The sequence below is a fragment of the Microcaecilia unicolor genome, chromosome 3 (genome assembly GCF_901765095.1).
Source record: "Microcaecilia unicolor chromosome 3, aMicUni1.1, whole genome shotgun sequence".
Classification (NCBI taxonomy): Eukaryota; Metazoa; Chordata; class Amphibia; order Gymnophiona; family Siphonopidae; genus Microcaecilia; species Microcaecilia unicolor.
The window spans coordinates 153,145,086-153,398,228 of NC_044033.1; the positions used below are offsets into that span (position 1 = coordinate 153,145,086).

General features: G+C 43.6%; 1 protein-coding gene across 4 annotated transcripts; it reads right to left on the minus strand.

The window, feature by feature from the left end:
• Nucleotides 1-11,885: 11,885 nt before the first annotated feature.
• On the minus strand, nucleotides 11,886-182,703 carry EGLN1 (egl-9 family hypoxia inducible factor 1). Of its 4 annotated transcripts, none has more exons than XM_030196495.1 (5): nucleotides 180,920-182,702; nucleotides 109,849-109,968; nucleotides 81,522-81,658; nucleotides 63,537-63,607; nucleotides 11,886-12,467 (listed from the first exon to the last, which is right to left on the minus strand). In XM_030196495.1, exons 1-5 carry the CDS (start codon nucleotides 181,775-181,777, stop codon nucleotides 12,403-12,405), a joined length of 1,251 nt encoding a protein of 416 aa, XP_030052355.1. In that variant the 5' UTR covers nucleotides 181,778-182,702; the 3' UTR covers nucleotides 11,886-12,402. The 4 variants fall into 4 exon arrangements, with proteins under 4 accessions (XP_030052355.1, XP_030052354.1, XP_030052358.1 ...); XM_030196494.1 differs by having other exon boundaries at nucleotides 63,525-63,607; XM_030196498.1 differs by lacking the exon at nucleotides 81,522-81,658.
• Nucleotides 182,704-253,143: the final 70,440 nt, after the last annotated feature.

Genomic DNA, 253,143 nt, shown 5'->3' on the forward strand with positions numbered 1-253,143 from the left:
GTGGAGAGGGACCACATCTGAAGGCTCACCTAGGGCACCTAATACCTTTTGGCTTGCTCTGTGTATGTATTATACAACTACAATCCCTCATTCAACACAGAACAAAAACATGTGACAGAGGAAGCTAAACTTAGGTCTACAGAATTAGGAACTTTCTGTTTGGGTCCCAGATTATGGAATTTAATCTCATGTGAATTATGTCAGTTATGATTCATTTAAGACAGTGTTCTGAAGTCGGTCCTGGAGTACCCCTTGCTAGAGTTTCAAGATATCCACAATGAATATTCATGAGATAGACTTGTATGCAGTGGAGGCAGTGCATGCAAATCACTCTCATGATTGCTGGACACCATGATGGAGGCCTGGATTTCTGTTATCCCTAAAGAACATAAAGATACAGCGTTATGCCTATCTTATTGTCCTATTTCTGTTTTGAATTCTAATGTAAAGATTGTGGCTGAAATACTAGCAATGTGCTTGAGTTCTGTTTTGCTGCAACTTTTACATGTGGATCAGGTTATCTATAGGCATAGACATAGGCAAGTGGTGGCTAATATTAGCAAATGATAAATCGTTATTTCATAGTAAGCATGAGAGGGATCCCAGCTTGTCTTTTAAGCACTGCTGCAGAGAAAGCCTTGATAGGCTTCACTGTGATTTTAGATAATACTTTGCAAGTCTCGAATGTCTTCAAACTTTTGGGCTTGGGTGCATGCTTTATATTTGGATCCCAAGGCTTGTCTACAGATTAACACAGGAAATTCCTCTCTGTTTTCACTGGGGAGTGGTACTCGCCAAGGTTGACCCCTTTTGCCCTTGCTGTTTGCTTTTTCTATGGAGCCTTTTGCTGTGGTGATTTGGGCCAACTCAGATATTGTGGGGATTCGAGTGGGGGATACAGTTACAGTTAATTTATAGCCTGCTAAAGCCAACTATGTAGTTCATAGCGGATTACAGTTCAAGATGCTAGATGAAGAAAATCTAGGACATTACATAATAATCTAAAATTTAAAATGAAATAAAAATAGCTATACTTAAGGAAATTATCTTTAATCCCTCAATTATTAGTTATACACATAACATCCCAAAGAAGAAAAAAACAGATATACAACATATTACTTCCTTAAAAGAAGTTTATGGAAATAGACTAAAAGTTGATCATTGCTGATGATATCCTGTTGTCCCTTATCCACCCAGTGGTCTCATTTCTCAATGGCCATGTTTCTGGTTTCAAAGTTAATATGACTAAAACTTTAGAAAACACTGTGATTCTTAATTGAAGGAATCAATTCCCTTTAAATGAGCAGGGGAATATCTTACATACTTGGGGGTATGCAAAACAATATCTTAGAGAGATGTTTTTCATGCTATTCTCATTTTCTATGAAAGTTTTATGGGGATTTGGCTCATTGGGCCTTGCCCTTTTCATGGTTTACTAGGATATCTATTGTGAAAATGAATATACTGTCAAGGATGGTGTATGTGTACTAAGTGTTGCCCATAACACCTCATAGGTTTTTGCTGGATTTGGCAGAATAAGCGACCCTGGATATTTAGGTAGGCATACTGTTTATATAGGATGTAAAGAGGAAGGGCTGGGAGTCCCTAATTTTATTCTTTATCATAGAGCTTGGCCAGCTCAGACAGCAATGGAATGGTTTCAAAATTGGGACACTAAACTATGGATTCCCTTAGAGCAATGGTTAATGGGTACAGTAACTTTATCCAATGCTCTCCAGCTTTTTGGTAACATTATAGTAGTGGGACCGCATGTGCTCTGATCCTTAGTTTTTTTGTCTCATAGCATACTCCAATTACCTTTAACACTTTGTTTCCACCTGGGTTAGCACTGGGGCATAAGAGACTTGGAGATTACAGGGTTAGAACATCTAAGGCAACTTCTTGAGGATTTGATTTGTTATATTTTATTCCATACTAACTTGTTGTCACTCTGACATCGCTATACCCATCTGCAGTTGGTACACTTTCTTACTAGTGAGCGTATTTCAAGATCCAGTCTACTTGCAAGATTGGTGTGTGGACCATATATTTACTAAGGGTCTGGTCTATACCTTGTACTGTTATCTGTGTTGGTAGAGACCAGCCCCCTGTGGCACATCATAAATGGGAATTGAAGTTGAGGGTGGCGTACTCTATTGAAGATTGAGAAGGATGGAGTCAGCAGTGTATTCTACTACTAAAGTATTACATTTGAAGGAGACCTTGGTATACTGTACTGTTGTACCTTACCCAGTGCTACTGAACCATTGCTTTCCCAGTTCTTTGCCCTGCTGTTGGTGGATGTGGAGAACTGGGTGGGAAAAATGGCTCACATTTGGTGGTACTGTTAGAAGGCTAGGGCTTTCAATTCAAGCTCATATCCAGCTTTTGTTGGGTTATTACATCCTGTGGGACCCTGATGTTTTCTTGCTTAGCAGGCTTGTCATGGGATTTACCATTGCTAAAAATTTCTGGGTACATCAATGCTTTATTGCTTCTCAGCTAACCTTGGCTTGGTTTTAGAAACAACCAGAGCCTCCTTCTGTACAGGCCTGGAAATTTCATTTGTAATATATTGGTGCCATGGGTAGACTTCAAGCTATATAAGCCTGTAAGCCATGGGAAGGTGATAAAAGTTGTGGGACCCTCTTACTTTGTGTAAAGTACAGTCTTAGCTGTATCTTTTTGTGTACTTCCGCTTCTATTTGGTATGTCTCTGAAGTTGACTCATTGGTTATGACTGGGAAAGGGATGGAAAGGTGTGGGAATTTTGGGTTGAGGTAGGGGGGGGGGTTATATTTTGAGGGGGGAACAATCTTTGAAAAGGTGAGCCTGCACTGTGTTTTTGTATCATTTAGCTTTATGAAATGTGTTGTTGCATAACAATTGGTTGTATGAGCACGGCCTATTTGTTTTCTAATATTCATCATATCATGCTCATCCTTACATTGAACTGTGCTTTTTCTTCAATAAAAGACCTTATTAAAAAAAAAAGTATGCCCTCTGACAACATACAAGCCACAGGTTTCCTTTTTGCAAGAGAAAAGAAGGGGTGTGTGTGTGTATTAAAAAATAGATGCCCTAAAGACTCTAAATAGTTTTAGAATTAGATCAACACAGTCCAGTCCAATGACATGAAACAAGTGTTCAGCATTTTTCCAACTATGTGAATGGTACTTGCAGAAGTCATCACCTTTAATGAGTTCAAATCATTGTGTACAGAACTCATGCTTATTCTTCTAAAGTACTTTGATAAATACATCAGCTATCATTTCTGTTGGATTTTTACTTTAGCAATTAACTCAGTGAGGAGTCCTCTTACAACAGTGCGACATGCCCACCGTGGGCTTGCCACGCACCAATTTGGCACTATCACCGGGCTACTGCAGGAGCCCAGCGGTAGTGCCTGCTCCCACCATGTGCCATTTCCAGTGTGTCAGAATTTTTTTGTTTTTTTAGTGCCAAGGGCTTACCCAGTGATAATCAGGCAGCGCAGTGTGCTGCCCAGTTACCGTTAGGCTACTGCAGGAGCCATTACCGCCTCCTAAATAAGAGGCAGTAAGAGCTCTCCCAGGAAATGGCCATGCGACAAAAAAGTAAACAGTCAATACCTAAACACCAACTTTCAGTAAATTCATAAACATTACATAATCAAATAAGATAGGAGGAAAAGACCGCGGTATAAAGCCACTGAAATATTATGAATTTGCATTTCTTAAGACCGTAACACATTAGGGGTCATAAAAACCTTTCAGTCCATTTTGCAAAAATATTTTTTTAAAGTACTAACTTATCTTAGATATGCCTCTGGGCAGTGTCCTTATAGGGCAGATTACACTTCAGTTGCTGAAGAAGGATGCAATATGCTCATATTCTGGCTGTGGGACTACAGGAAAGAAAAAGCCCAGAGGCTTAGAGGGTGCATGAGGCTATTGATGAAATGATCCTTTCTCCATTGTTGAAGATGTTGGCTTTAGAAAGCTAACATCCATTCTAGAGCCTAGATACAAAGAGGGGCATTTTTGATATAACATTTTGCCTAAAATGTCCAAAAATCCAGTAGCATACATAGCCATTTTTAAACCTGAAAAATGTATTTTTTTTCCCAAAAATGTCCATTTGCTAGATGTTATGCTCAGTGCGTCTATCCTTTTGGACCATATTTGGGAAAAATAAAAGTCCAAGTGAAAAACACACAAAATCAAGCCTTTGGGATGTAGGAGGAGCCAGCATTCTTAACAGACTGGCCACACAGACATCCCAGCAGAGCTGTGGGGCATCCTAGGGGGCACTGCAGTGGACTTCACAGAAAAAGGTCCCAGGTACACATCTCACCTTTTACCACCTTATATTGTATGGGGAACCCTCCAAAAACCCAACTATACACCTCTACAATAGTCCTTATGCCTGCAAGTGTCACCTATATGTAGGTACAACAGGTTTTTGGTGGGTTTTGGAGGGCTCACACATTCCACCACAACTTTAATAAAGTGGGATATGGGCCTGGTTCCCCTTCTCTACAGTCCACTGCACTGACCACTAGGCTACTCCAGGGATCTGCTTGCTGCTCTAATAGGATTATTTGGGACACCTTTTTTGACTTAATCATTATTAAAACAGGTCTAACCCAAAATGTCTAGGTTTTAGCCCTGGACATTTTTGCTTTGTTCCACTATGGCAGAAAAATGCCAAATCCTGCCCACCCAACATGATTTGGATACACTTCAAATGAACTGCAATAGAAAAATGTCTTAAAATGGGCTTCAAAAATAGCGATTTGGACGTTTGGGGGGGGGGGGGGGATTTCCAAATGCAGCGTTGAGCCACATTTTGGACATTTTTCTGTTTCAAAAATGAGCCCCAAAATTAATCAAGGAAATGCTTTTCAGAAAAAGATATCCCATCAATGTATAAATGTGCTAAATGTCATTATTAAAGGTACAAGAATTTCTTTCACCACTGAGTCAAGGACTTCTGAAAATACAACTGAATCCTGGATCAACAATGACTTCCAGCAAGTTTGTGCTTTGAGGATTTTTATTCTCTTTGAATGACAAACAGCAATCCTTTACAAAATATCCACATTTTTTTGCAGTGCATTTTATTTTTTTTTGTTATTTTTGCTGATGTTTCTCCAGACTTTGTATACATTATACACTAACTTAACATCTAAAGAGTCTTTTTGTTCGAGTACACATATGAACAATTTCTGCAGGCAATTTAGGCACGTTACGCACAACAAAACTTCCAGTTCAAGGAAGTCCCTAAACTGCTAATGAAGCAACTTCTGTCTCTTCAGTTGGAGTTTCTAGAGTTTGGAGTTGCTCAGTTCATCCATTTGATAATACATTTAAGGCCTCTTTTATTAAACCATGCTAGCAATTCCCATGCAGCAAATGAAAGGCAGCCCATTCAGAATGAACGGGCTGTGTCGAAGTTGCTGTGCCAGGAAGAACTAGCGCGGTTTAAATAAAAAAGGCCCTTAATGTTTAATGTTCAGTTTTTGTTTCAAGGATACATCCTCTATATATGTGTCCTAAATGCTGCCAGATGTCTTTAGCCATAATCTGGTTATTAACCTAATTTGCCTATGAAGTACTTAATATCTGGGCAATTATGTTCATGGCACATTGATCATTCCTGCGTAACTGTTACAACAAATGAGCCAGATTCTCTGACTCTTCAAAAAGTCTTAGTTTTAGATGAACCATCATCTTAAATCTCAAGGGCAGATAATTGCTAGAATTTCCTACTCAAAATCATTTTAAGTATTCTAAGATATTTTTGAGTTACTTTTACTTTTTCATAAAAACTTGTTGAACAGCACCTGTAGAAAAAAATTTATCTCTGTAGCTTACAAAAATCTTTTGTCTAGGTTTCTCTCTACAACTTTCTAACTTGGCTGTTTTACTGTGCATTTTTTTCCTTGCTGGCAACTTCCCTCACTCTGCTTGCGCTATGGTATCTTTATCTGTTCTGGTGTTCTGTTAAATTGCCTGGCCCATACTCCATTTATTACAGATTTTAAACATGACAGAGTTTAACTAATGGGCCCTATTACTAAAGTGTTAGGCACTAATGCACATCTAATACAGCAAAAAATGGAGTACTGTGGGACAAATCAGGTGTCCTGTAACTTTTAAATCTGCATAGTAAAATGTTTTTCTAATTATTTTTTTAGGGAGCATGTCATGAGCAGAGAGTGGGCATTTCTGCGTGAAGCAGTTAGTGCATCTACATTACAGTGAGTGCATGGATAACGCAGGAGCCCTTACTACCTAGAAAACGGTTGGTGGTAAGTGCTCACACAATTTTTAAAAATTCCACATGCTAATGGCAAATTAGCTCATGGCCATTAAGGCAAAAAAATAAAAACATCTCAAAAAGCAAAAAATGGCATTTTTACAACTGCAGTAAAAATGGCCTTGGTGCATGAGAAAAATTCATGAAAGGGCACGCTAAGGCCATTCTTTACCACAGTTTAGTAAAAACACCCCTAAGAGAACACCTTCTGAAGACAAACAAGCAAACCAGAGATTTCCTTTTTGCAAGAGCAGTAAAACAGCACTGCTTTTTATTAACAAGGTAAACCGAGCTGCAAGCAGCTTAACACAGAGAAATAAGGAGGTGAGGTAAGGTAAGGAAAACATTAACTAGTACAGAAGCCCTAATAGTTTAAAACAATTCAGTACTAATTCTACACAGTCCACTACAATGACATAAAATGTTTAACTTTTAAAAATATCTTAAGCTTTTTTCCTAAGGAGATCAATTAGACTAGAACTAAAGGGGTCAGCAAATAATTTAAACAGTTCATCGATGTTGCTCACTGGATAACAAACACATCCTTCAGGTTATAAATAAATAATGTTAAACAGATGTAAAAACTAAGTTAAAATAAATTTCAGGAAACCTTTAAAAGTTGTAATTAATTTTATAATTAAACTGAAAGCATGCCCAAAACTTAGTATTTTTTTCTTCAAATTATAGTACTTCACAGGTAATATGAATCGAACTTGCTATGGATTAAAAAAAAAGTCTTATTACTGACTTAAATAAAATTACACAATAGAAGTTTATTGTTCAACAAGAATAAACATAGCAGTTAAAGTGTATGTTTCAAACTGAAGAATCCTGATGGGAAAACAAGTTCCAATTAACCCAAACAGATCAATAAAGAAATGGCTATGATTTGTCTATTTTGTCATGATTTATATAAACCTGTTATGCTGAAAACTGACAGCAAGAGATCTGTTACACTACACAGGTTTTCATAATTTCTACATTAATATGTATTTCTGAAACAAAAAACAACCTGTGCACAAATTAAAATAAAAATGGTGTTCAAAGATCAGACTGGACCAAGGTCTAATGCACTGTACTGCATACCAGAAGTTCAATCAACATTTCCCCTTCTTGGTTATAGCAGCAGAGAACTTCAAAAGATACTGTACCCGCATTTTTGGGATGTATTGAGAAATAAAGAAAGGCAATTCAAAAGTACAAGAAATGAAAAGTACAACTAGCATTTATGTTGTAAGTCTGTTTTCTTATTTTCTGCTAAACAGACCTTGTACTTTAAGGGGCCCTTTTACAAGCCCAATACAGGCTTACTGCATGCTAATCTGGAGCTACAGCCGTCTCAATAAGGGTGTCGGCTGTAGTTCCAGCTCCACTCTAGGGAAAATCGGTCCATAATTTTTAGTGCGGCAGTAATCAGGCAGAGGTACGCACTACCCGGTTACCGCAGGAGCTCTGCCACTTCAATAGGTGGTGGTAAGAGCAATCTTACTGCAAGGCCATGGCTATTTTCAGTCTTTTTTACCTGCTGCAGTAAAAAGGGCCTTAGTACGCAGCAAAAACGGCCCATGGCACTAGCGCAGGGCCCTTTTTTTAAACTGCAGATTTGTAAAAAGATCCCCAAGTTAAAACTTGCTTTGGAAGAAATGACATATAAGAATAAAATTATGATGTAAAAGAAGTCATGTTGAAGACATTTAGTACAGTTTACACAGTTTTAGCTATTTAAGGATATCAATGAAAATTCTATGAGCTTTTACACCTGACTCATGTCAAAATAAGCATTAATACTGTCAGTCACTTCTAAGGTCCAGAAATATATAAATCTGATAAAGTTCCCAAAACAAAAAATATAAAGGACCAAATTCTATAAATGGCACAAAAAAAAAACAAGCTAAGTGCTATTCTATAAATGGCACTAAAAGTTAGGCAATATTTATAGAATACCACTTATGCTGGGACCCATGCCTAATTTTAGGAACAAGGACTTATACCAACTAAACCCTGGTGTAAATCCTCATGGCTAAATTAGGCAAGGATCCCTCTTATTCTATAAAACAGTGTGCATAAATTGCAGGAATGCCCCTAGTCTGCCCATGACTCTCCCATGGCCATGCCCTTTTTCGGAGCCAGATTCCGACATGTAAATATGTGGGCATGAATTTAATTCTGCTTAGCAGCGCTTAATTAGGGCACAATTATCAGCACTAATTAGCTCATTATTCAATTAAATTGCACACAAAAATTGGGCAAGCACCCAAATTTGTGTGTGCAATTCTGAGCACCAAGTATAGAATTTGGGAGAAAAGCTCATAGGGATTTACAATCATTTTATAACGTAACCATTCATATAAGAGTTTGAAGTGACTTTAGTTTTGCTATGTTATTTATAGTATTTGATTCAGGTATCAGACCACTGGAATTGTGTTGAGAAACATAACTGGGAAGAACCCCAAGGAAATTATATGATTTATTACTTTGAAATACCGCTAAATACAGTGAGGTGTCAAAGCGGTTTACATATAGAATTTGAGGCACAAGTCATAAAAGGATTCAACAGCAAACATTTCATAACATACCACCAGTGAAGGACAGGTAGGAACTGGTAGCACTAACAATCAGAGGCTCAGTTTATGTCTGTTATTTAATTTTTAAAAATATATGTATTATATTAAGAAAAGATCTCATACTGAACTGGGTCTTTAATTTAAAACAACCCTTTAAAAATAAATTGAAAAAACTCAATACAATATAAAAATAAACTAATTCTTTATTTGACTTCCTGCTTGATATATCTGTCTATCTATATATATGTTTATACATAGACATGTATTCTTTTTGAATTTATAATACAAGATTACTATGTAGTAAACTGTATGAGGGAGGACAGTGTGTTTTCAAGTTGGTAATGATTTATTTCAGCTTCCATCTTGTACTCCTAAGGTGGTGGCATTTGTCACAAAACAAATTTGCAATAGCTCAAACTCTTGACAGTTCCAGACAGGTTTTTTTTTTGATAGCTTATTACAGTGAATCTTGAAAAAACAAGTTCAAAATGACACCACAAAGGGTTTCATTATAGCAACATGTCACTATAGATACAATAATCCTTCTGAGAACACTGTAATAAAACCAAAGAGCTTTTTGCCAAGATTTTATTTCCAGAGGAACATGGTATTTTAACCTATGCAGCAAAAAATGCAGAGATTGATTTGATATAATGCTAAAATATAGCATTATACACACAAGATAACTTTTTTTTTTTTAATTATTGAGTGTTGATGTACACTAGAATATCTAAGTCCCTGTAGGGTCTTTCAAGGCAGGGGCCACAGGGGCCTGGGGCCCCCATAGATTTCGCCCTGGACCCCCCTACCACCGTCAACCCTCCCCCACTGCCTACCCTTGCTGGCGGGGGACCCCAACCCCCGCCAGCCGAGGTCCGCTTCCACCTGCCAGTGCCGCTGCCTTTAAAAATGTCTTCAGCTGGCAGGGGACCCCAACCCCCGCCAGCCGACCCGAGGTCTGTAAAGTTCTTCGTCCTCCGTGGCCGGCCCGTGCTGTATAGCTGTTGAATCCAGTTCGGAGTCTGACGTCGCAGCACGTTGTACGCGCGTATAACGTGCTGCGACGTCAGACTCCGAACTGGATTCAATCAACAGCTATACAGCACGGGCCGGCCACGGAGGACGAAGAACTTTACAGACCTCGGGTCGGCTGGCGGAGGTTGGGGTCCCCCACCAGCTAGACATATTTTTAAAGGCAGCAGCACTGGCAGGTGGAAGCGGACCTCGGCTGGCGGAGGTTGGGGTCCCCCGCCAAAGGTAAGCAACGGCAGCAGGGTAGGGTTGGCAGCCGGGGGGGGTGTGTGTGTGGAGAGAGTCGTTGGTGGCGGGAGGGGGGTCTGGCAATGGCGGGGGGGGGGGGGGGTGCAGTGCTGGCAGGGGGGGGGTCTGGCAATGGCGGGGGGGGGGGGCTAAAATGTGCCCCCTCCCTCTGGCTCCCCCTACCGCCGGAGTCCAGATACGCCCCTGTTTCAAGGAAACATGCACTACTGGCAATGTAGCATCCAGAAGCAAACTCCCAACCAGAAAGAGTACTAAAGGGTATATTTTTTCCTTTATATTTGTATAAAACCGAAACAAGCTAGGCTAGAATCTTGATAGCAGATGTATAGGATTAATGAATATTCTCAGGAGAAAGCACCTGTCTGAGAAGTTCCTCTCCCCTTTTATCAATCTGTATGTCTTAAATTGCTGCAGCTTATAAACTGCATCCTGCAAGGATTTTTGTTAACCAAAAAGGGAGAACTTTTACAATGAAGTTATTCTCCCTCTCTCACATATTTAGATTTAATTTCATTCTTACAGTGCAAGCAGTATATCCTCAACAAACATGTAAGCCTAACCAGTACTTGGTCTGCGTTATTTCAAATTATAATATATGGGCATCCAATAGCAATTACTGAAATGTATTTCAAATTTCTTTGGAAAAAATATTTTTGCTTTCAAGCTTTTCACCTGTTTCCTTGTTTATATCAGCTTTTTTAATTTCCTTCATAGCCATATAGTGCTACAATGGCAGTGAAAAATCTGACCCATATTAGAGAAGTCAAGAAAGTTTCATTCAAAGGTTGCTGGCTAATATTCACTTAATAAGGGAGTTCTCATTCTAGATGCCCTCCTGGAAAAAACGGATTCCACCTATCAATCTGTGTACAATTCAAAAAATCTATACACAGTCACACTTGAGAACAGCCTTTCCATAAAAGAGGGCCTCAAATCCTGCAAACAGAAGTATGCATATTGTACTTTATCATACACTGTAATAAAATCAAGTGATATAATCAGTTGGGGTACTTAAAGAAGAAGAAATATCAGTAAACAAAGACCCCCCCCCCGTTAAGCAAAAATAAGAGGAAATCACAAGAGCATATTAGTTGGCCTCTTTCCTCCCACAAATTCTATTTTTACCAATACCAGTCTTGCCTTGTGTTCAGCCAGCACAGCAGCTGATATTCCCTCAGTGAGAATGTTTGGGAAAGGGTCACTCCAAAACAATGGGTCTCTTTCCCACGATAATCTTTGCTCGGACAGGCATTAAATTCACTGATAGAATATAAACAGGTCTTGCCAGCTGAAATATGAATGTTTCAATATTAATATAAACTAGAAAGTTGTTCTTTTCATAGTTATTATTAAACTGAAGCCAACAATATCATTGACTTTTTTTTCCTTAATATATCAAAAATATCAATTGAGCTAGATCCACCCTTGTGCTGAGGTCAAACCATCTACAGATAATATAGGCCAGACATCTATTTAAATAAAATGGAATGAAAACATGCAAACTCATGAATCAAAAATGTGAAAGCAAGGCTGATTCCTTTACCCTCCTCCCATCCCCTCCTACAATGTCCCTAGCAGAAATACACTTTGGTTAGGGCAGAGTAAACACAGCATCAATTAAAAAAAAAAAAAAATTCAAATGAGTTTTAAGATGCAACTACATCAATAAGATATTTAGTTAGCAATTAAAGTGCTCCATTTCTGACTTTAGATATATAGATTAAAAAAAAAAAAAAAAAAAGCCTGTCTGCAGCTACTGACAATTATATTGTCAGGATAAGTTATGCATGGCAGGAGAAAAACAAAATTGAACAGTTTTAGAAAAATAGATTAATAGTTTTGGAAAACATTACTGTAGTTTTTACTTTTATACTCGATTTTGATGAACTGTACCTTCTTAAAAAAATTTACCCAGAATTAGGATACAGAGATATATAAGATGACCTGCGTTACACTGGAGAAATCAGATAAAACCTAAGGTTGGAAATTTCTGCACAGAGCACTTGGTTCATGTTTATATGGGTGCATTTTTTGTTGATTGCTTATATACTTCACATAAGCAAAACCATCACTAAGAAAGAGAGCTGCACAAATTCTTCAGTCTGGTGCAACACGAGAACACTGTTTCAGATTCCTTATAACACTGGCTGGTCGTCAGTTCTCTTTTATCCCATTTATTCACATTCATAAGTTAACCAGAAAACTTCAAGGGTTAACCAAGAAGGGTGGTAAAAATATTGCTGGATTAAATACTTTAAAAAACTTCTTTCCCAATTGATTCAGAAGGTTTATTAAGTTCAACTCTAACACCTTTTTCACCTGTAAAGAGAGAAAAGAAAATGATTCAGGACACAGTGAGAAATAACTATAAAGAAAATATCTACTACAGCCTTTCCAGTGCCACAGTCTTAAGAAAGCAGTATTAATCAGCTCTAGGAAGCCAGTCTTCAAAAACATAAACAGAATTAGAACAGAGAACATTTCTGCTATAAAATAAAAGTTAATTTGAATTGCGTTTAAAGCAGTAATACTGACTACTGTTTTAAATTTAGGGGCCCCTTTTACTAAGCTGTGCTAACAAGTGGCACGTGGGTTTCTCGAACACTGAGGTCACTTTTAGTGCGTCTGTAAAATGGCCACATTTTCCATTTTTGCAATAATGGCCATGCACAAATTTCTCCATTAGCATGTGGCCATTACCACGTGAGTCCTTACTGACACCTATTTTCTAAGCGGTAAGGGTGCTAACCACAAACTAATCTGTTAGCACAGTGATTTTCAACCTTTTTCATCTTGCAGCACACAAACAAGGCACACCATCAGTTTTATAAGGATATATACTTTATCATTTAACAAACAAGTATTAAGATTTTGACCGATACTCAGCTAGTGGTGGGCAGAACTTTGACTGCCTGCTGGCGTTCAACCTGATATTCAATGCCGGGCTACTTCCAGTGACTGGCATTGAATATTCGGGTTTTTCAACATTGGCTAGTGTATGACTGTTTAAGTTGATATTCAGACTTAACCTACCATGGCTTAGCGGGCAAAGATAGGCCTGCTTTTTATGCGGCCTTATTTAGTCACTAATATTGGCCGGTTAAGTTCAGAATATTGGGACTTAACCAGTCACATCCTCGGCTTTATTTTTGGTGATGAGCATTTTCCGTGGTGATACCTGGTTAAATGCTGCTGAAAACAACCGATTATCCATTGAGACAAGAGTTAATTAGTCAGTGGCCATTCCTGGCCAGTTAATTTGTGCTGAATATTGGCTGGATTGCTTTTAAAGTTCAATAATTTAATTTTTAATCATTGCTATCTTTATAGTTGAATACTGTTATTGAAGACACAAAATTAGCCACAAATAACATGCATTCAAAAACAACAATTTTAAATCAAATACTCCCCCTCCACAACACACCACAGTGCTGGTGATCACATCCCTTCACTGCATCCGAGTTGTAGGTCTGTAGACCTAAATTCCTTTATAATAGACTCCCACCAGGCACACATTTATAGAACTACCCCCATATTGACAAAGTAATGATATCATACCAAATGAACATAATCTGAATATTGCACAATTTTCGCTATGTGACAATCTGGTTAAAATTTGTGATGAGAACTAGCAAACTGCCACAGGAACACACACATCAAACCCAGACTCACTATAATTGAGCCAGTTAACAATGAATGGCCAAGTTAAAGGAGATTTAGTATGAAGGTTCCATTAACTTCCTCATGGTATCCGAGTACACAAACTGGGGAATTTAGCCTGTTTTTCACTCACCTTTTCGCTGTAGTGGTCAGTGGTGGCGGCAGCAGGCATATTTTCAGACAGTTTGCTCACACCAATCTGAGCCCTCTAACGCTGCCTGCGTAAAGGCTGCCGGGGGGGGGGGGGGGGGGGGGGGGAAGCAAAATTCCCTCAGGCCCGGTGATTGCACCAGGGTCCTGTTAGGAGCAGGAGACAGACCCCTGCGCCGGGCCCCCCTTGGAGGCCAGGGACGAGCACACAGTTTGATTCGGGGCCCCTAGCTTGGCTGGTGGGGGTCCCCAAGATCCACCAGCAGAAGCCTTTTCCTCTAGCGCTGTTTGCCGCACTGCCTGCCTTGCTTCTGCTCACATCGCACATGCTTGGTTTTGATGAAACTAAGAATGCGTGAAGTGAGAAGCAGCCGCACTGGGCAGGCAATGCGGCAGAGAACAGTGCTGGAGGGAAAGCTTCTGCTGGCGGGGTTTGGGGACCCCTCCCCCAGCCAAGGTAAATGGAGTTGTGACAGGGGCAGGGAAGATGTGTCCCCCTCCACTTTGGGCTCTGCCCCCCCCCCCTTAATCTGGCCTGGATACGCGGCATCCGGGGAAGCCGCACAAGGGCAGTGGCGTCCTGGGGGGCAGCGGCAGCAGCAGAGGTCCTGCCCGCATATACAGAAGTGGGAAGTTATGTCAGAGAGGTGGCTTGGGACTGGCGCTAGCAGGCTGTCTGAACTGCTGCTGGCTGGCGCCAACTGCTACAGAGGAAATCTTATAATGCTGGGTTGCTGGTGGTCACGCCAACTCTTTGCCCCCAAACACACCCCTAACACTAAAAAATATCTATTTTTTTAGTATATAGGAAGCGTGCAAGCAGATGCCAAAATTAACATGGCAGTGGTTTTTAACCTGCAGTAAGCACACATTAATGCTTCCTGCAGCTTAGTAAAGGGCCCCTGAATCAGTAGTTAAAAAGCCATTAAAATCCCTAACAGCATTCAGATTTTATTTCTGAATTAGAGTTTGCCCTAAAGATGGCCCTTCCTTCAGCAGTCCTCCTTTAAATACCAACACAAATAGTGCTTTACAACTGGGCTCAATGGTAATCACTCTGCACGAGACTAAATATCCTCAGAAAAAATAAAGACCAATTTTGATAACAGAAATCCTGTAATGTTTCAATTTTTCAATCAATGCACGTATTGTTTGATCAAAATACTTAGTGCTATTAGTGCAAAATTAATACTTTTTTTTACACATTTTATTATGGAAGAAGGCAAGGAGGTGGATTTATAAGTGGAATACAGTGACATCTTTAAGCCTCAATCGTGGAGAGGTGGGTAATTTCTACATTGATATTGGTAGTACCGACGCTCCCTCCATTGTATATGGTTGTGGAGTTTTCAAATGATCCAATCAACTATTTACAAATGATGTCATCTTGTAAGTCCAACAAATAATTAGCATCTTCTGGCAGTCGGCACTTTATGCAACAGGTTTAAAGAAATTAAGAGTGCGGTACCTCTGAATGTCTGCCAATAGAGATTGGTAAATATCAAGTGAAGCTGAATCACAGCTACATTACAAAATTTTTTGTAAGATATTAACTCATGGTTTAAAAAATTTTTTTTTTAAGAGACCGCATTAGAAAAATACTGTTATGAAGCCTCCTATTGAGTTCCCTGAAGCAGCAGCAGCAAGCGAAACATGGTCCATGTTGGGACTTGAAACTAGCTATCAAATGAGTGTTTTTTCAAACTCAAATTATTATAAAGTCAAAAGTGTTTTTGGACCTTATTTGATCATTAAAAAAAAAGTATTAATATTGTACTAATAGAACTAAGGGCCTCTTTTATCAATCCGCGCTAGCGGCTCCTGGGCAGCAATGCTGATGAAGACCATTCAAAGTGAATGGGCTTTGTTGGTATTGCCGTACCGGGGACTGCTAAAGAGACCCTTTTTGAACAAACAGCATGTGCAATATTGAAAATGTATGAGACATTCATAAGATTTCTCTTATCCAAGTTGACTTCTATTTTTGATGAGCACATTATAAAATTCATTTTGGTATATTTTTAAATGGACATTCTATTTAGTGTTTAGTTTGTTGCAGGTTTTTGTTGCTTTGTTATACAATCTTTCCTCCAATACTATTTAAAAAATCTTTTTGCCCCCACCTTTTTGTTGGATTTCCAGCCTAAAAATCAGCATCAAATGAAGAGAGCTGCTTAGGGGCCAAATGGCCAGTATAGGATTCAGAGGTGAAATACAAGGGAACTCATGAGAATGTGGAACACAAAGAAAAAGAAAAGCAATGGCATGTACAGTGGGGGAAATAAGTATTTGATCCCTTGCTGATTTTGTAAGTTTGCCCACTGACAAAGACATGAGCAGCCCATAATTGAAGGGTAGGTTATTGGTAACAGTGAGAGATAGCACATCACAAATTAAATCCGGAAAATCACATTGTGGAAAGTATATGAATTTATTTGCATTCTGCAGAGGGAAATAAGTATTTGATCCCCCACCAACCAGTAAGAGATCTGGCCCCTACAGACCAGGTAGATGCTCCAAATCAACTCGTTACCTGCATGACAGACAGCTGTCGGCAATGGTCACCTGTATGAAAGACACCTGTCCACAGACTCAGTGAATCAGTCAGACTCTAACCTCTACAAAATGGCCAAGAGCAAGGAGCTGTCTAAGGATGTCAGGGACAAGATCATACACCTGCACAAGGCTGGAATGGGCTACAAAACCATCAGTAAGACGCTGGGCGAGAAGGAGACAACTGTTGGTGCCATAGTAAGAAAATGGAAGAAGTACAAAATGACTGTCAATCGACAAAGATCTGGGGCTCCACGCAAAATCTCACCTCGTGGGGTATCCTTGATCATGAGGAAGGTTAGAAATCAGCCTACAACTACAAGGGGGGAACTTGTCAATGATCTCAAGGCAGCTGGGACCACTGTCACCACGAAAACCATTGGTAACACATTACGACATAACGGATTGCAATCCTGCAGTGCCCGCAAGGTCCCCCTGCTCCGGAAGGCACATGTGACGGCCCGTCTGAAGTTTGCCAGTGAACACCTGGATGATGCCGAGAGTGATTGGGAGAAGGTGCTGTGGTCAGATGAGACAAAAATTGAGCTCTTTGGCATGAACTCAACTCGCCGTGTTTGGAGGAAGAGAAATGCTGCCTATGACCCAAAGAACACCGTCCCCACTGTCAAGCATGGAGGTGGAAATGTTATGTTTTGGGGGTGTTTCTCTGCTAAGGGCACAGGACTACTTCACCGCATCAATGGGAGAATGGATGGGGCCATGTACCGTACAATTCTGAGTGACAACCTCCTTCCCTCCGCCAGGGCCTTAAAAATGGGTCGTGGCTGGGTCTTCCAGCACGACAATGACCCAAAACATACAGCCAAGGCAACAAAGGAGTGGCTCAGGAAGAAGCACATTAGGGTCATGGAGTGGCCTAGCCAGTCACCAGACCTTAATCCCATTGAAAACTTATGGAGGGAGCTGAAGCTGCGAGTTGCCAAGCGACAGCCCAGAACTCTTAATGATTTAGAGATGATCTGCAAAGAGGAGTGGACCAAAATTCCTCCTGACATGTGTGCAAACCTCATCATCAACTACAGAAGACGTCTGACCGCTGTGCTTGCCAACAAGGGTTTTGCCACCAAGTATTAGGTCTTGTTTGCCAGAGGGATCAAATACTTATTTCCCTCTGCAGAATGCAAATAAATTCATATACTTTCCACAATGTGATTTTCCGGATTTAATTTGTGATGTGCTATCTCTCACTGTTACCAATAACCTACCCTTCAATTATGGGCTGCTCATGTCTTTGTCAGTGGGCAAACTTACAAAATCAGCAAGGGATCAAATACTTATTTCCCCCACTGTATGATAAGACTCACAGCGGGGTGGAAAGAGGAGATAATGTGGGAAAGTGAAGGAAAAGAGGCAGAGACGTAGGAGGAGCTGAGGCAGAGACGTAGGAGGAGCTGAGGCTAGAGTAGCAGGAGATGGGGGAGACAGACAGGTACAAAGAGGAGGCCAACAGCGACGTTGTAGAGAACTCCCACCGCCAGTCTGGCAGCCCCTGTTCATCCTTGGAGGAGGGACGTCTCCTAAAAGGAGAGCATCACCTTGGAGAAGTTGGAAGCAATCCTGTAGCCAGGACCAGCCCACCAACAGATGCAATACCCTCTCGCACCGAGGATGTGTCTCCAGAAGGAAGGGTTAGGATGGCTGTTGTAGTTGGTGATCGATTATTAGGCATGTAGATAGCTGGGTAGCTGGTGGATGTGAAGATCGCTTGGTTACTTGCTTTCCTGGTGTGAAGGTGGCGAACCTCACGCATCACCTAGATAGGATTGTAGACAGTGCTGGGAGGAGCCAGCTGTCTTGGTACATGTGGGAACCAATAGCATAGGAAAATGTGGTAGGGTGGTTCTGGAACCCAAATTTAGGCTCCTAGGTAGAAAGTTAAAATCCAGATCATCCAGGATAGCATTTTCAGAAATGCTCCTCATTCCACATGCAGGACCCAAGAAGCTGGCAGAGTTCCAAAGTCTCAATGAATGGATGAGATGATGGATTTAGATTTGTTAGGAACTGGGCAACATTCTGGGGGTAGGGGAAGCCTGCTCCGAAAGGATGGTCTCCACCAAGGAGGATGGATAAAAACAGGAGATATGGTGAGCTATCTAGTCCATTATATGGGCTGAAGCCAGTAGGTGGAGCTTCCATCATTTTAGTACACGCAAAACAATAGCAAACACTATTGAAAATAATAGCAAAAAATTATTAGAAATAAGGGACTGCCTATGCATTGGTCCATTTGTAAAAAGTCTAAACCTGTTCCAGTTGCATAGACAGTGCCTTAAAAGGTGGAGGGCAAAAGATTTTTTTTTTACTTATTTGACAGCTTTTTAATTTATTTGAAAACTTTCCATATGTAGATATAAATATCATGAAATAAAAATTGAATATCAATAAAAGAGCTTAAAAATTATTGTAGCTGGTAGAAACAGCAGTTATAAACTCTCATTTTTCTACACTGTTCTATAAAATAAAGATGGCCAAATCTCAGTGAGGAGGATCCTGTTTCCTGATGGGTTCATCTTAACTTCTGTTGTAATCTACCTTGGGAAGCCTGGGACCCTGTTTACTAAGGTGCACTAGCGTTTTTTGCATGTGTTAAAAATTAGCACGTGCTAATGCTAGAGACATCCATAAGAATATATTTCTCTGCAACTCATGTGTAGACATATGCTGGGAAGAGGTTTGGCTAAGTTGCAATTTTTCTGTATAGTGTTGCTAAAGATTTATGCCAGAATCCAAGCAGATTCTATAATTCTATGCATAATTTAATTGGATTAACAAGCTAATCAGCACTGATATTTTTATACTAGATTTTAAACTAGAAACGGGGGGGGGGGGGGGGGGGGGGGAGGCCGACAGTCGCTCAAAAGCGCATGGTTTGGGATAAGTTATCTTTCAAAGATATCACCAAAACAGGGAAGATAGGGTATTCTGATAGTGAGGTTGCAAAAGAGACCATAGTGGATCAGGTGTTCTTAAATAAAAATCAGACAAAATATTGCAAATTAATACTGTCAAGTACTAAGAATCATGTAAATAGGAACAACAAACATACTTTGAAATGTCTATATGTGAATGCCAGGAGCCTAAGAAATAAGATGGGAAAGTTAGAATATTATTATTTGTAGCATTTATACCCCGCTCTTTCCCGCTGTTAGCAGGTTCAGTACGGCTTACAAAGTATAGTACAGAGTTACAATGTCTGATATAAAGTATCACAGAAATAACATAATTGTATAGAGTAGGACAAGAGGAAGAGATGTGGGGAGTTTATTGTTCAGAAGTCAATCTAATTATCACAGCACATTAAGCTGACCAAGTTGATTGAGAACGTTTCACCAGTGTTTTCCCACATTGAACCATCAACACATGATTTATGAGACCCCTGACACAGGCGTTGCTTTTGCCAAAACACAGCCGTGTCAGGTATTGCACTAAATGAAAAATTAGATATAATAAGCATCTCTGAGACCTGGTAGAAGGAGGATAACAAGTGGGACACTGTCATACCAGGGTACAAATTATATTGTAGTGATAGGGTGGATAGAATTGGTGGAGGGGTAGCACTGTATATTAACTAGAGCCTTGAATCAAATAGATTGAAAATTCTGCAGGAAACAAAACACTTCTTGGAATCACTGTGGATTGAAATTCCATGTGTAAAGGGGAGAAGGATAGTGATAGGAGTGTACTACCGTCCGCCTGGCCAGGATGAACAGACGGATACAGAAATGTTATCGGAAATTAGGGAGGCTAACAAGCTGGGCAACACGATAATAATGGGTGATTTCAATTACCCCGATATTGACTGGGTAAATGTAACATCAGGGCACGCTAGGGAGGTAAAATTCCTTGATGAAATCAAGGACAGCTTTATAGAGCAGCTGGTACAGAAGCCGACGAGAGAAGGAAAAATTCTAGACCTAGTTCTTAGTGGAGCGCATGATCTGGTGCGGGAGGTAATGGTGCTGGGGCCGCTTGATAACATGATCATAATATGATCGGATTTGATATTAGCTTTGAAGTAAGTATACACAGGAATTAACTTTTAAAAAGGAGACTATGATAAAATGAGAACGGTGAAAAAAAAACTTAAAGGACTGGCTGCGAGGGTCAAAAATTTACATCAGGCATGGATGCTGTTCAAAAACATCATCCTGGCAGCCCAGGCCAAATATATTCCGTGTATCAATAAAGGAGGGAGGAAAACTAACCGACAGCCGGCATGGTTAAAAAGCAAGGTGAAGGAAGCTATCTGAGTTAAAAGAAAATCCTTCAGAAAATGGAAGAAGGAACCGACTGAAAATAATAAGAAACAGCATAAGGAATGTCAAGTCAAATGCAAAGCGCTGATAAAGAAGGCTAAGAGGGACTTCGAAAAAAAGATTGCGTTGGAGGCAAAAACACATAGTATAAATTTTTTTAGGTATATTAAAAGCAGGAAGCTGTCAAAATAATCGGTTGGACCGCTAGATGACCGAGGAGTAAAAGGGGCAATCAGGGAAGACAAAGCAATAGTGGAGAGATTAAATAAATTCTTTGCTCTGTTCTTCACTGAGGAAGATTTGGGTGGGATACCGGTGCCGGAAATGGTATTCGAAGCTGATGAGTTGGAGAAACTTAATGAATTCTCTGTAAACCTGGAGGATGTAATGGGGCAGTTCTACACTGAAGAGTAGCAAATCTCCTGGACCGGATGGTATTCATCCCAGAGTACTGACAGAACTGAAAAATGAGCTTGCGGAGCTATTGTTAGTAATATGCAATTTATCCTTAAAATCAAGCATGGTACTGGAAGATTGGAGGGTGGCCAATGTAACGCCAATTTTTAAAATAGGTTCCAGAGGAGGGGGAGCGAATCAAGATGGCGCCGGTAACGGTTGTCGGATCCCGGAGCTCCTAAGACTTGACAGCGTTCGCGCGAGAGAAATTCTTACCCCGACTTTAAGATGGGGAATAAAAAAAAGGGAAAAACGTCGGCACCTACCTCCTCTGTACCGGCACTAACCCCAACTTCTCATCAAACGACGCTCGAAAGCTTCGGAATTGGGACCCTGGGCGCGCAGGCTTCTACTTCTACTTCGCTCCAATTCGGTGCAGAGCGCAGCGTAGAGGGTGCGACGCTGAGCCCTCGTTCTCTCACCGCTCCCCCACAACCCGGAAGTGCAGTAGAATCGACGGGTCCACAACAGTTGGAACTGCTGTTTGTGGAAGGAGGTCCCTCGAGTACCTCTACTCCGGGGAAGGAGATAACAACTCAGGGACAAACGCTGGTCGGGCTCCCTGCTTCCCACGGAGTCACTTCAGAGAGTCGTGGAGGAATGAAAAGACCAACTCAGGTGACAATGCCTATGCTTTGGGACGCAATCCAGGAGGTAAAGAACACTTTACTTCATATGAATACTTCCATAAATGGCGAAATTGTGGAACTGAAGCAAACTAGTCAGTGCTTATCTATAAAAGTTCAAGAACAGAATGAAAAAATGTCGAAAATGGAGACTGAGTTTAAACAATTACAGGATTTAACAGTGACTTTGGTAAAAGAAAAGGAAACTCAGGAAAGAAAGATTGAGTATTTGGAAAACAACGGGAGGAAAAATAACCTGAGGATATTGAACTTTCCTAAATCTCCCTTAGTATCATCAATGGATATGCTTAGAAAATATTTTGTAGATATATTGGGAATCCCTGTAGAGGGAGTTCCCCCCATTACAAGGGCCCAATTTATCTCTGGAATAGTGAGATCCTCAGAACAACAACCTCAGGCTGTTTCAAATCTTAATTTGACAGAATTTCTTGAGAACTCCCTGGAAGTGATCACTGAAAGAACAACTTTAATAGTGACATTCGCTCTTGAACTAGATAGAAATAATATTTTCAGGCTATACTTTCGCCATTTAAACGATTGGTTCTTGGGTCAGAAAATTCAATTTTCCCCGACATGGCAAGGAGCACACAGAAAAGGAGAAAGGAATTTCTATTGTATAAATCTAGAGTTATTAATTTAGGTGCAACTTTTCTGTTAAAGTTTCCCTGTAAATGCCATGTAACTTTTGAATCAGTTAATTATATATTTTTCCCTCCCTCGAAATTGCTAGAATTTATTGTAATGATGGAAGCTGTTAAGCCCGAGGATTTGCCTCCCTAACTGAGAACACTGTTATGTTGGCTGTAAAATCTCTGCATTAACCCAACCGTCAATAACTTAGTTTATAGCTATGTTATTTTTCTTTTTTTCCTTTTATTTTATTGCCTAGTATCTTGATTCAAATAGATTGTGGACAAAATTAAAAAGCTTATCTTCTATTTTAAGCCAGAAATGGATATAAGTAGTTTTCTTTTTTTTTTTCAGCTGTTTGTATTTTCTGATATTTCCCCATTTATGTCATTGGATGTAAATGAAAAATTTATAAATAAAGAATAAAAAAAAAAAAAAAGGTTCCAGAGGAGATCCGGGAAATTATAGACCGGTGAGTTTGACGTCTGTGCCGGGCAAAATGGTAGAGACTATTATTAAGAACAAAATTACAGAGCATATTTAAAAGCATGGATTAATGAGACAAAGTCAACATGGATTTAGTGAAGGGAAATCTTGCCTCACCAATCTACTACATTTCTTTGAAGGGGTGAACAAACATGTGGATAAAGGTGAGCCGGTTGATATTGTGTATCTGGATTTTCAGAAGACGTTTGACAAAGTACCTCATGAAAGGCTCCAGAGGAAATTGGAGAGTCATGGGAAAGGAGGTAGTGTTCTATTGTGGATTAAAAACTAGTTAAAAGATATAAAACAGAGAGTAGGGTTAAATAATCAGTATTCTCAATGGAGAAGGGTAGTTAGTGGGGTTCCCCAGGGGTCTGTGCTGGGACCGCTGCTTTTTAACATATTTATAAATGACCTAAAGATGAGAGTAACTAGTGAGGTAATTAAATTTGCTGACGACACAAAGTTATTCAAAGTCGTTAAATCGCGGGAGGATTGTGAAAAATTACAAGAGGACCTTACAAGACTGAGAGACTGGGTGTCTAAATGGCAGATGACGTTTAATGTGAGCAACTGTAAAGTGATGCATGTGGGAAAGAGGAACCCAAATTATAGCTACGTCATGCAAGGTTCCACGTTAGGAGTCATGGACCAAGAAAGGGATCTAGGCGTCGTCATTGATGATACGTTGAAACCTTCTGCTCAGTGTGCGATTGCGGCGGCTAAGAAAGCAAATAGACTGTTAAGTATTATTAGGAAAGAAATGGAAAACAACGAGGATGTTATAATGCCTTTGTATCACTCCATGGTGCGACCGCACTTCGAATACTGTGTTCAATTCTGGTCGCTGCATCTCAAAAAAGATATAGTGGAATTAGAAAAGGTGCAGAGAAGGGTGACAAAATGATAAAGGGGATGGTACGACTTCCCTATGAGGAAAGGCTAAAGCGGCTAGGGCTCTTCATCTTGAAGAATAGGCGGCTGAGGGGAGATACGATAGAGGTCTATAAAATGAGTGGAGTTGGACGGGTAGATGTGAAGCGTCTGTTTACGCTTTCCAAAAATACTAGGACTAGGGGGCATGCGATGAAGCTACAATGTAGTAAATTTAAAATGAATTGGAGAAAATGTTTCTTCACTCAACGTGTAATTAAACTCTGGAATTCATTGCCAGAGAATGTGGTAAAGGCGGTTAGCTTAGCGGAGTTTAAAAAAAAGGTTTGGACAGCTTCCTAAAGGAAAAGTCCATAGACCATTATTAAATGGACTAGGGGAAAGTTCACTATTTCTGGGATAAGCAGTATAAAATGTTTTGTACTTTTTTGGGATCTTGCCAGGTATTTGTGACCTGCATTGGCCACTGTTGGAAACAGGATGCTGGGCTTGATGGACCTTTGGTCTTTCCCAGTAATGGCAATACTTATGTATGTACTTATATCAGCACTTAACAAGCAATAATGAGCATTAATTAGAATTTACGTGCACAACTCGCTAAGCATATTCAATGCATTGTGCCTAATTTCTAATGCGCAGGTAAAAAGGGGAGTGGTTATAGGTGGGAAAATGGGCATTTTGTGGGCGTTCCCAAATTTATGCACATATTTATAGAAAAAGACCCAGTGCACATTAATCCACACGCCTGGATTTACGCCAAGTTTTGTTGGTGTAAATTGATGCGCTTAGATTTAGGTGCAGAAATATCAACAAAGCATATTCTATAAACCGTGCCTAAATCTAGGTGCCATTTATAGAATATGCTTAGTCGGCACTGTTTTCAGCGCCAATTTGTTTAGGCGCCATATATAGAATCTTCCCCTTAGCTTATAAAATACATGTGTACAATGTTTTTACATGATTACAGTTCTGCCTGCTCCTAAGTGGGTCTAAATATCCTTGTCTTCAAGTCAACCCCAAATATTTAATAAAGGCATACAGGTGCCTATATGCTTTATAAAATAGGCTGGAAATAAATGTCTTCTTGCCCTCTCAGCCTAGGTGATCTATAAAATTACCCTCTATGAGGCTCATTTTTGAAAGAGAAAAAATCCAAAAAGCGTCACAAAGCACCTGTTTTGCAGATATCTACCTATGCATTTAATCTACAGTGCATCTAATTCACAAGGGGGCATTATCAAGGGCATTTTGAAGGTGGGATTTGGGCAGGCTTAGGGTGTGCCTAACACTTGGCTGTTTTACAACCATAATGGAACAAAATGAAAACTACTTGGGCAAAAACTTCAATGATTTGGTCTAGACCTGTTTTTCTAACGAATAAGACACAACAAGGTGCCCAAAAAGACCATATGACCACTGGAGGGATTCAGGGATGACCCACCCTTATACTCCCCCAGTGGTCACCAACTCCCTCCAACCCACAAAAAAATGTGAATAAAAAAACAGCCTCTATGACACAGCCTCAGATGTTATAGCCAGGTCCGACCCAGGCCCATACTTTCCCCTATCTGTTACACTTGTGGTGGAAACTGTGAGCCCTCCAAAACTCACCAGAAGCCCACTGTACCCACATAAAGGTGCCCCCTTCATCCATAAGGGCTATTGTAGTGGTGTACAGTTGGGGTTAGTGGGTTTTACATGGGTTTTGGAGGGCTCAGCAGAGAAGATAAGGGAGCAACGGTGTGATGTGCACCTGGAAGCATTTATATGAAGTCCACAGCAGTGATCCCTAGGGTGCCCCATTGCTCTCCTAGGATATGGGACCAGTGTGCTAAAAATGCTGGCACCTCCTACATCCCAATGGCTTGATTTTCTACGTTTTTCACTTGGACATGGCCTGAAAACAAGCACACAGAGCACAAAACCTTGTTACAAATGGTATTTTTAGGAAAAAAAAAAAGACAGACATTTTGCGGATTTGAAAATGGTCATGGTTTCTATTGGATTGGGGATGTTTAGCACAAAACGTCCAAAGTCCAACTTAGATGTCATATCAAAAATGCCCCCCACGTGTTTTTTTTTCTTCAGCAGTGGCTGCTTTCCATAGAAGTCATATTTGTGGAGTACCTTGAAATGATTGAACAGTTAAGCATTTTCTCCAGTCTCAGAGACCTCTATAGCTTTTTTAAAGATACCTTAGGCTTTACAGTAACCTTTCTCAGAGGTTTCCTTCAACCATAGCTACTGACTTTGAAGGAATGGTCTGATCGAGGCAGTGTCTTTTGACTTGACATTGCCCCAAGGAATATTCAAATATATTAAAATTTTCTTAGAACCTTTTCCCAATCAGTACCTTGAATAACTTTATCCCAGAGTTCTTTAAGAATCTATGAATTTGATGGGTATAGACCAATGCTTCAACTACTGTAACTGGACAAACATTGTGCTCTATTTACTATTGGCCTGGTTAAAGCAATTTTTGGAAACTGCGCCAATTAGAGTGTGAAGACCTGTGCAAGAAAAGACTTCTTAGTTTCCTAGTCTTTACTTTCTGGATATCTCTGTAATTGGTAAACAACATTTTTAATGCCTTTAGTTGTATTTTTTAAAACAGTAAAACATGAAAATGTATAAGGGTGTGAAAATTTACACTTCACATTTAAGCCAAAATTACTTACCTGCAGCAGGCGTTTATTTGTTATCTGATATACTGCCCAGCACAAAAAAGCATTACATCAAATATGGGTGACATCAACTCATGGATCCTGACCAATGAAGCACATTCCTAAACGCTCAGATATTCAAGCGTTTTTCAGAGAAGTGTTCCTGTATTTTGCAGGACCACCTCTGTTTTGCATATTTTATTTATTTAACAAAATTTATGGCCCAACCATCTGAGTGGCAGAGGCGTAGCTAGGTGGGTCTCCAGGGGAGTGGCTGCTTCCCCAAATGAACTTCTGACGGCATAGGCACCAATTTTTCACGTGATCTGTCATGTTTAAAATACGAGCCAGTGGAAGTCCGCTGTCTACTCCCCCTGCACCCTCAACCCAGGTACGGTTCCCTTCTGAGTGGATTACAATAAAACATACACAAATCAGCAACATACATAACAAAAATAAAATAACCCCCCCCCCCCCCAAGCTACAACACATCCCCAACTCATCAAGAAAAAGTTTTATGGAACAGCAAGGTCTTCAACTGTTTCCTAAACAGAGATAAAGACATTTGATGCCTAGCAGGTGGCCGATCATTCCATAGCCCCCCCCCCCCCCCAAAAAAAAAAAAAACCCATGGGAATGAACTGTTAGGTATAAAACAATTTTATTATCTTCTCTTCCTTATCAAGTTCCATTTTTTTTTTTGAATTTGTTGCCTTTGATGCTAAGGCAAGGTCCTGACTTGCTTAAGTTCAGAAGGATGCTTAAGACCTTTTTGTTCAAGAAATTTGTGGGATTCTTCAAGTCTTTTTATTTTATTATGGTATATTGTATTGTAGTCTGAACATTGTGTTCATTTCTTATTTTGTAATTCACAGTGAACTGTAATGGTATTAGCGGGCTATAAGTTCTGTATAAAATAAAATAAATTAAATTAAAAAAACATCTCAAAATGAACATGATGAAAAGAAGGAACATCTAACAAACCCTAATCTTGAGACCTATGAATCTGCGAAGGACAATATGCCTGCAAGCTTCAAACCAAAGCCAACAGAGCATCATCATGCAATGTCTTGAAGACCATCAGCAAAATCTTAAACTCAATGCGCCACATAATGGACAATCAATGTAATCTCTTCAACTGAGGGGTAACATGATCACTTCTACTTGCCCCCATGAGCGACCAGACTGCAGAGTTCTGTGCTACCTGCAATGCCCACAATGTCATACATTGAAGACCACATAAAAGGGCATTGCAATAATCAAGATGTGGCAGCACATAACTCTGCAGCACAGTATGAAAGTTCTGTTCAGAAAGATAATTCTTAAGCCGAGCTACCAAACGCAGCTTTAAAAACACAACCTTTATCACCGCTGCAGCCTGCTGCTTAACAAAAGAATGTGTCCACAATCATCCCCAAACTACGAATTGAAGCCAATGCAGGAATAAAAACAGAATCCAACTGAAAACCAGGAAATGGTCTATTCTCACCTGACCAAGCTAGCCATAAAATAGGACTCTTAGCTCTCATTCACATCTGCACTATCCAAAAATGAGACTCAACCAATTTAGCGCCTTCATCCACCGCAGTAGGCACAGCAAAATAAAACTGCAAATCATCGGCATAAAGACGATATCCGACTCCCATATATGCCAACACCTTATACACTAGAAGCATATGTACAAATTAAATAATAACAACAAAGACAAACAGGAGCCCTGCAGGACATCAGCAGCCACAGCCATCCAACAAGAGTTAGAAGAATGCTAACTACCTGAAAGGAACCATTCTGTCAAGAAACAGTGAAACCAGGTACAAACTTTACCAGCAATCCCACTCCATCAGAGCAGCTTCAACAACAGCTCACGGTCAACAGTATCAATAGCTACTGCCACATCCAACGAAATCAAGCAAAACCAGATCGAATATCATCCAACATTGTAAGCAACAATGTTTCCATATTATGCCGTGTATGGAACATAAATTGAAAAGGATCTAATAAAGAATGCTACTCCACAAAATTATTCAACTGGACCACCACCACCTTCTCTAACACTTTAGAGAAAAATTCTAGATTGGAAATTGGGCAAAAATGCTCAATTCAGTCCACACTCAATGAAGATTTCATCACCAGAGGGCAAACAGCTGCCCTTTTCAGAATTGTAGGTATCGTGGCTTCATCAAACATTTGATTAACAAGAGAAGCCATGGAATCAGAAATATCAGCCTTTAGGGCCTTCTCACTGCTGTGGAACATGAATTCAAAGGACTATTAGAATTTCTCAATGTTTGAACCACATGCTCTACCTGCTTGGAATCCACTGGACTAAAATCGTACCATAATACTTCTCCAATCACTTCACTATCACCAACATATGAGCACAAATTCACAACCTCACATACTTTAGCCTGAAAATAATCTGCCATCTTCTTACTTGATGGCAAAGAACCCTCAGAAATACGAGAGACAACCAAGGACTCCACCACAGCAAACAATTCCTTGGATTGAGAAGGCACCTTAAAAATTCTATCACCAAAATAAGGAAATTTAACAGTCACACCAGATTTTTTTTTTTACTATTCAAGAGCCACATAATACTCCCTCTGTATAAAAACATCAGAATGCCATCTCCAGTTCCTTTCTTTTTTCTGTAATACATGCTTTTGCACCTGCAACTCCAAAGTATACCAGGAATGATGAATCCTATGCCTAAACTCACACAATTGGACTGGGGCCAGTTTATTCAAAGAAGCATCAAGTGAACTATCAATCCACAGCTTAATCCAAAGATATATTCTCCAACATACACAATTCTGAACTCCACTCTTGCCACAACTCCTGCAAACTAAATTCTGAACACCTCCTTACCTTCACTACAGAAGGACCAGACACATCCAAATCCCACCCCACTAAGACACAAGAAATCAACTTATGATCCGATGAAGGCATGGCAGCAACCATGAGATCTGAAGCCAATTGGAACTTTCATTCAAAAACACCAAATCTAAAATATGCCTCCCAAATGAGTGGGGACAGAAACCAACTGACACCACCCCAAACAAGAGATTAAAATAAATAAAATCCTGAACTACAAAATCAGAGGCTATCATATCTACATGCAAATTAAAATCTCCTAAAATCAGGGTATGTTTAGGCGATAAAACTATAAATACTAATAGCTTCAATAAATGAAGAAAAATCATGATACAAAGAACCAGGGGGGCTATAAATAAATAATATATTCACAAAAGCTGAACCCAAGAGACTCAATGGGAGAGCCTACCACAAAATTAGTAAGCACTGGCCATTTTAAAAATTCCTTACAAACAACCAAAACCCTTCCCCCCTATTCTCCCATGGACAAGAAAAAGCATTATAAGCAGGAGTCAACTGAGTCGCCAAATCAGTCCAGCAACCAACTCTCAGTAATACACAAAATATCAAAAGAAGAATCCACCAATAAATCATATACAATTTGAACCTTATTGCATACAGAAAGTGCATTTATCAAACCCACATGCAAGTTACAACCTTACCCAACTCCTTTCTCAGCCAGCCCCACCAGCTGTACAGATACCAATTCCCTACTCCTCTGCACTCTCTTCTTCCCAACATCCAGCTCACCATAATGCCCATGCCCCTCTCTCTCCTCAGTTCCATCCAACACCTGCATCCTTTCTCCCTATTCCACCTGGCATCTATCCCCCCTCTCCCTCATCCAGTGTCTGTCCTTCCTCTCCCTCTTTCCATCTGACATCTGTCCCCCCCCTCCCCCTCTATCCATCTGTCCTATGTCTACTCCCTTCCATCCAGCATCTGTTCCCCCTCTCCCCTCCATGCTCCGTTCAGTGTCTGTCCCCCTCCTCCTTCCATCCATTTTGTTTCAGCCCCCCCCCCCCAACACCCTCACTGTCACTGGAGCACCAGGCTCTCCCCACTCCCACCCAATAGCATCCTGAAGCAGCCACCACTGCTGCTGCTGTTTTTCAGAAGTGGCGGCAAAAACAATGAAAATGATAGCAGGGCCGCAGTGTTCCTGCTTGCGGCTGACCGGCTCTGCACCGGAACAGGAAATTATGTCAGGGAAAGGCGGGACCAGCAGCCATGAGCATTAACAGTGCAGCTCCACGATCTGAAACAGCAGCAGTGGTGGTCGTGGCAGGGGGGTATTGGGTGGGAGTGCGGAGAGCGGTGGGCATCCGGCCAGAGCCTCTGGACCCTTGGGTATTGCCCGGTTGCCTGAATGGTCAGTCCGCCCCTGCTTACTTGCCTGGTGTGAACATGACAGATCTTAAAGTCACCTAGATTATATTTTGGATAGTGTAGAGAAGAAGCTGGCTGTCTTGGAACACGCAGGTAGAAGCAACATACAAAAGTGTAGGAGGAAGATTCTATAAGCTAAATTTAGGCTTTTAGGTAGAAAGCCAAAATCCAGAAGTTCCAGGGGAACATTATCAGAAACATTCAATGTTGCACATGCAAAACCCAAGAGGTAGGCAGAGCACTGGAGTCTTAATGTGTGAATAAAACATGGTGCAGGGAGAAGGGATTTAGATTTGTTAGGAACTGGGCAATATTCTGGGGAAAAGGGAGCCTACGCCTAAAGGATGAGCTTCACTTTAACAGTGTATGAAAAGGCTGCTGGCACTATTTCTTTTTTTTTTTTTATTTTATTTATAGTAAATTTAACAAAATAATACAAGGAATATACTAGCTCAGAAATCAGGAAAGGAATGAACACAGAAACTAATACAAAGTTACATCATTCACAGAAAAAAAGGAGGGAGACTCCACTCCCCCACACACAACAAATCAATTAGACCTCCTTTCCCGTTAGTCCCCAATACCTAGGACCCCAGAAAACTTGGAAGGAATAAGAAAATAAACTAAATAATTTAATCCCTAAGGAAAAGAAGAAGACCCCAAAGTAACCTCAATGTTACATGTATGGTCTATGTCCCACATATGGCAATCCAGTTTAGGATGAGCTGGAGAGCTTCAACAGCAACTTCAAACCCCTTTTACTAAGGCGCACTCACTTTTTTGGCACGTGCTAGGATTGGGTGTGTGCTAAACGTTAGAGACGCCAATACACTCCTATGGGCATCTCTAATGTTTAGCACTTGCCCAGGTTTAGCGTGCATTAAAAACGTGCACACCTTAGTAACAGACCCCCTCAGTAATTAGAATGTGAGAATAGTGCCGGGCAGCCTTTTACGATTTGTGTCCTGCAAATGACAAGATGGATTTAGATAGGCTGGATTAGGCTTCAATGGCAATTCCAGTAGTTGGAACATAAGGACCGGGTGGACTTCTATGGTCTATGTCCCAGAAATGCCAAAGAAAGGAAGTAAAGCATCTTCAAGAAATACTGGCCAAACCCAGATGTTACAATATACTGATAGAGAGATTATGATAAAAAGCTGACATAACCCAAATCTATTTAAAGGACAGAAATAAATGATTCCAAGTTACCTCTATCAACTGCTATACAGATAGCATTCTTTAAGTTGTCTGAATGCAAATACTAGAAATCTAACAAGTAAAATGGGAGAATTAAAATGTATGGCAATGTAGGCAGCAAGTGACTCAACTGCCTGGGAAGCTGAAGTACAGGAGTGAAGTGTGGTGAGCTCCAGAAAAATTTACTTCTACTATGTGACTGCAGAAAAATTATTACATGCTAATTATTTAAATGAGTGATAGTGAGCTATGCTGATATCTTACTATGCACTAAAGGGCATTAACTTCCTCAAAACTATGTAGTTGTGAGAAAACTGTGAGGTGTTTGAGGATAAAGCTTGAGTTCCACTACGATCCCCTTGTCGATGGCCATTAATAAGTTGGAAGTCGGGAAGACCCTACTTTAGGCCTACCAGGAATTTGCAGATGTTTTTTCTAAACAGGCAGAATGCCTTCCACCTACCAGGCCTATGACTGTCCCATTGAGCTGCTGCCTGGGAAGACGTCCCCTTGGGCATTTAACCGCTTTCATGCCCCGAGACCGAAACCATGTATGCCTGTATCAACGACAATCTGCAAAGAGGGTTCAGCTTTCTTCTACGTCCCTTGCCAGGGCAGGATTCTTTTTCATAGACAAGGTTTGGGGGGGGGGGGGGGGGGGGGCTACAGCTGTGCATAGACTATAAGGACTTGAACGCGGTTACTGTGAAGAACAGATATCGCCTACCACTCATCTCTGAACTCTTTCACTGACTTCAAGGCACCTGTGTCTGTACCAAACTACACCTACAAGGAGCCTATAACCTCACCTGGATACGGGTTACTGATATTCAGCACTTAACCATCCAGGGTAATTGCATAAATGGAACCGCATAAAACACAATCTTATCTTTAACCCATAACTGGACATTCAATGCTGAAGCCAAGACATGATCTGGCAGTGAATATTCAGGAATAACACTGGTGGCAGTCAGCAAAACTGAATGCCACCGGCTGAATACTGACCCTTTAAGATCAAAGGGTGAACTCGCCTTGGAAGAGAAAGCTTATGGTTAAAGAGCTCAAGAAATTAAGCATGACAATAGGATTTATACATGAAGCACACCTGCTAGCTGGGTATGAGCAATTACTGAAGTACATGGCTTGGGGAAATTTCACTACTACTACTACTATTTAGCATTTCTATAGCGCTACAAGGCATACACAGCGCTGCACAAACATAGAAGAAAGACAGTCCCTGCTCAAAGAGCTTACAATCTAATAGACAAAAAATAAATAAAGTAAGCAAATCAAATCAATTAATGTGATCCAACAGAACAGGCAAGAAAACTAATGGGGTTGTGATAGTTTTATTAAAGGACATGACCTACCAAGTGCAGAACTTATTGAAGGACAAGAAGGGAATATACTTATTCATGAAAGTTCTTCTTTAGGGTCATCAATATAGTTTAGGGAATATTTATGAACTGCCTCCTCCCTTTGGAATGCCCTGCTGGCCTCCATTTGGCTCGAATTGTCTTACCCTAAATTCTGTTCAGAACGGATGACCCATTTTTCCTGAAAACATTTGGAAGTCTGCCTGTTGACAGAGATATACCAAGTCTGTTCTGAGGTTTTTTTTGGCTAGTTCTCCTTTTCTCCTTCCTATGAGTAAACGGCAGTCCTTTCTTTTCTTGATTTTTAAATATAGTACACCACCTAGCAATGCAATGCAAGAAAGGTGGTTTATCAACATTTTTAACAAACTATAAACCATATAGGTCATATTCACTTTTTTTTTGTAGTACAGGGGACACTGAGTTTCTTAGCAGCGACTATCGTTTTAGGAGGGGATTTTAATATAGTGCTGGAACCCCACTTGGATAGCTTGCTGGGGGAGAGGGAAAGATAGGTAATGGGAAAAGAAGGGATCAGATGGCTTAATGAAACTAATGGAGTATTACATTTCTAAAATGCATGTTTTCTTCCAGGGAGCATTCTGTTTTTCTGAACACCTTAGACTGCTAATCTAGTACTACTGGACTCCCTGATATAGCTGGTTTGTTGCATTGCTTGTTGTTGATATGAAGAGATGGTATTGAGCAGGGGGGTATGTGGAAGGGGGATGCTGGTGGGAAGTGGGTTCAAGGATGCTGTATTCTCGGCATTCTGTGTTAATTTTACATCTTGTTAAATACCAAAAAACACATTTCAATAATAAAATGCATGTTTCTTTTCAGGGCTGGTGCAAGGGTTTCTGACGCCCCCCCTCTGCAAATCTATAAATTGGTGCCCTCAGATCACAGAAAATGACACGGGGACAAAGTTTGTCCCCTTCTCTGTGAGCTCTGACTCCATCTGCACAAGTCTCAAACAGTTATGTAGTACAACACTAGAGATCTAGAAAGAGATACATTTATTCCTGTATTGTGAAAAATATAAAGATGGCACATGCCAGGGACGGTGTTAGGAGTGTGTGACTAGGGCAACTGCCCTAGGCCCCTGAACAGGGAGAGCCCCAAGCCTGCTGGAAAATGAAGAATGTGCAGCCTGGTAGTGGGCAAGGAAGGCACAGGATTGGAGCAGAACTGCCCATATGACCCTCCCATGATTCTCCCAGTCCTCTTCCTGCACTCAATCCATAGAAGAGCGAGAACCGATGTGTTCTCAGTGTGGTGATCCCATTACAGCTCAAAAATCACTGGTGATATACGTTCTGTGGTGCTTTCTAAAATGGAGGAAAAGCAACAAGGCAATGCAATACCAGCGATTATAGATGGAAAATTCTTTTCATTATTTAAGCAAGATGGTAAAAGATTACTGTACAATGCATGCTGTGTCCGAAAAAGACTAAATGCAAAGATATAATTTACTACAACATATGAAGGTAAGAGATCTAATTCATTTAATGGACATTAAAGTCTAATAAAGTTACATGCAAAAGAACAGCAGCATCTACCTCAAGAGAGACTAAGAAAATCTTAATTTGTGAAAACCAATCATGGGGGGAAAAATCACTTGTGGAATTTGTTTGAATTTTGACTTTTTGAAAAGTTATGGGAGTCTTTGGCTCCAGATTGATGTTATATTGATTGATGTTCAATAAAAATTTATAAATGAAAAAAAAAAAAAAGAAAAGAAATGCATTTTCTCCTGTACTTTGCAAAATAAAAATAGAAAAAAATGTACCTTTTACAAAGCAGGTACATCTCAGTCCTTACAAAGTATTAAATAAAATTTTTTTTTTTTTTAGAAGAAAATGAAAGAAAACCGATCATGGACATAATTTCAAACCATTTCCCTTATATTGGCTTTTCACCACCACACACTGTTCTATGTTGAAAAACATTGACAAAATGACTGGAAGACAAATTTAGCTTCCTCATGTGTGACATACATCAGCAGACTGCAGAACAACCTGCAGTTTGCACAACAGCAGATATATGAAGCTGTCTTAAAAAAAAAAAGTTATGTTGGAATAACAGCTCACTAGATTACAGATGACCTGAAGAGAAAGTTGTTTGCACTAGCACGTTCCCGCATCAAGGGTAGCCATACCTAAGATAGAATTGTTGAACATATCATCAGTGTTCACTTGGACTTTGGGCTGGACCACAGCAAGATTACTTTTATATTCACAGATAATGGATCAAATACAATTAAAGCGTTCGCAGATATCAGGAAAAAGAAAGTAAAGCCGAAGAGACTGATTTAGGTGAAGTTTAGGAGGGCTTGACTTTTCATGGATGAGTGTTCTGATCTTGATGACATAGCAGGCAAAGTAAAAAGAGTAGACATGGACATTTTGTCTGGAGATTCAGAAAAAAAATGATGTTTTCCTACTTAAGCATATGCGCTGCAAAAGTCATATGCTTAATCTGATTGCAACCACTGATTTCCAGAAGATAATAACCACTGATGGAAGCAGTTACAAGCGCCAAGAAGTATGTGTGTTCCAAACTTTGGAAAAGCGTAAGTAGAAGTACAAAGGCTTCAGATGCTGTCGAGTCTATAACAGATATGTCCCTTCATGCTCCCAGTGAGACTAGATGGAATGTGCCATACTATGCCATCCAGCACCTTATGGAACCATGTGTTCATGACAAGCTTTCAGCTGAAACGGATACCCTAGGTATGTCTCGCTTCAAGATCAAATTAGTCAACAGGTATTCCTGAAGAACATGTCAATTATTGCCATGGCCTTAGATAAGCTTCAAGGCGAGAATGACTTACCTTGGATTACTAATGCGGACTATTCAGCAGGTCAGAAAGAAGTTGCTGAGTACTGCATCTACTGTGGAACACAGTAGTTATTATATGGCAGAAGATTTGAGGCGCTGTGTTGAAAGACGCTTACCTCATCTTTTTGAGTATTCTAGTAACTCTAAAGTTTATGCAGTAGCAGAAGTCCGTCATCCTAATTTCAAGTTGTGCTGGGTGTCACCTGACAAGAAAGATTGGGTGAAATCAGCCTTTCTAGATAAAGCAAGAAAAATCAGTTCAGTTGTCAGTGAAACAAATGAAGATGTCTCCATGACTACAGCAGATGATTTCTTCGATTTTGATGACAGTGAAAAAACTTGGCAATGAATCAGAAAACTTAGCTTTAAAGGTATATCAGTATAAATGTCCTTATCATCACTATATTATGATGATTAAATATTTGCATATTGTTGAGCTTGTTTTAACTCTAGACATTTGTTAACCTTTTAGCAATAAATGTCTAAGCTTTAACAATGTTGCATTGTCTTTTAAGGTGACAAGTGAATGCCTACGCTACCTGGGGGGGGTCATGCTCAAATTCCCTTGACTCTTGAATCAGTATCCAGGGATCAAGCTATTATTCTGCAAGATAAATGCACACTGCCATTTTCTGCACCTGTCTGAAGATTATTCTTAAAGGGTTCTTTAATTTCACTGCCGAGACGGAATTGCTTAAATGACAAGCATTTTGCAGAACTGTTGCTGATGTAAGCAAATTCATAATAAGTGACACTCTTGGAATATGGCTTCCAAAATGTTAATAAAGAAAAACGGACATTATAAAGTACTAAAACTTGTTGAAACTTGGATTTCTGTTTAGTGTTGATTGTCAAAATGGTACTTTGTATTCAGTACTGTAAATACTTTTTCTAACTTAGGGGTACCACGGCAATGGTGTATGGCAAATTGTTCCTACCACCTGGCTATCGCTGGAGCCCAGTGGTAGTGCCAGTGTGTGCTGCGTGACATTTCTGGTGCTCAAAAGATAATTTACTTTTTTTATTGCTAAGATCCTACCCCGCGGTAATCAGCAGTAGCATGTGCTACCAGTTACCATGGGAGTCCTAGGAAATGGTTATATGACAAGTGCTTAACATACTGCACAGCCATTTCCGTAAAAAAAAAAATCTCTTACCTCCCTACAGTAAAATGGGGCCTTGACGCAGGGCAAACCGGCATGCCACCATTGCACAGGTCCTTTTACTGCAGCTCAGTAAAAGGACCCCATAGTATTTAATACTTGTATTTTAAGAATGCCACAAAAAATATCTATACTTGTCTTCTAAATACTTTGAAGAGGCAGTATTTGTACTTGTAATTTAAATATACTTAAAAAAAATATTTTACACAACACTGCTGGGTTTTTACTGTTCCGTTATCCTTCATTTTTGATTGTACACTACCATGATGGACTCCAAATGGCAGTATATTAAATCCTCATAAAATTATAATCTCAAATATGTATGAAGGTAGCAAATCCATATCTGCAGGGACCATACCTGCAACACTTCTGTGCTTAAATCCTTTTCTAGCTTGGATTTGTGGATAGTGGAGATTCAGGCCATGGACAGAATTGAAGCAGTTAAATTAGAAATCGATTACATGGTCCAACCCTGTATTTATGGATTGGGGGATGGGCTAGGGGAGGGGGGCTGGAGCACTGGCTCCTTAATGAAAGCCAACTGACTGACCAGGCTGTCTGAGAACATATTAAGCAGAGGCTGAAACGCTACCTGGAGGATGATACCGGTGAGCATTCCTCTGCTGTGATTTGTGAATGCTTGAAAATAGTGACATGGGAATATTTGATAGAAGTGGGGACATGGAAGAGGAAAAACAGTAAGGGCAGAGCATCAGTTAAAGGCTCAAATTAAGCAGCCGGAGAGCCAGCATAAGCAAGGGAAAGGGCCAAAGGGGACAGTGTAATGGTTGAAATAACTGTGGGAAAAGTTAAGAATTTTGGAAGTCAAAACACAGGCATTTTAAATTGAGAATGTTAAGATGATTAAAAGATTTCCTCAGAACTTTTGTATGGTGATCCAAAGTATTATTTCTCCCTGTTTTGTAATAGTCTTTCTAGGAATATGCAAGAATCAGTTGAAAGCTCTACCGGTGGCACAGAATTCAGTAGCAAGTGTTTTAGCTGGTTCAGTCACATTTCACTTATGTTAAAACTTCACTGGATCCCTATAGCAGTATAAGATTAGATTTAAGATTTTATGCATTGTTTTGAAAGCCTTTTTGAAACAAGTTTCTGTGATTATCACTACTAAATTGCCTATTTACTAGGGCGTCACACAGATTAAAATTTTTAATCGCACAATTTCAACCAAAACTTTCAATTGCATAATTAATCGCATTAAACGCCCTCTCACATTTCCTTCTGTACAGTGCAACATATAGACAGCAGATTGAAATATGGCAGTTTTGAGAATTTACACTACTAAACTAAAAATTAAAATGATTTATTTTACCTTTGTTGTCTGGTGATTTTATCTTTCTAATCATCTCGGTTCCTGTCTCTGGTTCTGCTTCCCTGTGTTCCCAGCACAGTTCTGAGCTCTGAACTCTGTTTCCAGTGACTCCAGTCTTCACTATTTCTTTTTTTTTCCTCCTCCTTCACTTCCTGTCCTATTATCCATCTTTCATATTCAGCTTTCTTCCATTTTTCTTCCTCCTTCTCAAATCTAACTAGTTTCCATTTCTTTCCTTCTCCTCCATTCATGGGCATCATCTCCTCTTTTCTCTTCCCTTCCCCCCTCTACCTCAATCTATCCACTAGGGACACAAAAGAAACCATGACTCTGTGACATCACCTACCCAGCAGTACATTTGCGCCAGCTCCTGAGGCCCTGTCATTGCCATTACCCACCTGTTTATCATCTGTTTTGGCTTTATCACCTTTCCACTACCACTTCTCTTCAGTAAGCACCATAAGAAGTGGGAGGAGCTTGCGATACTCCTGGATGCATCTCTGTGATGTCACCTACCTGGCAGTATAACATTTGTACCGGCTCCTGAGGGGGCTGTGCCTAAGGGGCAGGATGCACCCCTTTGTGCATCCCTTTATAGGAACCTGAGAGGGATGGGAGTTTTATGTTTTCCTGTGTGTTTTTTCTTAAATATTTAAAGATGAGGTAGATAATATTTTGCATTTTGTTTATTTTTCTTGGCGTTAGCCTGGGAGGTTCACTTGACGTTTGTCAAGTAGGTAAACCAATCCCTGTGATTAGACCACTTTATGGATGACAGAAAATTACCTGCTGTTTAAGAGAATGTCAACTTTCAGAATCAACAGTGACCCTGGTAACTCATATACCAACTCAATTATCTAGGACAGAGATGAGAATTATTTGGCCTCAAACTCATCCATCCCCATCCCTTCTTTAAGTATAAATGCTACTAGTAGGTTTTCACACAAAAAAGGGAGAAGAATTTAAGTGGGGAGAGAATAGATTGGCCTACTGTTTATGAAGGCCACTTAGAAGAGGCGTTGGAAAACTATATATTGGAGAATGGCTATTAAAAGGTCTCTAGAAGGACTTATACTCTGGAGAGATTATTGGTGGTATCTGAGGTAGGAAATGAAATGTTTTGGATAGAGTATGGAGGACAGGTTTATTTAAACATATCTTGCGGATATGTCCCCAATTTGAGGGGCATTGGTCAAACGTTTGGGTATGGGTGGGGGGAGCATTGAGTGTTGTACAGATCCCACATATGACGGTGTGGCTGTTAAATTGCCCCTACCCTGGAATGAGTATAGTGAAAGTGCAATTTGTGAGATGTGTAGCGATAAGGGCCAGGTTAGTGCTAGTGAGCTTCTGGAAGCAGAAAGACTCGGCCATTCTATACAATAATGCACTTTCTGCATGACTATTCCATGTCAAAGTCTACGGCAATGAAAAGCATGCAAGATTTTCAGAAAGTGTGTGGAGCCTATGAATGATGGAGATGTGAGTTTATGAGCAGCAGTATGATTTCCTGTTCAAGCTAAACAAATGTTGCCACTATGGGGGCCATGCATGGAAATTCAAGGATGTGTTGGGTTAGGAGCCTCGGCAGGAATTGATGAAATTTGTTGATATGCATTTTGGGGGAATATCTGTTGTTTGGAATTTGTTGAATAGAAAATACCAATTTAAAATATATATAGTAGAGTCTCGCTTATCAGACTTTCACTGATCCCATCCATCTGGCCTATCCAACAGTCCCCCAGTGACGTCAAACGGCTTCTCTTTCTATTTTCCGAACCAGGAACCCTACTTTTACCACCATTGTGAGCCAGGACACTGCTTCTGCTGCCTTTGTTTCTGCTTTGTTTGAGGGGTTCCCATTGTTTTTTGTATTATCCGACTTTTCATTTATCCAATGGGTTGGTCCCATTTAGGTCAGATAATCAGTCTTTACTGCACATATCTATATATATCTGAATCTATGTCTCTGTATATACTATTAAAAAAATGAGGAACACCTAGTTGTTCTAATGAAGATTTGTAGAGAAAATAGTGACTACTCTTGCACCTTGGTAACACACTTGGCTATTATATAAAAACGAGTATCCAGGAGGGCAGCATTGATAATAGTAAACTAGTTCAGTATCACATACACAAATTTCAGTGATACAAAATAAACTAAGACTAAATGATTCATATCATAAATTAAGTTAGATTATGGCACAAGGAACAAATGTTCATATAACCCTACTTTAACTGAGAAGGTACTGACAGAGTCCCAAAGTGAGTAAGAAGTTTGGCATAATAGGAAGCAGTGAGTTTGTGGCTGTTATGAGATAATCGCAGTACAAGGTACAGAAAGTTTCCTGCTCCTACAATGTCAGGATAGAAGGCCGAGAGGCAGACATTACGGCGAGGACAAAGTAGAAGTAGAAGCAGAAACAGTAAAAAGGGAAAAAAAAAAGTGCTGCCACAAGGGGATAGGACACACCCTTGTTCATGAAAGGGCAGCTCCACTACAAAGCAGCTAGTTTCAATATACTGAGCATTTCCTACTTCATCATCTCCAGTTCGGAGAGGGCTGGTAAAGATAATTTAAAGGATCACAGGGGCAGGTAGAGGTAGGAGCTAAGTACAGTGCAAGAGCTGGAGTGGGAGACAGCACAATTACCAATACCACAGTATGAAGATCAGTAAAGAAATATACAGCATAGCTCAGTGTTTCCCAACTTCTTCAAGCCAAGTACCCCCTAAGTCTAACAAGTATCAACCAATAGTCCGATCAGCAGAGATTTTGAAATTGACATTTTATTATTAAACAATTAATTAACTTGGTAACATATACTGGAGGAGTAGCCTAGTGGTTAGTGAAGCAGACTTTGATCCTAAGAACTGGGTTTGACTCCCACTGCAGCTCCCTGTGACTCTGGGCAAGTCACTTAATCCTCCATTGCCCCAGGTACAAATAAGTACCTGCATATACTACGTAAACAATTCTGAGGGGTCCTTTTACCAAGGTGCACCGAAAAATGGCCTGCGCTGGTATAGATGCGTGTACTGGACGTACGCAAGTCCATTTTTCAGCGCACCTGCAAAAAAGCCCTTTTTTTGGGACAAAAATGGACATGCGGCAAAATTAAAATTGGTGCGTGTCCATTTTGGGCCTAAGACCTTACCACCACCCACTGACTTAGCGGTGAGGTCTCACGCGTTAACTGGGCGCGTACAATGCCGATTAATGCCCGGTTAGCACCATGCACCGGAAAATTTTAAAGCGTGCGTAGTGGATGCGTGTAAAAAAAGAAATTACTACCTGGGTCTCACAGTAGCTGAGCGATAGTTCAAATCTGACATGTGTAGAATGCAAGTACATGCCTATGCAGCTTAGTAAAAGGGCCCCTCCCTAAGTGTAGTTGCAAAAACCACAGAAAGGCAGTATATCATCCCATTCCCTTTCTCCTTTATAACACGTACAGAAGATCATTGGAAATGGTATTCAGAACAAGACACAGTTATGTTTCACTCCCATATAAACTGTCTGGCTCCTTGACAGCTGTTATTTTGTTCTTACAATCTGAGTAAAAATGAACAATGAGTCTTACAGCTGGGTCTATTTATAAAAACAGGAGAAAAGAAAGTTTTCCACAAAGTGAAGAACTTCCCCATAGTGACCAGACTCCTTGTCTCATTTTTCCAGAGAATAAAAGATGAATCTTGATTGATCAGTATGGGCAACTTCTCCACTTTTGTGAAGAAATTTCAATTTTGTCTTAATAAATGGTTCCCAATGAACCAAAGAGAATCCACTTGCGTGGAAAACTCAAAAGATCCCACGTGGAAACACAAGTCATGGAGGGGAGTGGGAATAAAAACCAGGGTTTCCAGAAACAGGACCACAAAAGATCTTGGGTGAAACAATATTTATTGCAAATCAAAGTGACTCAACACAATGCTGTGTTTCAGCCAAAAGGCCTTCATCAAGAATCTAAAAAAATATATAAAAACAAAATAAAATAATAATACAAATAACTTGTGAACATACAGAAATATAAAATCATATATAGACAAAATGTATGCATTGTGTGATAGGTGGAAACACAATATGCAACACAAATCTGTTAACATGTCATGAAATCCTCTGCCTTACAAATATATTAAAAGCTTATTGAAGATATCAAAACGTGAAGCAATATGTTAAAAACAATCTAATGTTGCACTGAAATAATATTTTTAGAAATGATCATAAAATGTGATGGAAAAATAAAATCAATGTTAAATAGATATCTAAAATATCCAGAGTGCTTATACTAACCTGTGTGCTCGTATCAGAGAATAAAAGTTTGGCAATCACAGCGATAGGCTGTGATGGTCTAGAAAATAATGAAACAATTGCTATTAGGTGTGCTAAAAAATGTATTAAATTGATTTCCGCCCTTTTCTATAAAATCATTTATCAATATTTCAATTCTACAATGAAAACATGTCAAGCACTTTTAAAATTACACATATACTGAAATGATTTTTTATGTATACAGTTTATAATTTCATTATTATCCATCTATGCATGTATTCGTTGCTACTGTGTGATGTATTATGTATTTATTTAAAGCATTTATATCCCACATTTTCCCACCCATGGGCAGGCCCAATGTGGCTAACAGTAATCTACAGAAATCATACAACAGTTCTACAACAAACAATCAACAACATGGAAGTGAAAGAGACAAGGGAGTAATAGCAAAGGTGGGGAAATGTGGAAAGAGTAAGTTAATTCAATAGGTAGAGATGCGGGGCGGGTCTGGAGCGTAAGCTTTTCCAAATAAGAAGGTCTTAAGATATTTTTTGAAGGTCGGATGATCAGGGGTAATTTTTACAAATTTAGGTAGACCATTCCACATTTGTGCGCTAATATAGGAAAAGATGGAGGCATAGGTGATTTTATACTTGAGGCCACTATAGACTGGGTAATGCAGATTTAAGTACAAGCGAGCAGATCTGTGTGAGTTTCGAGGTGGTAAGCTGACAAGAGTGTCCATATATGCAGGGGCTTCACTATAGAGGATCTTATGCACCAGAGTGCAAATTTTAAATGTGATTCGGTCCTTGACCGGGAGCCAGTGCAGTTTCTCATGTAGTGGTCTCGAACTTTCAAACCTCAATTTGCCATAGATAAGCCTGGCTGCTGTGTTCTGGGCAGTTTGTAGTTTCTTCAGAAGCATGTCTTTGTACCCTGCATATATCCCATTACAGTAATCAAGGCGGCTAAGGACTAGTGACTGAATGAGACTACGAAATACATCCCTAGGGAAATAAGGTTTGATGCGTTTTAGGTTCCAAAGTGAGAAGAACATTTGTCTGGTGGTAGAGTTCGTTTGTTGCTCCAGAGTTAAATGTCTATCAACAACGACACCTAATATTTTTAGAGTCTCAGAGATCGGTAAGACAAGCTCAGGTGTGATTAATGTAGAGGTCGTGAACTTGTTGTAGGGAGAGGAGAGGATAAGGCAATGTGTTTTCTCTCAGCATTGAATTTGAATTTAAGTGTTGGCCCAATCCAGCATGGTGAGCAATCCAAGGTGTATTTCAGTGGCTATTTCACTTAAGTCTTTTTTAAAAGGAACAGAAATCGTGATGTCATCTGCATAGATAAATGGGTGGAGACCAAGTTTGGAAAGGGCTGTGGCCAGAGGAATCAGCATTATGTTAAAGAGAGTCAGGGAAAGCGGTGAGCCCTGAGGCACTCCACAGGCTGCTTTCTAGTGAGGCAATAGGCTTGAGTTAGAGCAAACTTGGTAGGTTCTTGTGGTTAAAAAACCTTTCAACCATGCTAATACATTTCCACTGGCACCGAAGTAGGATGAAGTAGGATGTTATGGTTCACCATGTCAAAAGCACTTGACATGTCGAATTGTAAAAGCTGAATTTCCAACAGCAATTTTCTTTTTAAAGTTGGACAGGAGGGTGACAAGCACGGTTTCTGTACTATGGAGTGGACGGAATCCTGACTGTGACTCATGCAATATATTGAACTTGTCCAAGAACACATTAAGCTGTTTGTACACCATGCTCTCCATTAGTTTCACGAGAAGCGGAATAGACGCAATCGGCCGATAGTTGGCAAGATCATGGCTGTTTTTCATGACAACTTTGGGAATCGGGGTAAGTAAGATGTTTCCATAAGCTTCAGGGAACATGCCAATACCAAGCATGTTGTTAAAATGCAGCGTCAAATCAGCTATGAAGCAATGAGGAGCACATTTGAGTAAATAGTTTGGACTAGTATCTAATTTGCAAAATTTACTAGAAAGTGTGGAGCTCCTGCAGGACAGAATCAACAGTAAGAGGTGCGAAAAGTGAGAACGATCGGTCAGCTGGGTGCTCGCCCGAGCCCGGATCCAGGCCACTGAGATAATCACTAACACACAAACTGCTCTGCGGTAGGGAACTCTGCAATTTTATGAGCTTTTCTTTGAAATACTTGGCCAAAATTGCAGCTGGCGGACTACCTTTACTGACGGATGTAAGTGAGGTAGTATCTGTTAGCTTGTTAACAAAAAAGTAGAGTTGTTTCAAATCTTTGTAATCCGGGCCTATTTTAGATTTATAATAGAGTTTTTTTTGATTGTCTAATTGCATATTTACAGTGGGGGAAATAAGTATTTGATCCCTTGCTGATTTTGTAAGTTTGCCCACTGACAAAGACATGAGCAGCCCATAATTGAAGGGTAGGTTATTGGTAACAGTGAGAGATAGCACATCACAAATTAAATCCGGAAAATCACATTGTGGAAAGTATATGAATTTATTTGCATTCTGCAGATGGAAATAAGTATTTGATCCCCCACCAACCAGTAAGAGATCTGGCCCCTACAGACCAGGTAGATGCTCCAAATCAACTCGTTACCTGCATGACAGACAGCTGTCGGCAATGGTCACCTGTATGAAAGACACCTGTCCACAGACTCAGTGAATCAGTCAGACTCTAACCTCTACAAAATGGCCAAGAGCAAGGAGCTGTCTAAGGATGTCAGGGACAAGATCATACACCTGCACAAGGCTGGAATGGGCTACAAAACCATCAGTAAGACGCTGGGCGAGAAGGAGACAACTGTTGGTGCCATAGTAAGAAAATGGAAGAAGTACAAAATGACTGTCAATCGACAAAGATCTGGGGCTCCACGCAAAATCTCACCTCGTGGGGTATCCTTGATCATGAGGAAGGTTAGAAATCAGCCTACAACTACAAGGGGGGAACTTGTCAATGATCTCAAGGCAGCTGGGACCACTGTCACCACGAAAACCATTGGTAACACATTACGACATAACGGATTGCAATCCTGCAGTGCCCGCAAGGTCCCCCTGCTCCGGAAGGCACATGTGACGGCCCGTCTGAAGTTTGCCAGTGAACACCTGGATGATGCCGAGAGTGATTGGGAGAAGGTGCTGTGGTCAGATGAGACAAAAATTGAGCTCTTTGGCATGAACTCAACTCGCCGTGTTTGGAGGAAGAGAAATGCTGCCTATGACCCAAAGAACACCGTCCCCACTGTCAAGCATGGAGGTGGAAATGTTATGTTTTGGGGGTGTTTCTCTGCTAAGGGCACAGGACTACTTCACCGCATCAATGGGAGAATGGATGGGGCCATGTACCGTACAATTCTGAGTGACAACCTCCTTCCCTCCGCCAGGGCCTTAAAAATGGGTCGTGGCTGGGTCTTCCAGCACGACAATGACCCAAAACATACAGCCAAGGCAACAAAGGAGTGGCTCAGGAAGAAGCACATTAGGGTCATGGAGTGGCCTAGCCAGTCACCAGACCTTAATCCCATTGAAAACTTATGGAGGGAGCTGAAGCTGCGAGTTGCCAAGCGACAGCCCAGAACTCTTAATGATTTAGAGATGATCTGCAAAGAGGAGTGGACCAAAATTCCTCCTGACATGTGTGCAAACCTCATCATCAACTACAGAAGACGTCTGACCGCTGTGCTTGCCAACAAGGGTTTTGCCACCAAGTATTAGGTCTTGTTTGCCAGAGGGATTAAATACTTATTTCCCTCTGCAGAATGCAAATAAATTCATATACTTTCCACAATGTGATTTTCCGGATTTAATTTGTGATGTGCTATCTCTCACTGTTACCAATAACCTACCCTTCAATTATGGGCTGCTCATGTCTTTGTCAGTGGGCAAACTTACAAAATCAGCAAGGGATCAAATACTTATTTCCCCCACTGTATACTTTCTCTGAGATATCTTCCAAGCATTTAGAGTTTGTGTGTCCTGGTGCTTTCTCCAGGCCCTTTCGAGCCTTCTGCAAGTGGTTTTGTGTTGTCGAAGATCATCATTAAACCATGGTGCAGTGACTAACCTCTTGGTAGACCTTGCTCTGAAAGGAGCAATGGCATCCAAAATTCTTCTACAACGTGCATCCCAATTTGCAAAGAAGTTAACAGAATCCACCGGCTCAGGCCAATCCATCTCGTAAATTAACTGCCAAAATAATTTGGGGTCAATGTAACCTCTAGTGCAGTAAGTCGTTTGGTTTCGAGAGTACTGTGGGCCTTTCACCAGCCACGAAATGGAGCAGTTCAGCTTGAAGTGATCCGACCAACGACTTTGCAGACCAATTAGCATAGGTTATATGAAAATTGAGGTTATTGGCTGACTTTAGGGAGAGGAGGTTAAGCGAGTGTCCTATAGAATGGGTTGCTTGATGATTCCAGCAAGAGAAATCCCAGGATTGGAGAACGTCCAAGCAGTCACGCGTGTTGGAAGATGAATTGTCTTCAAGATGCAGATTAATATCACCCAGAATAAGTATATTGGGGCTGGTCAAACATGCGCTAGAAACAAAATCCACAAAAATAGGCTGTACCTCGCTCCAGTCGCTAGGCAGTCTATACAACAGGATGCAGGTCAGGTGACCAGATAAGGTTTTATTGAGGATTCTGAAAGAAGCAATTTCAAGATGCGGTGAAATGGAGTCTGCAATGGGTTCTACTACGAAGGTGGAGCGATAAATTAGGGCAATACCTCCACCTCTCCGCCCAGACCGCGGCCAGTGGATGAGTTTAAAGTCTGAGGGGCATAAGTCAAGTAAAATCGGATCAATTTGTTTAGGGATCCAGGTTTCTGAGATGAAGACCAGGTCAAGGTTATCTGACACAATCCAGCCTGTGATGATTGCAGTTTTATTGACCACTGATCTGGCATTAACATAGCCAACAAGGATGGTAGAATAGGAGGTCTGTGAAGGATAGATTTTGACAAGTTGACGGCCCTTGGCAGGTGTGCTATTAAAATGGTAGTTGTTGCCATGGAATAGGTGTTTGACGCTATGTGAGGAAGATCTACTAGGTAACCTGTATAGATTATGAATTATGGGAATAAGATTGTTGTCATGTGTAGAGACAGAAAGGGAGAAGTAAGATAAGGAAAAAAAATAACAAGTGGAGAAAGGTTTAAACACGTTCATTGCGGAGTCAATTAGAATTAGCTGACATTCAAACTGGCACCGGCCGCTTCAGATAGTGAAAAGGCGAATGCAACTTGCAGGCAGAAACTAAATGGAAAGACCTCCGCAGCCAGTCAGCAGCTCAAGGGATGTCAGCAGGGTCGAGCCCCAAAAGTCCAGACGGTGATCCAGCTCCAGGAACAAAGCAGCAGCCGTAATGGTATCCAATTCCAGGCGACGGTAGAGGGCCTGCATAGACTGTGCAGTGCCTGCTGTCAAAGTCTACACTGGAGTCGGGTCTATCCGCCGGTAACTACAACAGAGAGGCAATCTCCACAGTCTATTGGGAGACAGCGGATTAAGCGAAAGGTTGCATAGCACTGAAGAAGGGGCGCCACAGAGATGATCCACTGTGCGAAGAAGTGTACTGAACCCAGCAACACAAAGTAAACCTGCACACCGGCAGCATGCGGCCCGGGGAAGCGCTGGTAGCGAGATGGCTCCGACAGCTGCAAAAAAGCCGGTCATCAATTCAACATGTTCCCTGTAGTGATCCGGTGAGACTAGTACAAGCAAAATTGTGCCAAAACTACAACGGGCAGCGGTTCAACTCGATGCAAGGCTCAGGAGCTAACGGTTCTTTTGTCTTGCGGTCGGCAGCCATTTTCACTATTATACTCATTTTTATGTATATGAGGATTTTAAAAAAAATGTATTTTCAGTTCCTTGTCACCTTTTACAGTACAGGTTATACATATTTCTATGTTATGTTAATGAGTTGATATTTGTATTATTTTATTTTTTTATGAATGAGATTCATTTTCCAATAGATTCTCATACACCTTGTATATAGCTATTATCTACAGCATTAGGTTTGCACTTTTATTGTATGTTATTATTCAGTGCTTGGTAACATTTAGTATTAATTTGTTTTTATAAATTTTTTTTCCTATTTTTATGTACTTTTCTATGAATACCAGTTTTTAATACATTTCCACATATCTTTTAAATAGGTTTCAAGTTACTGCTCATGTTCAAGGTTCATACTTTTATTGTATGTCATCATCATTTTTTGTATAACTAACAACTTAGATTTTGTCCAAACTTTATGCAGCTTCATTGTAGAAATTATGATACAACTGCCACGACACAAGCATTTGGCTGACTGCATATTTTATGGTTTTTAAGGTTATTTTATATCGTATACACTGATACCTGCCATTATTCAGCCTAATTTTACTAACACTGTAGCCAGTATCATTTAGATTTAACATGATCAGGTATAACCTGCATCATAGGACATTCATTCTACACATTTTTTATAGCACATTTTTCACAGCACCACCATTGGTTATATACACCACTCCTTTTGTTTGGAGTTAATTCTCATTTCGTTTTTCATTTATTTTTTATCATAGCATTTATCTTTTTTTATTTTTAAAATGATATGACTATTTTTGGTTTTGGTCACTAACTTTAGAACAGCATTTTCATTTATATACTTTGCTCCAAGTTTTATTTTTCCCAATATATTTTTTTTCACCTTGTACGTCATCCATAGGTCATATCCCTCAGTTTTCACGCACTTTTTTGTTTTAAAGGTGTTCCTCCCACCATCAGCTATTTTTCGCTGTTTCAGAAGGCTTCTTGCTTGAGCATCCAGTTGCTATTACGTCATGGTCTTTTTAAAGGTAAGCCTTTTTTCATATGCACTCACGACCACAGTATTAAGTATGACTTATTGCATCTTCAGTCACTTTCTCTGGAATTTCATCAGTTTCCTGTTACTTTATTTTGCACATGGTTTATTATTTCTTTGCTCAGGATTGGAGCATATTTCATCATATAAAGGTCAACACTTTCTTCCATATTTTTGCCTTCCTTTAGACTTATATTGGTGCAATTGTTTCTCTGCATACAGAACTATCTGAGGTGGTCTCTCTCTCTGTTGGTGTCCGATTCATCTTTCTCCCTTCTTTTGTACAGTGTCCTTCAACTAGCGTTTCATTCAGTATTTTCTACACCTTTCACATCCAGTTTCATTTTTTAGCACACCTAATAGCAATTATGTTTCATTATTTTCTAGACCATCAGAGCCTATCGCTGTGATTGCCAAACTTTTATTCTCTGATACGAGCACACAGGTTAGTATAAGCACTCTGGATATTTTAGATATATTTAACATTGATTTTATTTTTCCATCACATTTTATGATCATTTCTAAAAATATTATTTCAGTGCAACATTAAACATATTGCTTCACATTTTGATATCTTCAATAAGCTTTTAATATATTTGTAAGGCAGAGGATTTCATGACATGTTATTAACAGATTTGTGTTGCATATTGTGTTTCCACCTATCACACAATGCATACATTTTGTCTATATATCATTTTATATTTCTGTATGTTCACAAGCTATTTGTATTATTATTTTATTTTTATATTTTTTTAGACTCTTGATGAAGGCCTTTTGGCCGAAACACAGCATTGTGTTGAGTCACTTTGATTTGCAATAAATATTGTTTCACCCAAGATCTTTTGTGGTCCTGTTTCTGGAAACCTTGGTTTTAATTCCCAGTCCCAATGACCCAAGGCACTTTTCTATGCACATAACAAATGAAAACTAAAAATAAATAGCACATAGTAATGACACAGAAGTGGAAACTGTCTTCAGAATATGTAAGGAATTCAAACACAGCCACTTAAATGCAAAATGTGGCCTGTTATTTCTGTGCTTAGAAAATCAGCACAGCTAGCATTATTTGTTATATTTCATGCTCATGTACATTACAAAAAAACTGACATATTCTAACCACATCATCATAGAAAATAAAATCACTTTTTCTACCTTTGTTGACTGTTCATTTTTATAATTGAGTTGGTTTTATGCTGTCTTCTTTTCTCTTTTGCCAGGGTCTCCTGTCCATTTGACATTTCTTCTCTCTCCATGTCCATTATCTGTTTATCCTCTCTTTGCCCCTGTCTTTATCCCCATGTTCAGTATCCCCAGAACAAGACAGTGGCTCGAATCACCTTCCACCCCCAGAGAAATAGAAAGAGAGGCTCAGTGGCTCCATCAAACTACCTCGCAGTGGAAGATTACAGATAGAAAAATTTCTTGCTGTTTTTCTGAGGCTGGGAGACTTCCAACCCGAGAGAAAACAGGATGAAGGACTCAGCAGACCCAATATATCACAACTGTTGCAGTAGTAGGGTTTTGCCATATCTAAGTTCCACTTACTCAGACATGGCAAGCCCTGAATAACTGCAACAACCATGATGCCAACAGCGGAAGTGTAAAAGAACCGACATAATCTCCTTCCAAACCCAGAGAAAGATCAAGAGGGGCTTGGCAGCCAGGGCGGTGAAGTCACCCACAGTAGTACAAATTTGTAACATTATCAACAAATTCTTGGACTAACTGGTGTTCTTAACGTTTACACATATCCATCCTCCCCCCAGCAACAGGTAGGACATTTCTCCTTGGAAGTCACCATACAAAAATGTTCTGATTCTCATGTCATCTAAGCAACAGCAACATAAATCTCTCTGGTACCCGGCACACTATAAAATACTAAACCTGACAACAACATATATGTAGCAAACCTGACATATACAACACTAGCACTAATTCCTAAAATTCAAATAGCAAGAACCCTACCTATGAATAGGCAACACTACAAACATTACACTGGGCCATAAAACACCAATACACCTACTACTGGTCAAACAGAGCAAGTGGGATTTCTACAGATCTCTATACAAATTACATGCAAACAACAAACTGCACCTCGGTCACAGGCAAAACACAGTCACATAGGCGCTAGACATGTGGATTTAGTGGGTACTGAGCACCCTCGATATTGAGCAAGCTCCTTTATTATGTCCAGGGAGGGATTATACTGTCTGGCACCACCAATCATTTTGAAATGTTGGCACCTATGCACAAAATTATGTATAAATATAGGATGTGGAAATATAAAATCTTTAGATACTGTCACTTGTCTTATTTTCCACTACTCAAAAAAATTAAAGATATTCAAACATAACATCGTTCTATATGTAAGAAGGAAAAAAGGCCTCACAGAGCTCCTGGATATAACTATCTATCAGAGCTGAAACGGATCTACAATGACCCTCTGTTCATCATTGGCCAAAACCTTCAAAAATGTGTGGTAATCTAATCTCCTTCACACGATGTATCTCAATATGTAGACTAATAAAGATTTCTCTCTCACTGTGATAATCAAAAGAGTTACTCAACACGGTGTTACTTTGAATATATAGTTCAAAAGAACACTTATCTTTTGAAACTGCTTGCACATGGGTATTCAATGATTCCAACTCGTTCCTTCTCTCCCTCGCCAACGATGGCCAGCGTTTCGTCTCGCTGCGTCAGGGTCTTGGTGGCGGGACTGCTTTGGAATGGATATTCACACTATACCCGTTCCAAAGCAGTCCCGCCACCAAGACCCTGACAGCTCCCAGGGAAAACTCTGTTTTTATTTTGCTACATATTATACTCTATTGGGATTTTATTTGTTGATTATTTCAATAATTACTGATTGGTTTCTTTGACATTCTTTGATTATTTCAATAATTACTGATTGGTTTCTTTGACAATTTGAATAAACATTTATTATGTCTAACACTTATTTTGTAGCCTTGCCTGGGGTTCTGCCTGGGGGGGGGGGGGGGGGGGGGGGGGCGAGGGTCCACCCTCCAGGAGACCTCCAGAAGGTTATTCCTATCTCAGAAACAAAGACACAAGTACACAGGTTGAGAACCCTTGATTTAGGATGAATTACAGTACAGTCTCAATTATCCAACATAAATAGGACCAAGCTGTTGTCAGATAAGTAAAAAGTTGGATAATATGGAAAACAATGGTAACCCCTTAAAAAATGCACAGAAAACATATTTTATGCATAAAGAAGGGTAAATTAGACCTTACCTGCTAATTTTCTTTCCTTTAGTCCCTCCGGACCGGCCCAGAATGTGACTGATGGGTTGTGTACGCCTTCCAGCAGGTGGAGACTGAGAAAAAAACTGTGACTGTAGCCAGCCAATAAGAGCCCTTGCCAGCTAGAGAAAGATCCAGTAACAAAGTACCAAAGCAGAAGGAAAGTCATAGAAGACATAACAGACCTGTGCATCCAAAAACCTGAGCAGCCACCAGCACTTTGCCAACAACGGGTGAGTGCCTTTAAAGATATCACGGTCCTTTAAAACCGGACAGTTCAGTAAAATCTTTACTGTGTTTTTTTTTTTTTAAACCTACATAAACCAACCAACTAACAACACAGCTCCGAACAAACACAGATATCTAGAGGGAGGGATCTGGGCCGGTCCGGAGGGACTAAAGGAAAGAAAATTAGCAGGTAAGGTCTAATTTACCCTTCCTTAGCATCCCTCCGGACCGGCCCAGAATGTGACTGATGGGAAGTAACAAAGCAGTGAAAATATGGGAGGGACCCTAGTAGCCCCACCGACAAAAGTGCGCGCTCCACAGAGCTTAGAAAAAAGAATGCAGACACGACAAAATCGATACCGTATCACTGTCTTGTGGAGGCACCAGACTATACTCTGTCCACAAGACAACCTGACCTGTTGCAGAATGCACTTCAACATGCTCTAAAACAGGTTTCCTCGAAAAAAGAATAACTACAGAAATCAGTAGTTAAAATCATCAAGGAAAAATAGGGGTTAGAGGCCATGAAACCCCGTACGCCTATCATTAAACAGAACAAATGATAAGAGTGACGTATGTAATCAGAAGAATAAAAAATAGTGGTGGAACGCCCATTTGACAGCGAAAGATCTCAAATGTCGCCGTTCCTCTGAGCCACAAAAAGAACGTAAGCCAGGCAATACCACCAACCAAGAAGCATAAAGGGAATATACCACTCCGGGAAGAAAGAAAGGAACTGGACGGATCACTACGCGATCGAAACAGAAGTCCAAGAAAAGCTATGTACATAACAACGCCTGCCACTCCAAAACATGCCTAGTGAAAGCAACGGCCAGGAGAAATATATATTGTATATTAAGACAAGTCTTTCAGAGGACAGGACGATAAAGGCTTGAAGAGAAGCTTAGTAAAAACTGTAAGCCCCAAATTCAGACCCCAACGAGGGAAAGAACAAAGCTAAGGAAAAAGAAGAAGCTAAGATGCGCTCAAAAAAATGCACCACCGCTAGAAAACTAGCTAAAGACCTCCGCTGAATAACATCCCAAAAGGACGAGAAAAAACGCAACCTGCACTTTAAAAGAAGCCAAAAGAAGACCTGAAATCAAGCCCATCTACAAAATTGGAACAATACGTGACGGAAGCACGAAAAGGAGGTTGGCGCAAGAACCGTAGCCTGCCCTCAAATATCCTCCAAGTGTGCTCATCAATCAAAGAAGTGCATTCATCAAACAAAGAAGCAATGAGCTAAGAAAAATAACCTTTCTTAAACAACTTGGCCCATTCAAGAGCCAGGCCGCAATACAGTATACATCCGGAATCGGATGAATGACAGGACCCTGTGAAAGGAAAAAACCCCGCTGGACCAGAAGCCTGAAAGAAAGGTCCCCCAGAAGACGTTGAAAACCAGCATACTAAGATCTTCGAGATCATACCAGTGACCCCAAAAGTAGACGTCGTCTGTGCGCCATGTCCTTCTAAAAGAAGATACCATATCAGAAGACAAGGAGGACACGCATACCTCAAACCGGCTGACTAGCAGAGTGGAAGAATGTCCACGCCCTGCGCTATGTAATCCTCACAATGATGGAAAAAAAAAAAACAGAGGAAAATTGCATTGCTAACAGAGGCAAACCGATCCAACTTGGGAGAGCCCCAACAATCTAGAAACAGCCGCAAGCCCACTTAGGATGGCGAACACCGTCTGAAAACGAGCCTGAGATGACAGAGAAAATGTACCTGAACATTGAGGACCCCTGCCACATAAGCCGCTGAGTTACCAGATGAGCATGCGGCCCTTGAAACAATAGCAACGGCCTTCGCTGCAATGGCACAGTCGTCATTGCGCTTTGTGGGATGATAAATATACGACCGCTGAGAAAGCCCGAGATTACCCGAACTACGCGGCCTGCCAGAATAATAAGAACCCTCTGCAGCTCCAGATGAAGCGCTCTCGTCCCCAACTGGTCTAATTGATAAGAATGTCTTCTGAAGAGACAGAGACTCTGAACAAACTGCTTCTGAAAATGAGCTCCCCGGCCAAGGAGACTAACAGAGCTGATCCAAATGCATACCTCTGGTCAAACTAAAGCGTCAAAGTCAGCCATGTACACTGGACTTGACCTGGAACAAAAGAAGCAAATACTGATGAAGGGAAACCTTCTGAGATAAACATCTGGGCAGTTGCGCCCTCTGAAGAGACTCCAGGAGAATCCTAGCGCAAGGCACCGACTCGATCTGTACCGCCCTGGTTCCCCAGAAACCTGAAGAAACAATCTCTTTCCGATGGAGTCAAAGTCTGCTCGGAGAGACGGAGTTTAGACTGGAGCCGGAGGACTGAAGTCGACAGAAAACACTCGACTCCGGCTTATAGAGAACCTAACGCTCAGATAATCTACTAAGAGAGTAGAAGACAGATTCTACGCGGAACGACTACTCCAAGTCGGTGCTGCAAGAATTCTGCCCCCCCAAGCTGTCACCAGAAGACTCTTGCGGCAAGACTTCGCCCAGAACAACCAATCGTTCAATTGAAAATGCAATAAAATGCTCTTCACTGAGAGAGCCGCCTCTACAACTACCATGAGTTTGGTAAACGAAGGAAACAAATATGTTCAGGACGAATAGGAATGGAATAGCCAACTTCTGAAAGAAATGAGAGAAGTCAGAAAAAATCCCATGACCGCCCTGGGACAATGACAAGCCACCAAGTTCCCCTTCGAAACAGGGCAGCTAGAGGTCTTGACCGACCTGCATGAGATCTAAAATTGGAGAGAAAATGGAGGCACGACCTTGGTACTGGAGTGCCCAAGGGAAAGAAATTGCTCAAAGGTCCAGATGCTGGCAGAGAGCTTCTCTGACAGCCACGAGTCTGATGCGAACACCGGAACGAAATTCCTGAGCCATGTGATATGCGTACCCTAACGCATAACTGCAATACCCAGCCATCCAAAGGGTAGACTCACCTCTCTTGAAATGAAACCAAGCGAGCGCCTACAAGAAGCAGCGTCTGTGCTTGCACCCTTGCATTGCCCAGAACAGGAGAAGCAATGGAGAAGTATCTGACAGCAGGAAGACACAAAAGCCGACCACTACTAGAACGCTGTAAGAGGTATAACTCCTGAAATTGCCTCAAACCAGCACCTAAACTTTAGGTGACCTGTTGCAAATAACTACCAGAGAAATCAGAATCCCAAGAGATGTAATTGGAAAAATGCTGCAGTATAATATTGCTCACCTGCTAAAACTAAAGTAGAAATTTAGTGGATAGACTGGGAGCAGATGTGAGAATTGCTGAGGACCGGATGGCACACCAGGTGGTCCTACAGATTGGCCTAGAGTAGCAACACATATGCTCTCAGACTCCCCATCAGCTTTGATTGTAAGAATGTGATCAGCCAAGAAAAAGGACTCGAAGCCCTACCTTTTTGGAATAACTTGGCTAATTCGGGAGAAGAACTGACTCCGAACCAGATAAAAAGTAGTAGTAGGTGAGTGCCAGCTGTGCACTTATCTCCAAATGCTACTTAACAACTGTTAATAATTGGAAACTGAGCAAGAGCAGGGTTACCTGAATTGCCCTTGCATTCAAAGAGCACCAAGGGGGAATTGAGCCCAGCTTGCGAAGGACAGAGGGGGGTGTTCCCACCACTGTGCTATGCCTGCAGACTGTCTGGACATGGCTCAGCATTGGACGCAAGTCATATGAAAAAATTATATACTGAAGCTGGAAAACTGCATTAAGAACTTCTTATGCCAGAAAATGTCACCCCACCAGGAAGTGGATAAAAAGGCGGGAGAGGTGGGGAGGAGGAAAGAGGCGGAGAGGGACAGGAAAAAATAAAGTTGCAAATGTCTGACCATACATAAACCGCTGTGCGGAAGGGAAGCACTATTCGACTACAACAAAAGTGGCCACCTGCACAGCTGCATAACACTAGCAGAAATAACAATATAGATAGAAACTATATATATATCTAGATATATATATATGCATATATTATTAATATTTATTTATTTCAATGAGGATGCCCCGCCAAACATGCCTTAAAGCAATCCGTGACAGATATAGCCCAGATTGAAAAGATATCCCAAATATTTTGGTTGGGAAATTAGAGACATGAGCTCTGCCTTCTTTATTGGAAAGAAGTTCCCCTTGCTGTTTTGCCAAGGTTGCAATCGCACTGCACAGGGCCTGCCATTTACAGCGCTGTGTATGCCTTGGAGCGCTAAAGAAATGATAAACAGTAGTGCCTCTACCGAAAAAACTATGAAAAACGCTGCATGACCAGCTAGGAACTGACCACACTTACTCAACTGGCCTCCCCGTTATGGGTGGCCCATAAAAGAAACCTAAGGCGGCTAAAAATCCACTCAGCCGCAAGCTCCAGCCCCGTAAACAAAACACCAGGCTCTCTGCTTCAGAATGCTGACATCTGATCTCCAAAATGGCGGCGGTTCCCGCCGAAAATCGGAACCGAAGAGGAAAGCGCAACGAGCGACAAAACAACGGCAACAGACTCAGACACCCCTGCTCGACAGGGCCGACAGGAAAAGAAAAACAGAAAAAACAGAAACCTGGTCCTCCTTATTAAACCTCGTGCCATAACAGCACACACATACAGCCGCTCCTAAACTGCACCGCTGACAGAAACAGCGGCGGATTCTGTCTACACTGTAAAACAAAAGGCAAGAAACAGCTGATCAAGAAACATCTGATCGCTATGGAGCAGCCCTGCTTGTTCTTACTGCCCATAAACGGCTCTGCCAAGCCAGCAGACCGGGAGGCTCGCTGCTTTCATTCACATAGATATTTATTTATCTTTTAGATTCAGTAGCTGCCTCTCCCATCCTCTAAAGTCGCCCCCCTTGAGGCGCTTGAGGAAATTCTTATTTTGCTTTGAACAGGCAAAAACAAGCTAGCAAAGTCCAATTAGCCAGCACCAGGGAGGATAGGGGGGGAGTGACTCGGCCTTAGTTCCGAGTGCAGCAGCCCCAAGGCTCTGAGGGACCCACAGGGGTTTCAGGCGTCAAATAGCAGGTTTTTTGTTTTTTATTTTTAAACAAATGCACAGGGACACAGAACAAAAGGCATACCAATACTTAAAAGTTAACCAAAAGAGAAAGAAGTATAGAAAAGACTGAGACTGAAGGGCTCACCACCTTCCACCTGCTGGAGACTGAGATTACTGGATCTTTCTCTAGCTGGCAAGGGCTCTTATTGGCTGGCTACAGTCACAGTTTTTTTCTCAGTCTCCACCTGCTGGAAGGCGTACACAACCCATCAGTCACATTCTGGGCCGGTCCGGAGGGATGCTAAGGAACAGGCACTTCCTAACAGCAACGTGATGACATCTGTTGGATACTCCGGATGGTTGGATTAGCGAAAGTTGGATAATCGAGTCTGTACTGTATTCCAAAGGAAAAATAATTCTCTCTATGCCTGCAGAGAAACCACTGCTTTTAAAAGCTGGATTACCACTTCACTAGTTTGAATCTAAATGTTAGTGGCTTCCACCAACTCACTGGTTACCTTTTTGTAAATCTCATCAGAAAATGTATATTTCTTGAAGGGTTACTCCAGTGTTTCCCAAGTCGGTCCTTGAGTAGTCCCTTACCAGTTAAAGTTTTCATGAATATGCATGAAAGAGATTTGCATATAATGGAAGACTTTATGCAAATCAATTTCATGCATATTCATTAAGGCTGATATTCAGCTGATGGCGGGCAGTGTGGTTTAGAAGTCTGCTGCCAGCGCTGAACCCAGAAATTCAATGCCACATCGTATCCAGCGATTGGAATTGAATTTCTGATTTTATTTTTGGCCGCTACAGCTTAAGTGGTTAAGTCAATATTCAATGCTAACTGGTTAAGTTCCTAGTGGTTAAAGATAGCGGTCCTATATAACCGCTAAACCCAGTGCCGAATATCCGCGCTAACCGGCTATAACACGCTGAGAATATTCAGCAGAGATAACTGGTTATCTCCCGCAGAATATTCGTGGTTAGCCAGTTAAACGCTATTTAAACGGTCAGCAGCAGTTGCTGACCGATTTAAATGCGCTGAATATCAGAGGGATGGCGGATATCCTGAAAACCTGTACAAACCCCTTGTCTGCAAACCTAGGCGTCTGCCTGACATAAGCCAAGGCGGCTGTGTGGAAGGGGCACACATCAGATTTGTTGGTTTGGGACTAGAGGTGGGATCAGGATTTATCCTGGGAGGCCACAGCAAGCTGTATCAGACTTTGACACATAAATCAACATCACACAGTCTTCTGTCTGCACCAAAACTTTACTATCCTTCAAATGATTCCACTTTAGTTGAACAGATATCAACTATCTACATTTATCTCTTCCTCTCTCAAATGAATATGTGTAGATACCTTTAAAGATTACTTTAGTTCCCTTAAATTCTTCAAACCATTCATCAGGTTGATGAGGGTCTCATTAGCACACAAGTAAATATATCTGTTATTCTCAGTGACAGATGCTTCAAGTAATCAGAACTGAACAGTGTATCATCTCATCTTAAATTCTGCTGTTCAGTGAATAAAACCTATAAGAACAGTGGTGTTTCCTGTGTTTTTTGAACTGATTAGTGGCCTCCAGCCAAACAGAACAGTGATGAGTTGGGCCACTTTAAAGTGGAGATGAAGCTGAAGCTGGTAGCAATTCTTGATAAACAGACATGTGTCTCTACCACAACAGACTGCATGTCATCCCATGAAAACTTTACATTGGGGTGACTGTCCACTGGATTGATGCAGGGCCGCCGAGAGACGGGGCCACGCCTGTGCCCCCCCCCCCCCCCCGAGGTCACCGCTTCCCCCCCTCCACCCGCCCCCTCCGTCCGCCACCGGGCCAGGCCCCCTGCATTGAAATCACAGCACCTCTCACCTCCGTGTGAAAGCGCTGCAGGCAGCAACAGATCGCCTCCCTTTGGGCCTCCTTCCCTCCCTGTGTCCCGCCCTTGCGGAAGTGATGTCAGACGAGGATGGGACACAGGGAGGGAAGGAAGCCCGAAGGGAGGCGATCTGCTGCTGCCTGCAGCGCTTTCACACGGAGGTGAGAGGCGCTGTGATTTCAATGAAGGGGGCCCGGCCCAGTGGCAGACGGTTGACAACGGAGGGCGGGTGGAACTGTGGTGGGGAATTTTGTCCCCCCTGCCCCCCCTCTCGGCAGCCCTGGATTGATGGAGTCTTTAAAGGGGAAGTTTGCTTGTCTGAGCTTAAGACTGAATGGTTCCCACACATTTGACATTCTTGTATCAATTCTCAAAAATATTCAAACAGTTTTGCATAATTTGAAAAACTGTTAGAACAACAAACAATGATTACAACAGTGTGAAAGCCTTCTTTGTTATTGGACAGCATGATGATGATAATGAAGATAAAGATGAAAGTGATGAATTAGACAGCACTACATCTAATGCTGAATATGACAATAATGACGTCAAAGTACTCTTTCCTAATATGGAAGTCAAGTGTTTCAGAGATTCCCTTGATCATAACCTGCAGACCCAGTCAGAAGACATCAGTAATATTGCAATCTGGCCAGATTTGAAGGAACTTTTTATCACAATGAACAATCCACTTTCTGCTAGTGTAGTTATTAAACTTTTTTAGCTGTGCTGGATTAATGACTCACAAACACACTCACATAAGCAACAGTCATTTTCAAAAATTTAGTTTTACTAAAAGCAAAGTGGATTTAATTGTAGAGCAATAAAGTTGTTGGGTAAAAATGTTAATAGTTGTATTCATTGTAGATGATGGTACTTTTACTTTTTACTCAAAAAATATATTAGGCAATAAATTCTTTTACTTTTTTTTAATGTGTTCTTAACTGTACTTTTTACTTTAGTATTAAAATATACATTTATTTTTTACTTTTACTTAAGTACTTTGGCCTACTACTTTGAACACTGGAAACAATACTGTACAATAACATTGTAGAAAGTTTAATTGGAGGTTGTCAGGCCAAAAGCACATTTCCTTTCCATAATGCTCATACAGATTTGCGTCTGGGGCATTCTGTGCAATCCCTTTGACAGTGCATGAGCATCACAATCCCATTTGAGGCTTCAGGTGGTATGCCATTTGTTTAATTTTGTGAGGTTGAGCCAATCCTCATGATAGCTCAGTGACATGTTCCTGTCTAAACCCCCCAAAATAGAACTTTTATTGGTGGGAGTTTTTGGAACATGGGAATAAATCTGGGAATTTAGTGACTTAGCAGTTGAAAAAACAAAGGGATTCTAAGTGGGTAAGACAGATACGGGATTCTAATATGAACTTACCTGGCATGAATTGAAGAGTTACTCTCAGCTGCTATAGTCATTCACTATTCAGGAGACAGTTACCTCTGCCCTTCTTTTTCAAGTCCTCCAGCTCCAAAAGATAAAAGAACCAATTTCTGAAGCACCAGAGGTCATGTCAAGATGCAAACATCTAAATGAGATTCCTTTGCCTTCTGGTATCAGATGAAAACAGCTGGCCATCCTCTGGCAAGAAGTGTGCCAGTAGCAATGGGCAACCCCTGGAGATGTGGGAGTTTTCTGGATTTTGGGGGTATCACGCTTGCCATATGGTCAGTATGCACAAGAACAGAATATGCATAAAGCATGTGCATTAAAATTGTGACCACACAAAGTATGCAAACTGAATTTTCAACATGTGTACATTAATGGACAGAGATAGGCTGAATTTCAAAGCAGTGTGGCTTTTGCTGCAGCCATATGAAAATTCTAGAAATTTTAACATGACCACAGACACCGCCTATGAGTTCACTTAGATCCACTACTGAAAATTGTCCTCATTAAATACTGCAGTACATCAACATTAGATGGTTGAGGAAGTCTATATCCGATATTAATTTCTCTGGGTTTCAGTTCCCCCTAAATCTTGGAAAATATGCCCAACTATTATTTTTTACTCATACTCAATGTAATTCAATCCCAAAAATGCCAACATAAATTTTGAGTGACACAATATCTATATAATTTTACAGATCTATAAGATATGAATAAAATATCTATATAAAATTACATAGTCAGGAATGATCACTGTCATCCCTGAACATACACATAGGTATAACTTTATACAGGTAAAACTATTTGTACAGTAGCACTTATATGGATGGCAGCTGAATATTGCTGCTATTCATAGGTTTTTGATTCACCTTCAGCCTGCCCCAAATCCTGCCTATTTTAAACATTTTAGTTGAATAAAGACTTGTATGGATAAAAGTTGTATTACCATATACACTTGACTATAAGTTGATTTATGGGACCAAAAAAAGCTCAGAAATTGGGGTCTTGCTTTATAGTCGTTCTAATGTCTCTACCCCCCACCCCCCCTTCCCCGGGCATTTCTCTTACCAGTAAGCCTGGACATGACCACTGACATCGATACAGAAGTAACTGCAAGCAGGGCTGGTCAGGAGCTCCAGCATCTGTGCATGCTCAAGGCCTGTTGGCTTAGAGCAGCCTGCAGGCCTCAAGAATGCACAAATGCTGAACCGGCCCTGTTTGCAGTTATTTCTGTGTCAGGGGTCAGTGTCAGCCTCAGCGGTCAACCGCAGGCTTACCACCGGTAAGAGAAATGATGGTCACTTGGGGGGGGGGGGGGGGGAGGTAGAGGAAGACAGAAGTCAGAAGTATCAGTCACTGCATGAGGGAAGGAGGTAGGTTGGAAAGCAAGAGAAATGCCAGTGACTTCTAGAGGGAAGAGGGACAGGGAAGAGGGAGAGAAATGACAGTCACTATGGGAGAGATAATTGAATATAAACCCTCATCTTATATTCAAGTTAACATTTTTCCCTTAAAAAAGGGTGGAAAATGTTCTCAGTCTATATTCAGATGGGCTTATGTTCGAGTACATATGAAAGAAAGCAGTTATGTGGTTGTCATTCCCTGCCACCAGAAGAACTGCCTTTGAATATTGGCCCTCAACAGTTGTGGAAACCTGTTAGCAGGGAGACCCTGGCTCACATATGGAATGTAACTCGGAAGTTGCTATTTAACAATGATACAATATATTTTAGGAACTCTAATTTAAATAGAAGTTTTACTCCCATCAAACGTGGCTAATTAAAAGATTGAAAACGATGGTCCTTTCTTGAAATTTAAAGCCTTAGATAAAAGACGCTTACATAATGAATTACCTGCTGTCAGATATTTCTCTTTAGCTCGTGCTCTTTCATCTGCATCAAAGTACCACACTGTTATTGCGTACCTAGGAAAGGATTTGAAATGATTAAAATTTCTCAATTTTCTAAAAATTATTTATAGCATACAATGCAAGATTTTCAATTTATAAGTGCCAAGCTATTATAATAAGACTCAGATACCTTGGGATAAATGCACAGAGCTATGGTTACAATCCTCAATAGCAATGGTACAGCTGAATTGGGCTTCCAAAAAGGTCAGTGTAACCTGTGCAAAATGTCCATGGTTATACACCCAAATAAAAATGGAGGTGGGGGGGGGGGGGGGGCAGATGTTTTGGGAAAGAGTTCCACCAGCATTAATGGCTATGTGGATTATTACAAAGGTTGGTAAGAAACCATGTAAGAGGACCTGTGTGTTGAATCAAATATTGATTTTATAAGGAATAAAACTGGAAGACAAGGCTAGAAATGGCCAGCTGTGGAGAGGGTGGTTGCTTTTCGAAGATGTAAAAAGTAGTGTGGTAGTATGGGATTCAGAGGTCAGGTTGAAAACAGAGGGGCAGAGGCAGAAAGTTACTGTGAGCAGAGCTGTCTAAAGAGACGGGGACCCTGTAGAGAGGCTGAACTAAAAACAGCAGCAATGAGAGCAGCTCACAGATGATCACATAATAGCAGAGGTGTAAGAATCTTTAATGAACACAAAGCATGGCCACATTTTGCCAACAAGGTTGAAAACCAAGTAAAAAAGCACAAATGAGCTTTCAGAAACAGCACAGAGGAAGACTTTATTAAAAAGACCAGACACGGTTCGTGTTTCGGAGTCCAAGCGCCTGCGTCAGGAGGTCTTTTCAGATATCGCTTTTGCAGTATAGGAACGAGGTCTGTGCATTAGAAAGATGAGGCGCTTTTAATCTTGGCTTTTTGGCGGATTTTACGAGACTGTAATTGTTTAGAGGAGTATCTAGGAAACAATTTGAAGTACCAACAGTGGTGCTGCTACACAAATCAGCATCATAGAAATTTCTTTTTTTTGTGACCCCTGACCCCTACCTCTGTCCTGTTTCTGGAGGTCCGCTTGGGCTTTTTGACTTGGTTTGATTTCTTGGTTTACTTAGAAACCTTTCTTTTTTTACTCATCTATAAGGTTGTGTCAGGGGCAACTGTTATAAATAGACCAAATAAATAAATAAAATCATATCATTGTACATAAAATAATTCTTAAATATAAAATCATAAGAGAATGAGAGAAAGAAAAAGTTCAGGAAAATGCAGATTTTATTTTAAGACACGATTTACAACAGCATACAAAATGCATTACATTATACTGAGGGAAGACAGAGAGACAGGCCACCAGAAAAAGCTAAGTGACATCAGAATTTGATATAACAGTTTATAAAAAAGGAAAATGATCTAATAGCTTCTACAATTAGAGAAGGCAGGCATGGACTAAGGTGCTGTGATGGTGGTCTGGGAGCATTATACATCACGACTCCGGTCTATGTAATGCAACAAAAAAAACTGAGCACCCATTATTAATAACGCAAGAGTGTGACTTTTAAGAAAATTTATTTATGAAATTGGAAAATTTATCATTAGAATTGATAGTAGAAACAGAACAATAAGAACCCAATAGTAATTATTAAACTTTAACTGCCAGACCCTTGACCATTCTTCTAACGTTTGGAGATCCTCTCTCATTGTTTCTACTCCCTCCAGGGTATCCATTCTATTGGCTATTTTCGTGTCATCCACAAAAAGGCAAACCTTTCCTTAAAACCTTCAGCAATATCTCCCACAAATATATTAAACAGAATAGGCCCCAGCATCGACCCCTGAGGAACTTCACTGCTCACCTTCCTTTCCTCCGAGCGGATTCCATTTACCACCACTCTCTGCCACCTGTTGGTCAACCAGTTTCCTATCCAGTTGACCACTTTCGATCCTAAGTTCAACCATTTCAGCTTATTCACTAGTCTTCTGTGGGGGACCATATGAAAGGCTTTGCTGAAATCCAAGTAGATTACATCTAGCGCACATCATTCATCCAGTTCTTTGGTCACCCAGTCAAAGAACTCAATAAGCTTCGTTTGGAAGAATTTTCCTTTGGTAAAGCCATGTTGCCTTGGGTCCTGTAACCCTTTGGCTTCTAGAAAGTTAACTATCCTTTCTTTCAGCAGCGACTCCATTATTTTTCCTACCACTGACATGAGACTTACCAGTCTGTAAGTTCCCACTTCTTTCCTGTCTCCACTTTTGTGAAGAGGGACCACATCAGCTCGTCTCCAATCCCATGGAACCTCTCCTGTCTCTAAAGATCTATAAAATAAATCTTTTAAGAGGTCCCGCAAGGACCTCTCTCAGCTCCTTCAGTATCCTGGGATGTATCCCATCCAGTCCCTTAGCTTTGTCCACCTTCAGATTCTCAAGCTGTTTATAAATTCTTTCTTCCGTAAATGGTGCAGTATCCACTCCATTCCCAGATGTTCCCTCAGCAGCCGACTGCGGTCCTTCTCCAGGATTTTCCTCCATGAACACAGAAGAGAAATAATTGTTTAGCACGTTCGCTTTATCTTCATCACTCTCCAAATAGCCATTCTCATTATCTTTCAGTCTCACAATTCTATTCCTATCTTTTCTTTTTCCAATATTTTTCTCTCAGTCTCGCTATTCCATTCCTATCTTTTCTCCTTTCTCCAATATTTTTCTTTCAGTCTCGCTATTCTATTCCTATCTTTTCTCCTTTCTCCAATACATCTGAAAAAGGTCTCGTCACCTCTCTTTACATCTTTAGCCATTTTTTCTTCCGCTCATGCTTTCACTAGCCGTATTTCCCTCTTCGCTTATTTGAGTTTAATCCCATAATCTTTTCCATGATCCTCTCATTGCATTCTTTTGTATTTCTTGAACTAAAGCCTCTTTTGCTCTTATTTTTTCAGCTACTTGTTTGGAGATTCATACAGGCTTCCTGCTTCTCTTGTTTACTTTCCTTGCATAAAGATCAGTTGCCATATTTATAGCAGCCTTTAGCTTTGACCATTGATTTTCCACATCTCTATGCCTTCCAACGCCAACAGCTCCTTCTTCAGGTATTCCCCCATTTTATCAAAATCAGTACATCTGAAATCCAGTAATTTGAGTTTTGTGCGTCCAATTCCGCCTTTGCCCTTATATGAAACCATATCGGGTGATGATCACTATTACATAGGCGGGCACCCACCCGGATATTGGAAACATTTCCTCCATTTGTGAGCACTAGATCCAGCATCGAACCTTCCCTTGTGGGTTCCATCACCATTTGTCTGAGCAAGGCACTTTGACAGGCATCCACAATCTTCCTACTTCTTTCCGATTCTGCAGACGGAACGTTCCAATCCAGTTCAGACAAACTGAAATCTCCCAACAGTAGCACCTCCCCTTTCATACCAATCTTTTGAATATCTTCTATCAGATTCTTGCCTAACTTCTCCGGAGGTCTGTCGATAACCTCCATGTGGATACAGGTTCCATCTTCTCTTTCCAGGACGATCTATAAAGCTTCTCCCTTTCCCCAGGTTCCCCGCATTTCAGCCACTCAACATCAGAGTTTTGCTTCCCATACAGCGCCACTCCTCCACCTCTTCGGCCCTCTCTATCCTTCCTAAAAAGATTATATAGCCCGGTATAATCACATCCCATTCATGGGAATCGTTGAACCACGTCTCTGTAATATCAACAATATCCAAGTTTTCCTCAAACAGGGCTTGCAAATCTTAAACCTTTTTATTTAGACTACGAGCATTTGTGCTCATTGCTTTCCATGTGCTTAGGTGGTTTTCTATATTTACATGACCGTTCCCTCTGCCATCAAGTTTATTCTGGGGGTGACTTTCCGAATTCTCTTGTTTCCTTTTGTCACCCCCACCCTCTAGTTTAAATGTCTAGAAACATACTGTCTGAATTTCTCCCTAAGTATCCTTTTTCCCATCACAGAAAGATGTAGCCCATTATTACAGTACAGCCTGTTATGTTTCCACGTATTACCCCATGTTCCTATGTATCTAAAACCTTCTTCTTTATACCAAGACTCAAGCCACTTACTGAATTTCACTGTTTTGCGTAATCATTCTTCTCCCTTCCCCCATGTAGGAATTACTTCAGAAAAAGCCACAGTCCGAACCAAAGATTTCAGTCCCTCCCCAAGCATCTGGAACGCTGTGTCTGCACATCTTATAGCTGAAGATCCTGGAAGACATTTCACTAGTTTGGAACTGTGTTCCTATGTTAATGCCTCTGATAACGGAGTCTCCGAGCAGTAAGAATTTTCTGCTTTTCACCAATCTGTCATTATTTGGGGTATGTTTCTTGGATTGTGCTATGCTACTTTCATTGCCTCTGGTTTCACCACAGTAGTACTTTTTTCAGTATCATAATAATGCAAAGCAGCAAAAGAATTTGACAAGGGCAAAGGTTGGGAGTGGGAGTGTTTCTGTGTCATGGATCTTAGTCTACCAGAACCTACTGTGACTCATCTATTCCTCAGTTGTTTCATTCTCTGCGGCAGTGGTGGTGGTAAATTGGCTGGGAAATGAGTAATCCTGGATGCTTCTTTAATTATACCCAATTCATTCTTCAGTTTGTTGACCTCATCTTTCAAAGCTGATATTTGAAGACAGATAGGACAAGCTCTAAGGTTCCAGATAGTTTGCCTTAGGATTAAAGCAGAACATGTATTGCACTGAATGATGGTCATATTGATGTGATTCACAAGTGTGAAAAGGTGAATTATGATAGGGATTGACCAATTAAGTGTAATGAAGATGCTTGTCCCTTGAATGCCCTATATAAAGGCAATTCACCTAGGGGTGGGTGGGACTAGGACACAGGTAATTTCAGTTTACAAACCAACCAAGTCTGAAAATGCCCAATTTAGCTCATACAACTCTCAAGGTTCTGTTTCTTTTCTTTTACCACACAGCTGTATACAATTGCTCTTCCTCCAGAGGGACACAAGTCTATGAGTCGCCAGATGCTATGTAACCAAATTGATTTAATTAAGTCTCTGGCAGTGAAGATTCAAAATTCAAAACACAATTCTAATGAATGCACCTTTAAGAAAAGGTGAAGAGAGGGCGACGAAAATGATAAAGGGGATGGGACGACTTCCCTATGAGGAAAGGCTAAAGCGGCTAGGGCTCTTCAGCTTGGAGAAAAGGCGGCTGAGGGGAGATATGATAGAGGTCTATAAAATAATGATTGGAGTGGAACGGGTAGATGTGTAGCATCTGTTTACGCTTTCCAAAAATACTAGGACTAGGGGGCATACGATGAAGCTACAATGTAGTAAATTTAAAATGAATCAGAGACAATGTTTCTTCACTCAACAAACGGGCTCTGGAATTTGTTGCCAGAGAATGTGGTGGGGCAGTTAGCTTAGCGGAGCTTAAAAAAGGTTTGGACTGCTTCCTAAAGGAAAAGTCCATAGACCATTATTAAATGGACTTGGGAAAATCTACTATTTCTGGGATAACCAGTATAAAATGTTTTGTACATTTTTGGGATCTTGCCAGGTATTTGTGATCTGGATTGGCCACTGTTGGAAACAGGATGCTGGGCTTGATGGACCTTTGGTCTTTCCCAGTATGGCAATACTTATGTAAGACTGACACCAGATTCACCAGATTCTATGTAATCAGATTGAATAAATTAAGTCACAGGTTTAAAACAGTTGGCACAGGTTAAAACACAGTTCCAATAAACACACCTTTAAGATAATTCCAGCATAAAAAGATGAAATCACTAGCATAGAAGTTCAAAACATCCTATATAATAAAACGCACCTCCAACGTTCTGAAGCTGACTGCGTGGACATAAACCTTGAGTCATTCGTGCTTCTGTATCCATCTCCTGAAATGATGACATATCCCACTTCCGGGTGCGTCACCAGCGAAAGTGCCCAATCACAACATAGCAGCGCCAGCCAACACCAACGGACTAAAAAAAAAAAAAAAAACAACCTGCCCGAACTTCTTCAATCGACGAAAGGCAAACAGAGACAACACTGCCGGTAACACCGGGTTAACCACCACACCCAAACATGCGACAACCCCCCCCCCCCCCCCGGGGTTAAATCCATCACCCATCCAGAGTCGCCAGATGACCACGTCACCCGGCCACAGCCCCCCTCACCCACCCTCCTCCCCAGCACACACCTGCCTACCTCCCTCTCTTCTCCGTCTTCGGAACACTGCCCTCAACCTCCTCCCCGAACGACTACCTCCAGAGTCGCCAATAAAAACCCAAATACTCTACCCCCTCCCGTCAAGAATCAAATGCAAGTAGAGGACCGAACCCTTTCCATGAGTTCAAGGGTTGTCGTCCATCTGTTCATCGATCCATCACTTCAAGAACCAGGCACCCTTCCACCGAAGCAGTCAGCAGCTGAACAAAACGTGCAGGCTCTGCCCTTCTCTATCTCAGCTCTGATCACGCCCTTGCTGAGACAGAAAAGGGCCGAGTATGCACGCTTCGGTCCGCTGATGCCGGCCACCGTAACTCCCCTCCACCACACACGCTGACCCCCACTCCAAAGCCCACTGCCACACCCTCTCAGTTCAACACCACCCTCAAAGCCACCCACCACTTCCTCCAACTTTGCCAGCAAGGGACATCCCCAACCGCCCCCTCCAATCTTAAAAAAAAAACCCCAACCCAATTAAATAAAAAAAACCCCAAACAATCCAGCACTATCCCCGTCTCCCACCACCAGCTCTGGCATAGACCATATAAGTCTGGCCAGCACTATCCCCGCCTCCAAACCACCAGCCCCGCCTCCCACCACCAGCTCTGCCACCCAATCTTGGCTAAGCTACTGAGGATCCATTTCTTCTGAACAGGATTCCTTTATGTTTATCCCATGCATGTTTTCCTCTCCACCACATCCCGCGGGAGGGCATTCCAAGCATCCACCACTCTCTCCATGAAAAAATACACACATGATCTTTCAGTCTCTCACACAGACACACAACCTCCACCCAAAACCACGCACAAAACACTCACACACATACACACTCACTCTCTCTCTCTTTATATATATATATCACCCCTGCAACAATAAACACCCTAACCCCCCCCAGCACTTCCTCCAACTTTGCCAGCAAAAAACATCCCCCAAACCCTCTCCTCCCCCTCTTACACCAAAACCCTCTCAGTTCACCAACCCACCCACCCTTTCCATTGTGAGACACACACACAATATCACAAAAACAAAGATACCCGCCCCCCACACAACCAGTCCACGCCACCCTCTCTCACTTACACACACACACTAACACACACACAAAATAACTCTGTCACACACATGAACTTTCCACACCCAACCACTGCAACCCTCTACCAAAAAACAACGGAAAAAACACACACACACACATACACTGATGTGGAACAGGGACACATGTACACTCCCTCTCAATAACCACCCTCAAAACCACCCCACACATCCTCCAACTTTACCAGCACAGGACGTCCCCCAAACCTCCGCCCTAAAACCACAACCCTCTCAAATAACCACCCCGTCCCCCCTTTCATTGTGAGACACACAGAAAATAACACCAAAAAAAACACTCGCCCCCAAACTCACAGTACACCCCACCCTCTCTCACTTACACACACACACACACTCAAACATACAATATAGCTTTGTGACACACATGAACTTTCACAAACACACACAGACACACAACCACCGCCCCCCCCCCACCCCACAAACACAACAGCAGCAAAAGAAACAAACACACATACACTGATGCAGAACATGGATAGATGCAGTCCAAACCACAACCCTATCAGCTCACCACCCCCTACAACCCCCCTTTCATTGTGAGACACACACACAATAACACAAAAACACAGACACTCACCCACAACCTACCAGTACACCCCACCATCTCTCACTTACACACACACACACACACACACAAACTCTTCCTGTTACACACACACTCTCTCACATGCTCAATATAGCTCTGTGATACACATGATCTTTAACACACACATACACACAACCACTGCCCCCCTTCAAAAAAAACAAACAAACCTACAACAAACAGATACACTGATGCGGCACATGGATAGATGCACACTCCAAACCACAACCCTCACAGTACACCACCCCTCTGCCACACACACAGAAAAAAAACACAAACACATACACTAATGCGGAACATGGATAAATGCACACTCCATCTCTCTCTCTCTCTCTATATCATCCCAGCAACAATAAGCACCCTCAAAGCCACACAACATTTCATCCCACTTTGCCAGCACGGGACATCCCCAAGTGGAAGGGAGACCCTGAACAATGGGGATTCTGGGAGGGAGGGAGGGGGACCCTGACACTCGGAGGGGGGGAGCGGTGGAGACCTCGGGGGTGGTGGAGGGGTGAGTGGCAGCGGCGGCGACATGGGGGGGGGGGGGGCGAGGGCGGCAGGACAGGGGGCTGGCACTGGATGGGAGGAAGGGGAGGGAGGACCCTGCCACACACTCACATTCTCACACACACTCTCATTCTCACAAACACACTCACACCCAGTCTCAATCTCTCTCTGTCACACACACAGACTCCCACATTCAATCTCTCTCTCTCACACAGTCACTCTCACACACACTCTCTCAAACATACACACTCCGAGGAAAACCTTACTAGTGCCCGTTTCATTGTGTTCAGAAACGGGCCTTTTTTCTAATAGTTTAATAAAAGCCCTTTAAGACAATACCAGCATAAAAATATGAAATTACTGTGCAAGAACAATTTTAAGTTATAGGCAATAAAATGAGGACCGATTAAAAACTTTTAGAGGTCAGACCCTCTGCAAGTGAAAGGGTGGGGTTTTTATTTTATTTTTTTAATAGGCTAGAATAAAAGGGGATGAAATAGAATAAAGGAGTCAACAGTTTATCAGCTGTGAAACTACATCCATCTTCAACATTATTTATTTTATTTATTGGGATTTATCAACCACCTTTATGAAGAGATTCACCCAAGGCGGTAGTACAGTAGGTACAGTTTAACAAAATATATAAGTACTAGCCGTTGAGCCCGTTAAAACGGGCTAGTATGGGGTTTTGGCAAGGCCCCCCCCCCCCCCGAGGTCGCCGCTACCGGTCCCCCAGAGTCGCCGCCACCACCCCTGCACACCGCCCGGGCCCTCTCTTCGGTATTGAACTTACATCGGCAAAACGCAGGCAGCACGCAGATCAGCTGAGCTCCCGTCGGCCTTCCTTCTGTGCCTGTGTCCCGCCCTTGTGTGACGTAACGTCAGCGAGGGCGGGACACAGGCAGGGAAGAAAGGGCGGTGGGAGCTCAGCTGATCTGCGTGTTGCCTTTCGCCGATGTAAATTCAATACCGAAGAGAGTGCTCGGGCTGGGTGGAGGGGGGGGGGCGGCGGTGGCGACCTCAGGGGAGGGGGCGGTGGCAGCGACCTGGGGGGGGGGGGGCGGTGGCGGCGACCTCGGGGGGGGGGGGGGGGGGAGTGGTAGTGATGGCGGCGGCTTCACGCAGTTTCCCTCTCTGTCCCGCCCCACCATCACGTATTGACGCGGGTGCAGGACAGAGAGGGAAGTCTCTACTGCGCATTTGCGAGTGAGTACGGTCACTCGCCATTTATATGTCTGATAAACATAAATACAATGAAAAAGGAAAACTTGAAAACAGCAAGTTGAAACCTAATAAGACAACCATGAAACAAAATAAAAAATATGCACATTTAACAGCACTGAAATTCAAATAACAGAAAAATAATATGATGCACGTATAATAGTGATGAAGTATCTTATAAGAACACAATTAGAACATTAAGATAACATTGCTATAATATTAATGCTTTCCTACAATACAGCTTACCATATAGCTGACAGGCCAAATGCAGATAAATTGATGGGGACAAAGTGTGTGGTACAGTCAGTTGGGATAAATAAATGGGTGGCTAAACTAAAGACAGGTTCTTTGTACAGTTCATCAAGACATAAGAAACTCATCCAAGTTACAGTGTGTGTAGAAGGCTAGACCAGGTAGAGAATGGGTGTATAGTCAGTCACCTTTTGTATTAAAGGATTGGGAGAAGAGCCAGGCTTTTACCTACTTCCTGAAGTAGAGGTAGTCTCAAGCTGTGAGAACTCGAGTCGCAAAGAGCACTTCCTGACGACATTGTACATCCAACCTGTAGTGCCAAGAATAAGAATGGAGAGAGGACCACGTTGCCGCCTTACAAATGTCTGCGGGTGGCACCAAGAACCATTCTGCCAACGAAGCTGCCTGTCCCCTTGTAGAGTGAGCTTTAACTCTCTCCGGGACTGCTCAACTGGCCAGAATGTAAGCAGAAGCTATGACCTCCTTAAGCCACCGAGAAAAAGCAGGCTTAGAAGGGGCCAAACCCCTATGCAAGCCGGAAAGGAGAACAAAAAGATGGTCCGAGCGTTGAAAATCCTTAGTGACCCTGAGATAGCGCTTAAGAACTCTCTTGATATCCAATGTATGGAACTTCCTCTGAGCCTCCGTACCCGAGGAAGACCCCAGGATAGGAAGGAAGACGGACTGGGAAAGATGAAACCAAGAGACTACTTTAGGCAGAAAAGAAGGAACCGGACGCAGAACCACTCGCTCCTTGGAAAACTGCAAAAACGGAGACCTGCAAGAAAAAGCTTGCAGCTCTGAGACCCTCCTAGCTGAAGAAATTGGCCACCAAAAACACAGTCTTAAGAGTCAAATCCTTAACGGAACAAGAAGAAAGTGGTTCAAAAGGAGGACCCGTCAGCGCGGAAAGGACAAGATTTAGATCCCAAGATGGAAAGATCGGCCTGGCTGGAGGGCAGAGACCGTCTTTTAAGAAACGAGAGACATCAGGAAGACTAGCCAACAACTTACCCCGAATTCTACTGCAGAAACAGGAAAGCCCCGCAACCTGCACTTTAAGAGAAGAGAGAGACAATCCCTTATCAAACCCCCGTTGCAAGAAATCTAACATCTGCGTCACTGAGGCTCTGAAGGGAGAAATGTCACCCTCTGAACACCATGCCTCAAAAATCCTCCCGGTGCAAATATAATTCAGAGTCGTAGACCGACGGCGCGACCAAAGCATGGTAGAAATCACTGAAGCGGAATAAACTCTCCTAGCTAAGCGAGCTCGTTCAAGAGCCAGGCCGTAAGACAAAATCGAACTGGGTCTGGATGAGGGATCGGTCCTTGTAATAGAAGGTCCCTGTGAACAGGTAGCCGAAGCGGAGACGTGGTCCGAAGCTGCTGAAGATCCGCGTACCACGGGCGACAAGGCCAATCTGGAGCCACTAGAACTACTGGACCTGCGTGAGCTTCGATCCTTTGTAAGACACAACCCAAAAGCGGCCACACAGGAAACGCGTACAGGAGTCTATCCCTTCTGCTCTTGAGTCTCTCCGACAGAATTCTGAGTGCCTTGCCTGCCACCAGGGACCGAAACTGCTCTAGAACCAGACGGATTGCCCTGGTCTCCAAGAAATTGATGGACTGAGACGCTTCCAGAGGGACCAGAGACCCTGTGCAAATCTGCCTAAGTAATGGGCTCCCCAATTCCTGAGACTGGCGTTGGTCATCAACGCTATCCACTGGGGAGACTCCAGTGGAATTCCTCTGGTAAGGTTCTCTGTGAGCAGCCACCAGTAGAGGCTGCTGCGCTCCAGAGACGGCAAAGGCAACCTCAATAGAAGGGAATCCGTCTGAGAGGACCATTTGGACAGAAGAGAAAATTGGAGAGGTCTCATATGTGCCCTGGCCCAGGGGACTACCTCTATAGTAGCTGCTATTGATCCCAGGACTTGCAGATAATCTCGAGCACAGAGAAGACGACTGTGAAGCATGTCTAGGATCTGAGAACGTAATTTGATAACTCTGCCATGGGAAAGGAAAACATGACCCCGCGCCATGTCGAAGGTAACCCCCAAATACTCTAGGGACTGCAAAGGTATCAGACGACTTTTGGCTGAGTTCACCACCCAACCTAGAGACAGCAAGAAATTTACTACCCAGTCTGTGACTTGCAAACTCTCCTGATAAGATTTTGCTCTGATAAGCCAGTCGTCCAAGTATGGGTGGACTAGGATCCCCTCTTTTCTGAGGGCCGCTGCCACCACTACCATGGCTTTGGTGAATGTGCGCAGAGCTGTGGCTAGCCCAAACGGCAGAGCCCGAAACTGAAAGTGGTGGCCCAGAATCGCAAACCTCAAGAATTTTTGATGACCAGGTCGGATGGGAATATGCAGATACGCTTCTGTTAGATCTAAAGCCATCAGAAACTCTCCAGTACGAATGGCTACTATCACTGACCGAAGGGTCTCCATCCAAAAAGTTGTTACTCTGAGAGCTCGATTGACCACCTTGAGATCCAAAATAGGATGAAAGGAGCCTTTCTTCTTGGGAACCACAAAGTAAATGGAATAACGACCCTGTCAGAGCTCTGAACGAGGAACCGGGCAAACGGCATGAAGATCCAGGAGCCTCTGTAGATTTTCCCGCACCGTGACCTCTTTGAGCCGAGAGCGACAGGGAGACTCTAGAAAGGCATCTGAAATAGGCCTGGCGAATTCTAAGGCATAGCCTTCTCGAATGACTTCCAGGACCCATTGGTCGGAGGTAATCTGGGCCCACCTCTGAAAGAACTGTGACAGTCGAGCTCCTACAGGAATCAGAGGAGAGGCCCCTTCATTGGGATGGACAGGCGGGGCACCAGAAAAGGGAGTCTGAATCCCGACCTACTCTACAGAAACCTAGAAAGGACTGAGTTCCGTTAAACAATCTGGATCTCTGAGTCTGAGCTCCCCGAGGAGCGTGAAATCTACGGAAATCCCTCGCCCGACCAAACAAAGCACCCCGACCAGACGGATGAGGTCTATCCTCTGGGAGACGAGGAATCTTTGTATCCCCGAAAGAACGCACCAATTTATCCAACTTCTCCCTAAACAACAGAGAACCTGTAAAGGGAAACTTACTCAACTTAGATTTGGAGGCCGCATCCGCCGACCAGCCTTGCAACCAAAGGGAGAGTCGAGCCACTACCCCAAGCGCCAAGGAAGATGCTCTCAAGAGATCATACAAGGCATCCGCCAAAAAAGCAGATCCCGTCTCAATCTTGGTTACCTCCAAATCTATGACAGACAAATCATCCGAGGACCTATCCAGAACTTTCTCCGCCCAGCGGAAGCAAGCTCTGGCCACGAGAGATCCGCAAATAGCTGCCTGTACTGCCAAAGATGAAACTTCAAAACTATTTTTGAGAAGAGAATCCAACCTCCTATCTTGGACATCCCGGAGGGCTGTTCCACCATCTACCGGAACTGTATTACGTTTGGTCACCGCATCAACTACTGGAACCTTAAGAATGTTCTTGTCCTCCTCTGGCACTGGGTACAAGCGGGAAATCGACCTGGATGGATGAAAAGAGGAGTTGGAAATTTCCCACTGTGTCTTAATGATATCCCAAATGACTTGATGCATGGGAAAAGTTTTTGCTGAAGACCTGGTGCCTTTGACCAATAGATCCACTTTGCGAACCTCAGAAGTTGGGTGTGGTTCTTCCTCAAAATGAAGAGTAGAGGAGACCAATGATAAAAGTTCCTGTAAATCTTCCTTATGGAAAACCCGAGCTACAGAAGAATCCTCTCAAATAGGAAAGGTAACTGCAGCAGGGTCCGCAGCACCTTGTTCCTCCCACGTCATCAGTTAAACCTTCCCCCTCTTCCAGGAAAGGAATATCCTGCTCCTGATCGGACAGTAAGTCCCCTTGTGGATCCCAGCACCTAGGTCTTTTAGAAGGAGGAAAAGAATTAGAGGAGGACTCAGCTGCCCCTGCTGCACCAAAACCTGACTTTTTTTTTAATAAGAAAGCCTGGTACATCTGGAGGACAAACTCTGGGGGAAAACCCCCCCTCCTGAGTCCCTCCAGACTGCATCAGGGAAACTGTGTCCGTTGTTCCCTGCACAGCAGACGACTGAGCATCAGAATAAATATCAAGCCCTGCAGGAACTGAAGCTGGAAGCAAAATGGCAGCCTTCCCTGCCAAAACAGAAGAAACTGGCTGTTCCCCTGACAAGCGCGAAACCGTAGAGGCAGAGGGAAGCAAACAAGACGACGCAACCGGAGGCGCGGCCGAAGGAACAGCTGCAACCTCTAAAGCCGTACAGAACTTACAAGCACCGAGAACACCTACTCCCCGGCACTGGCAAACGGTGCAGCGCTTCAATTTCTCCGCCATCGCATTGCTACTCTCCACAAACAAGTTGGTGCCTTTTTTTTTTTTTTTTTTTAAATAGTACACTGAACGGCGAGAAAAACGCAAGGAGAGATGAAAAAATAAAGGTAAACTGCTCGTTTAAACTTTGGGCCTCTTTATTTATTTTGCTTCAGAAACAGCTAAGAGGCAGAGAAAAAAAGAAAAGGAGCACAACAAAGTAGCCTGCTTGATAGGGCTGAGGAGAGAGAAAGGCTTCACTTTTTCTTTCTTTTTTAAATAAAGTGGCTGCCTCTCCCAAGGACCCCTTTCAGATAAGGGGTAGCCCTTCCCGGAACAGTACAAGAAGATGGGGGGGGGGGGGGGGAGAGAGGAGGGAGGGACCCGGGACACCCGAGTTTACACCCCTGAGGCTGGAAAGGGAAAAATATCCTTTAACCTAGCCCCAACCAGATTCCCCAGGCACAGAAGAATTAAACTAAATTTTTTTTTTTTTTTTTAAATAGAGACAGAAAGAGAGAGACTAATGGGCTCACGTCCTACCTGCTGGAGACTGAGAAAATACTGAGGCCAGGGTCACATGGCCAGGGCACCTACTGGCTCCTCTAGAGTCAGAATTTTCTCAGTCTCCACCTGCTGGTAGGCGTACACAAACCATCAGTCCAATCCTGGGCCGGTCCGGAGGGACGCTAAGGAATGGTCATTTCTCTCAATGGAGGAGGGTGAATAGAGGAGTGCCCTAGGGATCTGTACTGGGACTGGTGATACTTAACATATTTATAAATGATCTGAAAATCGGAACAAGTGAGGTGATTAAATTGTCAAAACACATGCGGACTGTGAAAAATTCCAGTTGATGTAGTGTATGTAGATTTTCAAAAAGCTTTTGACAAAGTTCTTCATGAGACTCCTGAGAAAATTAGAGTCATGGGATAGGAGGCAATGTTCCGGTGTGAATTAGGAATAGGTTATTAGACAGAAAACAGAGGGTGGAGTTAAATATCTATTTTTCTTAATTGAGGAGGGTGAATAGTGGAGTGCCACAGGGATCTGTACTGGGACTGGTGCTATGTTTCATATTTATAAATGATCTGGAAATCAGAACAAGTGAGGTGATTAAACCTGCAGATGATATAAAACTATTCAAAGTTGTTAAAGCACATGCAGATTGTGAAAAATTGCAGGAAGACCTCAGGAAATTGGAAGACTGGGCATCCAGATGGCAGATGAAATTTAATGTAAACAAATGCAAAGCGATGCACATTAGGAAGAATAATGCAAATCATATCCTAATGCTAGGGTGCACCTTATGAGTCAGCACCCAAGAAAAAGATCTAGACGTCATTGCATACAATAAGGAAGTAGAAATCTACTGCCCAATGTGTGGCGGCAGCAGCCAGAAACGCAAACAGGAAGCTAGAAATTATTAGGAAAGGGATGGTAAATAAGACCAAGGATACTATAATACCTCTATATCACTCCATAGTGCGTCATCACCTTGTGTATACAGTTCTGATCGCTGTACCTCAAAAAAGATAAAGCGGAATTAGAAACGGCTCAAAGAAGAGTGACCAAAATGATAAAGGGGATGAAACTCCTCTTATATGAGAAAAGGCTAAAGAGGTTATGGCTCTTCAATTTGGAAAAGAGATGGCTGAGGGGAGATATGATTGACGTCTACAAAATCCTGAATAGTATAGAAAGAGTAAAAGCGAATCTATTTTGTACTCTTTCAAAAAGTACAAAGACTAGGGGATACTCAGTGAAATTACACGGAAATACCTTTAGAACAATTAGTAGGAAATATTGTTTTCACTCAAAGAATTGTTAGGCTCTTGAACGCTTTTGCCAGAGGATGTGGTAACAGAGGTTAGCGTATTTGGGCTTAAAAAAAGGTTTGGACAAGTACATAGTCTGCTACTGAGCTAGACATGGGGGAAGCCAATGCTTGTCCTGGTGTCAGTAGCATGAAATGCTGCTACTATTTGGGTTTCTGTCAGGTACTTTTGACCTGGATTGTTGGAAGTAGGATACTGGGCTAGATGGATAATTGGTCTGAACCAGTATGGCTATTCTCATGCTCTTTTGATTTTCTAAGCCCAGCTTAATAATGATTTATGGATATTTCTTTTATGAACTTGTCCATACCTTTTTTTTAAACTCAGCTACACTAACTGCTTTTAGCACATTCTCTGGTGATGAATTTTAAAGCTTAAGTACAGGATAAGTGAAGAAATATTTTCTCCAGTTTTCCAGGATTATATTGAAACCAGAGAGAGTTCCAAAATTTTGAAATGATTTCAACAATTATCAGCAATTCTTTTTTGAAGTTTCTTACAAATATGCTATTTTTAGCACGAAAGACCACCTTTAGCTCACCATTATTCTATTTTATTCTTGGCATTTTTTATCCTGCTTATATCAACAGGGAGTCAAAGCAGGTTACAAAAACATTTATTAAGATCATCAAACTTACTGATCCAACCCAAAGTATTTACTACAAAAATAAATTCTCAGGCTTGGCAAAACATTATTTAAAATAATCTTCTAATCCAACCCAACATATCTGCTAAAAAAATAAGTCTTCAGCGCTTTACGAAACACCAAATAATTAGTTAATCTTGTAAGTGGTATTGAATTCCAAATTTTACTTGATTGGTATTTAAAAGATCTATCATGAAAGTTTTTGTAACAAACATGCTTAACAGCAGGAAAAACCAGTCTAAGTAATGATCCAAAATGTGATGAAGTCCAGGCAACAGGAACAGTTAAAAGTTGAATATGAGGAAGTGGACAACAACCATATATATTTTAAACATTAAATAGGCCACCTTAAACTCAATGTGGGCACAGAACGATAGCCAGTGTAAGCTTCCTAACAGAAGAGCTCTATGTCCAAATTTCTTTGACCAAATATCAACTTTGCTGCAGTATTCTGCAATAATTGCAATCTATTATACAGTCTCTGATGTATACTGACATAGAAAGAATTGCAATATATTATTATTGCCTGAACAATATTTGAAAATGTTCTGGAAAAAATAAAGTTCTAATTGCTCTTAAAATTGACTCAATCTTCAAAATTCTTGGTCTCAAAAGTTCTAAAAATAAAATCATTAATAAAAGGGATCATGGGCATATATATCTTGTTACCATAAATAAGGAGGCCTTCAGATCACTGTTCCCTTTAAGCTGATCGAGAATCCTTCAGCTGCATTGCTTCAATATTGTATTTTCAGTCACTAGGGACAGGCAGGTTCCCCAGAGTCCTGCACAGCTTGCCTGTCCCTCACTACTTAAAGTATGATACTAGTAGGTTTGTAGGTGGAGGACTCCCAACTCAGCATAAATGGAACAGTGCTTCAGATTTGATACATTTAGAATAACCTTGGGGGAACTCAATAGCAGTTTGATAAATTTCAAAGTTGCTTTCAGAACTATACCTTCTAACCTCAACAGAAATATTGCCAGAAAATCATAACAGATACCTTTTCTGATTCTATATTAACATCAGTGGAAAAGCAGGGGAAAATATGCAAGTTTAATTATGATAAAAGACAGAAATATTGCCAGTTTTAATCTAAACATACTAAAATTCATACCAAGCAAAACATCATAACATCATAATCTGATGTCCTGTGACCCCATGAACAGGTTGTCTAAGAGTACCATTATTTTCAAGCGATCGCTGAAGTCTTTACTGTTTCCCATTCTGTGGCTTCCATTAAATAAGAAGTAAATCTTACCTTGTAGCAAAAGCAGGCTGAACTTCATGAGGGTTTCGACGGTCGGACCAGAAAAATAGTAGTCTATCAAATTTTGGTTCAATATCAGCAAATTGCGCTTTGCCTTCTGGAAATATTCTAAGAATACCTCCATTTACCTAAGAAAGAAGAGATCAGCTTTTACCAATACCACCTGAAATTACCAGGCCTCAGCCAAAAATGAAACGCTAAAAAAACATTTTGAGCTAGTTTTCAGGAATATTCTCAGGCTGCCAGTTCTCCCAAATCTGATTGTTTTGAGAAGCAGTGAGTAGAAAACACTTTGCTATTAATGTCCTCAAGCTACATGTTGCAGTTGGAAATAGGCTCAAGTGAAAGGCACAGAACTGGGACAGAAATAATGCACAAAGGTAGAAGAGAGAAAGAGAAATAACCAGAAAGATGAGAAGAGAGAAAACCAAAAATGAGGAAGAGATCACTGGATGTAAAAAAGATGAAGGATTGGCAAAATAGATATGGGGAATGAAGAAAGGTACAAGGAAGGTGAAACTTGCTCTTACCTGATAATTTCCTCTCTTTGACTACTACTAGACTAGTGCAGACTACTGGGTTATGTTCCCTTATCAGCAGATGAAGGCAAAGAAAAATAATATTCTAATAGCATCACTGGTATAATAGGTGATGCATGCCAAAGCTATAAGTAATAGTAAGAACACAAAAACCCTTCTTGGACACTTCTGCAAAATATGAAACTAATTATAAACCAATGATATCACAAAAACCTTAATCTTCCAAGGTGGGTCCTGGACTGGTCTAGCAGGATTCACAGAAAAAAAAAGGGAAAATTAGGTTCTTACCTTGGTAATTTTCTTTCCTTTAGTCATAGCAGATGAATCCATTACGAGTGGGTTGTGTCCATCAACCAGCAGGGGGAGATAGAGAGCACTGAAAATCCATAGTGCCTCATGGCCAGCTAGCTCCCTGCCTCTTCAGTATTTGAAGCTTCCAAAGCAGTGTTACACCGCAAAGCATAACAACATGAACTTTCCTCACAGCGGATGAACGCCCGAAAACTGGAGCTATAAGTCAAAGGAGGGAATGGACTCATCCTTCTGGAGGGAATGAACTCATCCTCCTGTAACTGAACAGAAATCCTGAAGACTGTTTTCCAACTTCTCCCAATGAGGGAACATATCTACAGGAAAAACTGAACATAAAAGTAACATGAATCACATAATGAACCAGAGAGGGAGGGCTCGTGGATTCATCTGCTATGACTAAAGGAAAGAAAATCATCAAGGTTAGAACCTAATTTTCCCTTCCTTGTCATCAATCCCTAGATAGGGTGGGAATAAGCCACACCACGCGCCAGCACTAGTGCTCCAAAATGCGCGTCTCTCCTGGCAGCCACATCCAGCCTGTAATGTCGGGCAAACGAGAGCTTAGAAGCCCAAGTAGCTGCAAAACATATCTCTTGAAGAGAGAGTGCTCCAGGTTCAGCCCAAGAAGAGGAAATCGCTCTTGTGGAATGTGCCTTAAAGGCTTCAGGCGGAGGTCGGCCAGATAGCAGATATGCTGAAAAGATAGCTTCTTTGAGCCAACGGGCTATAGTGACCTTAGACGCTGGAGACCCTCTGCACGGACCTGACAAAAGAACAAAAAGATTGTCAGAGGTCCTGAAGGCATTTGACATGCGCAGATATTGCAACAGAGCCCTTCGCACATCCAGAAGGTGCAATTGCCCATAGGCTTCTGGAAACTCCTCTTTAGAAAAGGAGGGCAGGAAAATAGGCTGGTTTAGGTGAAACGCTGAAACCACCTTAGGCATGAAGGAAGGCACCGTACGTACCATTACTCCGGACTCTGAGAATTGCAGAAATGGGTCTCGACAGGACAGCACCTGGAGCTCAGATACCCGTCTCGCCGATGTCATGGCCATCAAAAAGACCGTCTTTAAGGTCACATCCTTCTCCGAAGCTCGCCTAAGTGGCTCGAAGGGCGAACACTGAAGGGCCTTTAAAACTAACCCCAGGTTCCAGGCCGGACACAGAGCCCGCACTGGAGGATGGAGCCGAAGCACCCCTCTAAGAAACCGTGTCACATCCAGGAAAGCAGCCAGAGAGAGACCAGAGACCTTCCCTCAAAAACATGCTAAGACTGCCTCTTGAACATGCAGGGAATTATAGGCCAAGCCTTTTTGTAAACCATCCTGCAAAAAGTCAAGTATCGGCGAGACAGAAGCCCGCATGGGTGTGATCGCTTTAGAAGCACACCAAGCCTCAAATTGGTGCCAAATCCTGGCATAAGCCACAGAAGTGGAACGCTTGCGGGCCTGTAGAAGAGTGGAAATGACTTTACTGGAATATCCCTTGTCTCTCAATTGCGCCCTCTCAATAGCCATGCCGTAAGACCAAAGCGGCAGGTGTCCTCTATGGTCACCGAGCCCTGTGACAACAGGTTCGGTACCAGAGGTAACGGCAGGGGATCCTCTACCAGCATCCGCTGGAGGTCCGCATACAACGGCCTCCTGGGCCAATCCGAGGCAATGAGAACCACCTCTCCTTGGTGGAGCCGAATCCGCAGGAGTACTCGCCCTATCAAGGGCCACGGAGGGAACACATACAGGAGGCCATGAGGCCAGGGTTGAGCCAAGGCATCCAACCCTGCCGAACGAGGATCTCTCCGTCTGCTGTAGAAGCACGGGACTTTGGTATTTGTGCTTGATGCCATAAGATCCATTATGGGCTTTCCTCATTTGGCACATATCTGCAGGAATACTTCCGCCTGCAAGTTCCCATTCCACTGGGTTGATTTGATTCCTGCTCAGATAATTGGCTTGCATGTTGCTCTGACCTGCAATATGAGCTGCTGACAGAAACTGTAGATGAAGCTCGGCCCAGTGGCAAATCTGCACGGCCTGCGCAGCTAGTGCTATGCACTGAGTGCCTCCTTGGCGATTTATGTAGGCCACTGCTGTCGTGTTGTCCGACAGAACTCTTGGCAGCCAATCCTTCCAGGGTCAATTGAAAGGCCAGAAGCGCCTGGAAAATCGCTTTCAACTCCAAGCAATTGATGGACTACTTTGACTCCTCGGGTGTCCAAAGACCCTGGGCATGCCTTCCCCGGCAATGTGCACCCCAGCCCTTCAGGCTGGCATCTGTTACCACCAGGCAGCAATCGGGGAGCGCTAGCGGCATTCCTCGCCGCAGCATGCTGTCTGAGAGCCACCACTCCAAACTGAGCCGGGCTGCAGGGAGCCACGTGAGTCTGCATTGATAATCCTGAGATATTGGAGACCACCACTGAAGCAGGGGGCACTGCAGAGGTCTCAGGTGCGCTCTCGCCCAAGGCACCACTTCCAAAGTGACCGTCATCGACCCCAACAACTGGGACAATGTCCCAAGCTCGCGGGCGAGGCATCCTCAGGAGCAGACGGACCTGGTTCTGAAGCTTACACCACCTTTGCTCGGGTAGGAAGACCATCCCCGAGGCTGTGTCGAACCGGACCCCCAAATATTCTAGAGATTGAGAGGGGGTCAGGTGACCTTTGGCTATATTGACGACCCAGCCCAGAGATTGCAGTACTGAGACCACTCTGGCTGTAACCTGATGACTCTCTTCTGCAGAGTCTGCTCTGATGAGCCAGTCGTCTAGGTACGGGTGAACCCTGAAACCCTCTTGCCTGAGAAAAGCAGCTACTACCACCATTACCTTGGAAAAGGTTCGGGGGAGCTGTGGCGAGGTCAAAAGGCAAGGCCCGAAACTGGACATGTTTTCCCATCACCGCAAAACACAGAAACCTCTGGTGCGGGGGCCAAATTGGTATGTACAAGTAAGCTTCTTTCAGGTCCAGACACGTGAGAAACTCTCCTGGCTGTACTGCCGCTATGACGGAGCGCAGGGTTTCCATGTGAAAATGCTGCACGTTCAGAGACTTGTTGACTTGTTTTAAGTGTAGGATAGGCTGAAAAGACCCTCCTTTTCGCAGCACCACGAAGTAAATGGAGTAACGGCCAGAGCCACATTCGGCGGGAGGCACGGGGGAAACCGCCCCAATGTGAATCAAGCCTTGCAAGGTCTCCTCTACCGCTGCCCGTTTGGCAGCAGAACCGCATCGGGACTCCACAAACATGTCTCTTATCTCTTATCGGGGCATTGAATTCTATTCTGTAGCCTTCTCTGATCAGGTCCAAGACCCACTGATCTGAGGTAATCTTGGCCCACTCCTCGAGAAAGAGGGAAAGTCGACCTCCTATCACAGGAATCAAGGAGGGGGCCGGCACACCATCATTGAGAGGGTCGCCCATGAACTCCAGGTCTTGAGCCTGCTGCTGCGGAACATTTGTCCGAGCGAAAGGAGTTCCTCTGCTGAAAACGGGCACGCGAAGTGAACCCAGCAGAACGCCCTGGGCGGTACCTTCTAGCTTCACGGAAGCGAGGTCTGTAAGAGGAGGGAACCGCCTGACCCTTGGAAGAAGGACGCGGCCTATCCTCGGGTAAGCGCTGGGGTTTGGCATCCCCCAGGCCTTTCACAATTTTCTCCAACTCCTCACCAAACAGGAGAAGGCCCTGAAAGGGCAACTTCACCAACCTTTGCTTAGAGGCCATGTCAGCTGCCCAATGCTGTAGCCACAGAAGACGGCGAGCCGCCACCGCTACAGCCATCTGTTTAGCCGAAGCTCTGACCAGATCATAAAGGGTGTCAGCCAAAAAATGACAAGGCCGACTCCATCTGCGGTGCCACCTCCATCTCTGGGCTGTTCCACTGCCTGTTGTAACCAAGCGAGGTAGGCTCGGGCAGCGTAGCAGCTGCATGCAGACACCCGTAAGGATAAGCCTGAAATTTCAAAGGACTGTTTCATAGCTGCCTCCAGGCGACGGTCCTGCATGTCCTTCAGGGCAACTCCTCCTTCCACTGGGAGGGTAGTTTTCTTTGTCACAGCCGTGACCAGGGCATCCACTTTATGCACTGCTAGGTGCGCCAAATGCTCCTCACTTAGAGGGTATAATTGCCCCATAGCCCTGGCGACTTTCAAAGGCCCCTCAGGGTCAGCCCATTGAGCCGTGATAAGCTCTTGGATGGAGTTATGCAAAGGAAAGGCTTGAGCAGGCTTCTTAGTACTTGCTATCCTTGGATTACCGGAGGAGGTCTCAGTACTCCCAGGGTCTTCTATAGCGAGGACCTGCAAGGCATCAGTAATAAGCGCTGGCAGCTCATCGCGGTGGAAAATCCTCACCACGGAAGGATCATCTGGATCTGGTGGCGATCCTGCATCTTCTTCTGGCTCTCCAGACCACGAAGGCCTGCCAGACCCCTCAGAGACCTCACATCCCGACCACGGGGGGGGGGGGGGGGGGGGGGGGGGTGTGCCACTCTCTGAAGGGGAATCCACCCTTCTGCACTTGTCTTGCACTTGTCAGGGGGAAACGCGCCTGATGGTAATCCAAGGTCAGACTCCACTGGAGGGGATACAGAAAGCAGGGCCACAGAGGACCCCTGCGGAAGAGCTCTTTTTAACATGTATGCATTATGCAGCAATAAAACAAATTCAGGGGGAAATGGCTCACCCTGGCCTTCCGGTTCCAGTACGGGGGAAACAGCTCTTTTATTAGCCTCTACACGAGGCGCCCCTCCAGGCTCAAACCCCTCCGCCTCAGCGGGGGTCGCGCCATGCTGTTCCAAAATGGCGCCCGCTGCCAGCTCCACAGAGCGGGAAGGAACATCGCACGCCATGCTCGGGCCGGCTCTATCGTCTGAAAAGCACGCCTTACAGAGCCCCGCTGCAGATTTGCGCTTGCCACAAACGGAACAGTGCTTTACTTTTTCAGCAGCCATCGCCGAAAGCGGCAGAAATTCAAAATGGCGGATTCGCGCCAAAATCGTCCCGAATGTAGGCCCTCGCCGGAGGAGCTACAAATGCTCTTACCTCACCAGACCGAGTCTCCGAGCTTCGGTCACGCTGCACAATCAGAAGAAAACCTCTTTTCTGGGATCGCAGCACCAAAGTGCGATGCAACTTTTTTTTTTTTTTTTTTTTAACGCTGTGAGGAAAGTTTGAGGCAACAGCGAAAGAGGCAAATTTCCAACTCCGGAGGATCAGTAGCGTGGAAAAGGGCGAACCTATGTGCCTGCATCCACAGCGTGGGCAAAGACAGGGACAGGGCTTGCCTATTTGTCTACTTCCACATCGGGGGCTGGGTAAGGCAGGGAAAGGGCTAACCTATTTGCCTTTAAAGTGGGCACCATCAGCCACAACACCCCTACTACAACTGGCAAAAGCACAGGAGCCACCCCAGGCAGATTTTCTGAAGGAGCTTGAACCAGCTGCAACCACCCTGCTGGGGAGATAGAGAATACTGAAGAGGCAGATGGAGCTAGCTGGCCATGAGGCACTATGGTTTTTCAGTGCTCTCTATCTTCCCCTGCTGGTTGATGGACACAACCCACTCGTAATGGATTCATCTGCTTGATGACAAGGAATTATCTGTTGAGAGTAAATTTCACCCCCTTATCTTGCTATACCAGTCCAGTCTAGTGGGATGTAGCAAAGCTTATCCCTCATGTTAAGAGAAAGACCAAGTTCCTCTAAAATGGTTCTGCCAAAGTTACTATCCCCACTGGATGGACATCAGCCATATAATGGCTGATGAACAAATTCAGCAATGACCAAGTTTCAGCCCTACAAATATCTTCTACAGACACTACTCTGGTTTCCATCCATGAAGCTCCTTTTATTATTCTCAGGAACAAATCTCAACACTGTGACAAATATATATACAGATTTCTATTTTTGTGTAATTCTTAGTGATATATATCTTTGGTTCATTGGGCATTTCCAGTTAAAACACAAATGTGTTTGTTCTCTGTAGTGAACCACCCCTAGACCACAGCCCAGTTAATTGCTATATTAGGTAAATACTGTCTGATGGCAAATATTTACCAAGTTTGGTGAATAGCTACCCAGCAATTCCTCTCTATACAGCCTAGCATCCTTCGGACCGTGGTCACCGCCTTGTCATCTTGAAAGGAAGAAGTGAATCTATATCTCAAAGTATTAAGATTCCCTTCTAGGCCCCCCCCCCCCCCCCCCTTGAAAACATCTGAGGATGCAGAAGGAGGCTGCTATGAGAGAGATCTGATGGTGTCAGTATGTTTATTGATTAGGTCAGGGATCTCCTCTTATGTCCTCAAAAAGATTATTCCATCATGGAACATCCGCCAACCTCTCCTGAACCGCAGATACTAGGTTGGAGAATTGTAGCCTTGAGAGTCTACGCATCCCCACATCCAAAGTAGTTTAAATGCAACATCAAAGGTGCCCCTAGCCAAATATTTCCTGCACTATTCCTGCTTTTAGACTTGCTGGCGAAGCTCTGCAACCTGCTCCAGTGGGAGAGTCCACAAAGTTTAGCACACTATGCAGCAGGGACTTCAAGTAGAGGTTCATATAGAGCTTGTAGGTCCAAATGAAGGAAATAAGCATTGATGTCTTGAGGTCTGATAAACCTCTCTCACAAAAGAATCCAGTGTCCAAGCAGATTGTTCTAGAAGAGCAGTTAGATTTTGTAATCCCTGTACTTCCTTCAATTTCTCCCCACGTTTTAAATCAGGTAAATAATATATTTTGTTAACTGGGGGAATAAGATCTGGGGAGTATTGAAGGTTTTCAACCAAATATTTTTTAAACATAGCCATCGCATTCATTTCTGAAGAACTTGGGAAATTCAACAACTGTAGATTCAGACGCCTGTTATAGTTTTCAAACTGCTCTATCTTTCGATGAATCATCAGTTTATCTTTTACAAGTAAATCTGTTTTTACTTTTAGAGTAGAGAGATCTTATTGAACAGCACTGTTAGTTTTTTTCCCGATTCTTTTTTAAAAGTCTCTAATGTGAATGTTAAAGAATCCAATTTACTCACGATTGAAGCAACTGTAGTTGTCAACGTCTGTATCGCTATCCTGATAGAATCTAAAGTTACCGCCTTGGGAACTTTTAGCTCAACTTTGTTTGGTTCTCCCAGCGTATCAGCTTGGGCTCCGGTAACAAGATTTCCTATTGCACCATCTTTGGACGTCTCCAGGAAGTCTAGCCCACTTCTGAGACCTGCTGGGCAAGGTGGGGGATTAACCTCCGGTGAGGATAATGTTGTTTCTATTCCCTGTGAGAAAGACGATCCACCCACGTCTCCCACTATGGGAATTTGACTCAAACCGGTCTGTCGTGGAGTACTGGTGGTATATCTGTCAAGCGTCGTCTGAAGTAGAGCAGTTTCCGAGTTTGTCACCGGTAAGCCCTTGACTACTCCTTTCTGCTTGGTGTGCGGCATATTTAGACAGGAAAAAAAACTTCTGTACTCCGTAAAGAAAATCTGATCCACCAGGGAAAGATTCAGAGACGTTGCAGAGCGTCCACCAGTCAGTCCGCCATCTTGACACGTTCCCCCCCCCCCCCCCTGGATTCTATAATAGAATCCACCTTCTTTGGAATGAGTGCACAGATAGAGGTGAAACGGGCCACATTGGGTTGTAAAAAAGTGCACATTTTTGTTGAAGAATGAGTAATGTTTGTATGAAAATTTTGAGCGACAAAAATATATATTTTGTCAGGTTGACTGGTCTATGCAGATCTCATTTTGGATTGATTATTTTTACAATGCACTAGAAACCCAGGAACTAGAGGCAGGCGGAATGGCTGGACTAGTGTGACGAGAACCACTTTGCCCCAATGCAGCTGAATGCAAAGAGGAACCCTGCCAATCACTGACTAGGGTGAAAATATGTAAAGAAGGTCCGAGGCTGGACAGGGCTGTAACAGTGCATCTAGGCCTTCTGACCTCACTTCCCTTCTTTTGCTGAAAAAATGGGGTACCTTTGTATTGTGCTTGGACACCATGAAGTCTACAACTGAAGTATCCCCATCTCTTCTCGATCAACGCAACGCAACGACCTCACTGAAGAGCTCCCACTACCCTGGGTCCAACAAATTCCTGCTCAGAAAATCCATTGGACATTCAGTGTTCCCGCAATGTGGGAAGACGAAGGGTGGCACACATGTCTACCCAATAGGCCAAAAAAGTGGGCTTCCAAGGCCAGCTGTGTACATACCATGGTGATTGATGTAAGTCACACTGTCCGATAATATCCAGACAGGATGGCCCTCAGAAGGGACTGAAATGCCAGGAGGGCAAGGCAAACCACCCCAAACTCCAGCCAACTGATCAACCAGATGGCCTCTGTGGCCAACCACACCACCTGACCACTGTGATGAAGGAACTGGGCACTCCAACTGGTCATGCTTGTATCTGTTACTACCAAAAAGGGCAGTAGCCAGGGGAATCCCCTGCAGAGACTGCCCGTCTACAGCCACCATGACATGCTGCGCTTCACCAGGGGAGATTACTGGAGCCAACAATCGTAATCGTAAGACACCGGAGACCACCATGAAAAGACAGTATGTTGCATGGGTCAAATGTGAGGTCTGGACTGGGGACCGCTTCCAGAGAGGCCACCACTGAACCCAGGACCTGCACATAATCCCAAGCCCTCAGGCAGGGATTTGAAGTGCTTGCCAAATCTGTGCCTGGAGTTTTACCCTCCTGAGATCCAGAATGAACATTCTCCCCTGAAGAGTATCGAAACACTCCCCTCAAAATTTCCCAGAGATTGGGAAGGAACCACTGGACTCTTGGGGAGGTTGACAACCCACCCTAATTGCTTGAGAAGCTTGATAACCAAAGCCAGCACCCAGTACTCTACTGGGAAGAGGCAGCCCATGTTACCAGTCATCCAGGTAAGGGTGCACTCTGACGTCCTGTCGCTGGAATAATGCCTCTACCACCACCTTGGAAAAGGTTCTGGCAGCAGTGGCAAGACCAAAGGGCATCACCCAGAACTGGAAGTGCCACCCCAGCACCGCAAAAATTGCTGATGAAGTCAGATGGGAATGTACACTTATGCCTCCTTGAGATCCAGGGAACTCCCCAGGCTGAACCACAGCAAAGACAGTGTGTAAGCTCTCCATGCAAAAATGCCTCACTTTCAGAGACTCATTGACTCACTGGATATCTAGGACCGGGCAGAATGAACCACGCTTCTTCGGCACCACAAAATATATGGAGTAGCAGTCCATATCTCTCTCCTCCTCAGGCACTGGAACAACCCCCAGTTCCACCAGTTTCCGCAATGTGTCTAGCACCGCTTAACACTTGCGTGGAGCTTGGCAAGAGGACTTCAAGAAAGAATCTACAATTGGAGCAGAGAATCCTAATTTGTACCCATCTCTGATAACATCTAAGTCACACTGGACCAATGTAATTTTGGTCCACTCCTCTAGATGAATCGGCACAACACCCAATCATCCCCTGCGAAGACTGGACCAGCACCCCGTCAACTGCCAAGGATGGGGGGGGGGGGGGGGGGGAGTGAGGCAAGAGAGGATCTGGAAGACGGTGGAATTTCTATTATCAGAGTGAAAGCGCTGCCTTTGCTGGCACCTGGGCCTCTGAAAGGCTGGAACCTGCCCAGGCCTGTATCACTGTACACTGTGTGGGGAAATCTTGCCTGACCAATTTACTTCAATTCTTTGAAGGAGTAAACAAACATGTGGACAAAGGGGAACCGGTTGATATTGTGTATCTGGATTTCCAAAAGGCGTTTGACAAGGTACCTCATGAAAGGCTACAGAGGAAATTGGAGGGTCATGGGATAGGAGGAAATGTCCTATTGTGGATTAAAAACTGGTTGAAGGATAGAAACAGAGAGTGGGGTTAAATGGGCAGTATTCACAATAGAGAAGGGTAGTTAGTGGGGTTCCTCAGGGGTCTGTGCATTAATATTTATAAATGATTTAGAGATGGGAGTAACTAGCGAGGTAATTAAATTTGCTGATGACACAAAGTTATTCAAAGTTGTTAAATCGCGACAGGATTGTGAAAAATTACAAGAGGAACTTACGAGGCTGGGAGACTGGGCGGCTAAATGGCAGATGACATTTAATGTGAGCAAGTGCAAGGTGATGCTTGTGGGAAAAAAGAACCCGAATTATAGCTACGTCATGCAAGGTTCCACGTTAGGAGTTACGGACCAAGAAAGGGATCTGGGTGTCGTCGTCGATAATACACTGAAACCTTCTGCTCAGTGTGCTGCTGCGGCTAGGAAAGCGAATAGAATGTTGGGTATTATTAGGAAAGGTATGGAAAACAGGTGTGAAGATGTTATAATGCCGTTGTATCGCTCCATGGTGCGACCGCACCTTGAGTATTGTGTTCAATTCTGGTCGCCACATCTCAAGAAAGATATAGTAGAATTGGAAAAGGTGCAGAGAAGGGCGACTAAAATGATAGCGGGGATGGGATGACTTCCCTATGAAGAAAGATTAAGGAGGCTAGGGCTATTCAGCTTGGAGAAGAGATGGCTGAGGGGAGACATGATAGAGGTATATAAAATAATGAGTGGAGTGGAACAGGTGGATGTGAAGCGTCTGTTCACGCTTTCCAAAAATACTAGGACTAGGGGGCATGCGATTAAACTACAGTGTAGTAAATTTAAAACAAATCAGAGAAAATTTTTCTTCACCCAACGTGTAATTAAACTCTGGAATTCGTTGCCGGAGAAAGTGGTGAAGGCGGTTAGCTTAGCAGAGTTTAAAACGGGGTTGGACGGTTTCCTAAAAGGACAAGTCCATAAACCGCTACTAAATAGACTTGGGAAAAATCCACAATTCCAGGAATAACATGTATAGAATGTTTGTACGTTTGGGAAGCTTGCCAGGTGCCCTTGGCCTGGATTGGCCGCTGTCGTGGACAGGATGCTGGGCTCGATGGACCCTTGGCCTTTTCCCAGTATGGCATTACTTATGTACTTTAAAACGTGATTGGGATGGACTCAATCTAGCTGAACAGGCCTAATTCTCTGGCAACCACTGGGACTTGGAGTCGCCCAAATCAATAACCAACTTCTCCAGATCCTCACCAAACAGAAGCTTGCCCTGAAAGGGGAGCTTGGTAAGGCACTGATTGGAAGCTGAATCCACTGCCCAATGGCATAAGAACATCCACACTGAGTCAGACCAATGGTCCATCTAAACCAGGATCTGTTTCCAACTGTGGCCAATCCAGGTCACAAGTACCTGGCAGAAACCCAAAAAGTAGCAACATTTCATGCTACCAATCCCAGGGAAAGCAGTAGCTTTCCCAGTACAAAACATATTATGCATCCAACTACTCAGCCTTGGGCAGCCAACTCTGGAATGCCTTACCAACATCCATCCGTTTAGTCACTGACCATCTACCTTTTCGGAAGCTGCTAAAAACTTACCTCTTCAAGCAAGCCTACAATAAAGACTTGACTTAATCTGCGAGTCCATTTGTACTACCTAGATCAGACAACGAAGACTATATCTGAATAATGTCCCCGTATTATTCTTCTAGTACACTCCTCTTCCTACACCTCCCTATACATTCTAGTGCATCCCTCTTCTTCCCTCCCTTTCACTCTCCCATTATAAACAACTAGTAAAAAAGGCCCGTTTCTGTTTGTAAGGAAACGGGCGCTAGCAATGGTTTTTTTTTTTTTGGTATCTGTAGAGTTGTTAGTAAAGTGTGTGTGTTTGAGTGTGTGTCACAGTGAGACACAGAGAGTGGAAAAGAGTGTGTGTGTGTGTGTGTGTGTGTGTGTGTGACACAGAGCTACAGTGTGCCAGAGTATGTGTCTGCGTGTGTGCATGACCCCCTCATTCTGTCAGATGTGCAGTTACCCCCACCTTTTGTGTTTGAAGTTCTGGGACCACAGGGGCGAGCAGTGAGTCTGAGTGTGAGTGTGTGTGAGAGTGTCTCTGTCTCTGTGTGTGTGTATTTGTGTGTGTGCATGACCCCTTCCTTCTGTCCGTGTTGCAGGGTCGTCCCCTCCCCCCCATGTGTTTGTAGTTTCAGTAACTTTTCCTTGTTTTAATCCTGCGATTGTGCTCTTTTGTCCATGCCCTCCATCCATCCATGTGTAACATTTGTCCTCTCCCCTTTCCCTCTCATTCTGTTCTCTCCCCCCTCTCCATGTGTTTTTGTCTGTCTCCCCTTGAAGTTCCAGGCCCCTCTCTTTTCCTTCCCCCCTCCCTGCATGTGAGAGAGAACATGTGTGTGTGTCAGACAGAGAGTGTGTGTGTTTGAGAGTGTGTGTCACACAAAGAGTGAAAGACTGTGTGTTGTGTGTGTGTGTGTATGACCCCTTCCTTCTGTCTGAGGTGCAGGGTAGTTCCCCCCCCCCCCCCTGGTTTTTCAGTTCCTTTTCTTTTTTTTTTCTTTTTTTAATCTCTTGATTGTGCTCTTTTTTTTTTTCCTGCCCTTTCTCTCCCATAAGTGTACCTGCTGTTAGGAAAGTTGGTCCGTCTGCTAGGCTTCAAGCAGCTTGCGTTATAGTCGACCCCTGCTGATACGCTGGAGGCTGTGTCTTCACCTTTGTTTTTGTTTTGTTAGTGCGGGTCCAGAGGGCTGTTCAGCTTCCTGCTGCTTGCTGAGGTGCCCGGAGCCTGTGTGTTCACTTTTTTTTTTTTTTTGGTTAGTGCAGGACTGGAGGGCGATTCAGCTTCCTGCAGCTTGCAGTGTGGTCGAGGGCCCCTGCTGAGTTGCCCTGAGGCTCTCTCTTCACCCTTTTGGGTTGTTTTTTTTTTTTTTTTGTTACTGTGGGTCTGGTGCCTTTTTTTTTTCTTTTTTTTTTTGCACGTGCCAGCAGCCAGTTCCTGCGTTCAGCTGTGTTTGTTGACGTCATTGAGTTCGATGCTGCCTAGTAGACCACCTGCTGAGGGAGCCACGGTCCCAAGCATTAGAACGTTGGAGGTGAGTTTTATTATATAGGATAAGCTAACCCCATTATACACCCATCTTCCATTCCCTACCTCTACCATCCTCCTTCCTTGCCCATCTCACCTATCCACATCTTACGATCACTTTTCAATTTACTATATTACATCTACATGCATTTTATATTATTTTGTTTAATCTGCATTACTATTTATACGCCCTCCTCTTTACTTACTGTATTACAGCTGCATCCATTTTATGCTACTTTGTTTAACCTGTAGGATTTGTAAGTCGCATTGAACCTGCTAATGAGTGGGAAAGCGCGGGGTATAAATGTTACAAATAAATAAATAGCAGACAATGGACTTTTCCTCCAGCTTCTCCAAACCTTTTTTTAAAACCCAGATACACTAACCACTGTTCCCACATCCTCTGGCAGTGAGTTCCAGAGTTTGACTATTCGTTGAGCGAAAAGATATTTCCTCCTATGAATTTTAAAAGTATTTCCATGTAACTTCATTGAGTGTCCCCTAGTCTTTGTACTTTGTGAGAGAGTAAAAAAAAATTGATTCACTTTTACCCATTCAACACCACTTAGGATTTTGCAGACCTCAATCATCTCTCTCTTCAGCCATCTCTTTTCAAAGCTGAAGAACCATCTTGGGATCTTGTCAGGCATTTGTGACCTGGATTGGCAACTGTTGGAAACAGGATGCAGACCTCAATCATCTTTCTCTTCAGCCATCTCTTTTCCAAGCTGAAGAACCATCTTGGGATCTTGTCAGGTATTTGTGACCTGGATTGGCCACTGTTGGAAACAGGTTGCTGGGCTTGATGGACCTTTGGTCTTTCCCAGTATGGCAATACTTATGTATCCTTTCCTCATACAAGAGGAGTTCCATTGCCTTTATTGTTCTGGTTTTTCTTTGACCTTTTCTAATTCAGCTATATCTTTTTTGAAATATGGCGACCAGAATTGGATGTAATAATTCAAGGTGAGGTTGTACCATGGAAAGATACAGAGGTATTATAGTATTCTTGGTCATACTTACCATCCGTTTCGTAAAAATTCCTATAATTCTGTTTGCTTTTTCGGCCACTGGGCAGTAGATTTCAGAATATTGTCTATATGGACACCTAGATATTTTTCTTGGGTGCTAACTTCTAAGTTGGACCCTAGCATCAGGTAATAGTATTTGGATTGTCCTTCCCAATGTGCATCACTTTACATTTGTCCACATCAAATTTCATCTGCCATCAGAATGTCCAGTCTTCCAGTTTCCTAAGGTCTTCCTGCAATTTTTCACAATCTGCATGTGCTTTGACAACTTTGAATAGTTTTATATCATCTGCAAATTTAATCACCTCACTTGTTCTGATTTCCAGATCATTCATAAATATGAAACAGCACCAGCCCAGTACAGATCCCTGTGGCACTCCACTGCCGCTATAACAGAGCGGACAGTCTCCATGCGAAAGTGCCGAACTTTCAAGGCCCGATTTACCCCTTTGAGGTCGAGGATAGGCCGTACAGAACCTCCTTTCTTTGATACCACAAAGTAAATGGAGTAAAATCCCTTGCCAAGCTGATTTTCTGGCACCGGAACGACCGCACCCAGGCGGATCAGATTGTCCAAGGTCTGCTGCACTGCCACAGCTTTGACCAGAGACTTGCAGGGAGAGAGTACAAACCCGTCTCTTAAGGGTCGGCAGAACTCTAGCTTGTAGCCGTCTCTGATGACTTTCAGCACCCAAGCGTCTGAAGTTACCCTGGTCCACTCGCCCAGAAACGAGGACAGGCGTCCTCCAATTTGCACTGGGCCATGGACCAGGACCCCGTCATTGGGTACGAGACCCTGGGGGAGGACCGGAGGGCGCACCTCCGGGATGGCGGTCTCTGCGAAAGGAATGCTGCTTGGGGGAGAAGTTCCTCTTGAAGGAAGAGGGGGCAGAGGAGCCCGACTTGCCCGGGCGGTACCAACGGGCTTCCTGAAACCGTCCTCTGGAGATACCGGGGCGAGCACTGGCCCGAGCCCTGACCTCTGGTAACCTCTTGCCCTTAGACGTGCCGAGATCGGTCACAATTTTGTCCAGCTCGACCCCAAAGAGCAGCTTGCCTTGAAAAGGCAACTTAGCCAGGCGGGACTTAGAGGCGTGGTCCGCAGACCAATGTTTCAGCCAAAGCCACCGCCGCGCAGAGACTGTCTGAGCCATACCTTTAGCCGAGGCTCTCAAGACATCATACAGCGTCTGCCAAATAAGCCAAGCCCGATTCCAGGGCCGGCCAATCAGCCCTCAAGGAAGGATCCGAGGGGGAAGCCCGCTGCACAATCGTCAGGCACGCCCTGGCCACGTAGGAGCCACAAACTGAGGCCTGCAAACTTAAGGCAGCCGCCTCGAAGGACGACCTGAAGGCCGCTTCCAATCTTCTATCTTGGGCGTCCTTTAGGGCCGTGCCACCTTCCACCGGCAATGCCGTTTTCTTAGTCACCGCAGTGATTAAAGAATCCACGGTAGGCCAAAGAAAGGCCTCCCGTTCACTTTTAGGCAAAGGATAGAGGCGGGACATAGCCCTAGCCACTTTGAGGCTCGCTTCCGGGACATCCCATTGAGCCGAAATTAAGGTGTGCATGGCATTATGCACGTGGAAGGTTCTAGGCGGGCGCTTCGTCCCCAGCATAATGGCGGAGCCAACAGGGGCTGAGGGAGAGACGTCCTCCGGAGAGGAAATCTTCAAAATGCTCATGGCCTGCACTAACAGGTTGGGCAAATCCTCTGAGCGAAAGATCCGCGCTGCAGAGGGGTCATCCGCTCCATCCGAGCGGGAATCCGTCTCCTCCAAGGAATCCCCAAAGGACCGTTGGGAGAACTCAGATACGCTGCCCTCATCTACATCAGAGGAAACAGAGTCCTCTAAGGCCTGGGAATCCACCCGAGGGCGTTTACTTCCGGGGGCCTCAACCCCTTTATCGGACAAGGGAGAAGGGGCAGCGTTTTGCATAATGAAGGCCTGATGCAGCAGCAAAATAAACTCGGGGGAGAAACCCCCCAGACTGTGCACTTCAGCAGCCTGGGCCACAGCCCTAGACGCACCCTCAACCGGCGCTCGCAAGAGCGGGGGAGAAACATGCTGCGCATCCAAGATGGCGTCCGGCGCGACACTCCGCGAAGGAGCCGTGCGGGAAGAACGGCGCTTAACTTTAGCCGCTTTTTTGCCGTCGCCCAAATCAAGAGCGGCCATGGCATGAACGTCTCCCAGCTCAAGGGCGGCCCAAGAAGAAGCCGTCCGAGCAGAGTGGCCGGCCAAGATGGCGGAGGCGAGCAGCGGGGGATGGGTGTTTATGGCGGGAAAAACCGCCGCACCGGAGGAAGACCCGGGACACTGACCGGCCTCCGAACTGACACCCAACAAGGGCGAATCAGACTTTAATACCCCCGCATCCCCGCTAGGAGCGCACACGCGGTCCGGGGAACGATTCTTCGCGCCCTCGCCCTCCGACGCCATAGGCCACGTGGAGATCAATCGGGGAACCCCCTGCCCGCTATAAAAAAGGTAAAAATTACCTGCTTCTCGCTCCGAGCTGTAACGACCTGGTGTCCCAGTGAGTAGCTGCAATAAACGTTTAAATAAACGTCGAAATAAACGCCTTTAAGGACGTCCAAAATTTTTTTTTTTTTTTAACGGAGCCAGCGGGAGGGGGGAGAAAAGGAGGGACCTGGCACCACCAGGTTTGCACTTGCTCAAGAAGAGCCCTCAACCCCAGGCACTCAACAAAACCTAAAAATTAGGCATGGAGGCCTAGCCAGAGCTGCTGCTGTGTGTGACCACCACCTGCTGAGATAGAGAACATACTGGGGAGTTTCCGGCAGCACATGACCACATATAGGGAGGCAAAAGGATTGCTCTCTATCTCCACCTGCTGGTAGATGGACACAACCCACCAGTCTATGGATTGATCAGCATGATGATATGGAAATTTGGTTCAAGTCAATGGGAATAAACTGGTGATTTTCACGAGTTCCAGCAACTGTGGAAGCTTTACTGAATCTTTCCTCTTGTGCAGATCTTGAAGATTCAATTTCATCCTTGGAAACAAAAATGAACTTGATTTTATTTATTTTTTGATCACAAAATTCAAACAAGCCTTGTGCTGTGAGAATTTGGCTATTTTTAGGTCGTTGCAAACTAGCCTGAGCAGCTAGTCGCTTTGTTGTACCACCTATGGCATCACATGGTGACTTGCCATGGCTTGTGCCAAAGAAATTCCACTGTGCACTTATTCCAAATTCTGTTTGATGATAGCACAAGTTGGCAAAGTTTTTGAAGTTCTTGTATTGTGCAGCTGAGCCATCACTAAAGTATGTTACATATTTTATTTCTCCAATTTTGCTTTTCAAGAACGCGTTTTTTCCAAGAATGCATGTACAGCAACTGCATCATGCCGCAAGCTGTCACTTATTATGCAAACACTTATGCACTGAATTTCACTTGAAGCATCACGGAAGTACACAACAAATGGCTGCAGTGTAGCTTGACTGTTTTCCCAGTGGAAACCTTGAACAATAAAGGTATCTTGCTGCACCATATGCCTGGAATAGACTTCCTAAATCAGTACATCAAGCTCCAGCTCTGGCCGTCTTCAAGTTTTGGGTAAAAGCCCACCTACTTGAGACTGCTTCTAACTCCTAACTTTTATTCATTTGTTCAGTACCCATGTCAGTTTTATAATTCCCACCTTAATTCCCTTATCCCTTATTTGTCCTGATTGTCTGTCTTAATTAGACTGTACGCTTTGTCGAGCAGGGACTGTACCTTACATGTTCATTGTACAGTACTGTGAACATCTAGTAGCGCTATAGAAATAAGTAGTAGATCAATGGACAGGCAAAACTAGGTAAGGTAAGGCAAGGCCGCTCTCTATCTCACAGGCTCGCCTGAGGAAAGGTATCCTGTATCACCCTTTGTTTTAGATATGACACCACTTTCAGCAGAGGAGAGAGAACTGTAAGAATGGTAACTGAGCCTGCTGAAAAAGACAGATAGGGATCCTTACAGGGAAGTGCGTGCAACATCCCTGTACGGATCCTACTAGCAGTTTAATTGACAGTACTTCAAATGCCTCTATTTGTTGAATATTCCTTAATGAAATGGGAAGAGTGTTCCATAACTTGGGTCCTGAAATCTACCCAATGTGGCATTGTCAGACAAGTTTCATACTGCTCTCTCCTCTAGAAGAGGCAGAAAGCACAAAAAAGCCAAATGAACTGCCCCTGCCTCCAAATGACAGATAGGCCAGAAAGCTTCCTGAGCTGACCAATGCCCCTGAACTGATTTCCTTAGTCAATGGGCTCCCCAACTCTGCATGGGCATCAGTTGTTACATCTCACCAGTCTGGCACAGTAATAGTCCACTGAGCTAGCTACCCTCTGAGAGAAACTGAAAAAGTTGAAAACATGCCTCAAACTCTTGAGAGTGAGGAAATCATCTCAATAGTAATGCATGTTGGAGCTGTCCCATTTGCACTTTTGACCACAGACTCTCTCTCATCGCCACCATAGAAGAAAGAAACTGAAGATAATCCCAAGCTCTTGGTACTTGCACTGCACAAAAGTACTTAACTTTGAATCTTATATACTGACTCAAAAGACGTAACCACTCTTACCCAAATGTCAAAGTGGAAACAAACATACTCGAGGAATTTGGAAGGGAACTAGATGGCTCTTACTACTACTACTACTACTACTACTTACCATTTCTAGAGCGCTACTACGGTTACGCAGCGCTGTACAAATTAACAAAGGAGGACGGTCCCTGCTCAAAGGAGCTTACAATCTAAACGACGAAATGTCAAGTTGGGGCAGTCTAGATTTCCTGAGTAGAGGTGTAGTGGTTAGGTGCCGAAGGCGACATTGAAGAGGTGGGCTTTGAGCAATGATTTGAAGATGGGCAGGGAGGGGGCCTGGCGTATGGGCTCAGGGAGTTTGTTCCAAGCATGGGGTGAGGCGAGGCAGAAAGGGCGGAGCCTGGAGTTGGCGTTGGTGGAGAAGGGTACTGAAAGGAGGGATTTGTCTTGAGAGCGGAGGTTACGGGTAGGAACGTAAGGGGAGATGAGGGTAGAGAGGTAAGGAGGGGCTGCAGATCGAGTGCATTTGTAGGTTAGTAGGAGAAGCTTGAACTGTATGCGGTACCTGATCGGAAGCCAGTGAAGTGACTTGAGGAGAGGGGTGATATGAGTATATCGGTCGAGGCGGAAGATAAGACATGCAGCAGAGTTCTGAATGGACTGAAGGGGGGATAGATGGCTAAGTGGGAGGCCAATGAGGAGTAGGTTGCAGTAGTCAAGGCGAGAGGTAATGAGAGAGTGGATGAGAGTTCGGGTGGTGTGCTCAGAGAGGAAAGGGCGAATTTTGCTAATGTTATAGAGGAAAAAGCGACAGGTCTTGGCTATCTGCTGGATATGCACAGAGAAGGAGAGGGAGGAGTCGAAGATGACACCGAGGTTGCGGGCAGATGAGACGGGGACGATGAGGGTGTTATCAACTGAGACAGAGAGTGAAGGGAGAGGAGAAGTGGGTTTGGGTGGGAAGACAATAAGTTCGGTCTTGGCCATGTTCAGTTTCAGGTGGCGGTTGGACATCCAGGCAGCAATGTTGGATAAGCAGGCTGATACTTTGGCCTGGGTTTCCGCAGTGACTCTTGACAAAGTTCACAACCCTACCAAGGCAGAGCAAAAAAACCACAACTTTAGCCTAGGCCTCCAAAGAGCTCTGCTCAGAACTGGCACAGATAAGCCAATCATTTAAGTGTGCTCAAATCCCTTCCTTACACAAGAATGCTCCAGACACCACCACCACCACCTAGAAGAATGTTCTGGGAACTGCTGTCAAACCAAAAGGGAAGAAGCTCTGAACTGAACATGATCCCCTAACACACAAGATCTCAGTTATCACCTGTGAGTTTTCCTGATAGGAATGTGAAAGCACACTTTGATAAGTTGACAGAAATCATGGACTCCCCCGATTTGTCTTAATATCTCACCGAATGCATGGTTTCCATCCAAAATAAGGGGAACCCAAAGAGCAGCGTTGACTCTCCTCAAATCCAGAATAGCCCCAAATTGATGAAATACTGGCCATGCTGAATCAGTTTCAAGACCCACTGATCTGAAGGGTCCAGTCCTGAAGATACAAATTCTGCCCCCCCCCCCCCTCACCTGCATCTGCAGAGAGAACCCACTGACCTTTATTTGGTACTCTTTCGGGCAGCAGAGGATCTCTTATTCCTGCAAAAGGAATGCCTCTTCTATGTGCCCACTGAGGAACAAGAACCCTTCTTAGGAGATCTTGGAATATCTCCAATCCTTGGCACAAGATCTTCCAGGAGGCATTAGGGATTACACCAGTACAAATCCTTACTAACTTTTTGATATCTTCCCTCAAAAAGATTTCAATCACCAATTCCATAACCAACAACCCAGTCTGCTACCACAGGGGCTATCGGTACAGCATAAATGTGTATCAAATTATAGAAATCAGCAGCCAAGAAAGCCTCCCCCAACTCTAAAAGAACTACCTCCAACGACACAGAGCTGTTGAATCCAGCATACCACTGCCTGAGCAACATAACCTCTATAAACCACTGCCTAGGACCAAAGGGCCAAGGAACTAATGGCCTGTTTAAGGAGCAGCTCTACTATGAGCATTCCTAAGGCAGCACCTCCTTCAACTGGAACTGTGTGGTTCTTTTGATTACTGCCCTCACTATGGCATTCATCTTGGGACACAAACAGGCTTATTTTCGAAAGAGAGGGACGCCTATCTTTCGACACAAAATCGCAAGATGGGCGTCTTCACAGGATCGCCCAAATTGGCATAATCGAAAGCCGATTTTGGGTGTCCTCAACTGCTTTCCGTCGCAAGGACGACCAAAGTTCAAGGGGGCGTGCCTATCAGATGGGCGTCCTCGACTGATAATGAAAAAAGAAGGGTGTCCCTGACGAACACTTGGACGACTTTAACTGGTCTTTTCTTACCACCAAGCCATAAAAATGTGCCCTAAATGACCAGATGACCACTGGAGGGAATCGGGGATGACCTCCCCCCCCCCCCCCCCCCCCCCAGTGGTCACTAACCCCCTCCCCACCCTAAAAAAAATTGTTTAAATATTTTTGCCAGCCTCTATGCCAGCCTCAAATATCATACCCAGCTCCACGACAGCAGGTCCCTGGAGCAGTTTTAGTGGGTACTGCAGTGCACTTCAGGCAGGCGGACCCAGGCCCATCCCCCCCCTACCTTTTACACTTGCGGTGGTAAATGTGAGCCCTTCAAAACCCACTGTACCCACATCTAAGTGCCCCCCTTCACCCCTTAGGGCTATGGTAGTGGTGTAACCTCCGTTCACAGGATAAATCCCTCCTCTCAGTACCCTTCTCCACCACCGCCAACTCCAGGCTCCGCTCATTCTGCCTCGCCTCACCCTATGCTTGGAACAACCTTCCTGAGCCCTTACACCAAGCCCCCTCACTGCCCGTCTTCAAGTCTTTGCTTAAAGCCCACCTCTTCAATGCTGCGTTCGGCACCTAACCCTTACCGTTCAGTGAATCCAGACTGCCCCAATTTGACTGCCCCTATCGGACCGACCATTCACTTGTCTATTAGATTGTAAGCTCTTTGAGCAGGGACTGTCTCTCTTTGTTAAATTGTACAGCGCTGCGTAACCCTAGTAGCGCTCTAGAAATGTTAAGTAGTAGTAGTAGTGTACAGTTGTGGGGAGTGGGTTTGGGGGGGGGGGGGGTTGGGGGACTCAGTACACCAGGTAAGGGAGCTACATACCTGGGAGCAATTTCTGAAGTCCACTTAAGTGCCCCCTAGGGTGCCCGGTTGGTGTCTTGGCATGTCAGGGGGACCAGTGCACTACGAATGTTGGCTCCTCCCACAAACAAAAAGCTTGGATTTGGTCGTTTCTGAGATGGGCGTCCTCAGTTTCCATTATCGCCGAAAATCAGGGACGACCATCTCTAAGGTCGACCTAAATTTCGCGATTTGGGCATCCCAGACCATATTATCGAAACCAAAGATGGAAGCCCATCTTGTTTCGATAATACGGGTTTCCCCGCCCCTTCGCCGGGACAACCTGCGAGGACGTCCTCAGGAAAACTTGGGCGCCCCTTTCGATTATGCCCCTCAAAGGGTTACAAATAAATTTACAATCTGGAACCCCTGAAAACCAGATCTGGGACAACTCATTCTGCAATGACCATTTATAACAAAGATCTGTGAAACCCAAAGGCCTTAGGTTTCTCAAACCCTCTGTGATAGGATCATCATCAGAAGTCTGTGTAGATACAAAGGAAGGGGATAACTTGGTAAATAAGTGATTAAATCTTTCTGATGAAACAAACCACCTACTGGGGGCATCATCCTCTTTCTCCAGGGACAGCTCTCCAGGACTAGTGAGTAGTCTCCCATCTGGACTGCCTACTTGCTAAAGTTCTTCAACAGAGAACGAAGGCTGGACTAATGCCAAGCAGTGTCCAAACCTCAGCACTTCAACAGTGCAGGATAGAACTACAACCTTAAAACAATTGCAGATTCCCCTGTAGCCCTTCCCCACAAGACCAACCTCCATGGCAAAGAGGGACAGTTCCAATCTTAACAAGAGAAGAACATGATCCTCTCTGAACTCACTGAAGGAAAGGGAAAGGGGATGGGATTTGATATACTGCCTTTCTGTGGTTACAATCAAAGCAGTTTTCATATTACACAGGTACTTATTTTATACCTGGGGAAAGTGACTTGCCCAGAGTCACAAGGAGCTGCAGTGGGAATTGAACCTGGCTCCTCAAGTTCTCAGGCCACTACACTAACCATTAGGCTACTTCATTCCCAACAACCTGCTGATAAAATGGCCAACATGCCTCCTGAAAACTGAGGCATCGCGGCGAGAAATGAGGCCTCCCCCGAATGCTGCTGCTCAAGAGAGGATGGTTTCAATTACAGTAACACACTTCTAAAAACAGCAGCAGGCGGCTCTCTCCATATGTTTTATGAAGCTGGGAAACTCCGCAGTTCTTGTTTAGGCAGATGGCTGCCACTGTAATTTAATCCCTCTGTCTGACCTGTCAAAAAAAGAAAGCTTAAGTAAATTTACTCCCTTAGAAAGGATATAAAATTAAGGGAGCCCAAAATTATTATTTATTTATTTTTTAAGTCTACAGAGGGCGGAAGAAAGGAGGTGAAACCTTTATGGCAAGGCCCTGTAATAACCGATGCCCGATAGCCTTGCTGAGCAAGGGCCCTTGGGCCAAGTTTTGGGGCTGTGAAGAGCAGCAACCTCTTTAGGCTCAAATAATGATCATAATCCAACTCCTGGAAGCCTAAATCATCCACCTTAACAACTGGACACATTCAGTGGTAATCAGGCTTATTACCACAAAAATTGTGCTGTACCAGTCTGACCTGCACCACTGCTGAAGGCAGAGAAATAAGGACAGGATCCAGGCTGCACCATCATCTGTTATGCCTGTGATGTCATTGCACTCCATTTTTTTCTCTGCCTCCATCTGGTGATAAGAGGACATAACCCACTAGTCTGAACTGATCTAATATAATGATAAGGAAGTAGTATTTTAACATAGCAGTTTGAGTTCACCTTTTGCCACATTTCTGCTATATTTTATAAGATAAAGTGAATGAGTTCTGCAAACTGAAATACCTAGATACTATGTAAGTAGCAAAGTACTTCAAGAGGCCAAGTAAATATGCTCTCAGCCTCTCCATTCATCTCTAAATCAAGCAAATGGCCTCAATAAACTTCTGCACAAATTATGGCAAGGAAAAGTCATCAAGCAAAGAATGATTTCCTGCCAGTTACAGGGATGGTTCCATGTACAGTTGGAAAACAATCCTCTACAGGACTATACTTCAGAAAGAAAAGGTTCAGCCCACTGAACCTTGGACTCTAAAACCTCAATGCAGTGAAAACTAATGGAGACTAGGAGACTGCACCAAAGACTACTGAAAAATATAATTCTTAGTACAGACTTTTTGGGGGCCACAGAACATGGATATTAGAATGGCAATGATTTGTCTCAAGTCTCAGTGTGGTTGGTGAACAGGGCACCCAACTAGTATGGGGATGCCACTACTACTACTAAACATTTCTAAAGCGCTACTACGGTTACGCAGTGCTGTACAATTTAACATGGAAGGACAGTCCCTGCTCAAGGAGCTTACAATCTAAAAGACAAATGTACAGTCAATCTGATAGGTCGGCAGATTGGGGCAGCCTATATGTTCGGAAGGTTAGGTTCCGAAAGCAGCATTGAAGAGGTGAGCTATAAGCAAGGATTTGAAGATGGGTAGGGAGGGGGCTTGGCGTAGGGGTTCAGGAAGATTGTTCCAGGCATAGGGTGAGGCAAGGTAAAATGGGCGGAGCCTGGAGTTGGCAGTGGTGGAGAAGGATACTGAGAGGAGGGATTTGTCATGTGAGCGGAAGTTACGGGCAGGAACGTAGGGGGAGATGAGGGTAGAGAGATAGTGAGGAGCAGCAGAGTGAGTGCATTTGTAAGGAGAAGCTTGAATTGTTTGCGGTATCTGATCGGAAGCCAGTGAAGTGACCTGATGAGAGGGGTGATATGAGAATAACGGTTTTGGCGGAATATAAGACGTGCGGCAGAGTTCTGAACGGATTGAAGGGGGGATACATGGCTGAGTGGGAGGCCAGTGAGGAGTAGGTTGCAGTAGTCGAGGCGAGAGGTAATGAGGGCATGGACGAGGGTTCTGGTGGTGTGCTCAGTGAGGAAAGGGCGAATTTTGTTGATGTTGAAGAGGAAGAAGCGACAGGTTTTGGCAGTCTGCTGGATATGCGCAGAGAAGGAGAGGGAGGAGTCGAAGATGACTCCGAGGTTGTGGGCAGATGAGACTGGGAGAATGAGGGTGCCATCAACCGAGATAGAAAGTGGAGGAAGAGGAGAAGTGGGTTTAGGTGGAAAGACGAGGAGCTCGGTCTTGGACATGTTCAGCTTCAGGTGGCGGTTGGACATCCAGGCAGCAATGTCGGATAGGCAGGCCGATACCTTGGCCTGGGTCTCTGCTATGATGTCTGGTGTGGAGAGATAGAGCTGGGTGTCATCAGCATAAAGATGATACTGGAAACCATGAGATGAGATCAGTGAGCCTAGAGAAGAGGTGTAGATAGAGAAGGGGTCCAAGGACAGATTCCTGGGGAACTCCAACAGATAGCGGGATGGGAGTGGAGGAAGATCCATGAGAGTATACCCTGAAGGTGCGGTGGGAGAGATAGGAGGAGAACCAGGAGAGGACAGAGCCCTGGAACCCAAATGAGGCCAGAGTGGCAAGAAGTAAATCGTGATTGACAGTGTCAAAAGCAGTGGAAAGATCGAGGAGGATGCATCAACTTAAACTTACTTATTTGTGACCAAGAAACTCAAAACCTGAAACTTAAATACAGTTAGGACAATCAAGGTCCTTGGTTAGCATGCAGCCCAGCTCCCATTCTAATGCAGCACAGAATACCAAAGCAGAGCGTATAAGTGACAGCTCATCCTACATAGCCCTTTAAGAAGGGAGACAAAGGATTTCAGCTAGGTCACTGGAGGCTAGAATAAACCAGCTGCAGAATGGGAGGTCAAGGAGACTTGGTATGGCTGTCTAATACATCTGAGGACTCAGTTCATTCATTTCGGGTCTCTGTTCCCACACAAGAATTTTAGTGGACAGAAAAGACTTAATTTTTGGCTCTGTTTTTGGAACAAGATGCCAGAGGCGGAGGTACTCTGACAAGGCCAGCCCAATTTAAGTATAGTGAGGTTACTGGATCTTCCATTAGCTTCTTGATAAACTTCCATTCATCACAGAGAAAGACTTAACACCTATCTTCCAGTATACTCTAGAGCAGTGGCCTCAAACCTGTCTTGGTAGGTGGGTTTTCAGGATATCCATAATAAATACACATAGGATCTTGTAGGCAATATAAATATTTTTATGTATTGTATTTATGTTCTTATGCAGTAATCTGTTATAAGCAAGGGATTTTTTTGAGGAAGGGAATAGTAGACTACATCTTCATAAATAAATATACAAATGTGACTCTCAAAAATCTATGCAACACAATGTGTTTTCCTGATCAGTATCAGGAAAACTGTGCATCTTGCAAAAATTACATCATTATGATGATCACTTCTGAACCAACCCTAGAATACTTTACTAGTGGTTTACTTTTACAAAGTTTTATATAGCATCATATTTATAAAGGTGCTCTGCCTACTTTGCCAAGAGACTGAATTCATCATCATCACCAGAACATCAACATTTTGTGAACATCACAGTTGTGGATGTGGGGATGTATGTGGAGATTTGGAGGGGTAAAAGCAGGGGTGTGCTGGTAAATTTTTAACAACAGGCTCTTTCTCCAGACGTAGCCAGCTCTGCATTTGGAAGGGTCCGGGGTGGCCGGGGGGGGGGGGGGGGGGGGGGGAGCAACACTTGCCTCTCTCTCCTCCCTCCCTTCGTGCGAGCACGCTAGGCATACCTTTGATGGCAGCCAATAAATGGACTGTCACCACTCCCAAAGTCTTGCTCTGAGCAGCATGCTGTAACTTCTCACACATGCTGGAGAAGTCCCAGCCTGCTGCTCAGAGCTGGAAACAAAGAGCAGGGAGCAGCAGTAGTCTATTTACTTGGCTTGCAGGGCTCAGCATCCCCACCAGCAAAGTAAAAGATAATTCAGCAGGGGGCCCAAGCCCACATTTTGGGAGCCAGTTGTTAAAGAAGCCATGGAGGGCCCTGCTTTAACAACCGGCTTCCAAAATTCTTAAAAACTTAACAACCGGCTCTTGTGAGCCTGTGAAAGCCTGCTCCAGCACACCACTGGGTAAAAGGGAACCATCATGAGAGTGAAAGAACAGGTAGAAGTAGGACAAAATATTCATACAGGAATATAGACCTACTGAGAGAAGATGGAAAATAACCTGCTAATAGAATCAAGCATCTTGCAACTGAAGTGGAGGTCACCCACATGAAAGTGTATGGAAAGCGTGGTCAATAGTGTGTTCAGAGGGTGTGATGAGGAAAGCAGAAATGGCAGCTAGGAAAAGCAGATATAGGTAGCAAAAAAAGAAAGAGACTGGCCGTTTTTTCACACACAGACAACACACACCTGCTGCTATAGAAATCCAGAAAGATGAGGGACAGTGGTAGTGGGAGTGTGTACCCATGTACAGCTAGTGATGGGTATACTATGAAGGCAGCATTTTCATGCCCTGGAGGAAGGGAAAGTGCCAGCCATAGTGAAACAGTGAGACCTACTGACCAGATTCAGAATTTAATTTCAAAGGGAGCAGTGAACTGTGGCTCCCAGACAAGTATGGTCACTGTGATAGATAAAATAGATTACAAGGGAAGGCAGGTAAATCCAAGTATTTACAAATTAACTGATAGCCTGTAGAAAATGAATATATCAAAAATGCTTTGCAAAACATTTAAGTGTGTGTATGTAGCATGTGCAACATAAAAATATGGACTAATCACATACCTTGGCATCCCAATTTTTATTGAGATAATATATACATGTGACACACCTTCCATCTCCATTAGGATTATCAACATGCCGCACATATCCTGTTCCATTGCCAGGATAACAAGCCACCATTGCCTAAAATCAAAGAATTAAAGAAGGCAAAACAAATAGTTACAAATGTGTATGCAACTTCAAAGGTTCTGTGAGATTCTAGATCAACCTAGCACTATAATATCAGGGGGGGAGGGAGATTTGGCACTGAATAAAACCAATGCTTCTTCATTCCTACAGAAAAAAAAGGTTACAGTATGCCTCTGTCTCTAAATTCCATAACCTCTTCCCTACAACCACCACATCCTCTCACATATAAACACTACCCCTAACCTCCACACTCCTAATTAACCACCCTGCCCATATGCTTGATATGCCTGTCTCCTGATCTCCATTTGCTCACACTATTTCCTTGACCTCTGCAAGGGGCATGCCCCCTCCCCTCCAAATGCTCTCACCCTTCCTTGTCCCAGCACAACTGTGCTCACCCTATCCTTGCTATTGCCAAATCTTCAGATTTGTTCACATATCCCTTCTCTCAGTCCAACCTCCAATGTGCTCAGGTAACTCCTCCATCTGATGTCACCTCCCTCCCCCTTCACCCTGAGGTCCTTATGCACACATCTTCCAAGCAGTAGCAAAAAAAGGACAACTGGGCCTTCAGGATCGAGATTAAGTGTAGTCCTTTTAATTCTGAAAGATACCCTATACCAATTGCACATCTTTCAAGCATCATACTCTCTGAAACCTCAATCTCTTAAACTGCATGCATTCTGTATTTCATTGTTTCCCAACTCTCTCCTAGTAGGATGACTAGCCAGTTGGATTTTCATAACTGCTGCAACAAAATATGCAAGAGGTAGATTTGCATACATTGGAGGCAGTGCATGCAAACCCATAATTATTCTCAGATCCCATCTCCATATGTTATACTTCTCTTCCCTCACCTTTATGCATACAATACTCTCTCCTCCCATCTGACCTCTACATTGGATAGTTCATGGAAGTGTGAGCAATGTACACATACATACTTGCAATCCCCCTCCCATCTCCTTTATACACAGTCACACATATCTTCAGTAGAAGAGCACAGAGGACCTTTGTACAATCTCTCTTCCCACCCCACAATCAGCATCTCTAGTATCCAATCTCCCACCCATCAACAGAAGGAATCAAACTGCAGTATGTTTTCTACTTATAACTATTTTCTCCATCAGCTTCCGTTTGAACTATGTAGAGCCAGCAAGTGCTATAAGTGTATGGTGACCTGAGCAGCACAAACTTCAGATGGCAGCTGCGAGGAGGATGGGTAACAGAGAAGAAGCAGAGACCAGAAGTGCAGAGGTAAAGATGCTGTCAGCAAGCTCACAAACAATAACTGACACGCAGCAGCTTTGGGCACTTGCTTTGGTTTGGCCCAAACTCCACCAACTCACAGATGCCACATTCACACAAATTAATACTTCCTCCAAATCAGCTCCCATGGTATTCACTCTAGTCATACTCTTTCTGCATTTGGTATTTATTATGCTTTCTCCAACCTTAACCTAACTTGGATAGTGAGATGGTTGCCCTGTCTCCATACCATTGCTTCAAATGAAAAATAAAATTATCAATATATTAATTAGCAGGAAAAGCATACAAAACGTTGTTCAAGGCATTATTTGCAACTCCTTCTACCTGTGTATATAACTATGGGTCTCTGAGTATGGTTTTGACCTGGGAAGGAGCACTTAGAACAGAGCAGTTTCCAAATCATCTATTAGTTTGGAAAGAATAAAATGAAAATGATAATAGTTTAATATTCATGATTGTCCAAGTTAATCTATTCATGACTGAAGTTAATCCAACACCTTTATTTCTGACTATGAATAATGCACTTTCTGTAACTGTATACCTAATCCTTACTGTCTCCTTCACCTTAAATATGTATTTCTCTTCCGGAATTGGTGATCACCATTGTGGAAAATGTAAGTCACATTGAGCCTGCAAATAGGTGGGAAAATGTGGGATACAAATGCTGCAAACAAACAAATAAATAAATAATATAGCGGACCATCAGATGTCACTGACAAAATTTTAAAGGATGGATTTTACAGTTTTACATTGCCGCAGGTATTAGTTAACAGTATACATAGCAACTGATATGTACCTGTTCACAGCTTAACACTCACTTTTTGATGCAGCTACCGTGTTTCCCCGAATATAAGACACTGCCTTATATTAATTTTTGCGCCCAAAAAGGCGCTAGGTCTTATTTTCAGGGGATGTCTTAATATTTCGGGGAAACACGGTTGGCCCGCCCACCTTCCCTCCGTCGCTCCTGCAACTACCGGTAACCCCCCACCCGAGATGGCGCTCCCACCCGAAGTCGCCGTACCCCACCCCCCTCCGTCGCTCAGAAACTAACCTGAACTTAAGCCTCCTTTCACTTTCCTTCCAGTTCGCAGGAGCAGCAGGGCAGGGCAGGCCTCTCCTTCCTTCCGAGCCCCACCCTCGCCTGACGTTACGTTACGTCAGGCGAGGGCGGGACACGGAAGGAAGGAGTGGCCTGCCCTCCTACTGCTGCTGCTTGCTGCGAACTGGAAGGAAAGTGAAAGGAGGCTTAAGTGCAGGTTAGTTTCGGAGCGACAGAGGGGGTTGGGGTCCGGCGACTTCGGGTGGGGGCGCCATCTCGGGTGGGGGGGACGACCTCGGGTGGGGGGTTAGTTTCAGAACGACGGAGGGGGGCCCGGCGATCTCAGGGGGGGGGACCCTACTTACCGGGAAAAACAAAACTTTGCTAGGCCTTACTTTCGGGGGAGGCCTTATATTTTCTAAGGGCACCAAAAACCTCGGTAGGTCTTATTTTATGGGGATGCCCTATTTTCGGGGAAACACGGTATTAACTCCTAACCCTTATTCACTTGTTCAGAACCCTTATTTTATCATCCTCACTGTAATATTCCCTTATCTCTTGTTTGTCCTAATTAGATTGCAAGCTCTGTTGAGCAGGGACTGTCTCTTCATGTTCAAGTGTACAGCGCTGCGTACGTCTAGTACATAAGTACATAAAGTAATGCCATACTGGGAAAAGACCAAGGGTCCATCGAGCCCAGCATCTTGTCCACGACAGCGGCCAATCCAGGCCAAGGGCACCTGGCAAGCTTCCCAAACGTACAAACATTCTATACATGTTATTCCTGGAATTGTGGATTTTTCCAAGTCCGTTTAGTAGCGGTTTATGGACTTGTCCTTTAGGAAACCGTCCAACCCCTTTTTAAACTCTGCTAAGCTAACCGCCTTCACCACATTTTCCGGCAATGAATTCCAGAGTTTAATTACACGTTGGGTGAAGAAAACTTTTCTCCGATTTGTTTTAAATTTACTACACAGTAGTTTAATCGCATGCCCCCTAGTCCTAGTATTTTTGGAAAGCGTGAACAGACGCTTCACATCCACCTGTTCCACTCCACTCATTATTTTATATACCTCTATCATGTCTCCCCTCAGCCGTCTCTTCTCCAAGCTGAATAGCTCTAGCCTCCTTAGTCTTTCTTCATAGGGAAGTCGTCCCATCCCCGCTATCATTTTAGTCGCCCTTCGCTGCACCTTTTCCAATTCTACTATATCTTTCTTGAGATGCGGCGACCAGAATTGAACACAATACTCAAGGTGCGGTCGCACCATGGAGCGATACAACGGCATACAATACAATACGATACAATAGCGCTTTAGAAATGAAAAGTAGTAGTAGTAGTCACTCAGTGATTCCTATTTTAGATCCCAGGATGTACACAGTTCAGCTACTAGGTACCACAGTAGAACTGACAACAAAGAAAGTGAAATTCACATCTGAATGACTAAGAAGCAGACTATAATGGAACAGAGTATGATAGCATCAAGGAGGAGTGGATATAGTGGGGAAAGCATGCAGTGCACCCTCATGGGTTTATTATCTGTTTGTCTTTCTGTGTGCACGTCTGTATCTGGGTGTGGGTTGGCACTGCATGCATCTCTCGCCACAGACGTAGAGAAAAGGGGATAGGGAATTGTTCTTTTCAAATTGCCTAACTACTTCCATATAAATGCACTGGGAAATTTTTGCGAGGAAGCTTATTTCTATGGAATCCCCAGGCAACTCATGCATAAAACTTTCAGAGAATTATTTTGCTTCCAGACATTCTTGACCCCTTCTGTCAAATTTATTTCCAACACCTATTTGTAGGAAAGAATAAACAAGTGGGGTAAGCATGCAAAGCAAACTCATGGACTTCTTTCCAACATATTTGTGTGCATTTACTTTGGTTTGGAAAGAACAATAAAATTAAGTTTGATAGCACATGGCAAAATTTCTTCTCAGTTTTGTATAGTAATGAAGTAAAAGTAACGCATTACAATACTTAACATTTTAGTACTTTTACTCATTACTAAGTACATGATAAGACTGAGCACTTTTATTTGTAATGGAGTATATCTGCACCAATTTTAAGTACTTTTACCTTGTTACAATTCCGTTTCGTGACAAGTAATATGGCAGCTGAAGAACTCAATTTTCCTCCCTCTCCTCCTCTTCACACGGCTCTGAGACAGGGATATAGCTATGGGCCCAGCCAGTCTCTGCTCAGGCCCACCCTGTTTGTCTCTAATCACCACCAATCAGGTGCCTGACATAGTTACTGTGCACAACTGCCGCAAGTTGCATTGGCATTAGCGCTTCAACCACATTAAAGAGGAAGCCTCCTGTAAGCCACCCGTGCCCACTCAGTGCATTGCAGCTGAAGTTATCGTTTGCTGCTGCTCCTCTAGGAGACTGCATGCACCACCAGACACAGTGAGCCAGTCCCAGAAGGAACTGGTGAAGAAACTTGCAATTGGGGAGTTCTGTTCACTTGAACTAAGGCAGGCAAGCAGCAGCACCAGGGCTGGGCTCCTGAGTAACATAGTAGATGACGGCAGAAAAAGACCTGCACGGTCCATCCAGTCTGCCCAACAAGATAATTTCACGTGTGCTACTTTTTGTGTATACCTTACCTTGATTTGTATCTTTTAGCCTGCTGCCCCCCTCCTCCACCCCATCCCATAGCAGTGGTGCCAGGCAGTACAGCTGCTGCGCTGAGAAATCTGGGTAGTTGGCTGTCATCATCCCCATCCTGCTGAATCAAGTCTACAGTTCTCCCCCAGCCCTGCAGCACTACAATGACTCAGAGCCAGTTGGGCCCCTTCTCTAGCACTGCACACTAATCAGGGCCTCATCAGGGTAGTAGACTTCTTCTGTAGGAAACTCAGCTCAATAGGTTAAAAAAAAATTGTATATTTAATGTTGCTGAATGGCTACTGGGCTTCCCACCAATAATAAATATAAAACTTGTTTTCTTTTTAACTTGGATAGTGCAGAGGCCACCCCCACCCAGGACAGAAGCGAAGGTTATATTTAACTAGTAAAAAAGGCCCGTTTCTGATACAAATGAAAAGGGCACTAGCAAGGTTTTCCTCGGAGTGTGTATGTGAGAGATGGAGTGTGTGTGTCATAGAGAGAATGAGAGAGAGACAGAGACAGCGTGTGTGTGTGTGTTTGTGTGAGAGTGTGTGAGAGACAGAGTGTCTGTGTGTGTGTGTGTGATAGACAGTGTGTGTGATAGACAGGGAGTGTATGTGAGAGACAGTGAGTGAGTGAGTGTGAGCCCCCACCCCCCCTCTCGCAGGACCCCCCCCTCCCCACCACCACCCCTCTGGTCTCAGGATGCCCTCCCCACCTCCCTCTCCCCTGCCCCGCCTCCAGCCATCCATGTCCAGCGACCCTCCTCTCCCCCTGCCCCCCCTGCATCTACCCATGTCCCGCGACCCTCCCCTCCCCCCGGCGCATCAAACCCCCTCGCCACCCACAGCTGCCAGTGGTAATGCTGTCTGGCCGCTGCTGCTTCCCCTGTTGAGCAGCAGCGGCCGCTACAAAAAGAAAAGAAGCGATAAATGTTTTTAAACCCAGCCCAAATCATTCGCAAATGCCCAAGTCTTACAACGCAGTCTCTGCAGCCGCTCCTCCGGGGTCTTACTCCAGGGGCAGTGACGTGGAGGCAAGAGGAGGTGCGGCTGCAGAGACTGTGTTGTAAGACTCAGGCATTTGCGAATGATTTGGGCTGGGTTTAAAAACATTTATCACTTCTTTTCTTTTTGTAGTGGCCGCTGCTGCTCAACAGGAGAAGCAGCAGCGGCCGGACAGCGTTACTACTGGCATCTGCAGGTGGCGATGAGGTTTGATGCTCCGGGGGGGGGGGGGGGGGGGGGGGGTGATGTGCTTTGGGTGGGGGGAGGGGGGTGTTTGATGTGCCGGGGGGGGGGGGGTTCTGTGGTGCCGTGCTTGTAGTTTATTGATGCGCTGCTCCCTGCCACTTGCTCCGAAGTGACAGGGAGCAAGCGCACTGACAGCTGATTCCCAGGCAGGGGAAGGAGTATGGAAACACACTCCGCGTGTTTCCCTACTCCTCCCCCTGCCTGGGAATCAGCTGTTAGTGACGTCATCCTGGCTACGGAGCCTAGCTCAGCAACTCCAGTAGCCACGGACACAGGCAGTCCCACATTATAACGTTGGTGGTGAGAATTATTATACAGGATACTGGTGGGCTTCAGACAGCAGTGAGAAGTGAAGACATGGATAGAAGATCACATTGCCACCTTACAAATGTCATCAATGAAGGCAGAGTGGAAATGGGCTACTGAAGCCACCATGGCTCTTACATCGTGAGTGATGACATGGCCATGAAGGATCAAGCCCACCCTGAGCATACGTGTAGTCAAGTAGAGACAGTACATAAGGTGATGGGAATCCCTAATCTGGGAGGACTCTCTATGAGGTTTTGTATGCAGCACTGTATACAGTACTACTTCTCCAGGATGACTATCAGTCTTATTTTCGAAAGAGAAGGGCGCCCATCTTTCGATACAAATCGGAAGATGGGCGTCCTTCTCTCAGGGACGCCCAAATCGCCAATTTTGGGCGTCCTCAATTGCTTTCCATCGCGGGGACAACCAAAGTTCACGGGGGCGTGTGGGAAGCATGGCGAAGGCGGGACTGGGGCGTGCTTAACAGATGGGCGTCCTCGGCCGATAATGGAAAAAAGAAGGGCATCCCTGAAGAACACTTGGGCGACTTTACTTGGTCCTTTTTTTTTTTTTTTTTTTTTTTTTTAACGAAGAAGCCTCAAAAGGGTGCAAATGACCACCGGGGGGGGGGGGGGAATTGGGAATGACCTCCCCTTATTCCCCCAGTGGTCACTAACCCCCTCCCACCCTAAAAAAAAAAAAAAAAAAACTTTAAAAATATTTTTTGCCAGCCTCTAATGTCATACCCAGCTCCATGACAGCAGTATGCAGGTCCCTGGAGCAGTTTTAGTGGGTACTGCAGTGCACTTCAGGCAGGTAGACCCAGGCCCATCCCCCCCCTACCTGTTACACTTGTGGTGGTAAATGTGAGCCCTCCAAAACCCACCAGAAACCCACTGTACCCACATCTAGGTGCTCCCCCTTCATCCCTAAGGGCTATGGTAGTGGTGTAAAGTTGTGGGGAGTGGGTTTTGGGGGGGGGGGGGTTGGGGGGCTCAGCACCAAAGGTAAGGGAGCTATGCACCTGGGAGCTTTTTCTGAAGTCCACTGCAGTGCCCCCTAGGGTGCCCGGTTGGTGTCCTGGCATTTCAGGGGGACCAGTGCACTACGAATGCTGGCTCCTCCCACAACCAAATGGCTTGGATTTGGTCGTTTCTGAGATGGGCATCCTCGGTTTCCATTATCACCGAAAACCAGGGACGACCATCTCTAAGGACGACCATCATCTCTAAGGTTGACCTAAATGTTGAGATTTGGGCGTCCCTGACCGTATTATCGAAACGAAAGATGGACGCCCATCTTGTTTCAATAATACGAGTTTCCCCGCCCCTTCACGGGGATGTCCTGCAAGGACACCCTCAGGAACACTTGAGCGCCCCGTTCGATTAAGCCCTTCAATGTGGCTTAAGGAAGAAGACAGGAAGTACAATGGACAAGGGTTTGAAGTTCGCCGACTCTTCTGGCAGAAGTAAGTGCTATTAAGAACACTGCCTTATATGTGAGGAACTTCAGAGAACAGGAATGAAGTGGTTCAAATGGAGGTTTCATGATAGCTGTGAGAATGACATTGAGTTCCCATGCCACCAGAAGTGGTTTGATAGAAGGTTTCGTATGAAATAAACTTTTTATGAATCTAACTATCAAGGGATGAACGGAAATTGGTTTATCATCAACTCTAGAGTGAAAAGCGCTAACATAGTAGATGACAGCAGATAAAGACCTTTATAGTCCATCCAGTCTGCCCAACAAGATAAATGCAGAGCATAAGGTATGATGTGATACTACCTATGCACAACTGATCTTGATTTGTCCTTGCCATTTTGAGGGCACAGACCATAGAAGTCTGCCTAACACTGACATTGTTCTCCAGCTACTGAAGCTGAATCTGTTCAGCCACGATCAGGGCACAGCTTTGCGTACCAACTACCTGTTCCTCCCTGTTTGTTCAGCTGATATATTGCAACCTGGTTGTCTGTTATGCATATTTTCAAAGCACTTTGGGAGGCTAAGTTCCATAGGTTTCTATGGAACTTTGGGAGGCTAAGTGCTTTGAAAATGAGCTTGCATGTGAACCAGGGCCAGCTCAGCCTATGGACCAGGTGAGGCTTGGGTGTTTTGGTGTCAAAACACTCAAGCCCAGAACGTCACCTGGCCCATAATTTGCCTTCTGCCTGTCTCCCTCCCCACCCAATCCATAATTTGCCTGCCTGCCTCCCTCCCTGCCCGCATGTGTCTGGCATCTCCCCTCTCCCCACCAACTGCCTTCTCTTCCCTCCCCTTCCCACCCAGTTTTACCTTTATTCATTTTCAGTAAAATCTTTGGTTCTGCAGCAGTGGTACTGAAAAGCTGCCTGCACCGGGCCTTCCTTCTGACTCATCCCACCCCCTTCTGATGCGATTTCCTATTTAGGATGGGTCAGAGAGAAGACCTGGTACAGGCAGCTTTTCAATACTACTGCAGCGGCTGTCCCTGTCTGTTGCTTGCTGTTGCTAGACACAGTGAAGAGAGAAGCAAGGGACAGGCACACAAGCTCCAGACCATCTAAAATGAGTAAGCCAGTGGTGGGGGGGGGGGGGGGGGGGGGGGCAGGGAGACAAGACATGGCAACTCAGGATATGGAGGATAAGGAAAGCAAGGCAACACAGGATATGGGGATGGTGAAACGGGGCAGTGCACAGAGGGAGTGAGGGAGTGAACAGAGACACAGCAGTGCGCACTATGGGGAGGGGAAAAGATAGGGCCATGCAGGATATAGGGGAGACAAGGCAATAATAGATGGTTGGGGGTGGGGAGAAAGAGAGGGAGAGCGATGTGGGGCAGTGAGGGATGATGGTTTTGTTTTTTGGTAGTGGTGGTAGGAAAAGGAGGAGAGAGAGTGATGGTAGATGGTTGGGGGGCAGAACAGAGAAACAGAGTAATGTTGGATAGTGATAGTGTACGAGAGGGAAGAGATGGGCGATACTAAACAGTGGGCTAAGAGAGACAGAGAGGTGATGGTGAGAGGAAAGAGACAGATGGGTTGATGGTGGATGATGGAGAGAGAAGAGAAATGCTGGATGGTTGGGAAAAAGAGGGCGAGAAAGGGGAGATGCTGGATGGCAGGGGAAGAGAGGGATAGATGTGGAAATGGGGGATGAAAGAAAGAAAAACAAAAAAAGAAAGAAGGGAGATGGTGGGGAAATGCACACAGATGGCAGGGAAAGGAACAGAAGAGAGAAGGAAGGATTTGCAGCCCAAGGATGGAGTGATTGATAAGACATTAGAAGGATGCAGAAAAATGGAAGAAATTTAGACGTGAAAGATGGATATAGGGCAGGGAGTGAAGAAGAAAGGAGGAGAGATAGTGAATGGACAGGAGGTCTTGGCAACAGAGTTCAGAGCATAGAGACAGGGAACAAGATGATTAGAAAAATAAAATCATCAGACCACAAAGGTACGAAAAATGATTTTATTTTCAGTTTAGTAATTGAAATGTCAATTCTGAGAATTTACTTCTTGCTATCTATATTTTGTACTGAACAGAAGGAAATGTGAGTGGGGGTGTTTTGCGTGATTAACCGCACGGTCAAAACTTTTAAGCACGATTTATCATGCGATTTAAAACTTTTAAATCGATGAATGGCCCTAATAAAAATGTATTGTGTGTGTGTATGTTTAAATTATAAGTAGCTGTGGCAAAATTAAATATATATTTTTTAATTTTATATAATCATTATCTAAAATGGATATGCATATGTGCACATTTATGAAAGATTTTCAACAGCATAAAATGTTGATTTGTAAACTTTTTTTTTTTTTTTTTTACATATTTGAAGGTTTAAATTTAAGACATTATGGAGGCTATGTTATAAGGAGCCATGTAGATTTAGGTGGCATGAATTAAAATAAATGTCAGTATTCTAGTCATTCACTTGCATATGTTAACAGGTACATGCATAAACAAAAATAATCCAACTGCGCTCTATTCTGTAAGCATGCTGATATTTTTTGATAGTGCATATTTTGCAGGCGGGCATTCACATGTGTGGAGTCTGGGCAGGTGCACACTTACAGGCAAAACTTATGTGTGTTAACATAGTATTCTACATCTGCCCAATCTAGATAACAGTATTTATACCAGCTCTATGGCTATATAAACGCTCACACTTAAAAACATATGTGCATATATACCTGGTTATGCTGGTTAGACAGCAACTGAATCTGTGGCCAAAATTCAGGTCTAGTTCCAGCTGAAACCAAAACTGGCCTGGCCCAATCCACCCCAGAATATGGGTAGCCCCCCTCCCAGCCTACCTTATAAATTCTAGTGAAACTACTGCGGAAGGCCGTGATAGCCATTTTGACAGCGGAAATAGAATGGGCAGGAGTGACTGGAATCACTCCACTCCTGCCCTGAATATTCCACTACACCACCAGGGCGTGTAAGGTAGGCTTGGGGTGGGGGGGGGGGGGGGGGGGCAGGAGCGCCTCCTGTTAGAAGGGGTGGAGAGAGAGAGGGAGTGCAGCCTGCTCCTAATCGGGGGAGGGGGAGTGGAGCAGAGCACTATGGGGACACAGCACTAAGTTTTGGTTTCACACATAAATGGAATGATCAAATACCAATTTTGGGCCAATTTCTGTGCCAAAACCGAAACCAAATTCAGCCAGCCTCTAATGCTAATCTATATATATAAAAGGCACCTCCAACGTTCCAATGAAGCCTCAAGCCGGATGAGGCGCCCGAGATATCCGGTTTGGCCTGTAGTCACTGTAGCTCCGCCCTCACGTCAAAACGCGATGATGTCGAGGGCGGGGCGGCGAATGACGTCGAGGGTGGGGCGGCAAAGGCACAACGCACGAGTTCCACAGATTCAGCAGCGGGGAGAACGCTGCGAACTTTCATCACAAACTCACAACCAAGGGAGTGAGGGAGGGGTGTGTGGAACTCGGAAGGGAGGGACGGAGGGGGGGTCTGGAACTCAGGAGGAAGGGGGGGGGATTACCTTGCTAGCGCCCGTTTCATGTTTTTCCGAAACGGGCATTTCTTACTAGTATTCTATAAAAGAAAACACGCTCTTGCGATCCTTTACAGAATAGGCTTCAAAAAGGTGCTATCTAGGCCCATTTATAGAATTGTCCTCCAAATCATTTGCCTATTTTCCACATTTTTATAATCCATCCATTTACACTTTATTTAGCTATAATTTTAAATACCTGCTGCAACATAGCTTAGTAAATACCTGAATATAATGTATACAGCACTGAGTATGTCTAGTAGTGCTATAGAAATGATTAGTAGTACTGTCAATCAGTGAAAATCATGGGAATTTTAAGTATTTATAATACTAGCAGTCACAGTAGCTCCTTCCCAGTTATAGTCAATAACAGCGCTTATATTACAGCATTCTGATGGTATGAATTCTGCTTTAACTGCTGTTTCAGATTCCTCTCCATGCCTAAACTTTATTCCAATGCCATGCCAACAAACTCAGTATTTGTACTTAACAAGTTCTCTCTTTTTACTTGTTTTTAATGGACAAGACCAGTGGCTCTAAGCAGCTCCATAATGTATGCTGCTAATTCAATTAACACTACAAATGTGGAGGAGCAATTGAAAAAGTACTGTAAGAGAATGACATTTCCAAAAACACAAGTCAGTCTGAAGACATCATACATAGGATTTCTTCATAAATAATCACTTGTAGACGTCACACATGTTTTGGCGCTAAATGTGCCTGCCTCAGGAGTCTGTGGCAATTATGTGGAAGTAATGGTAAAGTCAGGGCTTTTTTTGAGGGGGTACTGAGTACCAGCACCTTTTCCATTGGCTGCTAAAATTGACCCATGGTCCCCAAGTTTTAATGAAAGAGCTCAGGCTCTACACACCAATTCTGCCTGAAGGGTGGCCTAGAATTTGAGTACCGGCACCTTTTTCACTAGAAAGTGCACTGGGTAAAGTACTGTGTAGACCCACTGGTAGAGCAACCTGTAGAAAAAAAAACATGAAACAGTGTTCAGTAAAAACGCACTCCGTCATTAAGTAAGGCTTTCATGTTGTTCTACCAGTCGAGTCTACAAGTGGTTATTTATGAATAAATCCTGTATATATCTTCAGACTCCCTCATGTTTTTGGAAGTGTCATTCTCCTTCAATTGCTAATTAAATTAAGCCAATAAAGTATATTTAAAGTTATATACACACATCACAGCTACTTAACATTTTAAAAAGGTATACATTCTTTTATATTTGCACCTTTTTAAGGGTCAAGATTTATTTTATTTGATAAACTGCCTTATGGAATACCATCAAAGCAGTGTACAATAAAATAAAAGTAGAGTATAAAAGAAAGAACTACACTATCAAATACTACTCGACTGTTATGCTCCCATGCCCATCATGCTCAACTGCAAACATGCAGTGCTAGCACAGAAAATAATAAAAAAGATTCACACACTTTTTGAAATAAATAGGTTTTGAGAGAGCTTTTAAATTTCTGAAGAGACTTTTCCTGATGCAACAATCATGGAAGACACAACCATATCACAGGCCCAACAACACTAAACATAAAGTCCCAAAATATGTCCAAGAAGAGTTGACGAAAGGGTGGGAAACTAATTGATTCTGTTGAGTAGAACAGTGTGTTCGTGATGGAATGCAGGGAATCAAATACTGTGATAAGAACAGAGGTAATGAATTATAGTGTGTTTTAAGAATCAGAATTAAAATTTTGTAAATTATGCAATGTTCAGCCTTAAAAGAAGAGGACTGGTTAGAACAGCAGACTGTAAACCAGAGAGCCCACGGTTCAAATCTCGCTGGCACTCCTGCTATCTCAGCAGTAATGAGATTTCCCATAAATGGTAATTCTGTCAGCTTAGCAGTCCCTGTTACCTGCCTCCCTTCATCTATTTGTATGTTCTTTGGCTCAACAATAAAATTTATAACCAAAGTGTGGCTCTAGAGACATCAATTCCCACTACAGCTTCTTGTGGCTCTTGGCAAGTCATTTAACCCTCCATTGCCCCAGGTACAAAATATATACCTGTCTGTTTTGATTGTAACCACAGAAAGGAGGTATATCAAGTCCCATCCCCTTTCCCAATACTGCCCTGACCATTTCGACTTTTTGCTGTTTTTCTGGGATGTTTTCTTCTTCTCTTATCAGACCTTTTAGAACCAGAAATCAACTTAACTGCAACATTTTGTATCAGTTGTAATCAGAGACCTTTATAAAGAGCATTACAATAGTCAAGATGGGTATTTACGAGAGCATGAAAAATGATGCATAGTACCTTCTTAAACAAATGTCGAACTGAACGACTCAGACATAATGTGTAAAAACATTTAGTAACAGTGGCGGAAATATGTGGTTCGAAGGTCAGCTTAGAGTCCATCAGTGCCCCCCAAAGAAGACAGGGGGAGCAATGGACCCTACTGCTGAGCTGGAGAGTAAACATCCCCTTTTTGGGGCAGGGTCCATCAGCAGAGACTGAGACAGGGAACAAGCCAGAAATCTCCAAAGGCTGAAATAAAAAGGAACTGTCAGTTCCCCTACCAGACTTCTGCAACATATAGGCATATGGAGCAGCAGAATGAACTCGGGGGGGAAGGTCAGAAGCCCCCAGCCCCAGAGAAGCCTCCAGATTGGCTGACATGCATCCCAAAAAACAAGACGCACCGCAGAAGGACCATCAGATTCCTTCTGGAAAAACTTGTCATCTAAAACCCATCCGCCCGAGATGGGCGTAAAAACTCCCCTGAGCCCGAAGCAATCGAGGGGGAACCACAGAGGGGTCCCAATGACCCCACCTTCAACAAAGCACACAGCCGCCTCTCCCGGAACACCGATCTACCGCAGAGGGTAGCAAAACCATTACTGTACCCGAAGAAACCTTCAAAAAGGGCGGGCAATAGACAAATGCTGAAGGGGCAGAAGCCACTTCAACCAGTGGACGTGGATAGAAAGGAGGATGAAATCTGGGAACAAAAGAATTCCCCCGAATCAGGAGAGGTCGGTACAAAGCCTGAAGTGGTCCCCATAGTAGAGTCGAAGCCACCAACGCAGCCAACAGCCAAAAAGCGAGAGCCACCAAAAGAAACCGATGCCTCTGAGCAGGAATCCCATTTGAGAGAAAGAAATCCCTGGTGCCTCCCTGTGCACCTGGCAACACACATCCCTGCTGCCGCCAATGCTTGCTCAGAACACAAGCCTCCTATGGTGGCCTCCGCCGCCAATACTGCGCATCCCCCAATGGCAGAAAAAAATGAATTCACCGGAGACGCACAGCCAGACCTCCCAGGCAAGCCTGCCACCAAACTGTCTCAGCAGGCTATACGCACACACAGAGTGACTCCAAAGAGGCTGCCCCCGAGGCTCCTCTTAGCAACTTGCTGCCCTGTTGCAGCTACAGAGCCTGTGTCCTGATTCGCTTTTTTTTTTTCTTAAAAAAAAAAACAAAAAAACAACTGATAGCAGCAAATGTGGACTAGAGGTTTTGTTTTGGGTTTGTTTGGGTTTTTCTTAGTGAGGCTACAGTCCAAACTGGGAGGAAAGGGACTATGGGGTAAAGCAGGGGACCCAGGCCACCAGGTATGCCCCTAGGAGCTCATCAGGCACAGAGATCAAAAGGAACTATAGTAAAGTTTCAAGTGATTAGAATGTCCAGCCTGTGGAGAGAACAGTCCTGGGAAGTCCTTACTTTGAATTTAATAAAGCTATTGCTTTACTTACAACCATTGTGTGGCTGTATTCTCAACCTGTACATTTATGCAGATGATGTCATGATATACATCCCTTTCAAGCATGACCTAACTGAAATTACAAAAGAAATCCAACACAGCCTCCAAATAATGAATTCATGGGCGGACGCATTCCAATTGAAACTAAACGCAGAAAAGGCACAATGTCTCATCTTATCTTCCCAATACAACCCAAATAAAAACAATACTATAAACACTCCAACCTATACTCTCCCGGTCTCTGATAGCCTGAAAATTTTGGGAGTTACGATTGACCGAAATCTCACACTAGAAGACCATGCGAAAAATACAACAAGGAAAATGTTTTACGCCATGTGGAAACTTAAAAGAATCAAACCTTACTTCCCAAGGGAAACATTCCGCAGCCTAGTACAATCAGTGGTGCTAAGCCACCTAGACTACTGTAATGCAATTTACGCAGGGTGCAAAGAACAAGTCATTAAGAAGCTTCAAACAGCCCAAAATACAGCAGCCAGACTCATATTCGGGAAAGCAAAATATGAAAGCGCCAAACCCTTAAGAAAAAAACTACACTGGCTTCCATTAAAAGAACATATTGCGTTCAAAGTCTGCACCATGGTCCACAAAATTATACAAGGGGAAGCTCCGGCCTATATGACAGACCTTATAGACCTACCTGCTAGGAACGCAAAAAGATCAGCATGCACATTCCTCAACCTCCACTACCCCAATTGCAAAGGATTAAAATACAAGTCCACATACGCAACCAGTTTTTCCTACATTTGCACGCAACTATGGAACGCACTTCCGAAGACCATAAAAACAACGCAAGACCTAACTATCTTCCGAAGACTATTGAAAACTGACTTATTCAAGAAGGCATACAATAAACAACCTTCCTAATTACTAAACAATAAGAATGAAGAATAAGACTGGATCGACCTTAACCAAGCGACCGAGTAACCTCAATGCTCTTAATGAACAAACAATACCACTTCTAATCTACAATCGATTACTATATAACCACATAATGCTGACTAACCTCACTGCCAAACACTATCACTCACACCCTAATGTCGATACCTGAGCAACAACATAATGCTGACACCTACGCAAGATCACAATGTATTCTTCTAATATGTATGTACGCACTTGAATGTAAAACTATGTGCAACTCTGTAGTCCGGAAATGGCAATCGCCACTACAGCAAATGTAAGCCACATTGAGCCTGCAAATAGGTGGGAAAATGTGGGATACAAATGCTACAAATCAAATAAAATAAAATAAGAGCTCCATCCCTGGTCGAGGAGTCATGCTATCACACTCCCATATACATAATAAATAAATAAATAAATAAATGTATATAAAGGTGCCGGGGGTTAGAATACCTAGGTCAAAACTATTCACACAAAACAGCATCATACCTACACACTACAGGTCCAGGAAAACCAACCAGTGTCAAAACGCTTCTGAATTTGAAGGGGCAGGTTACCTACACAAATGGAAAAAAAAAAGCTAAATATGAATGCAACTATTGAAAAAGCAATGCTTTCAAAGTTTAATACCAAACACATAGCAAAAATATAATTAGTTAAAAGCAGTCAATTGCTTTCAAGTCTGTCTGTAAGAAAAACAAAAATACTTACCTGTAAGCAGGTGTGCTCTGTCTGGTACTATCATCCGATGGACCCCAGTGCAGACACTAACTAGCAAGTGAAATAAAAAGTTCAAGCAGCATCCCACTGTGCATGCGCTGGTGACTTCCCACCCGACATGAGAGCGCGGGTCTTCCAGTCAAGTGAAACAAAGCCTATAACTAAATTCAACCCTAGGGGAGTTAGGAGGGTATGTGAGCATAATTGGCCTGCTGTCCTTGGAGAACACCAGCTACATAAGTACCTATGCTTTCTCCGAGCAGGACTTCTTATTCTCACATCTGGGAATCCCTAGCTACCAGGCTCACCGAAAACAAAAGCTAGGATAATTCAGTTTCAACCAATCTGAAACTATACACGTACTAGCTGTGTAGGTGCAATCTGGAACAGAATAAAACAGTTGTAGACAGAGAATGAGGGAGACCATTGCTATGTTTTTTTTCTACCCTGCAAGCTGTGAGTATGCATTTTGATCACTTTCTACTGGTTTTTAGTTGCATTTGACTCTATACTGTGCCCTTATTTTGAACTTATCTTTTTAGGCAAGACTGACTGTTGCTGATTTCATTGGATTTTAGCTCTATTGCATGCTTGTGCCTTTTGGGACCACAGTAGGTATGTGTCCCTTCTCTTGTTTATTCAGATTCATTTGGTACAAGTTTCAAAGTTGCAACATTCAGTAGTATTATAGTTTGATTTTTTTTATTGGTTCTTAGGAGTACTATCATACTTCAGCTTGATGGTCTGTTTACAGTTAGTGTGTACTATGGTTTAAATGCAATATTTGTGTTATTTTCAGTTATGCTTTTTTGCATATTATTTTAACATATCAACCAGTTTCCTTATGAGTTTCTGCTTTATTAAGTAAACTGGCTTTAATAGTATATCTTTAAACATTATACCTGTATGTTAGCCTTATCTTCTATAGATTTGCTGTTTGACCCTGCCTCTAATAATATATTGGTGGTTTGTGTCTAACTCAAGAAGAAGTTTAATAGTTTTTAGTATTCAGGACTGATGTTTTATTTGTTGCATTTCTATCCCACATTTTCCCACCTTTTTGCAGGCTCACTGTGGCTTACATAAGCCTTAGTGGCTATCGCCATTTACAGAATAAGAAATACAAGGTATTATAAGGTTTAGGGTACAAACAGTATCAAAATAAATTAAAGTAATTGTATAAACAGTTCATAATAGGTGTAAGAGATAAGGGAGTAATGCATAACGTTCATTTAGTGACAAAGTAGTTGAAGTAAACAAGTAAAAAGCGTTTTATGTTTTATTGTATGTTTATATTTTGCCACACAGCTGTTTTAGCCCCTGATGCAGCCTCTAGTGAGGCTAAACATAGCCACATTACAACTTTTTTTTTTACACCGAGTGGCACAAATAAAGCCTATGTATCATACTAAGATGTGTGTTCTGCTTTTCTTTGGATTTCTTTCTCTTCTGCAGAACATTTTGTTCCTCTTCTGGTGTTTCCGATATAAAACAGGGCCTATGACACCAAACAAATTCTGCAAAACTGCCTGTCCGAACCAACTGTCATGTCGGGTATCCTGATCCAGACAATAGTTGGATTTGAATGTGTGAACTGAAGACCACTTCACAGCCTTGGAAATCTCCTCTATGGAGGCTGATCTCAAGTGGGCTACCGAAGCAGCCATGGCTCTGACATTATGAGCTGTGACATGTCCCTCAAGAATCAGCTCAGCCTGGGCATAAGCAAGGGAGATGCAAGCCGCTATCCAATTTGAAAGTGTGCATTTGCCGATGGGCACCCCCAATCTGTTCAGGTCAAAGAAATGAAAAGTTGGCTGGACTGCCTATGGGCTTGAGTACACGCTAGATAGAAGGTGAAGGCTCCTTTGCAGTCTAAAGTACACAGTACACTTTCGCAAGGATGGGCATGCAGTTTAGGGAAAATTGTTGGCAGAACAATTGACTGGTTAAGAAGGAACTCCGACTCTACCTTAGGAAGGAACTTGGGGTGCGTGCGGAGGACTACTTTTTATGTGATGAGATTTAGTGTATGGTGGATGAGCTACCAGGGTCTAGAGCTCACCGACTCAGAGCTGAAGTGACCGCCACCAGAAACAAAACTTTCCAGGTCAGATGACAAGTATCCAGAGGCTCAAAAGGAGCTTTCATCAGCTGGGTGAGGATTATGTTTAGATCCCATAACACAGTGGGAGGTTTTGTAAGGGCCTTCATTAACAACAAACCTCTCATGAAGCAAACAACTAAGGCTGTACAGAAATCGACTTGCCTCCCACACAGTGATAAGCGCCAACTGCAGCAAGATGAACCCTTATAGAGTCGTTTTTTTAAACTAGACTCAGAGAGATGCAGGAGGTACTCGAGCAGTTTTTGTGTAGGTCATGAAAAGGGATCCAAGGTCTTGCCCTCACATCAGATGGCAAACCTTCTCCATTTAAAAGAGTAACATCTCTTAGTAGAATCTTTCCTAAAAGCCAACAAGATATGGGAGACCCCCTCAAGCAATCTGAGGGGCTTGGAATTCTATGCTTTCAACATCCAAGCTGTGAGGGCCAGAGATTGGAGGTTAGGATGCAGAAGGAACCCTTGTTTTGTGTGTTGAGGGTCTGAAAACAGGTCAATCTTCACGGATCTTCATTAGACAACACCAAAAGAAAAGGGAACTAGATCTGTCACGGTAAGTAGGGAGTGATCAGAATCATGGTTCTGTGATCTTGTCCAAGTTTCAACAAAGTCTTCTCTACGAGAGGCATGGGAGAATATGCATACAGTAGTCCCTGTCCCCAATGCAGGAGAAAGGCATCTGACAATAGTCTGCTGTATGACCCAAGCCTGGAGCAGAACTGAGGGACTTGTTGTTGAGATGAGTGGCAAAAAGAACCACTCCACTCTCAGATCTTTCAGGCTATGCCCATGTTGAAACACCACTTGCACGGTTGCAATATCCTGCTCAATCTGTCCGCTAGGCAGTTGATCTTGCCAGGCAGGTAAGTGGCATGCAGGTCCATACTGTGAAGTAGAGCCCATTGCCATATGCCCACCGCTTCCTGACACAAGGATCCTGTACCCTCCTGCTTGTTGACATAGAACACTGTAGCGTGGTTGTCCGTCTCCAGAACCAAATTGTTCTTATTGAAACAATCACTGAAAGCCTTTAGAGCATTCCAAATAGCCTGGCGCTCGAGGAGATTAATGTGAAATTGAACCCTCTAAGCGGACCACTGGCCCTGAGTGTGAAGCCCATTTTCATGAGTTCCCCAACCCAGGTTAGATGCATCCATTGTCAACACCTTTTGAGGCAAATTTAGAATGGAAGTTCCAGAGTCAAATTGGATCGGATTGTCCACCAGAGAAGAATGTGGGCCAGTTCTGGTGGTATGCAAATGAAATCAGTTAGGTTCCCTTCACCTGACAGCACTGGGAAGGTCAACTGAGCTGCTCTCAAGTGGAGCCGAGCCATAGGAGTGACATTTTTATTAGGATTTATCACCTTTTTGAAAGAATTCACTCAAGGCAGTGTACAGTAAGAATAAATCAAACAGAAGCAATGTGAAATTAGGTCCTACCTGCTAATTTTCTTTCCTTTAGTCCATCTGGATGGCCAAGCTGAAACTGATGGGTTGTGCACACCTTCCAGCAGGTGGAGACTGAGAACAAAGAATCTTGAGAGAGCCAATAAGAGCCCAGCTCAGCCCTATCAAGTGTTAGTGGAGGAGTAGCCTAGTGGAGCTTAATGGAGGAGTAACCTAGTGGTTAGTGCAGTGGACTTTGATCCTGGGGAACTGAGTTTGATTCCCACTGCAGCTCCTTGTGACTCTGGGCAAGTCAATTAACCCTCCATTGCCCCTGGTACAAAATAAGTACCTGAATATATGTAAACCGTTTTGAATGTAGTTGCAAAAACCTCAGAAAGGCGGTATATCAAGTCCCACTTCCCTTTCCCTTTTTAGTATATGAATAACAAAGCGGAAGAAACAAAGGAAAAAACCACCACCTGTGCTCCGCTGTGCTCCACCTACTCATAGAAAGAGCAATAAGTATGCTGGCAATGGACCAACGCTCAATAACACCTTAATGTAACGTTGTAGATAAGCAAAGAACAAAGTTTATGGCTTTTTTTAAAATTAAGAAACACTGCATTCCACAAAGAAAAAACAAACCATATACCAAACCAAAACTGAAGTAATTACAATGATACAGGGACGGCTCTGGGCCGGTCCGGAGGGACTAAAGGAAAGAAAATGAGTAGGTAGGACCTAATTTTACCTTCCTTATCGTCCCTCCGGACCGGCCCAGCTGAAACAGATGGGAAGTATCAAAGCAGTCTAATTCGGGAGGGACCCTAACAACCATGCCATCAACACCCGCTGACCAAAAACTGCATCGCTACTCGCTTGAACATCTACTCTATAATGCTTGACAAAAGAATGTAAACACGACCACGTAGCTGCCTTGCACATATCTACCGGAGACACTAAGGAAAACTCTGCCCAAGATACCACCTGTCCCCTCGTAGAATGAGCTTTAATTGCTTCCGGAATGGACTTGTTCTTTAAAATATATGCTGAAGTAATCATTTCCTTGATCCATCTGGCTAAAGTATCCTTAGATGCTGCCAACCCTCTACGACTACCTCCAAGGAACACAAAGATGGTCCGAACATCTAAAGTCTTCAGCACACCTAATATAGGCTTTCAACACTGCGAACATCTAGCTTACGCAACACTCTCTATTCCTCTGACCCTCTGGAAGCTCCTAGGAAAGGGAGGACTAGAGATCGATTGATATGAAAAGCCGCCAAAACCTTAGGTAGAAACAAGAGAACTGTTCTCATGACTACACAATCGTCAAAGAACTGCAAAAAAGGTGCTCTACAAGATAAAGCCTGTAATTCTGACACACGCCTTGCAGAAGATATAGCAACTAAAAACACCTCCTTCAAAGTAAAATTTTTGAGAGATATGGAGACTAAGGGCTCAAGCAGAGCTTGTATCAACACAAAAAGCACAAGATTAAGATCCCAAGGAAAAGAAGAACACTGAGGCGGACGTCAAACTTGAACTCCCTTGAGAAAACGAATAATATCTGAATGACTTCTTAAAAGTTTACCCTTTGCTCGTCCTCGAAAAGAAGCTAAGGCTGCGAGCTGAACTTTAAGCGAAGCCAATGCTAAATCTTTATCCAGACCACCTTGTAGAAATCTAGCACTTGTGGAATTGTAGCCTGAAAGGGGGAAACTGACCAAACCTCACACCATGCCTAAAAAATTCACCAAACCCACATATAAGCTAAGGAAGTAGATCGACGACAAGAGCATAACACAGTGACACACTTCCTTAACCTAGCCCGTTTAAGAGCCACGCTGCAAGACAAAATCATTCCGGATTTGGCATGATTACTGGCCCTTGGGACAAGAGGTTTATCTGTTCTGGAAACTGAAGACCAGGTTGTACTAGCGGACGTTTTAGATTGGCATACCAAGGACATCTTGGCCAATCAGGAGCTTCTAGGATCACTAAGCCCTTGTGCTTCTCTATTTGCTGAATGAGATACCCTAGCAAAGGCCAGGGAGGAAGCACATAGAGAAGACTCGGTAGCCACGGACAGATTAACACCTCTAATCCCTTGGAGGACTGATCCTTTCTGCGACTGAAGAAACGTGGAACCTTGGCATTCTGGTGAGTCACCGTTAAATCCATCACCGGTCAGCCCCAAGTCTGAACCACCAGGTCGAATGACTTCACACTGAGTGACCATTCCCCTGGATCTAGGACTTGCTGACAAGAAAATCGCTTGAACATTGAGGATCCCCGCTACATGAGAAGTGAACAAATCTAGTAGATGTATCTCCACCCAGAGCATGATTTCCCGGGTCTCCTGTGCAAGATTCTTTGTTCTCAGTCTCCACCTGCTGGAAGGCGTGCACAACTCATCAGTTTCAGCTAGCCCGGTCCTGAGGGATGATAAGGAATAGACAAAGCAGTAAAAATATTCTAACAATACAAAGTATGAGAAAGCACACTACGTCCATTACACTGTCAACGCAATGTGGCCCATCAATCTCAACATCTGCCAAGCTGAAACCTGCTGGCTGCTGCAGACCTGCAAGGAAGGCGTTACTAAGGTATGCGCTCTTACTTGAGGAAGGAAGGCCCGAGTCTGCACTGTATCTAGGAGAGCTCCTATGTACTTCAATTTGCAAACTGGGTGCAGGTGGGACTTGGGTAGTTTATGACAAACCCCAGTAGCTCCTACACATGAATAGTCAACCACATTGACTAGTTGGTTCCTTCCTGAGATGTGCTCTTGACCAGCCAATCATCAAGGTAAGGAAACACATACATAGATATGCTGCGGCTATAGCCAGACACTTGGTGAAAATTATGGGGGCAGAAGCCAGGCCAAATGGAAGAACAAGACACTGGTAGTGGAGTTTCCCCACGCAAAATCTGAGATACTTTCTGTGACTTCGAAGTACTGAAATGTGAATATAAGCATCCTTCAAGACCAGAAAGCATAGCCAGTGTTTTCCTGAATGAGAGGAAGAAGGGTGCACAGGGAAAGCATCCTGAACTTTTTCCTGACTAGAAATTTGTTCAGGGCCCTTAGGTCTAGGAAGGGCCAAGATTTTCTCTACAAGTACTTGCTTGTGATGAAAGCTGATGCAAGATGCTCTCAGTGGGCAATCTGGCAGTCTCCGACACCAATTCAGTGCGCACCTGAGACGGACTATTTGAAGAACCCACCGGTCAGAGGTTACAAGGGGCCATCTATGTTGGTAAAAAGTGAACCTCCCCTTCAATAGGTAGGCCCATCAAGGATGGATATTCTGAACAGCTATGCTCTTGCTGGAACCAATGCTTTGACTGGGGAACCAGCTAGAACTTCTGAGGATGGGGCTGGCGAGGCCTGGGACAATGGGCCTGAGTCAACTGAGTGGAGTGAGTGGGAGGCAGTAACCTACACCTTTAAGAGTAGGAATGCCACCTAGACCCAATCAAAAATTTTCTTGCTGAAGAAGATGCAGATGAAGGATGCTGAGCGAGGATGCCATATGTTTCTTAATGAGGTCAGTGACCTCTTCCACTTTCTCTCCAAACAAATTGCCCCTTGGCATGGCATATCTGCCATTCTCTCTTGAAATGCTGGTTCTAGGTCAGAGACATATAGACAGGAGAGTCTGCACATCCTCACACCCATGCCAGAGAGTTTGGACGCAACGTCAAAAGTATCATAGTCACCCCTGGTCAGGTAACACCTACACGTCATCTGCTTGCTGGCCAGCTGGCAAAGCTTTATGGCCTGCTCCGAAGGGAGAGTCCGCCAGACTCAATGTACTGCTCACCAAAGACTCCAAGTAAAGGTTCATGTAGAGCTGGTAGGACTGGACGCGGGCAACAAGCATCAAGGCCTGAAAAGTCTCCCACCTCTTAAAAATACAAAGCAAAAATTAAAATATAGCCCAACCCAAACTTCCACTGAAGCAATCTATGCTTAAATCTTGTTATAATAATGCCTTCTCTCTACTCAGAAAACCAAGCCGCTATTTGAGCAGTCAATTAACAAATCCGATGCAAGTATGAAGTGTAAACTTAAAAGTTAAGGTGAAAAGATCTTCCTAATTGCTCCACACAGTTTCTGTCCTCAAAAACTAATGTCACATGCGATATCCCAATGGCCTGTCAGAAGGTATAGCTGCTGGATACCTCATTCGCAGAAGTTTGAAGTTCAGCTCCAAACAATCATAAATTTAGCAGTCAACACGGCTTCGTGTTTTGCCCCAATGGCGTCTTCAGGAAACTAAACCTAAAACATACATTCCCCATCAAACATCCTCAAATCACACACATCATAAGATACACTTAATACATCTACTTATAAATTGGTGTACGGATACTGCCAGGATTGAAACTCATTCCGATGGGACCTCTAGACCGGAGGTCTGTCACCAGATGTTGGGCTAACAGAAATGACCAACAGAATTACCCATTATAAACCCGACACAGCGCAGGAAGGCCACAGGGCTAGAACTGCATCCAATTTCTTTGTTCAACTCCCAAGGTTCAATAGTATTCCAAATGTATATCATGCCTTGCTCCCTTTGTATCAAAATTGCTGATATATCCCCTCCTCTCTGTAACACTACCTGCGGCAAGACTACAAACCGTAAATCATCCGCCTTATGTTTAGCTAACCTCCAGTGGTCAATTAAAGGAACATCATCCTTATTAAGTCTAAGAATGCTCAGATGTTGTGCAATCTAGAAATCTTTTACCAGTTTTTTTTTTTGTTTGTCCCAGGTACACGGACATCTAACTCCATAAATGACCCGATGAGACTATTCTGTATTGTAGCCTTAAGTTATATCATTTGGTGGTTCAAGGAATTATTATGGAATCAGTAATTATAGCAAATTTGTAATAAACACAATGTCCACAGGCTGTGTCGTGTCATCGCCCCCCCCGCCTCCCCCCCCCCCCACGTCCTCTCAATAAATCCAACAACATAATAGCATTTTTAAATAATTCTCCGATTCCTCCCTCTTGTATAGGAAAAAGTTTCAATTCAAATCCATCATGATGAGACAATATATTCCAATGTTTAAGAATAATCTGTTGCACATGATGAACCTGTGAAAAATATGGCAAAATGCAGTTAACGCGTGACTCACCTACCTGCTTCCTAGCATTTAATAACCACTGTCGATCAACATTACTAGCTCTTTTATAAGCTTTGTGTACAATTTTCTTAGGATATCTTCTCTGAAGAAAATGAGATGCCATCTGTCTAGCATGTGAAGCAAAGACCGTTTGATCTGAAAAAAGCCTCTTAATTCTCAGGAACTGGCCTGCTGGAATACTCTCCCTCAACTTCTGTGAATGAAAAAAACTATAATGTAATACAGAGTTTCTATCAGTGTTTCTGTGAAATATCTAAGTATCAAAACCCCCAGGTGAGTAAGTAATCCTAATACCTAGAAAATCTACAGTCGACTCCCCAATCTGCTAAGTGAATTTAATATGAGGATCACATTGATTCAAATACTGAAAAGAAAAATGTTCTAAAGATGTAATATCTCCCTGCCAGATCATGAATACGTCATCAATAAAACGCTTCCAAAGAACTATCTGAGACACGAATACTGATTGATAAACAAATCTGTCCTCAAATTTAGTAGCTATGCCTTCTGACAAGTCGTTGGGATATTACAAGTGGCATTAGTTTTTGAGGACGGAGTAACAGTATGTACTATGTGGAGCAATTAGGAAGATCTTTTCTCCTTGAGTATGAAGTGTGAACTTATCATCTGAAATAGCGGCTTGGTTTTATGAGTAGAGTGAAGACATTATTATAATAAGATTTAACTTCAGCGGGAGCTTGGGTTGGGCTATATATTAATTTTTGTATATTTTTTAAATTTTTCTAGTATGCCTATTTGGTACTAATAAAGTTGTTTAGATTGTTATATGTTGTTATATGTATTAAATCAATGATTTAATATGACAATATTGAATATGGTAATCATTGTACTTATGTGATAACCCTGTTAGTGTTGTGGGTAAGAGAAGGGATGAGGAAAAACAAAAAACTGAGAAAAAAATAAGTAAAATAAGAAAAATATGCACAGCATAAGGAGAGCATCTATAAATGCGTCCAAAAAAGAAGACTGAAGGACCCGTGCTCACGCATAAGGCGGGACAACACCAGCGAATGCACAAGTGGGATGCTGCCAAAACTTTCTACTTCACTTGTCGTCAGCATCCACACCAGGCTCCGTCAGATGACATCACCCAGATGTGAGAATAAGAAGGCCTGCTTGTCCTCGGAGAAAACATTTTATATAAACTAATTGTTCCTTTTGATTATAGGTTCAGTTGTGTGGAATTGTTTGCCCATGGATTTATGGACTATGGTTGACATCTTTTAAAAAGCAGCTGAAATCATTTTGGTTTAAACTGGCTTTTCCTCAAAATTATTTAAGAGTGCCATGGAGCTTTATCATTGTGTAGGTTTTTCTTGATTGCTAAGGAATGAATTAGCAGACAGTTCATTTTTTTGTTGCATTAATTGTGATGCATTTATGATTGTCTGTTTTTATTGTGCAGATCATATACATATTGTTGTAACTAACTTAAATCAGTGTTAGGCGTGATAAAACACACAAAACAATTATCTGCCATATTCATAAAGAGTGAATATACCACTACAACACTGTGGGTCACTCTCACACAGATAAGCCCACACTACTGTCACAAAATTGAAGAGTACTTTTATAAAACTCATTCAGTCCATTTTTTTGTCAGTTTTGAGCTACGCAATAAATGTTGTTCATCAACACAAGATTCATTTACTGTACCTTATTCATGTGCCAAAACTCATGGACTTAGTAAGTTTTGGCACAGGAATAAGCTACAGTAAATGAATATTGCCTTGATGAATGAAATTAATCGCTCAGCTCAAAACTAAAAATAAAAAAATGGACAGATTTGGAAAACTGCTCTTCAATTATAATAAGATTATTTTCATTGCAATAGCAATAAGGGCAGTTACACTGCATTAAAACTTTTCCAATGTCTGGAAAACCAAAAATTAATTTGGCCATGTAACAGATGTTCAGCAAATGTAGGAAAGAACCACAATATGCCATTTTAAAACCCACTTTCATGTCAGAAGTGATCCAATTGGTGCCAACTGGATCACATCAGGGGAGTAGACTAAGTAAATCTATAAAAAAAAAAGATCAAGACCTACTGATTTTTTTTAGGGTCTTTAAACAAAAGAGCTTGGGGGGAGAGGGGGGAGAGGGGGGAGGGTTTAAGATACCAAAGCTTAAAATGCCAAGGGCACTAACACAGGTCTTTTCAACCCAGTCCCTCTGGGCACACCATCAGATTTTCTAGATATCCACAATTAATATGTACGAGATAGATCTGCATACCAAGGAGGAAGTGCATGCCAGTCTCTCTCATGCATATTCATGGTGGGTATCCTGAAAAATCTGATGCGACTTGGTGTGCCCTGAGGACTGGGTTGAGAAGCCCTGCACTAACCAATGTACCAAAAACGTTTGCATTCAAATTTTTTGATAAACAACCTTTCCGCCCAACAAACAAGCAGAGTGAGTCATAGGATACAGTCCAAACAGCGTAAAGAAGGAAAAAATATATATATCTATACATCTCTGCTGCTTGCGTCTCTAGCCCAGACAGCAGGAATTACACTGTTGGACAAGCCAGATCAACCAACCAAACAAACAAAAAAAAGTCATCATGGCCTACCTTAAATCCTCCGCCCCTGCATTGCACATAGGGTAGGAGCCAACAGCGCTGCTCAGCTCCGAGCTCATGCAGATCCCACAGCAGCAGACCTGTGGTAAGACTTTGGCAGCACACTCCCTCACCACCCCAGACCAAACCCCAACAGCATTATTGGGATTTGGGCCAATCCATTCCTCCTGGAGCACTACCGACTTCAAACTGTTCTTAAAAGCATTGCTGCTTTGCTTTCTGTCCCCCTCCCCCCCCCCAATTAACTTTAATCTGCCAGGAACCCTGCCAGAACAAAGCTAAAGTTGTTTTTTTGTTTTCTTTTTTGTGTGTGTGATAGGTATGGGGAGGGGAGCGGGACTTGGCTTCTTAATCAACCCTGCTGTGGCCCTTATGCGGGGGTGGAAGGGGAAAAAAAGAGAACCATATCCCCCCCTCAATCCTTTACTGAGCATGATGTAGATAGGAACAAAAAACAGTATGAAATGTCTATATGCAAATGACAGATGCCTAAGAAATAAGATGGGAGAGTTAGAATATATTGCACTAAATGAAAAATTAGATATAATAGGCATTTCTGAGACCTGGTGGAAGGAGAATAACCAGTGGGACACTGTCATACCGGAGTACAAATTATATCGTAGTGATAGGGTGGATTGAATTGGTGGAGGAGTAGAATTGTATGTTAAGGAGGGCCTTGAATCAAATGGATTGAAAATTCTGCAGGAAACAAAAACACATCTTGGAATCCCTATGGATTTAAATTTCATGTGTAAAGGGAAAAAGGATAGTGATAGGAGTGTACTACCGTTCGCCTAGCCAGGATGAACAGACGGATGTAGAAATGTTAAAGGAAATTAGGGACGCTAACAAACTGGGCAACACAATAATAACAGGTGATTTCAATTACCCCAATACTGACTGGGTAAATGTAACTTCTGGGCATGCTAGGGAGGTAAAATTCCTTGATGAAATCAAGGACTGCTTTATGGAGCAGCCAGTACAGGACCGACAAGAGAAGGAAAAATTCTAGACCAAGTCCCTAGTGGAGTGCATGATCTGGTGCGGGCGGTAATGGTGATGGGGCCACTTATAACAGTGATCATAATATGATCAGATTTGATATTAGATTTTGAGTAAGTATACACAGGAAATCCAATACCTTAGCGTTTAACTTTCAAAAAGGAGACTATGATAAAATGAGAACAGTGAAAGAAAAAAAAAAAAAAAAAAAAAACTTAGAGGAGCAGCTGCGAGGGTCAAAAATTTACATCAGGCATGGATGCTGTTCAATAATACCATCCTGGTAGCCCAGGCCAAATATATTCCGTGTATCAATAAAGGAGGGAGGAAAACTAACCAACAACCAGTATGGTTAAAAAGTGAGGTGAAGGCAGCTATCAGAGCTAAAAGAAAATCCTTCAGAAAATGGAAGAAGGAACCGACTGAAAATTAAAAAAAAAAACATAAGGAATGTTAAAATCAAATGCAAAGAGCTGATAAGGAAGGCAAAGAGGGACTTGACTACTATTACTACTACTATTTAGCATTTCTATAGCGCTACAAGGCGGACGCAGTGCTGCACAAACATAGAAGAAAGACAGTCCTTGCTGAAAGAGCTTACAATCTAATAGATTGCGTTGGAGGCAAAAACAGATAGTAAAAATTTTTTTTAGGTATATTAAAAGCAAGAAGCCACCAAAAGAATTGGTTTGACCGCTAGATGACCAAGGGGTAAAAGGGGCAATCAGGGAATACAAAGCCATGCGGAGAGATAGCGAATGCTACATACCTGTAGAGGGTATTCTCCGAGGACAGCAGGCTGATTGTTCTCACTGATGGGTGACGTCCACAGCAGCCCCTCCAATCGGAAACTTCACTAGCAAAGGCCTTTGCTAGTCCTCGCGCGCCCATGTGCACCGCGCATGCGCGGCTGTCTTCCCGCCCGAACCGGCTCGTGTTCGTCAGTCCCGTATGTAGCAAGACAAAGACAAGGGAAGACACAACTCCAAAGGGGAGGCGGGCGGGTTTGTGAGAACAATCAGCCTGCTGTCCTCGGAGAATACCCTCTACAGGTATGTAGCATTCGCTTTCTCCGAGGACAAGCAGGCTGCTTGTTCTCACTGATGGGGTATCCCTAGCCCCCAGGCTCACTCAAAACAACCACCATGGTCAATTGGGCCTCGCAACGGCGAGGACATAACTGAGATTGACCTAACAATTTATCCAACTAACTGAGAGTGTAGCCTGGAACAGAATAAACATGGGCCTAGGGGGTGGAGTTGGATTCTAAACCCCGAACAGATTCTGAAGCACTGACTGCCCGAACCGACTGTCGCGTCGGGTATCCTGCTGCAGGCAGTAATGAGATGTGAATGTGTGGACAGATGACCACGTCGCAGCTTTGCAAATCTCTTCAATAGTGGCTGACTTCAAGTGGGCTACCGACGCTGCCATGGCTCTAACATTATGAGCCGTGACATGACCCTCAAGAGCCAGCCCAGCCTGGGCATAAGTGAAGGAAATGCAATCTGCTAGCCAATTGGATATGGTGCGTTTCCCCACAGCCACTCCCCTCCTGTTGGGATCAAAAGAAACAAACAATTGGGCGGACTGTCTGTTGGGCTGTGTCCGCTCCAGATAGAAGGCCAATGCTCTTTTGCAGTCCAATCTGTGCAGCTGACGTTCAGCAGGGCAGGAATGAGGACGGGGAAAGAATGTTGGCAAGACGATTGACTGGTTCAGATGTCAGAGTCTGTTCCGGGCGTGGAGGCTGTTCCGGGCTGTCCAAGGTGGAGCGCATCGACACCTCCTGAACAGAGGGTGAGTGGTCCTCCTGGTGCCGATGCCTACTGGGTGCCGACTCCCTCGGCGACCCAGAGCTCTCGGTACCAACACGGGAAGGAGACCGGTGTCGATGCTTCTTTGACTTTTTCAAACGAAGCATGTCACCGGAGCTTCCCGGTACCGATGAGGAGGACGTAGAATCCAGCCGTCGCTTCCTTGGGGCCGAGGCCGAAGAAGGTCGGTCTCGGGGGGGGGGGGGGGGGGGGGGGGGGCTGTACCGCAGGAGCCCTCAGGGTAGGGGGAGACCCACCCGAAGGCTCACCGCCACCAGCAGGGGAATGGACAGCCCTCACCTGCACTCCAGTCGAAGCACCACCGTCCGACGACATCAGCACTAGTGGAGGTCCCGGTACCACCAACGCAGCCTTCCGATGTCTCGGCCTCGACGACGCAGAGGGTCGATGCCTCGATGCACTCGATGTAGTCGCGGCCGAGGGCGGAGGTCTTGACGCTGTCGACGTCGACGCACTCGATACTCCCGGTGCCGATGCCGACGAACAGCCCGAGAACAAAACGTTCCACTGGGCCAATCTCGCTACCTGAGTCCTTTTCTGTAAAAGGGCGCAAAGACTACAAGCCTGCGGGCGGTGCCCAGCCCCCAGACACTGAAGACACGACGCGTGCCTGTCAGTGAGCGAGATTACCCGGGCGCACTGGGTGCACTTCTTGAAGCCGCTGGGAGACTTCGATGACATGGGCGGAAAAATCACGCCGGCGAAATTAAAACTCGTAGTTGTGGCAAGGCACCAAAAAGAGGGGGAGAAAAAATTCGACCCGAGGCCTCAAAAGGGCCTACCCCGAAGACGAAAGAAAACTTAACGGGGGCAAAAACTGGAAATACAGGAAGGGGAAAAAGACCGAAAGGCCTTCTTCCGAAATCCTTTTTTTTTTTTTAGTAGCAAAAAGTCAAAAAGACGCGCGAGGGTCAACTTAAGGGGCACGAACGGCGTAAACACGACCGAATCGAGCGCGGACAAAAGAAGACTGACGAACACGAGCCGGTTTGGGCAGGAAGACGGCCGCGCATGCGCAGTGCGCATGGGCGCGCGAGGACTAGCAAAGGCCTTTGTTAGTGAAGTTTCCGATTGGAGGGGCTGCCTTGGACATCACCCATCAGTGAGAACAAGCAGCCTGCTTGTCCTCGGAGAATAAATGAATTCTTTGCTATGGTCTTCACCGAGGAAGATTTGGGAGCGATACCAGTGCAAGAAATGGTATTCAAAGATGGCGCGTCGGAGAAACTGAATGAAATCTCTATAAACCTGGAGGATGTAATGGGACAATTTGACAAATTGAAGAGTAGCAAATCTTCTGGACCAGATGGTATTCATTCCAGAGTACTGATAGAATTGAAAAATGAACTTTTTTTAGTAATATGTAATTTGTCTCTAAAATTGAGTATGGTACCAGAAGATTGGAGGGTGGCCAATGTAATGGCAATTTTTTAAAAGGGTTCCAGAGGAGATCCGAGAAATTATAGACCGGTGGGCTTGATGTCGGTGCCGGGCAAAATGGTAGAAACTATTATAAAGAACAAAATTACAGAGCATATTCAAAAGAATGGATTAATTAGACAAAGCCAACATGGATTTAATGAAGGGAAATCTTGCCTCACCAAACTATTACATTTCTTTGAAGGGGTGAACAAACATGTGGATAAAGGTGAATCGGTTGATATTGTGTATCTGGATTTTCAAAAGGCGTTTGACAAAGTACCTTATGAAAAACTCCAGAGGAAATTGGGAAGTCATGGGAGAAGAGGTAGTGTCCTATTGAGGATTAATAACTGGTTAAAAGGTAGAAAACAGAGTAGGGTTAAATGGTCAGTATTCTCAATGGAGAAGGGTAGAAAGTGGGGCTCCCCAGGGGTCTGTGCTGGGACCACTGCTTTTTAACAAATTTATAAATGATCTAGAGATGTGAGTAACTAGTGAGGTAATTAAATTTGCTGACACAAAGTTATTCAAAGTTCTTAAATTGCAAGAGGATTGTGAAAAATTACAAGAGGACCTTACGAGGCTGGGAAACTGGGCATCTAAATGGAAGATGATGTTTAATGTGAGCAAGTGGAAAGTGATGCATGTGGGAAAGAAGAACCCAAATTACAGCTATGTAATGCAAGGTTCCACATTAGGAGTCACCGACCAGGAAAGGGATTTAGGTGCGTCGTCGATGATACGTTGAAACCCTCTGCTCAGTGTGCTGCAGCAGATAAGAAAGCAAATAGAATGTTAGGTATTATTAGACAAGGAATGTAAAACAAAAATGAGGACGTTGTAATCTGTTTGTATTGGTCCATGGTGTGACTGCAGCTCGAATAATGTGTTCAATTCTTGTCACTACATCTCCAAAAAGATGTAGTGGAATTAGAAAAGGTACAAAGAAGGGCAGCGAGAATGATAAAGGGGATGGGAGGTACCTCAGCCTATGAGGTAAGGCTGAAACGGCTAGAGCTCTTCAGCTTGGATAAAAGAAGGCTGAGGGGAGATATGATAGAGGTCTATAAAATAATGAGTGGTGTAGAACAGGTAGACGTGAATCGTTTGTTTACTCTTACCAAAAATACTAGGACTGTTATGGTATAAGCCAATCATCAGAATTTAATGTGTAGCATGATGTTGTGTTGGATCAGATACATATATATACACCAATATATTTGTACAGCTTTTAAAAATATATATATTTGACACTGCAGCAGAACTGGCTTTCATTCAAAAAGCCCTCTTCCCTCTCCCTTTGGGGAACATTAAAAAAAACATTTAAAAGACATTTAAGAGACAAAAGGGTACTGTGCTTCAAAGAGAAATAAAACTCTCTCTGCCCTCCCACCTAAAAAGACTGAACAAAAGCATGACTAAGGTGGATACTTGAAGAATCACAGACATCTCCACCAGCAGACAAGATAGTCTGGAGAAGGCATAACTCCAGCTATTGATAACAAAGACTTCAGAGGGGAAACCATAAACAAGACATTTGATTGTCTAAGGTATACCTGCCCCTCCCATCAGCTTTCAGACATGTGCAGAAAGGAAGGACTTGTAATGTGTATCTGCTCCAGAGACTGAGCAGGAAGCCTTTTCACATCAAAAGACCATTTGTCAGCAAGATCCAGACAGCAAGTCTTGTGATGTCATAAGACATGAGACCAAGATACCATAATGCCTTGCAAGTTATCCAGTGCAAACCAGGAAGCAGGTGCTGGGACTCTGTGATCATATCCTCCTGCAGCTTGCAAGATATAAAAGCAAAAGCTTTTTCCCCAAGATTGAGATTCTCTTCAGCAGCAAGAAACTCAGATGATCCACTCACTGCAGAAGCCCTGTCCCTGTCCTAATCATGTGCTCATCAATCAGCTGGACCACAGCATGCTTGTAACAAGGACTTGTAAGTTAACCTACCTGCTACTTTGTTCTATTTTATGCACAAATTCTCTGTTCTAAGATCCTTTTAAAAACCTACCTCTCGTGTGCAATTGTATACTAAATCAACCTTTTTGAAGCTAAAAATACGGTCTCTTTGTGTTCTGAGTATATGGTATCTTTTATATATACTTAATTTAATTTATTGCAATTGTCACCTTTGGTGATTGGTGGAGAAATTAATATCCTAAAACTTATAAATACAGCGCCTGCTCTTAAATTATAAACAGTAGCGAGTGCTCTAGAGCTCTTTCCCCCAAGATAAATCATTTGTTGTAATAGGACCAGGGGGCATGCCATGAAGCTACAAAGTAGTACATTTAAAACGAGTCAGAGAAAATGTTTCTTCACTCAACTTGTAATTAAACTCTGGAAATCGCTGCCAGAGAATGTGGTAAAGGCAGTTAGCTTAGCAGGGTTTAAAAAAGGTTTGGACGGCTTCCTAAAGGAAAAGTCCATAGACCATTATTAACATGACGGGGAAAATCCACTGCTTATTTCTGGGATAACTGTCAAAAAATATAGATGGCAATGTTCCACCGATATATAGTAGATAATACACAACCAACTAGTGGTAAAACATGTAGTACTCTGCACCTCTGATTGCTAATTTGTCTGAATCTGATGCCTATGGAGAGAGACCACATATGAAGAATATTCCTTTGACAAAGCTGTCAACGTGAAACAGGATCCTGTCGGGACTATAAATATACCTGTGACTAAGTACACATAAGTGACATTAATTCATCTCCAATACTGTTGAATGAATATACAAAAGACTGTGGCCATACACAGGTGGAAGAAATTGAATCGTTTCCTGCATTTAAGAGAAATGATAGTACAAGTGCTGTAGCTATGGCAAGTAATTAAGCTTACAGTGAATGCAAAAAGAAAAAATAGAGGAAAAATATAGGAAAACAAGATTAGGTGTAAAGCACTGGACACTTTCGCATGTTAAAATTGCACTACGAAAGGTTGGGGGTAGTCGATTATAAATAGTCACGAAGTACAGGCTCACCTTTTGGTGATAAAAAAGTTGCCTAAGTGACCGTATGAGACTTCCCCTTCACAAATTAGCAATCAGAGGCACAGAGTACTACATGTTTTACCACTAGTTGGTTGTATATTTCTGGGATAAGCAGCATAAAATGTATTGAACTTTTTTGGGATCTTGCCAGGTATTTGTGACCTGGATTGTCCATTGTTGGAAACAGGATGCTGGCCTTGATGGACCTTTGGTCTGTCCCAGTGTGGCAATACTTATGTAAAGACTATGAGGTAATGAGCAATGGCCCACAAACCATGAGCCAGGGACATAAGCCATGGACTGCTACCTCAGTTACTACCTACAGCACAAGCCCATCTCATCATTTGCTGGAGGTAGAGAAATACTGAGGAATTCCAGCAAGCATCACCCTTATACAGATGTCAACGAAATCAGAATCTGTACCTCCATCTACTAGTCAAGAAGGAACACAACTCATTGGTGATGGACTGGTATAGCTAGATGACAGGAAGTGGTTTTACTCTCTCAACAACTAAGGCTGTAACAAAGAATGGTTAAGATCCTCCAGGAGGGAATCATCAGGAAGGGGGAACCACTTTTGACTGGCCCCTTCAGAGATTAGACCAGGGAATATTCAGACTCCCAGCAGGAACATGTGCAAGAAACTGAATGCCAGTCCTGCTTCTACTATAATGGAGGTGAATTTTAAAGATTGTTTTTCAACCCTGTCTTGAACAACCAAGTGCACTCGGGGTCTGAATTGTTGATTAGAAGTAATTCTGTTTAAAAATGTATTAGAACTGATATTAATCAGCTTATTATTTTACAATATGAAAGAGTTTTTGATTATACTCAGTTTACAAGTAGAAATTAATATAGCATAATTTACTACTTGCACGTTGTAACATTTATTTACCCTTATACAACGGAATAAGGCTCAAGATGACTAGCTCTGAATACTTCTGGAGGTGAATTTCACCGGTGGGTTCCTTCCACAACCTGATTAATACAAATACTGCCTTGTGCACTGACCTCTTTTGTTCTGGGCAAATTGTGTAGTTTAAGGTAACTAAGCAGTGTGTATTATTTGTAATACTGAATTTGGTTAGTAATTAGTGGGCAGCATTATTACTATTTGCCCTTGGATTATACTTCCTGTCAATTTTAGTATGTTTTGTTGAAATTAGTGCTCAGTATATTATCCATTTGTATGATCTGTCTTGTTACTTTTTTTTTGTTGTTGTTGTTTTACCCGATGTAATGACTTATGTATGGACTGTCGTTCAGACACAGTTGAAAATCAAGGACCAATTGTAATGGAAGTGAATTTTAAAGATTGTTTTTCAACCCTGTCTTGAACGACCAGTGCACTCGGGGTCTGTATTGTTGATTAGAAGTAATTCTGTTTAAAAAAGATTGTTTAAGTATTACCTTAAAGGATTGCTTTTCAACCCTGCTTTTGTCCGATAATACACTCCGAAATCTTGTCTTTGACTGAAAGCAACTTTTCTTGTAAATACAAAAAATAAGTTGGGATGCAGAAGATAAGACACAGCTCTAACTAATTTGGTATGCAAAGGGGAAGATGGCACTTCTTTCCCTGGCCCAGCTTGGCCACCTGGACTTTGGAAAGCATGTGACCACGTTAAGCATTCTGTAGTTTTCCTTAGCTGCGATTTTCCATAGCTCTGAACATTAGCTCAGAGCCTAATAAAAGGGAGGGCTTGTCACAGTAGAGGTGGGGTTCATCTGTGAGTAACGAACGGACTGCGCAGAGGATCTATTGTTCCTGGTCTAAAAAGCTCCTAGCTCTCGCTGTGAACCAGGACCCCCCCCCCCCCCAGCTGATAAGAGCCTCGATGATGGAGACCAGTGATGATTGTATATATATAATGTATTGCTTCTTTTCCTGGTCTAAGAGATGTAGAGACCAGTGATGTAATGATTGTTTTATATAGCTAATCATTGTATGTGTGCTAACTATTATATAAACCATTGTAGAATTTAGCTTCCCTAATAAAGGTTTCATTTACTTATTACGAATCCAAAAGAATCCACAGTAATTATTGGGTAGTCTGTAGTAGTGAGACAGGCTGTAAATCCATAGCAGTACATCTACCAGGATATCCAGCCCACTGGCAGATGCTTTTCTTTCTTTGGCTAAAGAATTAGCTTGTCTTGGAGTTTTGCTGAGCTGATACGAGGTCCACTCACAGAGGAGCTAAAGCTAAACCCTAATAGAGCCACAGCTGCTTCTTTCAGCCAATACACTTCAGGGTCCCAAAAGGGATTGGGTCATTGTCACTCATGTGTGTTACCACCAGGTTCTGCAGTGGCACTTCATCCCAGACCAAATCTGCCACACTTACCAAGACACCTCAGGCTTCTACTTATTAGCAAATTGTGCTGTCTCGCCTGCTGCCATCTCGATTACTGCAGAATCAGGCCTAGACTTGGACCTGTTGAGCAGCTCGAGACAACAAAATCCCTCCAAGCCTATCAGGCTCACCTACATTGTACAAAACACCAATGAAGGGGACTCATGATCTATTTCCCACCTGAGACAATTGTGAAAACTCACCTGCTCATGCACTTTTCAGCATCCCTGGAGAGAAAAAAAAAGTAGCCTTGTGTCACTGAGCTAATGGAGATCACCCTGAAAGAAGGCTGAACTACAAGACACACAAGTGGGTCTGAGCCCAAGATACAACATACAGGTCCCATAATCCTGGAGCCTAGGTTCTGCAGAAAGGAACATTCTCAAGACATGGAAACAGGAGATATGGACAATGGAAGCAAGTTCTTGAGCTCCAGACCTGTCCAAGGGCACACAACCACGTTTTACTTAAGAGATGAGACAAGCTTCCCCCCCCCCCCCCCCCCCCCCCACCAATGCTTCCAAAACTTTGACAGACTAAATTATTTTTCAAAATAATTGTCAGTGCAGGAGTTCCACATCTGCAGAACAGCTATAGCCAAGCTCTCCTATGCTAACTCAGTCCTAAATATTCAGACTTCTGAATTTACTACATAGTAATATAGTAACATAGTAAATGACGGCAGATAAAGACCTGTACGGTCCATCCAGTCTGGCCAACAAAATAAACTCATTTTACATGGTATGTGATACTTTATACCAGAGTTTGATTTGTCCATGCCATTCTCAGGGCACAGACCGTAGAAGTCTGACCAGCACTCTTCTTGTACTAATTTCTGAAGCTAACGTCGAAACCCCTTAAAATTTACAACTCCAGCCCATCCATATCTATTCAGTCACGATCAGGGCATATACTGTAGAAGTCTGCCCAGCACCGGTTTTGCTTCCCAATTACCGGCATCGCCACCAAATCTCTGCTAAGATTCTGTGGACCTATTCCTTCTAAACAGGATTCCTTTGTGTTTGTACATCATATTTTTGAATTTCATTACTGTTTTCATCTCCACCACTTCCCGCGGGAGGGCATTCCACATATCCACCACCCTCTCTGTGAAAAACTACTTCCTGACATTATTCCTGAGTCTGCCCCCCTTCAACCTCAATTTATGTTCCCTAGTTCTACTGCCTTCCCGTCTCTGATAAAGGTTTGTTTGTGGATTAACACCTTTCAAATATTTGTATTGTTTCCCCCTTTTCTCCTTTCTTCCAAGGTATACGTGTTCAGGTCAGCAAGTCTCTACTCGTACAGTTTGCAATGCAAATCCCATACCATTTTTGCTGCTTTTCTTTGCACTGCTTAAAGTCTTTTTACATCTTTAGCAAGATATGGCCTCCAAAACTGAACACAATACTCCAAGTGGGGCCTCACCAACTACCTGTACAGTGGTATCAACACCTTCTTTCTTCTGCTGGATATGCCCCTCTATGTAGCCTAGCATCCTTCTGGCCATGGCCATCACCTTGTCGCATTGTTTCTTCATCTTTAGATCCTCAGACACCAACATCCCCAAGGTCTCTCTCCTGAGTAGAGATTACCAATTTCTCCCCTCCTACCTGGTATCTCTCTTTTGGGTTTCTGCACCTCAAGTGTATCACTCTACCCTTCTTGACATTAAATTTTAACTCTGCTTTTGTCTACTAGAAACCCTTATGTTACTTTTTTCTTTTTATTTACATATGCTCTTAAGTATTATTTTCATATACAATTGTTGATACTTAAATTTAAATTAAACAGTGCTCAGTTGTGCATATTACTTATCACTCAGAGTGCTTGACTTAGTAATATAATCACCCACACATCACTGCACTGTGACCCTCCCTACCTCCTTATTGTCTCAATGTTTTCTTTTGCTTTATCAAATCTCCATCCAATCTCCTTCACTTCGTTGATATTTATGATTTGCAAATGTACTTAAAGAAATATTGTGAAATAAAGAAAATTAAGGCTCAGTGTGGATAAGAATTGAGTGGACAGTAATAAAATATGTTTATATTGTAAAGCACATAAGTTCTCCTGATGACGCAAGATATTGCGAAATACAGCTTGTGTTGAGAACAAACACAGTGAGCAGAATATATGGACTCTAGATGTTAAGAAGAAATTTTTAAAGCGGCACGAGCACAACGTCACATAAATTATCTACTCCGAGGATTTTATCACATCACGAACACGGAGAAACGTTGACCCGAAGGCAAGAGTAGGATACGCATAGTCCTCCCTTTCTCCAGAGGGTGGTATCCTTTTTATCTCAGACACCCTTTGTCTTTCTTTCTGTCTCAGGGAAGGTTAGACATGGAGTTTATTTATTTTAAGTTTTACAAATAACTTCAAGATAATACTTGAAATCAGCAAAGATGATTTACAAAAGAAAACAACTCGAATATTTTACATCCTATATTGGTTATCAATAAATCTATACTTTAACAAAACAAAAAAGGTCAAAAAGTATATGTTCAATTTTACAATATAGAATATAAGTATTTCTAAATTTATACATCTATAGTCCACAACAGTGAAGGCATATCTCAACCCTTTTATTTATATTTGAAAACCTATAATTTAGGATTTTTAGAGACAGGGAAGGAAGTTCCAGGAGTTCCTAATATTTACAGAGTAGATGTTACTATTTGTCTTGGCTGACTTGAGGGTAGCAAGGCTATTTTAGAGTCCAAAAAAAGAATTCAGTTGTTTATGATCAAGGAAAACATATCTAATGGAATTCAATTTAACAACACATTTACATGGGAAGTTTAACCAATAAAGTGCCCCAAGTTGGAAGGCCTTAGATCGTAACTTGAGAAATTCTTTACGCCTTCTCTGATGCCTTAGAGACGTCCGGAAACATTCTTATCTTAAAGTTCATAAAAAGTTGGTCTCTATGAAGAAAAAATTTCTTGAGAATCCAATCTCTATCTGGCTGCAGCACAAAGGAGACTATTAAAGTCATTGGCACCAAACCTAAATTGTCATCTTCTATTGCCTGTGTTAGATTCAAATCCAAAACATCAAAAGACATTTCGGGTCTTTGACCTTCCACTTGTTCCCTTCTTTTATATGGTAATAAATAGTAAATTTTTGATATAGGAGGAAATGCAGTCTCAGGAATTTCCAGAACTTCACACACGTATTTTTTAAAAGTTAATGCAGGTGCAATCATAGGTTGTTTTGGAAGATTTATCAATCTTAATGTATTAGATCGTTGCGCGTTTTCCAAATTTTCTATCTTGTTCTGGAGATATGAATTTTCTTTTATCAAATTAGCTTGTACTTGTTGGATAGTTTGTATCTCTTTTGAATTATTCTCCGTTAGTGTTTCCAAATTTTGCAACTTTGTCTCCATTACAGGTATTTTATTTAGGAAGATTTGAGATTGTTCACATATAGAGGAAATTTTTTAGATAAAGAGTTTTCCAAACTCTTCAAAGCTTCCCAGATAGCTTCCAAAGTGATATTTTCTGGCTTTTCCCCTAAAGCAGACTTACTTGGTAACTCCCTTAGTAAAGTTTCCACCATCAAGCCTGCTTATTTTATTTTTTTTATTTTTGTTACATTTGTACCCCGCGCTTTCCCACTCATGGCAGGCTCAATGCGGCGGGCAATGGAGGGTTAAGTGACTTGCCCAGAATCACAAGGAGCTGCCTGTGCCGGGAATCAAACTCAGTTCCTCAGTTCCCCAGGACCAAAGTCCACCACCCTAACCACTAGGCCACTCCTCCACTCCATCTCCACTCCACTCCTCTCATCGATGGCTCTTCAGTCAAGGCTTCTCCTCCACTCGATTCCTGCACTGCCTGTGCGGTTAGCATCGGCAGACTAACTTCCGGGTTGGGTCCCGTTCCGGGAGACCCCGCCGCCACTTGGAAACTTGGGGCTTCTCAGTCCCTCCTCGGCGTGTCTGCCGGCATGGGAGGAGCTAACCTCTGCTCGGGGCTCAACGTTGTCTCCATCTCTGGACGGGAATGTGGCTCTCCTCTCCCCGCAGTCTCCGTCTGCAGAGCTCCCGCTCCAGACATCGTTCCTGGAACCAAGAAGCGTTCAATCAAACCAGGTACCGGTGAAGCAGAAACCGCGGGTCCGGTTCTCTGTCTTCCCCTCCTCTTAGGCATATTAGCTTACAAAGGATAAACTGTTTTCAGGAAATTAAAGGTGCGTGGTTCGGAGCGCTTCTCAGCACTTCCTTCCCGTCGCCATCTTGCCTCCTAGACATGGAGTTTGATTGCTTGCAGTCCTGGATGGTCTGCGTATTTTGACTTTGGTATCTCGTGATCCCATTGGGTTTTCGCCATTCAGAACTTGTATTCCTTTTCTTCACCGGCTCTCGAGGGGGTTAGACAGCTTCTCAGCAACTCTAGCTTGCTGGGTCACAGGCTTGTATTCCCGTTTCTCCTAGTGGCGAGCCGGTTCTGGGCAGCCTCTTGGAGCTGTCTCTCTGGCCTTTGCAGTTTTCTGGGCTGACTCTCGCCTTTGTTTTTTGTCAGGTGATGATTCGGTCATCTGTGTGTACTGTTACTAGCCTTTTTCACCTAGTTGTCACTGTGCAGTCGGACGCATCATTGAGGTGTAGGTTCTTTCTGCAGGAGTTGTTGCTTTATACCGTACTTAAGGACTGCTTTGACACATCCCACAAGTCTCTGGATTCATCTGCTGCAGACAGTAAGGAACGAAAAATTGTGTCTTACCTGATAATTTTCTTTCCTTTAGTCTCAGCAGATGAATTCAGAAGCCCACCCTGGCATTTGTTGGATGTCACTTGTCTGTTGGGTCACTTTGATTGACCTTGTTTCTGCTGTGGCTGGTTTGGGACGATTCTCTTCCTTTTTTTATGTTATGAGATTTCCGGTTCCAGTGGTTTTTCTGTACTATGAGGAAGGAGAAATGTTATTCTTCTGCTTTGTTATGAGAAATACTGCCAAACCAAGTAGCATCCCATCCTATAAGGCAGAGTTCAATTCAGTGCTCTCTATCTCCACCTGCTGGTAGATGTACAGAATCCACAAGTCTCTGGATTCATCTATTGCGACCAAAGGAAAGAAAATTATCAGGTATGACAATTTTTGGTGACACATAATATATGCCACATTATATCTCTGCAGATCAGGTAAGGCTTGATGCGAGCCCCTAGGCATACTGTGAATTCTGTAAACAACTAATTCATATTCTCTATGGCCTGCCAGCTAGACAGCCTCTACTATAAGCTCTCAGCTACAGCCTACCGTGCCTGCCCAGTCTGGGTTGTGAGGCAGCCTGCTGTAAACTTCAATGCTTGTGGTCTATACTGCCCCTCCAGAGCTATTACAGTTCTTTAGGTTTCTCAGAGACGTGCAGATAACACTATATAGGTAATAAAACAACAACTTTTATTTGCATTCTGGAGAATCTCAGCATACAGATGTGTGGTGTAAGCTCAGCTGCCAGGAACCAAGGATCACAGGAACATAAGAGCAGCAAATACAATAATCCTTCCTGTCCATCTTCAGAGCTCTGCCTAGCTGCAGAGCTTCCTTTTCATGAAAAAAGGTCAGGAGTCCCAACACAGAGATGTTAGTGCAATAAAAATGAGAAGGCAGAGAGTCGGGGAAAAAGATGTGCCTAAGAAGACAAAGGCACTCAAGGATATACCTCGGCACTGACCACCCTAGGCTGGCTATCAGCCAATAGGGAAATCCCTGACCATACAGGGGAAAACTGCTTTCAGGCTGGGGTTCTCTCCTTATATGGGAAGGAATGTGAGGAATCTGGCTTTTACTCTGACTTAGCTCAGAATGCAATTCAGCTTTTAACAAAAAGTATGCAGTTTATATGTTAGCTAAAAATAATATAATATAGAGGCATACAGTCTCATGCCTAGGCAGCTGACTGGGCACCAACTAAACTAGGTTACTGGACTAATAACATTACAAACTAGGATACAGGTGTATATCTGTATGTGCAGGTCAAAAACAGGTAATTTGGTATTACTTAGGTGGTTGCCTAACTGCCATATAGTGTGATTGTTTTGCTGTTCCCATCAGGGCTAAACCCCCCCTGACCTAAACACAGAGACAACTGCTGCAATGAAAGTCTAGGTTTTTTGCTATTCCATAGAAACGTCAAGTATTTTGTACATGTCCCCACATCTCTGTTGGTCAAATACATGGGAAAGGTTTGTAACACATAACCGTCGTGGAAAGTGGACCATTTTATATAATGCAATCCGACCCTGACATGTCAAAGGTAAGGAGGACCACAATTGTAGAACATCAATTGATTTCTTAAGTAACAGATTCACATTTTCAGGTTAGCATAAACATCACCAACATTTCTAGTGATATAAACCCCCAAATATTTGATTTTTGTGTCCACCCTCTTAAGGGGAAACGGTTCAGACCAATCCTCATAACAATAATCTTCCATTTATCCAAGTTCAGCACCAATCCAGACACCTGACCATGAAACTGCACCAGTTGCAAGAGGCGAAGCTATGACTACCTTGGCTGAGTCAGGACAAAAAGCATGTCATCAGCAAAGTCCATTTATTTTATACATTCACGACCCACCTGCAGACCTTGAACATCTCCACCCGAATGGCTATTAACAAGGGCTCTAAGGCAAGGACAAACAGGAGGGGCGACAGAGGACACCCCTGCCACGTACACCTAGCCAATGGAAAAAACTGTGATATAGTATTGTTAAGACAAACTGCAGACAAGGGGTTAGTATATAACATTTTGTATGTCCACAAAGGGGCCCTCCATGCCAAAGTTCTCCAATAAATTGTCCCAGTTGACACAATCAAAAGCCTTTTGGGCATCTAAACTAACTAATAATGCCAGGACTTTTGTGGTGGCACAGTGACCCAATACTGCTGCCACATGGCGAACATTCCACACAGCCTGCCCGTTGTGCACAAACCCTACTTGGTCAGCAGGAATCAATAATTCCAGCAACAAGCCTGTCAACCTATTTGCCAAAATCTTAGCCATCAGTTTCAGTTCAAAATTAATTAAAGGTATGGAACAGTATGAATCCAGTCGTAAAGGATCCCGTCCAGGTTTGGGTAAAACCACAACAACTGAACAATTGACATACATTGGAAATGAATGGTTTTTGAGAAATTGCTCCATAATAGGCTTCCAATGGCAAAGAAATATGCTCTTGTAACAATTTCTAAAATTCAGAAGTTGGGGCTATCTGGGCCAGATGTCTTGGACAGTGGTGCCTTCCGAATAGACAAAAGTGTGTCTGTGCAGATAAAGGTGTATGCTGTAATTCTAGTGCTGAAGGCGGAATCTGAGGAAGGACTAGGGAAGAGATATATGCCCAAAGAGCTTCAGGTATCGCATTTTATTGCTGATAAAACTTGGCAAAATAGTGAGCAAATATAGGGGCCAACTAGGCATTATCAACAGCTGTGCGACCCAGATAGAGTATACCTGTGCAAAACCGAGACCCCACTCAGGGATGCACCAACAGCCTTCCAGTACGATTTCCATATCTATACAGCCTATGTTGGTAATACAGTTTGGCTTTCACTGTTTTTTCATATACCTTAACATTCAGTGCCACTTGTAACTTATCCTTATGAACTGAAATGGGAAAAGATATCCAAAGTTAAGAGATCCAAATTTTCTTACACCTCTCAACCTGCTTTTCCAAATACAGTGCACTCTGGTTAAGTGCAAGGGCTCCAGACTGGATTTTTACTTGCCTTTAACTGGAGCGTGCACACAGTCGTAGTTACCATTTTTACACTATTACTGAAGAAATTGCACAGATCCAGTGTAGGTTAACTTGTTTATTACATTGCTGCTATTCGACTGTTGATTTTCAGAAAAAGATCAATAAAACAAAAATGTGGCAACCCATCTCATCTGCATCTTGTTTTTTGCCATGCTGTTTCTTAAACTTGATGTCTTACTTTCTCACTCCAACTATCCAACAGTTGAACTGAAACTGTCCAATCCAAAGTTTTTTGCCAAATGATTGGCTTTCTCCATTAGTAGGGGGCCATTGACAGGAAGCAGACAGCTTCCTTCTTGTGAAACCTAGCATAAAAGAGCTTCTTCCACATCTTCTGTTTTTCCAGTTCTTTTGCGTTTCCTTTCGGGATAGGTGGTGTTCTGCCAGTCCTCAAGAAGCTTATCCATGTGCTTGTAGATGCGTGAGATTTGACTTGTATGCACCCCATACTCTTTTGCAATGAAAGCCTGACCTTCCTTATTGTCTAGTCTTTTTATAACATTGATCCTATCTGCGAGTGATGGCACTTTACACATGCGTGATGACACAGCCATTACTGTACAGGCAGAGCGTTTAGGTGCTCAGTTCAACTTTAGAGGCCAAACCTTTGGTACGCCCCTGTCACTACAGCCCACAGTTTTGGAACAGAGCAGAATCAAATTGCGTTTAGTTGCTCTCCTTAACTTCATAGTCCACAGTTTTGATAGAGATATGGAATCAAAAGTGCGTTTACAGTTATTGGAAGAGGAATAAAATGGTGGGCACCCTCCTTCTTCACTTGGCGAGAGGCAAAAAAACATGGTGATCATACAACATCTTCACTCTGCACATCACAAGCTACTAGCCAATAAAGGAGAGAGAGGAAAGGGGGAAGACCGCCCATCTGACTTCATTGACTTCAGGCCTTATGATACAGTGTTCAACTGCTGTGTCACACAGCAATTGGACATTATGAACCGGGGAGCCGATGAGGTGAGATGAATCTCTCATTCGGAATTAGGACTTTACAAGCCTCGGAGTGAATGAGGAAAATTGCAGTTAAAAGGAGTGAAGTTGTAAACAATGTGGTTCAAGGCATTGTACTTAAGCGGAGTATGCTCTTATTGCTGGTGTGCCAAACTGGAGTACGTTAATATTTGTAATGAATTAGAAAAATTTGGGATTACAAGTTTCCGTTGCTTTTAAGCGGAGTGTGTGCTTATCTGACATGCACTGTATAACAATTCCTTGCATAACACTTATGTTTAGCAGTGACATAGGCAATAGTTTTCCCCCCTCAACACCATTTTGGTGGCCTCCCAAAACAGGATGGAATCCGAAACATGCGAAGCATTATCCCCCATATACTGCTTCCATTTCTTTACTATAAATTGTCTATATTGAGAATCACTATAAAGATGGGTAGGAAACCGCCAACTACTTCCACCCTTCCAATCTCTCAGAATCTCCCGCACATCCTACCATATCACAGCATGGTCTGAGAAAGTAGGAAGGACAACTGCTGCTTCTTGATTGGAGGGGAACGTGGTGGCTGTGACAAACATATAATCCAATCGTGACATGACCTTATGCGCCTGGGCAACATGAGTGAAATCTTTATCCAAAGGGTACAAAATGTTCCAAGACTTTACAGAATTGTTTAAGACCTTCTACTAGCTCTTAAATCAATTGAAGTAGGTTTTCCCAACTTATCCACAGAAGGGTCATCAAAACATTAAAATCACCCACTACCATAAACAAGAGATGCAAATAAGGACTACCAATCTTTACCAGATGCCGATAGAAGTCCATATTTAAAACATTAGCGGTGTAGACATTCAAGATGACTAACTCAGTATTCTGAATGGCCCAATGAAGCAGCACAAATGTACCATCTGTATCTTGCAAAGTTTCTTATGGATCTGAATAGAAACCAATTTACTAAGTAGTATAGTCACCCAGCACTATGGGAAGTACCAGAAGAGTACACTACCCTCCCCCCCCCCCCCCCCCCCACCCAACCAGGTTTCAATTTTTGATGTTCAAGACCATTAAGATGGATCTCTTGAAAACAGGCCACATGTACCCCTTTCTGTTTTAATGCATGCAGAATCTTTGCTCGTTTTACGGGAGAATTAATCCCTGCTACGTTCCAGGAACAGACCCTCACGGAGGGTGCCATACCAACTACAGCATTTGTTAAAAGACATAACCAGTACCATGTAATCCAAGGACCAAATGTCCAGCCCTCACCAGGTTCTCCAGGCTAACATCCCAATACAACCAATGTATCATTCAAGCCCAGACACCACCGTACACCAGAGCATACAACCCGATGTGTTCCCCAATCCCATTTCCCACACCCAACTATAACCTTAATTCCTCTTTCAAAGACCCCCCCCCCCCCCCCGGCCACACACACACACAGAAGACCAAAGGATGCTTCCACATGGAAACTTCACAGTCATCTGCCATACTTGCCACAATCTCCTTGCAAACCTCTAATAAATCCAAACAGACCTGCACTATATACCCCCAGACAAGGAACCCAACACACCATAAACCTCCCTAAAAGAATACAGACAATTCTCAAGGTAATACAGTAGCAGTCCAAGTCTGTCGGTGCTCCTCAGGGGTCAGATGAGCCAAACCTTTGTTAAGCACAGTATCCAAAAACGTCTGAGCCTCCTTCGGAGAATTGTAAAATACAGGGCACCCCTCGTGAATCACCCATACTCAGACTGGATAAAGAAAGGCAAACTTAATTTGGTGTTTAAACAAAGATGTACAAACTGGTCTGTATTCCTGGTGGCAGGCCCCCGCTGCCGCAGAGTAATCCTAAAAGCAAAGTACCTGAATACTGTCCAAAAGCAAAGATCCAAAAGATCTGCCTGCCCACATTGCTCTCAAGACCTTCACTTTATGGGCAAAGTTCAGGACCTTCAGTAAAACTACCCGAGGCCTTGAGCCCTCTGGCCCTCAAGCACCCACATGGTGAGCCCACTCAAGCTGAAACAGGCCATGATGAGTCCCCAACTGTAAAATGCACGGTATCTAGCCTTTCAGAAATTGTTGTAGTTCCCCATCTGCAATGCACTCCAGCACACCTAGCAAGTGCAAATTGTTGCACTGAGACAGATTTCCAATTTCTCTGATAAGGTAAGCACCTGCTTTTCCAGGGTGCGCTGCATGGACTCGGCACTGCGCAACTTGTCCATCTCTCCAGTCGCACCTCTGCTTGTCATCTGCCTCCAGGCCAAGGCTATTGAGACGTTCATGTGCATTATCTATTTTGTCAAAAAATTGCCATTGGGCAGCCTCTACTGCTGCCTTGACTTCAGAGATTATCTCCGCTATCCACTCTGAGCTCACAGAGGAACGGAGTGGGTCCGAGGCTGCTATTATATTGGCCTCAGAAGTTGGACCCAGAGTTCGCTCTTTTCGCTGCGTTTTTGCACCCCCCCCCCCCCCCCCATTCCTATTAAAAGGCACTGGAACAATTTCCAAAAGATAAGCAGGTAGTATCATGGTCAGTATGGTCCACAAGTACCAAGATTGTAGCGATATAAGCAGGCTTAAAGGAGGGAAGAGGAACAGCGCTTAACAGTGTTTTCCCAGACTCATGGCTTCACTGGAAGTCTGATGCATTCAATTTTTAACACACATTAAATATTTAACACTTTAATCACATTATTAATGTGTTAAATGTGCAGCCCTAGTTATTTTAAATTTTGACCATGTTTTTGGTTTTGACCAAAAATGACCATGTGTTTTTGGTAGATGCTGAAAATCTATGCTTTGTCCCACTTGTCTCCCCTTCCTCCTTCCTCCAAACAGAAGTTGCCCTGCCTCCCTATCTGTAGGCCCCCCTGGGCTTCTCTTACAATCCCTGGTCTAGGGGTGTAATTGGAGCAGGAGCGATCCCCAGTACTCTTGTCCATTCTGGCTCTACTCTCAAAATGGCTGCCGCAACTGGGACATCATTCCTGCCGTGACTACACCTCTAGACCACCAGGGACTGTAAGATAGAAGGTAGTCGGGGGGAGGGGGTCTGGTCTACAATTTTTTATTTTTGTACTGTAATTACAAGTATTGCAGTTATTCCCTTAATAACCAAACTAACGGACAGGATGGTGACCAAACAACTCACAAACTATTTAAACAAATTCTCAATACTACACGATTCCCAGTCAGGATTTCGGTCTAACCACAGTACTGAAACAGTACTAGTTACAATTATGACAAAATTCAAACAAATGATTGCAACTGGCAAGAACATATTACTTCTACAATTTGACATGTCCAGCGCCTTCGACATGGTTGATCACGGAATACTACTACATATCCTCGAGTACTTCGGAACTGGAGGCAACGTTCTCAATTGGTTCAAGGGGCTCCTAACCACATGATCATACCAAGTGACATCTAATTCGACTACATCAGCCACATGGACACCTGAATGCGAAGTTCCACAGGGATCCCCCCTCTCACCGACCTTATTCAACTTAATGATGACACCCTTGGCCAAACTACTATCAAACCAAAACCTTAATCCATACATATACGCAGAAGACGCAACGATCTACATCCCATTTAAACAAGATTTAAAGGAAATCGCCAATGATATCAACCAAAGTCTACAAATCATGCATTCATGGGCGGATGCATTTCAGTTGAAACTCAAACGCAGAAAAAACCCAATGCCTAATACTCACCTCTCAACATAACACGAACAAATTCACCACCATCAACACACCAAAACTGAATCTTCTAATCGCGGACACCCTAAAAATTCTTTGGAGTCACCACTGACCGACACTTAACACTCGAAAATCACACGAAAAACACAACCAAGAAGATGTTCCACTCAATGTGGAAATTAAAAAGAGTAAGACCTTTCTTCCCAAGAACCGTCTTCCGAAATCTGGTACAATCAATGGTACTCAGTCATCTAGACTACTGCAATGCACTATACGCTGGCTGCAAAGAGCAAATAATCAAGAAACTTCAGACAGCCCAGAACACTGCATCTTTATGCTGACGGCACCCAGCTTTATCTCTCCACACCAGACATCACTGCGGAAACCCAGGCCAAAGTATCGGCCTGTTTATCCGACATTGCTGCCTGGATGTCCAACCGCCACCTGAAACTGAACATGGCCAAGACCGAGCTTATTGTCTTTCCACCCAAACCCACTTCTCCTCTCCCTCCACTCTCTATTTCAGTCGATAACACCCTCATCCTCCCCGTCTCATCTGCCCGCAACCTCGGTGTCATCTTTGACTCCTCCCTCTCCTTCTCTGCCCATATCCAGCAGACAGACAAGACCTATCGCTTCTTTCTCTATAACATCAGCAAAATTCGCCCTTTCCTCTCTGAGCACACCACCCGAACTCTCATCCACTCTCTCATTACCTCTCGCCTTGACTACTGCAACCTACTCCTCACTGGCCTCCCACTTAACCATCCATCCCCCCTTCAATCCATTCAGAACTCTGCTGCGTGTCTTATCTTCCGCCTAGACCGATATGCTCATATCACCCCTCTCCTCAAGTCACTTCACTGGCTTCTGATCAGGTACCGCATACAGTTCAAGCTTCTCCTACTAACCTACAAATGCAGTCAATCTGCAGCCCCTCACTACCTCTCTACCCTCATCTCCCCATATGCTCCTACCTGTAGCCTCCGCTCACAGGACAAATCCCTCCTCTCAGTACCCTTCTCCACCACCGCCAACTCCAGACTCCGCCCTTTCTGCCTCACCTCACCCTATGCTTGGAATAAACTCCCTGAGCCCATACACCAAGCCCCCTCCCTACCCATCTTCAAATCCTTGATCAAAGCCCACCTCTTCAATGTCGCTTTCGGCACCTAACCATTGTACCTCTATCCAGGAAATCTAGACTGCCTCAATCTTGATTGACTGCACTTTTTGTCCTTTAGATTGTAAGCTCCTTTCAGCAGGGACTGTCCTTCTTTGTTAATTGTACAGCACTGCGCAACCCTGGTAGCGCTTTAGAAATGTTAAATAGTAGTAGCAAAACAAAATTTGAAAGTGCTAAACCCTACGAGAAAAGTTACATTGGCTCCCACTTAAAGAACACATCACGTTCAAAATATGCACCCTAGTTTACAAAATCATTCACGGAGATGCCCCAGCCTACATGTCAGACCTGATAGACTTACCACCCAAAAATGCAAAAAAAAGCATCCCGCACATTCCTTAATCTTCACTTCCCCAGCTGTAAAGGTCTAAAATACAAACTAACGCATGCGTCAACCTTTTCCTACATGAGCACACAATTCTGGAATGCGTTGCCGCGAAACCTAAAAACGATCTATGAACTAACTAACTTCCGCAAATTACTGAAGACCCATCTCTTTAACAAGGCATACCACAAAGATCAACAAATGTGAAATCCTCCACACATATCTAGAATTGCCTTATAATATTTGCTTGTTATACTACTATCATGCTTTATCACTTTCATGTTACCCAAGATCCTTCTGTAATACTAAATGTCTATTTCCTTATGTATTTCCACTATTCATAATATATTGTAAGCCACATTGAGCCTGCAAAGAGGTGGGAAAATGTGGGATACAAATGCAACAAAATAAATAAATAAATAAATGATCTTGCTCAATAGTTTTACAGTCAATGGAGTGCTCCAAATAAATGCTTTTAATACAAACTTTTAGCAGGAATTTTAAGTCTGTAAATCTGGTACGATAAGCTCCTTAGGAATTAGCCTCTCTGTGGAGTTTTCTGTCAGCTATTTCAAGTGTGGTGCAAAGTCAGCCACTGTAAAAGCACCTTGGCTTTTAGTTTCAGTTTTCATTAGCCTCCATGCAAAGGGACCACAGCTATTTTGCTTGAAGATAAAATACAGTCTTTATTTAAATTATTATATTCTGGCTTGGAAACTCTAGGTTTAGTGAGTGATGTAGACTGCAAGCTCTTACAGTTTCCCAGCAGCTCTCATTGATTCACATTCACACAGCCAAACTTGAGGTTTCTGTTTCAGCTGAAACTGAAAAAAGCAGTTTCACTCAGCCTGTACATTGCAACTTTCTCCTCTTAAACACTGGTCTCTGGTTTCCCAGGACTACAATGTACACCTTTTGTAGACATCGGCAGCCAGATAGAGCTTTCAGTGATGGTTCTTGGAGCAGAACGTAATCAAGGGAGTTCCATTACCCATACACCGCTGGGAGGTAGTAACCACAGATGCCAGTTTATTGGGCTGGGGGGCTCACACTATCGGACTCATGTGGCACAGGGAACCTGTTCTCGATCAGTGGCGAGGTGGCCGATCAGTCTGTTAGAGTTTAGAGCTAGTCGCCTTTCCTTGAAGGCGTTTTGCTCCATTCCTGGCTTTGATGATGCCGGTCGTAGTTTTCTCTGATGTCACGGCAGTTGCTTATGTGAACAAGCAAGGAGTAACATGCAGTTAGTGTCAGAGGCTGCTCTCCCCATGAGGTTTCCCTCTGTAGCTGATGGTGGGTTGAGTGGTCAGCCGGATTACAGTACATTTTAGTGGCCCCAGATAGGCTGAGGCCATGGTATGCAGATCTGATTTGGCTGTTAGACGGTAGCCAATTCGGCTCCCTCGAGCTTGGGGGTTGCTATGGCAGGTCCCAGTGTATGGAGGATCTGTTCCCTTTGGTCTTATGGCTTGGGTATTGAAAAGTGCAGTTGAGGTGAAAGGTGTCAAGGGACACTGTTAGTACTTTGCTTCAAGCTAGGAAGTACTGTACCTCAGCCTGTGTGAGGTTTTGGAGAACATTCAAGAGTTGGTGTAAGGATAAGGCCATTACTCTCTCTCTCTCTCCCTCCCTCCCCCCCCCTCCCCCATTCACCTAGATCCTAGTCTTTCTACAGTTGGGCTTGGAAAAGAGTCTGATGCTGGGGTTGCTAAAGGTTCAGGTGGTGATGCTGGCATGTTTCCAAGGTTGATAAAATTCTTCCTTGGCCATGCACCTGAACATTGTCAGATTTTTTTTTTATTTTTGAGGGGGTGGCCTGTCTGAGGCCTCCCTTTTGTCCTGTAGGGCTAAAGCCCTGCATCAGGGCACTACAGTTCTGCACTGACCTGCAGTATGAACCTGACTTTTACAGACTTGACCATTTTCTGACCTAATGTAGAGGCCTCGAGGTACATGTGGAGTCATCCAGTCTGCTGAAAGCAAAACAACTTGGATGATAATAACTTTTATGGCCATCATTATAGGACATCCAGACGTCATGTTCCAGAACACCTGGCACCATCCTTGAAAGTGTTATCTGGCATACAAGCTATCTGTCGGAACCTTGGTAACGGCTATCAGCCGACTATGAGCCTGCTACCAGAACGAAGGCTTGTCAAACTGTGGCACTGCCTGCCTGTAGACTTTCCCAGCTGGGGAGGCCACCAGCTGCCTCTGTTCCTGAGATCCTGATCATCATCATCAGTTCCACCTGCTGTCTCCTTATTCAGTGTTCGTGAGTGATATCATCTGTCATGTCTGAACGATTATCTCCTTAGTGCATGAGTGCCAGGGGGTGTCTTGTATCCTAATATTTCAGGATTAGGGGAGTGTGTGCTATCTTGGTTATCACCTAGACCCTTTACCATCATTCTGAGTTGGCACAATTCATGCTCTCTGATTACATCTATTATTGTTTGTTGCCAATACTATAACAACAACTTACCTTTTTATAATAACATTTGAGCCTTACTCTCAATATAAAGTATAAGTGTGCATAATAATTTGGGCTGTGAATTAGGATTACGAGTGAGAGATTGTGGTACGATTGTTCCAGAGTGCTAAAGAAAATTATTCCTTTCACTCATTGCCACCTCCCTTTTAGATTTGGTAAATATGTAATTTAGTCCCTTTGTGTCTTGACTAGAATCTCAACCAGATTCTGATGGAAAGCCTCTATGAAAGCTTTAACACTGAAGATGGTATTTTTGGTAGCTGCCTCTATGCTACGCATTTCAGAGATCCAGGCCCTTTCTTGCTGGGACCCCTTTCTCGTTTTGGAAGCAAGAATTTCTCTCTGAGTGGTTCCTTCCTTCCTTACCAAAGGTAGTTTCAGCATTCCACATTAACCAATCTGTATTGTTCCCTTTGTTTCGCAGGGAGGATTGTGGTGATCAGATTTCATCCTTGAGACTTTTGGATATGTCAGATGCTGCTCTGGTACTTGGAGTTTGCAAATGACTTTTGACGGCTAGATAAACTTTGTCCCGTTAAGTAAGCGAAACAGGGTTCGGCGGCTTCTAAGCCCACGATTGTGAGATGGTGAAAAGAAGCAATTAGTTTGGCCTCCTTCTGCCTTATGAGTGCACTCTGCGAGACATATGGCTGTTTCGTGAGCAAAGACCACATTGCTCTCACCAACAAATATTTGCAAGGTGGCAACTTGGTCATTTCTCCAAACCTTTTGTAATGCTGCATGGCTGATGCTGTTCTCGGGAAAAAGTCACAGAGACCAAAAGACAAGAAAAAGGGAGGTTTTATTACTCACTACAACAGGAGCTGGTATCTGTAGCAAACATTAGCAATCTCACAAAACCTAACATCAGTTACTCTGGTAGTTGTAAAATAATTAGTCAGAACTCAGAGAAGAGGAAGGGAAGTTTGTTCCTCATCAGCACATAAGATATGAAGGACACAAAGCTGAGAGATAGGACAGAGAAACAAACAAAAGAAAGAAGGAAAGAATGAAAGATTCTTTCTGCAAAGACCAAGTCCCCACCCATAGTCTCGGCAGAAAGAGGAAAGCACACACATCTCTCCCCCCCCCCCCCCCCCCCCGGGGGAATATGCCCTACCTACCAGGATATATTCCAGCGTTCCCTAGATGTGCAGTCACTTATATACACCTTCCATCACAGAGCACTACCTCATAAATTACCCAATGAGGAATCCTGCCCATGTGTCTGGTCATTACCTCATGTTTAACCAACCGTTGTTCTTATATGTCCAGCTAAAACTGGTTTGTATTAGTTTGCAGATGAAACCGTTATCAGGCCTCTGGCTACAGTGAACAGGATGTGCTGAAATCTGCAGTAACAGGCCCCAGAACAAACACTCTCAAAGCACAAAGAAGAATAGTTTCATGACAAATTCCATAACATCATCCCTCTTGGCAAAGGGAACAGGGAGACAAAAAAAAAATGGTCAAACATGGGTATGTTCTTCAGCAGAAGGGTGAGTGGGAGGGAATGGAAGTGGTGATTGGGCCTAAGCAGTGGAGAGGTAGAGTGACGTGGGGAAGAAACAGGCAGCAAAATCTTAGTAGAGAAAGAAGTAAAGAACAATTGCATACAAGGAAAAAGGAAACAAGGAAGAGAGCAAAAGAGAATGAGAAGAAAGAGAAGACAAAAAGACCTAAGTGAGCAATAGAAAGAGTATGTGTAAAATCATCAACATATAGAGCAGCAAGAGTAACAAGTGTTTCCATAGCATTACTAACAAGCTGTGAGAGATTAACAACAACAATACAGCATGCAGAATTATTGAAAACAGTACATAAACCAGCTTCGGAAGTTAACAAATACTACAATCCTAATCAATTGGCCTGTATCCTGGCAAGAAAACGGCCTCCTTCTGCCTTATGAATGCACTCTGCAAGACATATGGCTGTTGCGTGAGCAAAGACTACATTGCTCCCGCCAACAGATATTTGCAAGGTGGCAACTTGGTCATTCCTCCAAACCTTTGCCAAGCATTACAGGATAGATTTCGCAGCTTACTCAGAGGCAGTGTTCAGAGCTTCAGTTCTTCAGGCAGCAGTGTCAGAAGCCCGCTCTATTTCAGGATAGCTTTTGGGCATCCCACAAGTTCTGGAATAGTGAAACGGGACATAATGGGAGGAGAAATATCTTACCTGATAATTTTGTTTCCATTAGTCTTTCACACTATTCCAGAAGCCCTTCCATTCACTGTACTGTGGCTGGCATTTAACAAGATTTGGCATATTCCGTCAGGTTGACTAGTTTCCTGTATCAGTTTTGCTGTTTCTGCCATTATTTCACAGTTGAAATTAATGACGATTGGGTTGAGGTAGTTGTGTTGGCTTCGATTGGTTATTTTGTTTTACACACTGCTTGTCTACGTAAACACAGAAGGGCTTTGGTGCCTCACGAGGCTTATATAGCTCAACTCACTTTAGTGGTCTCTATTTCTACCTGCTGATTGTTAGGCCCGACTAACTATTCCCATGAGTTCTGGAATAGAGTGAAGGACTAATGGAAAGAAAATTATTAGGTAAGACTTCATTTCTCCTAGGCGTACTAATCCCCAGCCCTGGCTGACCCCTTGCATCCGTTACCTTCGCTCCTGCGCCCGATCTGCTGAACGCCTCTGGAGGAAATCTCGCACCCATTCAGATTTCCTTCACTACAAATTCATGCTATCCTCCTTCCAGTCCTCACTATTCCTTGCCAAACAGGACTATTACACCCAATTGACTAATTCTCTCAGCTCTAACTCTCGTCGTCTCTTCGCCACCCTTAACTCCCTCCTCAAAGTGCCCTCCGCTCCCACCCCCCCCGTCACTCTCTCCTCAATCACTGGCTGACTACTTCCGCGACAAGGTGCAAAAGATCAACCTTGAGTTCACTACCAAGCCACCTCCTCCTCTTCACCCTTCAACCCTCTCCCTCAACCAACCAACCCAGACCTCCTTCTCCTCCTTTCCTGATATCTCCGAGGAGGAAACCGCCTGCCTTCTTTCCTCCTCAAAATGCACCACTTGTTCCTCTGATCCCATCCCCACCAACTTACTTAACACCATCTCTCCTACTATCACCCCCTCCATCTGTCATATCCTCAACCTCTCTCTCCACTGCAACTGTCCCCGACACCTTCAAGCATGCTGTAGTTACGCCACTCCTCAAAAAAACCATCACTAGACCCTACCTGTCCCTCCAACTACCGCCCCATCTCCCTCCTACCCTTCCTCTCCAAGACACTTGAGCGCGCAGTCCACAGCCGCTGCCTTGATTTTCTCTCCTCTCATGCCATCCTTGATCCGCTTCAATCCGGTTTTCGCCCTCTTCACTCGACAGAAACAGCACTTTCTAAAGTCTGTAATGACCTGTTCCTTGCCAAATCAAGAGGCCACTACTCCATCCTCATCCTCCTGGATCTATCCGCCGCTTTTGACACTGTCAATCATGACTTACTTCTTGCCACACTGTCCTCATTTGGGTTCCAGGGCTCTGTCCTCTCCTGGTTCTCCTCCTATCTCTCCCACCGCACCTTCAAAGTTCACTCTCATGGATCTTCCTCCACCCCCATCCCCTTATCTGTTGGTGTTCCCCAGGGATCGGTCCTTGGACCCCTTCTCTTCTCAATCTACACCTCTTCCCTGGGCTCCCTGATCTCATCTCATGGTTTCCAATATCATCTCTATGCTGATGACACCCAACATCACCGCGGAGACCCAGGCAAAGGTATCGGCCTGCTTATCCGACATTGCTGCCTGGATGTCCAACCGCCACCTGAAACTGAACATGTCCAAGACCGAGCTTATCGTCTTTCCACCAAAACCCACTTCTCCTCTTCCTCCACTTTCTATCTCAGTTGATAACACCCTCATCCTCCCCGTCTCATCTGCCCGCAACCTCGGAGTCATCTTTGACTCCTCTCTCTCCTTCTCTGCGCATATCCAGCAGATAGCCAAGACCTGTCGCTTCTTCCTCTTTAACATCAGCAAAATTCGCCCTTTCCTCTCTGAACACACCACCCGAACTCTCGTCCACGCTCTCATTACCTCTCGCCTGGACTACTGCAACTTACTCCTCACCGGCCTCCCACTTAGCCATCTATCCCCCCTTCAGTCTGTTCAGAACTCTGCTGCACGTCTCATATTCCGCCAGAACCGATATACTCATATCACCCCTCTCCTCAGGTCACTTCACTGGCTTCTGATCAAATACCGCATTCAATTCAAGCTTCTCCTTCTTACCTACAAATGCACTCAGTCTGCTGCCCCTCACTACCTCTCTACCCTCATCTCCCCTTACGTTCCCGCCCGTAACCTCCGTTCACAGGATAAATCCCTCCTCTCAGTGCCCTTCTCCACCACCGCCAACTCCAGGCTCCGCTCATTCTGCCTCGCCTCACCCTATGCTTGGAACAACCTTCCTGAACCCTTACGCCAAGCCCCCTCCCTGCCCGTCTTCAAGTCTTTGCTTAAAGCCCACCTCTTCAATGCTGCGTTCGGCACCTAACCCTTACCGTTCAGTGAATCCAGACTGCCCCAATTTGACTGCCCCTATCGGACCGACCGTTCACTTGTCTATTAGATTGTAAGCTCTTTGAGCAGGGACTGTCTCTCTTTGTTAAATTGTACAGCGCTGCGTAACCCTAGTAGCGCTCTAGAAATGTTAAGTAGTAGTAGTAGTAGTAGTATATATTAGGAACAGAGTATATAGCTAATAAGCAGGTGCAGCTGAGGTGCTAAAAATGGAGATGGATGGATTACAGGCACACTATGGATGGTTTACAGGCAGAATACTCTAAAATAACTATAGTCTGATTTTAGAGTATGTAATTAGGATGCTACCCTACCTTACATAAGTACATAAGTAGTGCCATACTGGGAAAGACCAAAGGTCCATCTAGCCCAGCATCCTGTCACCGACAGTGGCCAATCCAGGTCAAGGGCACCTGGCACGCTCCCCAAACGTAAAAACATTCCAGACAAGTTATACCTAAAAATGCGGAATTTTTCCAAGTCCATTTAATAGCGGTCTATGGACTTGTCCTTTAGGAATCTATCTAACCCCTTTTTAAACTCCGTCAAGCTAACCGCCCGTACCACGTTCTCCGGCAACGAATTCCAGAGTCTAATTACACGTTGGGTGAAGAAAAATTTTCTCCGATTCGTTTTAAATTTACCACACTGTAGCTTCAACTCATGCCCTCTAGTCCTTGTACTGAGATTGTAGCATGATATAGCTGCAAAGACTTATTAGAACAGTATCAGATAAATTGTTTTGGCTTTCACCTTCCCCTGTCCCCCTGGAAACTACTGATAACAAAAACTAGCTGGGTGGATACCTAAGTCCATCAACACATCTCCAAAGAACAAAACTCTGACGATGGACATAAATCACAGAGACTGGAGTTAAAAAAGACAGTGAAACTCCACCTATCCTCAGACAATGACTCAGAGACTGAAAAGCCCTTCTACCTATTTAATCTGACAAAAGTAGCTCAATTACTCTCAGACAAAGACTCTTTTAATCCTGTCAGATGCCTTCTGGATGTATATCACAGCAGATGTCCAGACAGAAAGTCTTATGATGTCATTAAAAATGTGACCAGTTACCATGCTCCATCTCAAAACTAGATGAAACCAGTTTTCAGCTATCCCTGAGTTTTCATTGGATTGAATACACCCCACCTGACTTCAGCCTATGGTCCAACAAGAGATTATAAAAAGCCTGGAAAATGCTCAGTTCACTCTCTTGCGCTCTGGCCCTGCTCTCTTTGTCCGCTTCCTGATCTGGACCTTCACTGAGCCTTGCTAAACTACACACACATCCCTGATAAGACTTTCTCCAGGCTCCAGCAACAACTCTGCAACAAAAAGACTTCTTTTCTAGCAAGGATCTCTTCATTACTCCAACCAGCAGCCTCCATGAAAGTGAGTTACCATTATCCAGCCTAATTTATAATTCAGTTTGCTATCTTGAAAGCACATTCCCCTTATGAAAGATCCTTAAAAACTGCCTCTCTCTAGTAACATTATTAGATTACCTGTATTGTAAATAAACATATTAAAGTTAAATATATGGCCGTTATGTTTTGAGCACATGTCCTTAAACCTTACAATGCAAGTTAATGTAATTCAACAAATATAGTATTTAATTCCCCCTTTTCTTACATATTCTTATATTACCTCATAGTTAATTGGTGGAGAATAGTAGAATAGAATATTATATTATTATTTTTACATTTTTATTGGTGGAAGAATGTGGCCAAGGAAAATTGTGCACAAGATGCTAGCGTCCTCCTAAAAGTTAAATTGTTACTGGAATTGTATTTCGCTGCTTTAGAGAGAATTGAGTATCTTGTTTCATTAATAAAATTCCTGTTGGTAAAAGTGAAAACACTCACCACGTCTTTCCTTGGTAACTCAATCTAATTTACTGTCCCTGTGGCTTTATTTTTCATTTTCTGCTGGCATGTACCTTGGTGAACACACTCTAACGTGTTGGAACTGATGCCTAGCAAATCTTTAATCTTCTAACCCTCTTCTCTATTATATATCCATTCCTAAACTTCCATCCTTTTAAAGGTTGGTAACCACTTGTTGTTCAGGCATATTTTCAAGGGCGGTCTTCATGCCAGCAAGCCTTACGGAACTCCCATGAAACTTATGCCATTCCAGTTATCATTCTAAGCCATAATCTCCATAAAAGAGAGCATTTCTGACACATAAAGCCTACCCCGGCTTCTCCCCATACCAACTTGTGGATTCTTGAATTTTAGTGCATAACTATGTTTTGGCGTAAAAAGAAAAATGATTTTTCAGCTGATTCTGAGGGTGCCACACATACACACACTATTCTAGGTGTAGATAACCCCACTTTGTTTAAGCAATGTGTAGTATCCTCTGGCCCTAACCCTTGGACTCTTAGTGTAGCCGATGATATCATCACCACCTCTGATAATGAAACCAAATTTGAAAAGTACTGCTCCTTATATTCAGTTAAGTCAGCGCGTAAGAGAAATGCTGCTTGTCTTTGGTTAATGTGGGCCATATGTAAGAAAATTTTAAAAGAGCGTGCAGAATTGAAAGAGAAATTACAAGCCAAAGAGAAAGAATGTATGGAGACAAAGAAAAGGAGTTTTTAATCACAATGACTACTTGCTTAAGTTATCAAGTAGATTCGCTGAAACAGCAAGTACAACAGGTAGCTCAAGAAAATCAAATGCAGACCCAAATTTCAGCTTTGAAAATTCAAACAAGCCAGGTTCCAGGCTTGAAACACTTAGTAAGAGAGTTAACACTGCAGACTCCCACTCTAGGTGAAGATGCAGATCATGCACATTGTCACAGAGAGATACAGGCTTTAAAACAAAAACTGCAGGATTCTCGCCTGCAGGTATCAGATATTATAGGCCTCCCATATACCCCTCAGGACACAAAGACAGCCACAGCTAAGTCTGTGTCAGCTGTGATAAAGGTATCGTAGTCTCAACCTATAGAAGGAGGTTTCACTCAAACTATTAGCTCACAACCCTTATCACAGACAGATATGGAAGTGATAGCTATATCACAGACAGATATGGAAGTGATAGCTAAGCAGATAGGCAAGATAGACCCCAATAATTTTCCCCATGCTTGTGTTGTGCTATGGAAGTTAGAGCAGGAAGAAAAACTTGATACAGAGGAATTGATTAAGATTGTTCGCCTCTGTATTAAGCTTGAATATGCAGAGCAAATGGAAAAAGCTATTAGTTTGGCTAAACAGACAGGCTTTTCCTTACACAATTTGGCAATAGCTGCTTGTCTCTCTTTTGGCATGAGAAGGTTTAAGGCCCAAAGTGCAGCTACCCAACAGGATAAGAATGAGGGTACTGAAGATTATGTTAGAAAAGCAATACTATTACTGGTGATGACTGGACTAGCTGATGGGAGAGATTCAAGAGGGCAGCTACCAAAAGATCTTTTGGATGTGCACATAGGTACTGAGGACCTCAGGGAAATTTGTCAGGGCATGCATCCTGCTATTGCAAGAGCTTTATGCTCTTGGGCACCAGGTGAGCCTGCTTCTGCTAGAGATGTGTGTGTGAAGGCAATGAACGTCCAAAAATATCTGCCTTATGCTTCACACCCAGTGGCAGCAACTGGACCCATTTTGTACCATGATTTAATGCCATACCAAGAACCAGCCCCAATACAGCATCCAACATTCTAGTACATAGGAACACAGCCTGTTCTGTATTCTAATTTAATCACTCAAAAAAGTGAGCCTTCGATTAAAAATTCAGCTCCTCAGTACTGATACACAACCTGTTTTGCGTTCTGACCTAAGCTCCCATAAAAGTAAACCTTTAATTAAAAATGCAGCTCCTCAAAATGTAGATACTGAAGCCCACATGCAAGCATGTGACATTTTGAAATCTCTTGGTGAGAATATGCCATATTGGGATAACAAACCCACCAGTGTCCTTACAGCAAGAGTCTTACAGATAGCTACCCAGAAATCTCATAAAAAGAGAAATCTGCCACCAGATAAGCAGGAACTTTTAACTGCATGTCCTACTGTAACAGAAACTAACATCCTCTCAGCCCTTCCTGCAATGTTTGATTTCTATGGAACATAAGACACATCCAGCCTGGACTTCTCTACAGCAGGGTCCACTCTGCAGTGGGATCCAGGTGGCTGATTTTTGGTATAGGTTATTCAGGAATATAGAGAAACGTTTTGCAATGAAGTACCCTTATAATGTAGTTAAAAGATTTAAAACGTCTCTCTGTAATAAGTAACTCCCACTTAAATATAAAACCTAATTTCTATCCATAGCAGACACCGAGGGCCAGATGCACTAAACTTAACGAGCCATTAGTAAACCCTGGCATGCACTAAAGGCTTCTCCCAGCCATTTTCCGATCACAGTAGCAGCTAACAAAAACAGAATGCAGATGAGCAAATTAGTATTATAATGTGTAGAAACCGTATAGTAAGAGATGCACTACCATTTTCCGATTCCCTTACCGTGGAAACCCCTAACGGGAGGTAAGCACCTCTCGTTGGGGCTGCTGTGAGGGAATCGGAAAGGGAAAAAAAAAAAAGTCCAACAAGTGCTCAGAAGAGGGAAGGGAAAGAAAAACCCAAGTGCTCGTCAGGGACGTCCTTCTAAAGTGCCTAACCTGGACGTCCTTCAAGGACGTCCCTGATGAGCACTTGGCATTCTTTTTTTTTTCCCTTCCGCCACCCCCCCCCCCCCCCGAGGTCGCTGTCACCACTCCCCCCTCCTTTGAAATCACAGTTTCTCACAGCCCTGGCCTCCCCACCATCCTCAGCGCTCCAGGGCCCCTCCCGCCCTCCACCACCCCCCTCCATCTGCCACTGGGCTGGGCCCTCACAGCGCCTCTCACCTGTGAAGGCGCTGCAGCAGGCAACAGCAGATCGCTTCCCTTCGGGCCTCCCTCCTTCCCTCCCTGGCCCGCCCTCAACTGACGTAAGTTATGCGAGGGCGGGACACAGGGAGGGAAGGAGGAAAGCCCGAAGAGAAGCGATCTGCTGTTGCCTGCTGCAGCGCCTTCACACGGAGGTGAGAGGCGCTGTGAGGGCTCGGTGGCAGACGGGGATTGGGGGGGGGGGGGGAGGAAAAAAACAAAAAGAAAGTCAAGTGCTCGTCAGGGACGTCCACAAAGAACGTCCTCCCCCCCCCCCCCCCCCCCCCAGCAATAACAACATCCTTTTTGGACGTCCTTCACTCAGCTGAGAAATCTGGAAGTCTCTGAGCCAATCACAGCACGTTTAGCTTAGCTAAACGCGTTATGATTGGCTCAAAGACTTCAAGGTCTCTTAGCTGAGTGAAGCACGTCCAAAAAGGACGTTTATATTATTTGTTTTGGGGGAGGGGGGAGGACGTCCAAAAAGGATGTCTTTTAGATGGATGTCCTCAACTGCACTCTCCTGCTACGATCGAGCCGCATCACAGAGGTGTATTTGGCATGCGCAGAGCAGCCAGCATAACGCTTGGCTGCTCTGCGCATGATCGACCGTCCGACTGTTTACCGATGGAACAGAGAATGCAAATAAGCTACAATGAGCGGCTCATTTGCATTCCTTTTCCTTGATGCATGCCCGTTCCTTAACGATTCGCTAAGGGAATCGGTAAGGGAAGGGCTTTAACGAATTTTTAGTGCATCTTGGCCAGAAACCCTTGAGTTGAAACTGAAAAGCTATTGTATCTTGATTTGATTAACAAGATGTGCTTATTTTTGTAGAAGAAACTAAAGCCTGTCTACACCCTGCCTGCATTCCATGGTATAAGACTGTGTGAAGGGACTGTGAAAGAGGGAGTGGAGACATTTGACCTTGTAAATTAATGTGAAAGTGTCTTTTTCTCTCTCTCTCTCTTTCAGAATTCAAGCTTTAAATTAAGGATTCTTATGGGGGACAGGATCTGATACATACATGGCTATCTCAGATACATTTTAATATAAACAAATCTGTGCCTTTTCTAATTATGGGATAGTTATGCCATGTATAATTTTTGCTTATTTGTGCATGTAAGAAGTACTTCTACCTCAATGGAACTGCTTTGGTAATATAATTGGATACCACATATGCTGCTTTTTTACATAATAGTGTGTTTATTTGCAGGTTAAGCCAAGTCCTGAATCTTGAATACATAAATGTGATTTACACAAGGCCTACTAGTTTAAGGACATGTGCTCAGAAAATAAAGACCATATATTTAACTTTAAAATGTTTATTTACAATACAGGTAATGCAATAATGTTACAAGAGAGAGGCAGTTTTTAAGGATCTTTCACAAGGGGAATGTGCTTTCAAGATAGCAAATCTGAATTACTAGTAAAAAAGGCCCCTTTCTGGAACGAATGAAACGGGCGCTAGCAAGGTTTTCCTGGGAGTGTGTATGTTTGAGAGAGAGAGAGCCAGAGTGAATGTGCGGGTGTGTGACAGAGTGAGACTGTCTGTGTGACAGTGTGTGTGTGAGAAAGAGTGTGTGACAGGGCCCCCTCCCCTGTTCCTAATGCCCCTCACCCCGTTCCCGCCCCTCCTTCCCACACTTTGGGTTCCTTAAGGCTTTCAAAAGTCTATGTACCCCCGTGGCCCTAACGCCCAGTATCCGGATACCCCACCGCTTTCCTCCTCACCCCTCCCCCAAGATGTAATACTTTCACGTCCTTCATTTTTTAAAAAAAAGTGTCCTATCTACCCTGTGTACAAATGCCCGGCATTCAGATTGTGTTCCTCTCATAAATTTTCATTTCTTTCATTCATTCAGAAATTGCCCCCCCCCCCCCCCCCGAACACTTTTGGTTCCTTCAGTCTTTTAAAACTCTCCTATCTACCCTGTGTCCTAATGGCCAGCATTCAGATTGTTTTCCTTTCCCAAATGTTCATGTCTTTCAGTCGTTCAGAACTCCCCCCCCCCCATTTAACACTTTCGGTTCCTTCAGTCTTTTAAAACTCTCCTATCAACCCTGTGTCCTAATGGCCAGCACTCAGATTGTTTTGCTTTGCCAAATTGTCTGTCACTGATGTCACTGAGGTCAGTGCGTGCCTGCCTAGCAGACCACTTCCGGCAGGCACGGTCTCAAGCACATCCCGTTGGAGGTGAGAATTATTATATAGGATAAATTAGGCTGGATAATGGTAACTCACTTTCATGGAGGCTGCTGGTTAGAGTGATGAAGGAGATCCTTGCTAGAAAAGAAGTCTTTTTATTGCAGAGTTGTTGTTGGAGCCTGGAGAAAGTTTTATCAGGGATGTGTGTGAAGTCTAGCAAGGCTCAATGAAGGTCTAGAGATTAACTATTCGTTGAATTAAAAAATATTCCCTCCTATTTGTTTTAAAAGTATTTCCATGTAACTTCATTGAGTGTCACCTAGTCTTTTGTACTTTTTTGAAAGCGTAAAAAATCAATTCACTTCTACTCGTTCTACACCACTCAAGATTTTATTGACCTAAATCATGTCTCCCCTCACAATCTTTTATCCAAGCTGAAGGACCCTAACTTCTTTAGCCTTTCCTTATATGAGAGGAGTTCCATCCCTTTTATCATTTTGGTCACTCTTCTTTGAATCTTTTCTAATTCTGCTATATCTTTTTTTGAGATATGGCGACCAGAACTGAATGCAATATTCAAGGTGAGGTTGCACCATGAAGCAATACAAAGGCATTATAGTATTTTTGGTCTTATCCACCATCCCTTTCCTAATAATTCCTAGCATCCTGTTTGCTTTCTTGGCCACTGCCACACACACCAGGACTGAAGTTGGAAAACACTGCACTAGACCACCAGGGTGTTTTTATTTTTATTAGGGAATGGGAGGGGGCTTTTGGATAGGGTCAGGGCCGGTGCATGAAAGGAGAGGTGTGCCACTGGACACTGCTCCTTCTACACCATCCCAGTCCTGGCAAAGAGTTTACAGTGTAAACAAGCATGCAAAACATTTTTTTTTTTTTAGAATGGTCGGGGAATACCGGAATATACGTAAATGGTTTTCCAGGGCCGGCTCAGCCTAAGGGCCAAGTGAAGTTCTGGTTCAGGTCACCAAAACGCCTCAGCCCATGACATCATCCGGCCCGTAATTTGCCTTCTGCCTGCCTCCCTCCCCGCACACCCACATGGTTGGCATCTCCCCCCCCCCACCCCAAACCAATAATTTGCCTTCTGCCTGCTTTCCTTCCCGCCCACCCGCCAGTGGTATGGCATCTCTTCTCTCCCTGTCCCCCAACCGCTCCGTTTTCCCTCCCCTTCCCACCTGGTTTTACCTTTTTCCATTTTCAGTAAAATCTTCAGCTCTGCCGCATTACTGAAAAGCTGCCTGCAGACTGCACCTGGCCATCACTCTGACCCGTCCCAAACAGGAAGCTGCGACAGACAGTAGGTGAAACTGCACTAGCGATTCTAACTTTACAATCGATGGTAAATCTTATTTGTTAGATCATTCAATTAAAATACTGGGCGTGGTGTTAGATGATAGGTTATCTATGGTAGATCAGATTAATGCTCTTAGGAAGATCAGATTAATGCTCTTATATGATGCTCATTTTATGTAATGAGAAAACTGAAAGGTATCAGAAAATATCTGACAGAAGATATGTTTAAATTGGTGGTTCAATTTTTGGTGCTGAATGAATTGGACTACTGTAATATTGTATATTTAGGAATATCTAAGCAACTGTTGAGAAGAATTCAGACTATACGCATGCTCTCTTAAAAAACAAAAGTCACAGGATAACTCCTTCTTTCATTAAACTGCACTGGCTCCCAGTTGAAGCTAGGGTTCTGTTCAAATTAGGATGTTTAGTATTTAAGAGCATGTCAGGAACAATTCCTTGATACATGACATCTCTGGCCTGTGTTTCTAGCTAGAAACAAAACAACATTCGCAGTCTCTTCTTTCTTTCTTGTCCCAGTTTTCGAGGGACTATCTAAACAAAAAATGTGTCTCTATTGTCATATCAGGCAGCTAGCCTATGGAATTCTTTTCTATCAATGTTAAAGAATGCATCTAGTTTGTCATCAGTTTTAAAAAGAGATTAAAAACCTGTCTGTTTTCTAAATTTGTCTTAAGGAACTGAGTTACGGTAGTCATAATTTAATCAATCTATGATAGTTGATGATAAATTTGTGAGCTTAGGAATATTAGGTAATATGTAATTTGATTTTTCTTACATCCTAGATTCATATGTAATCTAGTTTTTCTTAGTTGTAACCTGCTTTGAACTTATTTTTGGTATTAGCGGGCTATAAATCAAATTATTGTAACTGTAACTAACTGTAAGGGAAGGGAAGAGAGCCATGGGGAGGGGGAGAAGAGATGTTGGACCACAAGGAGGGGTGGTGGGGATTTAAAAGAACCATGGGTGGGTGTGTGGGGGGGGGGGGGGGAGAGAGAGAACCTCAGGTGGCTGTGGGGGGAGGAGAAAGAAAGAACCTCAGGTGGTGGCTGTGGGGGAGGGGGAGAAAGAACCTCAGGTGGTGGCTGGGGGGGGGGGGGGGAGGAGAAAGAACCTCAGGTGGTGGCTGGGGGGGGAGGCGAAAGAACCTCAGGTGGTGGCTGGGGGGGGGGAAGGAGAAAGAACCTCAGGTGGTGGCTGTGGGGGGGGGGAGGAGAAAGAACCTCAGGTGGTGGCTGGGGGGGGGGGAAGAAGAAGAAAGAACCTCAGGTGGTGGCTATGGGGGGGCGAAGGAGAAAGGTGGCTGTGAGGGGGAGGGGGAAGAGAATCTGGGGTTGTCTGCAGGCGGGGGGTGGTAGGAATAAAGCCAAATTGAGGGAGAGAAGAGAGAGGGAGAGATGCTGGGTCAGAGACGGAGTGAGAGATAATGGACCTGGAGTAGAGAGGGTGGAGGAAATGAAGAAAAAAAAAAAGAGGTGTTGGAGGAGGGGTTGAGAGAGAGAAAATGGACGTAGGGGTAGAGGAGAGGAGAGGTGAGGAAGAGAGATATGGTAAGACCTGGAGGCAGGAATAAGGAAGATGTTGGATGTTTAGTCAGTGGCATAGCCACCACAGGGGAGGGGAGGGGCCTAGGAGACCTGGGCCGCCTCCAAAGCTACAATACTTGTTTAATGGCTAGTGCAGTAGCTCAAGCTCCACCAGCCAAAGAAATCCACTGCCTGAGTCACCACCTTCCTTCTTGAACTGCCTCAGGAGCGAGGAAGTCAGTTGGGCGCCTCCAGCCACCAACACCTACACTCCCCAAGCATGTTCAGACTGTGCACCCTGCAGACTTCCTGAGGCAGCACAAGAAGGAAGGGGGCTGTTTTGGCAGTGGATTTCTTTGACTGGTGGGACTTCGGCATCCCCACCAGCAAAGGTATGACATCTAATTGAGGGGGAGGAAATGCATGACTCCTAGTCCATCTCTGTGCCTACCTCAAATGGACTGCTGGCTATGACCTGCACTTAACCGCGCAATTAAAATTTTTTATCAAAATGCAGCCCTAGTTGCAACCAGCAAGGCTCACTGAAATTAGATGACCATCATCCAATCTCAGCGTGCGTTGCATGGAGGAGAGGGACACTAAACTGCTTCAGTGTCTACCACGTTCTTTTTTGGGGCCTGCCCGCTATCTCAGCTATCTTCCATCCGACAGAACTGAATGCATGCTGCTGACCAGACTGACCATGTGCAGCCAATGCTGACAGCATCTGCATAGTACCTAGCCTGCCTGTACTACCTGCCAGATGCCTGGACCTACAACCATCCGCCTCTGATCCCTGCCAGCTTCTGCTACGCTGGCCCACCGCTGCTGCTGCTCCAACTGACGAAAGAACCGCTTTTCTAGGAGCAAGAAAGGTGTCTGGTCTTGTTTGAGTCCCAGGAGGGAGGCCGGGAGTGGATGAAATGTAGAATGGTGGAAGTTGCTTTTTTTTAGGGGGGGGGAGGCGGAATTGCGGGAGATGCTGCTGTTGGGGGGAAGAAGGGAGGGCAGAATTGCGGGAGATGCTGCTGTTGGGGGGGAAGAAGGGAGGGCAGAATTGCGGGAGATGCTGCTGTTGGGAGGGAAGGAGGAGAGCAGAATTGCGGGAGATGCTGCTGTTGGGGGGGGGGAAGGAGAGCGGAATTGCGGGAGATGCTGCTGTTGGGGGAGAGAAGAAGGAGAACAGAATTATGGGAGATGCTGCTGTTGAGGGGGAAGGAGAACAGAAATTGCGGGAGATGCTGCTGTTGGGGGAAGAAAGAGCGCAATTGCGGGAGATGCTGCTGTTGGGGGAAGAAGGAGAGCGGAATTGCGGGAGATACTGCTGTTGGGGGGAAGGAGGAGAGCGGAATTGCGGGAGCTGTTGCTGTTGGGGGGGGAAGAAGGGAGGGCAGAATTGCGGGAGATGCTGCTGTTGGGGGGGAAGGAGGAGAGCGGAATTGCGGGAGATGCTGCTGTTGGGGGGGGAAGAAGGAGAGCGGAATTGCGGGAGATGCTGCTGTTGGGGGAGGGGAGAACAGAATTATGGGAGATGCTGCTGTTGAGGGGGAAGGAGAATAGAAATTGCGGGAGATGCTGCTGTTGGGGGGGGGGAAGAAAGAGCGGAACTGCGGGAGATGCTGCTATTGGGGGGAAGGAGGAGAGCGGAATTGCGGGAGATGTTGCTGTTGGGGGAAGGAGGAGAGCGGAATTGCAGGAGCTGTTGCTGTTGAGGGGGAAGGAGGAGAGTGGAATTGCAGGAGCTGTTGCTGTTGGGGGGGAAGGAGGAGAGTGGAATTGTGACAGCTGTTGCTGTTGGGGGGGAAGGAGGAGAGCGGAATTGCGGGAGATGTTGCTGTTGGGGGGAAGGAGGAGAGCAGACTTGCGGGAAATGTTGCTGTTGGGGGGAAGGAGGAGAGCGGACTTGCGGGAAATGTTGCTGTTGGAGGAGAGGGAGGGCAGAATTGCAGGAGATGCTGCTATTAGGGGGTGGGACAGGTGGGAGGCAGGGCAGGGGGCACAAAAACAAAAATTGGTCTGAGGTGCCCTATGGTTTTTAGTACAATACCTGTACTGAAACCATTTGAGCATCGCTCAGCCAATAAAATCCACAGTAAAACCATACTAGCATTTTAACACAGGAGCTTTAGAACAAAATACTGGGAATGCCCTCAATAGTAGCTACTTTTGGGATCATTGTGTTAAGCAGCACAACTGCAAAATCAACATACTCTAGTAAAATGGTCCCAGAGATAGGTGTACAAAGTTTAGAGAACAGGTAGCACTTACTTTCGTTCTCCCATTAATCCTGAAATTGCCTAGCTTGCCATTGCAGTGCCTTATAAGATCGTCCATGCTGCTCATCAACAAACCGATTGTTTCACAGCCAGGCTCTTTGCCTTCCACCCAGGTGATTTTGTCCCCTCTAATGTCTTTGGACGAGTCGCTCTTCTGGCTAACCAGCTGACCGTCCGTGAACCTGCCCGAGTCATGCAGCGCTTTCACTTCCTCCACAATCTTCTTTCCGACCTCTTTACCTAGGAAGTCATCCACCACGCAAATACCATGCTTATTCATACAAGGGCTGATATATTCCTGAGCCAATTTTTGGGGCAGCGCCTTGGTCTGTCCATTCGGCCTGCTCCCGCCTCCTCCGTTATTATCGCCCTCTGGCAGCTTGTTAGTCGGCAAGCATAAACCTGTCTCCGGGTTGTCATCGTTCTCTCGGGTCCCCGGCGGCGAGGACACCGCCTCCTCTCTCTTATCAGCGGGGCTGTCGGTTTCCTGCGTGGTGGCGGCGGCGGTTCTACAGTGGTGGTTGGTCGACGCGAAGGAGCTGGGAGAAACCAGGGGCCCGGCTGCCACCGCTCCTCCGCGGACTTTCTCAGCCGTCGCCGCAGGGTTCGTCCGAGCCGCGCGAATGGGCGGCTTGGTCGCTTCGTCCTTAGCTGGGGGCCGAGGCGTTGGCTCCAAATGTCCGCCCTGCTCAGCCCCGCGGCACACGAGCTTGTGCTTCTTCCAGTCTTGCCGCTGGTGTTCCTTGCTGCAGTAGAAGGAGCTCCGACAACGGCCGCACCTCAGCAAATCTTCCATCTTGCCGCAGAGCTCGCAGTACTGCCGGTCCCGCTCCGCGCTGTCGCCAGCCATGGCGATACTCGCTCCCGCTGCCCGCCTGCACTTCTTTCACGCTGGCTTTTTCCCCACTGCGGGGCAAAGGAAAAAAAAAAAGGCGGCAACACAACCAACTTCAACCGTGTGTTAGGTGTCTTGTTGGACCGTGCGGCCTCACTCCCACCACCTGCCCGCAAATGGGGAAATTATTCGCAAGCACCGGTGTTGTGTCACCAGTTCCTGAAGGGAAACCAAATGCACCTCTCCGACCGATGTAACTTCTCCGCCTAAACTCGGCAGTCAAATACGGGTCATCTCGGCTGAAAGGAACGGGGGGCCAAGCCGCTGGGTGGCCGGCAACACCCGTTTTTTTTTCCTTTCCGCTGCCACCGACAACCGCCGCCGCGCTCTATGTCTCGCTCCCGACGTGTACCCCCAGCGTGCACACGTCGTACTCCATTCTGCGAATGTGAACCTTGCCACTCTTTTCGCACACACGCAGTTTACGTTAGCGGCCCTGCTGTCAGCCGTCGGTTATTGTCTTGTAGGCCGCGCGCTTGCGCGCTTGGCTGCTTTGGGCTACCTTGGGTTCGCAGAGGTTACTGTAGCCTTACAAAAACGACTGTGGTGATAATACTAAGACGTGCAGAAGAAAAAGGAATGCTTCAGTTTTCTCATAAAATAAAGTCCGAGGGACTTTTATTGGCAGGTTCACGTCACCGTACAATATTGTTTCTTGTAGTAATATCTTCAAAAGTTTGTGTTAACCCGATCGTGTAGTGTAATGCCCCAGGTAACAGTTTTACTCCTGGCTACTGCAGCTAGTGGTACTGTACTAGTACAGTAGTAGCAAAGAGCAATTGCAGTCAAAGCAAAAAAAAAGTCCTGACACACAAACTCCTTTTTTTCTTTTCCTGTAGAGAAGCTGGGCAATTGTCAAATAGCCTATATTTATCTAAGTATATACTTACATTTATACATATAGAGAGAGAGACATTTGGGCAACCAAACGAAAAGTAACCCCCTAGAATTTTTTGCTGTTTTCTCAGCAACTGCTTGGAATTTCAATGTGAAATTTCACAGCCTTATTTGTTGTTACTATCTACGTTTATGTGCTGAGTTGAATGATATTTTCTTTAAACACAGCAAAGTTAGACTTTTTAGAGTGACCACCCAATGATTTTTGCAGGTAAGAAAATATTTGCACTAAAGTTAATTAAAAAAAATCAATGGGAGGGGGATAAAAGAAAAAAAGAGTCAATAAAAAGATTTATTTAAAAAAATGTTTGCACTGTGAAACTACCATTATTAAAAAAAAAAAAAAAAAAAAGAACAGGTACCAGTTTGCTATTAATTATGCCACAGTAATGGAGACTTTTGTAACCAACAGTGGCTTAGTGTGCGTGGGTAGGCACAGGCCCACCCAGGCTGGTGACAAATGAACACCTCAGTGGCAGCCACCTCACTCCCCTGTCTCCCTCTCCCTCTCCTCTGCCTCCAGATCCGGCATATAGCTCTCCCCCACCCCAGCTACTCCCCCTCTCTCTGAATCCTCCTCCCCTCCCCTCTGTATCTGAGAACCACCAGCCTGGGCTGGCCCTGCAGGCTTCCTTCTGCCACGTCCCACCAGAGAGGAAACAGGAAATGATGTTACAAGGGTGGGACGCGGCAGAGGGAAGTCTGCTGGGGCCTGGACAGCCTGCAGATGTGAATCGCTGCTGTTGCTAGCTATTCTCAGGTACAGCGGGAAGGAGAGAGGGTTCAGAAAGCAGGGAGTTGTTACGCTGCTGTCGGGGGAGGGGAAGATGCCAGATCCGGGGGCAGAGGAAAGGGAGAGAAATGTAGGATGGGATGTAGGGGAAGTTTTGGAGGGGTACCCATGTTTACTCTGGACTCATCCAAAATGGTAACCAATAATTTGAATTTAATAATTTGTATTGATAATATGATAATTTATAGATAATTTCTTTAAAAGCATTTCAGACTGGAACAGCAATCATTGGCAGATGATCTGGGACAGTTGCCATTGGGACTGATCGACAAGGCTGTTAAGAACTTCCCAAAACAACTGAAGGCCTGTGTTAAAGTTGGAGGTGAACACTTTGAGCATTCACAGTGACTGCAAATTTCTGACACATTGTTAATTGTATTGTTTAAATGATGTCATTTTACTGTGTTTTAGCTTGAACATTTTTAACGCACAAAGATCACTATATAGTAACACACAAATGTCAGTAACATCAAGATAATTAAATGTAGTTTAATAGGAATAAGTAAGTATGATGACTAAATAAGTACATAACATTTCTCATTGAAATTCAAAGTGGTTGCTTAGTAAACTGCATAAAACTATAGGGGTTACTTTTTTTTTTTTGCTTCACCCTGTAGGTGAGCTCTACAGGAAAAAATACAGGTTAATGATTCCATTGAAATATATATAGTGAGAAAAAGAGTTTTAACAAATGTGACTCTAGGTGTTTTTAGGGAGCATTATGGGAGAGGTAAAGTTGGGGTGATAATGATTGATATGTTTTAATTATCAAAATCACAGGACAGGTTCCAGGGTCCTGAAAGTTAAAGGGGGAGGGCACCCAAGACTGAAGGTTTTCCTAGGGGACCTAACACAATTGCTCTCAGGAGCAGTGGAATACCGTTCTGGTTGGGAGAGGCCAAACTAATCTTCACCACTGCCTCCAAGCTCCCTGATTGCTGAATCAGTGCAGGACAAAAAGTTGCCTGGACCAAAGCTCCAGTAGTTCACCCATTTTACTGCCTATGCTTGCACCAGCAGTGTGTGTTGTAATGTGTGCTTTGACAGAAATTAACTTTAGTTTTCAATGCAGTTTTAGTCTTTTTACAGCAGCGAAGACCTGGAGCTATTAAGGATCTACCTCATGGTAAGATTCCTGGCTAGATGGCTTTTATTTTCAAAGCACTTAGCCTTCCAAAGTTCCATAGAAACCTATGGAACTTTGGAAGGCTAAGTGCTTTGAAAATATGCCTCAAATTTATGAACAAATTTTACAAATGCTTTCAGAAATATTTGGCACCAGTATTGACTAAAGTTTTTAATAGTTTGGATACAATAGAAGAATTGCCCCACTCTTGGTGCTAGCAAGTGTCACCAAGCCTGGGAAGGACCTAACTGTTTGTGGTTCTCCTACAAGTCCATTTCCGTACTTGGGACTGACTACAAGATTTTTGCTAAAATACTAGCTAGATGCCTTCAATGAGTCCTACCTCAGTTGTTTCGCGATGACCAGGCGGGCTTTATTGAAAGTAGGCAGACCTTCAATAATATACGATGCGCAGTACATCTGATTTGGCATGCCTAACAAACTAAGGGCTTCCTTTACTAAGCCGTGTTAGTGATTCCTGCGCGGAAAATGAGAGGAAGCCCATAGGAATTGAATGGGCTTCCTCTAATTTGCTGCGCCGGGACTCGCTAACACAGTTTAGTAAAAGGGGCCCCAAAGAGACTTGTGCTTATCTTATTTTTTACATTGAAACGGCCTATGACAGTGTAGCTTGGCCTTTTATGCTGCAACTCTGAACTCGGGCAGGGTTTAAAAGTACATTTTTAGCATGGGATCAAATGTTAAATAAAAAGCCTCTAGCGTGACTGCAAATCAATGGCACACTGCTGGCTTTGAGTTGGAGCGTGGTATGCACCAGGGCTGCACTCACGATGGAACCCTTCTACATTGGGATATCACAGGCATAATTTATCATGAAGAACAACATAAAATTCTTCGTTTGCTGCTGATATGTTTTTTTGCAGTTGAAGACCCAGTTACTGCCCTGCCAATGATCATTCAAGGTCTGAGGTCTCCTTCTATTTGGGTCGATGTCAGGGTATAAAACCAACATGACTAAATCAGACATTTTACTACTACTACTACTACTATTTAGCATTTCTATAGCGCTACAAGGCATACGCAGCGCTGTACAAACATAGAAGAAAGACAGTCCCTGCTCAAAGAGCTTACAATCTAATAGACAAAAAATAAATAAAGTAAGCAAATCAAATCAATTAATGTGAACGGGAAGGAAGAGAGGAGGGGGTAGGTGGAGGCGAGTGGTTACAAGTGGTTACGAGTCAAAAGCAATGTCAAAGAGGTGGGTTTTCAGTCTAGATTTAAAGGTGGCCAAGGATGGGGCAAGACGTAGGGGCTCAGGAAGTTTATTCCAGGCGTAGGGTGCAGCGAGACAGAAGGCGCGAAGTCTGAAGTTGGCAGTAGTGGAGAAGGGAACAGATAAGAAGGATTTATCCATGGAGCGGAGTGCACGGGAAGGGGTGTAGGGAAGGACGAGTGTGGAGAGATACTGGGGAGCAGCAGAGTGAGTACATTTATAGGTTAGTAGAAGAAGTTTGAACAGGATGCGAAAACGGATAGGGAGCCAGTGAAGGGTCTTGAGGAGAGGGGTAGTATGAGTAAAGCGACCCTGGCGGAAGATGAGACGGGCAGCAGAGTTTTGAACTGACTGGAGAGGGGAGAGGTGACTAAGTGGGAGGCCAGCAAGAAGCAGATTGCAGTAGTCTAAACGAGAGGTGACAAGGGTGTGGATGAGGGTTTTGGTAGAGTGCTCGGAAAGAAAGGGGCGGATTTTACGGATGTTGTAAAGAAAGAAACGACAGGTCTTGGCGGTCTGCTGGATATGAGCAGAGAAGGAGAGAGAAGAGTCAAAGATGACCCCAAGGTTTCGAGCTGAGGAGACAGGGAGAATGAGAGAGCCATCAACAGAAATAGAAAATGGGGGGAGCGGGGAGGTGGGTTTGGGGGGGAAAATGAGAAGCTCGGTTTTGGTCATATTTAATTTCAGGTGGCGTTGAGACATCCAGGCAGCAATGTCAGACAAGCACGCTGAAACTTTGGTTTGGATGCAAGGTGAGATATCAGGGGTAGAAAGGTAGATTTGGGAGTCATCAGCATAGAGGTGGTAGGAAAAGCCATGGGATGAGATTAATGAACCAAGGGAAGAAGTGTAGATAGAAAAGAGGAGGGGACCAAGAACAGAACCCTGGGGTACGCCGACAGGCAGAGGGATAGAAGTAGAAGAGGATCCACCAGAGTGAACACTAAAGGTGCGGAGGGAGAGGTAGGAAGAGAACCAGGAAAGGACAGAGCCCTGGAATCCAAGTGAGGACAGGGTATCGAGAAGTATGCTGTGATCGACAGTGTCAAAAGCAGCGGAAAGATCAAGAAGAATGAGGATGGAATATTGACCTCTGGATTTAGCCAGTAATAGGTCATTGGAGACTTTAGTAAGCGCAGTTTCGGTTGAGTGGAGAGGGCGAAAACCAGATTGTAATGGGTCAAGAATAGCATGTGAGGAGAGAAAATCAAGGCAGCGGCGGTGAACAGCACGCTCAAGTAATTTGGAGAGAAAAGGAAGGAGGGAGATGGGTCGGTAATTAGAGGGACAAGTAGGGTCAAGTGAAGGCTTCTTAAGGAGAGGTGTGACCACAGCATGTTTAAAGGCAGCAGGGACAGTCGCAGTGGAAAGTGAGAGGTTGAGAATGTGACAGATAAAAGGAATAAGAGTAGGAGAGATGGCATTAAGAAGGTGGGTGGGAATGGGATCAGAGGAACAGGTGGTACATTTTGAGGAAGAAAGGAGAAGTGTAGTTTCCTCAATAGTAACTTCAGGAAAGGAGGAAAGGGAATGAGGGGAAGGAGAGAATATTTTGAATATTAATATCTGTTTAAATGGGTCTAATCATATATTTGATATATCAGGGTGTCACGGTGGTGACTGTTTCCTTGTCTTTGCTCACCTCGCCCTCTGGTGGCTGCTATGAACTGTCACACGTTCCAGACTTCAGCCCAGTCCGGTCCGGATCTTCCAGGATGCCAGACTTGCTTTTCTTGTTGGTGCCTGAACAGCACCCATAGCTGCCTTGTGATTCCTGCAGCTGAACTTCAGCTGCTGATGGGCTTTATTAGCCACCTGGAAACTTCTGTGTTGGCCTTTGCATCATCTAAGGTCCCTGGTATGTGGGGGTGCTGTGTGCACTTCTGCCTAGTCCAGTTCTAGTCTGAGTTTCTTGCCTGGTTCTAGTTTGTTTGTGTGTAGGTAGCTTTGGTTTTATTGCTTAGTTCCTAGTCTTGTTTCTGGTCTGCATTTCCTTGTCTTGTGTCTGTTCCTTTTTAATGGCTGCTTGGCAGCTTTCAGTCCTGACTCTGTTGTGTGTTTCCTGTTGGTATCCAGTTCCTGCAAGTCCTGCCGGCCGCCTGCACCCAGGGGCTCAACTCCTGGGGAATGGCGGTCAAGTGCAGGTGAAGTCTAGCTGTTCCTGCTCTGCCTGTCCCATCTTGATTGCCTCTGCTGCAACTCCAGTCCGGGGTTCCAGTCCTGTTCTGCCTTGCCTCTGGTTTGGGGGTGGTTTTGGCAGCCACTGCCGCTCCACAGCAGTGGTCCAAGGGCTCACAAACCCTGTGCTTCCATGAGAAGCCTGACACAGGGTTAATCTCACTGCAAATAAGGAACATTTATATAAGGTTAACTAACCCTCCTTGCTCCAGCAGGTATGGAAGTACTTGGAGATGGGCGGGATTGACAGTGTCCACGTGGGGTAGGATAAATTCTGTAAAAATAGTTCTACCCAAGCTGTTATATCTGTTTACTGTGCTCCCGATACCCCTTTCAAAGCAGTTCTTTAGGGCCCTTAACCACACAGTATCACTATATCTAGTGTCATCAACCCCTGAGGATGAGAAAGGAGGTTCTATTTCACCCTGTGGCTTAGGGTAGGATGGCCATGCCCAATTTCCAGAAATATTACCAAGCTGTCCAGTTAAGATTCTTGCCATCATGGAAGCAAAGATCTAGCATGCAGTGGGTACAGCTGGAGCAGAAAATTGTGGGAGGTACCCTTTTTGGGCAGTTCCATTGTTGCCACCTCAAGATGACCCCTTTTTACATGTGGCAATCCCTATATTCAAGGGATTCTTGAGCTATGGAGACACACCGAGCTAAACTATTCAGGGGCAGGGTCTTTGAATCTACACCTGTACAATATGCAATGGGATTTCAGCCAGGGAGAAAGGACTCCATCTTTAGAATGTGGGAATCTACTGGACTCGATACCCTGGGTCAGCTGTTGGACAAAGGCCAGACAGAGACAGTGTTAGACATGCTGAGGCCCAGGGCAGTAATTAAGGAGAGGTCCCTCCAATCCCCTCTCCTCCATGCTGCCTCCCCAGTCTCCCCACCTGCCACTAGCACAACACATAAAACAACTTTAATTAACTTTTTCATACACAAAACACAGGCAGACCTTCACCAAATACAGAACAAGGGATCGCAAATAGAAATATGATGATGAAGAAATTAAATTTGGTAAGTACTGCAACACTGGGAAAATAAAAGCAGAAATGCACTTCTTGTTCTACTGAACACAATCAGTGGTGTAGCCACAGGGGTCTCAGGCCCAGGATCTCCAAAACTAGCTACCTCCCTTGCTCTGGCTGGTGGGAATCCCAACCAGCTGAAGACCACCTTCTCCTCTGGCCTGGCAGCCAGAAATCTCCAAGCTCTGCAGCAAGCAGCAGTGTCCCCAAGCTGCCACCGGATGCAGAGCTTGGAGAGTTTTGGCTGCCAGACTGGAAAAAGGGGTCTTCAGCTGGCAGGGCTTTGGGATCCCCACCAGCTCACGTATTTATATTTTGCATTTGTGCATGGAGGAAGGTGGTGAGAGAATTTGGTGCCCACCCACTTTGTGCTCAGTCTCCGCCTTCCCCAATCAGCTGTCTGGCAATGCCACTGAACACAATACAGAGAGACTCCTGATAAAATTAGAAAGCCATGTTTTATTGTGGATTAGGAACTGGTTAATGGATAGAAAACAGAGGTTAGAGTTAAATGGCCATTTTTCTCAGTGGAGGATGGTGAATAGTAGAGTGCTGGAGGGATCTGTACTAGGACAGGAGATATTTAGCTTATTTATAAATGATCTGAAAATCGGAACAACAAGGGAGGTTTTAAATTTACAGATGACATAAAACTGTTCAAGGGGGTCTTTTACTAAGGCACGCTCACATTTTTAGTGTGCACTAAAATTGGGCACGCGCTAAATGTTAGAGACACCCATAAGAATGCATAGGCGTCTCTAACGTTTGGCACATGCCCAATTTTTGCGCGTGCTAAAAACGTGAGCATGCCTTAGTAAAAGACGCCCCAAATTTGTTAAAAAGCATGCAGACTGTGAACAATTGCAGGAAGACCTTAGGAAAGTGGAAGAATGAATTTAATGTGGACAAATGCAAAATGATGTACATTGGGAAGAATAATCCAAATCACTTGATGCTAGTGTCCACCTTAGGAGTCACACCCAAGAAAAAGATCTAGGTGTCATTATAGATACTATACTGAAATCTTCTGCCCAGTGTGTGTCAGCGGCCAAAATAGCAAACAGGATGCTAGGAATTATTAGGAGAAGGATGGAAAATAAGATGAAGAATATTTTAATGTCTCTGTATCACTCCATGGTGCAACTTCACCTTAAATATTGCATGCAATTCTGGTCACCATATGTCACAAAAGATATAGCAGAATTAGAAAAGGCTCAAAGAAAGGCATCCAAAGACGTTTTTAACAAAGTACTTATCTGAGTCAAAAGTATTTAAAAGTAGATCATTTCCTCAGTGTACCATATTAATGTTTGAAAAAATTGCTCCCTAAATTGCCTGAAACAGGAAACCTTCCAACATGTGTGGTGGTCTTGCATCCAGACACAATTCTTTTGGGAGTGAGGTTTGTCCCTGACAGAAGAAATTACAGGGGTAAAGCTTGCAAAACAGAGTACAGTTTGTTGAACATAGGACCTCCATGACTGAGGGTTAAAACAGGCTGATTGCTTATGTAGTCATGGCCAGTTGACTGATCCTAGCTGCAGCTTGGAAGCAGCCAAGTGTACTGACCTTGGCTAATGTGATAGATAAAAGTTATAGTATGTCTGTTTGATGTCAGAATTAACAGCCGTTCCACAAAATCAGCTGGCAGCCTTTGTTAAAATATGGGAACCCTTTTAGGACTGGAGAAAGGCCATGCAGGGAGTGGACAAGTGATGGTTAGATGCCCCTCTGAGAAGACTAATCACATTTACCCTTGTATAACAGAGAATTTTATACTACATTGTATAGTTATTCTCTTGGTGGGGAGGTGGGGTAGAGGGAGGAGTATGTTGAATGTGAGACACTGGGGAACTTTGATCTAAGATGTAAGAATGTACTGAAGAGCCACAGTATGTCATTTCTATTATTGTTCCCATTTTCTGTTCTGTTTATCTACAAAATCGATAAAGCATTTTTTTAAATAAGGATTGGTTGCCCTCTGTCAGAAACTACTTTGATAAGAATGCTTTATGCAGCAGTGTGCAATTTTCAAATTATTTAAAACAAAGACAAGAATAGCATTGTAGATGCCAGGAGAATAAAAAACGAGAGAGAATTAGAAGGAAAGAGGCAACAAAAACACTAATAGTTCAGGCCTAAGCATGAGAGTTAAAAGAACACAATAAAAACCAAGGAAAAAGGATTGCAGGTGCTGTGGAGAACTTGCAGCCCATCTGCATATCCTCCCAGCCTTCTGCAGGGGTGACTCCTATGTCCACCCTGAACCACCCAGGGCATCTGCTCCTGATGCCTACTGCTTCCACCAGCTGTCTTCCAGGTGTTGCAGAGGACTTGCAGCCCATTTGCATATGCTCCCAGCCTTCTCTGGGGTGACTCCCAGGTCCACCCCAAACCACCCAGGGCCTCCGCTCCAGGTGCCTAGCTCTTCCACCAGCAGCCTTCCAGGTGCCGTGCACCTAACAGCACGCAAAATATTTTCTCTCTACAGGTTGTATTTTCTTTCTGCAAGTTCCAATGACTCCAGTACAATTTCTATTCTTGATACTGCCCCTTCCAAATCTCTTTCTCCATCTGAAACCACTGTATATCTCAGGACCACATTGCCCACCTTCTGCTTTCATTACCTCACCATTCCTTTTGTCTTCTCCCTTCTCAGTCTCAAGCTTCAACATTTCCTTCCTTTCATTCAACCATCTCCATTCTGTCTGAGTGCATCTCATCTTTGTCACTGTTGTTATGCCTCTCCTACTCTTCTCCGTATTCTCTTGTTCCTTCTCCTGTCTTCTGGAGATATCAATCCCAATCCTGGTCCTCCAAATCAGCTCTCACCCTACTCATGCAGGTCACACTGCAATATCTCCAATCTAATTTCTGTTCCTCTCCTCTCCCCTTCTTCTCTGCCTTTCTAATGTGCCCTGTGGAATGTTCATGCTATATCCAACAAGCTTTCCTACATCCATGACCTTTTTATCTCTCGTACTCTCCATCTGCTTGCAGTAATTGAGACTTGGCTTTGCCCTGAAGACTCTGCTTCAGCTGCTGCCCTGTGTAATGGAGGTTACCTTTCCTCTCATACACCTCGTCAGGTTGGCAAAGGAGGTGGTGTCGGGCTATTAGTCTCACCCTCTTGTAGATTTCAACCTCTTCTTCCAGCTCAGTTTCACTGCTTTTCTTCCTTTGAAGTCCACGCCATTCATGTATTCACTCCTCTATCTCTCTTAGTAGCAGTCATTTATCAACCCCCTGATAAGTCCCTTTCTTCCTTTCTCACTGACTTTGACTCCTGGCTTTCCTTTTTTTTGAACCCTCATCTCCTTCCCTCATTTTGGGGGATTTTAACATTCATGCTAATGATCCCTCTGACTCTTATGCCTCTTAGTTTTTTGCTTTAACATCCTCCTTCAATCTTCAGCTATTCTCCACTACCCCTACTTACCAGAGTGGCCACTGTCTTGATCTTGTCTTCTTTTCCAACTGCTCACTCTCCAGTTTCTTCACCTCAGTTCTTCCCCTCTCTGACCATCATCTGATAAGTTTCACACTTAAACACCCTCCACCCCCCAGTCCCATCCAATCTCTACCTATACGTTTAGGAATCTTCAGCCTAGTGACTCTTGCACTCTCTCCACCATTGTTTCATCCCTCTTCTCAACCACTCACGTTATCCAAGTCTGTGAATGAGGCTGTCTCTTCCTATAATACTATTCTCTCCTCTACTCTGAATACCCTCGCTCCTCCCATTCCCTGTTCTGTAAGGAATACCAAACCCCTAGCCTTGGCTTGACCTCTAGAATCCACTGCTTGCATTCCTGTGCCCCATCTGCTGAATGCCTTTGGCTGAAATCCTGTGCCCATGCTGACTTCATACATTTCAAATTCTTGCTGACCTCCTTCCAGTCTGCTCTCTCAGTTGCCAAACAAGACTACTACATCCACTTGATAAACTCTCTTGACTCAGTTCCTTGATGTCTCTTTGCCACACTGAACTCTCTCCTTAAAGTGCCTTCACCTCCAACCCTTCCTTCACTTTCTCCACACTTTGCCTTGAAGCATATGCCTTGAAGCATATGTCTGACTGTAGTACCACCTCAGTTATCTATATCATTCAATGTCCTTGCCCTCTTTTATACGTTGGCAAAACCATCAGAGCCATTAAAACACATATCATAGAGCACAGAAGCCGTATCATGAGGAAAGTAGAATCTGCACCTTTTGTACAACACTGGTACACAGCTAACCACACTACAGCAGATTTACGTTCAAGACCTTCACTAAGAAGTGGCGAGGAGGAAACTTTGACAAACTTTTGCTACAGGAAGAGCAGAAATTGATTTTTGATTTAAACACACTCAGTCCACATGGTCTCAACAATGAGATTGATTTCCGTCCATTCCTCTGATATCTGTTCATTCATATTGTTCATAAGAATCAGCATTTTATACACTCCATCTATTGATCTTGTCCAGATGTGTTAATAATGTTTCACAACATATTAGATATTGTTAAAACTATGTCATAATTATTTATTATTTGAAATTTTTAAATATCTTTTTATTCATACAGTCTGTTGCAATTCTTTTTTTCTTCATACATTATCTTGTTTATGTATCATTTTATTTATTAATACAAGTAATTCAATTTAGGCTTGTCATTTGCATTGTTATTGACTACATGTGCCTCAATTTTGATATGTTCTTTATATATTTTTTGCACATTATTATGATTTTAAATAAAAAAATTTAGGAAGCATTTATATTACATATGTTTAAAACTTTTTATCTATGTTCAATAACACTGTTCATTTTATACTCTTCAATGTCAATTTATAGGTGATTGTACATATATAAATTTTTTCCCTGTTTATCTTTGTAACATTATCATTATTGTTTAATCATTATGTTTTAAGTTACCAGTTGTAGCAATTTTAATATTTATTTAATATCATAATTTATTTATTATTTAGACATATGGTTTTTATTACTTTTTATTATTGATACACTATACATGTTTATTTTTATTTTGGGGACATATTCTTAAGGAACCATTGTCAACATTACTATCTATCTTTTATTTTTCCTTGACCAATATTCCCTATTTTGCAAAACACACAAATATACTCAACACTGGGAACCATTTACATTTAAAACAATACAGCTGTTTTCCCTATAATTACCCGAAGGGATAACATAGATTATTTGATTACGCAAGCCAACACCTTTGTCCAACCTTCACAATTCTTTGCACACAGTTTGTGATCACGGCATTCATTTAAAACCTTTATATGTTCCAAAAAGCACTCTCCATTACAATCAACTTGAGCAAAAATTAATTCATGAGATGGCACCATTCAGGTAAAAAAGTTTTCACTTTACAGAGATACTTATACTATTCAATTCATTATTATCAGTCAACTCTCAGCCAATCCATGAGTATCAACGTTTATCTCTGTGGTGTCAGATATGCTAATGAACCACACATCACATATTTCAATGTGTTTTCTTCTCAAATCATATTTTTATTTGTATATTCGCTTTGTATATTCACCATACAAATTCACTTATTCACATATCCCAGTCACATAGTACTCGGTTATATCCTTCACTCCTCTTTGCATTGTATTAGCCAACTCTGAGCCACCCCGGCACATGACCATTTATTTGTGTTACATCCAGGGCTTTTTTTGAGGGGGTACTTGGGGGTACTGAGTACCGGCACATTTTCCATTGTCTGCGAAAAATTGACCCATGGACTCCAAGTTTTAATGAAAGAGCTCAGGCTTTACACACCAATTCTGCTTTGTTATAGGTTCTGTGACTGGTTGTAGGGGGCCTGGCTATTGTGGGATGGATCCCTCAGTGATTACCCCACCCTTGAAGGGTGGCCTAGCATTTGAGTACCGGAACCTTTTTTGCTAGCAAAAACGCACTGGTTACGTCATATATGCTAATGTACCATACATCAGGGATTGTAATGAAGTTTCTTTATATATCATATTTTAGTTTGCTTACCTGTCATAACATACTCCCACGGCATTTTTCACGTAAGGTTTTGTAGATAATTATCTGGAATTTTTTATCATTTGTACACTGGAGATGTCGATCATCCTTATGTCACATCCCTTGGTTTTTCACGTGCGTTTTTCCTTTTTAAGACGCTCTCTATCCTTTAGCCATTTTCAACATTGCTGAACAGCTGAGTACAATTCATGATCCAGCTACACCTCACAACAAAGGTCTTTTAGAAAAAAAGATATAGTCTTTTTCATTTTTGTTTTTCACTTTATTGTAACAGATAGTATGTGTGATTGATTGTCTTTGTTTTGTAGCGCATCACCTTTTGCAGCACGGTTCTTTCTCCCGCTCACATGATACCACTTATTTATGTTTATATCGCCACTATCTGTGCACAGGTTTATTATGACCAGATTTGTTTTTCTATATAGATTTTATCACATTTATTTCTTCTAATACTATTTCATATTTCCTCTGCACCTGGTTTCAAATGGCTTCATTTTTTCATGCAAAGATTTGTCTGTCTACTTTTCAAATTATCTAGGTATACACCAACACATTATGATTTTCCAGTGTTTGTGTTTTTATGTATTTTTTATTTATTATTCTTTTAGACCATTGCAATTCAATGTTATTACTTCTGGACTCTCATTTTTGAACCAAGTTTTTAAGGTTAGTCCTGATTCAATTTGACTTTGACGAAAAATAATTACTTAGAGGCTTATTTTCGAAAGAGAAGGGCGCCCATCTTTCGACACAAATCGATAGATGGGCGTCTTTCTCTCAGGGTCGCCCAAATCAGCATAATCGAAAGCCAATTTTTGGGCGTCCCCAACTGCTTCCCGTCACCGGGACAACCAAAGTTCCCGGGGGGGGGGGGGTGTCGGAGGCGTTGCGAAGGCAGGACTGGGGCGTGCCTAACAGATGGGCGTCCTCAAGCGATAATGGAAAAAAGAAGGGCGTCCCTGATGAACACTTGGCTGACTTTACTTGGTCCTTTTATTTTACGACCAAGCCACAAAAATGTGCCCTAAATGACCAGATGACCACCGGAGGGAATCGGGGATGACCTCCCCTGTCTCCCCCAGTGGTCACTAACCACCTCCCACTCTGAAAAAAACAACTTTGAAATCTTTTGTCTTTTTAGAGTATGGGTGAAGAACCTCCTTTGCTATGCCTCCATCCCCGCGATGGCAGTTGAAGATGTCCAAAATGTGGATGTTTGTGATAAGGACGTCCATGCCTGCTATACCTCTGACACCCCTTTTATTTATTTGGATTTCAGATCACAAGTGGCAGCAGTAGGATTTGAACTGGCCGCCTCTGGATTGCAAGACCAGTGCTCTAACCACTAGGCCACTCCTCCACTTCTGCAAGCCACTCCACTCCCTTGAAATTTGGCCATCCCTGTGGGTGGGGGCGGTATGTGTGTGTCAGCGGAGGCATAACGAAGGCATGGGCATCCTTCTTTCAAACATTTTGGACGTCCTCAACTGCCCGCCCCCCCCCCCCCCCCCCCACAGAGATGGCCAAATTTCAAGGGAGTAGAGTGTAGTGGAGGAGTGGCCTAGTGGTTAGAGCATGGTCTTGCAATCCAGAGGTGGCCAGTTCAAATCCCACTGTTGCTACTTGTGATCCAAAATCCAAATAAATAAATAAAGGGGGTGTAGGAGGCATAGCAGGCATGGATGTCCTTCTCACAGAAACATCCAGGCATGGATGTCCTTCTCACAAACATTCACATTTTGGACATCTGCCGTTGCAGGGACAGAGGCATAGAAATATCCAGTGTACCTGAATGTAACTCACCTTGAGCTACTACTGAAAAAGGTGTGAGCAAAATCTAAATAAATAAATAGCGAAGGACGTCCTCAACTGGCGTCGCAGGGACGGAGGCATAGCGAAGGAGGTCCTTCATCCATACTCTAAAAGCAAAAGACGAAAGTTTTTAAAGTTGTTTTTTTCAGGGTGGGAGGTGGTTAGTGACCACTGCATGCCTTTTTCCATTCAGTTAGTGCATCAGTTAGTCCACTGCAGTGCTCCCTAGGGTGCCCAGTTGGTGTCCTGGCATGTCAGGGGGACCAGTTCACTATGAATGCTGGCTCCTCCCATGACCAAATGACTTGGATTTGGTCGTTTGTGAGATAGGTGTCCTCGGTTTCCATTATCGCTGAAAACTGGGGACGACCATCTCTAAGGTCGACCTAAATGTTGAGATTTGGACGTCCCCGACTGTATTATCAAAACAAAAGATAGATGCCCATCTTGTTTTGATAATACGGGTTTCCCCACCCCTCCGCGGGGATGTCCTGCGAGGACGCCCTCAGGAAAATGTTCGATTATGCCCCTCTTAGTCACTCTTCCTTTACTCTGGTTGTAACTTATACTCTTCCAGACTATCATCTTTTAATTCAGTTTTATAGGTTAGTCCTTTTATCAGATTTTGTTGCAAAATACACACACTCAGTCATTTCTTTTATGTTTTTCAGCACATCATCACTAGTCCTTGTATACTTTAATTATATAGATCACACACAGATATACACCTATATATAATTCACACCATAACCATTCATTTTGTTTTATTCATTTCTATTCATTCTTTCAATCTATATGATAATGATTCATTTTAGTATATTAAAACTGATCTTTTTATATATGTATATATATTACTCCTGACATGCCTGGTTTAGATTGGTCATGGAAAATTAATATTTCAGTGACATATCCATGTGTTATCATGGTTCACAAATTCTGCAATATTAAATTTAAATCTCATCATGGTTTATTTTTGTTTTATCCATCAAAGACTTAAAATTTGTGTTGCACTCATGTAATTTAAAAATAAATATGTTTCATATTTTTATATATTTTTTTACATCATTGTTATTATTGTTAAATCTCATATGTTCTTAAGTTGTCTGTTCGTGTTTGCATTTTATCACTACACAAGGTTTCTGTTTGTTTTGTTTTCTTATATATTGTTTTTAATTCATAGACTCCTGATGTAGGCCATCTGGCTGAAACACAACATTGTGTCGAGTCAGTTTGTTTTTCAATAAACTTTGCTTCATTTCACCACTTCAGCGGTCCTGTCTTTGGATAGCCTGGTTCTCACCCCCACTTCCCTTTCTGTTTGAGTACTTTCATGATCACGTTTACAAGATTAACCTTGAGTTCTCAACCAAATCACATCCACTGCTTCTTCTGCCAGTCCATTCTGTCAACCCTCCTTCAACCCCTGCCTCCTTTTTTGAAATCACTGAAGAGGAAACTGCACATTTTCTATCCTCCTCTAAACTGGCTACTTACTCCTCCTATTACTCTCCTACTGTCATCCCTTCTATCTGTCATATCCTTAATCTTTCACTTTCCACTGCAATTCTTCCTGATGCTTCAAACATACTGTAGTTACACCAATCCTCAAAACAAGCTTAATTAGATCCTACCTGCCCTTCCAACTATCGCCCCATCTCCCGTCTCCCTTTCCTATCCAAAATACTTGAATGTGCTGTTCACCGCTGTTCAACTTGACTTTCTTTCATCTCAAGCTCTTCTTGACCCACTTCAATCTGGCTGTTGCCCTCTACATTCAACTGAAAGCCCTTGCTAAAGTCTCCAATGACCTGCTCCTGGCCAGATCCAAAAGTCTGTATTCTATCCTCATCCTTCTCGATCTATCTGCTGCTTTTGACACTGTTTACCAAAGCCTACTCCTTGATACACTGTCCTTTCTTAGATTTCAGTGCTCTGTTCTTTCCTGGTTTTCATCTTATCTCTCCCATCACACTTTTAGCGTATACTCTGGTGGATCCTCCTCCACTTCTATCCCAGTATCAGTTGGTGTACCTCAGGGCTCTGTTTTGGGACCTCTTCTTTTCTCCATCTATACTTCTTCCCTTGGTGCTTTGATCTCATCCCATGATTTTCAGTATCACCTTTATGCTGATGACTCCCATAATTACCTCTCCACACCAGAAATTTCAGCAGGAATCCAGGCCCAAGTATCAGCCTGCCTGTCTAACGTAGCTGCCTAGATGTCTCACCACCATCTAAAACTAAACATGGCCAAGACTGAGTTTCTTATCTTCCCCCTAAACCCACCTCTCTTCTTCCCCTATCCTCTATCTCTGTGGATAACACTCTCATCCTCCCTGTCTCATCAGCTCATAACCTTGAGGTCTTCTCCTTCTCTGCACATATCCAACTGACTGCTAAAAACTGTCATTTCTTTCTCTATAACATCACCAAAATTCGTCCCTTCCTTTCTGAGCACACTACCAGAACCCTTATCCACATTCTTATCACCTTTCACTTTGACTACTGCAACTTTCTTCTCACAGGTTTCCTACTAAGCCATCTGTCTCTTCAATCTGTTCAAACCTCTGCTGCATGACATATATTCCGCCAGTGCTATGCTCATATTAGCCCTCTCCTCACATCACTTCATTGGCTCCCTATCCATTTTTGCATACAATTCAAACTCCTCTTATTGACTGACAAGTGCATTCACTCTGCAGCTCCTCAGTACCTCTCCACTCTTATCTCTCCCCACACTCCTCCCCGGGAACTCAATTCATCTGGTAAATCTCTCTTATCTGTACCCTTCTCCTCCACTGCAAACTCCAGACTCCGTTCTTTTTATCTGATTGCACCATTTGCCTGTAATAGACTTCCTGAATCATTACGCCAAACTCCATCCAGCTCCAGCTGTCGTCAAATCTAGGCTAAAAGACCATCTTTTTGAAGCTGCTTTAAACTCCTAACTCCTATTCACTTGTTCAGTACCCATGTCTGTTTTATAATTCCCACCTTAAGTAATTCTCTTATCCCTTATTTGCCATGTGTCTGTCTTGATTAGATTGTAAACTCTGTCAAGCAGGGACTGTCTCTTACAAGTTCAGTGTACAACACTCTGTACGTCTAGTAGTGCTATAGAAATGATAAATAGTAGTAGTAGTTGTAGTAGAATCCTTCAAGTCTCACCAACACCAAATTGGAGACCAAAAGCTTTCTCAAAGAGAGAGGTTTTCAGGGTAGATCTGAATTTTTGATAGGAAGGTTTGACAAAGACCACTGACCATTTTAGAAGCCATCCTCTGGACTGACTCGATCCTTTTTATATATTTTTGAAGGTGCGCTCTCCAGAATTGTACTCAGTATTCTAAATGAGGTCTCACCAGAGTCTTATACAGGGGCATCATCACCTCCTTTATCCTACTGGCCATTCCACTCCCTATGCACCCAAGCATCCTTCTAGCTTTCGCCTTTGCCTTTTCTACCTGTTTGGCCACCTTAGGATCATTTCTTCACCCCTAAACTCAGGGCCGGCACAACCCGGTAAGCAGGGTAAGCACCGCAGGGTGGTGCCTGCCTTCAAGGGTGCCGCATCATGCAATTTTCCCCGCCGGAAGCTCCCAGCCAGGAGCCAGCCCGCTGCCCGACCTCTTCTCCCACTCCCACAACAGTGCTTCGCCTGCCCCTTGCCTTCCTGCATGCCGACTCGGTGAGTCAGCGCTTCAGCGGGCTGCCTTCCCTTCACTCTCAGCTCTGCCTCTGGTCCCGCCCTTGCGGAAACAAGAAATGAGGGCAGGACCAGAGGCAGAGCTGAGAACGAAGAGAAGAGAAGGCAGCCCGCTGAAGCGCCGACTCACCGAGCCTGCTCGCCTTTCACTACTGCCGCCGGGACCCCCGGTAAGATGACTTTTACATTCTGAGCGGCATGCAGGAAGGCGAGGGGCAGGCGAAGCACTGTTGTGGGAGTGGGAGAAGAGGTCGGGCTGGAACTAACTCGAGTTGGAGGGAGGGCGGGCCACCGGGCCTGGAACTCAGAGGGAGCGAGGGGGGTCTGGAATGGAGGAGGGAGGGGGCCTGGAACTCGGAGGAGAGGGACCTGGAACTCAGAGGAGAGGGAGGGGGGCCTGGAACTCAGAGGAGAGGGAGGGGGCCTGGAACTCAGAGGAGAGGGAGAGGGAGGGAGCGAAGGGGGTCTGGAACGGAGGAGGGAGGGAGGGAGAGGGAGGGGGGCCTGGAACTCGGAGGAGAGGGACCTGGAACTCAGAGGAGAGAGAGGAGGCCTGGAACTCACAGGAGAGGGAGAGGGATACGGGGGGATGGAGGGAGGGGGGAGAGGGGGAATGCACCACCTGTAAAAAAAAAAATTCAGTACCCCCAATCATTTTGAAAAGTCGGCTCCTATGCCCTCAGGCACGCTGCGTCGCACAGTCTGTGACGGTCGTCGCAGTGTGAGGGCTCCTCTTCACTTCAGCACCGGCAGCCTGCTTGTGCAGACTGCATAGTCAGTAAACCTCCCTCCTCCCACCCAGCTGTTCTACGGCGCTCGGACTCGGAGGAGCCAGGCTGAGGCTCGGACGGAGCCTCAGACACCACACCACGTTGCAGAGCGCATCGGCCTAGCTGCCTTCGCTCAGTTCGCTGAACTCTTGACTGACTGACAACAACGCCGAAAAGCTAAGTGGTTGTAAACCCTCTATTTGTTCAGCAATCCCACAAAGATGCACTCCATCTCTTTCTGCTCCTATTTCCTTTGCATCTTGTGCTCCCTCTGCCTGCTGTTCTTCAACTTGTTCTTCACCTTTTAAGGCACTGGGCTGAAAAAGGGGACAGGGTGGGAGAAGAGGGAGCGAGAAGAGAGAAAGAAGATGCTAGACGGGGGGGGGGGGGGCACCAACTGATAGTCTGCAGGGGGGCACCAGAGACCCTAGGACCGGCCCTGCCTAAACTGTACTGTTCCCTTGGGTTTTTGCAGCCCAAATGTATGAATGTGCATTTTTTAGAATTAAATCTAAGCCGCTAAATTCCAAATTTAGAAATGACTATTTCAGTAATGGCCTTACAAGCGCAGGAGTTATGCCTTGGGATAGACAGTTAATGATCATCTGAAGAAGAAAAGGAATGAGACAATGATTAGGAATTGAGATCTATCTTGAGAGTATGGGGTCAAATAGACATGTGGTAGAACATGCTAAACTAATAGTCTTAGTAAGGGTTGTTAAATTAGGCAGAGTAAAATTTACCAGAGTCCGATTGATAGGGAAGATAGTGGAAGGGAGCCTGTTGTGGATTGAAAGGAACCAGGAATGATAGGGGAGGAGAGGGAACTAAAAGATGAGGCAGAGAGACAGGAAATTGAAGAAGAAGAAGGGTTGGGTGAAGACATGTTGAGTAGTGGTAGATGATGGAGATAATTGAGATTGAATTGAGATACTTTTGAAAGGAAAGAGTTGGCAAAATCATCCGCTGATAAAGAATAGGCTGTATTATTGTCAGCAGTGGATGAAGCAATCTCACAAAGAACAGAGAAGAGTTTTTTAGGCTTGTTTGCAACCTTTAGAATCTGAGATGAATAAAAGGGTTTCTTTTTTAGCAAATTTTACCTTAAGGTGGTAATATTTATAGCTTTTCCTATAGAGCTGGAGAGATTTGACAGATTTCAATTTCCTCCAAATTCTTTCAATGCTGTGGTAGTAACAGCATAGGAGGCAGAGACCATTATGAAACCATCTATTCTGAGCAGTTCAAGATGTGGAATAGGAGTGATGGCAAACTGCAGGAGACGGAAATGAAGATTTGAAAGTAAACTCCCATAATGAAGTCTGCGTTTCCAGTAGAATTTCTAAGAAATCAGGAGGAAAAAGGGAACGCGGGAGAGGGGCTGAAGAGGGTTACCACTGTAAAAGTTCCAGGGAAAAGAGGAAACAGGGGGATTAATAGATGAGGTATATGGAGCATAAAGGAAAAAATAAATCAAGAATTGATCAGACCCTGGAGGGGCATAATCGAACGGGGCGCCCAAGTTTTCATGAGGACGTCCTCGCAGGACCTCCCTGCGAAGGGGTGAGGAAACCCATATTATCGAAACAAGATGGGCGTCCATCTTTCGTTTCAATAAGACAGGGGACTCCCAAATTGCAAAATTTAGGTTGACCTTAGAGATGGTTGTCCCCGATTTTCGGCGATAATGGAAGCCAAACACGCCCATCTCAGAAACGACCAAATCCAAGCCATTTGGTCGTGGGAAGAGCCAGCATTCGTTGTGCACTGGTCCCCCCTGACATGCCAGGACACCAACCAGGCACCCTAGAGGGCACTGCAGTGGAGTTCTGAAAAAGCTCCCAGGTGCATAGCTCCCTTACCTTGTGTGCTGAGCCACCCAACCCCCCCACAAACCCACTCCCCACAACTGTACACCACTACCATAGCCCTTAGGGATGAAGGGGGGCACCTAGATGTGGGTACAGTGGGTTTGTGGTGGGTTTTGGAGGGTTCACATTTACCACAACAAGCATGTAGGGGGGGGGATGGGCCTGGGTCCGCCTGCCTGAAGTGCACTGCAGTACCCACTAAAACTGCTCTAGGAACCTGCATACTGCTGTCATGGAGCTGGGTATAATATTTGAGGCTGGCATAGAGGCTGGAAAAAATATTAAACATTCTTTTAGGGTGGGAGGGGATTAGTGACCACTGGGGGAGTAAGGGGAGGTAATCCCCAATTCCCTCCGGTGGTCATCTGGTCATTTAGAGCACATTTTTGTGGCTTGGTTGTAAAAAAAAAAAAGGACCAAGTATAGTCTGCCAAGTGTTCGTCAGGGACGCCCTTCTTTTTTCCATTATCGGCCAAGGACGCACATGTGTTAAGCACACCCCAGACCCGCCTTCGCTATGTTTTCGACTTGCCCCCGTGAACTTTGGTCATCCCCGCGATGGAAAGCAGTTGAGGATGCCCAAAATCGGCTTTCGATTATGCTGATTTGGGCGACCCTAGGAGAAGGATGCCCATCTCCCGATTTGTGTCGAAAGATGGGCGTCCTTCTCTTTCAGAAATAAGCCTGCTGGTGTTCTTAAAGTTAGATAAAAAAGATATCAGTGGGGAAAGAGGAAAGAACCAAATTGAGAGTATGATCAGAAACAAGAGAAAGAAAATTTCTATCATAAGGTCATCGAGGGCCATCCACATGAAAATTGAGATTGAAGCAGTGGTGTGCTGGAGCCGTCTCGCACCGGCTCGCAAGAGCCGGTTGTTAAATTTTGTTCCGACTTGCGAGCCAGTTGTTAATAAGCGTGAGCCGGCTCTCCTCCCTCCCTCCGGATCTGGTCCCTCACCGACCTGACTCTGAGTCACCCTGCCTTGTCCATCGAATTCTTTGGGGCAGGCAGTCTTGCCTGCCAGCTGCTGGCGCTGACCCTCCCCCGCTGCCGGTTCGTTCTTTAAAAATGGCTGCCGAGACTTCCAGAGGCGGCCTCGCGAGACTTCTGCTAAAGTCTTGGAGGCCACCCTTGTAAGTCTCGGCGGCCATTTTGAAGCGCAATCCGGCAGCAGGGGAGAGTCAGCGCTGGCAACGGGCAGGCAAGACTGCCTGCCCCGAAGAATTCGATGGACAAGGCAGGGTGACTCAGAGTCAGGTCGGTGAGGGACCGGATTCGGAGGGAGAGAGGAGAATTCACTGAACAACTAGGGAGGGGGTGGCAGGGGAGAAGAAGGGAGTCACTGGGCATGGGTGGATGGAGGGGAGAGAAGGGTCGCTATGCCCTAAAAATGGCAAAGATAAATCAAGCTAAAGGATCACTCTAAATATCAAATCAGGGCTTGGATAATTCTCACAATCTATCCACGATAAAGCTCACCAAAATATCCAATAACTCTGTGTGTATATCCTGTTCTTGTTTGAACGTGGAAAAGCCTCAAACGCTAAGGAAAGCTCCTTTGTTAGTCACCCAACTTGAGGGAGCAACCTTTCATTCATCATAGGCTAAAAAACCTCGTTATAAGTAGTCTTACACTTGAACCTGATTAGTATCTTAAAGGTTCTAAGGTTTAGGATGCACTTATCTCAACAGCTGTAGTCGTAATTCATCGGTCACGGTCCGACTTCGGCCCGAGTTTCGTAGACTGCCTCAGGGTCCGTTGACCAACCGACTATGTCCAAAGCTGTAGTTCCTGAAAATATAACATAATGCTGTTACATCACACATCTAATCCGCAAGGACCTCATTTAACAGTTTCCTCACATTTAGTGCTGCAGTTCCTTCCATCTGTTAACCGTTTGCAACTTCGTTGTCAGGTTCTCAGGTTCAGAGCCCGCGGGGCCGAGCTCTGGAGCAAACGTGAGCCCTTGGGCTGCTGCCGAGGAGCGACAGCAGCAGGCAAAACCCACCAACCAACACTGGGCAAGCACACCGGCAGGGACTGCAGGCACTGCCCAGCGAACCGGAACACATGGACTGGAATCCTCCGGACTGGGGACACAGGACTGGAACCCCCGGACTGGAACACTGGACTGGAATCCTCTGGACTGGAGGACACAGGACTGGAACACCGGACTGGAGCACACCGGACTGGTCCACACAGCTTCACCTGCACTTAGCTACTAAGCCCCCCAGGAGTTGAGCTCCTGGGTTCAAGTAGCCGGCAGGACTTACTGGATACCGGATGACACAGGGACCAGGACTGGAAACAGAAGTACTCCTAAACCTAAACTGATCTACGTGCTCCCAAGCCCTAAACCAGCAGGAGTGTTCCTAACAGTAAACTGACAAAAGGACTTCCTAAGCCCTATACTAAACAGGAGCTCCTAAGCCCTGCTCAAGAAAGGAACTTCCTAAGCCCTAAACTAACAGAGCAGGGAACTAAACACAAAGCTAACACAGGTGCTACTAAGCACCAAGCTACAAGCAGAGCTCTACAACTCTAAATTAACTAAGGTGCTCCTATGCACCAAACAACCAGAAGAGCTCCTAGCACTAAAAGGGAAGACAGGGGAGCCACAAGGAAAAAGCAGGGAAGCTAGCACATAAGTCAAAAGTGCTTCCAAAGCACCAGACCCAACCGTGCTGCTAAAGCACCAAACACAAACAGCAAAGACTGCAATGCTCCCAATAGCACAAACAGCAGAAGTACTTCTAACAGCAAACTCTGCAGTGTTCCTAACAACACCAAACCCAGAAGTACTTCTATCAGCAACAGAGCTTCCAAAGCCCTACACACAGCAATGCTTCCAAAACCAAGAGGGAAAAGCAGGGGAACCATAAGGGAAAAGCAGGAAAGCTAAACACACAAACACCAGTGCACACTGCACTAACACTAACCTGGACCTTAGCAAAAGCAAGCAGGGAAACTAGACTCAAAGTCAGAAGTGCACACTGCACCACCCTACCTAAAGCAAACACCACCGTTGCAAAGGCCCCGAAGGAAACAACACCACTTCCTTATCAAGGCCCTCCCTGATGATGTCACACTCCCTAGACCTAGGCATACAGCACACTGAAACCCAGAGAGGCCCAACCCACACCAATGCAGCACCGTGAAGCACTTGAAGCCAGTACACCCAAAGAGAGGTAGAGCTAACTCAGTCCACCCACACAGCTGTGGTAAAGTGAAACAATTAGAGTCATGCTGCTGGAAGCTGCCAGCACAGAGAGAGAGAGAGCCAGCTCAGAAAGGACAGACAAAAGAAACAGAAGCCAGCTAAGCTGACCACCAGGAAAAAGGTAAGTTTGAGAGGGGTTATGACCACAATCATAACATTCGTCTTGATATATATATAGGCTGATGTCAGACGCTCAGACCCAATCCTCCAATGCGTAAATCAAGGGGGCGGAGCTAAAAACTGGCATCCAACCCCCCGCAAAAGGAATAGCCTACTTGATTGGAAGTGGTTGAAAGACTATAGGCAGGTACTTAGAAAAATTGATTCCATTCAATTTTAGTGTTGATACCCTGTGGGTATATAGATGATAAATCCAGCGTTGCTCTTGTTGTAGTAGGCGGAGTTTCTTGTCACCTTTGCCCACATTCCATCTTAATTGCTGGAGTACTATGCATCTCAAAGTTTCAAATGCATGTCCTTCTTTAATGCAATGAGCTGCTAACAGAGCTGTTGTCTTATTGGTATTAATATTGCTCTTATGCTCAATTAATCTCGTGAATAACGTCCTAGACGTCTGCCCTATATATAATTTGTTGCATCCACATATGATGCAATAACTACCCAGTCTGATGTGCAGGACGTACTGTGATGTAGCTCATATACCCTGTGGATTGTGGATCTGTAAACACATTAGTTGTCAGCATCATCCCACACATATTGCAATTGCCGCAGCTCGTATGCCCTTCTTCATTGGTCTGTTCTATCGTTGGTTGTCTTAGACTGTAGGCGACAAGATTTCTTTAAGGTTTTGCCCCCTACTGAAGGACAACCTCAATTCAGTCTTGTCTAACCCCAGTAATGTTTGTATCACATGCCAGTTGAATTTAATGATATTCGCAACCTTAGTTGCCATATTAGTATGACGTATCACACATGTCATAGGTTCACTGTCAGTTGTCCTGTCTTTGTCCCTAGGTATAAAGAGATACTCCCGGTTATTGTATTTAGCCCGTCTATACACCTTATGCACAATATCTTCAGGGTAACCCCTATTTCTTCATCTAGACCCCAGTTCCTTGACTTTGTTTCTAAATTCAATGTCATCTGAACATATGCGTCTATAGCGTATGAACTGGGGAAAAGGTAAGCTGTCTTTAAGTTTCCTTGGATGACAGCTTCTATAATCCAGAAATGTGTTTCTATCTGTCGTCTTCCGAAACACTGTAGTGTGTAGCTTACTGTCTTTGTTGATAATCATAACATCCAAAAACAATATATTCTTGGTGTCAAATTGTACAGTAAACTTAAGTGAGGAGTGACAACTGTTTAAATATTCAGTGAATTTGTCTAGTTCACCCTTGGATCCTGTCCACAGGCAAAAATATCATCAATAAGTCTAGCCCATAATTTTGCTTTTTTTCAAACAGTGGGGTAGTATATACAAAAGATTCTTCAAATTTGGCCATAAAATGTTTCGCCACCGAGGGAGCTATGGTGACCCCCATAGCCACCCAGTTGTTTGTTTGAATAACCTCCCATCAAAATGGAAAAAAATATTTGGCAAGGCTATTGAAGCTAGTTCTGTAATGAAAGATGTAGATATCCTGCAGTCTTCTCGTTGGTCTAAGGTTTCTTTTATTATGTTCATAGCTTCATTCTGTGGGATAATGGTGTACAAGCTCACCACATCCATTGTTACCAACAGCCACTGGTCTTCTAGGTTTTGTATTTCTGTAACCTGACAAGAAAATCTGTAGTGTCTCTGACATATGATTTGGTTTTGTTGCACAAAAGGACGTAGGAATGTGTCAATGTAATAGACAATGGTTCTAATAGAGAACCCCTGCTGGAAATGATTGGGCATCCAGGTGGATCTGTTAATCTCTGTGGATCTTGGGTAAAGTATAAAATCTTGGAATACATGGAGCTTTTTTATTCAAAAAAGCAAACTCCTTTTGAGTAATCAAACTTTTAGCATATCCTCTTCCTGTAACTGCAAATATTTTCTCTTGTAGCGCGCCTTAGTGGGATCTTGTGACAGTTCTTCATAGTCTTGAGGATTCAATAATTGTCTTAAAGCCTCCTTTACATATTCCACTCTATTTGGTATCACTATTGACCCCCCTTGTCTGCCTTTCTAATTACAATTCCTGATTGTCTTTTAGCGATCGTATCGCTAATAGCTCTTGTCCTCGTACAGTTTGAACTGTCCTCTATGTCTGCGCCCTTCGCGTTTCTCAAATTCCTTCAATACTAATTGTCTAAAAATAGTTACTGCGGTTCTGGAGGGGTAGGGGGCAGCCATTTCAATTTTAGTTTCACCCACAAAGTATCAACCCTCTCCTTCGTCTGTTCTGAAAAAATATTTTAATCCGTATGATCTGTAAAACCTCTCCAGGTCAACTCTGCTTTGAAATGAGTCGTGAAGGACTATTGGTACAAACGTGAGGCCTTTCGCCAGTACTCTGTGTCTCTGCTGATAATATAGTTGGATAATTAATTACCACAGATTCTTTCATTGTTGTGACCGTGTGATCGGTCTCTCCTGTGCAAAGCCTCGATCTTGTCTGGGACCCCTTCTGGAGGCTCGACCTCTGCCTCTCCGACGTCCCCTTTTGCCTCTGCCGTAATCTAAAAAGATACTGGTCTCCTTCTGAGCTTCCTGAATCCGTATCGCCAGAATCGGTTCCTTCTTCAAATGCTGGTCTATGTTGTGGATCTTCTTTATTGAGCTATGGATAGACCACTTTATCGGTATAATCTTTCTTGTCCCGACAAAATTTTTGACCTTCATCCTCTGGACATCAATCTAAATTGGTCCATCCTTCGCTAAGGTTCTCAGATTGACGATATTAGAACCTTTACTTTTTGTGTGAAAACATACTGGCTGGCAGAGTGCTTCAGTTCTTTCTGTTACCTTTCGTGGATATCTAGTAAACCACGAAATGGAGTCACTGATGGTCCTTCAAGGGCGCAAAAAAGTGACATTTCAGAACACCCCAATGAATACTCAAGGCTGTTTCACCTGACGAAGTTTTATTTATTTGGATGTAACTTACATTCGGTATACTGGGTATTTCCTTATCCCTGGAGGGCTTACAATCTAACGGGCTCTTTTACTAAACCACATTAAGCTCTTAACACACATTTAACAAGGGAACAACGGGCTACTGCAAAATATGTTAAAGCATTTGTTGTTGTATTTTCCCCTTTTCTGAGTAATATGAGTTACTATTTTTTTTAAAAATAGTTTTTGGATGGGGTGTGACAGGGGAGAGAATGGGCAAGGAAGCGTTAACCAGCTTATGCATTCAGATTACTGCAAGGTAATGGTTAATGCTGAGTTAATGTGGGAGCACTTAGTGCCTCCTAAATACAAGGCAGTAAGTGTTCCTGCGTTAACCTTTTACAAGTAAGATGCACTATGAATATGAGCTTGCAACCTAAAAAAATTATTAAAAAAAAAAAGCCTTAAATGTGGTCCATGGACTTAGTGTGCAGGAAAGTCCTGCATTACAATGTTAGACTTCAGCAACTTAGTATAAGGGGTCCCAAAGTTTGTACTTGAAGCTGTTTATTTATTTATTTTGGTACTTGATATACCACAAATCACACCAATTACTGGTTACTAAGCGGTTAAAACAATCAATTCAAAGTTTTTATACTGGATACCTGGTTAGGAAAAAAAAAAGGAGTGAAAAGTTAAGTGGGGGGGGGGGGGGAGCAAAAGCAGAGGAGAAAAGAAAGGTTTTAAGGAGAACTCTAAAAGCATGGAGAGAGGAGGCAGACCTGAGGGAGGCAGGAAGGGAGTTCCACAGTGATAGGCCTAGGTAACTGAAAGTGGTCTCACGAGAGCAGGACAGTCGGGCGAGTGCAGCTGGGGAAGAATGGAGGAACGAAGGGTGCGAGAGGGTGAGTAGGGGGCTAGAAGCTTGCTTAATAATCCAGAGTGGGGGGGGGGGGGGGGTGCATGGCATTTAAAGAGAAGCAGCAGTATCTTTATCGTGAATGCATGAGGAGAGCAGAGGCATAGCCAGACTTGGCATTTTGGATAGCCCAGAGGTAAATGGATGGGGCCTTCTATGCACACAGCCGCCCCTCCCACCACAACCACACAACAAATATCTTCCCAGAGAGTAATTTTTTAGAACACAGATTTTTTTTCATCTACCCCACATCTCCTCCCTCTCCTCCGTGGTATCCCAACATCTGTGGTCTCTGAACCCCGTCTCTCTCCGGTGTTGGTACAGGCATCCTTGGCGCCTGCAAGCAATTCATTCTTGCTACTTGCACCAACCCTGCAGGCTTCCATCTGCCATATCCTGCCCTTGCTGATGTCTTTGCCTGTTTCCTGTCTGGCGGAACGTAGCAGATGGAAGCTATGTTGCCGGCACAATTAACGAGAATGAATAGCAGCAGGCGCTGAGGATGGCCTGTACCAACACTGGGGAGAGAAGGGGTTCAGAGACCGGAGTGCAGATGCCGGGATGCCATGGAAGGGAGGGGGGGAGACCGAAAGAGCAATGTGGCACTGCTGCTGATTGGGCCGAGGACGAATTGGTGAGCTGTGCCCACCTCAGGCCCACCCATAGCTACGCTACTGAAAGAGAGGGTAACCAGTGTTTGAGATGCAAAAGAGGGGGGGGTGGTGATGTGGTCAAAGTGGTGGGCACAATGATAGTGTTAAGTGACTTGCCCAAGAGTCACAAGAAGAAGCGTGGGATTTGAACTAATCATTTTCCCTAGTTGTCAGCCCAGTACTCTAACCACTAGGTTATTCCTTGTTTTAGATAGCTGACTTCACTTCCACGTATTAGACTGAAGAATACATTTTCATGCAATTTAAGAATAAAAGGCTTCCCCACTGCCCCCAAGCTTAAACAATGAAACCTTGATAAACTAGCACTTTATTTCAACACCATCAGTACACTGTTCACCCTTTCTGTACTTAACATTGTGCACATTGATATTTCATTGAGTCTAGAGATTATCCCTGTTAACAATGGCCAACAAGCAGACAGAGACTGAGGCTATGTAGTATATCCTCTAATTGTTTTCTAGAGAACTTGTTCCACAGAAGTTAATTTTCACCATCCACTAGCTGGTATCATCATACCTTACAAGAGAGATGCTTTGAGACTGATTTTTAACCACATCAATCTCTGTGCTCTAATGTTGCATTAAGACAGTCTCTATATTTTCTAACTTCTATTTAGCGGATGGTTTTATTGTTAGCAGAGAAGAAAATCACTCTTATTTGCAGGGCCAACTTAACTATTATGCAAATTAGGTGGTCAGCTAGGGTGGCAGCTTCAAAGGCAGGGGTGCAAGAAGGAGCAGCTATAGAGTAAACAAAACAATATGATGTCAAATCCACAAATTTAAGAACCATCCAGGCATGCTTTAACCTGCTGGGAAGGAAGGCAGTTTTGGAAATTGTCCTCATATTGTATTTACTATATATGAAACAAAAGAGGCCTGTTTACTAAGCTGCGCTAAGTACACAAAAACCAGCCCTTAGATGTAAGGTTGCCAACTGAATTCAGATTCACCCAGTAAGTTGTTCTCAGGGCTTTTTTTGAGGGGGTACTTGGGGGTACTGAGTACCGGCACCTTTAAAGTGTCTGCTAAAATTGACCCATGGACCACAAGTTTTAATGAAAGAGCTCAGGCTCAACACACCAATTTGCCTTGTCATAGATTCTGCGACTGGTTGCAGGGGGCCTGGCTATTGTAGGGTGAGTCCCTCACCCCATCCTTGAAGGGGGCCTGGCATTTGAGTACTGGCACCTTTTTTGCTAGAAAAATTGCACTGGTTGTTCTAGTCTTGGGATTATCCCATTTAATGTAGGGACTTGTAGTTTGAATTCCCTATTATCCCTAAGAAAAGCAAGACTACAGTGGTGGAAATAAGTATTTGATCCCTTGCTGATTTTGTAAGTTTGCCCACTGACAAAGACATGAGCAGCCCATAATTGAAGGGTAGGTTATTGGTAACAGTGAGAGATAGCACATCACAAATTAAATCCGGAAAATCACATTGTGGAAAGTATATGAATTTATTTGCATTCTGCAGAGGGAAATAAGTATTTGATCCCCCACCAACCAGTAAGAGATCTGGCCCTACAGACCAGGTAGATGCTCCAAATCAACTCGTTACCTGCATGACAGACAGCTGTCGGCAATGGTCACCTGTATGAAAGACACCTGTCCCAGACTCAGTGAATCAGTCAGACTCTAACCTCTACAAAATGGCCAAGAGCAAGGAGCTGTCTAAGGATGTCAGGGACAAGATCATACACCTGCACAAGGCTGGAATGGGCTACAAAACCATCAGTAAGACGCTGGGCGAGAAGGAGACAACTGTTGGTGCCATAGTAAGAAAATGGAAGAAGTACAAAATGACTGTCAATCGACAAAGATCTGGGGCTCCACGCAAAATCTCACCTCGTGGGGTATCCTTGATCATGAGGAAGGTTAGAAATCAGCCTACAACTACAAGGGGGGAACTTGTCAATGATCTCAAGGCAGCTGGGACCACTGTCACCACGAAAACCATTGGTAACACAACGACATAACGGATTGCAATCCTGCAGTGCCCGCAAGGTCCCCCTGCTCCGGAAGGCACATGTGACGGCCCGTCTGAAGTTTGCCAGTGAACACCTGGATGATGCCGAGAGTGATTGGGAGAAGGTGCTGTGGTCAGATGAGACAAAAATGAGCTCTTTGGCATGAACTCAACTCGCCGTGTTTGGAGGAAGAGAAATGCTGCCTATGACCCAAAGAACACCGTCCCCACTGTCAAGCATGGAGGTGGAAATGTTATGTTTTGGGGGTGTTTCTTGCTAAGGGCACAGGACTACTTCACCGCATCAATGGGAGAATGGATGGGGCCATGTACCGTACAATTCTGAGTGACAACCTCCTTCCCTCCGCCAGGGCCTTAAAAATGGGTCGTGGCTGGGTCTTCCAGCACGACAATGACCCAAAACATACAGCCAAGGCAACAAAGGAGTGGCTCAGGAAGAAGCACATTAGGGTCATGGAGTGGCCTAGCCAGTCACCAGACCTTAATCCCATTGAAAACTTATGGAGGGAGCTGAAGCTGCGAGTTGCCAAGCGACAGCCCAGAACTCTTAATGATTTAGAGATGATCTGCAAAGAGGAGTGGACCAAAATTCCTCCTGACATGTGTGCAAACCTCATCATCAACTACAGAAGACGTCTGACCGCTGTGCTTGCCAACAAGGGTTTTGCCACCAAGTATTAGGCCGTTTGCCAGAGGGATTAAATACTTATTTCCCTCTGCAGAATGCAAATAAATTCATATACTTTCCACAATGTGATTTTCCGGATTTAATTTGTGATGTGCTATCTCTCACTGTTACCAATAACCTACCCTTCAATTATGGGCTGCTCATGTCTTTGTCAGTGGGCAAACTTAAAATCAGCAAGGGATCAAATACTTATTTCCACCACTGTACAAGTCCCTGCATGCAAAGGGTAAACCCAAGACTGGATTAACCCAGTTGGGCAAATCTGGCTTCAGTTATCAACCCTACTTATTTGGCAAGTTGACCCCTAGCAGTAGCACCATAAGACTACCACTAGAGGCTCTGCAAGTGCAGAAGGGGACTGCTCCCACTCCAGCTCACTACAAGGGTGAGCCCAGGTAACTCCCAGGGGTGTTGGGACTTGGGAGTAGAGGGAGAGTACTGCTTGGGTGGGATGCTTGGGGAGAATGACAGGGGGAGGTCTTGATTGAGGAAGAGAGCTTTATCTGGAGGAGTCCTTAATTGAGGAAAAGGCCTTGATGGGGAGGACCTTGATTGGGAGGAGGTGTCTTGATCAGGCAAGGCTAATGTCTAGGAAGGATAGAGGAAGTCAGGTGCTGAAGTGTGTCTTATTGTGCTGGGGTCTGCTGCATTACATGCTTTTGGCATATAGCATGGGTGCACCTTTGCTGTTTTCTGAGGCATGCAACACAGGTATGGGTCATGGATATGGATCATAAATTTGATATACCGCCTTTCTGTGGTACAATCAAAGTGGTTTACATACAGGTACTTTTTCTGTCCCTAGTAGGCTCACTAAGTTCCATGCAGTGTCTGCCCTGTGTGATAAACGAAGGGCTGATACTGGCCTCACACCCTGCATTTACTGCACAGTCCATGTTTTTGCCACACTTAGTTTTGATATATTTGTTTTCTGTTTCTTTTGTAAGGATTTTTGCAGAACCCTCACTAGTCATGTATGTTCCTGTCCTCAGTACTGTACCAAGTTGCAGCAGACAGAAGGAGTCTCAGTAGCATAGCCAGACCTCAAAATTTAGGTGGGCCTACTGCCCAAATGGTGGCAGCCTAACCCACTACTCTCTGCCCTCTCCCTGCCCCCAGTGCCTCCCTCCCCAACTCAAAATATTAAATACCTAAGCTAGCAGGTATTCCCAAGCCCCACCATCTGAAGACCTTTTTGAAGCACCCTGAATTCCCTCCAGCCCCCATTTGTTATCTGGCTGCAGCTTTCGTGAGCAATCTAATCTCGTACCCACGACAGGCTCAGTTTCATATATGGTAGCACTGGACAGCACAGGAAAGCTGCTTAAGATTGCCAACATTTTGCCAAAGAAAAACCCGACACCTGCCCCGCTTCATGCTCCACCCTTGTCCCGCCCTCATACCATACCCCAAGTCCCTTTCTATGCCTACTGTTGTCCTCTTCTCCACCCCTCTACACCAACCGTCCACATTGCCATTTCAAAAGAAAAAACCTGCCACATGTACATACATTCTATGATTATTACACAAACTTTATATAACAGAAACAGAGCTCCAATATCCAAAGTCTGCAAAGAACAAACATAGTCCAGACTTAAATATTGTAGAAAACCTGTCATAATAAAACCACTACTGTCCAGGGTAGGACAGAAGAGTAGCCTAATGGTTAGAAAAGCAGACTGGGAATCAGAGGGCCCGTTCATAATCCCACCATAGCCCCTTCTGGCCTTAGGCAAACCACTTAACACTCCATTTGCCTTGGAATGGCCATGGGGTGGCACTGTCAACCTCACCCCATTCAGGGTCTGCCATCAACCATCACACTTGCAGTGGCCCCATAAGCATTTCACAGCTTGATCCTTGTGGGCAGCAGAGACCTGAAACAGAGAATATCCAGGACTCAAATAGTAACAACCTACCTAATAGAGGCAGCATCCAAGAATACCAATATACTTCTTACTGAAAATACAGAACAACTCAGACTGCTACAGATGTCTATACAGAAAATAAACACTAGTAGAATACCACACCTTGGTCACATGCACAAAACACACATAAAGACCCTCAACAAATATGAAACAAGAGACCACATCAGTAATAGAGATAGAAAGACAAGAAGACTAAACTGGAAATCTCAAAAAGTCAGATGCTGCATGTACAGCGATACTAGAGAAACAGAAATTGAAATGTAAGATATCAGAGAAGCACATCTGCCAAAATTGACATATTCCAATTAATAAATTCAGAATAAATATATTTTTAACCTCTGTTGTCAGAGCATTGTACTCTTCCATTTGCTTTGTTCCCAGTGTCTCTTTTCTGTTTTTCTCTTGTCAGAGTCACCTGTCCAGAATAATACAGCTTTTCTGATGCCAGTATTAATACTCAGCTGACAGCCATTCTGGCCATTTAAAAACTGACCAGGCTGGCTGAAAACCAGTTAGTTAGCAACCCTAAAGCTGCTATCAGCTGCCAAGTTGCACTGGAAGGGGTTCAAGACTTCTTTGAGGTCTTCAGCTGGTTAGGCTTGTGGATCCCTGCCAGCTGCAGCAAGGGTGCATTACTGGTGGGTAGGCCTGAGTCCAAAGTGGTGGGCCCCAGCCTACTTGGGCCCAACCATGGCTATGCCATTGGAAGGAGCATACTATCTGGTTACAGCATCCCAAGAATAGATGGAATGGAACTGGAGATCCTAGTGACTGTGTGTGTTGGTGATGGAGGTAGTGGTAGTGATAGTGGTAGTATTAATAGTAGCAGTAGAGGTAGTGTGATGATCTAAGCCATGAGGAGGATGACTCCAGATTGGATAAGACCATCCATTTAGAATTTGCATGTGTTAGGGACCATCCCTTGGGCCTTAGTTGTGTTAAGTTGTCTTATGTGAAGACATCCTTGACTTTTTTAGTTTGTGTTAAGTGCGAAGTGAATGTGACTGGTCAGAGGTTTTTCCTATCACTCTGGCCAGGATGCTCAAAACTCAGGTGCTGGAACAGCGCAGAAGAACACTCTAATGCTCAGCGCTAATGAGATGCAAATATAGGCTCGCTCATAGCATTGAACATTAGGGAGTCCGGCAAGAGGCTTGTGCTTTGGTGTGGGAGGATTGCGCTTGGTGCATATGCAGAAGAGTTCTGCGGTAAACTCAGCTCCTGTGCACATGTGCTTGGTAAAACCCAAATGTGAAGCACACATTGGCGTCTGTTTTCTGCAGCCTAAATATAAACGTTTTAATTTTTTTTTTTTTTTTTTTGCTTGGATGCTTATATTTAGACACAGGAAATAAATGCCAATGTGTGCTTTCACTAGGTGTTTTTAATTTTTTTTTTTTAGCATGGATGCTTTAAATTTAGTTGCAGGAAACAGACACCAATGTGTGCTTTGTGTGGGACTGGTGTTCTCACGATCAGTGCTTAAGGGCTTGCACGGGCTTCCTTCTGCTTCCAAAAGCAATCAAAACTGGCAGATTTTGCAGAAAGAATCGTGAGAGAAGCATGAGAATCATGGGACATCCAGCACCCTAACGTCTGCTCCAACCTGGCGTTATTTTTTGTAGTGGTAAGGCAGTTATTTTCAGGTGCTCTTTTCTAAGCATTGGGGAAGAAGACAAAATGACCTCATTAACAAGAGCTTGACTACACTTGCATGCTATCTTTGCTAGTGCCTGGCATGCTCATTGCTTCCCCTCTGAACATTCTACACAGTTAAATGTTGGTGCTAGTATGATGCTAATGGCCTCTAGCACCCCCATTTACCTTTGAGCATCAGGGCTTTTGTCTACTGTTTGATGGAGGAATGGAGCATCATATTGACTCTCAATCCAACAGGACAAAGACTGAGAAAACCATTTAGGAGCTGGACTACAAATATACAGTGCATGAGATTGTTCCTAACTGGAAGCATTAATATGTGGAAGTAGATCCCAGGAAAGAAAGACTGTGTGGAAGAGGAAGTGAGTAGGTTAACCTCAGACCCAAGAAGACCTTTTATCCTGAAATACTATATTCTGGATAGAGTTGGGTTGTGCCAGAAACTTGAAAGCTAGTTATCCTATTAACTGATATAACTGTTATAAAGATATAACTGTTTATGATTATACCTTTTGCAACATAGTGTAAGCCACATTGAGCCTGCAAATAGGTGGGAAAATGTGGGGTACAAATGCAGCAAATAAATAAATACATACATAAATAAAAACTAAGGGATCACAGACACAGATATAAAGAGAGGAGGCAGTGTATGCAAATCTTTCTCATGCATATTCTTTATGGATATCTGGAAAACCTGAATGGCTGGGGATCCCCAGGACAGGTTTGGAAATTACTGACCTAGGGAACTATATTCCATTCCCACTTGTGTCCTTATGACTCTGGGCAAATCACTTAATCCTCCATTATCCCAGGTACAAAACTTAGAATGTGAGTTCACTAGGGACTGAGAAAGTACCTGCATATATAAGTAAAACTGCTTTGGTTGTACCACAGAAAGGTGGATATCAAATCTATGACCCCCTTTATCCTTGAAGCAGGTTAAAAAACCCCACACACACTTCCCACACCAGCCCCAGAAGGGTACTATAATCAACTGTGTATTTTAAAAAAAAACTTTCAGCGCTCTGGAATCATAGAAGATAAAAGTGATTCCCATTCACTTTGTTGATTTGTGTGTGTGTGTGTCTGTGTTTAATGGTGGTATTGGATGCTGTGTACTTACTGCACTTTAGAAAACAGGCCCTAAGTATAATGCCAAATTATGTTTTTTTATGGGATTGTTCTGGGAAGGATGATGTTAGGAGAGTCATCATTGTTGAATAAACACCTTCGTGTGGGGGACCTATCATTCTGAAAATTAATTGAGTGGAGTGCAAGGCTGAAGGTTTGCCTTGCACTGGTGTTGCTTATGTAGAGTAGAAAGTAACCATTTTCTTCTAAAAATTTTTGCTCCTTTCCTTTGTATATTTTCTGCAAGCATACTTCTAGACTGCTTTCAATAGCAGTGCTACCAAGTTACCCACTTGAAGGAAGGAGATTTTAAGCCAGTTCTGGATTTCTGACAACTCTATTATGGGACCTGAAGCTTTGATTTCAATGGATAGAATCAGGAACTACAAATCCCACACTGTTTTGAATGTGAGTTCAAAACCAGGACTGGCCAAAAGTCTCCCTCCTGGAATTGGTTAACTTGGCAGCTCTGCAATAGACGGAACTGTAAGCTCAATTTTGCTATGCATATTCTGTTGTCCCCTTCTGTCCTTGGAGTATCATGTCAGGTTGTAGTCTGTCCAAACTGCCTGGAAAACAAGAATATTTGATTAGCATTCCCAGAGCTGCTAAGTTACCTATTCCAGGAGGGAGACTTTTTGGCTGGTCCTGGTTTTAAACTTACATCCCAAAGCAGTGTAGTATTTGTAGTCCATTATTCTATCCATTGAAATTAGTGCTGCAGGTCCCACAATGCACCAGGAAGTTGGCAGAAATCCAAGATTGGCCAAAAAGTCTTCCTCCTGGAATGGATAACTCGGCAGCTCTATTCACCAGAGAAAAGGAAAAGAGCCAAATAAGTGTTCAGATTAATTTTCAACTGCAGATTGCAATATTTAAAAGTAGCTGAAAACAATCAGCTTTTAAGGTCAGAGGCATCTTTTTTTCCCCCTGCAAACTCAAATATCATTGAGCAAAAATCAAGGCTAGATATCTAGGGCAACATCATTATCTAGACAGTATGTGGCTGTAGATAACCTAAAATGACAGCAGACCTCAATTTCACAAACTGCAAAAGCAGAAAACAAAGCTGCCGAGTTACCCAGTTTCAGGAGGGAACCTCTTTCCAGTGTGGGATTTTGCAGTCCCTTATTCTGTTCACTGAAATCAGACCTGCAAGTCCCATAATACAATACGAGAGGATTGCCAGAAACCCAGAGACTGGCTTAAAATCTCCCTCCTTGGCAGTTCTGAGAAAATTACCTGTGCCACAGAAGAGGTGACCTTTTTCACAGAACTGCTGTTTCATCGTGTTCTTGCCTAACTCCATTAGAAGGAAGAGATTCTTTGAAAACGCACTAAAAGAAAAATGTGTTGAAAAGCACTAATTTACTCAAACACAAAAAAAAAAAGATCTCATGACATAAATTTAAAGCTGATAACTGAAAATCTGTTTAAGCACAATACTTTTGTAATAGCTCTGCTTTCATCCAGTCAGATCACTCTCTGACTCTTATTCTTTTCCTACCTCACAGACCCTCCCACACCTTTCAAAACATAAAAGTGTAGAAATTGATGGCCCACCAAGTTTAAACCATTCCTGATGCGGTATCAGAGAACCTACCCCATCTTGGGATTTACCAGGGACGGATGGGCAGCCAGAAAATGTTCATTTCTAGTTGGTTTCCATATCATTTAGGGGAATGTTTGTTTTGTTCAGGGCTCCCCAGTCCCTCATGTTGTCACTGGAGATGACAAAAAATGAAAAATTTCTGGCTCCTTTCATGATCCAAGTGCCCCCCCCCCCCAATCCATGCACTCCATCTCCCATTATCCAACCCCCCCCCCCCCCCCCCCGGCCTAGCTTCCTAGTGTTCTAGTGGGGTTCATTGGGACAGGAGCAATGCTGATCCACTCCTGCCCATGGTCATGACTACATCCAATATGGTGGCCTTGACCTTTCTCCATAGTCTTACAGTACCGACAAGGATTTTCCTCATACCTTCACATCTGAGATCTTCTGAGGTCAATTTTGAGCAGTGGTGGTCTGGGTATTTACTTAAACACTGACTGTAGCATTTAAATAAATATGTACTTTCAGAGCCACTAGGACCATTTGAACATGCCCACATAACCACAGGCAATTTTTTTTACAGTCATCTTTCAGCTCGACTCCAAAGCACACTGGATATAAATCCTCGACAGGGAACCTCCCTGTTTCATATTCTTCTTCAGGAGGTGAGGTTGAGCAGTGAAAATGAGTATGGGGGTCTTTTACAAAGCAGCGGTAAGCCCAATGCGGGCTTACTGCTCACTAATCCATAACCTGGGGCTACCACAGTAGCTCAATGGTAGTTCTCACCCCAGCATGCGCCACTTCTGGCACTACAAACATTTTTTATTTTTGTAGCTCTGGTGTTTACCCTGCAGTAATCGGGCAGTGCAATGCGCTGCCCAGTTAATGCCAGGTTAGCGCGGTAGCCCTTACCGCCACCTAAATGGGTGGTGGTAAGTGCTCCACCCCTGAAATGGGTGCGCAGCAAGTGGTTCACTTGCTGCACAACCATTTCTTTAGAGAAAAAACAGCCTTTCACCTGCTGCAGTAAAAGGAGGCCTCAGCGCATGTCAAAACACACTCTGACGCTAGCGCGGCCCTCCTTATATGCAGCTTGGTAAAAGGACCCCTATGTCCTCTGTTGAAAGAGTGTGCCCTCTTTCCAAGGGAGTACACTCCTTCCCAATAGTGCACGCAAAAAGTGTGCCCTCTTTTAAAAGAGAGTTCACTACCAACGATGTTGCTCCCATAACGAAAAAATTAGAGGAAAAAAAAGCACCAAATGACAGTTCCCATAAATGACATGGGAAACAAAACAAAAATTGTTGTGCTGTCTGTTATAAACAGCCCCCAGATAACCTGAGAACCTATAAAAAAGGACTTACAAAATCAGATTGGTGAAGCAAGCCTTAATTAGTTTATTATTTCAAAATACACTCTTGCAAGAATGGGTGTCTCTGAAAGCAAGCAGGCACACAGAATCCTCAAGGTTTACAGGTTATATACCCTTTCTTTCTTGGTTACAGTCAAGTGTCTGCCCCTAAGTTTCTCATTGGATATTGATCACATTTACTCCCCCCCCCTCCCCATCATCATTGCTAATTATCATATGACAGCCCTCTAAAATTTTCCATCGACCAAGCCTGAGCCTCTGTCCATTGTTAGTTCTTCTGCTTGGGTTGCATTTTCTTATCTGCAGACTTCCATGTGGAAGCTCTGCTTTAGCAGTCTTGCACATTTCTCACGCTGTCCACCCTTATTTCTGAGTAGTTGTGATAAAACAGGGAATCTATGCCTGGACCTTGAAGGGAAATCTCTTCCACCCTCAGAGAGAACAGATCCATTGGAGAAGAGTGTGCATGTGCTGAATAAAGAAGAGGGGGGCCCTTGTGGGTGAGAGCTGCAGGGTATCCCTTACATGTAAATCCATTTTAATATTGCCCCGTGGGTTAAAATAGAAAAGAATCCTTATCTAAACACTTGGCCAGAGGGCTGCTGGCTCACTGGGTGCAAGAATCTAAAAATAGGCTGGAGAGAATACAGGAAATGTCAGTTAAAAGGGTAATTAGACAATAATAGTCAGGAAGTCCTGGTTGTTTAAATCAGTTTTGTTAAGTTACTGGTAGCGATTTTAGCAAGAAAGAAAAGAATAAAAATACACCTTGGAGAAGAGAAGAGAAATGTACCCATAATACTAATATTCATATTCGGTATTATATTATTAAGTTGAATAGTATTTTTCATTATTCGTATTCGGCTGAATAGTAAAATATACTATTCGGAACAGCTGTACTGGAAATACACATTGGCATCCAACATTACACCAAAGACTGGTCACCTCAGGGCCTCCAGCAGCCCCAAGCCTCCTGAAAGCCTGTATGGATGCCAGCCTCTCATGGGACAAACATGCATCACATCTGTGCCTTCCTGCCTCCTTGCCATGTCATCTCATAGGTCATACAAACCAATGATATCCTCCAGCTACCCACGTACAGGACTCCAACTCCCCCTGTACCTGCCTAGTGCTGCCCATCTGAACTACTATGCAAGTCATATAGGATGTGTCTGACTAATATGTGCACTATGTTCACACAAAGGTCACCTGCCAGCAGCAGCCCACCAGCAGCAGGAGGAGAAGGAAGAGAGGGAGGAGGAGGAGGAGGAGGAGGCTATCCTGGCCCTGGCTGCCCAGAGCCCCCCAAACCAGCCAGCTACCCATAGAGGAGGACATAGAGCAGGAGCTGGTGGTTGAGGATCTCCAGTTCTCCACACCTCACCCAAGGGGCCTAGTCTGTAGGAGTCACAGGAGGACATGTGAGAGGACAAAGGAAGTGCCATCTCAGACAGCACCCCTGCTGCCCTTACTAGCTGCACCCCCCCCACTGACACTGTAGCCACGCCTGCAAGTGACTACCCCCTGGCCGATATACTGGCCCAGATCCTGCTGCAGGTCACTGGCTAGCACAGAGACATGCAGCCAGAGTTTGCTGTACTCCAGACTACCCTCTTCTAGAGGCCATCACAAGGCAGCAACATCAGCAGTAGGGGCTGCAGGACATAAAGAGGATCCAACACCTCTCTGTATATAAACAAAAGTTTATTTTGTTACATCCAAATACAGTTCATTTGTTGTTGTTTCATACACAGCTGTACAGCTCTATATTTGGTTGTGCAATATCATGCAGTGCTGACAACTGCTGTGGTCACCACACTGATAGCACATGGCTAGGGACAGGAGACTACAGATGATGGGGTGGGAGAGAAGAGGTATGAATTGTACAGCTGAGTCTCATTCATTGCAGCTCTTCAGCACTGACAAGTGCCCCTTCAGAATTCAGGCAAATGGAGGGTGAGTGTATGTGAGTGGTATTAGGGGAAGCCACCTTGGGAATTGTACCTACCAGCCCCAGGCCATGGTCCAAACCATTAGGCCAGGCCACCAGTTACAAACTGAGGTGGCGGAGAATGGCTGCTATACCACCGTGGCCAGCTCTAGCATCAACAGTCTGTGTTATCATCACAGTATCTGGCAAAGATACGAGGTATTTGGGAGCTGTTATCAGGCTCCACAGTGTGGGTAGGTAGACATCACTACAGTCTCCTCTTACAGTTCCCTCTCCCAGGTGGCTGTAGGGCCTTTCCTCACACTCAACATCAAGCCTTCTCCTACGCCTTCCCATGCCAACAGCTCCTTCTTCAGGTATTCCCCCATTTTATCAAAATCAGTATGTCTGAAATCCAGTACTTTGAGTTTTGTGAGTCCGCACTCTGCCTTCGCCCTTATATCAAACCATACAGTGTGATGATCACTATTAGATAGGTGGGCACCCACCCGGATATCGGAAACACTACCTATTAGTGAGCACTAGATCCAGCATTGACCCTTCCCACGTGGGTTCCGTCACCATTTGTCTGAGCAAGGCACTTTGACAGGCATCCACAATCTCCCTACTTCTTTCCGATTCCGCAGACGGGACGTTCCAATCCACATCAGACAAATTGAAATCTCCCAACAGTAGCACCTCCCCTTTCATACCAATCTTTTGAATATCTTCTATCAGATCCTTGTCTAACTTCTCTGTTTGCGCAGGAGGTCTGTAGATAACTCCAGTGTGGATACAGGTTCCGTCTTCTCTTTCCAGGACGATCCATAAAGCTGCTTCTTTTCCCCAGGTTCCCCGCATTTCAGCCGCTCAAAAAGCCACAGTCCGAACCAAAGATTTCAGTCCCTCCCCAAACTTCTGGAATGCTCTCTGTGCTGTAAACTTGCTATTGTTGGTCAGGTCATTTGTCCCCAGGTGAATTACAACATCAGCGTTAGAAGCCTTGCTCTTTTCTCGGATCACTTTCAGTATTTGGTCTGTACATCTTGTAGCTGAAGATCCTAGAAGACATTTCACTAAGTTGGAACCCCTGAACTGTGCTCCTAAGTTAATGCCTCTGATAATGGAGTCTCCAAGCAGTAATATTTTTCTGCTTTTCACAATTCTGTCATTAGTTGGGGGATGTTTCTGGGGTTGTGCTATTTTCATTGCCTCTGGTTCTACCACAGTACTTTTTTTTTCGCTATCATAATGATGCAACGCTGCAAAAGAATTTGACAGGGGCAAAGCTTGGAAGGACGAGTGTTTCTGTGTCACAGATCTTAGTCTAACAGAGCCTACTGTGACCCATCTATTCCTCTGATGTTTCATTCTCTGAGGCAGTGGTGGTGGTATATTAGCTGGGAAATGTGTAATCCTGGATGCTTCTTGAGTTTGTTGATATTTTCTTTCAAGGCTGATATTTGGAGACAGATAGGACAAGCTCTAAGGTTCCAGATAGTTTGCCTTAGGATTAAAGCAGAACATATATTGCACTGAATGAAGGTCATAATGATGTAATTCACAAGTGTGAAAAGGTGAACTATGAGAGGCAATAACAAGAATTAGGATTGACCAATTAAGTGTAATGAAGATACTTGTCCCTTGGGGTGGGTGGGACTAGGACACAGGTAACCTCAGTTACCAATCAAACCAAGTCTGAAAATGCCCAGCGCAGCTCCCAGCTCACAAGGTAAACTTAGGTTGTACTACCCAGCTCAAAACAAAATTGCCCCTCCTCCAGATCTTTGAGTCACCAGATGCTATGTAACCAAAATTGATTGAATTAAGTCTCTGGCAGTGTAGATTCACACACAATTCTAATGAAAACAGACACCAGGTTAAGTCACAGGTTTAAAACACTGGGCACAGGTTAAAACACAGTTCCAATGAAAACACCTTTAAGACAATTCCAGCAAAAAAAGATGAAATCACTAGCACAGATATTCAAAACACAATTCTCTAACATCCCTTTAAGACAATATCAGCTTAAAATATAAAATCACAGTGCAATATAGTCAATAGGATAGAGACAGATAAGGAACTTATAGAGGTCAGACCCTCTGCAAGTGAAAGGACAGGGTTATTTTGTTTTTGTTTTTTTTGTTTTTTGTGTTAATAGGCTAGAATAAAAAGGGGGTGAAATAGAATAAAGGAGTCAACAGTTTATCAGGAAGATATTAAGAGCAGGACACAGGTAACCTCAGTTACCAATCAAACCAAGTCTGAAAATGTCCAGTGCAGCTCCCAGCTCACGATGGATTGGTAAAAGTACATATGAGAATGGAGCAGATATAGCACCGTTCACGGAAGCGAGTGTGTATGAACAACTTGAAAATCTAAAGGTTGACAAAACCATGGTACCGGATGGGATCCACCCCAGGATACTGAGGGACCTCAGAGAGGCTCTGGGCTGGTCCTCTTAAAGATTTGTTTAGTAAGTCCTTGGAGACGGGAGAGGTTCCGTGGGATTGGAAAACAGCGGATGTGGTCCCTCTTCACAAAAGTGGTGATAAGGAAGAAGCTGGAAACTACAGGCCAGTAAGTCTCACTTTGGTTATTGGAAATGTAATGGAAGCAATGCTGAAGGAAAGGATAGTGAATTTCCTGGAAGCCAATAAATTGCAAGATCCGAGACAACATGGTTTTACCAAAGGTAAATCGTGTCAAACGAATCTCATTGAATTCTTTGACTGGGTGACCGGAGAATTGAATCAGGAACGTGCTATAGATGTAATCTACTTAGATTTCAGCAAAGCTTTTGACACGGTTCCCCACAGGAGGCTCTTGAATAAACTTGACAGGCTGAAGATAGGACCTGCCTTGGTGAACTGGATTAGGAACTGGTTGACGGACAGATCAGTCAGAGGGTGGTGGTAAATGGAATTCGCTCGGATGAGGGAAAGGTGAGTAGTGGAGTGCCTCAGGGATGGGTGCTGGGGCCGATTCTGTTCAATATATTTGTGAGTGACATTGCTGAAGGGTTAGAAGGTAAAGTTTGCCTTTTTGCAGATGACACCAAGATTTGTAACAGAGTGGACACCCCAGAGGGAGTGGAAAACATGAAAAAAGATCTGCAGAAGCTAGAAGAATGGTCTAATGTTTGGCAATTAAAATTCAATGCGAAGAAATGCAAAGTGATGCACTTAGGGAGTAGAAATCCACAGGAGACATATGTGTTCGGCGGTGAGAGTCTGATATGTACAGACGGGGAGAGGGATCTTGGGGTGATAGTATCTGAGGATCTGAAGGTGACAAAACAGTTTGACAAAGCGGTGGCCATGGCCAGAAGGATGCTAGGCTGCGTAGAGAGGGGTATAAGCAGCAGAAAAAAGGAGGTGTGATGCCCCTCTACAAGTCGTTAGTGAGTATTGTGTTCAGTTTGGAGGCCGTATCTTGCTAAGGATGTTGCAAAGAAAAGCTACAAAAATGGTATGGGATTTGCGTAACAAGACATATGAGGAGAGACTTGCTGACCTGAACATGTATACCCTGGAGGAAAGGAGAAACAGGGGTGAAATGATACAGACGTTCAAATATTTGAAAGGTATTAATCAGCAAACAAACCTTTTCCGGAGATGGGAAGGCGGTAGAACTAGAGGACATGAAATGAGGTTGAAGGAGGGCAGACTCAGGAAAAATGTCGGGAAGTTTTTTCACGGAGAGAGTGGTGGATGCTTGGAATGCCCTCCCATGGGAGGTGGTGGAGATGAAAATGGTAACAGAATTCAAAATGCATGGGATAAACATAAAGGAATCCTGTTCAGAAGGAATGGATCCTCAGAAGCTTAGTGGAGTTTGGGTGGCAGCGCCGGTGGTTTGGATGTGGGGCTAATACTGGGCAGACTTCTATGGTCTGTGCCCTGAAAATGGTAGATACAAATCAAGGTCAGGTATACATATGTCACGTCTGTGGCCGTGACCCCGCTCAGACTCATCTTATTTCCTGTGGTCAGCTTCTGAGCTGGCTTCTGTCTGTTCTTTGTGAGTTAGTTCTGTCTCTGTCTCTGTGGCTGGCTGTATTAGATTGTCGGTGTGCTGTCACCCGTTCCAGATTTCAGTCCAGTCCGGATCTTCCAGGCTGTCCTTAGTTGCCTGGTGATTGTTGCCCCTGAGTCTCAGCTGCCTGCTGGGCTTTTTAGCCATTTGAATCCTCTCAGCCTTTGCCTTTGCATTGCGTCTAAGGCCCTGGTATGTTGGTGCTTGTTGCACTTCTGCAAGTCCGGTTGTTTGCCTGAGATTCTTGCCTGTTTCTAATTAGTCTGTGTTTAGTTTAGTTTAGGTTTTTCTTGCTTGCCTTTGGTTTCTTGTTTGTAATTCTGTGTTTGGTTTCCGTTTGTCTGTGTTCTGGCTTTGGGGCTGCTTGCAGCTCTTAGTTCTGTGTTTTGTTAGTCAGTGTGTGCTCCCTGTTTAGTGGCTGTTCTGCAGCTTTCTGTTCTGCCCTTTAGCTTTCCTGTCCTTGCCCAGTCTCCTGCCTTGCTGCCCATGTTCCTCCCTTTCCCCTCTGACCCTCAGTCCCTGCTGCCTTGCTGTTATCCAGTCATGCCCTGTCCAGCAAGTCCTGCCGGCCACCTGAAGCCCAGAGCTCAACTCTGGGTGAAAAGTGGCCAAGTGCAGGTGAAGCCTGACTGCTTGCCTGAGATTTGCCTAGTCTCCGGTGGGGTGGTTTTGCCTGCCGCTGCCGCTCCTCGGCAGTGGCCCAAGGGCTCACAACCCAGTTTCCAGCTTTGAAAACGTGACAACATATAAAGTAGTGCATATGAGTTTATCTTGTTGGACATACTGGATGGACTGTACAGGTCTTTTCCTGCCATCACCTACTATGTTACCATACTACTATGTCTCATTGCATTCCTTTGCCCCAATTTACTATCCTATTTAGCAGACCCAAACTAAAAGTATGTCACCATCTGGATATAATTTTGGCCTACCTTCGCTCCACCCCTAACCCAGCTCATTTATAAGCCAATATTGATTTTGATTCCAAACGTGTTGCCCACCATGAAAAGAAATTACCTTGGATATTCAATGCCAAGCCTAATCCAGGCCCTTGCATTGAACATCCTGGTATGTGGTTGCAACCTGAAGTTTGGTATCAGCCAATATACAGACTGGTACCTGGATAACTGGATAAAGTCAGTACAACCTTTATGCTGTCCATACTTAATCTGGGCACTTACCCAGTTAGTGGACTGAAAATCAGTGCTAACTGGCTAACTGTTGGCTCCTAGAGTTTGTATTTTTATTTGAAAACACTCTTTTATTCTGATTTTTATTTGAAATTTGAAATCACATATTCAAGTAATTTTGTATTTCTTTAGGGATATTAAATCAAAAATCTTTTGCTAATGTATGTTGATTTAATCTTAGAATTCATGGATTTATTAGTCTGTTTCCAGTATCACAATGCAGACCACATATATCTCAAGAATCTCAACCTCTGGGAGATTCTCCTCTGTTCTTCCCAAGGAGAATCTCCCCATAAGAAATCTTGCCTCCTTGTGGTTAAAAAATTGTTTTCAATTCAATAATCTTACTTCAGGGGCAGCCCAGATGGCATCTAGAGCAGAGGCAAGTGCAGAGAGCTCCTGAGTGAGGCATTGAAACTAGTGCTGCTAGTTTCCCCTGAGCTTGTATCCTAGGGAAATGAAAAGGAGCCTCTCAGACTTACCCTCCTGCTCCGGGGGCCCTATGGTGCTTTATTCAGGGTACTATTCCGGGACAATCTCTGCTCTTTGCTGTGGCAGTGGAGAAACTGAATGAGTCTGCTGATCTCAGTGTGGACCAGGTTTCGTTGCTACCTGGAAGCAGTTCAGTGGAGCAGCATTGAAGAGCATCTATCCAATGTGGATTTTGCGGTTTCCAATCAAGGAAGGGCCACAGGCTTGGTATCCTCAGGGGAGAGTTCTGCAGCGGAGATTCCATTTGAGCCCTGAGCTGAAGTTGGGAATGGAGAGGCTTCCGGATGTAACATCTTAAAGTTCAGGGACATTCCTACGCTAGCAGTAGTCAATTTAGACACTCTGTGGCAGGTGATTTTGGTGCTTGACTCTAACATGAAGAAATGATTGTGGTACAATTTCAGCTAAGATGGAGGAACATGGAGAGACTTTACAGGGAGAAGTTGGGAAAACATGAGGAACAATTGTCTGAGTTGAAATATCTAGAGGTAGATATCATTAAATAAAGATCTATGATATCTAGGAAACTGGAGTATATGGAAAACCAACAGGAGAAAAACAATGTGAGGTTTTTGAACTTTCCTAGGTCCCTTATTGTGTCAGCTACTGAGATGGTCTGGAGTATTTCTGTGAGATTTTGTTAATTCCATCAAAGAGTTTGTCCCCTATTGTGAGGGCTCAATTCCTCAATGTGAAAGGGACTTAGGGTAGTTATGTGAAATAATCCTGTGATTTAGGGGACATGAATTTGTCAGCTTTTTGTAAAGTTCTCTAGAAGTGATTACAACACTTTGTTACCTTTGTACTGGAATATGATAGAGATTTTTTTGTGTTCTTACTTTATACAGTTAAATGTGCAATTTTTAGGCTCAGTGATACATATTTTTTCCTGATAATTCTCAAGTTTCTCAGAGATGTAGAAAGGACTTTTTGGCTGTTAAGCCTAGGGTCCTGTCTCTGGGTGCTCTTTTGTTTTGAAGTTTCCTGCAAAATGTATTTCTTTACATGCTAAAAATGGTGTTTTTAGCCTAAACAGCTCATTGATTTCATTGCAGCTAGGGAGTCTGATGCTAGAGTTATTGTGGTGCCTCAAGAACCATCTATAGGTTAGCACATTCCAGCTGTAGGTATTGCATGTCTCTGCTGCTGCTGCTCATCATATTCCCTATTTATTTTTATTTTAATGTTCTGTTTCTTGGCTCCCAAACTTTAATTTTGTGGACTTAATAGTTGATTTATTGCTTATTGATAGAATTTATCTTTCGCATTAAATTTATTTCTTTTTATTTTTTCCAATCTGTATTCAAGTTTTCTGCAATTTCACATAAGGTTAAGTTAACATGTAAAACTTGACCTTATGTGAAATTGCAGAAAGAAAAAAAAATCTCACTCCGATCAGGCTCAGAATAAGATATCTGCTGGCCCCTCAGGATCATCAATATCAATATCAAGATATGCTTATATACCACACCACCCTTCCCAATCACTGTTACCATGTTTTTTTTTTAATTCAATTTTTATTGAAGCTTTTATAAGATACATAAGCAAAGGAAGCAAGAACAATAGTAGAAACAAAAGACACAACAAGTTGCCAGAAATCGTCCATAAATATCAGACTATAAAAAAATGAAAACATCCAATTGGAATGAATATCCCTTTGAAATAAGGAACACAGCCAAAAAAAAATAAAAAATAGGATCCTAAATTACACTAAACCAGCCAAGGACACTCCCTTCCAGCACAGGGTTACGCAGAATAAATATAGCAAAACATCACAGCAATACAATCCAGGGCATGAGGCACAATAGGCAAAAACTCCCTCAGGCTCAGATACTGCCAAAAATACAGTTCCTGGTCAAAATGGAAACCCTAGTCTATAGAAAAACCCCATGTGGCTGGGTCTGAAGTAAGGAACATAAGTAGAGGTAACCGGTGATGTTCCCACTGCTCCAGACCTGCAGCAATGCACGGAATCTCTCTCCCTCCATGTTGGAGTGCAATTGTGTAATCCAAACTGAAACTGTAGGTGGCTGTGGGCATTTCCAGTATATCGCCTACACTAGAAGCAGAAAGGAAAAAAGATGTTTTCTGTTCAGAACTTCAAATGCAGTGCCCATATTTATCTACAACATGGCCATGTTATAACTCCGGGCATAGGTGGTGGAAAAGATACAATGCCCAGTCTTCCATACAAAGCAGAAATGTGCTTCCACAATAATCCAAAGTGAAGAACAGAGTGAAAGAGATAGTTTCAAGAACTACCAGTTGCTGACTATGATGGTTAATGCTGTCATTGCAGTTATTCTCCATATCGCTTTTGTCTACCCATCAAGTTGTGACCCCTGAAGAAGGCACACTGCAAAAACATGGCCTGTGTAGGGTCTGGATGGTGTCTGTTACTTTTACTGGAGAATAAACTTTTACTTGAAGCTATCAACCTTCCATACTGCATCCCACAGGGGTTGAACTGTAGAGCAGTCCCACCAAACATGTCGGAAAGTACCTAACTCTCCACAATGTCTCCAACATAGAGATGAAGCAGAGGAATGAAATAAATGCAGTTTTTGAGGAATGAGATATGCCTTATGGAGTAACTTGCATTGGGAGTCTTGATGAGAGACTGCTGTGGCCACCTTCCACATGGCCAAGGCAATCACCTCCCATTGGTCCTCTGAAAAAGACAGTTGCAGCTCAGATTCCCAATGCCAGTAGAAAGTGGTAACTGGATGATCCTGTGCATGCACCAAGGCCTTGTAGAAAAGAGAAATAATGCCTTGTGAGGTAGGGAATTTCCATAAAATAGTCTCTACAGGTGTTATGATTGGGGTCAGAACCCCTCTCAAACTTACCTCTTTCCTGGGGGTCAGCTTCTTAGCTGGCTTCTGTTTCTTTTGTCTGTCCTTTCTGAGCTGGCTCTGTCTCTCTGTGCTGGCAGCTTCCAGCAGCATGGCTCTAATTGTTTCACTATACTGCACCTGTGGGGTGGACTGAGTTACCTCTACCTCTCTTTGGGGGTACTGGCTTCAAGTGCTTCACGGTTTTGCATTGGTGTGGGTTGGGCCTCTCTGGGTCAGTGTGCTGTTGCCTGAGGCTAGGGAGTGTGACATCATCAGGGAGGGCCTTGATAAGGAAGTGGTGTTGTTTCCTTCAGAGCCTTTGCAACAGTGGTGTTTGCTTTAGGTAGGGTGGTGCAGTGTGCACTTCTGACTTTGTGTCTAGTTTCCCTGCTTGCTTTTGTTAAGGGCCAGGTTAGAGTTAGTGCAGTGTGCACTGGTGACTGTGTGTTTAGCTTTCCTGCTTTTCCCTTATGGTTCCCCTGCTTTTCCCTCTTGGTGTTGGAAGCATTGCTATGTGTAGGGCTTTGGAAGCTCTGTTGTTGATAGAAGTACTTCAGGGTTTGGTGTTGTTAGGAACACTGCAGTTAGAAGTACTTCTGGTGTTTGTGCTATTGGGAGCATTGTAGTCTTTGCTGTTGGTGTTTGGTGATTTAGAATCACTTTTGGCTTATGTGTTAGCTTCCCTTCTTTTCCTTGTGGCTCCCTGTCTTCCCTTTTAGTGCTAGGAGCTCTTCTGGTTGCTTGCCAGAGTAGTGCTTGGGAAGCACCGTGTTAGTTGTATCTAGCTTGCTAGAGCAGTGCTTAGGTAGCTTGTTAGTTTTGTGTTTAGCTTATTAGTGTAGAGCTCTGCTTGTAGCTTGGTGCTTAGTAGCACCTGTGTTAGCTTTGTGTTTAGTTCCCTGCTCTGTTAGTTTAGGGCTTAGGAAGTCCCTTTCTTGAGCAGGGCTTAGGAGCTCCTGTTTAGTATAGGGCTTAGGAAGTCCTTTTTGTCAGTTTACTGTTAGGAACACTCCTGCTGGTTTAGGGCTTGGGAGCACGTAGATCAGTTTAGGGTTAGGAGCACTTCTGTTTCCAGTCCTGGTCCCTATGTCAGGTATCCAGTAAGTCCTGTTGGCTACTTGAACCCAGGAGCTCAACTCCTGGGGGGCTTAGTAGCTAAGCGCAGGTGAAGCTGTGCAGACCAGTCCAGTGTGCTCCAGTCCAGTGTGTTCAGGTCCGGTGTGTGTTCCAGTCCTGTGTCCTCCAGTCCGGGGGATTCCAGTCCATGTGTTCCGGTTCGCTGGGCAGTGCCTGCAGTCCCTGCCGGTGTGCTTACCCAGTGTTGGTTGGTGGGTTTTGCCTGCTGTCGCTCCTCGGCAGCAGCCCAAGGGCTCACGTTTGCTCCAGAGCCCGGCCCCGGGCTCTGAACCTGAGAACCTGACAACAGGATTCAACTTCTGGGTGAACTCAGTCTTGTGTCAATATAAAAAGTGAAGAACCTGATTAAGTGCAAAAGAATGAGTGAGCACTGAGCAGTGGTCCAGCACTTAGGCCCTGGTGAGAAGGGATCCATGTGAGATAAAGTGAAAATCCTATGAAAGTTATTGTCCTGCAGCCATGAGAATCTGGAATCACAATCTTAACCAGGCAGAAAAAGAAGTTGCCTGGAAAGTCACCAAGATTTCACTGTTCTGCCCTTTCACTGGGTGACTGGCATGCTGTTTAAACCAGAGTATAGACCATCACTATGAGAAGACTCAGAACTCTTGAACCAAAATCTTCTTTAATGAAGTAATCAAACAAGGAAAAATAGCTTATAGCTCAGATAGCTCTCTCTCCATGCAAGAAAGAAGCTGGGAGGAATTCAACAAAACAATGAGAATAATACTGTTTATAATTTTACACTGGAGAAATTTTGATAGAGTCACAGTAGCTTGAAAGGATCATACAACAGAATAAAGCATAGACAGTTTCAGTTCACTGAGGAATCATACTGCAGATTGACTTTTACAGACCTGCTGAAGAGACTTGTCCAGCATGCACAGATAACAAGGCAAGCCAATAGAAAGAGCCCCATCAGACACAGGGAACTGGACATGTGCTCTGAAAGAGCCTATTACAGGGAACTACAGAATTACAGGGATTTGTAGTTCAAGGGCAAAACCGAATTCCCTGCCGCCATGCAAATGTGATCAGAACAGTTGGGATAAATATTCAGCCAGTGGTGTTGAGAGTTTTGCTGACCGCCGCCATCGTTAGTCCTAGATATTCAATGCCAGGCCATGTCCGTGCTTTTGCATTGAATATCTGGTTTTTGCAGAGCCAGCTAACATGTAGCAAATTAAAAGTCGATATTCAGCACTTAAGTGGCTATGGGTTATCACATAAAGATAGGACTGACTTTTATATGGTCCTATTTATGCAGTTAACCTAGCCAGCTAAGTGCTGAATATCAGTACTTACTGGTCAATTGCTGATCCACCCTGGAATGCCCCCAAAATAGCCAGTTTTCAATTAGGCGCTAACCGCTAATTTTCAGCAGCAATAACCGGATAAGTGCCACTGAAAATTAGCAGATAACCCTGAACATGTAATTTAACTGGCCAACCATTTTCAGCTGGTTAAATCACTTTGAATAATGTCCCAATAAGAGCATAAGAGTTGCCATACTGTATCAGACCAAGGGTTTATCTAGCTCAGTATCCTGTTTGTAACAGTGACTAGTCCAGGTCACAAGTACCTGGCAGAGTGTCAAGAAATAACAAGATTCCATGCTACTTAACCTTAGGGATAAGCTGTGGTTTTCACCAGGTCTGACTTAATAACATTTTATCGACTTTTCCTCCAGGAACTTGTCTGAATCTTTTTAAAATTCAGTTCCTTAACTGCTTTTACACTTTGCTCTGGTAATGAGTTCTAGAGCTTAACTATACATTGAGTGAAAAAATATTTTCTCCAATATCACAAGTAAAGAAGTAATGATGAAACTGAAAGCCATTTTTTGTTATGTTGCCATTCTTACAGCATTTGTGACTGATAATGGATCCTCCGTTCATTAGCAAGATGTTCCAGCAGTTTGTGCCGAGTTATGGACCAAGAAAGGGATCTGGGTGTCATCGTTGATAATACACTGAAACCTTCTGCTCAGTGTGCTGCTGCGGCTAGGAAAGCGAATAGAATGTTGGGTATTAGGAAAGATATGGAAAACAGGTGTGAGGATGTTATAATGCCATTGTATCGCTCCATGTTGCGACCGCACCTTGAGTATTGGGTTCAATTCTGGTCGCCGCATCTCAAGAAAGATGCAGCGAAGGGTGACAAAAATTATAGCGGGGATGGGACGTCTTCCCTATGAAGAAAGACTAAGGAGGCTAGGGCTTTTCAGCTTGGAGAAGAGACGGCTGGGGGAGACATGATAGAGATATATAAAATAATGAGTGGAGTGGAACAGGTGGATGTGAAGCGTCTGTTCACGCTTTCCAAAAATACTAGGACTAGGGGGCATGCGATGAAACTACAGTGTAGTAAATTTAAAACAAATCAGAGAAAATGTTTCTTCACCCAATGCGTAATTAAACTCTGGAATTTGTTGCCGGGAGAACGTGGTGAAGGAGGTTAGCTTGGCAGAGTTTAAAGGGGTTAGAAGGTTTCCTAAAGGACAAGTCCATAAACCATTACTAAATGGACTTGGGAAAAATCCACAATTATAGGAATAACATGTATAGAATGTTTGTACGTTTGGGAAGCTTGCCAGGTGCCCTTGGCCTGGATTGGCTGCTGTCATGGACAGGATGCTGGGCTCGATGGACCCTTGGTCTTTTCCCAGTGTGGCATTACTTATGTGCCAGGTTACATCAGACCTGCCACAAAAAGCCCTCAATTTCCACAGGCCAATGACCAAGCAGATTGGGTAGTCCAGGTTTCCAAATGTATCTTACAGCAGCGAAACCCACAGCTAGTCCTCACGAACTACACTCTACTTCCAGCACTGAGCCAGAGTCTAGCACAGCTGCTACTGATGGGTATGACTGAGGATCTTTTCTCAAAATGACCAGATGGGAAAAGTATATGAGCTAGATAACAAAATTGAACAATCCTATGCCTACTTCCTCACACATACACTTGGGCAAGTGAAAGATTTCCAGATATTTAGATAAGAAATTGTACTTCCAATTTAAAGGTTCTGTAAATACAACTTGAACTATAAACAAAGACTCATTCAACAAGTTCCATGATTGTGCTGGAATGTCACATTGAATGTGTTCTATATTCTGCAAGGTGTCATATGGAGCAAACAGCCTTCAAAACAATTGTTGTAGTGGAGACAACGCTGCAGTAATTGAGCCATAAGTCCCTTACAGAAGGCGTCAAGTAGGAATTTGGAGGGATGGTAATGAGATGGCCTCTTCTAAGGTTGAACATTCATTTTTAATCTTTCATTTTTGGGTCTGTGGCCCTCTTAAACAGCCAATTCTATAGACCCTGGAAGGGATTTTCATGCTAGAAGGGGAGTGTAGCTTCAATGAATGGGGCACACAATGGTGGTGTTAGTCACATAACTTGCTTTGTTAATGGCCATTGCCATGGTTGGTCTGCTCAAAGACAACTGTAGGCCATCTGGGTCATGAATGGCTGCTATTGCATCATAATTTCCCCAACACTACTGTACACGATATGCATAGGAGCCAGATCTGTTGGTGCTGTGGGTGCTTGAGCACTCCCAATATTGTACAAACTGACTGTATACAGGGAGAGATAATGGCTGTTGGGTTTTCTGATGGGTGTAGCTCCCCCAATAATTTGAAAATGTGGCCCTTATGACAATATGAACTCCAGAAGGAAGCTCTCTTTGCACAATGCAAGTACTACAGTGAGAATTGGTAGTAAAATTGAGAGACTGAGATTACATTTTTAAATGAAATTCATACAGGAATAAAAATACAGTCTGTTGATTTACAACACTAGGGAACAGATGTGCCTTGTAAGTAGATGCTGAACTTTAAGACTATTTTACTTTGCTTCAAGATTTAAAAGCACAAAATATAGGTAGAGATTTTGCTCTACTGTGGATGAATAAGCAGTTCAACTGGACTGATTGACTGACTGCCCATTACCTGGAGAATCTCAACTTCCTAGGAAGCAGGCACTTGAAAAAGACTCAAACTTTCAACAAATACTGTCTGCATTACTCACTCCACTGTTAATTGCTGCTAAAGACAAACTGGCTTTTTGCTATATTATTATAATTAGAGAGCTCTGTAATCTTATTTGCTTTACAACAACAAGAATGTGCTTTGGCCCAATAAACCAAAGATAATCATACATCCCAGTAATTTGGGGAAGAAGAAACAATAGCCACTCCACTCCATCCACAAACTCAAGAGACAAAACACCTGTCTAAATATACCCACATGAATACCTGCCTACCACCATCAAATAACTCCTTCAACTAACAAACCACTACTTGGAAACCTGGGCCTAATAAATGCCAGATTTCCTATGATTCTTGATGTCGTAGAGTGTGTGCGTAGGTTTTCTGTCCTATCAAACTAAGGTGTTCCATTATGTATTTTGTAATTTATAATCTACGTAAACCGCCTCAACTCATGCACAGAAGAGACGGTATATCAAATAAACTAACGATAAATGATAATACCATCTAGACATCCTGGAAATAACTGAGACCTGGCTGGATGAAAGTGGAGTCGTTCGACTGACAGAACTATGCCCTACAGGATTCACTATCCTTCATGAACCAAGACCTGGTAAGTAGGATAGAGGGGTAGCAGTCCTGATCTGACAGACAATCAAACTGCGCAGAGTCCTATCCCCCACAAGTCTGATTCAGAATGCCTCCTCATCTGGCTAGGAGATAAGGAACCAATGTGCAAGAAGTGCTGAATCTAGTGACATTAGTAACGTTGAGATTCCCTTTGATTATAAGAACAAAAGCATTGCAGAGATGTCAAGTTATCCATTTCCAGGCTGGAGACTTAGGGACAGTCCAGAATTTCTGATCACTCCATCCTAGTGCATTATGGGAGTTACAACACTGATTTCAATGGAGAGGATCAGGCACTACAAATCCCACCTGTTTTGAAATATCAGTTCAAAACCAGGACTGGCCACAAAGTCTCTAGCCTGGAACTGGGTAACTTGGCATCTCTGGCACTGTCATACTGGGACAGAAAGCGTGGATTTTCCCAAGTCCACCTTAATAGTGGTATGGTAACCTGACTAGTGGATAGGCCTGGGCCCTTCATAAATACAGTCACACAGAGATTAAAGGTGAAAGGAAAATATTTGTTTACTTGCAGAAAAGTGTGTAACCTGTTCTCTCCACGGGTCAGAGATAAATAAACATACAAATTCACTTCTTCCAATCACAACCTCTTTGACCTGTGGCCTGCCATTGTAGAACCACAGCACATGCTTGGTCATCCCTCCACCAGGCAACCCAACTACCTTGTCTCTTCCTGGAATTCCCACTATTGCAGTTTCTATGTCCACACTGGGCACCTCTTGGCCCTGACTTCCCAAGTCACACTGCTCTGTCAATTATGGGGTAGCACTCCCTGTTAAGGTCTCTCCTCCCAGGCTCTTCCCAGATACTAGAGTCCTGCTTGCCAGACCCTTGAAGTCCTACGCACTCTGAGCCTCCCTGATCCACTCTGATCCTGGGCATTGCCGTTTAACCACCTCCTGGTCTGAACCCCGCTCCTCTGATCCAGCCTCTGACATGGCAGGTTTAGTGTCACCTGCCATAAGGTGGCTAACTGCAACCTCAGTGAGGAAGTGTTCTTAGGAACACCTGCCACTGTACCACTCACTCCCTCAAATGGCTTATAGAAAAGTCCACAAATGGCTTATGGACATTTCTTTTAGGAACTTGTCCATACCTTTTTTAAACCTTGCTAAGATAACTTCTTTGACCACATTCTCTGGCAATGAATTCCAGAGTTAATTATATGTTCAGTGAAGAAATGTTTTCTCTATTTGTTTTAAATTTATTGCATAGTATCATTGCAGGCCCCCTAGTACTTGTATTTTTGGAAAGCGTAAAAAAGCAATTCACAACTACCTGATCCACACCACTCAGTATTTTCTAGACCTCTATCATCCCCATAGCCATCTTTTCTCCAAGCTGAAGAGACATAGAGGGGCATTTTCGAAAGAAACTTCTTTGTAAAACGTCCAAATTCGAAGGCGGGGAGAAGGTCATTTACGAAAAAAGATGGACGTCCATCTTTGGTTTCAAAATATCATGGACATCCTTAGATTTGGATGTCCCTGGATTTGGACGTCTTTGATTTTTGGCGATTTTCGAAACCAAAGATGTCCAAGTCTAAAACGTCCAAATGCAAGCCATTTGGACATGGGAGGAGCTAGCCATGCTAGGACAGCAATCGGGCACCCTAGGGGGCACGGCAGTGGACTTCATAAAATGCTCCCAGGTACACAGCTCCCTTACCTTGTGTGCTGAGCCCCCCCAAAACCCACTACCCTCAACTGTACACCACTACCATAGCCCTTACGGGTGAAGAGGGGCACCTATATGTGGTGGGTTTTGGAGGGCTTGCTGTTTCCTCCACAAATGTAACAGGTAGGAGGGGTATAGGCCTGGATCCACCTGTCTGAAGTGCCTGCACCTACTACGAAACTACTCCAGGGACCTGAATGCGCTGTCTTGGACCTGAGTATGACATCTGAGGCTGGCACTGGCTCCCCCACTGGGGGAGTAACAGAAGGTCATCCCCGATTCCCTCCAGTGGTCATCTGGTCATTTCGGACACCTTTTTGTGCCTTATTTGTAATAAAAACAGGTCCGGGTGAAAACGTCCAAGTTTTAGTCATGGACGTCTTTGCTTTTTTCCATTATGGCTCAAAGATGTCCAAGTCTTAGGAATGCCCAAGTCCCGCCTCCACCATGCTTCTGATACGCCCCCTTCAGATTTGGACATCCTTGCCACAGACATCAGATAGAGACATCCAAAATCGTTTTTCGATTATACCGATTTGGACGTCTCTGAGAGATGGACGTCCAAGTGCCGATTTATGTCACTTTTTGGACGTCCATCTCTTTCGAAAATGAGCCTGATAGCCTCTTTAACTTTTCATCATAAGGAAGTCATCCCATCCCCTTTATAATTTTTTTCAGCCTTCTGCTATATCTTTTGAGATGTGGTGACCAAAATTGCACACAATATTCAAGGTATGGTCGGACCATGGAGCAATATAAAGGCATTAACATAACAAAATAATAGAAACATAGTAGAAACAATGCAACAAGGCAACGGCCATGGCTAGAAGGATGTTAGGCTGCATAGAGAGGGGCATAACCAGCAGAAAAAAGGACGTGTTGATGCCCCTCTAAATGTCATTGGTGAGGCCCCACTTGGAGGATTGCGTTCAGTTTTGGAGGCCTTATCTTGCTAAATATGTAAAAAGACTGGAAATGGTGGAAAGAAAAGCTACAAAAATGGTATGGGATTTGCGTTGCAAACCGTACAAGGAGAGACTTGCTGACCTGAACATGTGTACCTTAAAGGAAAGGAGAAACAGGGGTGACATGATACAGACGTTCAAATTTGAAAGGTATTAATCCACAAATGAATCTTTTTCAGAGACGGGAAGGCGGTAGAACTAGAGGACATGAATTGAGGTTGAAGGGGGGCAGACTCAGGACTAATGTCAGGAAGTATTTTTTCACGGAGAGGGTGGTGGATATGTGGAATGCCCTCCCAAAGGAGGTAGTGGAGACGAAAATGTAATAGAATTCAAACATGCGTGGGATAAACACAAAGGAATCCTGTTTAGAAGAAATGGTTCAGCGGAATCTTAGCGGAGATTGGGTGGCGATGCTGGTAATTGGGAAACAAAATGGGAGCTGGGCAGTCTTCTATGGTCTATGCCCTGATCGTGACTAAATAGATACGGTTGGGCTGGAGTGTAAATTTTAAGGGGCTTCGACGTTAGCTTCAGAACTTAGTACAAGAACAGTGCTGGGCATACTTCTACGATCTGTGCACTGAGAAAGTCAAAGACAAATCAAACTCGGGTATATAAAGTATCACATACCATGTAAATGAGTTTATCTTGTTGGGCAGACTGGATGGACTGTACAGGTCTTTATCTGTTGTCATTTACTATGTTACTATATGTTAGATGATGGCAGATAAAGACCTGTACAATCCATCCAGTCTGCCCAGCAAGATAACTCATAGCATAAAGTATGATACTTCATATGTACACCTGATATTGATATGTCCTTGCCATTTTCAGATGATCAATGTCTACACAACAGAAACAAAACCTCGCAGAGCAGAAAATGGGTGACACAACAGGGAAGATGACTCAAGAATCAGCAGCCTTGTTGGCCGAAACACAGCAGTGCCGGGTCTCGTTTACTTTACAATAAACATTTTGACCATCTGTAGCATCGTCTACTGATTCTTGAGTCATCTTAGCTGTCTTGCCATTTTCAGGGCATAGACTGTAGAGGTCTGCCCGGCACTGTCTTTGTTCTGAAACTTCTGAACTTGTTATCAAAGCCCCACTCCAGCCCATCTAAATCTGTCCAGCCACGATCAGGGCATATACCATAGAAGTCTGCCCAGCCTTGGCCTTGTTTTCCAAATTCTGTTTGGTTTTGTTCTCCATTTCTTTCTTAATGATTCTGTCTTACTCTCAGAGGGGCTACATCTAACTCAAGACTAGCTCTAATTCAAGAAGCAGGTGAAAGCCTGGCTCTTCTCCTAAGCCTTTAATACATGTGGTGACTGAGTATCCACTCACTCCGCACCTTGTCATATGATGTTCTATATAGTGCTATCAAATGTGATATTTCTGACACTGTTTCATGTTAGTCCTATTACTAGGTTTCAATTTGTCATTCCAAGTTTACCTCATTGACTGTATTGATGCTTATATTTGGTCATTTTACCATTAACAAAATTGTAAGTTTTATGTAAGTTTTATGACAAAGTTAAGAGGGAATAGGCTTAGGAGTAACCTAAGGAAGTATTATTTCACAGAGAGGGTGGTGGAGGCATGGAATGGCCTCCCGGTGGAGGTGGTGGAGTAGAGGACTGTTCCAGAATTTTAAAAGGCATGGGATAAGCATGTGGGATCGCTTAGGAACAGGAAGAATTAGGGGTTACAGAGGATGGGCAGACTGGATGGGTCATATGGCCTTTATCTACCGTCATGTTTCTATGTTCAACTGCTGTACACCGCTTGGGTGAATCTAATATAATAAAACGCACCCTCAACGTTCTGAGGACAACGTTCTGTGAAGCCATGAAGCCATGAAGCCATCTGACGTCACTCCCAGGCTGAAGGGTTCGTGGATTCGTGGTGTGAAGCCTTCAAGCCAGCCAGCCATCTCTGCCCCGCCCTCGCGTCTAAACAAACAAATCCGGAAGCGAAGCGTCAGGGAAGGAGGCGGCGCTCCCGACGTCTAGCCTTCCCTTCGCTGTGTTCCGCCTTCAAAAACAAGGCGGAACACAGCGAGGAAAGCTAGACTCGGGAGCGCCGCCTCCTTCCCTACGCTTGCTTGCCGGAACGCCACGGAGGTAAGTTAAAAAGATAAAAAAAACAAAAAAGGGATGCATGGAGCGAAGGGGGGGGGGCGGGCCAGGCTGGGGACATGGGAGAGAGAGGAGCCTGGATGTGAGGGGGGGGGGCCATGGAGGGAGAGAGGGGACTTGCTGGAAAAGGATGAATGGGGCGGCAGGGGACAGAGGAGCATGGATGGGCATGGATTGGAGAGGCAGGGCTCAGGGAAAGAGGGAAATTGCTGAAAAGGGATGAATGGAGGGGGCAAGGGACAGAGGAGCATGGATGGGCATGGATTGGGAGGGCAGGACTCAGGAGAGAGGGAAATTGCTGGATAGGGATGAATAGAGGGGACAGAGGGGCATGGATGGATATGGATTGCAGGGCAGGCCTCAGGCAAGAGAGGGCAATTGCTGGATAGGGATGAATGGAGGGGCCAGGTGACAGAGGAGCCTGGATGGCATGGATTGGAAGGGCAGGACTCAGGGAGAGGGGAATTGCTGGATAGGGATGAATGGCGGGACAGATGGGCATGGATGGATATGGATTGCAGGGCAGACCACAGGCAGAGAGGGGAAATGCTGGATAGGGATGAATGGAGGGGGGGCAGCGCCCATGGAGAGAGGGGAATTGCTGGAAATGGATGAATGGAGGGGGCAGGGGACAGAGGAGCATGGATGGGCCATGGATTGGGAGGGCAGGACTCAGGGAGAGAGGAATTGCTGGATGGATAGGGATGAATAGAGGGGACAGATGGGCATGGATGGATATGGATTGCAGGACAGGCCTCAGGCAGAGAGGGGAAATGCAGGATAGGGGATGAATGGAGGGGGCAGGTGGACAGAGAACATGGATGGCCATGGATTGGGAGGGCAGGGCTCAGGGAGAGACTCACTCTCTCTCTCACACACTCACTCTTTCACTCTGACTCTCAACAGTCACTCTCACATACACTCTCCCAAACATACACACTCCAAGGAAAACCTTGCTAGCGCCCGTTTCATTTGTGTCAGAAACGGGCCTTTTTTACTAGTCTCTTTATAAAGTGGTTAATAAATTCCATAAATAAATACAAAAATACTCTATATACCCGGTACGTGCAAAACTAACTCATTTGGAGACACTGCCCCCTAGGAAAAATGGTCAGATGCTGGGTGTTCATCTGACTTACATCTGACAGATAACTTTTCCTGACATCAATATGAGGTATATGCTAGGAATGATCAATCCTTCTCCTCTTTGACAGACCTCTGAGGCACTTTTGATCTATGTTTTTTGTCACCTGGAACGTAAGTCTTTTTTTTTTCTCTTTCACCTCCTTTCCTGGGTTCTAGATTGTCTCTGGCATCTCTACTTGGTACTGAAAATAAGAACCTTGTGCCAGTCTTACTTTTATACAGGCTTTTTACAAAAGGACTAAGCCCTGAGGGGAAGAACACATGCTTAGCTTAGCATGTAAACACTGGCCCATAACCACTATTAATGCAGAGAAACTGCAGTTTTATGAGTTATAATCTTGATAATAGTGTCTGAATGCAATGGAGGCTATTTTGTTTTGCATGTACATACTAAGTGCATCACCACTACGTGGTGTTTTCATATGACATTTATACACTTGTGCATGCTAAATCCTTTTAACATATTTTAAAGTATATGCCTCTCCTTGTCACCGTCTCTCATTCTCCAAATGGTCTGTCCCCAGCAATTCTATTTCTCTTTACCCTCCACACCCTACCCTGTCTTCAGCAATTTCTCTCTCTCTCTCTAAGGCCTGAGAGAAAATAGGAACTACTGTGGTAGGCTAGGGGGAGGCTTAAGAAGGAGAGTATGAGAGAAACAGTGTATGTAAGAAACAGAGAGAGTTCAGCCTTTGCTCTGCAAATTAAGTTAATATACGTGAGCATGCCATGTTAACCTCAGGCCGTGCCAAAAGATCAATTCTGGGCTACTTCCTCCAATCCCCCAGAACCTTCCATAACTCCCACATCAAGCCAGCAGCAGACCTTTCATTATCTGCCACCAGCTCAGGGCCCACCATACATTGACAATACAGTACTATTAGCTAGTGATCCATGCACTCTCAAAGCTTATATGTTGCAATATTTTGGGGTCATTCCTAAGTTGCTCCAAAAAATGTGTCATAACCCGAAATGAAGGGAAGGGAAATGGGACTTGATATACCGCCTTTCTGAGGTTTTTGCAACTACATTCAAGCGGTCAAAGCGGTTTTACATATATTTAGGTACTTATTTGTACCAGGGGCAATGGAGGGTTAAGTGACTGGCCCAGAGTCCACAGAGAATCAAGTCACCTCCCGGGTCAAATCACTAGTGCCCTCCTATGGAAATAATACATTATTAGTGACAGTGTGAAATGTAGATATCAAATTTAGAAAGTACAGCACCTGGCAAATTACCAGGCAAGAAAACATCACCGTAGACCCTGTCTCACTTCCTGACGTTAGTCCTAAGTAGAATTGTGCTATACTTAACCATGCATATTTATTTGACTCTTATTTTGGTGATGCGATTTGCAGCATCACATGTCTCCTGCACATTTATAGAATGAAACATATTTTTGTTTTCGAAATAACGTGAACCATGACTGCAGCTGTGCAATCTACATACCAATCACAATAGGAAGATTCACCTATCTAAAAAAAAAGCCAGCCAGGCTTTACGTATCATTTTGGTCTTCTAGGAAATGTCCTGGGCACTTGTCACTTTGCTCTAGAAAAACTGCCTGGTTTATTCCAAACTAATTTGGAAAGAGATTCAGGCAAAAGCACATGGATAGAGCATAACAATTTAACATGTTTACAAGCAACATGTGAGTGACCCAAAATGGCACTGGGGTATATAAGGCATGACAAAATGACATTATTGCGCACTGTTAGTAAATGACTTCCTTGGAAAATTCAGGATGAAAGACCTTTTTCCTTTATTTGGCAGCCTGACCCCTAGGGTATACCATAAGACTATCACTAGTGGTCAACCAGTGCTATTTTGAACCTGGGCTCTTATTTGGCAACTTGACCCCCAGCAGCAGTACCAGGAGACTACCATTATGGGTCAACTGGCACCATTTTGAACCTGGACGCACAACGGGGCAGGGCATGAATGGGAATCACTCTTGTCCCACAACTAGTCAACAGGGAAACCCTTGGTAATTGTAGGGGGAGGGAGGGGGAAGGAGAGGAGAGTGGAAGTAGGAGGATTTAATGCATGGGGTTAGGGTGTGGTTTTGTTGCTTTTAGTAACATACTGCTTTAAGAGGCTTCCCAGGAGCATCAGGTTACATAAGTACCCAATGATCCCTGGGGGCAGGGGGTGGGGAAGAGGATGGAGGTAATACAAGCTTAAAGCTGATATATTTCCAGGAACAATGCAGCTAGTGAAGAAAACACAAGTTGCATTATTTGATTTGCATGCTATTATGTAGTTTATGCCTGCAGGTAACATACATTAAGGGCAAAAAGTGTGAGATTTTCCATTTAATGTGCATTAAATGGCAAAAATCCAGTGTTACTTCCTACTGCATGTAAGTAACTATCCCATTACTTGGGTTCCTCTGCCACATGCTTCATGAATTCAGTTAGATCAAAATATTTCATGAATTATACCACCTAATTTTACCATGCATTAAATAAATTGCAGTCACTCCTTAACATCTTGCATAAATCCTTAAGTCGCTACTACAACTACTAGTACTTCATTTCTACAGAACTACTAGACATATGCAGCACTGCACACAAATATGTACGTGACAGTCCCTACTCAAACAGAGCGTATAATCTATTCAAGAAAGACAAAGAGGATAAATAAGGGATTAGGTAGTTTCATTAGTTATGGCAAGGATTAAAACAACATGGGTATTAAATAGGCAAATAAGGGGCTGACAGTTAAAGAAGACTAAAAAAAAGTGGGCTTTTGGCTTGGATTTGAATGGGGTCAGAGATGGAGCATGATGGTACTGACTCGGAAGTCTATTCCAGTCACACAGCACAGCAAGATGGAAGGAATATAGTCTGGCGTTGGTGGTGAGGAGAAGGGTGACTTACTTGATGAACAGAGTTCCTGAGGAGGGGTGTAGGGAGGAGATACTGAGGAGATGCAGAATGAACATGCCTTGTAAGTGAGTAAGAGGAGTTCAAACTGTATATGGAAACAGGTATATTTATTTATATATTTATTTTAAACACTTCTAACCCTCCTATAAACTAGGCGGTTTCCATAAAACAGACATGCCAATGTAAAACCAAAACATTATCAATTACAGAAATATAACATAAAATACTACTAACATAATCCAAAATATAAGGTGCTGCTGTGATAACTTCCAAAACGCACTACATCAATAGTATGCTTGAAACAAAGCTGTGTTTTTAATAATTTCTTAAATTGCTGGAAACTAGTTAAGCGAAGCTGGACCTGGCAGGCATTCCACATTAACGTTCTTGCTAGAAAAAGCAGAAACCCAAGTAAAGACTTAATGTCCTGAGACACCAATTGCAAACTCAGACATTTTGAGAAATCTGATCTTAAAGACCTGCTGATGTAGACAGAGTGTGAAAACTTGGGCCAAAATACCAAGGCATTTTACCATATATATTACTTGATGAATTATACTCAAAACTTTATGCTGCACTCGATATTTCACAGGTAACCATGAAGTTGTTTTCAAAAATGGAGTTATATGTTTCAAATCTGGAAACACCAAAAACCAACTAGCAGCTGATTTTTACTATTTGTAAAGCTTTGATCCTGTACTCTGGAACACCCAAATAAGAGAAATACAATGATCAATTTTTGACAAAATCATAGCCTGAAGAACACTACTAAAATCCATTGTCCATAACATGGGTTTTTAAATGAAACAACATCCATAATTGATACTAATTTGTTCTTTCATTGAAAGATGACAGACCAAGATTATACCGAACAATCTTATCTCTCTTTCTGTACTGGTACATCAATTGCACCCACACGAAGAGTCTGAGGCCAACATTCATCCTCTTTTTTTTCCCTATCACAAGAATTTGTTTTATCCACATTTAAAATAAGTTTATTAATTGTCATTCACTTACAAAATGCATTCATACAAGATGTCAAATACGAGGACAACTGTTCTCCCCATGATACTATTGGAAAAAAAATTGTAGTGACTCACGGGCAGAGAATAAATTGGCAGCAGAAGTTTGAACAGATTGAAGGGGAGAGAGATGGTTTAGTGGGAGACTTTGAGAGTTTTTAATTTTACACTACCCTATGTAAGAAGATTGTTTACAAAACAATAGTTTCATCAATGTTTTTAATGCAGTAAAATGGTAGAATATGTTACCATCTGAGTTAAGATTTCAAACTAATTATGCGAAATTCCGCAAACTGCTGAAAACTTTCCTATTTCAGCCATTTGTATTATCTAGATAATTAGGGCTGTTCACTCATTTTGCTTCACATTTGAAGAATTGTTAAACCACACTGAACTCATGAGGCTAGGTGTCAGATACAAGTATCTAATGTAATGTAATGTAATGTAATGTAAGTTGTAGTAGTCCAAGGGGGAGGTGATGAAAGTATGGAGAAGGGTCTTGGTAGTGTAGTCAGAAAGGAAGAATCAAATATTACTTTTCTGGAGGAGTAGCTTAATGCTTAGTGCAGTGGGCTGAGAAGCTGGAAACTGAGTTCAATTCCTTGTGACCTTTGGCAAGTCATTTCACCCTCTATTGCCACAGGCACAAAAACAGATTGTGAGGCTACTAGGGACAGGAGAAAGTTCCTGCATATAATAAATGTGGCCCACTTTGGTTTGTACCACAGGAAAGTGGTATATCAAATCCATGACTCTTTAACCACTTTGATGTATAGAGAAGGAACACGTTTTAGCAGTCAGTCTGATGGTGTGCAAGAAGAGAGGAGATCGAAGATGATCCCAAGGTTATGAGCTGTGGAGACAGGGAGGATGACAGTATTTATCTACAGAAATAGATAATGAGGAGAGGGCAAAGTTGGTTTAAGAGGGAAGTTCGCTTTGGTCATGTTCAGCTTCAATGGTGATAGGACATCCAGGCAAGCAATGATAGGCAAGCAGGCTGAGACTTGGCCTGGATTCCTGTGAAATTGAAAACCATGGAAGGAGATCAGAGCACCAAGGAAACAAGTATAGAGAGAGAAGAAAGGAAGTTCTAAGACAGATTACACTAGCTGATCGTGGGGGTAACAAATGGAGGATGATCCACCAGAGGCTTACCACTAAAAGTGAGATGGAGAGAGAGAAAGAAGAAAATCATAAACAAACAGAGCCCCAAAATCCAGTGAGGACAGTGTATCAAGGAACAGGTGTGATCAACAGTGTTGAAATTAGCAGACAGGTCAAAAAGGATGAGGCTGAGTAAAGCCCTTGGATCTGGTCAGTGAATGAGTATATAGCTGGGAATGGCATCAGAGGAACAGGTAGGTGAATTTGGAGGAGGAAAGGAGACATGCAATTTTCTCTTAAGTGATTTTAGAAAAGAAAAGTGAGTGGCATGGTTGAAAGAAATAGTGAAAGTAAGTGGGGATGTGAGAGATGGAAGTGACCTAGTGGAGAACTGAAGATTAATCACCTGAATCTTGTCATCAAGTACTCTGCTATAGTATGAACAGAAAGTGAAGGGAAGGGAGGAGGTGAAGGCACTTGAGGAGAGAGTTCAGAGTGGCAAAGAGAGGGTTGAGGTTACAGACAAGAGAGGTTTGTCAAATAACATAGTACTCTTGTTTTCAAGTGCAAGAGCAGACTAGAAGCCAGTCTGTAAGAATTTGAATCTAGTTAGGATGTGAAATTTTAGCCAATGGTGCTCAACAGAGTGGGCACAGGAACATAGGCAGCAGATTCAGTAGGTCAGCCAACCGGGGTATGGTACACCTTACAGAATGGGGAATTAGAGGAGTCAGAGTGTCTAGAGCAGAGGAGAGAATAGTACTTATAGGAAGAGACAGCCTCATTGACAGACTTGGATAACATAGGGATGAGGGGAGAGGAGAAACAGTGGTGGAGAGCGAGCAAGGGTCAATATCCTGAAGATTCCTAAACACGTGGTGGTGATTGGATAAAACGAGGGGGAGGGGATTAAAAATATGAAAAATATCAGATGATGGTGATAGAGGGGAAGAGTTGAGGTGGAGAAATTTAAGAGTGAATAGTTGAAGTCAGATCAAAGCAGTGGCCATGCTGGGTGTGTAGGGGTAGTGGAGTATAGTTGGCAATTCAATAAGGAGGTTAAAGTTATAACTTTGAGGCAATCTAAGAGTCAGAAAGGTCATTAGCAAGAACAAGGAAAGGGGAGGGGAGGAAGGCTCTAGAAAGAGGAATGCCTGGAGTCAAAGTCAGTGAAAAAGGACGAGAAAGACTTATCAGGGGTTCAATAAATGACAGCTACCCAGAGAGGTAGTAGAGTCAATAGGCCAGATGGAGTGGACTTCAAAGGAAAAAAAGAAGGTGAAACTGAATTGGAAGAAGAGGTTCAAACCTACAAGAAGGAGAGAGTAGGAGACCACATTACCACCGCAGCCATAGATTTGTGATCTGATTGTCACATTGAATATCTCAAAAACCAAAACTATAAATCCATGCATGCGATAGGGTAAAACTAGAATGGTTTAGCCTATGCTTAATGGCACAGTCAGATGACAACCTAATACACCACTAATAGAGCTGAACAATACAAAAATAAGGAGATGAGTGGACATTTATGACAGGTAGTTACTTTTTTGGTACAGAAATTTGTATGCAATAGCAAAGTTCATTATCAGCCTTATTTTCAAAGAGAAAGACGCCCATATTTCGACCCAAATTGGGAGAATGGGCGTCTTTTCTCCCGTGGGCGCCGAAATCGGTATAATAAAAATAATTGATTATAATCAATCTGTCGGTCGCGAAAAATGGGCAAAGTTGACAGGGGCATATCGGAGGCGTGGTGAAGGCGGGACTGGGGCGTGTTTATCGGCCGAGGAGAGATGGGCGCCCTCGGCCAATAATCGAAAAAAGAAAGGCGTTTTTAGCGTGAATTTGGGCCACTTTATTTGGACCCTTTTTTTCACGAACAAGTCCCCCAAAAGTGCCCTAAATGACCAGATGACCACCGGAGGGAATCGGGGATGACCACCCCTGACTCCCCCAGTGGTCACTAACCTCCTCCCACCAAAAAAAAAACCAACATTAACAACATTTTTTTCCAGCCTGTATGCCAGCCTCAAATGTCATACCAGCTCCATCACAGCAGTATGCAGGTCCTGGAGCAGTTGTTAGTGGGTGCAGTGGAAATCAGCCAGGTGGACCCAGGCCCATGCCCCCCTACCTGTTACACTTGTGGTGGTAAATGGGAGCCCTCCAAACCGCCCCCCAAAACCCACTGTACCCACATCTAGGTGCCCCCTTCAGCCATAAGGGCTATGGTAATGGTGTAGAGTTGTGGGCAGTGGGTTTGGGGGGGAGATTTGAGGGGCTCAGCACCCAAAGGAAGGGAGCTATGGACTTGGGAGGTATTTTACCTTAGTTTTTTAATTGTTACAAGTGCCCCTAGGTTGCCCGGTTGGTGTCCTGGCATGTGAGGGGGGCCAGTGCACTACGAATCCTGGCCCCTTCCACGACCAAATGCTTTGGATTTGTTCATTTTTGAGCTGGGCGCCTTCGGTTTCCATTATCGCTGAAAAAACGAAACCGCTCAGCTCAATCCGATGCATTTGTGGGGCACAAACCATATTATCGAAAAAAAGATGGCGCCCATTTTTTTCAAAATACGGTCTGTCCCGCCCCTTCACGTACCCATTTTCGGACATAGACGCCCATGGAGATGGGCGTTCGCGTTCGATTATGCCCCTCCACGTGAATAGCTACCTGCACGTTGGGGAAAACATTCCTGTGGCAGGGCTGAAGTACACATGGGAAAAGTACCTACACAAATAGCAGTCAGGTATTTCAGTCAGTTTTCAAAAGGAAATGTTTCCCATATTGTAGCAGGGAGCACTGCCACTAAACCATCCTGCTTTTCCTAGTTTTACTTTTTGTTATTATTATTATTACTGCTTTCTATCACATTTGGTTTTACATTTTGTTTACCACTTTTCATCACAGTCAACTTTTCAATCATTTTTTTTCACTTTTTCACCTGTGTCTAGTTCTTTATTCCCATCTCCCTCCCATCATGAGAGCTGCTCAGCATATCTTTCCTCACTTGAAAGCTGCTCTTTAAGGTCGGAGAGACTAAGCATGATGCGATCCTGAAATGCCATGAGAAGAACTTGAAGAGATCAAGTCCATAGTACTTCAGGATGAACTGCAAAGGAGCTATTCTGTGTTTGTCATTTTTAGATTAAATTTCTACAAATTCAGTCCAACCACTTCTGGATCATTTCTTTTTTTTTGTTAAATGAGTTTGCCGGGTTAGTGAGAAACAGTTAAAAATTAATTCCGGCTGGGAATTCATATGCTGAAGTGAATAGATTCTCATGCAGTGTAACAGACTCCTGTAAAGGTCAGTGATTTCCTACAAGTTTTAGATCTGTTGCTTCATTGTGACAGTCCACAGCATCTGAAAAACACAGTTATGAACCCTCGAAGTTCCTCTTTCAAACTGTCCCATGACAGCAGGCATTTCCATGTCAGGTTATGCTGAATGAGAAGTATGTGATACATATGTAAAACAAAAGATATGAATAATTATTTGCAATATGAGCTGCCACTGAATGCTTTCCCCGTCATCACACTGGTAAAAAAAAAACAAACAAAAAAAAGCCCCAACCAAAAAAAAAAAAAAATCAAACCTAGACCTTTCAGCATTAGTTACCTTTTCGCTTAAAAAACAAAAATGAGTTTAACTCATGTGCTGGCAAATCTCTGACATCTTTAGTACCGAGCTCTAGTGGCAATATTGTTTCAAGAAATAAAACACATAAATTCCTACTTTCTACCTAAATCACATCATAAAAAGACAAACTTTCCCTTCTGACCCTCAGCTTGGGGTCCCAGGACCAATCCTTGAGGAACTCCTCTTATCTCTCCCACCGCACCTTCAGGGTACACTCCCATGGATCTTCCTCCACTCCCATCCCACTATCTGTTGGAGTTCCCCAGGGATCTGTCCTTGGACCCCTTCTTTTCTCAATCTACACCTCTTCCCTGGGCTCGCTGATCTCGTCTCATGGTTTTCAGTATCATCTTTATGCTGATGACACCCAGCTATACCTCTCCACACCTGACATCACCGCGGAGACCCAGGCCAAGGTATCGGCCTGTTTATCCGACATTGCGGCATGGATGTCCAACCGCCACCTGAAGCTGAACATGTCCAAGACCGAGCTCCTCGTCTTTCCTCCTAAACCCACTTCTCCTCTTCCTCCACTCTCTATCTCAGTTGATAACACCCTCATCCTCCCCGTCTCATCTGCCTGCAACCTCGGAGTCATCTTCGCCTCCTCCCTCTCCTCTCTGCATATCCAACAGACTGCCAAGATCTGTCGCTTCTTCCTCTTCAATATCAGCAAAATTCGCCCTTTCCTCTCTGAGCACACTACCAGAACTCTCGTCCACACTCTCATTACCTCTCGCCTTGATTACTGCAACTTACTCCTCACCGGCCTCCCATTCAGCCATCTATCCCCCCTTCAATCCGTTCAGAATGCTGCCGCACGTCTTATATTCCGCCAGAACCGATATACTCATATC

What these genes read in the sequence shown, in the direction of transcription:
- EGLN1 (XM_030196494.1), bottom strand. Translation starts at nt 181,777, where the DNA reads ATGGCTGGCGACAGCGCGGAGCGGGACCGGCAGTACTGCGAGCTCTGC. An exon ending in ATAAAAATTGGGATGCCAAG is followed by an intron (nt 81,659 to 109,848) that starts GTATGTGATTAG and finishes CTTCTTTCTTAG; the next exon opens with GTAAATGGAGGTATTCTTAG. An exon ending in CAGCCTGCTTTTGCTACAAG is followed by an intron (nt 63,608 to 81,521) that starts GTAAGATTTACT and finishes ATCCTTTCCTAG; the next exon opens with GTACGCAATAACAGTGTGGT.